At 45.8% G+C, this 242,500-nt stretch overlaps 4 protein-coding genes across 6 annotated transcripts; 3 read left to right on the top strand and 1 right to left on the bottom strand.

Annotated features, from left to right (window-relative positions):
* The first annotated feature begins 786 nt into the window (after positions 1 to 786).
* On the top strand, positions 787 to 39,412 carry LOC112255292 (translocating chain-associated membrane protein 1-like 1). Of its 2 annotated transcripts, none has more exons than XM_042308575.1 (11): positions 787 to 1,108; positions 17,219 to 17,282; positions 19,944 to 20,065; positions 28,874 to 28,990; positions 29,241 to 29,299; positions 32,212 to 32,296; positions 32,597 to 32,667; positions 33,376 to 33,480; positions 36,797 to 36,940; positions 38,358 to 38,512; positions 38,917 to 39,412. In XM_042308575.1, the coding sequence occupies exons 1-11, from the start codon at positions 986 to 988 to the stop codon at positions 38,985 to 38,987; spliced, it is 1,116 nt and encodes a 371-aa protein (XP_042164509.1). In that variant the 5' UTR covers positions 787 to 985; the 3' UTR covers positions 38,988 to 39,412. The 2 variants fall into 2 exon arrangements, with proteins under 2 accessions (XP_042164509.1, XP_042164507.1); XM_042308573.1 differs by having other exon boundaries at positions 790 to 1,108; positions 19,941 to 20,065.
* An 8,660-nt stretch (positions 39,413 to 48,072) lies between these two features.
* On the top strand, positions 48,073 to 221,671 carry LOC112238617 (nuclear receptor coactivator 2). 2 transcript variants are annotated; one of them, XM_042308401.1, is made up of 23 exons: positions 48,073 to 48,238; positions 102,408 to 102,488; positions 124,974 to 125,084; positions 129,367 to 129,539; positions 144,094 to 144,197; positions 154,145 to 154,322; positions 161,727 to 161,915; positions 166,803 to 166,904; positions 167,509 to 167,649; positions 168,255 to 168,402; positions 168,934 to 170,449; positions 183,040 to 183,229; positions 183,686 to 183,892; positions 186,179 to 186,400; positions 186,835 to 186,946; positions 188,976 to 189,177; positions 190,816 to 191,044; positions 192,753 to 192,883; positions 195,168 to 195,245; positions 197,038 to 197,290; positions 200,035 to 200,212; positions 201,478 to 201,673; positions 220,302 to 221,671. In XM_042308401.1, exons 3-23 carry the CDS (start codon positions 124,993 to 124,995, stop codon positions 220,311 to 220,313), a joined length of 4,653 nt encoding a protein of 1,550 aa, XP_042164335.1. In that variant the 5' UTR covers positions 48,073 to 48,238; positions 102,408 to 102,488; positions 124,974 to 124,992; the 3' UTR covers positions 220,314 to 221,671. The 2 variants fall into 2 exon arrangements, with proteins under 2 accessions (XP_042164335.1, XP_042164334.1); XM_042308400.1 differs by having other exon boundaries at positions 192,753 to 192,892.
* LOC121841319 (leucine-rich repeat extensin-like protein 5) lies at positions 115,965 to 122,998 on the bottom strand. Its single transcript, XM_042308669.1, has 3 exons — positions 122,971 to 122,998; positions 120,739 to 122,772; positions 115,965 to 116,092 (listed from the first exon to the last, which is right to left on the bottom strand). The coding sequence occupies exons 1-3, from the start codon at positions 122,996 to 122,998 to the stop codon at positions 115,965 to 115,967; spliced, it is 2,190 nt and encodes a 729-aa protein (XP_042164603.1).
* An 8,029-nt stretch (positions 221,672 to 229,700) lies between the features above and the next one.
* LOC112239033 (PR domain zinc finger protein 14-like) lies at positions 229,701 to 238,673 on the top strand. The gene is made up of 8 exons (XM_024407546.2): positions 229,701 to 230,550; positions 231,079 to 231,132; positions 231,253 to 231,413; positions 232,644 to 232,914; positions 233,252 to 233,454; positions 236,766 to 236,867; positions 237,508 to 237,727; positions 237,917 to 238,673. Exons 1-8 carry the CDS (start codon positions 229,905 to 229,907, stop codon positions 238,081 to 238,083), a joined length of 1,824 nt encoding a protein of 607 aa, XP_024263314.1. The 5' UTR covers positions 229,701 to 229,904; the 3' UTR covers positions 238,084 to 238,673.
* Positions 238,674 to 242,500: the final 3,827 nt, after the last annotated feature.

Genomic DNA, 242,500 nt, shown 5'->3' with positions numbered 1-242,500 from the left:
TATGGACACAGTCAGGTAGAAAACAGGAAAGAGGCAGATATATCCATTTAAAAAAATAAACAAAATGGTTTCTCAATAATCATCGCTTGTGAAACGTTAAAAAAAACAACATATGCTGATATGCCCCTTACCTTTCAAATCAGCCCCCCAAAAAGACAATCTATCAAATAGAAAAATATACACTTCCTGTAGCAGTTTAGCACACATCCATGCATTGTGTCTGCCTCCAGTTGACAAAGTACACTTCCTCCCCAGTTAGCTCACACACAGGCGTTTGAACACGCTAGATAACTAATTAGCATAGGTGTCTGTCTCTGTCTTCCATCTGTCTTCAGTAAACAAGAGCTGTAACATAGGTTATATGGCCATGTGGGAACACTAACCCCATAAAGGTGTGTAGTAATTTAACCTTTTAATATGAAAGATATCTTCCTTATATTTTCTTTTTTTTTTAAAGTTCAGAACTAGCATTGGGGCTCTTGACAAAACACCCCTGGTCATAAGATCATTAAAAGGCACTAGAAGGTATGTTGAGTCTATGAACGGTGTGGGCTGGTCTTCATCATGCTCCCTCAATGCACGCAAAATAACATGCATTGGTAGTCTTTTTATCACTTATCCAGGAAATCCTGTTAACGGTTTCGATGTAATATCTCTTATCCAGTCGATCACCTATCGGGGTTGTGAAGAGGAAGGCACGTAAAACCAACGGTCTCTGCACTCCAGACATGTAGGGTGCGGTAAACCGCTGCGCTCTACCGACGACGCGCGTCGGCTGAGATCCTCCCACAAGAAGAAGAAGAAGAACAGCTCGCTAGTCATTTGCTGACCCGTGTTTGAGTGAGAGAGAGGAGGAAGACTGGCTTGCGTTAAGAGCTGACGAAGACGGACAGATAACAATACAGAATACTTGGTCATATCTATTCCCTCTCTGCTTTTGAGTTGCGCCGGTCGCTAAAAGTTCCCGTTTTGGAAGCCGTCCAAAATGGGGTTCCGCAAAAAGACCAACAAGAACCCGCCGGTGTTGAGCCACGAGTTTATCATCCAGAACCATGCAGATATTGTTTCCTGTGTTGCTATGGTGTTCCTCCTCGGGTTGATGTTTGAGGTAGGTCTAGTCCACATGTTCGAGGGGTCTGGGGTGCAATAAGAACTAAGCTTTCCAAATAATGTGACTCGTAAAGCTACGATGTGTCAACTCCACTGGGGAGAGAAGAAGATGCTGAACCGTCACGTCAGCCTCTAGAAAGTGGACATGGTTGCTCAACTCCCCTATGCCTCTTCCTCTAGTGATGAATCCATAGTGTCTCTATTGTCGTGTCTTTGAATTGAAAAGGCGTGTAGTGGCCTACTGTTATTATAGCTGTACAACTGACCACCATTTCCACATGGTTCCTTTTCTAGTCTAGGAGCCACTTGTAAAATTAGAATAATTTTGTATACCTCGTATTGCAATCTTTGTGGTACCAACTGGAACGCTAAATAGATAGCCGCTTAAATGTTACAAACGTTACAATGTTGCAGTTTCCCTGGATACAATATTGTGCAAGAAAGACAGTCCAGCGTGGATACTTTTACTAGTGTTCTGCCAGCAGCACAAATAACGACGTCACGTAGGTCTGGTAATGAGAGAACCTTCAAAATAAAAGCCCACCTTTCGAAACGTTGGCTAAATTCAAAAGATGGACACTTTAAAAAAAAAAAAAAGTATTGTGCCAACAAGAAAAGGCAATTGGTCATTTTTGAAAACAAATATGGTTTTAACATTTTTTTTTATCTGACTAATATTGAAAGGATATGTTGGCAGTGAAATGAGAATATTGGCTTGTAGAGAGACCTTTTCTAACTGTCTGATAAACTGGGGTGGAAAATACTCTGCAAGGTCTTACTAACCAAATGTGTAGTTTGAGTACATAGAAGGCAGTGAAAACACAGCATTGCTTCAACAGAGGCTTCAAAACAGTGATATGTGTGACAAAATCAAACCAAATCAAATTAATTTATAAAGCCCTTTGTACATCAGCTGATATCTCAAAGTGCTGTACAGAAACCCAGCCTAAAACCCCAAACAGCAAGTAATGCAGGTGTAGAAGCACGGTGGCTAGGAAAAACGCTCTAGAAAGGCCAAAACCTAGGAAGAAAACTAGAGAGGAACCAGGCTATGTGGGGTGGCCAGTCCTCTTCTGGCTGTGCCGGGTGGAGATTATAACAGTTGTTCAAATGATCATAAGTTACCAGCAGGGTCAAATAATAATAATCATAGTAGTTGTCGAGGGTGCAACAGGTCAGCACCTCAGGAGTAAATGTCAGTTGGCTTTTTATAGCCGAAAATTGAAAGTATCTCTACCGCTCCTGCTGTCTCTAGAGAGTTGAAAACAGCAGGTCTGGGACAGGTACCATGTCCGGTGAACAAGTCAGGGTTCCATAGCCGCAGGCAGAACAGTTGAAACTGGAGCAGCAGCACGACCAGGTGGACTGGGGACAGCAAGGAGTCATCATGCCAGGTAGTCCTGAGGCATGGTCCCAGAGTTCAGGTCCTCCGAGAGAGAGAAATAGAGAATTAGAGAGAGCATACTTAAATTCACACTGGAGAAATACTCCAGATATAACAGACTGACCCTGACACAAACTACTGCAGCTATGCTAATACTGGAGGTTGAGACAGGAGGGGTCAGGAGACACTGTGGCCCCATCCGAGGACACCCCCTGACAGATCCAAACAGGCAGGATATAACCCCACCCACTTTGCCAAAGCACAGCCCCCACACCACTAGAGGGATATCTTCAACCACCAACTTACCATCCTGAGACAAGGCCGAGTATAGCCCACAAAGATCTCCGCCACGGCACAACCCAGACAGGAAGACCACTTCAGCGACTCAACCCACTCAAGTGACACACCCCTCCTAGGGACGGCATGGAAGAGCACCAGTAAGCCAGTGACTCGGCCCCTGTAATAGGGTTAGAGGCAGAGAATCCCAGTGGAGAGAGGGGAACCGGCCAGGCAGAGACAGCAAGGGCGATTCGTTGCTCTAGAGCCTTTCCGTCCACCTTCACACTCCTCAATCATATGACCCACTGAAGAGATGAGTCTTCAATAAAGACTGAGTTGAGACCGAGTCTGCGTGTCTCATATGGGTAGGCAGACCATTCCATAAAAATGGAGGTCTATAGGAGAAAGCCCTGCCTCCAGCTGTTTGCTTAGAAATTCTAGGGGCAATTAGGAGGCCTGTGTCTTGTGACCGTAGCGTGCATGTAGGTATGTATGTCAGGACCAAATCGGAAAGATCGATAGGAGCAAGCCCATGTAATGTTTTGTAGGTTAGCAGTAAAACCTTGAAATCAGCCCTTGCCTTAACAGGAAGCCAGTGTAGGGAGGCTAGCACTGGAGTAATATGATCAAATGTGTTGGTTCTAGTCAGGATTCTAGCAGTCGTATTTAGCACTAACTGAAGTTTATTTAGTGCTTTATCCGGGTAGCTGGAAAGTAGAGCATTGCAGTAGTCTAACCTAGAAGTGACAAAAGCATGGATACATTTTTCTGCATCAATTTTGGACAGAAAATGTCTGATCTTTGCACTGTTACGCAGATGGAAAAAAGCTGTCCTTGAAACAATCTTGATATGTTCGTCAAAAAAGAGATCAGGGTCCAGAGTAACGCTGAGGTCCTTCAGTTTTACACCTTGAGGAGATACAGACAACATATCCTCAACCGTTTTGGAGCCAAATAAAAAATCTAATCAAATCAAATTTTATTTGTCACATACACATGGTTAGCAGATGTTAATGCGAGTGTAGCGAAATGCTTGTGCTTCTAGTTCCTACAATGCAGTAATAACGAACAAGTAATCTAACTAACAATTCCAAAAAAACTACTGTCTTATACACAGTGTAAGGGGATAAGGAATATGTACATAAGGATATATGAATGAGTGATGGTACAGAGCAGCATAGGCAAGATACAGTAGATGATATCGAGTACAGTATATACATATGAGATGAGTATGTAAACCAAGTGGCATAGTTAAAGTGGCTAGTGATACATGTATTACATAAGGATGCAGTCGATGATATAGAGTACAGTATCTACGTATGCATATGAGATGAATAATGTAGGGTAAGTAACATTATATAAGGTAGCATTGTTTAAAGTGGCTAGTGATATATTTACATCATTTCCCATCAATTCCCATTATTAAAGTGGCTGGAGTAGAGTCAGTGTCATTGACAGTGTGTTGGCAGTAGCCACTCAATGTTAGTGGTGGCTGTTTAACAGTCTGATGGCCTTGAGATAGAAGCTGTTTTTCAGTCTCTCGGTCCCAGCTTTGATGCACCTGTACTGACCTCGCCTTCTGGATGACAGCGGGGTGAACAGGCAGTGGCTCGGGTGGTTGATGTCCTTGATGATCTTTATGGCCTTCCTGTAGCATCGGGTGGTGTAGGTGTCCTGGAGGGCAGGTAGTTTGCCCCGGTGATGCATTGTGTGACCTCACTACCTCTGGAGAGCCTTACGGTTGAGGGCGGTGCAGTTGCCATACCAGGCGGTGATACAGCCCGCCAGGATGCTCTCGATTGTGCATCTGTAGAAGTTTGTGAGTGCTTTTGGTGACAAGCCAAATTTCTTCAGCCTCCTGAGGTTGAAGAGGCGCTGCTGCGCCTTCCTCACGATGCTGTCTGTGTGAGTGGACCAATTCAGTTTGTCTGTGATGTGTATGCCAAGGAACTTAAAACTTGCTACCCTCTCCACTACTGTTCCATCGATGTGGATGGGGGTGTTCCCTCTGCTGTTTCCTGAAGTCCACAATCATCTCCTTAGTTTTGTTGACGTTGAGTGTGAGGTTATTTTCCTGACACCACACTCCGAGGGCCCTCACCTCCTCCCTGTAGGCCGTCTCGTCGTTGTTGGTAATCAAGCCTACCACTGTTGTGTCGTCCGCAAACTTGATGATTGAGTTGGAGGCGTGCGTGGCCACGCAGTCGTGGGTGAACAGGGAGTACAGGAGAGGGCTCAGAACGCACCCTTGTGGGGCCCCAGTGTTGAGGATCAGCGGGGAGGAGATGTTGTTGCCTACCCTCACCACCTGGGGGCGGCCGTCAGGAAGTCCAGAACCCAGTTGCACAGGGCGGGGTCGAGACCCAGGGTCTCGAGCTTGATGACGAGCTTGGAGGGTACTATGGTGTTGAATGCCGAGCTGTAGTCGATGAACAGCATTCTCACATAGGTATTCCTCTTGTCCAGATGGGTTAGGGCAGTGTGCAGTGTGGTTGAGATTGCATCGTCTGTGGACCTATTTTGGGCGGTAAGCAAATTGGAGTGGGTCAAGGGTGTCAGGTAGGGTGGAGGTGATATGGTCCTTGACTAGTCTCTCAAAGCACTTCATGATGACGGATGTGAGTGCTACGGGGCGGTAGTCGTTTAGCTCAGTTACCTTAGCTTTCTTGGGAACAGGAACAATGGTGGCCCTCTTGAAGCATGTGGGAACAGCAGACTGGTATAGGGATTGATTGAATATGTCCGTAAACACACCGGCCAGCTGGTCTGCGCATGCTCTGAGGGCGCGGCTGGGGATGCCGTCTGGGCCTGCAGCCTTGCGAGGGTTAACACGTTTAAATGTCTTACTCACTTCGGCTGCAGTGAAGGAGAGACCGCATGTTTTCGTTGCAGGCCGTGTCAGTGGCACTGTATTGTCCTCAAAGCGGGCAAAAAAGTTATTTAGTCTGCCTGGGAGCAAGACATCCTGGTCCGTGACTGGGCTGGGTTTCTTCCTGTAGTCCGTGATTGACTGTAGACCCTGCCACATGCCTCTTGTGTCTGAGCCGTTGAATTGAGATTCTACTTTGTCTCTGTACTGGCGCTTAGCTTGTTTGATAGCCTTGCGGAGGGAATAGCTGACTGTTTGTATTCAGTCATGTTACCAGACACCTTGCCCTGATTAAAAGCAGTGGTTCGTGCCTTCAGTTTCACACGAATGCTGCCATCAATCCAAGGTTTCTGGTTAGGGAATGTTTTAATCGTTGCTATGGGAACGACATCTTCAACGCACGTTCTAATGAACTCGCACACCGAATCAGCGTATTCGTCAATGTTGTTGTCTGACGCAATACGAAACATCTCCCAGTCCACGTGATGGAAGCAGTCTTGGAGTGTGGAGTCAGCTTGGTCGGACCAGCGTTGGACAGACCTCAGCGTGGGAGCCTCTTGTTTTAGTTTCTGTCTGTAGGCAGGGATCAACAAAATGGAGTCGTGGTCAGCTTTTCCGAAAGGGGGCGGGGCAGGGCCTTATATGCGTCGCGGAAGTTAGAGTAACAATGATCCAGGGTCTTTCCACCCCTGGTTGCGCAATCGATATGCTGATAAAATTTAGGGAGTCTTGTTTTCAGATTAGCCTTGTTAAAATCCCCAGCTACAATGAATGCAGCCTCCGGATAAATCGTTTCCAGTTTGCAGAGAGTTAAATAAAGTTCGTTCAGAGCCATCGATGTGTCTGCTTGGGGGGGGATATATACGGCTGTGATTATAATCGAAGAGAATTCTCTTGGTAGATAATGCGGTCTACATTTGATTGTGAGGAATTCTAAATCAGGTGAACAGAAGGATTTGAGTTCCTGTATGTTTCTGTCATCACACCATGTCACGTTAGTCATAAGGCATACGCCCCCGTTAGGACCCAAACGAAATAAGAAAATTCCAACGGAAGAGCAGGGGTACTTAAGAAGTTTGCCAGTTTGTTCTCAGGAAACGAAAAAGGTGGCATATTTTGAGGAAGAATTTGATAAAGACATATGTTCCCTGAGAACTAAAATGGAGCCCTCTTTTATACATGTATCCTGTACTTAATGAGGAGCTGTCTGCGGCAGAGGTTAACCTGTAGTGACGCCCAGCCCGTGAACGGGACCATCATCTAACACCAAGAGGTTAAGGTGATTGACGCTGCGAAAAAATGGGAAAGCGCGTGGCATTTATGAGCTGCCGAATGAAGTTTTAAAATCCCCTAAATTAATTGACCTCCTATATGATTTTCTTCAAATGTGTTTTTGAGTTCAGTATATTGCCATCTACTGGGTATGAGTCTATAGTGAATGAGTTCAGTATACTGCCATCCACTTGGTATGAGTCTATAGTGAATGAGTTCAGTATATTGCCATCTACTGGGTATGAGTCTATAGTGAATGAGTTCAGTATACTGCCATCCACTTGGTATGAGTCTATAGTGAATGAGTTCAGTATATTGCCATCTACTGGGTATGAGTCTATAGTGAATGAGTTCAGTATACTGCCATCCACTTGGTATGAGTCTATAGTGAATGAGTTCAGTATATTGCCATCTACTGGGTATGAGTCTATAGTGAATGAGTTCAGTATATTGCCATCTACTGGGTATGAGTCTATAGTGAATGAGTTCAGTATACTGCCATCTACTTGGTATGAGTCTATAGTGAATGAGTTCAGTATACTGCCATCTACTTGGTATGAGTCTATAGTGAGTTCTATTCCCAAATCTTCAAATAATGACCCGAGAGTACCACTGAACTATAGAGGCATATGTTTAATAAGTACAATCTATAAATTATATTTATCCATATTCATCCATCCTCAATAGGCTGATCTTTTTGAGGATCAAAACACTGGTGGAAGAACAAAATGTTTTTCATAAGTCCAGAGCCTGTACAGATCATATATTTTCGGTCTGTACAATAATCAGAAATAGACTACGTGAAGAGAAGCCTACTTTTGCATGTTTCATTGATTTCCAGAAAGCAATTAGATTTAGTAAATGGGGGATCTTTTAGCCTATAGTTTGTTAAAAGACAGGGGGGTTGATGGGACATTTTATCAAGCAATCCAGTCGTTTTACAAAGTACCAATTGCGTGTGTGCGTGTTAATGAATACTGTACCGATTGGTTTCCCCACAACCTCAGTGACTTTGTTTGTTTTGTTTATAAATTATTTGGCAAAAGAAACGAAACAGTTAAATATTGGAGTAAGATATGATGAGTATCTTTTTATAACATATTATTCTGATGTCAGAAACTGAACAAGACCTGCAGAACATGTAATTATGTGCAGTCAGTTGGTGTTAAAGATGGAGACTGGTGTTCAACCAGACTAAAACACAGATAATGTCTTGGTGGTAAAGATGGAGACTCATGATCAACCAGACTAAAACACAGATAATGTCTTGGTGTAACAGATGGAGACTCATGATCAACCAGACTAAAACACAGATAATGTATTTTAGAAAACCAGGTACTAAGATAAATGTTTTTCAGTTTTGTTTTGGTGAAGACATTCTTGAGTTTACAAGCAATTATAAATATTTGTGTCTTTTTATTGATGAACATATGACCTTTTCTGTACGGAACATCTGACCTGGCCGACTCAGGAAGTAGAGCTCTTGGGGGAGTTATAGGAAAAACAAACACTAAGATATTGGTTATGCTACGTATTCTAAACTGTATCAGACATGCGCGTGTCCTGTTCTGGACTATTCAGCAGGAGTGTGGGGTGCTAAGAGGTATGAGGTGTGGGGTGCTAAGAGATGTGGGGTGCTAAGAGATGTGGGGTGCTAAGAGGTTTGGGGTGCTAAGAGGTGTGAGTGTGGGGTGCTAAGAGGTATTTTAAAAATGAACATGTCCATAACAGAGCAGTACGTTACTTGTTAAGGTGTCCACCAGTTTTCACCTCTACTTGCAGTAACAGGGGACACGGGCTGGGAACCCTGTGAGGGGAGATGGAAGGCCTGTATGGTGAGACTATAGAATAGAATGTTGGACGGGCTGGGAACCCTGTGAGGGGAGATGGAAGGCCTGTATGGTGAGACTATGGAATAGAATGTTGGACGGGCTGGGAACCCTGTGAGGGGAGATGGAAGGCCTGTATGGTGAGACTATGGAATAGACTGTTGGATATGACAACTACCAGAATAGCTAGTAACATTTTCCAATGGGATCTGTCCACAGGGGGAGAGTCTGGGCAACTGAAATACCTTTTTCAACAGTCTGACTGTGAACATCTGTATGAAAACCAAAGTAAGGGAGACATAGATATGATTTTTAAATTTTACCTTTATTTTACTAGGCAAGTCGGTTAAGAACAAATTCTTATTTTCAATGACGGCCTAGGAACAGTGGGTTAACTGCCTTGTTCAGGGGTAGAACGACAGATTTGTACTTTGTCAGCTCGGGGATGCGATCTTGCAACCTTTCGGTTACTAGTCCAACGCTCTAACCGCTAGGCTACGCTGCAAAACAACTGTTGATGCCATATTGAAACAGGTCAGATCAGGGATATTGCCTCTGCGTATTGAAACAGGTCAGATCAGGGATATTGCCTCTGCGTATTGAAACAGGTCAGATCGGGGTTATTGCCTCTGCGTATTGAAACAGGTCAGATCTGGGATATTGCCTCTGCGTATTGAAACAGGTCAGATTGGGGATATTGTCTCTGTGTATTGAAACAGGTCAGATCGGGGATATTGCCTCTGCGTATTGAAACAGGTCAGATCGGGGATATTGTCTCTGCGTATTGAAACAGGTCAGATCGGGGATATTGCCTCTGCGTATTGAAACAGGTCAGATCGGGGATATTGTCTCTGTGTATTGAAACAGGTCAGATCGGGGATATTGCCTCTGCGTATTGAAGCAGGTCAGATCGGGGATATTGCCTCTGTGTATTGAAACAGGTCAGATCGGGGATATTGCCTCTGCGCATTGAAACGGGTCAGATCGGGGATATTGCCTCTGCGTATTGAAGCAGGTCAGATCAGGGATATTGCCTCTGCGTATTGAAACAGGTATTGTGGTGAAACTGAAGAGGAAAGACTAACTATTGTGACCTCAAAGAAATAGAAAAATGAAATTCATTTTATCCTCTATTGCCCTTTCTACCACAATAGACACATAATCTTATTCCAGAAAGCACAGCAGATATACCCTGGTATTATGTGGCTGAGTGATGAGACAGACCACCGGATATACCCTGGTATTATGTGGCTGAATGATGATGAATAGACAGACCACCAGATATACCCTGGCATTATGTGGCTGAGTGATGAGGAGACAGACCACCAGATATACCCTGGTATTATGTGGCTGAGTGATGAGGAGACAGACCACCAGATATACCCTGGTATTATGTGGCTGAGTGATGAGGAGACAGACCACCAGATATACCCTGGTATTATGTGGCTGAGTGAGGAGACAGACCACCAGATATACCCTGGTATTATGTGGCTGAGTGATGAGGAGACAGACCACCAGATATACCCTGGTATTATGTGTGGCTGAGTGAGAGGAGACAGACCACCAGATATACCCTGGTATTATGTGGCTGAGTGATGAGGAGACAGACCACCAGATATACCCTGGTATTATGTGGCTGAGTGATGAGGAGACAGACCACCAGATATAGCCTGGTATTATGTGGCTGAGTGATGAGGAGACAGACCACCAGATATACCCTGGTATTATGTGGCTGAGTGATGAGGAGACAGACCACCAGATATACCTGGTTATTATGTGGCTGAGTGATGAGACAGACCACCAGATATACCCTGGTATTATGTGGCTGAGTGATGAGGAGACAGACCACCAGATATACCTTGGTATTATGTGGCTGAGTGATGAGGAGACAGACCACCAGATATACCCTGGTATTATGTGGCTGAGTGATGAGGAGACAGACCACCAGATATACCCTGGTATTATGTGGCTGAGTGATGAGGAGACAGACCACCAGATAGACCCTGGTATTATGTGGCTGAGTGAGGGGACAGACCACCAGATATACCCTGGTATTATGTGGCTGAGTGACGAGGAGACAGACCACCAGATATACCCTGGCATTATGTGGTTGAGTGAGGAGACAGACCACCAGATATAGCCTGGTATTATGTGGCTGAGTGATGAGGAGACAGACCACCATATATACCCTGGTATTATGTGGTTGAGTGAGGAGACAGACCACCAGATATAGCCTGGTATTATGTGGCTGAGTGAGGAGACAGACCACCAGATATACCCTGGTATTATGTGGCTGAGTGATGAGGAGACAGACCACCAGATATACCCTGGTATTATGTGGCTGAGTGATGAAGAGACAGACCACCAGATATAGCCTGGTATTATGTGGCTGAGTGAGGAGACAGACCACCAGATATAGCCTGGTATTATGTGGCTGAGTGATGAAGAGACAGACCACCAGATATAGCCTGGTATTATGTGGCTGAGTGATGAAGAGACAGACCACCAGATATAGCCTGGTATTATGTGGCTGAGTGATGAGGAGACTGAGTGATGAAGAGACAGACCACCAGATATAGCCTGGTATTATGTGGCTGAGTGATGAAGAGACAGACCACCAGATATAGCCTGGTATTATGTGGCTGAGTGATGAAGAGACAGACCACCAGATATAGCCTGGTATTATGTGGCTGAGTGATGAAGAGACAGACCACCAGATATAGCCTGGTATTATGTGGCTGAGTGAGGAGACAGACCACCAGATATACCCTGGTATTATGTGGCTGAGTGATGAGGAGACAGACCACCAGATATACCCTGGTATTATGTGGCTGAGTGATGAAGAGACAGACCACCAGATATAGCCTGGTATTATGTGGCTGAGTGATGAAGAGACAGACCACCAGATATAGCCTGGTATTATGTGGTTGAGTGAGGAGACAGACCACCAGATATACCCTGGTATTATGTGGCTGAGTGATGAGGAGACAGACCACCAGATAGACCCTGGTATTATGTGGCTGAGTGATGAGGAGACAGACCACCAGATATACCCTGGTATTATGTGGCTGAGTGATGAGGAGACAGACCACCAGATATACCCTGGTATTATGTGGCTGAGTGATGAGGAGAAATTGAAATATGTTTTGTTGTTGTTGTCTGTTGTGTATATCCGTTTGCAGAATATTTAGATAAAAAGGAATAAAAGAAACCTAATAATTAAATGAATAATATATTTAGCTTCTTTGTGGTAAGTGTGTGTGTAGGCTCTTCCACATGAATTTTCTCTTTCAGACTGGGTTAATTTTTCTGTATTTGTATGTATAGTTGAAGTCATTGAAACTCGTTTTTCAACAACTCCCCAAATGTATTGTTAACAAACTATAGTTTTGGCAAGTCGGTTACGACATCTACTTTGCATGTGTAACAGTATAACTTTAGTCCGTCCCCTCAACCCCTACCCGGGCTCGAACCAGGGACTCTCTGCACACAGACAAGTCACCCACGAAGCATCGTTACCCATCGCTCCACAAAAGCCGCAGGAACAACTACTTCAAGGTCTTAGAGCAAGTGACGTCACCGATTGAAACTCTATTAGCGCGCGCCGCCGCTAACTAGCTAGCCATTTCACATCGAAATAAATAAACAAGTAATTTTTACAACAATCGTTTACAGACAGATTATTTCACTTATAATTCACTGTATCACAATTCCAGTGGGTCAGAAGTTTACTTACACTAAGTTGACTGTGCCTTTAAACAGCTTGGAAAATTACAGAAAATTATGTCATGGCTTTAGAAGCTTCTGTTAGGCTAATTGACGTCATTTGAGTTAATTGGAGGTGTACCTGTGGATGTATTTCAAGGCCTACCTTCAAACTCGGTGCCTCTTTGCTTGACATCATGGGAAAATCAAAAGAAATCAGCCAAGACGTCAGAAAAAAAATTGTAGACCTCCACAAGTCTGGTTCATCCTTGGGAACAATTTCCAAATGGCTGAAGGTACCACGTTCATCTGTACAAACAATAGTACGCAAGTATAAACACAATGGGACCACGCAGCCGTCATACCGCTCAGGAAGGAGACGCGTTCTGTCTCCTAGAGATGAACGTACTTTGGTGCGAAAAGTGCAAATCAATCCCAGAACAACAGCAAAGGACCTTGTGAAGATGCTGGAGGAAACAGGTACAAAAGTATCTATATCCACAGTAAAACGAGTCCTATATCGACATAACCTGAAAGGCCGCTCAGCAAGGAAGAAGCCACTGCTCCAAAACCGCCATGAAAAAGCCAGACAACGATTTGCAACTGCACATGGGGACAGAGATTGTACTTTTTGGAGAACTGTCCTCTGGTCTGTTGAAACAAAAATAGAACTGTTTGGCCCTAAATGACCATCATAATGTTTGGAGGAAAAATTGGGAGGCTTACAAGCCGAAGAACACCATCCCAACCGTGAAGCATGGGGGTGACAGCATCATGTGGGGTACTTTGCTGCAGGAGGGACTGGTGCACTTCACAAAATATATGGCATCATGAGGCAGGAACATTATGTGGATATATTGAAGCAACATCTCAAGACATCAGTCAGGAAGTTAAAGCTTGGTCGCAAATTGGTCTTCCAAATGGACAATGATCCCAAGCATACTTCCAAAGTTGTGGAAAATGGCTTAAGGACAACAAAGTCAAGGTATTGGAGTGGCCATCACAAAGCCCTGACCTCAATCCTATAGAACATTTGTGGGCAGAACTGAAAAAGCGTGTGCGAGCAAGGAGGTCTACAAACCTGACTCAGTTACACCAACTCTGTCAGGAGGAAGGGGCCAAAATTCAAAATTCATTCAACTTATTGTGGGAAGCTTGTGGAAGGCTACCTGAAACATTTGCCTTTAAATTGTTTAACTTGGGTCAATGCGACCAAATACTAATTCAGTGTATGTAAACTTCTGACCCACTGGGAATGTGATGAAATAAATAAAAGCTGAAATAAATCATTCTCTCTACTATTATTCTGACATTTCACATTCTTAAAATAAAGTGGTGATCCTAACTGACCGAAGACGGGGATTTTTTACTAGCATTTAAATGTCAGGAATTGTGAAACTGAGTTTACATGTATTTGGCTAAGGTGTATGTAAACTTCAGACTTCAACTGTATGTACATTATTTTACTGCTCTAGGGATATAATTATTGTTTGGATAACCTTATTTACTATTACGTATTGATTTTTCTCCTTACATTTTTTTCACTCTTTATGTGATGCAGAGTACACTGGATGAAGAAATGTGAATTATTATGTTTGTTTATGTGTCAATTAATCCCATAAGGGATGGGTTGCCAACTAGTGATTTGACACTCAAATAAAATGTCATTCATTCATAAAATGTCAAATTCAGTCAGTGCAAGAAAGCCATGTAAAATACTAAATAGTTGAACCAAGTCATATTTCAGGTTAAAAAAAAAGTTCTCTACAAACAAATCTAGTACGACCCCGCCAAACCCCCACCTGCCTAACCCCCCGTGTTCAGTCTAATAGGATATTGCTATTGGGGGGGTGTAGAACAAAGTTATGCTGGATATGAACAACGCAGTCCCCCTCCAAAATGACACATATTTGCTTAGTAGAGACCCTACTGAGTACTTCTCCGCCTCACTTTAACTGAGACAGGAAGAAAAGTTCTCTCTCCACAAGTCAATATACAGTCTATTACATCTACACGCTGTGTTAAACCTGTTAAACCTGTGTTAAACCTAGCACAAGAGACACATTTAAGTTTAGCAGGCTATTGAGTAATTCATATTCAACATATTTGTATTTTATTAAAAGTATATTTATTTAAATACAGCCTAGACAATAGCTTTCAACATACCAATATTTGTGAACTTTCAAAAATGTTGGTATGAAAACTCAAATTATCCTTTTTTTTTTTAAAGGTGGTATCGATGCTGTGAAACAGTTGTACTGAACTAGTCTGCAATTGTTTGTTTTTTTCCCGATATTCCCAAAGTTTAGCATATCTTTGCAAGGGGACTCTTATTCTGAAGGGAGGAAAATCTTAGCTCGTCCTGCCAGCATAACATCCTGCTGCTAGGAGAACGGGGATGATTCTTCCTATGCGCAGATCAAGTGTTACGTGGCAATCACTGGGCGACTGTGAGCGCTGTCATCGTTTGTGGGTAACCCCCCCATTCATTAAAAAATCTAAAGTTATATTCTGTAAAAGTCCCAAGAATCGCAATTCATTTTACAAAGTGAACAGCTTATGTTTCAAAACAATTAGTGTTTTTTTTAAATGTATTGTTGGTTTACACAGTTTAATTTTTTTTTGCTTCATGTTTACTAAGGTGAATTCAGAAAAAGTGGAACTGGGACCGTTTAATATTTTATGCGATTTTTATTTCTTGGTCCAACAAGAGAGAACCAAACCTATTGTTACTAAGCCCATGCAGAGAAACCTCATGATGAATAACGCATCGATGTATTGATGTGACGTAGAGGAGGACAGAGCAAGCTTCTAACGGGGAGCTCACCCTGCCACTCAGATCCGTGACGTAGCTTTGTTTACTGGTTTGTTGTTAACGTTATAAACCTGTCATAAATAACGCACTGGGTAGAATTGTGACGTAAATGTACATACGAAGTATTAGCGCATCAAAATAAACATTTTTAAAGTTGCCAAAATTATGTTTGTTTTGTAAATAGTTTTTGTTTTCCTGCTTAACCAACCATAGCTAGGAGAGGCTTATCTGTTTGTCCCATAGAGGAACGAGATCCAGTTTACAGTAGGGATCCCCTGTACTGGGGGTTAGGCGGGGCTGTACTGGGGTTTAGGCGGGGCCGTACTGGGGGTTAGGCAGGTGGGGGTTTGGGGGGGCTGGGGGTACTGGGGTTTTAGGCGGGGCTGTACTGGGGTTTAGGCGGGGCTGTACTGGGGGTTAGGCGGGGCTGTACTGGGGGTTAGGCGGGGGGGTTAGGCTGGGGGTTAGGCGGGGCTGTACTGGGGGTTAGGCGGGGCCATACTGGGGGTTAGGCAGGTGGGGGTTTGGCGGGGGGCCGTACTGGGGGTTAGGCTGTACTGGGGGGTTAGGCGGGGCTGTACTGGGGTTAGGCGGGGCTGTACTGGGGTTAGGTGGGGGTAGGCGGGGCTGTACTGGGGGGGCTTAGGGGGGGGGGGCTGTACTGGGGGTTAGGTGGGGCTGTACTGGGGGTTAGGTGGGGCTGTACTGGGGGTTAGGCGGGGCTGTAGGCAGGGGGGGTTAGGCAGGGCTGGGGGGTTAGGCGGGGCTGTACTGGGGGTTAGGCGGGGCTGTACTGGGGGTTAGGCGGGGCCGTACTGGGGGTTAGGCAGGTGGGGGTTAGGCGGGGCTGTACTGGGGGTTAGGCGGGGCTGTACTGGGGGTTAGGTGGGGCCGTACTGGGGTTTAGGCGGGGCCGTACTGGGGGTTAGGCAGGTGGGGGTTTGGCGGGGCTGTACTGGGGGTTAGGCGGGGCTGTACTGGTGTTTAGGCGGGGCCGTACTGGGGGTTAGGCGGGGCTGTACTGGGGGTTAGGCGGGGCCATACTGGGGGTTAGGCAGGTGGGGGTTTGGCGTGGCCGTACTGGGGGGCGGGGCTGTAGGGGGGGGCTGTACTGGGGTTAGGCGGGGCTGTACTGGGAGTTAGGCGGGGCTGTACTGGGGGTTAGGCGGGGCTGTACTGGGGGTAGGCAGGTGGGGGTTAGGCGGGGCTGTACTGGGGGTTAGGCGGGGCCGTACTGGGGGTTAGGCAGGTGGGGGTTAGGCGGGGCTGTACTGGGGGTTAGGCGGGGCCGTACTGGGGGTTAGGCAGGTGGGGGTTAGGCGGGCTGTACTGGGGGGGGTTAGGCGGGGCTGTACTGGGGGTTAGGGGGCTGTACTGGGGGTTAGGCGGGGCTGTACTGGGGGTTAGGCGGGGCTGTACTGGGGGTTAGGCGGGGCCGTACTGGGGGTTAGGCAGGTGGGGGTTAGGCGGGGCTGTACTGGGGGTTAGGCGGGGCTGTACTGGGGGTTACTGGGGGTTAGGCGGGGCCGTACTGGGGTTAGGCGGGGCCGTACTGGGGGTTAGGCGGGGCCGTACTGGGGGTTAGGCGGGGCCGTACTGGGGGTTAGGCGGGGCCGTACTGGAGGTTTGGCGGGGCCGTACTGGGGGTTAGGCAGGTGGGGGTTAGGCGGGGCTGTACTGGGGGTTAGGCGGGGCTGTACTGGGGGTTAGGCGGGGCTGTACTGGGGGTTAGGCGGGGCTGTACTGGGGTTAGGCGGGGCCGTACTGGGGGTTTGGCGGGGCCGTACTGGGGGTTAGGCAGGTGGGGGTTAGGCGGGGCTGTACTGGGGGTTAGGTGGGGCCGTACTGGGGGTTAGGCAGGTGGGGGTTAGGCGGGGCTGTACTGGGGGTTAGGCGGGGCTAATCCTGTGTTTTATGTCTAAACAATCCTCTCCCTTGGCCCCTCTGTGATCCAGGTCACCTCAAAGGTTGCAGTGCTGTTCATCACTGTCCAATACAACGTTACCATCTCTGCAAATGGTGAGTTTAACTTTTATATTGTTCCCCATATGAACTTTTAGCAATTTATATATTTTAAATGTATTTTTAATTTAATTTTACTTGGTCAACTGTATGCTCTGATATGGAGATAATATCAACTTCCTCTTTTGCTTTCATAAACATTTTTTCATGACATTTTATTTTGAATGAATGACAAAGCAAAACAATTCCTTGTGACATCCTCATTTCTTACCCACTTTTTTGTCAGTGTGTCTGGAACTACTTTGCCTGTTATCCTGTCAGTGTAGAAACTTAACTAGGCAGCCTATAACTAGAATCTACTTGTAGTTCTAGAATCAGAATGATTCTCCTGTGGGTTTACAGAATAGAACTCTACTCTATTGGCCTTCCACTTCTAGAACACTCTTTCCACTTCTAGAACACTCTTTCCACTTCTAGAACACTCTTTCCACTTCTAGAACACTCTTTCCACTTCTTCTAGAACACTCTTTTTTTTCCCCCTGTGATGCTACATTTAGTCTATTTGATTTATAATGTTCTCCTGTTAGGTTGTCCTGGAAGAATTGGGGCTAGGGTTTACTACAGGCTACAGCATCACAGCCTCGGTTGTGTCCCAAATGGCATCCTATTCCATATGTGGTGCTCTGCTTTTGACCAGGGCCTATTGGGTAGTGCGCTATATAGGGGAAAAGTTGAATGAATGTTCTTCTACAAACTCCTCCTATTCTATAACAGTGGAGCTCCGAACTCATTTATTCTAGCCATTCTACTTCCTGCTCTACTTAATCCTAAAAGTTCTACTTCCTGCTCTACTTAAACCTAGCAGTTCTACTTCCTACTCTACTTTGCCTTTATTTAAAGTCATGTGCGAGGTGCTGATGGAATGTGTTTCGTGATGTCGGATTTTATTTGAAGAGCAGATATTCTTGGCAGGCCGCTTCCCAAATGGCACCCTATTCCTGACACGGTGCACTACTTTATATCAGAGCCCTATGGACCCTGGTCTAAAGTAGTGCACTACATAGGGAATAGGGCTCTGGTCTAAAGTAGTGCACTACATAGGGAATAGGGTGTCATAGGGCTCTGGTCTAAAGTAGTGCACTACATAGGGAATAGGGCTCTGGTCTAAAGTTGTGCACTATATAGGGAATAGGGTGTCATAGGGCTTTGGTCTAAAGTAGTGCACTACATAGGGAATAGGGTGCTATTTGGGACATATATTCAGTTTACGGTGCTCATAAGCCCTCTGTCATTCATTAACAGGCTGGTGTTTTCAGCTAAATTACTTGAGTAGCAGGTCAGGCAGGTATTTCCTAGTCAAGTTGCCTTTTCAGCTTCAGTAAACCTTTTCCTCACTTGTGATATATAGCATGTGGTATGTGGTTCTCAACCCTTCTTAAAGCATCCATGAAGGCCTTTGTAAAGGCTTTGAAACCTTAATAAATGCTACATGTATGTTTGTCTGAAGTGGGACCTCGGTGTGGTTATAGGGCCGGCTCCGACAGTGGGACCTTGGTGTGGTTATAGGGCCGGCTCCGACAGTGGGACCTTGGTGTGGTTATAGGGCCGGCTCCGACAGTGGGACCTTGGTGTGGTTATAGGGCCGGCTCCGACAGTGGGACCTCGGTGTGGTTATAGGGCCGGCTCTGACAGTGGGACCTTGGTGTGGTTATAGGGCCGGCTCCGACAGTGGGACTTTGGTGTGGTTATAGGGCTGGGACCTTGTTGTGGTATAGGGCCGGCTCCGACAGTGGGACCTTGTTGTGGTTATAGGGCCGGCTCTGACAGTGGGACCTTGGTGTGGTTATAGGGCCGGCTCCGACAGTGGAACCTCGGTGTGGTTATAGGGCCGGCTCCGACAGTGGGACCTTGGTGTGGTCTGGTGGTTATAGTGCCGGCTCCTACAGTGGGACCATGGTGTGGTTATAGGGCCGGCTCCGACAGTGGGACCTTGGTGTGGTTATAGGGCCGGCTCCGACAGTGGGACCTTGGTGTGGTTATAGGGCCGGCTCCGACAGTGGGACCTTGGTGTGGTTATAGGGCCGGCTCCGACAGTGGGACCTTGGTGTGGTTATAGGGCCGGCTCCGACAGTGGGACCTTGGTGTGGTTATAGGGCCGGCTCCGACAGTGGGACCTTGGTGTGGTTATAGGGCCGGCTCCGACAGTGGGACCTTGGTGTGGTCTGGTGGCTATAGTGCCGGCTCCGACAGTGGGACCTTGGTGTGGTCTGGTGGGTATAGTGCCGGCTCCTACAGTGGGACCTTGGTGTGGTCTGGTGGTTATAGGGCCGGCTCCGACAGTGGGACCTTGGTGTGGTCTGGGGCTCTGATAGTGCCGGTGTGGTTATAGGGCCTACAGTGGGACCTTGGTGTGGTCTGGTGGTTATAGGGCCGGCTCCGACAGTGGAACCTTGGTGTGGTTATAGGGCCGGCTCCGACAGTGGGACCTCGGTGTGGTTATAGGGCCGGCTCTGACAGTGGGACCTCGGTGTGGTTATTGGGCCGGTTCAATCTTGTCCAATACCGTTTGACATGTACTCTCTTATCGATTTATCTTTCCCCCTGTCTCCAATCTCTCCATTTCACAAGCAAAATACTCCCATCAGATGGTCCAGCAGAGACAGTAGGGAATAAAGGGTTTATTAAGGCGAAATGCTTTGTGTGTCTCCCTATCAGAAGGCCTATCAGAGGAGAGCGTGGTGAACCACTTCCACCACGGGCTTAAGGATCTGGCTACGGTCTTCTTCTACATGCTGGTGGCCATCATCATCCACGCTATCATCCAGGAGTATGTACTGGACGTAAGGACACACACACACACACACACACACACACACACAGACACACACACACACACACTCAGACACACACACACACACACTCAGACAGACACACACACACACACACTCAGACACACACACACACACACTCAGACACACACACACACACACACTCAGACACACACAGACACACACACTCAGACACACACACACACACACTCAGACACACACACACACACAGACACACACACACACACAGACACAGACACACACACACTCAGACACACACACACACACACACTCAGACACACACACACACACACTCAGACACACACACACACACACTCAGACACACACACACACACACAGACAGACACACACACACACACACTCAGACACACACACACACACACTCAGACACACACACACACACACACACTCAGACACACACACACACACACACACACTCAGACACACACACACACACACACAGACACACACACACACACACACTCAGACACACACACACACACTCAGACACACACTCAGACACACACACACACAGACACACACACACTCAGACAGACACCTCAGACACACACACACACACACACACACCCCTCAAACACACACACACACACTCAGACACACACACACACACACACTCACACACAGACACACACACACACACACTCAGACACACACACACTCAGACACACACACACACACACACACTCAGACACACACACACACACACACAGACACACACACACACACACACACTCAGACACACACACACACACACTCAGACACACACTCAGACACACACACACAGACACACACACACACAGACAGACACCCACACACACACACACACACACACACACACCCTCAAACACACACACACACACTCAGACACACACACACACACACTCAGACACACACACACACACACTCAGACACACACACACTCAGACACACACACACTCAGACACACACACACACACACACACACTCAGACACACACACACTCAGACACACACACACACACACACACTCAGACACACACACACTCAGACACAGACACACTCAGACACACACACACACACACTCAGACACAGACACACACACACTCAGACAGACACACACACACACACACACTCAAACACACACACACACACTCACTCACACACACACACACTCAGACACACACACACACACACACTCAGACACACACACACACACACTCAGACACACACACACTCAGACACACACACTCAGACACACACACGCACACACACTCAGACACACACACACACACTCAGACACACACACACACACACAGACACACACACACTCAGACACACACACACACACACACACACACACACACTCAGACACACACACACTCAGACACACACACACACACACACTCAGACACACACACACTCAGACACAGACACACACACACACACACACACTCAGACACACACACACACACACAATCAGACACACACACACTCAGACACACACACACACACACACACACACACACACTCAGACACACACACACTCAGATACACACATACACACTCAGACACACACATACACACACACACTCAGACACACACCCAGACACACCCAGACACACAGACACACACAGACACACACAGACACACACAGACACACACAGACACACACACACTCAGACACACACACTCAGACACACACACACTCAGAGACGCACACTCAGACACACACACTCAGACACACTCAGACACACACACACACACTCAGACACACACGCTCAGACACACACACACACACACACACACACACACACACACACACACAGACACACACACAGACACTCAGACACACACACACACTCAGACAAACACACACACACACACTCAGACACTTGACAGTTTGATGTACTTGCAGTTGTATTATTCTTCTAATAAATTTGGATAATAATTAATTACCTCTAACCTCTCTCTCTATCTATACACCACCACCTCTAACCTCTCTCTCTATCTACACACCACCACCTCTAACCTCTCTCTCTATCTACACACCACCACCTCTAACCTCTCTCTCTATCTACACACCACCACCTCTAACCTCTCTCTATCTACACACCACCACCTCTAACCTCTCTCTCTATCTACACACCACCACCTCTAACCTCTCTCTCTGTCTACACACCACCACCTCTAACCTCTCTCTATCTACACACCACCACCTCTAACCTCTCTCTCTATCTACACACCACCACCTCTAACCTCTCTCTCTATCTACACACCACCACCTCTAACCTCTCTCTATCTACACAACACCACCTCTAACCTCTCTCTCTATCTACACACCACCACCTCTAACCTCTCTCTCTGTCTACACACCACCACCTCTAACCTCTCTCTATCTACACACCACCACCTCTAACCTCTCTCTCTGTCTATACACCACCACCTCTAACCTCTCTCTCTGTCTATACACCACCACCTCTAACCTCTCTCTCTGTCTATACACCACCACCTCTAACCTCTCTCTATCTATACACCACCACCTCTAACCTCTCTCTATCTATACACCACCACCTCTAACCTCTCTCTCTATCTATACACCACCACCTCTAACCTCTCTCTATCTACACACCACCACCTCTAACCTCTATCTATCTATACACCACCACCTCTAACCTCTATCTATACACCACCACCTCTAACCTCTCTCTATCTATACACCTCTAACCTCTCTCTATCTACACACCTCTAACCTCTCTCTCTATCTACACACCACCACCTCTAACCTCTATCTATACACCACCACCTCTAACCTCTCTCTATCTATACACCACCACCTCTAACCTCTCTCTCTATCTACACACCACCACCTCTAACCTCTATCTATACACCACCACCTCTAACCTCTCTCTCTGTCTACACACCACCACTTCTAACCTCTCTCTCTATCTACACACCACCACCTCTAACCTCTCTCTCTATCTACACACCACCACCTCTAACCTCTCTCTATCTACACAACACCACCTCTAACCTCTCTCTCTCTATCTACACACCACCACCTCTAACCTCTCTCTCTATCTACACACCACCACCTCTAACCTCTCTCTATCTACACACCACCACCTCTAACCTCTCTCTATCTACACACCACCACCTCTAACCTCTCTCTATCTACACACCACCACCTCTAACCTCTCTCTATCTACACACCACCACCTCTAACCTCTCTCTATCTACACACCACCACCTCTAACCTCTCTCTATCTATACACCACCACCTCTAACCTCTCTCTATCTACACACCACCACCTCTAACCTCTCTCTATCTATACACCACCACCTCTAACCTCTCTCTATCTACACACCACCACCTCTAACCTCTCTCTCTGTCTATACACCACCACCTCTAACCTCTCTCTGTCTATACACCACCACCTCTAACCTCTCTCTCTGTCTACACACCACCAACTCTAACCTCTCTCTATCTACACACCACCATCTCTAACCTCTCTATCTACACACCAACACCTCTAACCCCTCTCTATCTATACACCAACACCTCTAACCTCTCTCTGTCTATACACCACCACCTCTAACCTCTCTCTCTATCTACACACCACCACCTCTAACCTCTATCTACACACCACCACCTCTAACCTCTCTCTATCTACACACCACCACCTCTCTCTCTGTCTACACACCACCACCTCTAACCTCTCTCTCTATCTATACACCACCACCTCTAACCTCTCTCTCTGTCTATACACCACCACCTCTAATCTCCCTCTATCTACACACCGCCACCTCTAACTTCTCTCTATCTATACACCACCACCTCTAACCTCTCTCTCTGTCTATACACCGCCACCTCTAACCTCTCTCTCTGTCTATACACCACCACCTCTAACCTCTCTCTATCTACACACCACCTCTAACCTCTCTCTATCTATACACCACCACCTCTTACCTCTCTCTCTGTCTATACACCACCACCTCTAACCTCTCTCTCTCTATACACCACCACCTCTAACCTCTCTCTCTATCTATACACCACCACCTCTAACCTCTCTCTATCTACACACCACCACCTCTAACCTCTCTCTCTATCTATACACCACCACCTCTAACCTCTCTCTATCTACACACCACCACCTCTAACCTCTATCTATCTATACACCACCACCTCTAACCTCTATCTATACACCACCACCTCTAACCTCTCTCTATCTATACACCTCTAACCTCTCTCTATCTACACACCTCTAACCTCTCTCTATCTACACACCACCACCTCTAACCTCTATCTATACACCACCACCTCTAACCTCTCTCTATCTATACACCACCACCTCTAACCTCTCTCTCTATCTACACACCACCACCTCTAACCTCTATCTATACACCACCACCTCTAACCTCTCTCTCTGTCTACACACCCCACCTCTAACCTCTCTCTGTCTATACACCACCACCTCTAACCTCTCTCTATCTACACACCACCACCTCTAACCTCTCTCTATCTACACACCACCACCTCTAACCTCTCTCTATCTACACACCACCACCTCTAACCTCTCTCTATCTACACACCACCACCTCTAACCTCTCTCTATCTACACACCACCACCTCTAACCTCTCTCTCTGTCTATACACCACCACCTCTAACCTCTCTCTGTCTATACACCACAACCTCTAACCTCTCTCTCTGTCTATACACCACCACCTCTAACCTCTCTCTGTCTATACACCACCACCTCTAACCTCTCTCTCTGTCTACACACCAACACCTCTAACCTCTCTCTCTGTCTATACACCACCACCTCTAACCTCTCTCTGTCTACACACCACCACCTCTAACCTCTCTCTATCTACACACCACCACCTCTAACCTCTATCTACACACCACCACCTCTAACCTCTCTATCTACACACCACCACCTCTCTCTGTCTATACACCACCACCTCTAACCTCTCTCTATCTACACACCACCACCTCTAACCTCTCTCTATCTATACACCACCACTTCTAACCTCTCTCTCTATCTACACACCACCACCTCTAACCTCTCTCTCTATCTACACACCACCACCTCTAACCTCTCTCTCTATCTACACACCACCACCTCTAACCTCTCTCTATCTACACACCACCACCTCTAACCTCTCTCTATCTATACACCACCACTTCTAACCTCTCTCTATCTACACACCACCACCTCTAACCTCTCTCTATCTATACACCACCACCTCTAACCTCTCTATCTACACACCACCACCTCTAACCTCTCTCTATCTATACACCACCACCACCTCTCTCTCTGTCTATACACCACCACCTCTAACCTCTCTCTATCTACACACCACCACCTCTAACCTCTCTCTGTCTATACACCACCACCTCTAACCTCTCTCTGTCTATACACCACCACCTCTAACCTCTCTCTCTGTCTATACACCACCACCTCTAACCTCTCTCTCTGTCTATACACCACCACCTCTAACCTCTCTCTGTCTATACACCACCACCTCTAACCTCTCTCTCTGTCTATACACCACCACCTCTAACCTCTCTCTCTATCTACACACCACCACCTCTAATCTCTCTCTATCTATACACCACCACTTCTAACCTCTCTCTCTATCTACACACCACCACCTCTAACCTCTCTCTATCTATACACCACCACCTCTAACCTCTCTCTGTCTATACACCACCACCTCTAACCTCTCTCTGTCTATACACCACCACCTCTAACCTCTCTCTCTGTCTATACACCACCACCTCTAACCTCTCTCTCTGTCTATACACCACCACCTCTAACCTCTCTCTCTGTCTACACACCACCACCTCTAACCTCTCTCTGTCTACACACCACCACCTCTAACCTCTCTCTATCTACACACCACCACCTCTAACCTCTCTCTATCTACACACCACCACCTCTAACCTCTCTCTATCTACACACCACCACCTCTAACCTCTCTCTATCTACACACCAACACCTCTAACCCTCTCTATCTATACACCACCACCTCTAACCTCTCTCTGTCTATACACCACCACCACCTCTCTCTCTGTCTATACACCACCACCTCTAACCTCTCTCTCTATCTATACACCGCCACCTCTAACCTCTCTCTCTGTCTATACACCGCCACCTCTAACCTCTCTCTCTGTCTATACACCGCCACCTCTAACCTCTCTCTCTGTCTACACACCACCACCTCTAACCTCTCTATCTATACACCACCACCTCTCTCTCTCTCTCTCTATCTATACACCACCACCTCTAACCTCTCTCTCTATCTATACACCACCACCTCTCTCTCTGTCTATACACCACCATCTCTAACCTCTCTCTCTATCTATACACCACCACCTCTAACCTCTCTCTCTATCTATACACCACCATCTCTAACCTCTCTCTCTGTCTATACACCACCACCTCTAACCTCTCTATCTATACACCACCACCTCTAACCTCTCTCTATCTATACACCACCACCTCTAACCTCTCTCTATCTATACACCACCACCTCTCTCTCTGTCTATACACCACCACCTCTAACCTCTCTCTATCTACACACCACCACCTCTAACCTCTCTCTATCTATACACCACCATCTCTAACCTCTCTCTGTCTATACACCACCACCTCTAACCTCTCTCTGTCTATACACCACCACCTCTAACCTCTCTCTATCTATACACCACCACCTCTAACCTCTCTCTATCTATACACCACCAACTCTAACCTCTCTCTATCTATACACCACCAACTCTAACCTCTCTCTATCTACACACCACCACCTCTAACCTCTCTCTCTGTCTATACACCGCCACCTCTAACCTCTCTCTCTATCTATACACCGCCACCTCTAACCTCTCTCTCTGTCTATACACCGCCACCTCTAACCTCTCTCTCTGTCTATACACCACCACCTCTAACCTCTCTATCTACACACCACCACCTCTAACCTCTCTATCTATACACCACCACCTCTCTCTCTCTCTCTCTCTATCTATACACCACCACCTCTAACCTCTCTCTCTATCTATACACCACCACCTCTAACCTCTCTCTATCTATACACCACCACCTCTCTCTCTGTCTATACACCACCACCTCTAACCTCTCTATCTACACACCACCACCTCTAACCTCTCTCTCTCTATCTATACACCACCATCTCTAACCTCTCTCTGTCTATACACCACCACCTCTAACCTCTATCTATACACCACCACCTCTCTCTCTGTCTATACACCACCACCTCTAACCTCTCTATCTACACACCACCACCTCTAACCTCTCTCTATCTATACACCACCATCTCTAACCTCTCTCTCTGTCTATACACCACCACCTCTAACCTCTATCTATACACCACCACCTCTCTCTCTGTCTATACACCACCACCTCTAACCTCTCTCTATCTACACACCGCCACCTCTAACCTCTCTCTCTATCTATACACCGCCACCTCTAACCTCTCTCTGTCTATACACCACCACCTCTAACCTCTCTCTATCTATACACCACCACCTCTCTCTCTCTCTATCTATACACCACCACCTCTAACCTCTCTCTCTATCTATACATCACCACCTCTAACCTCTCTCTATCTATACACCACCACCTCTCTCTCTGTCTATACACCACCACCTCTAATCTCTGTCTATACACCACCACCTCTAACCTCTCTCTATCTACACACCACCACCTCTAACCTCTCTCTATCTACACACCGCCACCTCTAACCTCTCTCTCTATCTATACACCGCCACCTCTAACCTCTCTCTCTGTCTATACACCACCACCTCTAACCTCTCTCTATCTATACACCACCACCTCTCTCTCTCTCTATCTATACACCACCACCTCTAACCTCTCTCTCTATCTATACATCACCACCTCTAACCTCTCTCTATCTATACACCACCACCTCTCTCTCTGTCTATACACCACCACCTCTAATCTCTGTCTATACACCACCACCTCTAACCTCTCTCTATCTACACACCACCACCTCTAACCTCTCTCTATCTATACACCACCATCTCTAACCTCTCTCTCTGTCTATACACCACCACCTCTAACCTCTCTCTATCTATACACCACCACCTCTCTCTCTCTATCTATACACCACCACCTCTAACCTCTCTCTCTATCTATACACCACCACCTCTAACCTCTCTCTCTATCTATACACCACCACCTCTAACCTCTCTCTATCTATACACCACCACCTCTCTCTCTGTCTATACACCACCACCTCTAATCTCTGTCTATACACCACCACCTCTAACCTCTCTCTATCTACACACCACCACCTCTAACCTCTCTCTCTATCTATACACCACCATCTCTAACCTCTCTCTGTCTATACACCACCACCTCTAACCTCTCTCTATCTATACACCACCACCTCTAAACTCTCTCTATCTATACACCACCACCTCTAAACTCTCTCTATCTATACACCACCACCTCTAACCTCTCTCTATCTATACACCACCACCTCTAACCTCTCTCTATCTATACACCACCACCTCTAACCTCTCTCTATCTATACACCACCACCTCTAACCTCTCTCTATCTATACACCACCACCTCTAACCTCTCTCTATCTATACACCACCACCTCTAACCTCTCTCTATCTATACACCACCACCTCTAACCTCTCTCTATCTATACACCACCACCTCTAACCTCTCTCTATCTATACACCACCACCTCTAACCTCTCTCTGTCTATACACCACCACCTCTAACCTCTCTCTATTTGTTATGCAGAAAATCAACCGAAAGATGCACTTCTCTAAGACCAAGCACAGCAAGTTCAACGAGTCAGGCCAGCTCTCTGCCTTCTACCTGTTCTCCTTCGGGTGGGGAACCAGCATCCTCATGTCTGTATGTGCTTTTAAACTATGTTTGTGTGTGTGTGTGTGTGTGTGTGTGTCGGGTGTGTGTGTGTGTCGGGTGTGTGTGTGTGTGTGTGGTGTGTGTGTGTGTGTGTCGGGTGTGCCGGGTGTGCAATATGTCTTTGGTTTTAAATGGTCTACATTCTGGGCTGTTTTGTTTACTGGGTTCCTGTTTGTTTTAAGACCATCTGATTGGTGTGTGTGTGTGTGAGACTTTTTTGTTGTTGTTTCTCTTCCAGGAGAACTTCCTGTCCAACCCAGTGAGTCTGTGGGATGGATACCCCCATACCCTGATGCCGTAAGTCCTGAACCCTTTTTCTATGCCAAACCCAAACATTATACTCATCAGACTTGGGTACTGTCCCTTTTTTGTTTTAAAGAGCTAAGTTAAACCTGTACAACTAAATGTTTCTGACTGTTTTACACATCATCTTAGTGGGTTGTTTCCTCGTAATGGCCAACGCTCATCATTCACAGTACTCCTCAGTTCCCTAATGTCAGCTGGTGGGATATTTGCATAGAAGTGGGTGGCTTTGTTTAAACACACAGACAGAGTGTTTGGACTTAGAGAGCATTAGTTCTCTTAAGTATCTCCGTGGAAACCGTTCTGCTTATTCTAGCTTCAGAGATGTTCTTTGGTTAGTTAGGGTTAGTAAGATGGTTAGTTAGGGTTAGTAAGATGGTTAGTTAGGGTTAGTAAGATGGTTAGTTAGGGTTAGTAAGATGGTTAGTTAGGGTTAGTAAGATGGTTAGTTAGGGTTAGTAAGATGGTTAGTTAGGGTTAGTAAGATGGTTAGTTAGGGTTAGTAAGATGGTTAGTTAGGGTTAGTAAGATGGTTAGTTAGGGTTAGTTGGGGTTAGTAAGATGGTTAGTTAGGGTTAGTAAGATGGTTAGTTAGGGTTAGTTAGGGTTAGTAAGATGGTTAGTTAGGGTTAATGGAAACCGTTCTGCCTATTCTAGCTTCAGAGATGTTCTTTGGTTAGTTAGGGTTAGTAAGATGGTTAGTTAGGGTTAGTAAGATGGTTAGTTAGGGTTAGTAAGATGGTTAGTTAGGGTTAGTAAGATGGTTAGTTAGGGTTAGTAAGATGGTTAGTAAAGATGGTTAGTTAGGGTTAGTAAGATGGTTAGTTAGGGTTAGTAAGATGGTTAGTTAGGGTTAATAAGATGGTTAGTAAGGGTTAGTTAGGGTTTGTAAGGCTTAATAAGATGGTTAGTAAGATGGCTAGTAAGGGTTAGTAAGGGTTAGTAAGAGTTAGTTAGGGTTAGTAAGGGTTAGTTAGGGTTAGTAAGGGTTAGTTAGGGTTAGTAAGGGTTAATAAGATGGCTAGTAAGGGTTATTGTGTTAGTCACAGGATTTCCATAGTTAAGTGTCAAAGTAGATTTTTGCCTAATATAGACATACCAACAACAACAAAAGTAATTATTGATCACGAGAGCCATAAACAATACCTAGTAATGCTTATACTGACAAAGATTACAATCTCACCTTTCTGGTCAACGTAGTTATACTTGGCTGAGGTGTAGTCATTTTTGAGGACACGAACTCAAGTACACCGTGCAAATATGACAAATCAGTGGAGTGATATATAGTTACAATCACATTTTATAAACGTCATACTATAGTATTTCACCTTCTAACTAAATACATGTGATCGTACTTAATGACAACCTTGAGACCGTTTCGTATAACTAACAGACAATTTTCAGCCCAGCGTCCTCCGACTAATGCAAAGATGCCATGTCAAACGCTTTAGTCGTTACAACGTCAGCTTTAGAACACACCGTGATATCTGTCCTTCTGTGACCGAGAGGAAACTGGTCCTGTTTCAATTCGACAAAATGATTTAGTATTCTTTCATGTTGAAAGCTCTAAACCCATCTGAGAACATCACAGTGAGATGATACTGCTTGAGATGCAATCCGTAAGCTCTCTCCTTACGCTAGGGTAGCCTAGTGGTTAGAGCGTTGGACTAGTAACCGGAAGGTTGCAAGTTCAAACCCCCGAGCTGACAAGGTACTGTCGTTCTGCCCCTGAACAGGCAGTTAACCCACTGTTCCTAGGCCGTCATTGAAAATAAGAATTTGTTTTTAACTGACTTGCCTGGTTAAATAAAGGTAAAATAAATAAATAAAATATGCCGTATCGTAAGCGGAGTTGAGTTTTTAAAAATTGTTTTTATTAAAAAAAATATATATATATTTATTTTTTAAATAGGAGCTTGGGGTGTTTACAATTGTTTTTAAATAGGAATTGTGGGCGTTTCTTTAAAATAGGAATTGTGGGCATTTCTTTAAAATAGGAATTGGGGGCATTTCTTTAAAATAGGAATTGGGGGTGTTTCTTTTAAATAGGAATTGGGGGCGTTTCTTTTAAATAGGAATTGGGGGCGTTTCTTTTAAATAGGAATTGGGGGCGTTTCTTTTAAATAGGAATTGGGGGCGTTTCTTTTAAATAGGAATTGGGGGCGTTTCTTTTAAATAGGAATTGGGGGCGTTTCTTTTAAATAGGAATTGGGGGCGTTTCTTTTAAATAGGAATTGGGGGCGTTCTCTTCAAACCCTCTATGGAATGAGTGAATCATATCACTCAGCATGACTCCTAGGTACCTCTGTGTGTAACCCGTCTAGTGCTATTTAATAGCAAATTGTAGCTGCTTTTTTCTTTTTGTACGTACAGTATAACATTGTCTTACCTACCTTAAGTTGAATTCACTTGATTTATTTTGTTTTAAGTCGCTCTCGAGAAGTGTCTGCTAAATGAACTAAGAATATAAGGTAATGATAGAATGGACTTGGTGTTTTGTTTGTCCTGTTTGTAGGTTCCAGATGAAATTCTATTTTATCAGCCAGATACCATCTACTGCATCTTGCCTATGCCGTTCTGTACCATCACTCATTCATATATCTTTATGTACATATTCTTTAACCCTTCACACTTGTGTGTATAAGGTAGTAGTTTTGGAATTGTTAGTTAGATTACTTGTTGGTTATTACTGCATTGTCGGAACTAGAAGCACAATCATTTTATACACTCGCATTAACATCTGCTAACCATATGTGACAAATAAAATTTGATTTGATGAAATTCTATTTTATCAGCCAGATGTCCTGTTTGTAGGTTTCAGATTCAATTCTATTTTATCAGCCAGATGTCCTGTTTGTAGGTTCCAGATGAAATTCTATTTTATCAGCCAGATGTCCTGTTTGTAGGTTCCAGATGAAATTCTATTTTATCAGCCAGATGGGCTACTGGCTTCACGCTCTGCCTGAGATCTACTTCCAGAAGACCAAGAAGGTGAGCACTTAGTCTGTTGGAGTACTATGTGTACTGCGTGTACTCTGTGTACTATGTGTACTCTGTGTATGTGTACTCTGTATGTGTACTATGTGTACTACGTGTACTGTGTGTACTATTTGGATTGAATTGACTTAACTCACAAGTGAGTTCCTTGCTGATGTACTATTTGTGTTTCAAAAGAAGTTGAAACATTTTGACCAACAATTTTACTTGTCGTCATTACAGAGTTAAATGTCGGCTGTGTCCCCAGGCAGTTTGTTTTCCTGAAATCCTGTCTCTTTTTCTGTTTGTTTGTAGGAGGATATTCCCCGACAGTTGGTGTATATCTCTCTGTACTTAGTTCACATCGCAGGAGCATACATTCTCAAGTAAGACTGGTTCACATCAACAGCACTTGAAGATTGTTTTGTCCAATTGTACACAAAAGTCCAGTGGAAAGTCCACCTCCACTTCCTCTACCTCTCTGAAAGACGCTTATACACAGAGGCTTGAGGTTGGATCAGAGGGCTGACTGATCCAACCGCCCTGCTGTAGAGGGCTGACTACAGCCGGGAGGTTGGATCAGAGGACTGACTACAGCAGGGCGGTTGGATCAGAGGGCTGACTGATCCAACCGCCCTGCTGTAGAGGGTTGACTACAGCCGGGAGGTTGGGACAGAGGGCTGACTACAGCCGGGCGGTTGGATCAGAAGGCTGACTACAGCCGGGCGGTTGGATCAGAGGGCTGACTACAGCCGGGCGGTTGGATCAGAGGGCTGACTACAGCCGGGCGGTTGGATCAGAGGGCTGACTACGGCCGGGCGGTTGGATCAGAGGGCTGACTACGGCCGGGCGGTTGGATCAGGGGGCTGACTACATTTCTACTCTGTCCACGGCTCCTCTTTTTTGATATGACAATTAGATGGTTGGAAATTGACACACCATAGCAAGGCTAGGGTTCGTGGTTAAAATAGCAGTTTTCTAGCCAAAGAAAGGAGAAGTATTTCCTTACCTCTCTGTGAGGCTCGAACCGTCTAATTAGTTGTCATTACTGTGGTAACAGAGGGATCTAACGGCGTCCATTTTGTGTCTTCCAGTCTGAATCGTCTGGCTCTGGTCCTGCTGGTGCTGCACTGCTTCGTAGAGCTTCTCTTCCACGTGTCCCGCCTGGTCTACTTCAGCAACGAGAAGAGACAGACTGGGTGAACACACACACACACAAACACACACACACACACACACACACACACACACACACACACACACACACACACACAGAGACTGGGTGAACACACACACACACACACAGAGACTGGGTGAACACACACACACACACACACACACACACACACACACACACAGAGACTGGGTGAACACACACACACACACACACACACACACACACACACACACACACACACACACACACACAGAGACTGGGTGAACACACACACACACAGAGACTGGGTGAACACACACACACACAGAGACTGGGTGAGTTGAGGTTACACAGCACACTTCAAAGCCCTACAACAAAATATCCCTATAAAGCCAACTTGGCATTTTAGACCAGGATGTTAGTCAGTCTACAGGTCTTGTGTTATGATAGTGTTTATCTATTAAGACATCATCTGTTCCGAACGACTGTGTGATCACTCTCTCCGTAGCCGACGTGAGTAAGACCTTTAAACAGGTCAACATTCACAAGGCTGCAGGGCCAGACGGATTACCAGGACGTGCACTCCGAGCATACGCTGACCAACTGGCAGGTGTCTTCACTGACATTTTCAACATGTCCCTGATTGAGTCTGTAATACCAACATGTTTCAAGCAGACCACCATAGTCCCTGTACCAAAGAACACTAAGGCAACCTGCCTAAATGACGACAGACCCGTAGCTCTCAAGTCCGTAGCCATGAAATGCTTTGAAAGGCTGGTCATGGCTCACAACGACACCATTATCCCAGAAACCCTAGACCCACTCCAATTTGCATACCACACCACAGATCCACAGATGATGCAATCTCTATAGCACTCCACACTGCCCTTTCCCACCTGGACAAAAGGAACACCTATGTGAGAATGCTATTCATTGACTACAGCTCAGCGTTCAACACCATAGTGCCCTCAAAGCTCATCACTAAGCTAAGGACCCTGGGACTAAACACCTCCCTCTGCAACTGGATCCTGGACTTCCTGACGGGCCACACCCCCAGGTGGTGAGGATAGGTAGCAACACATCAGCCACGCTGATCCTCAACACGGGGGCCCCTCAGGGGTGCGTACTCAGCCCCCTCCTGTACTCCCTGTCACTCATGACTGCAAGGCCAGGCACGACTCCATCGCCAGCAGTGGTAGTGCCAGAATAACAACCTCTCCCTCAACGTAACCAAGACTAAAGAGATGATTGTGGACAACAGGAAAAGGAGGACAGAACACGTCCCCATTCTCATCGATGGGGCTGTAGTGGAGCAGGTTGAGAGCTTCAAGTTCCTTGGTGTCCACATCACCAACAAACTAACATGGTCCAAACACACCAAGACAGTCGTGAAGCGGGTACGACTAAAACTATTCCACCTCAGGAAACTAAAAAGATTTGGCATGGGTCCTGAGATCCTCAAAATGTCTACAGCTGCACCATCGAGAGCATCCTGACCAGTTGCATCACTGCCTGGTATGGCAACTGCTCGGCCTCCGACTGCAAGTCACTACAGAGGGTAGTGCGTATAGCCCAGTACATCACTGAGGCAAAGCTTCCTGCCATCCAGGACCTCTATACCAGGCAGTGTCAGAGGAAGGCCCTAAAAATTGTCAAAGACCCCAGCCACCCTAGTCACAGACTGTTCTCTCTACTACCGCATAGCAAGCGGTACCGGAGTGCCAAGTCTAGGACAAAAAGGCTCCTCAACAGTTTTTCCCCCTAAGCCATAAGACTCCTGACTATTTGCATTGTGTGCCTCCCCCCAACCCCTCATTTTACGCTACTGCTACTCTCTGTTTATCATATATGCATAGTCACTTTAACAATACCTACATGTACATACTACCTCAATAAGCCTGACTAAACAGTGTCTGTATATAGCCTTGCTACTCTTATTGTCAAATGTCTTTTACTGTTGTTTTATTTCTTTACTTACACACACACACACACACACACCTTTTTTTCCCACACAAATTGGTTAGAGCCTGTAAGTAAGTTGTATTCAGCATTTCACCTGTTGTATTCAGCATTTCACTGTGAGGTCTACTACACCTGTTGTATTCAGCATTTCACTGTGAGGTCTACTACACCTGTTGTATTCAGCATTTCACTGTAAGGTCTACTACACCTGTTGTATTCAGCATTTCACTGTAAGGTCTACGACACCTGTTGTATTCAGCATTTCACTGTGAGGTCTACTACACCTGTTGTATTCAGCATTTCACTGTGAGGTCTACTACACCTGTTGTATTCAGCATTTCACTGTGAGGTCTACTACACCTGTTGTATTCAGCATTTCACTGTGAGGTCTACTACACCTGTTGTATTCAGCATTTCACTGTGAGGTCTACTACACCTGTTGTATTCAGCATTTCACTGTAAGGTCTACTACACCTGTTGTATTCAGCATTTCACTGTAAGGTCTACTACACCTGTTGTATTCAGCATTTCACTGTGAGGTCTACTACACCTGTTGTATTCAGCATTTCACTGTGAGGTCTACTACACCTGTTGTATTCAGCATTTCACTGTGAGGTCTACTACACCTGTTGTATTCAGCATTTCACTGTGAGGTCTACTACACCTGTTGTATTCAGCATTTCACTGTGAGGTCTACTACACCTGTTGTATTCAGCATTTCACTGTGAGGTCTACTACACCTGTTGTATTCAGCATTTCACTGTGAGGTCTACTACACCTGTTGTATTCAGCATTTCACTGTGAGGTCTACTACACCTGTTGTATTGACAGCATTTCATTTGACAGTCGTGAGGTCTTGTGTTTATCTACACCTGGTCTTGTGTTTATCATTTGACAGTTTCAGGTCTTGTGTTTATCTATTAGACAGTCTAGGTCTTGTGTTTATCTACAGTCGGTCTACTGCAGGTCTTGTGTTTATCTATTAGACAGTCGGTCTACTGCAGGTCTTGTGTTTATCTATTAGACAGTCGGTCTACTGCAGGTCTTGTGTTTATCTATTTGACAGTCGGTCTACAGGTCTTGTGTTTATCTATTTGACAGTCGGTCTACAGGTCTTGTGTTTATCTATTAGACAGTCGTCTACAGGTCTTGTGTTTATCTAGTAGACAGTCGGTCTACTGCAGGTCTTGTGTTTATCTAGTAGACAGTCGGTCTACTGCAGGTCTTGTGTTTATCTATTAGACAGTCGGTCTACTACAGGTCTTGTGTTTATCTAGTAGACAGTCGGTCTACTACAGGTCTTGTGTTTATCTAGTAGACAGTCGGTCTACTACAGGTCTTGTTATGATAGTGTTGATAAAGAATGGTCATGTAACACGTGTCTGTCTCTCCACAAGGTTCTCCATCTGGGCAGTGCTGTTTGTCCTTGGACGGCTGCTCACCCTGTCCCTGTCTGTCCTGACTGTGGGCTTCGGCCTGTCCAACGCTGATCAACAGGGACTGGACCTGGCTAACGGGAACTTCAATGTGCTCATAGTTCGGTGAGAGAGAGCGTGTAATGGGGTGGCTTGGCTGGAGTGAAACTTAACTAAAGACAATTTACTAGTTGTATTTATTTTTTATTTTACCTTTTTATTTTACCTTTTATTTTCAATGACGACCTAAGAACAGTGGGTTAACTGCCTGTTCAGGGGCAGAACGGGTTGAACTTGCAACCTTCCGGTTACTAGTCCAACGCTCTAACCACTAGGCTACCCTGCCGCCGCATAGTAGGGAGGAAGTCCTTTCAGATGGTAGAGAAAAGAGGATTAGGAACAGAGTCTGGTAAAGAAATGAGCCACTTCGACTGTAACTGTGTTCTCACAGTCTGGAGCCAGTTTGGCTATTACCTCAAATGTAATATTTGGTGTCTAACTACTGTCTCTTCTCAGGATCGCTGTGTCTAACTACGGTCTCTTCTCTTCCCAGGATCGCTGTGTCTAACTACGGTCTCTTCTCTTCCCAGGATCGCTGTGTCTAACTACTGTCTTCTCTTCTCAGGATCGATGAGTTTAACTACTGTCTCTTCTCTTCTCAGGATCAATGAGTGTAACTACTGTCTCTTCTCTTCTCAGGATCGATGTGACTAACTACCGTCTCTTCTCTTCTCAGGATCGCTATGTCTAACTACTGTCTCTTCTCAGGATCGCTGTGTCTAACTACTGTCTCTTCTCTTCCCAGGATCGCTGTGTCTAACTACTGTCTCTTCTCAGGATCGCTGTGTCTAACTACTGTCTCTTCTCTTCCCAGGATCGCTGTGTCTAACTACTGTCTCTTCTCTTCCCAGGATCGCTGTGTCTAACTACTGTCTCTTCTCTTCCCAGGATCGCTGTGTCTAACTACAGTCTCTTCCCAGGATCGATGTGACTAACTACCGTCTCTTCTCTTCCCAGGATCGCTGTGTCTAACTACTGTCTCTTCTCTTCCCAGGATCGCTGTGTCTAACTACTGTCTCTTCTCAGGATCGCTGTGTCTAACTACTGTCTCTTCTCTTCCCAGGATCGCTGTGTCTAACTACTGTCTCTTCTCTTCCCAGGATCGCTGTGTCTAACTACTGTCTCTTCTCTTCCCAGGATCGCTGTGTCTACCTACTGTCTCTTCTCAGGATCGCTGTGTCTAACTACTGTCTCCTCAGGATCACTGTGTCTAACTACAGTCTCTTCTCTTCCCAGGATCGCTGTGTCTAACTACAGTCTCTTCTCTTCCCCGGATCGCTGTGTCTAACTACCGACTCTTCTCTTCTCAGGATCGCTGTGTCTAACTACCGACTCTTCTCTTCTCAGGATCACTGTGTCTAACTACTGTCTCTTCCCAGGATCGCTGTGTCTTACTCCCGACTCTTCCCAGGATCGCTGTGTCTAACTACAGTCTCTTCTCTTCCCAGGATCCCCGTGTCTAACTACAGTCTTCTGTCCACAGGATCACTGTGCTGGCTACCATCTGTGTGACTCAAGCCTTCATGATGTGGAAATTCATCAACTTCCAGCTGAGGAGGTGGAGAGAGCAGGCCCAGGTCCAGCCCGTGAAACCCAAGAAGCCCCAAGCTCCCAAGACCAAGTCCAAGAAAGACAAAGGTGAGTCACGATGTTGTCAAAGTTAACACGTCTTGTTCTTTCTCTGCTTTTCAGTCGTCTGCTTTTTAATCGGGATCCATCTAGAATTTTTATTTAATCAGTCAAGTCAGAACAAATTCTTATTTACAATGACAGCCTACCGGGGAACAGTGGGTTAACTGCCTTGTTCAGGGGTAGAACGACAGATTTTTACCTTGTCAGCTCGGGGGATTCAATCTAGCAACCTTTCGGTTACAAGTCCAAAGCTCTAACCACTAGGCTACCTGCCACCCCTTGAATATGTTTGTTAGGGTTAAAACTGGTGTTAATACTGCAAGTAGAGCTGGGTAGTTTGGCTTTATGTTTCCTTTTCTTCATCTGTTGTTTGCTCCAAGAACATTGACTTCATCCTCTGTCCTTGGCAGCCAATGGAGTGAACGGAGTGAGTTCCAACGGAGCCGATTCGCCGAGAGCAAAGAAAGAGAAGTCTTCGTAAACTACCCCCTCCCCCCACTCCCTTCTCAGTTCCTCCAACCAATCCCCTTCAGGCAGCATCCAGCCTTCTCATTCCACTGCTCTGTATGCTGTCTATGGCCCAATCCCAAATCCATCCCTAGACCCTTGTAGAGATCTAAGAGGAAATTATTGATTCAAGCAATATGGTGAAACTTCCACCTAGAATATCAGAGAGCCGAGTTGTACTAAGCCCATATTGATTACACCTGTCATATCATCTCAGATTCCCTCGAGGGGGTTTAATTTGGGACTGTTCATCTACAACAGCTACTAAAGGAGGACAACTCCTTCCAACAGGACTACAAGATCCAGAATGCATCTTGGCTTCATCCGCTTGTTGCCAATCTCCAGTGCTGACCATTCCCAGAATCATTGTGACACTGCTGTGTCATTATTACAGCGAAAGAAAACCATGAAAGAACAAAGAACTTATTTAAAAGTGCCTATTCATAGACTGTACAGGATGTGCAGATTTAAAATGTCAGGAATGATATAAGCTCAGTATTTCAGTAAACACGCCCCACCCCCCCAAGCCAGTTATGTTATTTATCAGACTGTATCCTGTGACATGTTCTGTTTGTTTAACAAAAGGTCTTCTTGATTCAGTCCCATTTATTTGGAACCGCCTGAGGAGAAATGCACCTGCTGACCTTCTATTTTAAATGACCTCATTTCCTGTTTTTTTTTTTTTTTTTTTGGGGGTTCTTTTTTTTCATCAACACAGACAGGTTTCTAGAATGGATAGGTTTAATTGGTTCATTGGAATGGATGGGTTTAATTGGTTCATTGGAATGGATGGGTTTAATTGGTTCATTGGAATGGATGGGTTTAATTGGTTCATTGGAATGGATGGGTTTAATTGGTTCATTGGAATGGATGGGTTTAATTGGTTCATTGGAATGGATGGGTTTAATTGGTTCATTGGAATGGATGGGTTTAATTGGTTCATTGGAATGGATGGGTTTAATTGGTTCCACCGTATTGCTTTAACCTACCAGTTTGTGTGCTTCTCAAATGACACCCTATTCCCTACATAGTGCTCCACTATTGACCAGAGATGTATGGTCTTGGTCAAAATTAGGGTACTACATAGGGAATAGAGTCCCATTTGAGTCGCAGACGTTCTTTCAGGACACTGGCAGTGGGAATGAAGGAACGGGAATGAGGATAGGAAGCCATTCTAGTGTATTTTGACTTTTGGTTGTTGTTGCTTTTCAAGCCTTTTGCTTTGGTGCTGTGAAAAAGGCCTGACCCCTGTTGAGTTTTGTTAATGCATCCTGTGGCCTTTCCTTTGCCAGTCAATGGCAGGATCAGTGGTCACTGTGAAGGGAGAAAATAATTATTGGTCTTGCATCCCAAATGGCACCCTATTCCCTATATAGTGCACAAGAGCCACTATGGGATCAGGTGAAAAGTAGTGCACTACATAGGGAATAGGGTGCCACTTTAGGATGCACACCCTAGTGAAAAAATGGTTGCCATTGGCGATTGGCTGCCTTCATTCGAGAGCCTGCAAAGCCAAAATCTGTAGTTTTTTTTATATAAGTGATGAGGATCCTATCACAGAGGTTATTAGAGGACATATTTAGTGTTATTAATATTAGTGTTTTCTTTGTTGGAGAATATGGAATTGAGGCCTACTTTTTGGTCAACAAACCCGAGTAGTTTGTGTTTGTCACTGTCTGTTTCAAATGGCAACCTATTCTCTTTATAATGCTGTCCTGTGTCCAGTAGAGTACCTAAGGGCTCTGGTCTAAAGTAGTGCACTATATAGGGAATAGGGTGTCATAGGGCTCTGGTCTAAAGTAGTGCACTATATAGGGAATAGGGTGCCATTTGGGACTGTATTTTGTCTCCTTTTGAACATCTTCATGGGAATATAATTTGATGTTATGACTAAGGAAATGTTGTGTTTTTCCATTTTATCCTCTATTTTACTTTAACTGAACGTGCCAAATCAGAGCTCTCACCATGACGGGATCTGTCTTTCCTTTAACATGCTCACTCGTTGCCATTAAATAATTTACACGGAAAGAAATGTGTCCCATTTTATTGAACTGAGATGGTATTTTGGTAGAAATATGCTGTTGTAGTGACGTTGTGTAATGTTTGACGGTGATATGTGGTTGTTACCTACCGTTTTTGAATGCACTGCCTGGTATAAGATGGATGCTAAATGACCAAAATGTTAAATGGAATGTTTTCATTTTGTAAATCATATCAATTAATCACTTTAACTACCTCAGTTCTTTAAGAACATAACTAGAATTTTATATGTAAACTATATTATGAGAAACTATCATCTTTGGAATGAACGCAAACGCCAATGAATAAACTTTAACTAGAGGTCAAAGTTCATGAGCTGAAACTAATGATGTATATAAACCCTGGAATGCTAATGTTATGTATTGGCCAATGAGAGGCTTGGAAGCCACTGGTCTGCCATATTGCTACCCTAGAATGCTAATGTTATGTATTGGCCAATAAGAGGCTTGGAAGCCACTGGTCGGCCATATTGGAACTCCCCAGAAGGAGCAGTCCTCCATAGAAATTAATGGAATTCTACAGTCATGCAATTAAATGTTTTAAATGGCCAAAATTAAATCAAAAGTTAATTTGTTGTTGTGGGGACATTAGAACTTCCTAAAAAATGATATTTAATTTTTACATTTAGCTCGTATAATATAATTTAAGGTTACACATTCAGGTGTCTAATAGAATAGATGTAAAACAATAAAAAATAAAGTTGACATGCATTTCTACAGCTTCAAATATGTTTTACAACAGTGGGGGAGTACAAAGATGGAGGTGCCACGACTTCAAAACAGTGCCCACTGTAAGTCATCTAGTGTGCACATATAAATCATTGGTTGAAACAAACTAAATCCCTGCTCTACCACTGCCAACCACATGGTGGAGCTACGGTTCACACAACCTGCTGTCAAAGACATGCAATTTGGTTGTGAACTGAAATATATATACTGAACAAAAATATAAATGCAACATGGAACATTTTTAAAGCTTTTACTGAGTTACAGTTCATATTAGGACATTTGGGTAACTGAGAAAAATTAATTAGGCCCTAATCTACAGATTTCATGACCAGGAAAGCTTGATACCAAGTCAGTTGTACAACTGACTGCATTCAACTGAAATGTGTCTTCTGCATTTAACCCAACCCCTCTGAACCAGAGGAGGTGCTGGGGGCTGCCATAATCAACATCCACGTCATCGGCGCCCAGAGAACAGTGGGTTAACTGCCTTGTTCAGGGATAAGGATAAGTATTTGTTAGTCACATAGTTAGTCCCTGTTCCCAAGAACAATTAGGTAACCTGCCTAAATGACTACCAACCCGTAGTACTCACGTCTGTAGCCATGAAGTGCTTCGAAAGGCTTGGCATGGCTCACATCAACACCATTCTCCCAGAAACCCTAGACCAACTCTAATTTGCATACCTCCCCAACAGATCCACAGACGATGCGATCTCTATTGCAGTCCACACTGCCCTTTCCCACCTGGACAAAAGGAACACCTATGTGAGAATGCTATTCATTGACTACAGCTCAGCGTTCAACACCATAGTGCCCTCAAAGCTCATCACTAAGCTAAGGACCCTGGGAATAAACACCTCCCTCTGCAACTGGATCCTGGACTTCCTGACGGGCCGCCCCCCCCCAAGTGGTAAGGATAGGTAATCAACACATCTGCCACGCTGATCCTCAACACGGGGGGGCCCCCCCAGGGGTGTGTGCTCAATCCCCTCCTGTACTCCATGTTCACTCATGACTGTACGGCCAGGCACGACTCCAACACCATCATTACATTTGCAGACAACAGTGGTAGATCATGATCACTGACAACGACAAGACAGCCTACAGGGAGGAGGTCAGAGACCTGGACGTTGCTGCCAGGACAACAACCTCTCCCTCAACGTGATCAAGACAAAGGAGATGATTGTGGACAACAGGAAAAGGAGGACAGAACACGTCCCCATTCTCATCGACGGGGCTGTAGTGGAGCAGGCTGAGAGCTTCAAGTTCCTTGGTGTCCACATCACCAACAAACTAACATGGTCCAAACACACCATGACAGTCGTGAAGAGGGCACGACAAAGCCTATTCCCACTCAGGAGACTGAAAAGATATGGCATGGGTCCCCAGATCCTCAAAAGGTTTTACAGCTGCACCATCGAGAGCATCCTGACGGGTTGCATCACTGCCTGGTATGACAACTGCTCGGCCTCCGACTGCAAGTCACTACAGAGGGTAGTGCGTATAGCCCAGTACATCACCGGGGCCAAGCTTCCTGCCATCCAGGACCTCTATACCAGGCAGTGTCAGAGGAAGGCCCTAAAAATTGTCAAAGAGTCCAGCTACCCCAGTCATAGACTGTTCTCTCTGCTACCCTACGGCAAGCAGTACCGGAGCACCAAGTCTAGGTCCAAAAGGCTTCTCAACAGCTTCTACCCCCAAGACATAAGACTGTTCTCTCTGCTACCGCATGGCAAGCGGTACCGGAGCACCAAGTCTAGGTCCAAAAGGCTTCTCAACAGCTTCTTCCCCCGAAGCCTTAAGACTTCTGAACTTATTCTTTTATCCTGCTGCTACTCTCTGGTTATTATCTATTCAGAGTCACTTTAACTCTACATATTACTTCAATTACCTCGATTAACCGGTGCCCCCGCACATTGACTCTGTACCGGTACCCCCCTGTATATAGCCTCCACATTGACTCTGTACCGGTACCCCCCTGTATATAGCCTCCACATTGACTCTGTACCGGTACCCCCCTGTATATAGCCTCCACATTGACTCTGTACCAGTATGCCCTGTATATAGTCTCCACATTGACTCTGTACCAGTACCCCCTGTATATAGCCTCCACATTGACTCTGTACCGGTACCCCCTGTATATAGCCTCCACATTGACTCTGTACCGGTACCCCCTGTATATAGTCTCCACATTGACTCTGTACCGGTACACCCTGTATGTAGCCTCCACATTGACTCTGTACCGGTACCCCCTGTATATAGTCTCCACATTGACTCTGTACCGGTACACCCTGTATATAGTCTCCACATTGACTCTGTACCGGTACCCCTGTATATAGTCTCCACATTGACTCTGTACCGGTACCCCTGTATATAGCCTCCACATTGACTCTGTACCGGTACCCCTGTATATAGCCTCCACATTGACTCTGAACCGGTACACCCTGTATATAGTCTCCACATTGACTCTGTACCGGTACACCCTGTATATAGTCTCCACATTGACTCTGTACCGGTACACCCTGTATATAGTCTCCACATTGACTCTGTACCGGTACCCCCTGTATATAGCCTCCACATTGACTCTGTACCGGTACCCCTGTATATAGCCTCCACATTGACTCTGTACCGGTACCCCCTGTATATAGCCTCCACATTGACTCTGTACCGGTACCCCCCTGTATATAGCCTCGCTACTGTTATTTTACTGCTGCTCTTTAATTATTTGCTATTTTTATTTTTTATTTAGCTATTTTTTACTTAACACTTGTTTTTCTTAAAACTACATTGTTGGTTAAGGGCTTGTAAGTAAGCATTTCACTGTAAGGTCTACACCCATTTTATTTGGCGCATGGGACAAATAACATTAGATTTGAGATACCTTTTTTTTTTTTAAGTAGGGCTGTGGATCAGAGAACCAGTCAGTATCTGGTGTGACCACCATTTGCCTCATGCAGCGCGACACATCTCCTTTGTATAGAGTTGATCAGGCTGTTGATTGTGGCCTTTGGAATGTTGTCCCACTCCTCTTCAATGGCTGTGTGAAGTTGCTGGATATTGGTGTAAACTGGAACATGCCTTTGTACACCTCGATCCAGAGCATCCCAAACATGCTCAATCGGTTGACATGTCTGGTGATATATGCAGGCCATGGAAGAACTGGGACATTTTCAGCTTCTAGGAATTGTGTACAGATTCTTGTGACATGAGGCCGTGCATTATCGTGCTGAAACATGAGGTGATGGCGGTGGATGAATGGCACAACAATGGGCTTCAGGATCTCATTACGGTATCTCTGGGCATTCAAATTGCCATCGATAAAATGTAATTATGTTCATTGTCCATAGCTTATACCTGCCCATACCATCACCCCACCTCCACCATGGGGCACTCTGTTCACAACGTTGACATCAGCAATACCGCTCGCCCACACGACGCCATACACGTGGTCTGTGGTTGTCCTGGGTTGGCGTGGTTACACGTGGTCTGTGGTTGGCGTGGTTACATGTGGTTGGCGTGGTTACACGTGGTCTGTGGTTGTGAGGCCAGTTGGACGTACGGCCAAATTCTCTAAAACCATGTTGGAGGGGGCTTATGGTAGAAAAATGAACATTCAATTCTCTGGCAACAGCTCTGGTGGACATTCCTGTAGTCAGCATGCCAATTACACGCTCCCTCGAAACTTCAGACATCTGTGGTATTGTGTTGTGTAACAAAACTGCACATTTCCAAGTGGACATTTATTGTCCCCCAGCACAAGGTGCACCTGTGTAATAATCATGCTGTTGAATCAGATTGTTGATATGCCACACCTGTCAGGTGGATGGATTATCTTGGTAAATGAGATTGTCTCACTAACAAGCTTTTTGTGCGGAACATTTCTGGGATCTTTTATTTCAGCTCATGAAACATGGGACCAACACTTTACATGTGGTGTTTATATTTTTGTTCAGTGTATAATTGCCCAATCAAGTGTTTAGGTTAAAACATTTAAATATAAAGTCCTAAGATAACCAGCACAATTTAGTCAATTTAATTGGAAAATCTTCAGTTTATGCAAATGTGGCCTATATTTAATTGGAAAATCTTCAGTTTATGCAAATGTGGCCTATATTTAATTGGTCAGTAGACTATTATCACAAGAATCAAGGTGGCCTAATATCTTAATATTATGTAATAGCAGTGGTTTTGATACTGGTGATGCTATTCGGGAGACCTATGTGTTGAAATAATTCCATTTAGCGGTTGTAAGTAGATAAGCTGATTCAGCTAGAATTGTTGTAGTAGATAAGGACTTGACGGAGAGGTACTTAAGCCACATGTTTATCCACAGACAATTGTTACTTTAACCTCATTTCTACGAATCTCCCCAGCACACCAAAGTGACGTTGCAAAAATAAACAGAAGAATCGTAGAAACCTTTATTTAACCAGGCGAGTCCATTCAGAACAAATTCTTATTTACAACGACGGCCAGCTGTGATACAGCCCGGGATCGAACCAGGGTTTGTAGTGACGCCTCTACCACTAAGATGCAGTGCCTTAGACCGCTTGCGCCTCTCGGGAGCCCTTGTGAGTCCTTAAATGGCACTATATTCCCTACACATTGCAATACATGGCACCCTACGTAGTGCACTACTTGGGCCCTTGGTCAACAGTAGTGCACACTATATAGGGAACAAACGTCTGTCTGGAGTGACTGATTGGCTCGTGTCCATGACAGACTTAAAGCTTGTTTCTGTACTGAAGCAGTATGCTTGTCTGTGTCTCAAAAAGACAACAGCACATGTACCTTATTAACATAAAAGTGACACCCCCTGCGTGTGTCCAAAATGGAACCCTAATCCCTATAGAGTGCACAACCATATGGGCCCTGGTCAAAAGTAGGGCACTGTGAAGGGAATAAGGAGACGTTTGTTATTACGCTCTTTGCTATCAAACGAGACGAGGAGGAGGACTGTTTCGCTGTCTCCTGTCCAAGGTCTAGTCTGCTCTGTGATGACGACCGTGGTATCTTCATTCACTGAGATAAGCTGCATTCATGCCTTGTTGCCCATGTGAGCCTTTGATTCGTGACTACTTGTAGGAGGACGTGTTGATTATTGAGTATCAGACACATTTGTGTCTCTGGTTTCAGTGTGTGTGTGTGTGTGTATATGTGTGTTTCTGTGTGTGTGTGTGTGTGTATGTGTTTCAGTGTGTGTGTGTGTATGTGTGTGTTCTGTGTGTGTGTGTGTGTTTCTGTGTGTGTATGTGTTTCAGTGTGTGTTTGTGTGTGTGTGTGTGTGTGTGTTTCTGTGTGTGTGTGTGTGTGTTTCTGTGAGTGTGTGTGTGTGTGTGTGTGTGTGTGTGTGTGTGTGTGTGTGTGTGTGTGTGTATGTGTTTCAGTGTGTGTGTGTATGTGTGTTTCTGTGAGTGTGTGTGTGTGTGTGTGTGTGTGTGTTTCAGTGTGTATGTGTGTTTCTGTGTGTGTGTGTTTCTGTGTGTGTGTGTGTATCATTCATTACAGCAGTGTGATTTGTGGATTCAAAAACAGTTTTTTAAAATGTGTGTGTGTGTGTGTGTGTGTGTGTATTCACGCACTCTGCGACCTGAGCATGCAGTCCTCTCTGCACAAGACCTGAGTCAGACTCTAGAATCCTCTCTGGTTCTTTCTGCTTTGCTCATCAATTTCCTTCCTTTGCATCCCAAATGACAACCTATTCCTTTTAGTGCACTACTTGGACCAGGAACCTATAGGGGCCTTTGTGAAATCTAGTGCAACTATAGAGGGAATGTAGGGTGCCATTTGACATATATACTTCATCTGCAGCAATGGTCATCGTCTGATATGTTTACCCCATGTTCCTAATCAAAACTATTCACAATAAAACAAAATAAGATATGTTTACTATTTGTGTAATAACTACCTGTGATATTACTTGCTAGGAATATATCTGGGGGATCCTTATAAATAAATATATAACTGAATAGTTGTATTTAGACTACACGTTGCTGTAAGTAGGTTAAATAGGTTATGGCTAAAGCAATGTGTTAGGGCTATAGTCTATCTATGCTGTCAAGTCATCTTGAATAACTATGCATTTCGTATTCTATCCTCTTTGATTAACTAGCTAAATCACGGGTGTTTCTCTCCGCTGTCTCTCCGTGCTATATCTTCACTTGGATGGGTTGTTGCTGTTTGTTCGCTGTCTTCCATACCGGAGAGAGACCCCCCCCTGCTAACCGACTGGCTCCTCTCTGTGGTGCCGTGATATGATGTGTGGGGGAGGCTTTCTAGCGAGATAAACAAGCAGCCAGTCAGCATCGGGGTTTCAGCCAGCACAGAGCAGTCAGAGAGGAACATGGCCGCAGCACATTTAGCTCGCGCTATAGCTGTTCCTCCCAACCGAAGGTCAGACCGGGTTGATTAAACATACAGGATATAACAAGAGCACGAGCGACGGAAAGTTTCACATCGTAAGTACGCATGTGGGCTTTTGTTGTTTTGGTTGATTCGCTGTTTTTTGACGTGCAATTCCGTGTCCTAAATTTTTTTTGCGAGGGATTTAATATCTGAAACAGTGTCGGTACGTTAGCTTGCTGAGCAAGGCAGCGCTGACTGCTAGCGTCGGCTACCACCGGGGAAGCTAGATCACTAAACAGACATGTTTTTCAAATGGTATATTCCTTTACCTTGCCGCACTTGATCCATTTTCACTACTCGTTTCCGTGCTTGGCAGTGCTTTTGCATGCATGTATTTCGTGCACCGGGGAATACTTTTATCTTTCTGAGTGTGCTTGTTGTCAGTGACTGAAGTTCACGGATCCAATAGAGCTAGCCAGCCATTAGCTAGTTACAACAGTGGACATTGTGAATGTTTTCAGAGACCCTCTCTCTCCTTGGCTATTTAACTTTAGTGTTTAGAGCGGGCTTTTAAATCCAGAGCAGTGATCGGATTGCTCATATCCACGAATCACCCTTAGCGTAAATATAAATTAAAAAGGTAAACAACTTTGTTTACGTAATGCTCCCTATATCAGTGACTTTAGTGAGTCAGCTTTCTTTCTGCATCGTGCAAAGCTTGCTTCGCTACAATGTGGAAAAGTTGCAACGTTACACCAGTGGTATTTCTCAATAGGGGTGTGAAACTGAATGGGCCACGAAGTGGTGCAGAGTTCCAGTGGAATCTCACCAAGTCAGTCTAGTGATGATGTCGGACCCCCAGGACTGTTCCCCCCATCCCCAGGACTGTTCCACCACCCCCTGTTCCCCCACCCCCAGGACTGTTCCCCCCCCCCCCCCAGGACCCCCCCAGGACTGTTCCACCCCCAGGACTGTTCCACCACCCCCTTTAAGGGAACGTTCCTGCTGCGTTTCTCTCTCTCCACCCGGGTAGAAAGGGAGTGGGTAGCCTACATGTAATTTATTTTTTAGAAAGTGGGTTTTAATGACCTATTTACAATCTACGCAGGCGAGGTTGCGTAGTGTGATGACGTGCGGAACAGAGCTGCCGAGCTCTCATGCATTTGATCCTCTTCTCACGCCACACCTCTTAAATCTTAAACGCATTGAAAAGTACCGCTTTTTTTCTTTTCTTTTTCGAATGAGTCAATGGTACAGTCAGTGCGTTTTATCTTTTCAGCTGTCCTCCACATCGTTTTGAAATCGGAGCATCTGCGCTTGCATTTAAACATCACGAGCCACCCTGGTCTCAGAGAATTTCGTATTATTGTGTACGTAAAATGTAGATATTTCGTTTATGTTAAGTTCAGATGATATGTATTAATTAGTGGATGTCCAGCAATCATTTGATATGATATGTTATGAATTTCAGTTTGTGCAACATGTTATGGGTTTGTAAAATATACGAATGTTACGAATTTGCAAAACATAAGATATGTTACGAATTCGCAAAACATAAGATATGTTACGAATTCGCAAAACATAAGATATGTTACGAATTCCAATTTGTTTTTGCTAATGTTAGCTAGGTGGCTAATGCTAACATTATCTCTTGGCTAGGTGTTAGGCTTAAGGTTGGGACTTAGGTTAAAGGCTTAAGGTTAGGGGAATGGTTAGCTAAAATGGCTAGGGTTAGCTAAAAGGGTTAATATTAGGTGAAGGGTTAGCTAACACGCTAAGTAGTTGTAAAGTAGCTAAAAACATGCTTAGTAGTTGCTAAATAGTGCAAATGCTATAGTTGTCTGGGGATTAGAGCCGAACATGCAACCTTTGGGTTGTTAAACATTTACGTTAAACGCCCATCCACTACAACCAACCTGCTTTAATTTTCGTCTTAAGTAACTTTCTGTAACCATACTAAACATTAACATATTGTATCATACTCATTTGAGGTTTTAGATTTACATTTACTATGTTACCTCTAGTCTATGAGACCAGGTTGCACGAGGGGAACCTCTGTCCGGTCATGCCACAGCACTTTGAACTCTGGCACATTGAAGCATATGATTGGTCTAGTTATGTAAAGGATCAAGGGGATTGGATGGCGTTTTAAGGAAACGCCCCTCAAGATTAGAGTGGCGCTGAATGGAGAGAGAGAGAGGGAACGTTCTCCGCGGAGTTTATACAACTGTAAAATAAAACGCAAGGTAGCGCTATTTTATGCACAATGTTGTAAAACAAACTTCGCTGTCACTCCTGCAGAATGCAGCCTTTTGACAGCATGTACGAAAGTTGATTTAGTCCCCACTTGCATTAGTCCCCTTGTTTGGTGATTGGCATTTAGGCTGTGACAAGGAAAAGTCTGCTTCCAACCATCCCATTGTCCCCCCCTCCCCGTCTTTTCCCCCGGCCTCCCCATTTCCCCATCTCGTTTCATTACTGTCTGAATGTGTCAAATCATCTCAAAAATGTATATAAAACATATTAGCATACTTAAAATTAAACATCATTCCCAAAACATCTCACAGTAACAAAGGCGTCGAATTTGGAGTTTTCATTTAATGTTCAAACCACCCCGAATACACTTGACCTGTGTTTTATTTTTAATTTTTAAATGAATTTTTAAAAAACAATTACACCCTGGTCATAGAACTAAGCCATGTCAAAATATGTAGAATGGCAGGAAATGAGCTTTAAAACAGTAAACTGTTATAAGGGGAACCCACCATCTGAGGGTTGTGCCAGGGGGCAATGAAATTCACAAAGCAAATCTCACTCCAAACTTTCTTCAAAAGTTGGCAGCCCTGGCATAGTGATGGGACGATTGATACCGTACAGGTTGTCACTAATTACCACAGCCACAAAGTCATAATGATGGCTGACGCTGTGGTAACTAGTGACAACCATTGATTTGATACCGGCGCTCCGACACTAGTGGCCCAGTGCTCTAGTTGTCTGTGTAGATGTGGAGGTTTAAACACCTTTTTAGTTGTCGCTTCCTGTTTTTATTTCTTGACAAACAAATCCTTTATCTGATTTTTGTTTTGTTTTGCACCACCTTTTTGGTTTACTTCCTGTCTTTTACATTTGGTGTGGGTCTTTCTTTTGTTTTGCCTCTTAGTGGGCTCCTTGTGGCGGGGGTCTTTTAGGTCTCAGTTGTTGTTGCTAGGCAACTTTCAGTGGACACCCCCACGAGTGTCTTTGAACCCCCCTCCACCATGTTTAGTTTTGGTTGTTGTCAGTGACTCTTTGTTAGTTCCTAGTTGTTTGAGCAACAGTTTTGTCTTTCTTGCTGGGGAACGTAACACGACAGAGGTCTCTCTCCTGAAATCGTAGCACACTAGTATCGAATTTTGAGCGACCCTATTTTAGATAATTTTTGTATTTCTCAAGCAGTGATTGTAAATAAAAAACGCTCTAGTAGTTATTGGCTAACTATCAAATTAAGGATCCAAAGTTATTTTGTTAATATGGAAAAGTGAGTAAAATGTTTAATTCAAACCCCAAGTAAAGTTTACAAGCAGTTACCATGTGATAAATAATCTCTGTCAGTGGATCCCGCTGTGGCTTCCAAAACATCAACCTCTCATTACTTAGACTAGAACAGTGATCTGCAAGGCATTCCTAGTCGAACGCCGAACATTTCTGTAAAAAAACAACAGCAACAACAATAAGTCTTGCGTTCCTATTTAAAAAAATGTATTTCTCGGTCTGTTGGTTTGGGTACGCTTGATTCAGCTGTCCTGCTCACCGTATTCCCATTTTGAACCATTTCAAATGTCAGAAGGTACAAACTCTGCCTTCCAGCGGGCCCAGGGGGAGCAAATCAAATGCACTATAGGCTTACCACTGGCCAATCGGATGGCTCAGATTACCGTGTCTGCAGTAATGTAGCAGGTGGAAAAGAAAGCTACAGTATAGTTGATACGGTGAGGTTTCTAAACGTTTCAAACCATGACTAGAGAGAGAGACTGTCAATGACTACAGTATAGTTGATACAGTGAGGTTTCTAAACATGACTAGAGAGAGAGACGGTCAACAAATACAGTAATGCGCTGCTATTTTTATGAGTGAGTTCAAGTTTGTTTTTTTTACTCAGTACTGTCAACACTTTATTTTTTAAAGCCAATGTTATCCCTACTTCTACTCACCAGACAACAACACTGCAGCTGTAATGAAATGAGTAGGACGTGTATTGATACACTTCCTTTGGTATGAGTGGTTTGAGTTGTATTTAATATGGAGGAATCTGGTCCATAGGAGTAACAGCATGAATTTGTGCATGAGGCAGGAATAATGCGGTGCGACTCGAGTTTTCTTTCTTTCATCAGCTGGAAAGACTGTGTCCCTTTTTTTGGTCACTGTCATTGGACGGAAAGGAAGAACGAGGGGATGTTGATTGGTTACTCAGTCTGCTGCCCTCTTCCTCCTCTGAGTCTGACCATCAGATGCAGTCTCCATCGGCCCATGGAAAAAAATAAAAAAGAAGCTAATTATTCAAATGTAAGCACAACAACTGATCTCTATATCATTTTTGCAGTGATAATGTTTTGGGCCTATAGCCTACTGCAAAAACCTCATTACTACAGTACTGTTTGTAATCGGCTTAATAGATTTTGTATAGACTTACGCTTTTTACGTCATGTAAAGAAAGAAAGAAATAATAATAATCTGAACGGTAGATCTCCGGTTGCATTTTGACTCTGATCTCAACTCAAAGGTTGGTGACCACTGGTGTATATATTCTGTTCCGTTTCTCACCTGACAGGTGTCTCTGTCTGTAGAGCAGCAGCTAAGTCTCGTCTTGTGGAGGCACAGTGTCGCATTCCCATATAGATAATACAAACAAATAATTATAATGACATTAATTTGTAAAATAGTTTTCTTTGAAACACTGGCTACATTGTGTTTTGAACTTGTTCTGTTTGTACTTAATATCCTAAATCATACAATGAAGCCACCATCTTTTGTAAATATATAATAACATTTTTAAAAAAAACTAGGTTTCTCGTTTCAAAGTAAGAACCACGCGATCAATGACGTCCGACTCTTCTTTTGGTCAAGTCGTTTATTATTATTATTTTTTTCCGAACTGTTTGTTGCAAAATTCGATATCTTTTGCCGTGGTGCTTTCTTCAACGCAAAGTGGCTTTGAAACACTGACCTCTACTGGACACCTTGTATTTTTATTTATTTATTTAACCTTTATTTAACCAGGCAAGTCAGTTAAGAACAATTTCTTACTTTCAATGACGGCCTAGGAACAGTGGGTTAACTGTCTTGTTCAGGGGCAGAACGACAGATTTGTACCTTGTCAGCTCGGGGATTTGAACTTGCAACCTTCTGGTTACTAGTCCAACGCTCTAACCACTAGGCTACCCTGCCGCCTCTACGCTCTAACCACTAGGCTACCCTTCCGCCTCTACACTCTAACCACTAGGCTACCCTGCCTCCTCTACACTCTAAACACTAGGCTACCCTGTTGTATATCAATTAGGTTAGATTTTTTTGTTATTGTTGGGTTTAATAGGCTCCTGAACTGTAGCTCAGCAGATGAGGACAGGGGATTTGGGATCGGACAGCAGCGTAGGCACAAGATCGAATCCTGGCTATGGCTGAAAATGGATTTTCTATGAAACCACATCTTTATCTTCCCATTGTTAAAATAATTTGTTTATTTGAGTTTAGCCTATTAATCATTTCTCTTGAACGTCCTAAATAATTGCGGATAAATATTTAATCAAATCGCTGCCTGGACTATCGTCATCGACCCTTTCAAACCACGCTGCTACTGTTCATTATCTATCCTGTTGTCTGGTCACTTTACCCCTACCTACAGTATACTGCTGTTACTGTCTATTATCTATCCTTTACCCCTACCTACAGTATACTGCTGTTACTGTCTATTATCTATCCTTTACCCCTACCTACAGTATACTGCTGTTACTGTCTATTATCTATCCTTTACCCCTACCTACAGTATACTGCTGTTACTGTCTATTATCTATCCTTTACCCCTACCTACAGTATACTGCTGTTACTGTCTATTATCTATCCTTTACCCCTACCTACAGTATACTGCTGTTACTGTCTATTATCTATCCTTTACCCCTACCTACAGTATACTGCTGTTACTGTCTATTATCTATCCTTTACCCCTACCTACAGTATACTGCTGTTACTGTCTATTATCTATCCTTTACCCCTACCTACAGTATACTGCTGTTACTGTCTATTATCTATCCTGTACTCCTCCCTGTATATCCACCTCGTACCTCTGCACATCCACTCTGCATTGTTGGGAAGGTCCAGTAACCATTTCACTGTCTGGTCTAAAACCTGTTTTACTGATCTGTTACTGTCTATTACCGATCTGTTACTGTCTATTACCTATCTGTTACTGTCTATTACCGATCTGTTACTGTCTATTACCGATCTGTCACTGTCTATTACCGATCTGTTACTGTCTATTACCTATCTGTTACTGTCTATTACCGATCTGTTACTGTCTATTACCGATCTGTCACTGTCTATTACCGATCTGTTACTGTCTATTACCTATCTGTTACTGTCTATTACCGATCTGTCACTGTCTATTACCGAGCTGTTACTGTCTATTACCGAGCTGTTACTGTCTATTACCGAGCTGTTACTGTCTATTACCGAGCTGTTACTGTCTATTACCGAGCTGTTACTGTCTATTACCGAGCTGTTACTGTCTATTACCGAGGTGTTACTGTCTATTACCGAGCTGTTACTGTCTATTACCGAGCTGTTACTGTCTATTACCGATCTGTCACTGTCTATTACCGAGCTGTTACTGTCTATTACCGAGCTGTTACTGTCTATTACCGAGGTGTTACTGTCTATTACCGATCTGTCACTGTCTATTACCGAGCTGTTACTGTCTATTACCGAGCTGTTACTGTCTATTACCGAGCTGTTACTGTCTATTACCGATCTGTTACTGTCTATTACCGAGCTGTTACTGTCTATTGCCGATCTGTTACTGTCTATTACCGATCTGTTACTGTCTATTACCGATCTGTTACTGTCTATCTGTCTAAAACCTGTTTTACCGATCTGTTACTGTCTATTACCGAGCTGTTACTGTCTATTACCGAGCTGTTACTGTCTATTACCGATCTGTTACTGTCTATTACCGATCTGTTACTGTCTATTACCGAGGTGTTACTGTCTATCTGTCTAAAACCTGTTTTACCGATCTGTTACTGTCTATTACCGAGGTGTTACTGTCTATTACCGAGGTGTTACTGTCTATTACCGATCTGTCACTGTCTATTATCTATCTATCTGTCTAAAACCTGTTTTACCGATCTGTTACTGTCTATTACCGAGGTGTTACTGTCTATTACCGAGGTGTTACTGTCTATTACCGAGCTGTTACTGTCTATTACCGATCTGTTACTGTCTATTACCGAGGTGTTACTGTCTATTACCGAGGTGTTACTGTCTATTACCGAGGTGTTACTGTCTATTACCGATCTGTCACTGTCTATTATCTATCTATCTGTCTAAAACCTGTTTTACCGATCTGTTACTGTCTATTACCGAGGTGTTACTGTCTATTACCGAGGTGTTACTGTCTATTACCGAGCTGTTACTGTCTATTACCGAGCTGTTACTGTCTATTACCGATCTGTCACTGTCTATTACCGAGCTGTTACTGTCTATTACCGAGCTGTTACTGTCTATTACCGAGGTGTTACTGTCTATTACCGATCTGTCACTGTCTATTACCGAGCTGTTACTGTCTATTACCGAGGTGTTACTGTCTATTACCGAGCTGTTACTGTCTATTACCGAGCTGTTGCTGTCTATTACCGAGCTGTTACTGTCTATTACCGAGCTGTTACTGTCTATTACCGAGCTGTTACTGTCTATTACCGAGCTGTTACTGTCTATTACCGAGCTGTTACTGTCTATTACCGAGCTGTTACTGTCTATTACCGAGCTGTTACTGTCTATTACCGAGGTGTTACTGTCTATTACCGAGCTGTTACTGTCTATTACCGATCTGTCACTGTCTATTACCGATCTGTTACTGTCTATTACCGAGCTGTTACTGTCTATTACCGAGCTGTTACTGTCTATTACCGAGCTGTTACTGTCTATTACCGAGCTGTTACTATCTATCTGTCTAAAACCTGTTTTACCAATCGTGAGAAATTCCATTTGATTTAATACTATGGATGAACAGTTGTTGAAAGAATTGTGAACCCCAGATGCATCAAAACGTATATACTTCAAAATGACTAAAACCCAAATTGGGAAACTGTGTCTGAATGACAATGGACCTACAGTCATATAGTTTATTGACTTTCCAGCTTCACTAATGATTACTAGACAGTCGGAGAGCATCGGAAATTGGGTAGTGGACTTTTTTTTGACAGCAAGGAATTGTAACACATTTTCAGTGTGGTCCTCGGGACTTCATTGAAGAAGTTAATGACTTCTTGGGGGGGGGCAAAATGAGGTGGACCACCCCTGCTTTATAGTGTATTACTGTAGACCAGGGGCTGTAGGGAATAGGGTGCCCTTTAGGACTCTGGGTCTGCTTGACCCTCTGGGTCGTGTTCATTAGTGCACACCGTGGCGAAACGGTTCGCAACGGGAAAACAGACATCTGTGTTCTTAAATTGGACAATTTCAGGTATCAACTCCCTGTTTCAGTCGGTTTTCTCCCGATGGGTGCTTCATGGAGACAGGCCCAGGACTCAGGGACTTTAAAGCCAGCTCTGACAGACCCGCCGGTGACAGAGATGTGGGTATCAGACTTGCAGTGCTCCTCTAGGATCTCCGTAACTACCTACACACACACGGAGCACCGCCTGTCTGTGGAAGCACACAGCACACAGACTAACTCGGTCTCTCTGTTAGATCACTCTCTCTCTCTCTCTCTCGTCACACCAGACGCGTGCCCGCGCGCCACATTCCACGCTCACGGTTTAACATGACCGAGTGCTCACCAACGGTCAACCCCCGGGGGGCTTCTAGGCCAACACATTTCAGCTCTTAAGCAAGCAGGATGTCAACTTGTTAAACAATGGAAAGTCAACCTGGGAGGCAGGGTTATTGTTTCAGAGTAAACACCACACAAGTAGTCACCTACATGATGATGTAGGCCTACTGTATTTAGTAGTAGTCTACATGATGAAGTAGGCCTACTGTATTTAGTAGTAGTCTACATGATGAAGTAGGCCTACTGTATTTAGTAGTAGTCTACATGATGAAGTAGGCCTACTGTATTTAGTAGTAGTCTACATGATGAAGTAGGCCTACTGTATTTAGTAGTAGTCTACATGAAGTAGGCCTACTGTATTTAGTAGTAGTCTACATGAAGTAGGCCTACTGTATTTAGTAGTAGTCTACATGATGAAGTAGGCCTACTGTATTTAGTAGTAGTCTACATGATGAAGTAGGCCTACTGTATTTAGTAGTAGTCTACATGATGAAGTAGGCCTACTGTATTTAGTAGTAGTCTACATGATGAAGTAGGCCTACTGTATTTAGTAGTAGTCTACATGATGAAGTAGGCCTACTGTATTTAGTAGTAGTCTACATGATGAAGTAGGCCTACTGTATTTAGTAGTAGTCTACATGAAGTAGGCCTACTGTATTTAGTAGTAGTCTACATGAAGTAGGCCTACTGTATTTAGTAGTAGTCTACATGATGAAGTAGGCCTACTGTATTTAGTAGTAGTCTACATGAAGTAGGCCTACTGTATTTAGTAGTAGTCTACATGATGAAGTAGGCCTACTGTATTTAGTAGTAGTCTACATGATGAAGTAGGCCTACTGTATTTAGTAGTAGTCTACATGATGAAGTAGGCCTACTGTATTTAGTAGTAGTCTACATGAAGTAGGCCTACTGTATTTAGTAGTAGTCTACATGAAGTAGGCCTACTGTATTTAGTAGTAGTCTACACACTCTGCTCAAGAACAACTTTGGTTGTCCAAAATGACACCCTATTCCCTACACAGAGCACAACTTTAGACCAGAGCCCTATGGCACCCTATTCCCTATATAGTGCAGTACTTTAGACCAGAGACTCTGTCGTGCAGTATAGAGGGAATATGGTTCCATTTGTGATGCAGATTTTCATGCAATGATGTCACCCTGATAGGAAGAATAACAACAAATAAACAAATGACCTTTCGGGGGGGGAAGAGAGGAAGACAGGTGGAGGAGGAAGACAGAGGAGAGAGGAAGACAGAGGAGAGAGGAAGACAGATGGGGGAGGAAGACAGATGGGGGAGGAAGACAGATGGGGAGGGGGGAAGACACAGAGAGCGAGGGAGACGAAGACTGAGGTGGAGGGAGGCGGGGGAGGGAGGGTGAGGGAGACAGACGGGGGCGGTGGGGCAGAGGGAGAGAGAGGGAGAGAGAGGCGGAGGGAGAGGTTTATTTAACTTTTGTTTATTATCTATTTCACTTGCTTTGGCATTTGTAAACATGTTTTGAGGGAGAGATTATTCTCTCTCTCTTTCCCAGGCTGAAAGGTGCATTGTTGTTTTTCTTCCAATCAGGATTGGAAAGAGTGAAATCAGAGTGGAAGAGCAGGCCAATCACTGTTAGTTTATTTCACATGCCCCCCCCCCCCGTATATTGTGTCTCTATTTATAGATGGCGATACTCCTCATTGAACTGAATGACCTTGGTGTCTAACTGGTGTGTGTGAACTGTCTGGGGCTGTTTGTGGTATAAGATACAGAACAAGTCAACCTCCACTCCCTACAGACTGGGGTGTAATGGAGACCTATAGGTGTGTGTGTGTGTGTGTGTGTGTGTGTGTGTGTGTGTGTGTGTGTGTGTGTGTGTGTGTGTGAAAGAGAGCACTACACACAGACGAAGTGTAAGAAAAGGATATCAAGATTGGCGCTTGGTACTCTGTGTGACCTTATGTTAGTAGACTGGAGTCATGGGGGGGGACTGCCCCACCAGTCCTTTCAGGTTACGGATGGGGTCAGGTGTTAAATGATCCCTGCTCCACCAGTCCTTTCAGGTTACGGATGGGGTCAGGTGTTAAATGACCCCTGCTCCACCAGTCCTTTCAGGTTACGGATGGGGTCAGGTGTTAAATGACCCCTGCTCCACCAGTCCTTTCAGGTTACGGATGGGGTCAGGTGTTAAATGATCCCTGCTCCACCAGTCCTTTCAGGTTACGGATGGGGTCAGGTGTTAAATGACCCCTGCTCCACCAGTCCTTTCAGGTTACGGATGGGGTCAGGTGTTAAATGACCCCTGCCCCACCAGTCCTTTCAGGTTACGGATGGGGTCAGGTATAAATGACCCCTGCTCCACCAGTCCTTTCAGGTTACGGATGGGGTCAGGTGTTAAATGACCCCTGCTCCACCAGTCCTTTCAGGTTACGGATGGGGTCAGGTGTTAAATGACCCCTGCTCCACCAGTCCTTTCAGGTTACGGATGGGGTCAGGTGTTAAATGACCCCTGCTCCACCAGTCCTTTCAGGTTACGGATGGGGTCAGGTGTTAAATGATCCCTGCCCCACCAGTCCTTTCAGGTTACGGATGGGGTCAGGTGTTAAATGACCCCTGCTCCACCAGTCCTTTCAGGTTACGGATGGGGTCAGGTGTTAAATGACCCCTGCTCCACCAGTCCTTTCAGGTTACGGATGGGGTCAGGTGTTAAATGACCCCTGCTCCACCAGTCCTTTCAGGTTACGGATGGGGTCAGGTGTTAAATGACCCCTGCTCCACCAGTCCTTTCAGGTTACGGATGGGGTCAGGTGTTAAATGACCCCTGCTCCACCAGTCCTTTCAGGTTACGGATGGGGTCAGGTGTTAAATGATCCCTGCTCCACCAGTCCTTTCAGGTTACGGATGGGGTCAGGGTTCAATTCTGTAATCGTATACACGTTGATACAGTATATTATAGGAGTTACACACGTTGATACAGTATATTATAGGAGTTACACACGTTGATACAGTATATTATAGGAGTTACACACGTTGATACAGTATATTATAGGAGTTACACACGTTGATACAGTATATTATAGGAGTTACACACGTTGATACAATATATTATATTATAGGAGTTACACACGTGGATACAGTATATTATAGGAGTTACACACGTTGATACAATATATTATATTATAGGAGTTACACACGTGGATACAGTATATTATAGGAGTTACACACATTGATACAGTATATTATAGGAGTTACACACATTGATACAGTATATTATAGGAGTTACACACATTGATACAGTATATTATAGGAGTTACACACATTGATACAGTATATTATAGGAGTTACACACATTGATACAGTATATTATAGGAGTTACACACGTTGATACAGTATATTATAGGAGTTACACACGTTGATACAGTATATTATAGGAGTTACACACGTTGATACAGTATATTATAGGAGTTACACACGTGGATACAGTATATTATAGGAGTTACACACGTTGATACAGTATATTATAGGAGTTACACACGTGGATACAGTATATTATAGGAGTTACACACGTGGATACAGTATATTATAGGAGTTACACACGTGGATACAGTATATTATAGGAGTTACACACGTTGATACAGTATATTATAGGAGTTACACTGGTCTTTGTCTGATCGTCCTGGTTACAGTTTCATGACCATGTTTTTAATCATTTGGACTCACTACATGTGTTTGTTACCTAGGATTAGTGTGCTGCGACTGTTGTTGACATGTCTTTGTGGCAATGTACTGCTCAGCTCACAATAAGGACTGACGAGGAATGTCCCTCTCTCTGTCTCTCTCGCGCTCTCTCTCTCTCTCTCTCTGGCTCGCTCTCTCATTCTCCCTCTCTCTCTCTCTGTCTGTCTCTCGCTCTCTCTCTCTGTCTCTGTCTGTCTGTCTCTCTGTCTCTCTCTTTCTCCGTCTCTGTCTCGTTCTCTCTCGCTCGCTCTGTGTCGCGCTCTCTCGCTCTCTCCCCTTTAGAGAGAGAACAGAGAGCTAACTACAGGCAGAGATGAAGAGGTGACGCAACAGGTTTTTACTCTGCCCAAAATCTGTCCATGAAAATAAGACCATGAAATGAGGAGGTCAATGAGTGTTTTGTATTTTGTCAACAACAAAAAGGGACTTCCTCATTTGGAAGTTTCGTAATGGTTAGGTTGTAAGGAATGCACATGGCTTTTCGGCAACTTTGGAGAAAACAAATACTTTTATATTGGAATTGTGCCAGTTGTGATAGAGGACTCAGCATAGATGTTTTCTTATCAGCAGACTCAACAGCCTTGGTGAAGCAGGCGAGGCAGTCTTTTGAGAAACCAACTACTTCTCCTCTAACTTTAAGCATCACCTGTCAGAGCAGCTCACAGCTCACAACTGTACATTGCCCATCTGTAAACAGCCCATCCAACTACCTCATCCCCATATTGTTATTCATTTTTTTGCTCCTTTGCACCCCAGTATCTCTACTTGCACATTCATCTTCGGCACATCTATCACTCCAGTGTTTAATTGCTAAATTATTTTGACACTATGGCCTATTTATTGCCTTACCTCCCTTATCCTTACCTAATTTGCACACACTATATATATATACTTTTTTCTCTCGTGTTATTGACTGTATGTTTTGTTTATTCCATGTGTAACTCTGTTGTTTGTGTCGCACTGCTTTATCTTGGCCAGGTTGCAGTTGGAAATGAGAACTTGTTCTCAACTAGCCTACCTGGTTAAATAAAGGTGAAATAAATAAAAATAAAAATATTTTTTTTAACCCGTTTTTAGCATGAACATTGCAATTCCACCATTTTAAAGTAGTCAATTAGGTGGGGATTCCTGTGAGTTGGTAGCAATCAGCCAATTAAGAAGAAAATGGAGACGTCACTAGAGGTCGACCGATTATGATTTTTCAACGCCGATACCGATTAATCGGCCAATTTAAATAAAAAATAAAAAACAATATATATTTTTAAATGTATTTATTTATTTGTAATAATGACAATTACAACAATACTGAATGAACACTTAGTTTAACTTAATAAATCAAATCAATTTAGCCTGAAATAAATAATGCAACATGTTCAAGAAGAAAGTAAAAGTGCAACATGTGCCATGTAAAAAAGCTAACGTTTAAGTTCCTTGCTCAGGACATGAGAACATATGAAAGCTGGTGTTTCCTTTAAACTTGAGTCTTCAATATTCCCAGGTAAGAAGTTTTTGGTTGTAGTTATTATAGGAATTTTTGGACTATTTCTCTCTATACCATTTGTATTTCATATACCTTGACCTTGACTATTGGATGTTCTAATAGGCACTTTAGTTTTGCCAGTGTAACAGTATAGCTTCCATTCCTCTCCTCGCTCCTACCTGGGCTCGAACCAGGAACACAACAACAACAGCTACCCTCGAAGCATTGTTACCCATCATGCCATAAAAGCCACAGCCCTTGCAGAGCAAGGGGAACATCTACTCCAAGTCTCAGAGCGAGTGACGTTTGAAACGCTATTAGCGCACACCCCGCTAGTCATTTCACATCGGTTACACCAGCCTCATCTCGGGAGTTGATAGGCTTGAAGTCATAAACAGCGCAATGCTTGAAGCATTGCGAAAACCTGCTGGCAAACGCATGAAAAGTGCTGTTTGAATGAATGCTTACGAGCCTGCTGCTGCCTACCATCGCTCAGTCAAACTGCTCTATCAAATCATAGACTTAATTATAACATAATAATAACACAGAAATACGAGCCTTAGGTCATTAATATGGTAAAATCCGGAAACTATCAGTTTATTCTTTCAGTGAAATAGTATTTTGTCTAACGGGTGGCATCCATCAGTCTAAATATTCCTGTTACATTGCACAACCTTCAATGTTATGTCATAATTACGTAGAATTCTGGCAAATTAGTTCGCAATGAGCCAGGCAGCCCAAACTGTTGCATATACCCTGACTCTGCGTGCAATGAACGCAAGAGAAGTGACACAATTTCACCTGGTTAATATTGCCTGCTAACCTGGATTTCTTTTAGCCAAATATGCAGGTTTAAAAATATATACTTCTGTGTATTGATGTTAAGAAAGGCATTGATGTTTATGGTTAGGTACATTTGTGCAACGATAGATTTTTTTCGCAAATGCGCTTTTGTTAAATCATCCCCTGTTTGACGAAGTTGGCTGTCTTTGTTAGGAAGAAATAGTCTTCACACAGTTCGCAACTAGCCAGGCGGCCCAAACTGCTGCATATACCCTGACTCTGTTGCACAGAACGCAAGAGAAGTGACACAATTTCCCAAGTTAAAAGAAATTCATGTTAGCAGGCAAAATTAACTAAATATGCAGGTTTGAAAATATGTACTTGTGTATTGATTTTAAGAAAGGTGTTGATGTTTATGGTTAGGTAAACATTGGTGCAACGACAGGGCTTTTTTTCGTGAATGCGCTTGTTAAATTAACCGTTTGGCGACTTAGGCTATGATTCAATGATAAATGAACAGGCACCGCATTGATTATATGCAACGCAGGACATGCTAGATAAACTAGTAATATCAAATTTATTTATATAGGCCTTTGTACATCAGCTGATATCTCAAAGTGCTGTACAGAAACCCAGCCTAAAACCCCAAACAGCAAGCAATGCAGGTGTAGAAGCACGGTGGCTAGGAAAAACTCCATAGAAAGGCCAGAACCTAGGAAGAAACCTAGAGAGGAACCAGGCTATGTGGGGTGGCCAGTCCTCTTCTGGCTGTGCTGGGTGGAGATTATAACAGAACATGGCCAAGGTGTTCAAATGTTCATAAATGACCCGCATGGTCAAATAATAATAATCACAGGCAGAATAGTTGAAACTGGAGCAGCAGCATGGCCAGGTGGACTGGGGACAGCAAGGAGTCATCATGCCAGGTAGTCCTGAGGCATGGTCCTAGGGCTCAGGTCCTCCGAGAGAGAGAAAGAAAGAGAGAAAGAGAGAATTAGAGAGAGCATACTTAAATCCACACAGGACACCGGATAAGACAGGAGAAGTACTCCAGATAAAACAAACTGACCCTAGCCCCCCGACACAAACTACTGCAGCATACATACTGGAGGCTGAGACAGGAGGGGTCAGGAGACACTGTGGCCCCATCCGGTGACACCCCCGGACAGGGCCAAACAGGAAGGATATAACCCCTGTCATGGAAATTTCCTCTATTTACCAAATCATGAGAGCAAACCACACACAAGTCAGAGTTATCACAAAGTCCATCTTTAATTATATGAGCTCTATCACAACCCTGTGACTCTCAGATCAATTCAGTGTCTATCAATGAATTCTCTGATAGTCCCTTCCACATTTCAACTGAGATCCTTTATAGCAAAGATCAAATCAAAATCAAATCAAATCACAAGACACACACAGGATAAGACAGCATCGGCATAATTCATCGTTCAGCTTTGTCTCCTAAACTATGTTCTCTTCTCAAACTCAGAACCATAAACAAATCCTCCATATCAACAGCCATATATCAAATCCATCCTATCTTGACAAGATCACAGAGACACACTGACTGGCACACAGACATTGTGGAGCCAAGAGATACACGCTTGACCTCTCCCCTCTCTCCGGCCCAAGCAACTTAGTATTGACATAGAACAGATACTGCAACTCCGACCTAGAACAAGCATCTCTGTTTTGTCCGAGTTTAAAAGTACAAAGTTTGCAGCCATCCACGTCCTTAGGTCTGAAACACAGGCTTCTAGCGAGGGCAATTTTGGGGCTTCACCATGTTTCATTGAAATGTACAGCTGTGTGTCATCTGCATAGCAGTGAAAGTTAAGGTTATGTTTTCGAATGACATCCCCAAGAGGTAAAATATATAGTGAAAACAATAGTGGTCCTAAAACGGAACCTTGAGGAACACCGAAATTTACAGTTGATTTGTCAGACGACAAACCATTCACAGAGACAAACTGATATCTTTCTGACAGATAAGATCTAAACCAGACCAGAACTTGTCCGTGTAGACCAATTTGGGTTTCCAATCTCTCCAAAAGAATGTGGTGATCGATGGTATCAAAAGCAGCACTAAGGTCTAGGAGCACAAAGATGCAGAGCCTTGGTCTGATGCCATTAAAAGGTCATATACCACCTTCACAAGTGCAGTCTCAGTGCTATGATGGGGTCTAAAACCAGACTGAAGCATTTCGTATACATTGTTTGTCTTCAGGAAGGCAGTAAGTTGCTGCGCAACAGCCTTTTCTAAAATTTTTGAGAGGAATGGAAGATTCGATATAGGCCTATAGTTGTTTATATTTTCTGGGTCAAGGTTTGGCTTTTTCAAGAGAGGCTTTATTACTGCCACTTTTAGTGAGTTTGGTACACATCCGGTGGATAGAGAGCCGTTTATTATGTTCAACATAGGAGGGCCAAGCACAGGAAGCAGCTCTTTCAGGAGTTTATTTGGAATAGGGTCCAGTATGCAGCTTGAAGGTTTAGAGGCCATGATTATTTTCATCACTGTGTCAAGAGATATAGTACTAAAACACTTGAGCGTCTCTCTTGATCCTAGGTCCTGGGAGAGTTGTGCAGACTCAGGACAACTGAGCTTTGAAGGAATACGCAGATTTAAAGAGGAGTCCGTAATTTACTTTCTAATAATCATGATCTTTTCCTCAAAGAAGTTCATGAATTTATTACTGCTGAAGTGAAAGCCATCCTCTCTTGGGGAATGCTGCTTATTAGTTAGCTTTGCGACAGTATCAAAAAAGGAATTTCGGATTGTTCTTATTTTCCTCAATTAAGTTGGGAAAATAGGATGATTAAGCAGCAGTAAGGGCTCTTCGATACTGCACGGTACTGTCTTTCCAAGCTCGTCGGAAGACTTCCAGTTTGGTGTGGCGCCATTTCCGTTCCAATTTTCTGGAAGCTTGCTTCAGAGCTCGGGTATTTTCTGTATACCAGGGAGCTAATATCATCAACCATGTGTAGTTAACTCGTGATTTTTATGATTGATTGTTTTTTATAAGATACGTTTAATGCTAGCTAGCACCTTAACTTGGCTCCTTGCTGCTCTTGCATAACAGGTAGTCAGCCTGCCACACAGTCTCCTCGTGGAGTGCAATGTAATCGGCCATGATCGGTGTCCAAAAATGCCGATTGTTATGGAAACTTCAAACCGGCCCGAATTAATCGGCCATTCCGATTAATCGGTCGACCTCTAGTTGTCACAGATGCTATAATGGCACAGATACAATGATGAGTACTCTATCTATCTCTATGGGCTGTATACACGTGTATCTGCTCTTTCATTGGCTAGAATGGTCCCACCTGATCTCACCTCCTCCAATCTGCCTTCCATCTTTTGAGAACATGCATTTCCATTGTTGGAGCAGTCACTTGACTATCCTGTCAATATAAAAGTTCATCTCTGCTACAGGCCATGTCCTCATCATGGTAATTGTTGACCTTTTGACCTATAATTGATGGCTGTGTTGCCTCACATTGACTGACTACCACTAGTACATCATCACATCCCAAATGGCACCCTATTCCCTATATAGTCCACTACTTCAGACCAGAGCCCTATGGAACCCTATTCCTTATATAGTGCACTACTTTAGACCAGAGCCCTATGGGACCCTATTCCCTATATAGTGCACTACTTTAGACCAGAGCCCTATGGAACCCTATTCCTTATATAGTGCACTACTTTAGACCAGAGCCCTATGGAACCAAACTTTATTTGTCACATGCGCCGAATACAAAAGGTGTAGACCTTACCGTGAAATGCTTACTTACAAGCCCTGAACCAACAATGCAGTTCAAGAAGAGTTAAGAAAAAATGTACCAAATAAACTGCTGTAAAATAAAGTAACACAATAAAATAACGAGACGATATACAGGTGGTACCGGTACCGAGTTAGTTGAGGTAATTTGTACATGTAGGTAAGGGTGAAGTGACTATGCATAGATAATAAACAGCGAGTAGCAGCAGTGTACAAAACAAATGGGGGGGGTCAATGTAAATAGTTTGGTTGGCCATTTGATGAATTGTTCTGCAGTCTAATGGCTTGCGGGGTGGAAGCTGTTAAGGAGCCTTTTGGTCCTAGACTTGGCACTCCGGTACTGCTTGCCGTGCGGTAGTAGAGAGAACAGTCTATGTCTTGGGTGACTGGAGTCTGAGAATTTTATGGGCCTTCCTCTGACACTGCCTATTATATAGGTCCTGGATGGCAGGAAGCTTGGCCCCAGTGATGTACTGGGCCGTACGTACTAGAGGTCGACCGATTTATGATTTTTCAACGAAGATTCCGATTATTGGAGGACCAAAAAAAAGCTGATACCGATTAATCGGACAATTGTTTTTTATTATTTAAAAAAATATATAAATATATATACGGTATATATTTCATATGAAATGGATGTTGCCTGTAATCCATGGCTTCTGGTTGGGATATGTACGTACGGTCACTGTGGGGACGACGTCATCGATGCACTTATTGATGAAGCCGGTGACTGAGGTGGTGTACTCCTCAATGCCATTGGATGAATCCAGGAACATATTACAGTCTGTGGTAGCAAAACAGTCCTGTAGTTTAGCATCCGCATCATCTGACCACTTCCTTATTGAGCGAGTCACTGGTACTTCCTGCTTTAGTTTTTGATTGTAAGCTGGAATCAGGAGGATAGAATTATGGTCAGATTTGTCAAATGGAGGGCGAGGGAGAGCTTTGTACACATCTCTGTGTGTGGAGTCAAGGTGGTCTATAGTTTTTTTTCTTTCTAGTTACACACATGACGTGGTAAAAATTTGGTAGAACTGATTTAAGTTTCCCTGCATTAAAGTCCCCGGCCACTAGGAGCGCCGCCTCTGGGTGAGCATTTTCTTGTTTGCTTAAGGCCTTATAGAGTTCGTGGGTGCTGTCTTAGTGCCAGCATCGGTCTGTGGTGGTAAATAGACTACATCTCCCTACTACATCGCACAGTTCTCTAGAGAAACTGTGCAATGTGGCATTGAGCTCATAGAACAATTTATAAAATGGAATTCAAATAATTCAACCAATGTTGGTCAATTAGTTGTAGTTAAAAAAATAAAAAAAAAATAAAAAAACCTGAAATGACGGTTAATTGGTCAGCACTAGCGTTCGCGTGTGTCCCCACTCTACGCCGGCCCTTTTAAGAGCGGTGTCAAAGGAGAACAGCGGCTCCACTCACTCAATGTTGAGCTCCATCGGTTTGTGAACCAAATGACACCCTATTCCCTATTTAGTGTACTACTGTTGCCCTAAGGGCCCTGGTCAAAATAAGTGCACTACATAGGGAATAGGGTGCCATTTGGGATGCATCCCGCCGTGCACAGCGGCCAAATGCCCAGTAGTAGCCTGTATTATTGACACGACACATGACTAACCCCTCCCCCTCTATCTAATAGACCTCCATCTCCAGTCGTTCTGTGTGCTGTTGTCACGGTAACGGCTTGGTGACAGGCCCTCGGTGGGCGTGAGGGATGAGCCGTGGGGGTAATGACCGAGTTTCTATCTGCAGAAGAGAGGGAGAGGCGAGGAGGAGACGACAAGGGGATGGACGCTGTCTGTTGGAAGAAGGGGATTGTGGGAAGGCGAGAACCTTTGCTTGCGGAGTGGTAGAAAAAGTTCAACTCGGCGATACTTTATGCAAATTTCACCCGGCCACCGTTGCTGTTAACCAATCGGGTGAGGAGCAGATGTTTCCGCCTGTCGTTTAGTTCCAAACCAAGACAACCAATCATCGCTGCTTTTCAAACTCTATATGATGTTGCTTTGCTAGAATACAGAGACAAAATCAGAAGGTCAATGTTGTGCAAATCTCTTTCCCCCCCCCCACCATCAACACCAGCATCTCTACAATCCTCCTCCAGGCCACTGACCTTCTGATTTTGTCTCAGTTTTCTAAAATCATCCTCCGCAAATAAACCAGGTAGAATTACAACGTTTATTTTCCTTTTTCCCGCATGTTTAATTAGCCAGCTGCTTATTTTTCATGTACCGTATCTAGAATACAAGGATTGGGTTCGCACTAAACAATTTAACTTCAGAAAAATAATATAGAACACCTGTATGATCTACTGGTATCGGGTAAATTTGAGAACGTATAGTTAGCTCAACAATATGCAAACAATGTGAGTTTAGGATGTGCATCGGTCCACTGTTCCAAATGTTTTTAAAACATGAGTTCATTGTTTTTCCCACCCCCGTCGGCAGGAAATCGATTCGCAAATGTTACGGATCGCCGGTTTGCAAAAATGTTTTGCTCAAATTACTTTCTACCATCCTGAAAATGCCTCATCCTTTTGTGACGACTGTGTCCTCTACGTCAGTGTTAAACTAAGCATGTATATCAACAACTCAACACAATTACAAGCCATTTTGCGTGTTGAACAACCCCAGTAGTCTAGTCCAGTGGTTCCCACATTTATTTTTTTATAGTCCCATACCCCCTTCAAACATTCAACCTCCAGCTGTACCCCCTCTAGCACCAGGGTCAGCGCACTCTCAAATGTTGTTTTTTGCCATCATTGTAAGCCTGCCACACACACACACACACTATACAATACATTCATTAAACATAAGAATGAGTGTGAGTTTTTGTCAAAACCCGGCTCATGGGAAGTGACAAGGAACTCTTATAGGACCATGGCACAAATGATAATACACTGCTCAAAAAAATTAAGGGAACACTTAAACAACACAATGTAACTCCAAGTCAATCACACTTCTGTGAAATCAAACTGTCCACTTAGGAAGCAACACTGATTGACAATACATTTCACATGCTGTTGTGCAAATGGAATAGACAACAGGTGGAAATTATAGGCAATTAGCAAGACACCCCCAATAAAGGAGTGGTTCTGCAGGTGGGGACCACAGACCACTTCTCAGTTCCTATGCTTCCTGGCTGACGTTTTGGTCACTTTTGAATGCTGGCGGTGCTTTCACTCTAGTGGTAGCATGAGACGGAGTCTACAACCCACACAAGTGGCTCAGGTAGTGCATCTCATCCAGGATGGAACATCAATGCGAGCTGTGGCAAGAAGGTTTGCTGTGTCTGTCAGCGTAGTGTCCAGAGCATGGAGGCGCTACCAGGAGACAGGCCAGTACATCAGGAGACGTGGAGGAGGCCGTAGGAGGGCAACAACCCAGCAGCAGGACCGCTACCTCCACCTTTGTGCAAGGGGGAGCACTGCCAGAGCCCTGCAAAATGACATCCAGCAGGCCACAAATGTGCATGTGTCTGCTCAAACGGTCAGAAATGGACTCCATGAGGGTGGTATGAGGGCCCGACATCCACAGGTGGGGGTTGTGCTTACAGCCCAACACCGTACAGGACGTGTGGCATTTCCCAGAGAACACCAAGATTGGCAAATTCACCGCTGGCACCCTGTGCTCTTCACAGATGAAAGCAGGTTCACACTGAGCACATGTGACAGTCTGGAGACGACGTGGAGAACGTTCTGCTGCCTGCGACATCCTCCAGCATGACCGGGTTGGCGGTGGGTGGCATTTCTTTGTGGGGGCCGCACAGCCCTCCATGTGCTCGCCAGAGGTAGCCTGACTGCCATTAGGTACCGAGATGAGATCCTCAGACCCCTTGTGAGACCATATGCTGGTGCGGTTGGCCCTGGGTTCCTCCTAATGCAAGACAATGCTAGACCTCATGTGGCTGGAGTGTGTCAGCAGTTCCTGCAAGAGGAAGGCATTGATGCTATGGACTGGCCCGCCCGTTCCCCAGACCTGAATCCAATTGAGCACATCTGGGACATCATGTCTCGCTCCATCCACCAACGCCACGTTGCACCACAGACTGTCCAGGAGTTGGCGGATGCTTTAGTCCAGGTCTGGGAGGAGATCCCTCAGGAGACCATCCGCCACCTCATCAGGAGCATGCCCAGGCGTTGTAGGGAGGTCATACAGGCACGTGGAGGCCACACACACTACTGAGCCTCATTTGGACTTGTTTTAAGGACATTACATCAAAGTTGGATCAGCCTGTAGTGTGGTTTTACACTTTAATTTTGAGTGTGACTCCAAATCCAGACCTCCATGGGTTGATACATTTGATTTCCAAATATAATTTTTGTGTGATTTTGTTGTCAGCACATTCAACTATGTAAAGAAAAAAAAGTATTTCATAAGAATATTTAATTCATTCAGATCTAGGATGTTATTTTAGTGTTCCCTTTATTTTTTTGAGCAGTGTATAATAAATAATATTGCTCTTTATTTAGCCATCTTACATATAAAACATTTGTTCATCAAAAATGGTGAATAACTCACCACAGGTTAATGAGAAGGGTATGCTTGAAAGGATGCACATAACTCTGCAATGTTGGGTTGTATTGGAGAGAGTCTCAGTCTTAAATCATTTTCCACACACAGTCTGTGTCTGTATTTAGTTGTCACGCTAGTGAGGCCCGAGAATCCACTCTCACATAGGTACGTGGTTGCAAAGGGCATCAGTGTCTTAACAGTGCGATTTGCCAAGGCAAGAAACTCTGAACGCAGCCCTATCCAGAAATCTGGCAGTGGCTTCTAAATAAATTCAATTTTCACAGAACCGCTTGTTGCAATTTCAATGAGGCTCTCTTGTTCAGATATCGGTAAATGGACTGGAGGCAGGGCATGAAAGGGATAACGAATCCAGTTGTTTTTGTCGTCCGTTTCGGGAAAGTACCTGCATAATTGCGCACATAGCTCACTTAGCTGCTTCTCTATATCACATTTGACGTTGTCCTTAAGCTTGAGTTCATTTGCACACAAAAACAATCATACTGTGTGTTGTCCTTGTTAATGCAGACAGAGAAGAGCTCCAGCTTCTGAATCATAGCCTCAATTCTGTCCCGCTCATTGAATATAGTTGCGGAGAGTCCCTGTAATCCTAGATTCAGATCATTCAGGTGAGATAAAACATCACCCAGATAGGCCAGTCGTGTGAGAAACCTGTCATCATGCAAGCGGTCAGACAAGTGAAAATGATTGTCAGTAAAGTAAAACTTTAAGCTCGTCTCTCATTTAAAAAAAAAATGTGTCAATACTTTGCCCCTTGATAACCAGCACACTTCTGTATGTTGTAAAAGCGTTACATGGTCGCTGCCCATATCATTGCATAATGCAGAAAATACACGAGAGTTCAGAGGCCTAGCTTTAGTGGCATCACTGTAGTGTCCAAAACGTCTTTCAAGCTGTCTGGCATTCCCCTGGCAGCAAGAGCCTCTCGGTGGATGCTGCAGTGTATCCAAGTGGCATCGGGAGCAACTGCTTGCACGCGCGTTACCACTCCACTATGTCTCCCTGTCATGGCTTTTGTGCCATCAGTACAGATACCAACACATCTTGACCACCAAAGTCCATTTGATGTCACAAAGCTGTCCAGTACTAAATATCCTCCCCTGTTGTCCTGGTTTCCAGTGGTTTGCAGAAGAGGATGTCTTCCTTAATTGACCATAAACGTAAATGGACATATACCAGGAGCTCCAGCTGTTGACTCATCCAGCTGTTGACTCATCCAGCTGTTGACTCATCCAGCTGTCACGCATATAATTCACTGGCTTGTATGCGAATCAGTAATTGTTTCAAAACATCTCCTTCCATGTCACTGATGCGTTGTGAAACAGTGTTGTTTGATGAAGATATTGTCTGTATAGTTTTTTTGGGGGGTCTTTTCCCCCAGCATTGTCCCAGCCATTTCCTCAGCAGCAGGAAGAATTAAGAACTTCACAATAGTATGGGGCTTTCCTGTCCAAGCCACTCGGTAGCTCACCATATAAGATCCTTCTAGATTCTTCTTATTAATGGTTTCTGTTTCTTTTATACATGTCTTACTACTTACTACTCGAAAGTCATCTTAATTCTCGCTCAAACTCCATGTGGCTTATTTTTTCATGTGGGCATGTTTTGTTTCTAAATGTCTGCGCAGAGTGAAGGTTTCATCGAGTTGTGAGATAGGACTTTTGCACATATAACACTGGCTGAGGAAAGGCACTACTCCCAACATACACTACCGTTCAAGAGTTTGGGGGTCACTTAGAAATGTCCTTGTTTTTGAAAGAAAAGCACTTTTTTTTTTTTGTTCATTTTAAAATAACATCAAATTGATGAGAAATACACTGTAGACATTGTTAATGTTGTAAATGACTATTAAACAGCTGATTTGTAATGGAATATCTACATAGGTGTACAGAGGCCCATTATTCCGGAGTCGCCTCTTCACTGTTGACGTTGAGACTGGTGTTTTGTGGGTACTATTTCATGAAGCTGCCAGTTGAGGACTTGTGAGGTGGCTATTTCTCAAACTAGACCCTCTAATGTACTTGTCCTCTTGCTCAGTTGTGCACCGGGGTCTCCCACTCCTCTTTCTATTCTGGTTAGGGCCAGTTTGCGCTGTTCTGTGAAGGGAGTAGTACACAGCGTTATACGAGATCTTCAGTTTCTTGACAATTTCTCACATGGAATAGCCTTCATTTCTCAGAACAAGAATAGACTGACGAGTTTCAGAAGAAAGTTATTTGTTTCTGGACATTTTGAGCCTATAATCGAACCCACAAATGCTGATGCTCCAGATACTCAAGAAGACTAAAGAAGGCCAGTTTTATTGCTGCTTTAATCTGTGCTAACATAATTGCAAAAGGTTTTTCCAAGTTTATCATCAAGTCAAACACAACGTTCCATTGGAACACAGCAGTGATGGTTGCTGATAATGGGTCTCTGTACGCCTATGTAGATATTCCATTAAAAATCAGCCGTTTCCAGCTACAATAGTCATTTACAACATTAACAATCTCTACACTGTATTTCTGATCAATTTGATGTTATTTTAATGGACAAAAAAAAAGTGCTTTTCTTTCAAAAACAAGGACATTTCTAAGTGACCCCAAACTTTTGAACAGTAGTGTATAACACACTGTGGCTGAGGAAAGGCACTACTCACAAAATAAGTCAACCCCAAATCAGTGTTCTCATCATATTTGCGCCTCTTCGATGGTCCACCGTCCGTGTCTGTTGTTTGGTGCTTTCCCGGGTAAGGGGGCAGTAGCAATGGTTAATGTGATTGGATGTTAATTATTTGACTAGGCTTCCTGTATTTGACATTGTGTTATTTCTCTGAACACTAGATGGTTTAATTTTATTTTTGGCAGTGAAACGGGGCTAATAAGATGAGAACAAAAACCTCACCCGAATGTTCAGCCTTGTTGGGAAATATAAATGGACTGTTTGAATATGTGAAGAATTAAACTACATTTAGAAATGAAGTGAATCACATTTTTATTGGGCGTTCCTCCTGGCCAATGAGAGGTAGGCTTAGTCAAACTGCTTCGTGTGCTGACCAATGAGAGGTAGGCCTAGTCAAACTGTGTGCAGCTTCGTGTGCTGACCAATGAGAGGTAGGCCTAGTCAAACTGCTTCGTGTGCTGACCAATGAGAGGTAGGCCTAGTCAAACTGCATTTGTGCTGACCAATGAGAGGTAGGCCTAGTCAAACTGCTTCGTGTGCTGACCAATGAGAGGTAGGCCTAGTCAAACTGTGTGCAGCTTCGTGTGCTGACCAATGAAAGGTAGGCCTAGTCAAACTGTGTGCAGCTTCGTGTGCTGACCAATGAGAGGTAGGCCTAGTCAAACTGCTTTGTGTGCTGACCAATGACAGGTAGGCCTAGTCAAACTGCTTCATGTGCTGACCAATGACAGGTAGGCCTAGTCAAACTGCTTCGTGTGCTGACCAATGAGAGGTAGGCCTAGTCAAACTGCTTCGTGTGCTGACCAATGACAGGTAGGCCTAGTCAAACTGCTTCATGTGCTGACCAATGAGAGGTAGGCCTAGTCAAACCGTGCAGCTTCGTGTGCTGACCAATGAGAGGTAGGCCTCGTCAAACTGCTTCGTGTGCTGACCAATGAGAGGTAGGCCTAGTCAAACTGCTTCGTGTGCTGACCAATGAGAGGTAGGCCTAGTCAAACTGCTTCGTGTGCTGACCAATGAGAGGTAGGCCTAGTCAAACTGCTTCGTGTGCTGACCAATGAGAGGTAGGCCTAGTCAAACTGCTTCGTGTGCTGACCAATGAGAGGTAGGCCTAGTCAAACTGCGTGCAGCTTCGTGTGCTGACCAATGAGAGGTAGGCCTAGTCAAACTGCTTCGTGTGCTGACCAATGAGAGGTAGGCCTAGTCAAACAGCTTCGTGTGCTGACCAATGAGAGGTAGGCCTAATCAAACAGCTTTGTGTGCTGACCAATGAGAGGTAGGCCAAATCAAACAGCTTCGTGTGCTGACCAATGAGAGGTAGGCCTATTTCTGATGTGGCCCATTTGCCTGTCACCTTTTTAGCATTCAAATGTTTGTTAAATCGCTTGTGGAATATTAGGCTTTATTAGTTACGTGACATCTAATGTAATTAGCTAGGTTTAAAAAAAATGTTTAAAAAAGTTTTTAACCATTCAATCTGTCCTGCGGGAGGTCGGAGAAGAACAGTTTGTTCACCCATTGTTGTTGTTGTTGTTTCACACTCCGGGCCACGATAATGGACCCATAAGGTTAAGTATCGTCATGTGTGGCTCTGTACCAAATATAGTCTGCCTCAAAACCATCTGAGTCATGAGTCTCCTCTCTTGTGTTCCGCAGCACTACTGTGTGTGTGTGTGTGTGTGTGTGTGTGTGTGTGTGTGTGCTCTCTGTTTTTTGTTTTGCTCTACGCTGCCAGATGAGACTGAGGCAGGTTTATTTTGACGGCCCATAATTCCAGGTTCCAAAACCACAGATCTCTGGAGCACCGGGATAGAGGGAGGTGTAAATGCCCTGCTTACACACACACACACACACACCTAGTCAGAGAGACACACACACACACCTAGTCAGAGAGACACACACACACACACACACACTAGTCAGAGAGACACACACACACCTAGTCAGAGAGACACACACACACCTAGTCAGAGACACACACACACACACACACACACACACACCTAGTCAGAGAGAGAGACACACACACACACACACACACACCTAGTCAGAGACACACACACACACACACACCTAGTCAGAGACACACACACACACCTAGTCAGAGACACACACACACACCTAGTCAGAGACACACACACACACCTAGTCAGAGACACACACACACACACACCTACTCAGACACACACACACACACACACACCTACACACACACACACACACACACCTAGTCAGAGACACACACACACACACACACACACACACACACACACCTCAGACACACACACACACACAGTCAGAGACACACACACACCTAGTCAGAGACACACACACACCTAGTCAGAGACAAACACACACACACACCTAGTCAGAGACAAACACACACACACACCTAGTCAGAGACACACACACACACACACCTAGTCAGAGACACACACACACACACACCTAGTCAGAGACACACACACACACACACACACACACTAGTCAGACACACACACACCTAGTCAGAGACACACACACACACACACACAGTCAGAGACACACACACTAGTCAGAGACACACACACACACACACACACACACACAAACACCTAGTCAGAGACACACACACACACAAACACCTAGTCAGAGACACACACACACACACACCTAGTCAGAGACACACACACACACCTAGTCAGAGACACACACACACACACACACACACACACACACACACACACACACCTAGTCAGAGACACACACACACACCTAGTCAGAGACACACACACCTAGTCAGACACACACACACACACACACACACAGTCAGAGACACACACACACACACACCTAGTCAGAGACACACACACACACACACACACTAGTCAGAGACACACACACACACACACACACACCAAGTCAGAGCACACACACACACACACCTAGTCAGAGACACACACACACACACACACACCTAGTCAGAGACACACACACACACACACTAGTCAGAGACACACACACACACACACACACACACACACACACAGTCAGAGACACACACACACACCTAGTCAGAGAGACACACACACACACACACCACCTAGTCAGAGACACACACAACACACACACACCTAGTCAGAGACACACACACCTAGTCAGAGACACACACCTAGTCAGAGACACACACACACACACACACCTAGTCAGAGACACACACACACACACCTAGTCAGAGACACACACACACACACACACACACACACACACACACACACACACACACACACACACCTAGTCAGAGACAGACACACACACACACACACACACACACACCTAGACAGACACACACACACCTAGACAGACACACACACACACACACACCTAGACAGACACACGTCACACACCTAGACAGACACACACCTAGACACACACACGCACACACCTAGTCAGAGACAGACATACACACACCTAGTCAGAGACAGACACACACACACACACACACACACACACACACACCTAGACAGACACAGACACACACACCTAGACAGACACACACACAGACAGACACACACACCTAGACAGACACACACCTAGACAGAGACACACCTACAGAGACACACACACACACCTAGTCAGAGACACACACACACACACACACACACCTAGTCAGAGACACACACACAAACACACACCTAGTCAGACACACACACACACACACACACACACACCTAGTCAGAGACACACACACACACACACACCTAGTCAGAGACACACACACACACACACCTAGTCAGAGACACACACACACACACACACACACACACCTAGTCAGAGACACACACACACACACACACACACACACACCTAGTCAGACACACACACACACACCTAGTCAGAGACACACACCTAGTCAGACACACACACACCTAGTCAGAGACACACACACACACACCTAGTCAGAGACACACACACACACACACACACCAAGTCAGAGACACACACACACACACCACCTAGTCAGAGACACACACACACACAAACACCTAGTCAGAGACACACACACACACACACACCTAGTCAGAGACACACACACACACACCTAGTCAGAGACACACACACACACACACACACACACACACACACACACACACCTAGTCAGAGACACACACACACACACACACACCTAGTCAGAGACAGACACACACACACACACACACACACACACACACCTAGTCAGAGACACACACACACACACACACACACCTAGTCAGAGACACACACACACACACACACACACACCTAGTCAGAGACACACACACACACACACACACACACACACACCTAGTCAGAGACACACACACACACACACACCTAGTCAGAGACACACACACACACACACACCTAGTCAGAGACACACACACACACACACACCTAGTCAGAGACACACACACACACACACACACACACCTAGTCAGAGACACACACACACACCTAGTCAGAGAGACACACACACACACACACACCTAGTCAGAGACACACAAACACACACACCTAGTCAGAGACACACACACCTAGTCAGAGACACACACACACACACACACACACACACCTAGTCAGAGACAGACACACACACACACACCTAGTCAGAGACACACACACACACACCTAGACAGACACACACACACACACACACACACACACACACACACACACACACACACACCTAGTCAGAGACAGACACACACACACACACACACACACACACACACACACAGACAGACACAGACAGACACACACACACTAGACAGACACACACACACACCTAGACAGACACACACCTAGACACACACACGCACACACCTAGTCAGAGACAGACATACACGCACACACCCAGTCAGAGACAGACACACACACACACACACACACACTAGACAGACACAGACACACACACCTCAGACACACACACCTAGACAGACACACACACCTAGACAGACACACCTAGACAGAGACACACCTCAGAGACACACACACACACCTAGTCAGACACACACACACACACAGTCAGAGACACACACACAAACACACACCTAGTCAGACACACACACACACACACACACAAACACACACCTAGTCAGAGACACACACACACACACACACTAGTCAGAGACAGACACATACACACACACACCTAGTCAGACAGACACACACACACACCACCTAGACACACACACACACACCTAGACACACACACACCTAGTCAGACAGACACACACGCACACACCTAGTCAGAGACACACACACACACCTAGACACACACACACACACACCTAGACAGATACACGCACACACACACACCTAGTCAGAAACAGACACACACACACACCTAGTCAGAAACAGACACACCAGACACACACAAACACCTAGTCAGAAACAGACACACACACACACACACCTAGTCAGAAACAGACACACACACACACACACACACCTAGTGAGAGACAGACACACACCTAGTCAGACACACACACACACACCTAGACACACACACACCTAGTCAGACAGACACACACACACCTAGTCAGAGACAGACACACACACAGACACACACACACACACACCTAGACAGATACACGACACACACACACCTAGTCAGAAACAGACACACACACACACCTAGTCAGAAACAGACACACCAGACACACACAAACACCTAGTCAGAAACAGACACACACACACACACACCTAGTCAGAAACAGACACACACACACACACACACCTAGTGAGAGACAGACACACACCTAGTCAGACACACACACACACACCTAGTCAGAGACACACACACACCTAGTCAGAGACAGACACACACACACACACACACACACACACACACACACACACACACACACACACACACACACACACCTAGTCAGAGACACACACACACACTAGTCAGAGACACACACACACACACACACACCTAGTCAGAGACAGACACACACACCTAGTCAGAGACAGACACACACACACCTAGTCAGAGATACACACACACACCTAGTCAGAGACACACACACACCTAGTCAGAGACAGACACACACACACACACACACACACACACCTAGTCAGAGACACACATACACACACACCTAGTCAGAGACACACATACACACACACCTAGTCAGAGACACACATACACACACACCTAGTCAGAGACACACATACACACACACCTAGTCAGAGACACACATACACACACACACACCTAGTCAGAGACACACATACACACACACACCTAGTCAGAGACAGGCACACACCTAGTCAGACAGACACACGCACACACACACACACACACACACATACACCTAGTCAGAGACAGACACACACACACACACATAGTCAGAGTCAGACACACACACACACATACACCTAGTCAGAGTCAGACACACACACACACACACACCATTTGGCCTGAGAGTTATGGGTGACTTAATAGCATTTTAAACATTGATGTTGGTTAATGAAGACAACATAGAATCATCAACTTGAGGATATTTTACCGCGTAGGGAGTATGGGGGCGGCAGGGTAGCCTAGTGGTTAGAGTGGAGGGGCGGCAGGGTAGCCTAGTGGTTAGAGTGGAGGGGCGGCAGGGTAGCCTGGGTTAGGGGAGGGGCGGCAGGGTAGCCTAGTGGTTAGAGTGGAGGGGCGGCAGGGTAGCCTAGTGGTTAGTGGTTAGTGGTTAGAGTGGAGGGGCGGCAGGGTAGCCTAGTGGTTAGAGTGGAGGGGCGGCAGGGTAGCCTAGTGGTTAGAGTGAAGGGGCGGCATAAATAGGGGCGATTAAATAAAGGTAAAATATAAAAATATGACCGATACCGATAACACACATTTTCCTTGGCCAAAAAACCCCAATACTGATTATTAAAAACTTTAGCTGCCTTTTTTAAAGTTTTAGGTGTTCTAGTACAGTTAGTTAACACACACCCAGTGGTCTAAGGCACTGCGTCTCAGTGCTAGAGGCGTCACTACAGACCCTGGTTCGAATCCAGGCTGTATCACAGTGGTCTAAGGCACTGCGTCTCAGTGCTAGAGGCGTCACTACAGACCCTGGTTCGAATCCAGGCTGTATCACAGTGGTCTAAGGCACTGCGTCTCAGTGCTAGAGGCGTCACTACAGACCCTGGTTCGAATCCAGGCTGTATCACAGTGGTCTAAGGCACTGCGTCTCAGTGCTAGAGGCGACACTACAGACCCTGGTTCGAATCCAGGCTGTATCACAGTGGTCTAAGGCACTGCATATCAGTGCTTGAGGCGACACTACAGACCCTGGTTCAAATCCAGGCTGTATCACAGTGGTCTAAGGCACAGCTACTCAGTGCTTGTGGCGTCACTACAGACACCCTGGTTCGAATCCAGGCTGTATCACAACCGGCCATTGATTGAGAGTCCCACAGGACGCTGCACAATTGGCCCAGTGCCGTCCGGGTTTTGGCCCGGTGTAGGACGTCATTGTAAAATAAGAATTTGTTCTTAACTGACTTGCCTAGTTAAATAAAATAAAATATATTTTAAATATACTGTCTAGGTAAAGGTATACATATACATCAAGATTGTGTGTGTAGTCTAGATGTATGACGAGCCCCCACCGCTGCTGAAAACATTCCTAGGGGAAACACTGGATAAATAACAGGTCTATTTGCATTTAACAGCTGAAGACTGTACTTGCTGTTCATGCTCTTGGTTGTATAATCCAGATCACTCCCTTTAAAAACAAAATATACCCACTTCCTGTTATGGTTTGTATTTGTCTCTGAGGTCACTGAACAGGACTTGTTTTCCAGTTAGGATCCTGACACGGGTGGTTTGGTTTCATTGACCAAAACTCAGATCAAATCACCATGCTGTTCTAACAAGTGAGAGCTCCAATATGGATAAATAGTCTTAATATCTCTATTTTTACAGCCATTTATTTACAGAATGTAGGTCTAATTTCATTGGCGGTTTGGGTTTATTTTTGGTAAACTAGTCAAACTGCACGACTTCACTTAATTCTAACCAGGCAACATAAATCAAATGCTCAGCCTATATTTAGATCACAATGCTGTTTGACAAGTGACAGCTAGAAGTGAGCAATACAGAAGAATAAGAGACGAGCAACACAGTGATGACACAGTGATGACACAGTGATGACACAGTGATGACACAGTGATGACACAGTGATGACACAGTGATGACACAGTGATGACACAGTGATGACACAGTCACCTCTGCTCTGAAGAGACGAGCAATACAGTGATGACACAGTGATGACACAGTGATGACACAGTGATGACACAGTGATGACACAGTGATGACACAGTGATGACACAGTGATGACACAGTCACCTCTGCTCTGAAGAGACGAGCAATACAGTGATGACACAGTGATGACACAGTGATGACACAGTGATGACACAGTGATGACACAGTGATGACACAGTCACCTCTGCTCTGAAGAGACGAGCAAGAAGTGCTGTGCAACTCCTACATTTTTACAGTTGAAAATCAAAACCGTTAAAAGCCATTCAGCCAACGGATGGATTTTGGGCTGTTTAGTCTTCTTATAAAAGCGCCCTGTTCCTTTCTCTAACTGAACCCTGTTCTCTAATACACACACACACACACCAAACAACAAGTGTGTGTGTGTGTGTGTGTGTGTGGGTGGTTTGAGCAGGACGGGTGACCAGTCCAGCAGCTTGTGCAAGACAAGTTGTACAATATGTGCAATACACGCAAAGACACACACACACACACACACACAGCACCAGCCCAATGAATGTTCTTGATTTCAGTCTCGTCTGTTTACATTGTGAGAACCTAACCCTTAGTCCTGTCTTATCGGTACTTCAGTTTATCACACACACACACACACACACACACACACACACTCTGCCTTGTAGCTATTGGGAGGCGAGAGGAGAGAGAAGCTGGCTGACTTCCTATTGGATCAACAGATGTGAAGGCTCTTGACTGGAGTTGAGGTAATCATATGACTGTTATCCTCTCTGAAAGCCACTGCTTCAGAGCAACACTGGGACTGGCAACGAGAGGTCTGTGTGCTGTTTTACCATGTAGTCTGTAGTAGGGCCGACCCCATGTAGTCTGTAGTAGGGCTGACCCCATGTAGTCTGTAGTAGGGCTGACCCCATTTAGTCTGTAGTAGGGCCGACCCCATGTAGTCTGTAGTAGGGCCGACCCCATGTAGTCTGTAGTAGGGCCGACCCCATGTAGTCTGTAGTAGGGCCGACCCCATTTAGTCTGTAGTAGGGCCGACCCCATGTAGTCTGTAGTAGGACCGACCCCATGTAGTCTGTAGTAGGACCGACCCCATTTAGTCTGTAGTAGGGCCGACCACATGTAGTCTGTAGTAGGGCCCCATGTAGTCTGTAGTAGGGCCGACCCCATTTAGTCTGTAGTAGGACCGACCCCATTTAGTCTGTAGTAGGACCGACCCCATTTAGTCTGTAGTAGGACCGACCCCATTTAGTCTGTAGTGTAGTCTGTAGTAGGGCCGACCCCATGTAGCCTGTAGTAGGGCCGACCCCATTTAGTCTGTAGTAGGACCGACCCCATTTAGTCTGTAGTAGGACCGACCCCATTTAGTCTGTAGTAGGACCGACCCCATTTAGTCTGTAGTAGGGCCGACCACATGTAGTCTGTAGTAGGGCCGACCACATGTAGTCTGTAGTAGGGCCGACCACATGTAGTCTGTAGTAGGGCCGACCACATGTAGTCTGTAGTAGGGCCGACCACATGTAGTCTGTAGTAGGGCCGACCCCATTTAGTCTGTAGTAGGGCCGACCCCATTTAGTCTGTAGTAGGACCGACCCCATGTAGTCTGTAGTAGGGCCGACCCCATTTAGTCCACTGGTCTGTCTGTAGTAGGGCCGACCCCATTTTGTCTGTAGTAGGACCGACCCCATTTAGTCTGTAGTAGGACCGACCCCATTTAGTCTGTAGTAGGTCCGACCCCATTTAGTCTGTAGTAGGGCCGACCCCATTTAGTCCACTGGTCGGTCTGTAGTAGGGCCGACCCCATTTAGTCTGTAGTAGGGCTGACCCCATTTAGTCTGTAGTAGGGCTGACCCCATGTAGTCTGTAGTAGGACCGACCCCATTTAGTCTGTAGTAGGGCTGACCCCATGTAGTCTGTAGTAGGGCTGACCCCATGTAGTCTGTAGTAGGCCCGACCCCATTTAGTCTGTAATAGGGCTGACCCCATTTAGTCCACTGGTCTGTCTGTAGTAGGGCTGACCCCATTTAGTCTGTAGTAGGGCCGACCCCATGTAGTCCACTGGTCTGTCTGTAGTAGGGCTGACCCCATTTAGTCTGTAGTAGGGCCGACCCCATTTAGTCTGTAGTAGGGCCGACCCCATTTAGTCTGTAGTAGGGTCTGTAGTCTGTAGTAGGACCGACCCCATTTAGACTGTAGTAGGACCGACCACATGTAGTCTGTAGTAGGACCGACCGCATTTAGTCTGTAGTAGGACCGACCCCATTTAGTCTGTAGTCCGACCCTATGTAGTCTGTAGGGGCCGACCCCATGTAGTCTGTAGTAGGGCTGACCCCATGTAGTCTGTAGTAGGGCTGACCCCATGTAGTCTGAGGGCCCCCCATTTAGTCTGTAGTAGGGCCGACCACATGTAGTCTGTAGTAGGGCCGACCCCATTTAGTCTGTAGTAGGGCCGACCCCATTTAGTCTGTAGTAGGACCGACCACATGTAGTCTGTAGTAGGACTGACCACATGTAGTCTGTAGTAGGACCGACCCCATTTAGTCTGTAGTAGGACCGACCCCATTTAGTCTGTAGTAGGGCCGACCCCATGTAGTCTGTAGTAGGGCCGACCCCATGTAGTCTGTAGTAGGGCTGACCCCATGTAGTCTGTAGTAGGGCCGACCCCATTTAGTCTGTAGTAGGGCCGACCACATGTAGTCTGTAGTAGGGCCGACCACATGTAGTCTGTAGTAGGGCCGACCACATGTAGTCTGTAGTAGGGCCGACCCCATTTAGTCTGTAGTAAGACCGGCCCCATTTAGTCTGTAGTAGGGCCGACCCCATTTAGTCCACTGGTCTGTCTGTAGTAGGGCCGACCCCATTTAGTCTGTAGTAGGAGTCTGTAGTAGGGCCGACCCCATTTAGTCCACTGGTCTGTCTGTAGTAGGGCCAACCCCATTTAGTCTGTAGTAGGACCGACCCCATTTAGTCTGTAGTAGGACCGACCCCATTTAGTCTGTAGTAGGACCGACCCCATTTAGTCTGTAGTAGGTCCGACCCCATTTAGTCTGTAGTAGGGCCGACCCCATTTAGTCCACTGGTCGGTCTGTAGTAGGGCCGACCCCATTTAGTCTGTAGTAGGGCTGACCCCATTTAGTCTGTAGTAGGGCTGACTCCATGTAGTCTGTAGTAGGACCGACCCCATTTAGTCTGTAGTAGGGCTGACCCCATGTAGTCTGTAGTAGGGCTGACCCCATGTAGTCTGTAGTAGGCCCGACCCCATTTAGTCTGTAGTAGGGCTGACCCCATTTAGTCCACTGGTCTGTCTGTAGTAGGGCTGACCCCATTTAGTCTGTAGTAGGGCCGACCCCATGTAGTCCACTGGTCTGTCTGTAGTAGGGCTGACCCCATTTAGTCTGTAGTAGGGCTGACCCCATTTAGTCTGTCTGTAGTAGGGCCGACCCCATTTAGTCTGTAGTAGGGCTTTAGTCTGTAGTAGGGCTGACCACATTTAGTCTGTAGTAGGGCCGACCCCATTTAGTCTGTAGTAGGGCCGACCACATTTAGTCTGTAGTAGGGCCGACCACATTTAGTCTGTAGTAGGGCCGACCCCATTTAGTCCGTAGTAGGGCCGACCCCATTTAGTCCACTGGTCTGTCTGTAGTAGGGCTGACCCCATTTAGTCTGTAGTAGGGCCGACCCCATGTAGTCCACTGGTCTGTCTGTAGTAGGGCTGACCCCATTTAGTCTGTAGTAGGGCCGACCCCATTTAGTCTGTAGTAGGGCCGACCCCATGTAGTCTGTAGTAGGGCTGACCCCATGTAGTCTGTAGTAGGGCTGACCCCATGTAGTCTGTAGGGGCCGACCCCATTTAGTCTGTAGTAGGGCCGACCCATGTCTGTCTGTTTAGTCTGTAGTAGGGCTGACCCCATTTCTGTAGTCCACTGGTCTGTAGTAGGACCGACCCCATTTAGTCTGTAGTAGGACCGACCCCATGTCTGTAGTCACTGGTCTGTCTGTAGTAGGCCCCCCATTTAGTCTGTACCCCCCATTTAGTTCCACATGGTCTGTCTGTATTAGGGCCGACCCCATGTCTGTAGTCACTGGTCTGTCTGTAGTAGGGCTTTAGTCTGTAGTAGGACCCCCCATTTAGTCTGTAGTAGGGCACTGGTCTGTCTGTAGTAGGGCCGACCCCATTTAGTCTGTAGTGGTCTGTCTGTAGTAGGGCCGACCCCATTTAGTCCACTGGTCTGTCTGTATTTAGTCTGTAGTAGGGCTGACCCCATTTAGTCTGTAGTAGGGCTGACCCCATTTAGTCTGTAGTAGGGCTGACCCCATTTAGTCCACTGGTCTGTCTGTATTAGGGCCGACCCCATGTAGGTCACTGGTCTGTCTGTAGTAGGCCCGACCCCGTTTATTCCACTGGTCTGTATGTTATGTGTATTTGTGGTTCGGTTGGTATGACAATTTAATCTAATGCTGCTGTGTAATCCACCTGCCTGTACGTAGGCTGGTCTGTCAGTTTTGTGTTTCCCAAGTTAATGGTGGGGGTTAGCGTTTTAGGAGGGTACCAAGTTAATGGTGGGGTTAGCGTTTTAGGAGGGTACCAAGTTAATGGTGGGGGTTAGCGTTTTAGGAGGGTACCAAGTTAATGGTGGGGGTTAGCGTTTTAGGAGGGTACCAAGTTAATGGTGGGGGTTAGCGTTTTAGGAGGGTACCAAGTTAATGGTGGGGGTTAGCGTTTTAGGAGGGTACCAAGTTAATGGTGGGGGTTAGCGTTTTAGGAGGGTACCAAGTTAATGGTGGGGGTTAGCGTTTTAGGAGGGTACCAAGTTAATGGTGGGGTTAGCGTTTTAGGAGGGTACCAAGTTAATGGTGGGGGTTAGCGTTTTAGGAGGGTACCAAGTTAATGGTGGGGGTTAGCGTTTTAGGAGGGTACCAAGTTAATGGTGGGGGTTAGCGTTTTAGGAGGGTACCAAGTTAATGGTGGGGGTTAGCGTTTTAGGAGGGTACCAAGTTAATGGTGGGGGTTAGCGTTTTAGGAGGGTACCAAGTTAATGGTGGGGGTTAGCGTTTTAGGAGGGTACCAAGTTAATGGTGGGGGTTAGCGTTTTAGGAGGGTACCAAGTTAATGGTGGGGGTTAGCGTTTTAGGAGGGTACCAAGTTAATGGTGGGGGTTAGCGTTTTAGGAGGGTACCAAGTTAATGGTGGGGGTTAGCGTTTTAGGAGGGTACCAAGTTAATGGTGGGGGTTAGCGTTTTAAGAGGGTACCAAGTTAATGGTGGGGGTTAGCGTTTTAGGAGGGTACCAAGTTAATGGTGGGGGTTAGCGTTTTAGGAGGGTACCAAGTTAATGGTGGGGGTTAGCGTTTGAGGAGGGTACCAAGTTAATGGTGGGGGTTAGCGTTTTAGGAGGGTACCAAGTTAATGGTGGGGGTTAGCGTTTTAGGAGGGTACCAAGTTAATGGTGGGGGTTAGCGTTTGAGGAGGGTACCAAGTTAATGGTTGGGGTTAGCGTTTGAGGAGGGTACCAAGTTAATGGTGGGGGTTAGCGTTTTAGGAGGGTACCAAGTTAATGGTGGGGGTTAGCGTTTTAGGAGGGTACCAAGTTAATGGTGGGGGTTAGCATTTGAGGGTACCAAGTTAATGGTGGGGGTTAGCGTTTTAGGAGGGTACCAAGTTAATGGTGGGGGTTAGCGTTTGAGGAGGGTACCAAGTTAATGGTGGGGGGTTAGCGTTTTAGGAGGGTACCAAGTTAATGGTGGGGGTTAGCGTTTTAGGAGGGTACCAAGTTAATGGTGGGGGTTAGCATTTGAGGGTACCAAGTTAATGGTGGGGGTTAGCGTTTTAGGAGGGTACCAAGTTAATGGTGGGGGTTAGCATTTGAGGAGGGTACCTTGTCTACTGGCACAGTTAGCAGCTGACCCTAGGATAACCTCCCAGTACTTCTAGAATGCTGCTGACCTGTGTCTGGTGACGCCTTACGACAACCTGTAATTGCATCACAAGCTCCACCTATAGATTATATTGATTAGAGCCTGGACAGTGACCTGAGCCATCTGATTAAGTAACAGAACGGTCAGACAGAGCAGCCAGTGATCAGTGACAATAGAAGTGTAGTTACAAGAACGGCACCTGGAGCCTCTGGCCATTAACTTGAATATGGATGTCCGTTCTAGTAATTGCATTTCTATGGGTTAAGCTTCACGTCAGAAGCCCTGGAGTCTCATTGAATCCCATTTAGAACGGTCATTGGGAAGGAGCCCATTAAAGTCTCTCCATTGGCAGGTTAGCCCCGGTGACCTGCCAATCATCGCGGTGAGAAATAGCCCAGTCCTCAACTGGCAGCTTCATTAAAATAGTACCCGCAAAACACCAGTCTCAACATCAACTGTGAAGAGGCGACTCCGGGATGCCGGCCTTCTAGGCAGAGTTGCAAAGAAAAAGCCATATCTCAAACTGGCCAATAAAAAGAAAAGTTTAAGATTGGCAAAAGAACACAGACACTGGACAGAGGATCTCTGCCTAGAAGACCAGCATCCCGGAGTCGCCTCTTCACTGTTGACGTTGAGACTGGTGTTTTGCGGGTAGTTTTCAGCAGTGCTAACATAATTACAAAAGGGTTTTCTAATGATCAATTAGCCTTTTAAAATTGTCAACTTGAATTAGCTAACACAACGTGTCAATGGATCACGGTTTACTGATTTCAACGCTGTGAACCAGGGGATTGAACAATACCGGTCTACCTTTTTTTAAATGTAATGAACCTCAAACAAATATCAAATCAAATATTTTTGTCCCATTTGTTTGACCCATTTTTAATACCGCTTGGAATTTATTTGTTGAAATTACAAAAAGCACAGTGTAAGGCGTAGGCAAAATTGCCACAGGGGATGGACACGGACACGCCCCCCCCCCCCATATTCTTCTTGTCCAATTCTTTCTGCAGTCCTGTGGCCCTGGGCGGTCTGTGGCTTTTCAAAACTAGAATGTGGCAGATGTTTTTCTTCCCCTCACCATTATTAGGATTGTTGTAATGTTCTCTACATGGTCTTTTACTGTATAACCAATAATGATTTTCATGTAGAAGAGTCGAGTATAACACTTCTACAACCAACGCTCCCAACCGCCAGGCTGTCTGCCCCCCCATCCATCCAAGCCCCCTCCCACCAACCAGTCAAGCCCCCCTCCCTTCCTCCCACCAACCAAGCCCCCCAGAAAACCGCCCCTCAACCAGCCATTAAATTCTAAGTCTTAAATTCTAATAACTCATGCTTATGTTGGTACTACTCTGAGTCTACAAGGCCTTCTGTCTCTCTGTCTGTCTCTCTCTCTGGGGAGACATGACTGGCTTATTAGATTTAACAGGCACAACGCCTTTTTAATTACCAACGCCAACGAATTAGACCTTCAATCATCATCTCCCTGATCTGAGAATTAGCCTAGTGGGATAGAAAATACAACTCCCACAGAGCTGAGAGCTGCAGGCAGGCAAGTTGTAGTGAATAGGAAGAGGAAAAGTTAAGTGTTTCAGAGTAAGAGTGCTGATCTAGAGTCAGTTTGGTCTTTTAGATTATAATGAATAAGAGAATATATATACACACACAGTGCCCTCCGCTAATATTGGCACCTTGGTAAATATGAGCAAAACCGGCTGTGAACTTTTCTTTGCGGTTTTATCCTCTTGGTGTTTCATTTTAAAATATTCACAAAAATCAAACCTAAATATTTTTCTCCGAGACATGCGTGCCACAGTTATTGGCACCCCTCAGAATTCTTATGAAGTATATCCCATTTCATATCTGAGTGATTAGGAACACTTGGTGAGCCATAACTTCCTGTTTCACTGGGGGAATAAATATGAGGTGACACACAGGCCAAGTTACACACATCCATCACAATGGGAAAGACCTGACAAAACACTAATGATGTGTGACAGAAGGTTGTTGAGCTGCACAAATCAGGAAATGGCCATAAGAAAATATCTCAACGGTTGGAAATGGTAATTTCCTCTATCAGGGCGATAATTAAGAAGTTTAAAGCAATTGGAGATGGCCTGGAAGATATCGGCCTGGAAGAGGACGTGGGTCTATATTGACCCCACGCACAGTGAGGAGGATGGATGGACAAGTGGACAATAACATCTCCAAGGATCACAGCTGGAGAATAACAGACTAGTTGGGTCTTTGGTGTCAAAGTGTTAATCTACGAGGATCAGACGCCACCGACATTAACCACAAGTTGTTTGGGAGGGTTGCCATAAAATAAAATTAAAGTCTTTGCTGTCATCAAATAGTTATCCGAACGTTACTGGAACTTTCAATGGGATCTGGTTCTACTTTCAGATGAGACTAAAATAGAGCTTTTTGGCGTAGGCAGAAGGATAGCCATGCAGAAAAGTACCTCGTCCCCACTGTGAAGTAATGGTGGAGGATCTTTGATGTTATGGGCCTGTTTTTTTTTTTCTTCCAAAAGCTTCTGGACAACTTGTGAGGATACATGTTATCATGGACTCATCAAATACCTGTTACGGTTTTCTTCCGTCGAAGGAGAGTCGGACCAAAATGCAGCGTGGTAATTTTGATACATGTTTAATGAACAATACAAACGTAACACGAAAACCTAAACAGCCTATCTGGTGCAAACACAGAGACAGGAACAATCACCAACGAAACACTCAAAGAATATGGCTGCCTAAATATGGTTCCCAATCAGAGACAACGAGAATCACCTGCCTCTGATTGAGAACCACTTCAGGCAACCATAGACTTTTCTAGATAACCCCACTATACCACAATCCCAATACCTACACAAAAAAACAAGACTAAACACACCACATAATAAACCCATGTCACACCCTGGCCTGATCAAAATAATAAAGAAAACACTAAGACCAGGGCGTGACAATACCAGCAGATATTAAATCAAAACCCGACTGACTCTGCTAGGAAGGCTAAACCGGGCCGTAGTTGGATCTTCCAGCAGGACAATGATCCAAAACACACCTCGAAATCAACACAAAAATAGTTCACTGACCACAGACTTAAGGTTTTTACGTGGCCATCCCAGTCCCCTGACCTAAACCCCATACAAAACCTGTGCGATTGGCTGAAGAGGAGAGTCCACAAGCGTGGACCTGGGAATCTGGAGGATCTGGAGGGATTCTGTATGGAGGAATGGTCTCAGATCCCTTGCCATGTGTTCTCCAACCTCATTATGCATTATAGGAGAAGACTCAGAGCTGCTATCTTGGCAAAGAGAGGTTACACAAAGTATTGAATGAAGGGGTGCCAATAATTGTGGCACACATATATATATTCAAATTGTTTTCTTTGAATGATTTTACTTTAATTAAAGGTTAGATTTTTGTGAATATTTTGAATGAAAGACCAAGAAGATAAACAATAGGAAAACAATTCACAGCCCGTATTGCTCGTATTTATTTACGAGGGGTGCCGGTATTAGTGGAGGGCACTAAAGACACACATCACATCAATGATGACAGATAATAATAGGAAAAAAAACACACTTCACTGCCGTATAGTGGACCCCACACTGCCGTATAGTGGACCCCACACTGCCATATAGTGGACCCCACACTGCCATATAGTGGACTCCACACTGCCATATAGTGGACCCCATACTGCCCTGCCATATAGTGGACCCCATACTGCCCTGCCATATAGTGGACCCCACACTGCCCTGCCATATAGTGGACCCCACACTGCCCTGCCATATAGTGGACCCCACACTGCCATATAGTGGACCCCACACTGCCATATAGTGGACCCCACACTGCCATATAGTGGACCCCACACTGCCATATAGTGGACCCCACACTGCCATATAGTGGACCCCACATTGCCATATAGTGGACCCCACACTGCCATATAGTGGACCCCACACTCCACTGCCATATAGTGGGCCCCACACTGCCATATAGTGGACCCCACACTGCCATATAGTGGGCCCCACACTGCCATATAGTGGACCCCACACTGCCATATAGTGGACCCCACACTGCCATATAGTGGACCCCATACTTCACTGCCATATAGTGGACCCCACACTGCCATATAGTGGACCCCACACTGCCATATAGTGGACCCCATACTTCACTGCCATATAGTGGACCCCTCACTGCCATATAGTGGACCCCATACTTCACTGCCATATAGTGGACCCCTCACTGCCATATAGTGGACCCCATACTTCACTGCCATATAGTGGACCTCTCACTGCCATATAGTGGACCCTCTACTCTTCTCTACTCTCTCTCATGCCCTTGGAGGAATTTACTGTGCCACTTCCTTTGCCTCTGTGGTATATGTCACATGCTCTGTGTCACCTGGTTGTTCTCCCATCTCATTGGTTGCTGGTGTTTCTGAGGGGCAGCGGGATAGGGGGTAGCAGAGAGCGAGAGGAGGAACAGCAGTTTCCTCTTTTTGAAATGTCTCGATAGCATTGATCAGATTTATTTAGGAGTACGAAATCCCAAAAGGTATTGGCTGCATCACAAATGGCACCCTATTCCCTGTATAGTGCACTACTTTAGACCAGAGCCCTATTCCCTATATAGTGCACTACTTTAGACCAGAGCCCGGCCTAACCCTCCTCTAACCCGGACGACGCTGGGCCATTTGTGCGCGCCCTATGAGACTCCCGATTACGGCCGGTTGTGATACAGCCCGGGATCAAACCAGGGTCTGTAATGACTCCTCTAGCGCTGAGTTTCAGTGCCTTAGACCGCTGTGCCACATTCTTATTTTCAATGACGGCCTAGGAACCGTGGGTTAACTACCTCGTTCAGGGGCAGAACGACAGATTTTTACCTATGTCAGCTCGGGGGATTCATTCTTGCAACCTTACAGTTAACTAGTCCAACGCTCTAACCACCTGCCTCTCATTGCACTCCATGAGGAGCCTGCCTGTTACGCGAATGCAGTAGAAGCCAAGGTAAGTTGCTAGCTAGCATTAAAAAAACAATCAATCAATCATAATCACTAGTTAACAACACATGGTTGATGATATTACTAGTTTATCTAGCGTGTCCTGCGTTGCATATAATCGATGCGGTGCGTATCGTTGCTCCAATGTGTACTTAACCATAAACATCAATGCCTTTCTTAAAATCAATACACAGAAGTATATATTTTTAAACCTGCATATTTGGCTAAAAGAAATCCAGGTTAGCAGGCAATATTAACCAGGTGAAATGGTGTCACTTCTCTTGCGTTCATTGCATGCAGAGTCAGGGTATATGCAACAGTTTGGGCCGCCTAATTTGCCAGAATTTTATGTAATTATGACCGAACATTGAAGGTTGTGCAATGTAACAGGAATATTTAGACTTAGGGATGCCACCCGTTAGACAAATACGGAATGGTTCCGTATTTCACTGAAAAAATAAACGTCTTGTTTTCGAGATTATAGTTTCTGGATTTGACCATATTAATGACCTACTGCGCGTATTTCTGTGTGTTATTATGTTATAATTAAGTCTATGATTTGATATTTGATAGAGCAGTCTGACTGAGCGGTGGTAGGCATCAGCAGGCTCGTAAGCATTCACTCAAACAAATCAAATCAAATTTTATTTGTCACATACACATGGTTAGCAGATGTTAATGCGAGTGTAGCGAAATGCTTGTGCTTCTAGTTCCGACAATGCAGTAATAACGAACAAGTAATCTAACTAACAATTCCAAAATAAAAACTACTGTCTTATACACAGTGTAAGGGGATAAGGAATATGTACATAAGGATATATGAATGAGTGATGGTACAGAGCAGCATAGGCAAGATACAGTAGATGATATCGAGTACAGTATATACATATGAGATGAGTATGTAAACCAAGTGGCATAGTTAAAGTGGCTAGTGATACATGTATTACATAAGGATGCAGTCGATGATATAGAGTACAGTATCTACGTATGCATATGAGATGAATAATGTAGGGTAAGTAACATTATATAAGGTAGCATTGTTTAAAGTGGCTAGTGATATATTTACATCATTTCCCATTATTAAAGTGGCTGGAGTAGAGTCAGTGTCATTGACAGTGTGTTGGCAGTAGCCACTCAATGTTAGTGGTGGCTGTTTAACAGTCTGATGGCCTTGAGATAGAAGCTGTTTTTCAGTCTCTCGGTCCCAGCTTTGATGCACCTGTACTGACCTCGCCTTCTGGATGGCAGCGGGGTGAACAGGCAGTGGCTCGGGTGGTTGATGTCCTTGATGATCTTTATGGCCTTCCTGTAGCATCGGGTGGTGTAGGTGTCCTGGAGGGCAGGTAGTTTGCCCCCGGTGATGCGTTGTGCAGACCTCACTACCCTCTGGAGAGCCTTACGGTTGAGGGCGGTGCAGTTGCCATACCAGGCGGTGATACAGCCCGCCAGGATGCTCTCGATTGTGCATCTGTAGAAGTTTGTGAGTGCTTTTGGTGACAAGCCGAATTTCTTCAGCCTCCTGAGGTTGAAGAGGCGCTGCTGCGCCTTCCTCACGATGCTGTCTGTGTGAGTGGACCAATTCAGTTTGTCTGTGATGTGTATGCCGAGGAACTTAAAACTTGCTACCCTCTCCACTACTGTTCCATCAATGTGGATGGGGGTGTTCCCTCTGCTGTTTCCTGAAGTCCACAATCATCTCCTTAGTTTTGTTGACGTTGAGTGTGAGGTTATTTTCCTGACACCACACTCCGAGGGCCCTCACCTCCTCCCTGTAGGCCGTCTCGTCGTTGTTGGTAATCAAGCCTACCACTGTTGTGTCGTCCGCAAACTTGATGATTGAGTTGGAGGCGTGCATGGCCACGCAGTCGTGGGTGAACAGGGAGTACAGGAGAGGGCTCAGAACGCACCCTTGTGGGGCCCCAGTGTTGAGGATCAGCGGGGAGGAGATGTTGTTGCCTACCCTCACCACCTGGGGGCGGCCCGTCAGGAAGTCCAGAACCCAGTTGCACAGGGCGGGGTCGAGACCCAGGGTCTCAAGCTTGATGACGAGCTTGGAGGGTACTATGGTGTTGAATGCCGAGCTGTAGTCGATGAACAGCATTCTCACATAGGTATTCCTCTTGTCCAGATGGGTTAGGGCAGTGTGCAGTGTGGTTGAGATTGCATCGTCTGTGGACCTATTTGGGCGGTAAGCAAATTGGAGTGGGTCAAGGGTGTCAGGAAGGGTGGAGGTGATATGGTCCTTGACTAGTCTCTCAAAGCACTTCATGATGACGGATGTGAGTGCTACGGGCGGTAGTCGTTTAGCTCAGTTACCTTAGCTTTCTTGGGAACAGGAACAATGGTGGCCCTCTTGAAGCATGTGGGAACAGCAGACTGGTATAGGGATTGATTGAATATGTCCGTAAACACACCGGCCAGCTGGTCTGCGCATGCTCTGAGGGCGCGGCTGGGGATGCCGTCTGGGCCTGCAGCCTTGCGAGGGTTAACACGTTTAAATGTCTTACCCACTTCGGCTGCAGTGAAGGAGAGACCGCATGTTTTCGTTGCAGGCCGTGTCAGTGGCACTGTATTGTCCTCAAAGCTGGCAAAAAGTTATTTAGTCTGCCTGGGAGCAAGACATCCTGGTCCGTGACTGGGCTGGGTTTCTTCCTGTAGTCCGTGATTGACTGTAGACCCTGCCACATGCCTCTTGTGTCTGAGCCGTTGATTTGAGATTCTACTTTGTCTCTGTACTGGCGCTTAGCTTGTTTGATAGCCTTGCGGAGGGAATAGCTGCACTGTTTGTATTCAGTCATGTTACCAGACACCTTGCCCTGATTAAAAGCAGTGGTTCGTGCCTTCAGTTTCACACGAATGCTGCCATCAATCCACGGTTTCTGGTTAGGGAATGTTTTAATCGTTGCTATGGGAACGACATCTTCAACGCACGTTCTAATGAACTCGCACACCGAATCAACGTATTCGTCAATGTTGTTGTCTGACGCAATACGAAACATCTCCCAGTCCACGTGATGGAAGCAGTCTTGGAGTGTGGAGTCAGCTTGGTCAGACCAGCGTTGGACAGACCTCAGCGTGGGAGCTTCTTGTTTTAGTTTCTGTCTGTAGGCAGGGATCAACAAAATGGAGTCGTGGTCAGCTTTTCCGAAGGGGGCGGGGCAGGGCCTTATATGCGTCGCGGAAGTTAGAGTAACAATGATCCAGGGTCTTTCCACCCCTGGTTGCGCAATCGATGTGCTGATAAAATTTAGGGAGTCTTGTTTTCAGATTAGCCTTGTTAAAATCCCCAGCTACAATGAATGCAGCCTCCGGATAAATCGTTTCCAGTTTGCAGAGAGTTAAATAAAGTTCGTTCAGAGCCATCGATGTGTCTGCTTGGGGGATATATACGGCTGTGATTATAATCGAAGAGAATTCTCTTGGTAGATAATGCGGTCTACATTTGATTGTGAGGAATTCTAAATCGGGTGAACAGAAGGATTTGAGTTCCTGTATGTTTCTTTCATCACACCATGTCACGTTGGCCATAAGGCATACGCCCCCGCCCCTCTTCTTACCAGAAAGATGTTCGTTTCTGTCCGCGCGATGCGTGGAGAACCCGCTGGCTGCACCGCTCGGATAGCGTCTCTCCAGTGAGCCATGTTTCCGTGAAGCAGAGAACGTTGCAGTCTCTGATGTCCCTCTGGAATGCTACCCTTGCTCGGATTTCATCAACCTTGTTGTCAAGAGACTGGACATTGGCGAGAAGAATGCTAGGGAGTGGTGCACGATGTGCCCGTCTCCGGAGTCTGACCAGAAGACCGCTTCGTTTCCCTCTTTTCTGAGTCGTTTTTTGGGTCGCTGCATATAATCCACTCCGTTACACTGGTTGTAAGGCAGAACACAGGATCCGCATCGCGAAAAACATATTCTTGGTCGTACTGATGGTGAGTTGACGCTGATCTTATATTCAGTAGTTCTTCTCGGCTGTATGTAATGAAACCTAAGATGACCTGGGGTACTAGTGTAAGAAATAACACGTAAAAAACAAAAAACTGCATAGTTTCCTAGGAACGCGAAGCGAGGCGGCCATCTCTGTCGGCGCCGGAAGTAGGAGGCTGTCAGAGTCAGGGTATATGCAACAGTTTGGGCCGCCTAATTTGCCAGAATTTTATGTAATTATGACCGAACATTGAAGGTTGTGCAATGTAACAGGAATATTTAGACTTAGGGATGCCACCCGTTAGACAAATACGGAATGGTTCCGTATTTCACTGAAAAAATAAACGTCTTGTTTTCGAGATTATAGTTTCTGGATTTGACCATATTAATGACCTACTGCGCGTATTTCTGTGTGTTATTATGTTATAATTAAGTCTATGATTTGATATTTGATAGAGCAGTCTGACTGAGCGGTGGTAGGCATCAGCAGGCTCGTAAAGCATTCACTCAAACAGCACTTTCGTGTGTTTTGCCAGCAGCTCTTGCTTCAAGCATCGTGCTGTTTATGACTTCAAGCCCATCAACTCCCGAGATGAGGCTGGTGTAACCGATGTGAAACGGCTTGCTAGTTAGCAGGGTGCGCGCTAATAGCGTTTCAAACGTCACTCGCTCTGAGACTTAGTAGTTGTTCCCCTTGCTCTGCATGGGTAACGCTGCTTCGATGATGGCTGTTGTCGTTGTGTTGCTGGTTCGAGCCCAGGGAGGAGCGAGGAGAGGTATGTAAGCTATACTGTTACACTGGCAAAACTAAAGTGCCTATAAGAACATCCAATAGTCAAAGGTTAATGAAATACAAATGGTATAGAGAGAAATAATCCTATAATTCCTATAATAACTACAACCTAAAACTTCTTACCTGGGAATATTGAAGACTCATGTTAAAAGGAACCACCAGCTTTCATATGTTCTCATGTTCTGAGCAAGGAACTGAAACGTTAGCTTTCTGACATGGCACATATTGCACTTTTACTTTCTTCTCCAACACTTTGTTTTTGCATTATTTAAACCAACTTGAACATGTTTCATTATTTATTTGAGGCTAAATTGATTTTATTGATGTATTATATTAAGTTAAAATGAAAGTGTTCATTCAGTATTGTTGTAATTGTCATTATTACAAAAAAAATGTGTATGATTTAATCGGTATCGGCTTTTTTGGTCCTCCAATAATCAGTATCGGTATCGGCGTTGAAAAATCATAATCGGTCGACCTCTGGAATAGGGTGCCTCCGGGACTCCTCTCCCCTCCAGCTTCTCATCCACTGGTGTTAGCAGTTAACACAGACCACAAAGCAAATCAGGGGGAGAAAAATAGGTTTATTCAAAGAGAACAAATCATAGTTCATATGGCTCCCTAGTGGCACAGTGGTCTAAGGCATTGCATCTCCGTGCAAGAGGCGTCACTACAGTCCCTGGTTTCGATTCCAGGCTGTATCACAACAGGCCGTGATTGGGTTGTCCCATAAGGCGGCGCACAATTGGCCCAGAGTCGTCCGGGTTTGGGTTTGCCAGAATAGGCTGTCATTGTAAATAAGAATTTGTTCTTAACTGACTTGCCTAGTTAAATAAAGGTTAAATATTATTTTGTTTTTATGCTGGGAAGTAGATGGTCATTCTTCCTTGTTCTCAATGTCTTCTCCACAGAACAAAGAGAACAGGATGTCATTTATAACCCAACCCTAGCCTGTAGTTGACCAATTAGAATTCCTTGCAATAAAATTGGACCAATGGCCAAATGCCAAGTATCCCATTTCAGGCTCAATGTATAGACAATTCGGACCACTGAGAACTTGCTAGATGTAGCTATGAGTCCCGGACTGAAATTCCTCCATGTCTCTGACCCATTAATCATTAATTCCCCATTACAGAATAACAACTATTTCCATTGATCGTTAATTCCCTCTTGACCTTTAGTCCTCTTGACCTTCAGTCCTCTTGATATATTCTTACACTGGGATACAGAAGTGTGTTTAACACCTGATGTAATCTCAACCACCGACACACACACACACACACACACACACACACACACACACACACACACACACACACACACACACACACACACACACACACACACACACACACACAGGGCTGCCATGACTGACTGAGCCTAAACATTAGACCTTACACTGACAGTGGCTTGGACTTCAACTGTTGTAGTCAAATCAGATTCAGATCAGAATCAGATCAACTTTGGAAATAGAATGAATCAGTTTATGATAAACAGATTCATTATATGATCACAAACTGATTTAATCTATTTATCACAAACTGATTAAATATAATGAATCAGTTTATGATAAACAGATTCATTATATGATCACAAACTGATTTAATCTATTTATCACAAACTGATTAAATATAATGAATCAGTTTATGATAAACAGATTCATTATATGATCACAAACTGATTTAATCTATTTATCACAAACTGATTAAATATAATGAATCAGTTTATGATAAACAGATTCATTATATGATCACAAACTGATTTAATCTATTTATCACAAACTGATTAAATATAATGAATCAGTTTGTGATAAATAGAAATGGATGGATTCAGTTTGTGATAAACTGATTCAATCTATTGTTATTTATGTCATAAAAATGGCCCCGTTGTCAATGGGTGGTTGTTTAATAAATGTACCTACTTGGAACAGGCTAGTTAAGGGCTTCAGATATGGCAGTCAATGGGGGCTTAGTGTTCTGCTGAGGGTTTAATGGCATTTAGCTGTCCCTCAATGTTCTGCTGAGGGTTTAATGGCATTTAACTGTCCCTCAGTGTTCTGCTGAGGGTTTAATGGCATTTAACTGTCCCTTAGTGTTCTGCTGAGGGTTTAATGGCATTTAACTGTCCCTCAGTGTTCTGCTGAGGGTTTAATGGCATTTAACTGTCCCTCAGTGTTCTGCTGAGGGTTTAATGGCATTTAACTGTCCCTTAGTGTTCTGCTGAGGGTTTAATGGCATTTAACTGTCCCTCAGTGTTCTGCTGAGGGTTTAATGGCATTTAACTGTCCCTTAGTGTTCTGCTGAGGGTTTAATGACATTTAACTGTCCCTCAGTGTTCTGCTGAGGGTTTAATGGCATTTAACTGTCCCGTAGTGTTCTGCTGAGGGTTTAATGGCATTTCAAATCAAATCAAATTTTATTTGTCACATACACATGGTTAGCAGATGTTAATGCGAGTGTAGCGAAATGCTTGTGCTTCTAGTTCCGACAATGCAGTAATAACCAACAAGTAATCTAACTAACAATTCCAAAACTACTGTCTTATACACAGTGTAAGGGGATAAAGAATATGTACATAAAGATATATGAATGAGTGATGGTACAGAGCAGCATAGGCAAGATACAGTAGATGGTATCGAGTACAGTATATACATATGAGTATGTAAACAAAGTGGCATAGTTAAAGTGGCTAGTGATACATGTATTACATAAGGATGCAGTAGATGATATAGAGTACAGTATATACGTATGCATATGAGATGAATAATGTAGGGTATGTAACATTATATTAGGTAGCATTGTTTAAAGTGGCTAGTGATATATTTTACATCATTTCCCATCAATTCCCATTATTAAAGTGGCTGGAGTTGAGTCAGTGTCAGTGTCAATGATAGCGGGGTGAACAGGCAGTGGCTCGGGTGGTTGTTGTCCTTGATGATCTTTATGGCCTTCCTGTAACATCGGGTGGTGTAGGTGTCCTGGAGGGCAGGTAGTTTGCCCCCGGTGATGCGTTGTGCAGACCTCACTACCCTCTGGAGAGCCTTACGGTTGTGGGCGGAGCAGTTGCCGTACCAGGCGGTGATGCAGCCCGCCAGGATGCTCTCGATTGTGCATCTGTAGAAGTGCTTTTGGTGACAAGCCGAATTTCTTCAGCCTCCTGAGGTTCCATCGATGTGGATAGGGGGGTGTTCCCTCTGCTGTTTCCTGAAGTCCACAATCATCTCCTTAGTTTTGTTGACGTTGAGTGTGAGGTTATTTTCCTGACACCACACTCCGAGGGCCCTCACCTCCTCCCTGTAGGCCGTCTCGTCGTTGTTGGTAATCAAGCCTACCACTGTTGTGTCGTCCGCAAACTTGATGATTGAGTTGGAGGCGTGCGTGGCCACGCAGTCGTGGGTGAACAGGGAGTACAGGAGAGGGCTCAGAACGCACCCTTGTGGGGCCCCAGTGTTGAGGATCAGCGGGGTGGAGATGTTGTTGCCTACCCTCACCACCTGGGGGCGGCCCGTCAGGAAGTCCAGTACCCAGTTGCACAGGGCGGGGTCGAGACCCAGGGTCTCGAGCTTGATGACGAGCTTGGAGGGTACTATGGTGTTGAATGCCGAGCTGTAGTCGATGAACAGCATTCTCACATAGGTATTCCTCTTGTCCAGATGGGTTAGGGCAGTGTGCAGTGTGGTTGAGATTGCATCGTCTGTGGACCTATTTGGGTGGTAAGCAAATTGGAGTGGGTCTAGGGTGTCAGGTAGGGTGGAGGTGATATGGTCCTTGACTAGTCTCTCAAAGCACTTCATGATGACGGATGTGAGTGCTACGGGGCGGTAGTCGTTTAGCTCAGTTACCTTAGCTTTCTTGGGAACAGGAACAATGGTGGCCCTCTTGAAGCATGTGGGAACAGCAGACTGGTATAGGGATTGATTGAATATGTCCGTAAACACACCGGACACACATTTAACTGTCCCTCAGTGTTCTCTATCAACCTAATAAACCTATATTTCAAGTCAATACTACCATGAAGTGAAACCGTGACTGAGTGTTTCTTGCCAGGAGGAGATGGATGATTCATTCAGTTAGGGTTGGTTGAAGTAGTCTACAGTTTGATAGTTAATGGCTCCATGACAGTCACCAAATTATCCTTGGTGTCGAAAGCTGTGTGTAATCGGCTGTTCTTTCCCCTTTGTCAAATCAAATCTTTAGAGTTTCTCAATTAACCTAATTTACCAGTGTTAACACAAGTCAAGAAACCTGTGTGTGTGTGTGTGTGTGTGTGTGTGTGTGTGTGTGTGTGTGTGTGTGTGTGTGTGTGTGTGTGTGTGTGTGTGTGTGTGTGTGTGTGTGTGTGTGTGTGTGTGTGTGTGTGTAACCCCGATTTAACAGTGTGTCTTCCTGTCTGGTCACTAGGTAGAAGAGGTGGATGAAGGGTTGCCCTCCCAGCAGCCATGATGCCCTGAAGAGCTGACTGGAGTCTGTACCAGAACCTAGGTACTGTGACAAACGCACACACTGTGACGCGCGCTCACACACACTGAAAAACACGCACAGACATACAACGTGACACGCTTACACACACACACCCCCACACGAGACGCGCACACACACACATTCCCTTGAAGAATCCTGAGATGCACAGTGTCCTATTTTACTTGTGTGTTTACTGGCAGTCTTAACCTTGTACAAAATTACTGATCGTTAACTGCTCTGTCTCACACACTTCTGTCGTGGACGCGTTCTCTTTCAGTCGAGTCGGTTCGACATCTCACTATGGGACACGCCCTCTTGAGGGTCATTGGTTGAAGCCTTCTTCAATCATGCATAACAGGCAAATCAGGGCTTTATGGATGTAATCCCCCCTCCCCCCCGCGTTTCCATATATCACCCTGCTCTGCTCTCCTCTTCATGAGTCTATTTGGTTATTAGCCCCGTTAAGCAGCTTTCTTCAGAAAACTAGCCCTCAACTTCACTGTTCCTGTCGGTGTGGGTTACCGCCCTGCCACGGAGCATTGAGTGGCGTATTTTATATTTTTAGGAATTCTGTTAACTTCAGCTTAACTTTACAGAGTGAAGTTAGCTTGTTAGCCACGCTATTTGTTGTCAGGTAGCTACAGTACACCTCTTGCCTGCCCTACACACATTTGCCATTGTTAGCTAGCTAGCTCCATTGCTTTAGCATCCCGCTAATATCAGATTCCACACACATTTGAGCTACTTCTACCCGGGGTCTCTAGCTCTCCGTCAGTTCCCACCGTTCGGGGTTAGCTAGCTGAACTTTTGAGTGTCTTGGCTAGTTAGTGGCTTAATGGCATAATTAAACACCCATTCGGTTTTGTTTGACCTGCACGCGCTGTTCATTTTTCAGTGTGTTACGCCACCAGTTGATGCACCATCCCTTTTTACATTGTTAAAAGATAACTCAGCGGTTCATTCTACCTCAAGTTAGTTGGTTTACACACCTGAGTCATAACACTATCTTAGTCTACTTGGTATCTCACGCTACGGCTCGTCGAGCTGGCTACCATCACGCAGGTGAAGATAGCCAGCTTAATTAGCTAGCATCACCGTATAAAGATTTATTTCCCAACACCCTGGTAAATAAAGCTTTCTGTTTCTACTTACTTGGCTTAAGCTCACGTTACCCTGTGTCTCTCTCGACTTCGCGTCGTAGTAGCAGCGTGGGCAGACTTAAGCATCTTGGCATAAATTGGTGACTGGTTGATCTTCGCCGGACACTCGGGCTCAAGCAGCGGAGCACACAGCCCAGCTGTTGTCGCACCTGCTCTCTCTAGGCTTCAGGATAAATCACCTGCTCTCTCTAGGGTTCAGGATAAATCACCTGCTCGCTCTAGGCTTCAGGAGAAATCACCTGCTCTCTCTAGGGTTCAGGATAAATCACCTGCTCTCTAGGCTTCAGGATAAAACACCTGCTCTCTCTAGGCTTCAGGATAAATCACCTGCTCTCTCTAGGCTTCAGGATAAATCACCTGCTCTCTCTAGGCTTCAGGATAAATCACCTGCTCTCTCTAGACTTCAGGATAAATCACCTGCTCGCTCTAGGCTTCAGGATAAATCACCTGCTCTCTGTAGACTTCAGGATAAATCACCTGCTCGCTCTAGGGTTCAGGAGAAATCACCTGCTCTCTCTAGGGTTCAGGATAAAACACCTGCTCTCTCTAGGGTTCAGGATAAAACACCTGCTCTCTCTAGGCTTCAGGAGAAATCAGGCCAAAAGCAACATCAGTCACGTACTGGATGTGTCCGTGGCTTCTTGGGCTCCTGGTCTCCATGATTGTGGTATTTCTGCTTGGTCTCCGTGGCTTCTTGGGCTCATGGTCTCCATGATTGTGGTATTTCTGCTTGGTCTCCGTGGCTTCTTGGGCTCCTGGTCTCCATGATTGTGGTATTTCTGCTTGGTCTCCGTGGCTTCTTGGGCTCATGGTCTCCATGATTGTGGTATTTCTGCTTGGTCTCCGTGGCTTCTTGGGCTCATGGTCTCCATGTATTTCTGCTTGGTCTCCTCCTCATGAGAGCGTTAGGTGACATCACTCCGCGTCTCTCTACTGGCACAGGTGCTCACTTCTTAATTATTATTATTATTGTTTTTTCAAATATAACTTTTATTTAACTAGGCAAGTCAGTTAAGAACAAATTCTTATTTACAATGACGTCCTACACCGGCCAATCCCGGACGACGCTGAGCCAATTGTGTGCTGCCCTATGGGACTCCCAATCACGGCCGGTTGTGATACAGCCTGGAATCTAACCAGGGTCTGTAGTGACGCCTCTAGCACTGAGATGCAGTTCCTTAGACCACTGCACCACTCGGGAGCCACTTCTCTCTGCAAAGTGTCTATCGGCACTTCCAATGCTGGAGAGACCCATCTCTCTTGACGCGGGACTTCCTGACTGGGAGAGTCTTCACACGCGGAGTAGTGACTGGTTGCATCACTACAGAGATGGGGGCAGTCCATGAAGTGCGTACGGTGAACTTGTTCGGCGGCTCATTGTGCTTCCCCTCACTCCTTTGAGGATGTAACGCCTGGATGTTGCTGTCCCCTCCCTGGTGCACACAGTCCCCTCCCTGGTGCACACAGTCCCCTCCCTGGTGCACACAGTCCCCTCCCTGGTGCACACAGTCCCCTCCCTGGTGCACACAGTCCCCTCCCTGGTGCACACAGTCCCCTCCCTGGTGCACACAGTCCCCTCCCTGGTGCACACAGTCCCCTCCCTGGTGCACACAGTCCTTGGTGCTGGAGATTTTATGTTTTTATTTATTATGGATCCCCATTAGTTCCTGTCAAGGCAGCAGCTACTCTTCCTGGGGTTTATTATGGATCCCCATTAGTTCCGGCCAAGGCAGCAGCTACTCTTCCTGGGGTTTATTATGGATCCCCATTAGTTCCGGCCAAGGCAGCAGCTACTCTTCCTGGGGTTTATTATGGATCCCCATTAGTTCCTGTCAAGGCAGCAGCTACTCTTCCTGGGGTTTATTATGGATCCCCATTAGTTCCTGCCAAGGCAGCAGCTACTCTTCCTGGGGTTTATTATGGATCCCCATTAGTTCCTGCCAAGGCAGCAGCTACTCTTCCTGGGGTTTATTATGGATCCCCATTAGTCCCTGCCAAGGCAGCAGCTACTCTTCCTGGGGTTTATTATGGATCCCCATTTAGTTCCTGTCAACGCAGCAGCTACTCTTCCTGGGGTTTATTATGGATCCCCATTAGTTCCTGTCAAGGCAGCAGCTACTCTTCCTGGGGTTTATTATGGATCCCCATTAGTTCCTGCCAAGGCAGCAGCTACTCTTCCTGGGGTTTATTATGGATCCCCATTAGTTCCTGTCAAGGCAGCAGCTACTCTTCCTGGGGTTTATTATGGATCCCCATTAGTTCCTGTCAAGGCAGCAGCTACTCTTCCTGGGGTTTATTATGGATCCCCATGAGTTCCTGCCAAGGCAGCAGCTACTTTCCTGGGGTTTATTATGGATCCCCATTAGTTCCTGTCAAGGCAGCAGCTACTCTTCCTGGGGTTTATTATGGATCCCCATTAGTTCCTGCCAAGGCAGCAGCTACTCTTCCTGGGGTTTATTATGGATCCCCATTAGTTCCTGTCAAGGCAGCAGCTACTCTTCCTGGGGTTTAATATGGATCCCCATTAGTTCCTGTCAAGGCAGCAGCTACTCTTCCTGGGGTTTATTATGGATCCCCATTAGTTCCTGTCAAGGCAGCAGCTACTCTTCCTGGGGTTTATTATGGATCCCCATTAGTTCCTGCCAAGGCAGCAGCTACTCTTCCTGGGGTTTAATGTGGATCCCCATTAGTTCCTGTCAAGGCAGCAGCTACTCTTCCTGGGGTTTATTATGGATCCCCATTAGTTCCTGTCAAGGCAGCAGCTACTCTTCCTGGGGTTTATTATGGATCCCCATTAGTTCCTGCCAAGGCAGCAGCTACTCTTCCTGGGGTTTATTATGGATCCCCATTAGTTCCTGTCAAGGCAGCAGCTACTCTTCCTGGGGTTTATTATGGATCCCCATTAGTTCCTGCCAAGGCAGCAGCTACTCTTCCTGGGGTTTATTATGGATCCCCATTAGTTCCTGTCAAGGCAGCAGCTACTCTTCCTGGGGTTTATTATGGATCCCCATTAGTTCCTGTCAAGGCAGCAGCTACTCTTCCTGGGGTTTATTATGGATCCCCATTAGTTCCTGTCAAGGCAGCAGCTACTCTTCCTGGGGTTTATTATGGATCCCCATTAGTTCCTACCAAGGCAGCAGCTACTCTTCCTGGGGTTTATTATGGATCCCCATTAGTTCCTGCCAAGGCAGCAGCTACTCTTCCTGGGGTTTATTATGGATCCCCATTAGTTCCTGCCAAGGCAGCAGCTACTCTTCCTGGGGTTTATTATGGATCCCCATTAGTTCCTGCCAAGGCAGCAGCTACTCTTCCTGGGGTTTATTATGGATCCCCATTAGTTCCTGCCAAGGCAGCAGCTACTCTTCCTGGGGTTTATTAGGATCCCCATTAGTTCCTGTCAAGGCAGCAGCTACTCTTCCTGGGGTTTATTATGGATCCCCATTAGCTCCTGTCAAGGCGGCAGCTACTCTTCCTGGGGTTTATTATGGATCCCCATTAGTTCCTGCCAACGCAGCAGCTACTCTTCTTGGGGTTTATTATGGATCCCCATTTAGTTCCTGCCAAGGCAGCGGGTACTCTTCCTGGGGTTTATTATGGATCCCCATTTAGTTCCTGCCAAGGCAGCAGCTACTCTTCCTGGGGTTTATTATGGATCCCCATTTAGTTCCTGCCAAGGCAGCGGGTACTCTTCCTGGGGTTTATTATGGATCCCCATTTAGTTCCTGCCAAGGCAGCGGGTACTCTTCCTGGGGTTTATTATGGATCCCCATTTAGTTCCTGCCAAGGCAGCGGGTACTCTTCTTGGGGTCCAGCAAAATGAAGGCAGTTTATACAATTTTAAAAACATTCCAATACATTGACAGATTTCACAATACGCTGTGTGCCCTCAGGCCCCTACTCCACCACTACCACATTGAATAAAAATTTGATTTGTCACATACACATGGTTAGCAGATGTTAATGCGTGTGTAGCGAACTACTACTAAATTCATGTGTAGCTATAGTGAGTATGAGTAGGATGGATGAGTTATATTACGATGTACCACAGCAGGCTTCTCAGGAAACGGGCTATTGGCAATCAGGGCGTTTTTGTAAGTGTCCCACAGTGCGATGTCGAACCGAATTGCTCTACGGACAATTCCTTCAACCCCATGGCTTGGTTTTTGCTCTGACATGCACTGTCAACTGTGGCACCTTATATAGACAGGTGTGTGCCTTTCCAAATCATGTCCAATCAATTGAATTTACCACAGATAGACTCCAATCAAGTTGTAGAAACACCTCAAGGCTGTTAAATGGAAACAGGGTTGAGTTTATTTTTATTTTTTACAGGGACAGTGCACATTAATCAACGTTTCAGTCAAAGTGCTGGTTTTAGCCAGTTGGCTAATTTTCAGTCCCTGGGCTGGTTATTAAAAACAATTACAATATAGACAATCATTGAGCAGTGAGCACACGCAGAGAAACATAGGACAAGCAAGACCTAGCATACAGACAGAGCAACATAGAACAAGTAAGACCTAGCATACAGACAGAGCAACATAGGACAAGTAAGACCTAGCATACAGACAGAGCAACATAGGACAAGCAAGACACAGCATACAGACAGAGCAACATAGGACAAGCAAGACCTAGCATACAGACAGAGCAACATAGGACAAGTAAGACCTAGCATACAGACAGAGCAACATAGAACAAAAAGCAGCAAGACAAAATTCATAAAAGCAACAAAGTGTTTCCACACTACAAGCTACAGACAACAGACAACATGGAAAGCGGCAACACACAGCTAGGGACCATGTTCACAAATCTGATTGACCTTTAGCCATGTCTTCATACATATTGTGAAAGTGTGATAGGGGGTGCAGTTATGTGTGTCTGATGGGTGCACCCGAGCTCAATTTCGAGTCTCATTTCGAAGGGTCTGAATACTTATGTCAATTTCAAAAAACCCTTTTCCGCTTTGTCATGTTTGTGTGTAGATTGATGAGGACGGAACGTAAAAGAAAACGAATACAAAGTCAAGGGGACTGCTTTCCGAAGGCAGTGTACAGGGTGCCATTAGGCATCCAGAGTTAAAGGCTAATTCTGTTCATTTTCATTCTCATATTCATTATCTCCAGGACCATACCAATGTCTCCATACGCAAAAACGAGAGAGAGAGAGAGAGAGAGAGAGAGAGAGAGGCCCTGCTAACCCACGTGACGGATCTCTCTCTCTCTCTGTTTGGGGGAAAATAAATTAACCATGATGCAATTCCCCCCACGTCCTAACAGAGAATCCCTCCCTCCCTCCTTACTGACTCTCTACATGGAGCAGAAGAAGCCATTCAGGGTCATTGCGACGCGGCTGCAACATTTTTTTTAATTCTATATATTATTCTACAGTGTAGGGGGACACGTCCCAAATGGGACCACATTTTGGGGCCCTACGTTTGACCAGGGCCCATAGGGCTGAAAGCCAATGTTTCTAAGCTCTTGTTACAGTAGACTAAGACTTCAAATCGATGCGCCCCCCCTTCTTACTCTCTAACTAGTGTTTTTGATATTCCATGTCGATGAATGCACAGTCATGGCCCGTGCAGGCCAGTGGATCCCCATAACCACTGGGTGTGTCTCTGTAGACCGAAGCCCACTAAACCCACATGATTATAGACATGCTACGCTGGCACATGCCCCCTTGGCAGACTTGAGACAAAGCCATAGTCTACCAAAGGCACCCTATTTCCTATGGGAGCTAGTCTAAAGTAGTGCACTATAAAGGGAATAGGGTGTCATTTTGGACTGTCTGGGAGTGAGAGGCGGTTTTGTGTGTTGTAATGTGACTGAAACAGGCGATTCAGTGTTTTGAAGACCATTTACACACACACACACACACACACACACACACACTGTCACGAACCGGCTCGAAGCCCGTAAACAAAAAAGGGAAACAACGAGGAGATATAAGGACTAACAAAAATATATTTATTAACTGAGGTAACCTATGTACAATTAAGTATGGTGTGTGTAGTCACTAATCAGTAGTGTAAGTGAGTGGTTGCGTGTATAGATGTGATAGTGAGGAATGTTAAAAGGTGCCAAAGCAAACAAACCAGCCACAAAAATGGCACGACCAAAATCCAACAGTGTGTGTGCATGGACAGAGTCTCCCCAATGACTGGGGGAAGAGGTGTATTTATCCTGGGACACACCCAGGACCAGGTGTGTCTGCATGGAGAGAGTCTCCCCAATGACTGGGGGAAGAGGTGTATTTATCCTGGGACACACCCAGGACCAGGTGTGTCTGCATGGAGAGAGTCTCTCCAATGACTGGGGGAAGAGGTGTATTTATCCTGGGACACACCCAGGACCAGGTGTGTCTCCATGGAGAGAGTCTCCTCAATGACTGGGGAAAGAGGTGTATTTATCCTGGGACACACCCAGGACCAGGTGTGTCTGCATGGAGAGAGTCTCTCCAATGACTGGGGGAAGAGGTGCATTTATCCTGGGACATAGCCAGGACCAGGTGTGTCTGCATGGAGAGAGTCTCTCCAATGACTGGGGGAAGAGGTGTATTTATCCTGGGACACACACACACACACACACACACCACTCGTTCATCACAACAGACCCCCCCACCCCCCCAGCAGGGTAACACTCAAAGCGTTGTCTCACTATGTTGTTATGGCAACTGGTTAGAAATGGTCAAACATGATTATTAAGGATCCATTGTTTTAATGGTGTGCTGCTTTAAAAGCAGTGTGTGTTTAGGCTTTACCCTGTGGAACAACCCCTCCCACTTGGGTTCTAGAGTTGTCCCTGTATGGGTTCTTAGCAGAGTTCTAGAGTTGTCCCTGTATGTGTTGTTAGCAGAGTTCTAGAGTTGTCCCTGTATGTGTTGTTAGCAGAGTTCTAGAGTTGTCCCTGTATGTGTTGTTAGCAGAGTTCTAGAGTTGTCCTTGTATGGGTTCTTAGCAGAGTTCTAGAGTTAGTCCCTGAATTCTGAGCAGGCCACACACATACCTACCTAGCTACCGACACCTCCAACCACTTCACTCAAGAGCAACATGCCACTCAGTCAATTAATTTTCATATCTTCTGAAGTCCCGGTCTGACTGATTGTGTGACTGTGACACATTTCTCGGTGTGCTCCTCAGTTGACTGAATGGTTGTTATTATTCTGTAGTGGATCCTATATATGTTGACTGAATGGTTGTTATTATTCTGTAGTGTGACGTATCCTACAGTTGAAGTCTGAAGTTTACATACACTTAGGTCAGAGTCATTAAAACTCGTTTTTCAACCACTCCACAAATGTCTTGTTAACAAACTATAGTTTTGGCAAGTCGGTTAGGACATCTACTTTGTGCATGACACAAGTAATTTTTACAACAATTGTTTACAGACAGATTATTTCACTTATAATTCACTGTATCACAATTCCAGGGGGTCAGAAGTTTACTTACACTAAATTGACTGTGCCTTTAAACAGCTTGGAAAATTCCAGAAAATGATGTCATGGCTTTAGAAGTTTCTGATAGGCTAATTGACATCATTTGAGTCAATTGGAGGTGTACCTGTGGATGCATTTTAAGGCCTACCTTCAAACTCAGTGCCTCTTTGCTTGACATCATGGGAAAATCAAAAACAATCAGCCAAAGACCTCAGAAACAAAATTGTAGACCTCCACACGCTTGAAGGTACAATGTTCATCTGTACAAACAATAGTACACAAGTATAAACACCATGGGACCACGCAGCCATCATACCGCTCAGGAAGGAGATGTGTTCTGTCTCCTAGAGATGAACGTACTTTGGTGTGAAAAGTGCAAATCAATCCCAGAACAACAGCGAAGGACCTTGTGAAGATGCTGGAGGAAACTGGTACAAAAGTATCTATATCCACAGTAAAACGAGTCCTATATCGACATAACCTGAAAGGCCGCTCAGCAAGGAAGAAGCCACTGCTCCAAAACCGCCATGAAAAAGCCAGACAACGGTTTGCAACTGCACATGGGGACAGAGATTGTACTTTTTGGAGAAATGTCCTCTGGTCTGTTGAAACAAAAATAGAACTGTTTGGCCAGAATGACCATCGTTTTGTTTGGAGGAAAAATGGGGAGGCTTACAAGCCGAAGAACACCATCCCAACCGTGAAGCATGGGGGTGACAGCATCATGTGGGGTACTTTGCTGCAGGAGGGACTGGTGCACTTCACAAAATATATGGCATCATGAGGCAAAAACATTATGTGGATATATTGAAGCAACAGCTCAAGACATCAGTCAGGAAGTTAAAGCTCAGTCACTCTGTCTGCCGTATTCTCTCTCTTTGCTCTTGTTTACCTTATTAGGATGCCGGTGGGCGGAGCCGGTGGGCTGAACCGGTGGGCTGAACCGGTGGGCGGAACCGGGGGTACCGGTAGAGTCAATGTGCGGGGCCACCGGTTAGTCGAGGTAATTGAGGTAATATGTAGAGGTATGTAGGTGTAGTTATTAAAGTGACTATGCATAGATGATAACAGAGAGAAGCAGCAGCAGCGTTCGGGGGGGCAATGCAAATAGTGGTAGCCATTTGATTAGATAATCAGGAGTGGACGCCAAGGAACTTGAAGCTCTCAACCTGCTCCACTACAGCCCCCATCGATGAGAATGGGGGCGTGCTCTGTCCTCCTTTTCCTGTAGTCCACAATCATCTCCTTAGTCTTGATTACGTTGAGGGAGAGGTTTTTGTACTGGCACCACATGGTCAGCTCTCTGACCTCGTCCTTATAGGCTGTCTTATCGTTGTTGGTGATTAGACCTACCACTGCTGTCATCTGCAAACTGAGTGATGGTGTTGGAGTCGTGCCTGGCCATGCAGTCATGAGTGAACAGGGAGTATAGGAGGGGACTGAGCACGCACCCCTGAGGGGCCCCCGTGTTGAGGATCAGTGTGGCAGATGTGTTGTTACCTACCCTTACCACCTGGGGAGGCGGCCCGTCAGGAAGTTCAGGATCCAGTTGCAGAGGGAGGTGTTTAGTCCCAGGGTCCTTAGCTTAGTGATGAGCTTTGAGGGCACTATGGTGTTGAACGCTGAGCTGTAGTCAATGAACAGCATTCTCACATAGGTGTTCCTTTTGTCCAGGTGGGAAAGGGCAGTGCGGAGTGCAATAGAGATTGCATCAAATGTGTATCTGTTAGTGCGGTATGCAAATTGGAGTGGGTCTAGGGTTTCTGGGATAATGGTGTTGATGTGAGCCATGACCAGCCTTTCAAAGCATTTCATGGCTACAGACGTGAGTGCTTCGGGTCGGTAGTCATTTAGGCAGGTTCTTTGTTCTTTGGCACAGGGACCATGGTGGTCTGCTTGAAACAAGTTGGTATTACAGACTCAGACAGGGACATGTTGGTATTACAGACTCAGACAGGGAGAGATTGAAAATGTCAGTGAAGACACTTGCCATTTGGTCAGCGCATGCTCGAAGTACATGTCCTGGTAATCCGTCTGGCCCTGCATCTTTGTGACTGTTGACCTGTTTAAAGGTCTTGCTCACATTTGGTAAAACAAATTTAAGTTTCCCTGCATTAAAGTCCCCCGGCTACTGAGAGCGCCGCCTCTGGGTGAGCGTTTTCTGACTGTGGTGGTATGTAAACAGCTACAAATAATACAGATGAAAACTCTCTCGGTAGGTAGTGTGGTCTACAGCTTATCATGAGATACTCAACCTCGGGCAAGCAAAACCTTGAGACTTCCTTAGATATCGTGCACCAGCTGTTGTTTACATAAATGCATAGGCCCCCGCCCCGTGTCTTACCAGAGGTTGCTGTTCTGTCCTGGCGATATAACCTGCCAGTTATATGTTCTTAATGTCGTCCTTCAGCCACGACTTGGTAGGATAAACAGGCTTTCAGTTCGTCCCTTTTATTTTCCAGCGATTGAACGTTAGCTAGCATGACGGAAGGCAAGGGCAGATTAGCCACTCGTTGCCCGATCTTCACAAGGCACCCTGATCTCTTTCCGGAAAATCTCAGTTTCCTTCTCCAGCGAATCACGGGGATCTGGGCCTGGTCGGGTGTCTGTAGTATCTCCCTCCCGTCCGGCTCATTGAAGGAAAACTCTTCGTCTAGTTTGAGGTGAGTAACCGCTGTTCTGATGTCCAGAATCTCTTTTCGGTCACAAGAGACGGTAGCAGCAACATTATGTACAAAACAAGTTACGAACAACGAGAAAAAACAAACAGAATAGCATGGTTGGTTAAGAGCCAATAAGACGGCAGACTCCAGCGCCATCATTCTGCTATCCACAATGCATCACTGTATCAGATTGAGTCAATGACATACGTCGATGACATAATTGAATCGATGACATACGTCCTGCTGTTAATAGAAGCCCTCTGACAGAGCAGAGGAGACACACTGGAGGATTAGAGATGGCATGTTATATGACCCTGTATAGAGACGAGAGTGAGTGTGTGTAGTGGTGCCATTGAGATGTGCCGGCTGTCATTGTCAAGGTGGCGTTAAGTTACGATGGACACACACACACACACACACACACACGGAGACGGTGCCTGAACAGGGGCCGCTAAGGTCAATGAGAACCAGGCAACCAATCATATCCAACCGTCCAAAGCACTTACGTGCTGTAGGGATGGCAACAGCCAATAAGATCCAACAGCTCAAAGTACTACAGGCTGGGAGGGATGGTAACAGCCAATCAGATCCATTGGGAATATAGTGACTCTCTCTGATTGGGAGAGGGACTCTGCGAATCAGATGGTGTGTTTTAAAAGTAATAGCGATGGACAATGTTAGGGCTGGTTCATAGCAACGACTCTGATGGATGGTCATTTAGAGGTGGGGAGATGCTCATGTTACATATCACCTTAAATGACTTGACTGATGCACAGCGTAGCTAATGTAAGAATACCAATCAAATCCTCTAGCTGGATATTCTGCTGGCAACTCAACGCTAAGCAGGCCAACACTAAGATCTCTAAGCAGCTAAACACTAAGCAGGCCGACACTAAGCAGGCCAACACTAAGACACTTCTCTAAGAAGCAGCTCGACACTAAGCAGGCCGACACTAAGATCTCTAAGCAGCTAAACACTAAGCAGGCCGACACTAAGATCTCTAAGCAGCTAAACACTAAGCAGGCCGACACTAAGATCTCTAAGCAGCTAAACACTAAGCAGGCCAACACTAAGATCTCTAAGCAGCTAAACACTAAGCAGGCCGACACTAAGCAGGCCAACACTAAGACCTCGAAGCAGCTCGACACTAAGCAGGCCGACACTAAGCAGGCCGACACTAAGACCTCGAAGCAGCTAGACACTAAGCAGGCCGACACTAAGCAGGCCAACACTAAGACCTCTAAGCAGCTAAACACTAAGCAGGCCGACACTAAGCAGGCCAACACTAAGACCTCGAAGCAGCTCGACACTAAGCAGGCCGACACTAAGCAGGCCAACACGAAGACCTCTAAGCAGCTCGACACTAAGCAGGCCGACACTAAGCAGGCCAACACTAAGACCTGTAAGCAGCTCGACACTAAGCAGGTCGACATTAAGCAGGCCAACACTAAGACCTCTAAGCAGCTCGACACTAAGCAGGTTGACATTAAACAGGCCAACACTAAGACCTCTAAGCAGCTCGACACTAAGCAGGCCAACACTAAGCAGGCCAACACTAAGACCTGTAAGCAGCTCGACACTAAGCAGGTCGACACTAAGCAGGCCGACACTAAGACCTCGAAGCAGCTCGACATTAAGCAGGCCGGCACTAAGCAGGCCGACACTAAGCAGGCCGGCACTAAGCAGGCCGACACTAAGCAGGCCGACACTAAGCAACTCGACACTAAGCAACTCGACACAAAGCAGGCCAACTCTACGCAGCTCGACACTAAGCAGGCCGACACCAAGCAGGCCGACACCAAGCAGGCCGACACCAAGCAGGCCGTCTCCAGGAACACCAAGCAGGCCGTCTCCAGGAACACCAAGCAGGCCGTCTCCAGGAACACCAAGCAGGCCGTCTCCAGGAACACCAAGCAGGCCGTCTCCAGGAACACCAAGCAGGCCGTCTCCAGGAACACCAAGCAGGCACCAAGAGCAGCACGAGGACATGTGGAGACCCCTGAGAGCACTAGGACATGTAAAGACACCCTCATGGCAATCTTCACAACTCCATAGCGTCATGCCATGTTGTTGTGGATCAGTGTCTTGTCACTCACAGTCCACACAACGATCCTGTTTTGGTCCTACATGACACCATAGTCCTTACGTAGCACTATGAGTCCTGGGCAGAAGTAATTCACTATATAGGGTGTCACAAGGGATGCAGATGAGGCTCCTGACTCTGGGATGAGGCTCCTGACTATGGGATGAGGCTCCTGACTCTGGGATGAGGCTCCTGACTCTGCGATGAGGCTCCTGACTCTGCGATGAGGCTCCTGACTCTGCGATGAGGCTCCTGACTCTGCCGATAATGTCTGTCCTCGTTCACTGGTGGCATATTCAAAGCCATCAAGCTCTTTAAAGAACTGTTTGTCCCCTTCACAGTAATGCAATTCTCTCTCTTTCTCTCTGTCTCCTTCTCTGCCTCTCTCAATTGAATTCAGTAAACTTTATTGACATGTCAAGTTAAATTACTGACATTGTCAAAGTATACATTTTTACAAAAGTGGTGTGACCAACAGCAGTAATACTGGGATTACCTTTATCAGCAACTACAACAACAATATTAATGAGAATAATAATACATTAAAGCAATAGTAGTAGACCAGTCTCAACCTGACTGAGAAGACACATGACCTGGTAGTCGACCAGTCTCAACCTGACTGAGAAGACACATGACATGGTAGTAACCAGTCTCAACCTGACTGAGAAGACACATGACCTGGTTGTAGACCAGTCTCAACCTGACTGAGAAGACACATGACCTGGTAGTAGACCAGTCTCAACCTGACTGAGAAGACACATGACCTGGTAGTAGACCAGTCTCAACCTGACTGAGAAGACACATGACCAGTCTCAACCTGACTGAGAAGACACATGACCTGGTAGTCGACCAGTCTCAACCTGACTGAGAAGACACATGACCTGGTAGTAGATCAGTCTCAACCTGACTGAGAAGACACATGACCTGGTAGTAGATCAGTCTCAACCTGACTGAGAAGACACATGACCTGGTAGTGGATCAGTCTCAACCTGACTGAGAAGACACATGACCTGGTAGTGGATCAGTCTCAACCTGACTGAGAAGACACATGACCTGGTAGTAGACCAACCTGACTGAGAAGACACATGACCTGGTAGTAGACCAGTCTCAACCTGACTGAGAAGACACATGACCTGGTAGTAGACCAGTCTCAACCTGACTGAGAAGACACATGACCTGGTAGTCGACCAGTCTCAACCTGACTGAGAAGACACATGACCTGGTAGTAGACCAGTCTCAACCTGACTGAGAAGACATATGACCTGGTAGTAGATCAGTCTCAACCTGACTGAGAAGACACATGACCTGGTAGTAGACCAGTCTCAACCTGACTGAGAAGACACATGACCTGGTAGTAGACCAGTCTCAACCTGACTGAGAAGACACATGACCTGGTAGTTCTCAACCTGACTGAGAAGACACATGACCTGGTGTAGATCAGTCTCAACCTGACTGAGAAGACACATGACCTGGTGGTAGACCAGTCTCAACCTGACTGAGAAGACACATGACCTGGTAGTAGACCAGTCTCAACCTGACTGAGAAGACACATGAGCTGGTAGTAGATCAGTCTCAACCTGACTGAGAAGACACATGACCAGGTAGTGGATCAGTCTCAACCTGACTGAGAAGACGCATGACCTGGTAGTAGACCAAACTAAATGGGAAATATTATTGACATTATTATACGTTTCACTGGATGTCCCTCAGGTTGTGGCAGGAGGACACATATTTGGCTTTTCACCCAATAAATACTACATTTTTTCTTAATATTTTATAGTTACACCCCTCAGCCTGGTTTCTTCCTAGGTTCTGGCCTTTCTAGGGAGTTTTTCCTAGCCACCGTGCTTCAACACCAGCATTACTTGCTGTTTGGGGTTTTATGGCTGGGTTTCTGTACAGCACTTTTTGATATCAGCTGATGTACGAAGGGCTTTATAAATACATTTGATTTGATAGTTTCAAATTCTTTGTACTGAATGATAATTTGGGGAAATAAATATTCTCTTATGTCTAACTCTCCCCTGGAGCAGAGTGAGCACAGCCTGTCTCTCTGGGCAGCCAGGCTTTCTTTCTCTCTCTCTCTCTGACCCCCTCTCTCTCGCTCTCTCTTTCTTCCCCACTCTCTCTCTGCCCCCTCTCTCTTTCTGCCCCCTCTCTGCCCCCCTCTCTTTCTGCCCCTCTCTCTCTGCCCCCCTCTCTCTCTCTCTTTCTGCATCTCTCTGCCTCTCCACAGCTTTGATTTCACTTATTGCTGCAACACAGACCCTGCTGTCATTAGGCTTAAGTAGGCCAATGCAATCCAGCAGGGAGATTGGCGCTAGCTAGAGCAACGGGTAACTCCTCCCTTTTGACATGTGCTGGCTGGCACTACGCTAGGCTAACGCTAGCTGAGCCATCTTATGGTACTGCTGTTCTGTGCTGTTCAGTCTTATGTAATGGTTGAGAACAGAACACAGTGTGCTGTGGCCGTTACCATGGTTAACTGTGGCTCGGAGTTTAACACAACACACTGTACTGCACCGGTCTGGCCGTCTGGCTGTTGCTCTCCCTCACTTGTTTCTCCCTAGCTCTTGCTCTAGCTGTCTTGCACCCCCCCTCTCTCTCTCTATCCCTCTCCCTCTGTCTAGTACCTAACTGACCTGTCTGGTAGGACTGAACCAGAGAATCTACTGCGGTCGCTGGCTGAACAATTGTATGGAGAGGAGAGACATCAGTATACATCGCTGTGAAAACGTATTTCCCCCCTTTTTTCAAATGTTCTCTATTTTTGCATATTTCTGAAACTGAATGTTATCGAATATTGGCTGAAGATCTGAGGTGCTTCTACACCTGCATTGCTTGCTGTTTGGGGGTTTTAGGCTGGGTTTCTGTACAGCACTTTGAGATATCAGCTGATGTACGAATGGGCTATATAAATAAATTTGATTTGATAAAGGGAATCTGAGTGAAAAAAAATAACACAACAATGACTTATTTCATTTACTTCATAAACTAAGTTATGCAACACCCACAATGCCCTTGTGTGAAAAAGTAAATTGCCTCCTTAACACTCGGTGACTGGTTGTGCCACTTTTAGCTGCAATGACTCCAACCAAACACTTCCTGTAGTTATTAATCACTCTCTCACGTCGCTGCGGAGGAATTTTGTCCCTCTCTTTTCCATACGGAACTGCTTTAACTCAGCAATATTTGTGGGTTTTTAAGCATAAACTGCTCTTTTCAAGTCCCACCACAACATCTCAATTGGGATTATGTCTGGACTTTGAAAACACAGTCAACATGAAAATGTTTAAAAAGCAACACATTTGAAGTTTTGGAATGGACTAGTCAAAGTCCAGACCTAATCCCAATTGAGATGATGTGGCAGGACTTGAAATGAGTAGGTTGTGCTTGGAAACCCACAAATCAAATTATATTGGTCACATACACATGGTTAGCAGATGTTAATGCGAGTGTAGTGAAATGCTTGTGCTTCTAGATCCAACAGTGCAGTAATATCTAACAAGTCATCTAACATTTCCACAACAACTACCTTATACACACAATCTAGTAAAGGAATGAGATGAGAATATATAAGTATAAATATGTGGATGAGCAGTGACAGAGTGGCTGAGATGCAATAGATACTAAAGAATAGTACACAGTATATACATATGAGATATGTAAACATTACTTAAAGTGTCATTATGTCGCTGAGTTAAAGCAGCTCTGCATAGAAGGACAGGTAGCCTAGTGGTGAGAGCGTTGGGCCAGTAACCAGCAGGTAGCCTAGTGGTTAGAGCGTTGGGCCAGTAACCAGCAGGAAGCCTAGTGGTTAGAGTGTTGGGCCAGTAACCAGCAGGAAGGCTAGTGGTGAGAGCGTTGGGCCAGTAACCAGCAGGAAGCCTAGTGGTTAGAGCGTTGGGCCAGTAACCAGCTGGAAGCCTAGTGGTTAGAGTGTTGGGCCAGTAACCAGCAGGAAGGCTAGTGGTGAGAGCGTTGGGCCAGTAACCAGCAGGAAGCCTAGTGGTTAGAGCGTTGGGCCAGTAACCAGCTGGAAGGCTAGTGGTTAGAGCATTGGGCCAGTAACCAGCTGGAAGGCTAGTGGTTAGAGCATTGGGCCAGTAACCAGCTGGAAGCCTAGTGGTTAGTGCGTTGGGCCAGTAACCAGCAGGAAGCCTAGTGGTTAGAGCGTTGGGCCAGTAACCAGCAGGAAGCCTAGTGGTTAGAGCATTGGGCCAGTAACCAGCAGGAACCCTAGTGGTTAGAGCGTTGGGCCAGTAACCAGCAGGAAGCCTAGTGGTTAGAGCGTTGGGCCAGTAACCAGCAGGAAGCCTAGTGGTTAGAGCGTTGGGCCAGTAACCAGCAGGAAGCCTAGTGGTTAGAGCGTTGGGCCAGTAATCAGCAGGAAGCCTAGTGGTTAGAGTGTTGGGCCAGTAACCAGCAGGAAGGCTAGTGGTGAGAGCGTTGGGCCAGTAACCAGCAGGAAGCCTAGTGGTTAGAGTGTTGGGCCAGTAACCAGCAGGAAGGCTAGTGGTGAGAGCGTTGGGCCAGTAACCAGCAGGAAGCCTAGTGGTTAGAGCGTTGGGCCAGTAACCAGCTGGAAGGCTAGTGGTTAGAGCGTTGGGCCAGTAACCAGCTGGAAGGCTAGTGGTTAGAGCGTTGGGCCAGTAACCAGCTGGAAGCCTAGTGGTTAGAGCGTTGGGCCAGTAACCAGCAGGTAGCCTAGTGGTTAGAGCGTTGGGCCAGTAACCAGCAGGAAGCCTAGTGGTTAGAGCATTGGGCCAGTAACCAGCAGGTAGCCTAGTGGTTAGAGCATTGGGCCAGTAACCAGCAGGAAGGCTAGTCGTTAGAGCATTGGGCCAGTAACCGAAAGGTTCCTGGATCGAATTGAGCTGACAAGGTAAAAATCTGTCATTTTGCAGCGGTAATACGACTGGTGGGATGCCAGTGGTGGGATGGTGGGATGCCAGTGGTGGGATGATGGGATGCCAGTGGTGGGATGATGGGATGCCAGTGGTGGGATGATGGGATGCCAGTGGTGGGATGATGGGATGCCAGTGGTGGGATGATGGGATGCCAGTGGTGGGATGATGGGATGCCAGTGGTGGGATGATGGGATGCCAGTGGTGGGATGATGGGATGCCAGTGGTGGGATGGTGGGATGCCAGTGGTGGGATGGTGGGATGCCAGTGGTGGGATGATGGGATGCCAGTGGTGGGATGATGGGATGCCAGTGGTGGGATGGTGGGATGCCAGTGGTGGGATGATGGGATGCCAGTGGTGGGATGATGGGATGCCAGTGGTGGGATGATGGGATGCCAGTGGTGGGATGATGGGATGCCAGTGGTGGGATGCCAGTGGTGGGATGATGGGATGCCAGTGGTGGGATGATGGGATGCCAGTGGTAGGATAGTGGGATGCCAGTAGTGGGATGGTGGGATGCCAGTGGTGGGATGGTGGGATGCCATTGGTGGGATGATGGGATGCCAGTGGTGGGATGATGGGATGCCAGTGGTGGGATGCCAGTGGTGGGATGCCAGTGTTGGGATGCCAGTGGTGGGATGCCAGTGGTGGGATGATGGGATGCCAGTGGTGGGATGATGGGATGCCAGTGGTGGGATAGTGGGATGCCAGTAGTGGGATGGTGGGATGCCAGTGGTGGGATGGTGGGATGCCATTGGTGGGATGATGGGATGCCAGTGGTGGGATGATGGGATGCCAGTGGTGGGATGCCAGTGGTGGGATGCCAGTGTTGGGATGCCAGTGGTGGGATGCCAGTGGTGGGATGATGGGATGCCAGTGGTGATGGGATGCCAGTGGTGGGATGATGGGATGATGGGATGCCAGTGGTGGGATGATGGGATGCCAGTGGTGGGATGATGGGATGCCAGTGGTGGGATGATGGGATGCCAGTGGTGGGATGATGGGATGCCAGTGGTGGGATGGTAGGATGCCAGTGGTGGGATGATGGGATACCAGTGGTGGGATGGTGGGATGCCAGTGGTGGGATGATGGGATGCCAGTGTTGGGATCTTGGGATGCCAGTGGTGGGATGCTAGTGGTGGGATGATGGGATGCCAGTGGTGGGATGCCAGTGCTGGGATGCCAGTGGTGGGATGGTGGGATGCCAGTGGTGGGATGATGGGATGCCAGTGGTGGGATGATGGGATGCCAGTGGTGGGATGATGGGATGCCAGTGGTGGGATGATGGGATGCCAGTGGTGGGATGATGGGATGCCAGTGGTGGGATGATGGGATGCCAGTGGTGGGATGATGGGATGCCAGTGGTGGGATGCCAGTGGTGGGATGATGGGATGCCAGTGGTGGGATGATGGGATGCCAGTGGTAGGATAGTGGGATGCCAGTAGTGGGATGGTGGGATGCCAGTGGTGGGATGGTGGGATGCCATTGGTGGGATGATGGGATGCCAGTGGTGGGATGATGGGATGCCAGTGGTGGGATGCCAGTGGTGGGATGCCAGTGGTGGGATGCCAGTGGTGGGATGATGGGATGCCAGTGGTGGGATGATGGGATGCCAGTGGTGGGATAGTGGGATGCCAGTAGTGGGATGGTGGGATGCCAGTGGTGGGATGGTGGGATGCCATTGGTGGGATGATGGGATGCCAGTGGTGGGATGATGGGATGCCAGTGGTGGGATTCCAGTGGTGGGATGCCAGTGTTGGGATGCCAGTGGTGGGATGCCAGTGGTGGGATGATGGGATGCCGATGATGGGATGCCAGTGGTGGGATGATGGGATGATGGGATGCCAGTGGTGGGATGATGGGATGCCAGTGGTGGGATGATGGGATGCCAGTGGTGGGATGATGGGATGCCAGTGGTGGGATGATGGGATGCCAGTGGTGGGATGGTAGGATGCCAGTGGTGGGATGATGGGATACCAGTGGTGGGATGGTGGGATGCCAGTGGTGGGATGATGGGATGCCAGTGTTGGGATCTTGGGATGCCAGTGGTGGGATGCTAGTGGTGGGATGATGGGATGCCAGTGGTGGGATGCCAGTGCTGGGATGCCAGTGCTGGGATGCCAGTGGTGGGATGGTGGGATGCCAGTGGTGGGATGGTGGGATGCCAGTGGTGGGATGCCAGTGGTAGGATGTCTCACTCTCGTCTCAGTCAACAAACTGTCTCACTCTCGTCTCAGTCAACAAACTGTCTCACTTTCCCCCCCCCCCCGCCGTCTCTTCATCTCTCGTACCGTCTCGCTCTCTCTCAGTACTCCAGCGCTCTCGTTTCAGTCTCTCTGGGGAGAGTGGCACCATCAGAAGGAAATAATTGAATCTGTTTCTCCGCTCCACTTTCACTCGTTCCTCGTTCCTCCTGCGTTGGATCAACCGGTGTCACCGGCGTTAGAAGGCACATCTGAACGTGTGTGTGTGTGCGTCTGTGTAAACACCTCATAGCCCAACAGCCAGTTCACTTGGTGAGGATATTCCCAAGATTCCCCTACACTTTGGAGCTCAGAGTCAGACTACCCCCATAATTGATCACTGGGGTTATCTGTCACTTGTGCGAAGTTGTCTTGCTATATCTCTAAACTCTGTTCTGTTTGTGATACAGTGAATTTGGAAAGTATTCAGACCTCTTGACTTTTTCCACATTTTGTTACGTTACAGCCTTATTCTAAAATGGATAAATTAGTTCAGTTTTTTCTCATCAATCTGCACACAATACCCCATAATGACAAAGCAAAACAGGTTTTTAGAAATGTTTGCAGACGTATTAAAAATAAAAAACAGAAATATCACATTTAAATAAGTATTCAGACCCTTTACTCAGTACTTTGTTGAAGCACCTTTAGCAGCGATTACAGCATCGAGTCTTCCTGGGTGTGACGCTACAAGCTTGGCAAACCTGTATTTAGGGAGTTTCTCCTATTCTTCTCTGCAGATCCTCTCAAACTCTGTCAGGTTGGATGGGGAGTGTCGCTGCACAGCTATTCTCAGGTCTCTCCACAGATTTGATAGGGTTCAAGTCAGGGCTCTGGCTGGACCACTCACGGACATTCAGAGACTTGTCCCGAAGCCACTCCTGCGTTGTCTTGGCTGTGTGCTTAGGGTGGTTGTCCTATTGGAAGGTGAACCTTCGCCTCAGTCTGAGGTCCTGAGCGCTCTGGAGCAGGTTTTGTCAAGGATCTCTCTGTACTTTTCTTTGTTTATCTTTCCTTCGCTCCTGACTAGTTTCCCAGTCCCTGCCGCTGAAAAACCTCCCCACAGCATGATTCTGCCACCACCATGCTTCACCGTAGGGATGGTGCCAGGTTTCCTCCAGATGTGACGCTTGGCATTCAAGCCAAAGAGTTACATTTTGGTTTCATCAGACCAGACAATCCTGTTTCTCATGGTCTAAGAATCATTTAAGTGTCTTCTGGCAAAGTCCCAGCTGTGCCGTTTACTGATGAGTGGCTTCCGTCTGGCCACTCTACCATAAATAACTGATTGGTGGAGTGCCGCAGAGCTGGGTGTCCTTCTGGAAGGTTGTCTCATCTCCACAGAGGAACTCTAGAGCTCTTTCAGAGTGACCATCGGGTTCCCTGACCCAAGGCCCTTCTCCCCCGATTGCTCAGTTTGGCTGGGCGGCCAGCTCTAGGAAGAGTCTTGGTGGTTCCAAACTTCTTCCATTTAAGAATGATGGAGGACACTGTGTTCATGGGGACCTTCAATGCTGCAGAAATGTTTTGGTACCCTTCCCCAGATCTGTGTCTCGAGACAGTCCTGTCTCTGAGATCTACGGACAATTCATTTGAGCTCATGGCTTGGTTTTTGCTCTGACATGCTCTGTCAACTGTGGGACCTTTAAATAGACAGGCGTGCCTTTCCAAATCATGTCCAGTCAGTTGAATTTACCACAGCTGGTCTCCAAGTTGTAGAAACATCTAAAGGAAGATCAATGGAAGCAGGATGCACCTGAGCTCAATTTTGAGTCTCATAGCAAAGGGTCTGAATACTTTTTTCTAACATTTCCTAAAAACATTTGGTCATGTAGAGGGTATTGTGTGTAGATTCATTATACTGTTTAATTTCATTTAAATCATTTTAGAATAAGGCTGTACCTTAACAAAGTGTGGAAGAAGTGAAGGGGTCTGAATACTTTCCGAATGCAAGTCTAAACTCTGTTCTGTGTGAAATAAGTCTAAACTCTGTTCTGTGTGTTCCCTGTAACAGACGCTGATATGCAGTGAGGATGAGTGGCGTTGGTGAAAACCCCTCGAACCCTGCTGCCAGGGCCGAGTCGCGGAAACGCAAGGAATGTTCCTCTGACCTGTTGGGTCCCAGGTAGGAACAGCTGTCTTTACTATGCTAAATCTACTAAACTCTACTCTACTATACTAAACGTTACTATACTAAACTCTACTATACTGAACTCTACTATACTAAATTTTACAATACTGAACTATACTATACTGAACTCTACTATAGTAAACTTTACTATACTAAACTCTACTATACTGAACTCCACTATACTGAACTCTACTATACTGAACTCTACTATACTGAACTCTACTACACTCTACTAAACTTTACTATACTAAACTCTACTATACAGAACTCTACTCTACTATACTGAACTCTACTATACTGAACTATACTAAACTATACTAAACTAGACTATACTAAACTCTACTAAACTTTACTCTACTATACTAAACTTTACTATACTGAACTCTACTATACGGAACTCTACTATACGGAACTCTACTATACGGAACTCTACTATACGGAACTCTACTATACTGAACACTACTATACTGAACACTACTATACTATACTGAACTCTACTATACTATACTAAACTCGACTATACTGCACTCTACTATACTGCACTCTACTATACTGCACTCTACTATACTGAACTCTACTATACTGAACTCTACTATACTGAACTCTACTATACTGAACTCTACTAAACTGTACTATACTAAACTCTACTATACAGAACTCTACTATACTAAACTCTACTATACGGAACTCTACTATACGGAACTCTACTATACTGAACTCTACTATACTGAACTCTACTATACTGAACTCTACTATACTGAACTCTACTATACTAAACTCTACTATACTGCACTCTACTATACTGAACTCTATTATACTGAACTCTACTAAACTCTACTAAACTTTACTATACTAAACTCTACTATACTAAACTCTACGATACTGAACTCTACTATACTGAACTCTACTATACTAAACTAGACTAAACTAGACTATACTAAACTCTACTAAACTCTACTCTACTATACTAAACTTTACGATACTAAACACTACTATACTAAACTATACTATACTGAACTCTACTATACTAAACTCTACGATACTGAACTCTACTGAACTCTACTATACTAAACTAGACTATACTAAACTCTACTCTACTATACTAAACTTTACTATACTAAACTCTGCTATACTAAACTAAATGGAACTCTACTCTACCGTACTAAACTCTACTATACTAAACTAAATGGAACTCTACTCTACCGTACTAAACTCTACTATACTAAACTAAATGGAACTCTACTTTACCATACTAAACTCTACTAAACTAAATGGAACTCTACTCTACCGTACTAAACTCTACTAAACTAAATAGAACTCTACTCTACCATACTAAACTCTACTAAACTAAATGGAACTCTACTCTACCGTACTAAACTCTACTATACTAAACTAAATGGAACTCTACTTTACCATACTAAACTCTACTATACTAAACTAAATGGAATTCTACTCTATCATACTAAACTCTACTAAACTAAATGGAACTCTACTTTACCATACTAAACTCTGCTATACTAAACTAAATTGAACTCTACTCTACCGTACTAAACTCTACTATACTAAACTAAATGGAACTCTACTCTACCGTACTAAACTCTGCTATACTAAACTAAATTGAACTCTACTCTACCGTACTAAGCTCTACTATACTAAACTAAATAGAACTCTACTCTACCATACTAAACTCTACTAAACTAAATGGAACTCTACTTTACCATACTAAACTCTACTATACTAAACTAAATGGAACTCTACTCTACCATACTAAACTCTACTAAACTAAATGGAACTCTACTTTACCATACTAAACTCTACTATACTAAACTAAACGGAACTATACTCTACCATACTAAACTGTACTATACTAAACTAAATGGAACTCTACTCTACCATACTAAACTCTACTAAACTAAATGGAACTACTTTACCATACTAAACTCTACTATACTAAACTAAATGGAACTATACTCTACCATACTAAACTCTACTATACTAAACTAAATTGAACTCTACTAAACTAAACGGAACTCTACTTTACTATACTAAACTAAATGGAACTCTACTCTACCATACTAAACTCTACTATACTAAACTAAATTGAACTCTACTAAACTAAACGGAACTCTACTTTACTATACTAAACTAAATGGAACTCTACTCTACCATACTAAACTCTACTATGCTAAACTAAATGGAACTCTACTCTACCATACCAAACTCTACTAAACTACTTTGCTCTCATTCTAACGTACTATAGGCAACTCAAACACTAGAGACTGAGCACTGCTCCAAGTCTACACAGTACCTTCAGGATGCTATAGGCCTGCTAGTGGAGTTATAAACTACTTATCATAAGCCTAACTTTATGTAAGAGGCCAGACCTGATTATTTAACTAAACGTACAGTTAAATAAGGCTGACATGGCTGACCGCCTGGCTGACTCGGCTGACCGATTGGCTGGCTGACCGATTGGCTGGCTGACCGATTGGCTGGTTGGCTGATCATGATTATGATGGTTGCCAACCCTATAGTTCTGTCATGATTATAACTCTGGTACGACACCTGTCTACTGTTTCCTAATTATTGGTGTATGAATCAGGTGCTACCGGTTCATCGAGGCACAGACAAACAGACTCCTAAACAGCTTCTATCCCCTGACAACTAATGCTCTCCCTCACACCTACACTGCTGCTAAAATGATTATTGATTAGTTTATTACTTTCACTACACTGCTGTTTGCTGATTTCAGTTCCCATTATAATCTATCTATTTATCCTGCTTCTGGTCACACTTACTCCTGTTTACATACACAGTGCATTCAGAAAGTATTCAGACCCATTGACTTATTACACATTTTGTTACATTACAGCCTTATTCTAAAATTGATTTAAATATCCCCCCCCCCCTCATCAATCTACACACAATATCCCATAATGACAAAGAAAAACACTTTTTTGCAAATGTATAAACAAAAACAATCCAGATATATCAATTTTTTACATAAGTATTCAGACCCTTTACTCAGTACTTTGTTGAAGCACCTTTGGCAGAGATTACAGCATCAAATGTTATTGGGTTTGACGCTACAAGCTTGGCAAACCTGTATTTGTGCAGATCCTCTCAAGCTCTGTAAGGATGGTTGGGGAGCATCGCTGCACAGCTATTTTCAGGTCTCTCCAGAGATGCTTGATAGAGTTCAAGACTGGCTCTGGCTGGGCCGTTCAAGGACATTCAGAGACGTGTCCCGAAGCCACTGCTGCGTTGTCCTGGCTGTGTGCTTAGGGTCGTTGTCCTGTTGAAAGGTCTGAGGTCATGAGTGCTCTGGAGCAGGTTTTCATCAAGGATTTCTCTGTAGTTACTCTGTTCATCTTTCCCTCGATCCTGACTAGTCTCCCAGTCCCTGCCGCAGAAAACATCCCCACAGCATGATGCTGCCACCACCATGCTTCATCGTAGTGATGCTGCCACCACCATGCTTCATCGTAGTGATGCTGCCACCACCATGCTTCATCATAGTGATGCTGCCACCACCATGCTTCAGCGTAGTGATGCTGCCACCACCATGCTTCAGCGTAGTGATGCTGCCACCACCATGCTTCATCGTAGTGATGCTGCCACCACCATGCTTCATCGTAGTGATGCTGCCACCACCATGCTTCATCGTAGTGATGCTGCCACCACCATGCTTCATCGTAGTGATGCTGCCACCACCATGCTTCATCGTAGTGATGCTGCCACCACCATGCTTCATCGTAGTGATGCTGCCACCACCATGCTTCATCGTAGTGATGCTGCCACCACCACCATACTTCATCGTAGAGATGCTGCCACCACCATGCTTCATCGTAGTGATGCTGCCACCACCATGCTTCATCGTAGTGATGCTGCCACCACCATGCTTCATCGTAGAGATGGTGGCAGGTTTCCTCCAGACGTGACTCTTGTCAATTAGGCCAAGGAGTTCAATCTTGCTTTTATCAGACCAGCCAATCTTTCTTCTCATGGTCTGAGTCCATTAGGTGCCTTTTGGCAAACTCCAAGCTGTCATGTACCTTTTTTACTACAGGTAACACATTGGACAGCTAAGCACAGTTCTATCAGTGTGAACAGAGTCAGGAATGTGAAGCTAATGCTCTACTTTCTCTCTCTACGTGTCTCTCTCTCTTTGTCTGTCTGACTCTCTGTATTTCTCCCTGTCTGTCTGTCTCTTTCTAACCGTCTCCCTCTCTTGGTCTCTCTATATCTGTCCCTACCCCCCTCCCTGTCTCCTCAGCCCCAAACAAAGCATCGAGAAGAGAAACCGCGAGCATGAAAACAAGTACATTGAGGAGCTGGCCGAGCTGATCTTCGCTAACTTCAACGACATCGATAACTTCAACGTCAAACCAGACAAATGTGCTATCCTCAAGGAGACTGTCAAACAGATACGACAGATCAAGGAGCAAGGTACAATACACTGGTACAACACTACAATACACTGCACTGCAATACACTGCACTACAATACACTGGTACAACACTACAATACACTGCACTGCAATACACTGCACTACAATACACTGGTACAGCACTACAATACAATACACTGGTACAGCACTACACTGCACTGCAATACACTGCACTACAATACACTGGTACAGCACTGCACTACAATACACTGGTACAGCACTACAATACAATACACTGGTACAGCACTACACTACACTACAATACACTACACTACAATACAATACAATACACTGCACTGCACTACACTACAATACACTACAATACACTACAATACACTACAATGCACTACACTACACTACACTACACTACAATACAATACAATACACTGCACTGCACTACAATACACTACAATACAATACACTACAATACACTACAATACAATACACTACACTGCACTACAATACACTACAATACAATACAATACACTACAATACACTACAATACACTACAGTACAATACACTGCACTGCTCTATACTACAATACAATACAATACACTACACTACAATACACTGCACTACACTACAATACAATACACTGCACTACACTACTCTCTACACTACAATGCACTACACTACAATACAATACACTACAATACTCTGCACTACACTACAATACACTACACTACACTACAATACTCTGCACTACATTACACTATAATACACAACAATACACTACAATACACTACACTACACTACACTACATTGTGCTACACTACACTACAATAAACTACAATACACTACACTACACTACAATAAACTACAATACTCTACACTACACTACACTACAATACACTACAATACTCTGCACTACAATACTCTACACTACACTGCACTACACTACAATACACTACACTACACTACACTACAATACACTACAATACACTACACTACAATACTCTACACTACACTACACTGCACTACACTACGATACTCTACACTACACTACACTAGACTACACTGCACTACACTACAATACACTGCACTACACTACAATACTCTACACTGCACTACACTACACTACACTACACTAGACTAGACTACACTACACTACAATACAATACACTACACTACATTGCGCTACACTGCAATACACTGCACTACACTACACTACAATACTTGCTTTATTGGTCCATTTTTGTTGTTGTTACAGTCACAGTACCCAATGGCTGCATTTACACAGACAGCCCAATTCCATGCAAAATCAATGACCACACACAGTTACTGTGTTGACTTGAAACCTGCTGAGCTGTCCGTCGTGTTAGGTAGTGCCAGGGAGGCAGTAGTCTGTAGTGTTCAGAAACACTGTCTGTGTCTGTGGTTGTTTGTGACTCAGACCAATGGGTATCTGTATTTAACTTGGCACACCTACACGGCTGCTAAAAATGATTATGGCCCCTAGACCAACCGCTCAAGAAGGAAATTGTCCCGCGGCTGAATCTAGTCGATAATCCATACATTATGATATAAAGAAAATATATTTCAGAAGAACAGAATATGAGTCGTCTACTGTATGTTATCTGGCTATAGACTGTAGGCCTGTTCATTTATCAGACTAGATACTGTATGTTATCTGGCTATAGACTGTAGGCCTGTTCATTTATCAGACTAGATACTGTATGTTATCTGGCTATAGACTGTAGGCCTGTTCATTTATCAGACTAGATACTGTATGTTATCTGGCTATAGACTGTAGGCTTGTTCATTTAGCTGACTAGATACTGTATGTTATCTGGCTATAGACTGTTCATTTATCAGACTAGATACTGTATGTTATCTGGCTATAGACTGTAGGCTTGTTCATTTATCAGACTAGATACTGTATGTTATCTGGCTATAGACTGTAGGCCTGTTCATTTATCAGACTAGATACTGTATGTTATCTGGCTATAGACTGTAGGCTTGTTCATTTATCAGACTAGATACTGTATGTTATCTGGCTATAGACTGTAGGCCTGTTCATTTATCAGACTAGATACTGTATGTTATCTGGCTATAGACTGTAGGCTTGTTCATTTATCAGACTAGATACTGTATGTTATCTGGCTATAGACTGTAGGCCTGTTCATTTATCAGACTAGATACTGTATGTTATCTGGCTATAGACTGTAGGCTTGTTCATTTATCAGACTAGATACTGTATGTTATCTGGCTATAGACTGTAGGCTTGTTCATTTAGCTGACTAGATACTGTATGTTATCTGGCTATAGACTGTAGGCCTGTTCATTTATCAGACTAGATACTGTATGTTATCTGGCTATAGACTGTAGGCCTGTTCATTTATCAGACTAGATACTGTATGTTATCTGGCTATAGACTGTAGGCCTGTTCATTTATCAGACTAGATACTGTATGTTATCTGGCTATAGACTGTAGGCCTGTTCATTTATCAGACTAGATACTGTATGTTATCTGACTATGCTCTATGATATAGACTGTAGGTTTGTTCATTTAGCTGACAAGATATGTTATCAGTCCTGTGTCATTATTTTATAATGATTTATGATTTTATATTAAGAATAATAAAAATGAATTTCGCTGAATAAAATACAATGGATATTTGTCCCCTTTCCAGAGCGAGAGTGGGCAGATATGAAGCCTATGTAGAGCATAAAAGTGATCATTTGAAACAGGCCCTATATGCTAGATGTACAGTTATTTGGCAACTTTCATTTTGAATTATACAAACCTTTAGAATGTTTTGTTACTTCATTTATTTAACCAGGAACAAGTTCTCATTTACAACTGCGCCTTGGCCAAAGAGAACGCAAAGGAGTGCGACACAAACAACAACAACAGAGTTACTATAATGTCTTAGAAATCAGAACAGATATGGATGGGCTGCATGATGCGACTGTAGACTTGAGGATTTGAGAAAGTAAAAAGAAGTAGCTTGCTTACCTCAGGCTGCACACTGATCAGACTTTTCTCAATTTAATCTTGTCTTTACTAATATGTAAAATTAGTTTTAGATTTAGAATGACCCATTATCACACGAACAGGAACACATTTCATTCATATGCACCGGAATATTGAATAGAGTCCAGTTTCCCACCGGTATGTTTTTCACTCGTGTTGGGTCGTCTACTCCGGTAATTTCGCTGCGCCACAGGTGATTTATTTTTTTTCCTCCACCTAAAACTCTGTATGCCATGGGTTCTCCAACCTTGTTCCTGCAGCTACCCAGTGCTTCATGTGGGAAACCAAGTGAAATATGTTCAGGAACATCGACAGTAACATGTTTTCACAACAAAACATATTTCATGAAACTGTTGACAGCCGTTCTCTCTGCGCGCCGGAGAAAGGAATGAAGGAAAGAGGGTAGGAGATTTAAACGCACGTTGGTGATATATTCCGTAGAGCCAAAGATAACGTGTCAGTCTAATTATCTATGTATCTTTAAAGTACTATTAGTAGGCTGTTCAAAATGTAAAACAAATTCGCAATAATTGTAGGCTAAATCTGAATTTGTTTAATTTAGGCTAAATCTGAATTTGTTTAATTTAGGCTAAATCTGAATTTGTTTAATTTAGGCTAAATCTGAATTTGTTTAATTTAGGCTAAATCTGAATTTGTTTAATTTAGGCTAAAACTGAATTTGTTTAATTTAGGCTAAATCTGAATTTGTTTAATTTAGGCTAAAACTGAATTTGTTTAATTTAGGCTAAATCTGAATTTGTTTAATTTAATTGGTGACTTGTTTTGATGTGATTTTCAATGCATTTATATTGATGTCAGAGTGGTTAGAGGTACAGTAGAGCCCTGAGTACCAGACCATTAGGACCTGATGGAGGGACACTAGAGCCCTGAGTACCAGGCCATTAGGACCCGATGAATTGACAGTAGAGCCCTGAGTACCAGGCCATTAGGACCGGATGGAGGGACAATAGAGCCCTGAGTACCAGGCCATTAGGACCCGATTAATTGACAGTAGAGCCCTGAGTACCAGGCCATTAGGACCGGATGGAGGGACAATAGAGCCCTGAGTACCAGGCCATTAGGACCCAATGAATTGACAGTAGAGCCCTGAGTACCAGTCCATTAGGACCTGATGGAGGGACAGTAGAGCCCTAAGTACCAGGCCATTAGGACCTGATGGAGGGACAGTAGAGCTCTAAGTACCAGGCCATTAGGACCTGATGGAGGGACAGTAGAGCTCTAAGTACCAGGCCATTAGGACCTGATGGCCGGACAGTAGAGCTCTAAGTACCAGGCCATTAGGACCTGATGGAGGGACAGTAGAGCTCTAAGTACCAGGCCATTAGGACCTGATGGAGGGATAATAGGGTCTTGGCATCACCAATCATCTGAACATTTAGTCTGGACCACATCACATCAACTGATCTGTCCTTTGGTAGCCATTCATGAAAATCCCAGGAAGGCGCTACCTATTTAATACATGAATTTAGTCGTCTAACTTATGTTCTTTTGAGTGTTTCTTATCTCAGCACATCATCTGTACATTCTCCTTAAATTGGTGGATTGTCAACATGGTGGATTTTATACAACTACAGTGCATTCATAAAGTTTTCACACCCATTGACCTTTCCCACTTTTCCCACGTTTTGTTGAATAAAGAAGGTATTTCAGGGTTTTTTAACGTTTTTTTTTTACACACTTGCAAAAATGTCTACAAAAACAGAATTAAATAAAATAATTTCTACACACAACACCCCATAACGACAAAGCAAAATCTGTTTTTTTAGACAGTTTTACAAGTGTGTTAAAAAAAAACGTTAAAAAAACTGAAATACCTTCTTTATTCAAACCCTTTGCTATGAGGCTCGAAATTGACTTCAGGTGTATCCTGTTTCCATTGATCATCCTTGTGATGTTTCTATAACTTGATTGGAGTCCACCTGTGGTAAATTCAATTGATTGGACATGATTTGTAAAGGCACACACCTGTCTAATATAAGGTATCACAGTTGATAGTGCATGTCAGAGCAAAAACCAAGCCATGAGGTTGAAGGAATTGTCCGTAGAGCTAAGAGACCGGACTGTGTCGAGGCACAGATCTGGGGAAGGCTATGAAAACATTTCTACAGCATTTGAAGGTCCCCAAGAACACAGTGGCCTCCATCATTCTTAAATGAAAGAAGTTTGGAACCACCAAGACTCTTCCTAGAGCTGGCCGCCCGGCCAAACTGAGCAATCGGGGGAGAAGGGCCTTGGGTCAGGGAGGTGACCAAGAACCAGATGGTCACTCTGAAAGAGCTCTAGAGTTCCTCTGTGGAGATGAGAGAACCTTCCCGAAGGACAACAATTTCTGCAGCACTCCACCAACCAGGCCTTTTATGTTAGAGTGGCCAGATTGAAGGACACATGACAGCCCGCTTGGAGTTTGCCAGAAGACACCTAAAGGACTCTCAGACCATGAGAAACAAGATTGTCTGGTCTGATGAAACCAAGATGGAACTGTTTGGCCTGAATGCCAAGCGTCACGTTTGGAGGAAACCTGGCATCATCCCTACGGTGAAGCATGGTGGTAGCAGGATCATGCTGTCGGGAGGTTTTTCTGGGAGACTAGTCAGGAACGAGGGAAAGATGAACGGAGCAAAGTACAGAGAGATCATTGATGAAAACCTGCTCCAGAGCGCTCAGGACCTCAGACTGGGGTGAAAATTCACCTTCCAACAGGACAACTACCCTAAGCACTCAGCCAAGACAACGCAGGAGTGGCTTCGGGACGAGTCTCTGAATGTCCTTTAGTGAGTAATGATGTACTTATTGCTGCGCTGTGCTGGTTTACCGAAGTCTGCTGGTCCTGCACCAGACCTGCTGCATCAACGTGTGTCATGCAGGACGGAGGATGCTGCTTCTCACATCGTGTGTCATGCAGGACGGAGGATGCTTGCTTCTCATCTTCGACTCTTTCTCCTCTGTTTTCACACAGTGGAAAATAGAAATGTGTGTGCTGCCAGCGTTACTAGTGTCTCACGATTCCTCTTCTCTTCCTCTCATCCTTCTCTTCCTTTACTATTCCTCTCCTCTCCTCATTCTTTCCTCTTCTCTTCTCTTCTCTCCTCTTCCTCTCCTCTTCTCTCCTCTTCCTTTCCTGCTCTCTCCTTCTTTGTTCCCTAGCTCCTCCTCACAGACCCACGCCTAGCTCCTCCTCACAGACCCACGCCTAGCTCCTCCTCACAGACCCAGCCCTAGCTCTCCTGCACAGACCCAGCCCTAGCTCTCCCGCACAGACCCAGCCCTAGCTCTTCCGCACAGACCCAGCCCTAGCTCTTCCGCACAGACCCAGCCCTAGCTCCCGCACAGACCCAGCCCTCCTCACAGACCCAGCCCTAGCTCTTCCGCACAGACCCAGCCCTCCTCCGCACAGACCCAGCCCTAGCTCCTCCTCACAGACCCAGCCCTAGCTCCTCCTCACAGACCCAGCCCTAGCTCCTCCTCACAGACCCAGCCCTAGCTCCTCCTCACAGACCCAGCCCTAGCTCCTCCTCACATACCCAGCCCAGCCCTAGCTCCTCCTCACAGACCCAGCCCTAGCTCCTCCTCACAGACCCAGCCCAGCCCTAGCTCCTCCTCACAGACCCAGCCCTAGCTCCTCCTCACAGACCCAGCCCTAGCTCCTCCGCACCCAGACCCAGCCCCAGCTCCTCCGCACAGACCCAGCCCTAGCTCCTCCTCACAGACCCAGCCCCAGCTCCTCCTCACAGACCCAGCCCTAGCTCCTCCTCACAGACCCAGCCCTAGCTCCTCCTCACAGACCCAGCCCAGCCCTAGCTCCTCCTCACAGACCCAGCCCTAGCTCCTCCTCACAGACCCAGCCCTAGCTCCTCCTCACAGACCCAGCCCTAGCTCTTCCGCACAGACCCAGCCCTAGCTCCTCCTCACAGACCCAGCCCTAGCTCCTCCGCACAGACACTCATCTTTAGAACAGACTGTGCTCTGAACATAAGGGGTCTCTACATGCATATTAACCCTATCACTGACTGGAGGAGATATAAAGGATCCTACACTGTCTGTAGATATGAATTACACTGACTCTTCACCTATAAACTATATACTGTAGATATGAATTACACTGACTCTTCACCTATGAACTATATACTGTAGATATGCATTAGATATGAATTACACATGACTCTTCACCTATAAACTATATACTGTAGATAGGAATTACACTGACTCTTCACTTATGAACTATATACTGTAGATAGGAATTACACTGACTCTTCACTTATAAACTATATACTGTAGATAGGAATTACACGGACTCTCTCTCCACTTTATAATAATTTATATAGCCACTTTTATAATTTTTTATTATATTTACATTTTTACCTCTTTTTCTCCCCAATTTCACGGTATCCAATTGGTAGTTCCAGTCTTGTATCATGGTTGCAACTCCCATACGGACTCGGGAGAGGCGAAGGCCGAGAACCGTGCGTCCTCCGAAACACAACCCATCCAAGCCGGCAATGCTTCTTGACACAACGCCCACTTACCCCGGCAGCCAGCCGCACCAATGTGTCAGAGGAAACACCGTACACCTGGCGATCGTGTCAGCTTGCACTGCGCCCGGCCCGCAGTGCAAGGAGTCGCTAGAGAGCGATGGGACAAGGACATCCCTACCGGGCAAACCCTCCCCTAACCCGGACGACGCCGAGCCAATTGTGCGTCGTCTCATTGGTCTCCCGGTCGCGGCCGGCTGCGACAGAGCCTGGACTCGAACCCAGAATCTCTAGTGGCACAGCTAGCACTGCGATGCAGTGCCTTAGACCACTGTAATGCGATGCAGTGCCTTAGACCACTGTAATGCGATGCAGTGCCTTAGACCACTGTAATGCGATGCAGTGCCTTAGACCACTGTACTGCGATGCAGTGCCTTAGACCACTGTAATGCGATGCAGTGCCTTAGACCACTGTACTGCGATGCAGTGCCTTAGACCACTGTAATGTGATGCAGTGCCTTAGACCACTGTAATGCGATGCAATGCCTTAGACCACTGTACTGCGATGCAATGCCTTAGACCACTGTAATGCGATGCAGTGCCTTAGACCACTGTAATGCGATGCAGTGCCTTAGACCACTGTACTGCGATGCAGTGCCTTAGACCACTGTACTGCGATGCAGTGCCTTAGACCACTGTAATGCGATGCAGTGCCTTAGACCACTGTAATGCGATGCAGTGCCTTAGACCACTGTAATGCGATGCAGTGCCTTAGACCACTGTAATGCGATGCAGTGCCTGCCTAGACCACTGTAATGCGATGCAGTGCCTTAGACCACTGTAATGCGATGCAGTGCCTTAGACCACTGTAATGCGATGCAGTGCCTTAGACCACTGTAATGCGATGCAGTGCCTTAGACCACTGTAGTGCTGCCACTGATGCAGTGCCTTAGACCACTGTAATGCGATGCAGTGCCTTAGACCACTGTAATGCGATGCAGTGCCTTAGACCACTGTACTGCGATGCAGTGCCTTAGACCACTGTACTGCGATGCAGTGCCTTAGACCACTGTACTGCGATGCAGTGCCTTAGACCACTGTAATGCGATGCAGTGCCTTAGACCACTGTAATGCGATGCAGTGCCTTAGACCACTGTAATGCGATGCAGTGCCTTAGACCACTGTACTGCGATGCAGTGCCTTAGACCACTGCGCCACTCGGGAGGCTGCATTATAAAGGCACCTGTAATAAAATAAATAAATATAAGTTGTATTAAAGTATTAGTGAGGCTAATGCTCATCTATTAAACAGTACAATGGTATGGCCTTATCTAATACTGTCAGTACAGTGGTATGGCCTTATCTAATACTGTCAGTACAATGGTATGGCCTTATCTAATACTGTCAGTACAATGGTATGGCCTTATCTAATACTGTCAGTACAGTGGTATGGCCTTATCTAATACTGTCAGTACAGAGGTAGGGCCTTATCTAATACTGTCAGTACAGTGGAATGGCCTTACTTATCTAATACTGTCAGTACAGTGGTATGGCCTTACTTATCTAATACTGTCAGTACAGTGGTATGGCCTTATCTAATACTGTCAGTACAGTGGTATGGCCTTATCTAATACTGTCAGTACAGTGGTATGGCCTTATCTAATACTGTCAGTACAATGGTATGGCCTTATCTAATACTGTCAGTACAATGGTATGGCCTTATCTAATACTGTCAGTACAGAGGTATGGCCTTATCTAATACTGTCAGTACAGTGGTATGGCCTTACTTGTCTAATACTGTCAGTACAGAGGTATGGCCTTACTTATCTAATACTGTCAGTACAGTGGTATGGCCTTACTTATCTAATAGTCTCAGTACAGTACAGTGGTATGGATATTCAAATTGCTACCTATTAGGCTACCCCCTGCTGCTACTCTCTGTTTGTTATCTATGCATAGTCACGTTAACTCTACCCACATGGACATATTACCTCGACTAACCGGTGCCCCCGCACATTGACTCTGTACCGGTACCCCCTGTATATAGCCTCCACATTGACTCTGTACCGGTACCCCCTGTATATAGCCTCCACATTGACTCTGTACAGGTACGCCCTGTATATAGCCTCCACACTGACTCTGTACCGGTACCCCCTGTATATAGCCTCCACACTGACTCTGTACCGGTACCCCTGTATATAGCCTCCACACTGACTCTGTACCGGTACCCCTGTATGTAGCCTCCACATTGACTCTGTACAGGTACGCCCTGTATATAGCCTCCACACTGACTCTGTACCGGTACCCCTGTATGTAGCCTCCACATTGACTCTGTACCGGTACCCCTGTATATAGCCTCTACACTGACTCTGTACCGGTACCCCCTGTATATAGCCTCCACATTGACTCTGTACTAGTACCCCTGTATATAGCCTCCACATTGACTCTGTACCGGTACCCCTGTATATAGCCTCCACATTTACTCTGTACCGGTACCCCCTGTATATAGCCTCCACATTGACTCTGTACCGGTACCCCCTGTATATAACCTCCACATTGACTCTGTACCGGTACCCCTGTATATAGCCTCCACACTGACTCTGTACCGGTACCCCCTGTATATAGCCTCCACACTGACTCTGTACCGGTACCCCTGTATATAACCTCCACATTGACTCTGTACCGGTACCCCCTGTATATAGCCTCCACATTGACTCTGTACTAGTACCCCCTGTATATAGCCTCCACATTGACTCAGTACCGGTACCCCTGTATATAGCCTCCACATTGACTCTGTACCGGTACCCCTGTATATAGCCTCCACATTGACTCTGTACCGGTACCCCCTGTATATAGCCTCCACATTGACTCTGTACCGGTACCCCCTGTATATAACCTCCACATTGACTCTGTACCGGTACCCCCTGTATATAGCCTCCACATTGACTCTGTACCGGTACCCCTGTATATAACCTCCACATTAACTCTGTACCAGTACCCCCTGTATATAGCCTCCACACTGACTCTGTACCGGTACCCCCTGTATGTAGCCTCCACATTGACTCTGTACAGGTACGCCCTGTATATAGCCTCCACACTGACTCTGTACCGGTACCCCCTGTATATAGCCTCCACATTGACTCTGTACCGGTACCCCCTGTATATAGCCTCCACACTGACTCTGTACCGGTACCCCTGTATATAGCCTCCACATTTACTCTGTACCGGTACCCCCTGTATATAGCCTCCACATTGACTCTGTACTAGTACCCCCTGTATATAGCCTCCACATTGACTCTGTACCGGTACCCCCTGTATATAGCCTCCACACTGACTCTGTACCGGTACCCCCTGTATATAGCCTCCACACTGACTCTGTACCGGTACCCCTGTATATAACCTCCACATTGACTCTGTACAGGTACCCCTGTATATAGCCTCCACACTGACTCTGTACCGGTACCCCCTGTATGTAGCCTCCACATTGACTCTGTACCGGTACCCCTGTATATAGCCTCCACACTGACTCTGTACCGGTACCCCTGTATGTAGCCTCCACATTGACTCTGTACAGTACGCCCTGTATATAGCCTCCACACTGACTCTGTATGTATAGCCTCCACATTGACTCTGTACCGGTACCCCTGTATATAGCCTCCACATTTACTCTGTACCGGTACCCCTGTATATAGCCTCCACATTGACTCTGTACTAGTACCCCTGTATATAACCTCCACATTGACTCTGTACCGGTACCCCTGTATATAGCCTCCACACTGACTCTGTACCGGTACCCCCTGTATATAGCCTCCACACTGACTCTGTACCGGTACCCCTGTATATAACCTCCACATTGACTCTGTACCGGTACCCCCTGTATATAGCATCCACACTGACTCTGTACTAGTACCCCTGTATATAGCCTCCACATTGACTCAGTACCGGTACCCCTGTATATAGCCTCCACATTTACTCTGTACCGGTACCCCCTGTATATAGCCTCCACATTGACTCTGTACTAGTACCCCCTGTATATAACCTCCACATTGACTCAGTACCGGTACCCCTGTATATAGCCTCCACATTTACTCTGTACCGGTACCCCCTGTATATAGCCTCCACATTGACTCTGTACCGGTACCCCTGTATATAACCTCCACATTGACTCTGTACCGGTACCCCTGTATATAGCCTCCACACTGACTCTGTACCGGTACCCCTGTATATAGCCTCCACACTGACTCTGTACCGGTACCCCTGTATATAACCTCCACATTGACTCTGTACCGGTACCCCCTGTATATAGCCTCCACATTGACTCTGTACTAGTACCCCTGTATATAGCCTCCACATTGACTCAGTACTAGTACCCCTGTATATAGCCTCCACATTGACTCTGTACCGGTACCCCTGTATATAGCCTCCACATTGACTCTGTACCGGTACCCCCTGTATATAGCCTCCACATTGACTCTGTACCGGTACCCCCTGTATATAACCTCCACATTGACTCTGTACCGGTACCCCCTGTATATAGCCTCCACATTGACTCAATACTGGTACCCCTGTATACAGCCTCCACATTGACTCTGTACCGGTACCCCCTGTATATAACCTCCACATTAACTCTGTACCAGTACCCCTGTATATAGCCTCCACATTGACTCTGTACTAGTACCCCTGGTATATAGCCTCCACATTGACTCAGTACCGGTACCCCTGTATATAGCCTCCACATTGACTCTGTACTAGTACCCCTGTATATAGCCTCCACGTTGACTCTGTACTAGTACCCCTGTATATAGCCTCCACATTGACTCTGTACTAGTACCCCTGTATATAGCCTCCACATTGACTCTGTACCGGTACCCCCTGTATATAGCCTCCACATTGACTCTGTACCGGTACCCCCTGTATATAACCTCCACATTGACTCAGTACCGGTACCCCCTGTATATAGCCTCCACATTGACTCTGTACCGGTACCCCCTGTATATAGCTTGCTACTGTTGTTTTACTGCTGCTCTTTTAATTATTTGTTGTTCTAATTTACATGTTTTACTTAACCAACAATGCAGTTTTAAGAAAAATAAGTGTTAAGGGCTTGTAAGTAAGCATTTCACTGTAAGGTTGTATTCGGCGCATATGACAAATACAATTTGATTTGATTCTGTCAGTACAGTGGTATGGTCTTGCTGATATAATACTGCCAGTGCAGTGGTATGGTCTTGCTGATATAATACTGCCAGTGCGGTGGTATGGTCTTACTGATATAATACTGCCAGTGCAGTGGTATGGTCTTGCTGATATAATACTGCCAGTGCAGTGGTATGGTCTTGCTGATATAATACTGCCAGTACAGTGGTATGGTCTTACTGATATAATACTGCCGGTGCAGTGGTATGGTCTTACTGATATAATACTGCTAGTACAGTGGTATGGTCTTACTGATATAATACTGCCAGTACAGTGTTATGGTCTTACTGATATAATACAGCCAGTGCAGTGTTATGGTCTTACTGATATAATACAGCCAGTGCAGTGGTATGGTCATTGTAACCATTGTAACCAAGAAACTCCACTTTGAACTTTGTTGCAGCATCACTAAAGGCACCCTACACCCTACACCCTTTCCTACATAGTGCACAACTTTTGACCAGCTCCCTATGGGTTTCCCTATGGGCCCTGGTCAAAAGTAGTGCACTATATAGGGAATAGGGTGGTATTTATGGCCCTGGTCAAATGGAGTGTGGTATTTAGGGCCCTGGTCAAATTTAGTGCACTATATAGGGAGTAGTGTGGTATTTGGGACACATATTGTGTGATGTCGCCTATTTACTCTGAGTGTACCAAACATTAAGAACACCTTCCTAATATTGAGTTGTACCCTCTTTTGCCCTCAGAACAGACTCAATTTGTCAAGGCATGGACTCTACAAGTTGTCAAAAGTATTTCCTAATGATTGCTAGTCCATGTTGACTCCAATGCTTCCTACAGTTGTCAAGTTGGACCAAACCCAGCAGCGTTGTAGTTCTTGACACAAACCGGTGCGCCTGTCACTTACTACCATACCCCGTTCAAAGGCACTTAAATATTTTGTCTTGCCCATTCACCCTCTGAATGGTACATATACACAATCCATGTCTCAGTTGTCTCTAGGCTTAAAAATCATTCTTAAACCTGTCTCCTCTCCTTCATCTAACACTGATAAGGGATCATAGCATCATTAAGGGATCATAGCATCATTAAGGGATCATAGCATCATTAAGGGATCATAGCATCATTAAGGGATCATAGCATCATTAAGGGATCATAGCATCATTATGGGATCATAGCATTCACTTGGATTCAGCTGGTCAGTATATGTCATGGAAATGTTCCTAATGTTTTGTATGCTCAGTGTTGGTCAGTGTTTTGTAATGAAGGATTTGAGGGTGAATGTCTCTAAGGTCTGGTTTGTTAATAATGGGATCACATAGCATACATTAGGACTCATTTGATATGAATTAGATGATTGTATAAGAGATGGATTAGAGAATGATTAGAGATGGAGAGATCACTGCTGTTCATCTCTTTTATTCAACTGTGAAACGGAGGAAGGAAGGAAGTTTAGGAAGCTGAAGGAACAACTTGGGGGATCCAAATTAACTTCTTGTTGTCTACGTCCCAAATGGCTCCCTTTTCCCTTGGTAGTGCACTACTTTTAACGCCCTTGTCCAAAGTACTGCATTATATAGGGACTAGGGCGGCAGGTAACCTAGCAGTTAGAGTGTTTGGGCCAGTAACCGAAAGTTCACTGATTCAAATACCCGAGCTGACAAAGTAAAAAATGCCCTTGAGCAAGGCACTTAACCGTCATTTTCTCCAAGGGCTGCGTAATACAATTGCCGACCCTGTAAAACATTTCTCTGCACCGATCTGGTGTGTGACGGTGCTTAAAAAAAAATACAAATAATGGTGCCATTTGACTCCTATCTGCGTTGTCTGCTCAGTTCAACGACCTGTCTGTTGATGAAGCTGTGACTTCCCCATGTTAGGTAAAAGGGAAAGACAATAAGACATCTGATTGGTTGTCTTTCCCACAGAGAAAGCAGCCGCGGCCAATGAGGAGGAGGTACAGAAGGCAGATGTGTCGTCGACGGGCCAAAGCATCATCGACAAGGATGCTCTCGGGCCAATGATGTTGGAGGTGAGTCTGAGTGATGTTGCTCCTCTTGGGATAATTAGTCTACGCTTTATCCAGGCAGTCCAGGCACCTTGTTCTACTGAGCTACAGAGGATCTAGCTAGCTAACAAGGTACCGTGTTCTACTGAGCTACAGAGGATCTAGCTAGCTAACAAGGTACCATGTTCTACTGAGCTACAGAGGATCTAGCTAGCTAACAAGGCACCGTGCTCTACCAACTGAGCTACAGAGGATCTAGCTAGCTAACAAGGTACCGTGTTTTACTGAGCTTACAGAGGATCTAGCTAGCTAACAAGGTACCGTGTTCTACTGAGCTACAGAGGATCTAGCTAGCTAACAAGGTACCATGTTCTACTGAGCTACAGAGGATCTAGCTAGCTAACAAGGTACCATGTTCTACTGAGCTACAGAGGATCTAGATAGACCGAGATTTGGTTAATTACAGTGCTTTGCAAAAGTATTCACCCCCCTTTGCATTTTTCCTATTTTAATGCATTATAACCTGCAATTTTTGTTTGGATTTCATGTAAAGGACATACACAAAATAGTCCAAATTGGTGAAGTGAAATGAACAACAAACATTTCAAAAGAAATTACAACATTTTAAACTGAAAAGGTGTGGGTGCATATGTATTCACCCCCTTTGCTATGAAGCCCCTAAATAAGATCTGGTGCAACCAATTACCTTCAGAAGTCACATAATTAGTTAAATAAAGTCCACCTGTGTGTCACATGATCTGTCACATGATCTCAGTATATATACACCTATTCTGAAAGGCCCCAGAGTCTGCAACACCACTAAGCAAGGGGCACCACCAAGCAAGCGGCACTATGAAGACCAATGAGCTCTCCAAACAGGTCAGGGACAATGTTGTGGGGTAGTACAGATCAGGGTTGGGTTATAAAAAAATACCAGAAACTTTGAACATCCCACGGAACACCGTTAAATCCATTATTAAAAAATGGAAAGAATATGGCACCACAACAAAACTGCCAAGAGAAGGCCGCCCACCAAAACCCACAGACCAGGCAAGGAGGGCATTAATCAGAGAGGCAACAAAGAGACCAAAGATAATCCTGAAGGAGCTGCAAAGCTCCACAGCGGAGATTGGAGTATCTGTCCATATGACCACTTGAAGCCGTACACTCCACAGAGCTGGGCTTTGCGGAAGAGTGGCCAGAAAAAGCCATTGCTTAAAGAAAAAAAGAATCAAACACATTTGGTGTTCGCCAAAAGGCATGTGGGAGACTCCCCAAACATATGGAAGAAGGTACTCTGGTCAGATGAGATTAAAGTTGAGTGTTTTGGCCATCAAGAAAAACGTTATGTCTGGCACAAACCCAACACCTCTCATCACCCCAAGAACGCCATCCCCACAGTGAAGCATGGTGGTGGTAGCATGCTTTGGGGATGTTTTTCATCGGCAGGGACTGGGAAACTGGTCAGAATTTGAAGGAATGATGGATGGCACTAAATACAGGGAAATTCTTGAGGGAAACCTGTTTGTCTTCCAGAGATTTGAGCCTGGAACGGAGGTTCACCTTCCAGCAGGACAATGACCCTAAGCATACTGCTAAAGCAACACTCGAGTGGTTTAAGGGGAAACATTTTAAAGTCTTGAAATGTCCTAGTCAAAGCCCAGACCTCAATCCAATTGAGAATCTGTGGTATGACTTCAAGATTGCTGTACCCCAGCAGAACCGAACCAACTTGAAGGAGCTGGAGCAGCTTTGTCTTGAAGAATGGGCAAAAATCCCAGTGGCCAGATGTGCCAAGCTTATAGAGACGTACCCCAAGAGACTTGCAGCTGTAATTGCTGCAAAGGTGGCTCTACAAAGTATTGACTTTGGGGGGGGTGAATAGTTATGCACGTTCAGGTTTTCCGTTTTTTTTGTCTTAGTTCTTGTTTGTTTCATCATTAATATTTTGCATCTTCAAAGTGGTAGGAATGTTGTGTAAATCAAATTATACAAACCTCCCCCAAAAAATCAATTTTAATTCCAGGTTGTAAGGCAACAAAATAGGAAAAATGCCAAGAGGGGTGGATACTTTCACTAGCCACTGTAAGTGGGGGTGGTAGGCTTATAGCTCATCTATCACTGATCAGAAACATTTAGCAGGCTATAATGTAGTCTAAATCAAGTGCAGGACTATTATTTGTCGTTGATTGCATACGGGCTACTCTAAAAGCCTGCAGAGGTTGTGGAAATATATAAACACGAAACTTGCATGCTATTGATAATATAGATTGATATTATTTTTCTACCGATAACATGATGAAGATACTTTCAATACTCACATGGTATTTTATTATTTAGAAAATACATTTTATTATTTTTGTCATGTTTCTCCGAGCTGCCTAAATGAATAATACATTTCTTTGTGACGGTGGAAATATCTACTTACATCTACTTAAACTTTCCGGCATGTGCACGGGAGATGTAAACAGTTTTTCTCTGCAAGAATGTGATAATATATTGAGTTCTTAAAACATTCTTTGATTAAAAAATTTAAAAATAGAAAGTTTTTTTTTTTTTTTTTTTTTTACAGCAAGACAGTGAATCCTATGTGAATCCTATGTGAAAGAGGTGTAAAAGTCGGGGTTTAAACCACACGAGTGTCCTTGTTTGTCTGGTTAGACTAGCCCACACTGCGACGAGAGCACAGCTTGAACCTGCAGATGGGTCCGAGTGCACCTGGGTGTTTCTCCTGCCGATGGCCTTTGTCTACAGAGCGTTGGTTAGAGAGCTAACAGAGTCCCTACTCAGAGAGAGAGAGAGTAGGTGGGAATCGCTGGCCCCCTGTTCGTCCCTCCGTCTGCCGGATGCTGACAGATGGGGAAAAGGAGAGAGGGAGAGAGAAAGAGAGGAGGCTATATTTAGCATTGAGTTGCATGTGGATTCAGTGATGGCAGGCAGACCTCCAGAGCTATAAATATTACCCTGACATTACACATCTCTCAGTGAACAGAGGAAGGAGAGAGAGGGTGTAAGGGAGGGGAGGAGGCTGAATGGACTGATTCATCCAGCATCCAGCAGGCAGCGAGGCCGAGTGATTCATCCTGCAGGCAGGCAGCGAGGCCGAGTGATTCATCCTGCAGGCAGGCAGCGAGGCCGAGTGATTCATCCTGCAGGCAGGCAGCGAGGCCGAGTGATTCATCCTGCAGGCAGGCAGCGAGGCCGAGTGATTCATCCTGCAGGCAGGCAGCGAGGCCGAGTGATTCATCCTGCAGGCAGGCAGCGAGGCCGAGTGATTCATCCTGCAGGCAGGCAGCGAGGCCGAGTGATTCTTCCTGCAGGCAGGCAGCGAGGCCGAGTGATTCTTCCTGCAGGCAGGCAGCGAGGCTGAGTGATTCTTCCTGCAGGCAGGCAGCGAGGCTGAGTGATTTCTTCCTGCAGGCAGGCAGCGAGGCTGAGTGTGTTGCTTGCTTTGCGATCAGGCAGACGTCAGAGGCACTTCAGTAACTGTATGTCCATCTGTCTGTACACTGTGTGGGACAACAGGGCTGTTGCAAAGCACAGGCCATTGATTTACAGCCAGAGCAGGGTAGGAACAACCTGCTATCAGCCAGAACAGAGCAGGGTAGGATCAACCTGCTATCGGCCAGAACAGAGCAGGGTAGGAACAACCTGCTATCAGCCAGAACAACTGAGCAGGATAGGAACAACCTGCTATCAGCCAGAACAACAGAGCAGGGTAGGATCAACCTGCTATCAGCCAGAACAGAGCAGGGTAGGAACAACCTGCCCTCAGCCAGAACAACAGAGCAGGGTAGGAACAACCTGCCCTCAGCCAGAACAACAGAGCAGAATAGGATCAACCTGCCCTCAGCCAGAACAACAGAGCAGAATAGGATCAACCTGCTATCAGCCAGAACAGAACAGGATAGCATCAACCTACTATCAGCCAGAACAGAGCAGGATAGGATCAACCTGCTATCAGCCAGAACAACAGAGCAGGGTAGGAACAACCTGCTATCAGCCAGAACAACAGAGCAGGGTAGGAACAACCTGCTATCAGACTTTATTTTAGTGTACATTGTGTAGAATGAAATCTCTTGAGATGCATTTCGCTTTCAAGAGTGTCCAAATTAAGAAGAAAAAACGAACTGTGTCCTGAACACGAAGTACATATCTGACTGTACACAATATACAGTACAGAGAGGTTAGGGACAGCCAGCCAGCCACAGACAGCCAGCCAGTCAGCCAACCAGCCAGCCACAGCCAACCAGCCAGCCAGGTACAGTCAGCCATCCATCCAGCCAGTCAGCCAGGTACAGCCAGCCAGCCAGCCACAGCCCAGCCAGCCAACCAGCCAGCCAGGTACAGTCAGCCATCCATCCAGCCAGTCAGCCAGGTACAGCCAGCCAGCCAGCCACAGTCAGCCAACCAGCCAGCCAGGTACAGTCAGCCATCCATCCAGCCAGTCAGCCAGGTACAGCCAGCCAGCCACAGACAGTCAGTCAGTCAGCCAGCCACAGCCAGGTACAGTCAGCCAGGTACAGTCAGCCAGCCAGCCAGCCAGCCAGGTATAGTCGGCCAGGTACAGTCAGCCAGCCAGCCATCCATCCAACCAGTCAGCCAGCCAACCAGCCAGGTACAGTCAGCCAGCCACAGTCAGCCATTCAACCAGTCAGCCAGCCACAGCCAGGTACAGTCAGCCAGCCACAGCCAGGTACAGTCAGCCAGCCACAGTCAGCCATTCAACCAGTCAGCCAGCCATAGCCAGGTACAGTCAGCCAGCCACAGTCAGCCATTCAACCAGTCACCCAGGTACAGTCAGCCAGCCAGCCATCCAACCAGTCAGCCAGCCAACCAGCCAGGTACAGTCAGCCAGCCACAGTCAGCCATTCAACCAGTCACCCAGGTACAGTCAGCCAACCAGCCATCCAACCAGTCAGCCAGCCAACCAGCCAGGTACAGTCAGCCAGCCACAGTCAGCCATTCAACCAGTCACCCAGGTACAGTCAGCCAACCAGCCATCCAACCAGTCAGCCAGCCAACCAGCCAGGTACAGTCAGCCAGCCACAGTCAGCCATTCAACCAGTCACCCAGGTACAGTGAGCCAGCCTCTCTATACTCTGCATTGTTACATAACACACTGTCATCTGACATAGGAGCTCTGTAGAAAAGGGGGTCAGAGGCTGAAAGAGTGTGTGTGTGTGTGTGTGTCCTGTGTGTTTCCGTGCGCCTGTATATGTGATGTGGTAACCTTTGTTCATGTTGCAGTGGAATCAGGGCAGAGAGCGAGAGAGGCTGTATGACATAAGAGAGGGAGGCTGGAGCTGAGGGCCGAAGCACAACCCCTTAGTTAGTTAGGACTGTTTGCTCTGTGTCCTACTGTATTTGCCTTGTGTCCATTTAGATGTTTTATTGTTTTGTATTTTAATTTCCCTTTCAAAACTATTTCCCTTTTTCAACCCCCATCACACTCAGGCCCATCTCCTCTGTCACCCCATAAATCAAAGTTTATTTGTCACGTGCGCCGAATACAACAGGTGAAATGAGTACTTACCTCAAGCTCTTAACCAACAGTGCAGTTTTTAAGTAAAAAAATATGTGTTAGGTAAAAGAAAGAAAATGAATAAAAATAAAATAAAAATAAAAATAAAAATAAAAATAAAAACCGGTATAAAAATAACAGCAAAGAGGATATCTGAAGGTACCGATACAGAGTCAATGTACCACCGGGTAGTTGGGATAGAGGTAATATGTACATGTAGGATTAGTTGAAGTGATTATAGATGATAAACAGAGAGTAGCAGCAGTATAAGGGGGGTGGAGGGACACAATTCATAGTTTGGGTAGTTCATAGTCTGGGTAGCCATTTGATTAGATGTTCAGGAGTCTTATGGCTTGGGGTTAAAAGCTGTTGAGAAGCCTTTTTGTCCTAGACTTGGTGCTCCGGTACCGCTTGCCGTGCGGCAGCAGAGAGAACAGTCTATGACTGGGGTGGCTGGGGTCTTTGACTACCCTCTGTAGTCCCTTGCGGTCGGAGGCCGAGCAGTTGTCATACCAGGCAGTGATTGCAACCAGTCAGGATGCTCTCGATGTTGCAGCTGTAGAACCTTTTGAGGATCTCAGGACCCATGCCAAATCGTTTCAGTCTCCTGAGGGGGAATAGGCTTTGTTGTGCCCTCTTCAAGACTGTCTTGGTGTGTTTGGACCATGTTAGTTTGTTGGTGATGTGGACACCAAGGAACTTGAAGCTCTTAACCTGCTCCACTACAGCCCCGTTGATGAGAATCGGGGCGTACTCGGTCCTTCATCTCCTTTGTCTTGATCACGTTGAGGGAGAGGTTGTTGTCCTGGCACCACACGGCCAGGTCTCTGACCTCCTCCCTGTAGGCTGTCTTGTCCTTGTCAGTGATCAGGCCTACCACTGTTGTGTCGTCTGCAAACTTAATGATGACGTTTGAGTCGTGCCTGGCCGTGCAGTCATGAGTGAACAGGGAGTACAGGAGGGGACTGAGCACGCACCCCTGGGAAGCCCCCGTGTTGAGGATCAGCGTGGCAGATGCATTGTTACCTATCCTTACCACCTGGGGGGGCGGCCCGTCAGGAAGTCCAGGATCCAGTTGCAGAGGGAGGTGTTTAGCCCAAGGGTCCTTAGCTTAGTGATGAGCTTAATGGGCACTATGGTGTTGAACGCTGAGCTGTAGTCATTGAACAGCATTCTCACATAGGTGTTCCTTTTGTCCAGGTGGGAAAGGGCAGTGTGGAGTGCAATAGAGATTGCATCATCTGTGGATCTGTTGGGAAGGTATGCAAATTGGAGTGGGTCTAGGGTTTCTGGTATAATGGTGTCGTTGTGAGCCATGACCAGCCTTTCAAATCACTTCATGGCTACGGACTTGAGAGCTACGGGTCTGTCGTCATTTAGGCAGGTTGCCTTAGTGTTCTTTGGCACAGAGACTATGGTGGTCTGCTTGAAACATGTTGGTATTACAGACTCAATGTTGAAAATGTCAGTGAAGACACCTGCCAGTTGGTCAGCACATGCCCGGAGCACACGGATCACACGTCCTGGTAATCAGTCTGGCCCTGTTTTAATGGTGTTACTCACGTCGGCTACGGAGAGCATCTCTCTCCCCATCAGACCACATCTCCTCTTTCAGCCCCGTCAGAACATATCTCCTCTCTCAGCCCCATCAGAACATATCTCCTCTCTCCGCCCCATCAGACCATATCTCCTCTCTCAGCCCCGTCTCTCACTATCAGACCATATCTCCTCTCTCAGCCCCGTCTCTCACTATCAGACCATATCTCCACTATCAGCCCCGTCAGACCATATCTCCTCTCTCAGCCCCATCAGACCATATCTCCTCTCTCAGCCCCTTCTCTCACTATCAGACCATATCTCCTCTCTCAGCCCCGTCTCTCACTATCAGACCATATCTCCTCTCTTAGCCCCGTCTCTCACTATCAGACCATATCTCCTCTCTCAGCCCCGTCTCTCACTATCAGACCATATCTCCTCTCTCAGCCCCGTCTCTCATCTCAGACCATACCTCCTCTCTCAGCCCCGTCTCTCACTATCAGACCATATCTCCTCTCTCAGCCCCGTCTCTCACTATCAGACCATATCTCCTCTCTCAGCCCCGTCTCTCACTATCAGACCATATCTCCTCTCTCAGCCCCGTCAGACCATATCTCCTCTCTCAGCCCCGTCTCTCACTATCAGACCATATCTCCTCTCTCAACCCCGTCTCTCACTATCAGACCATATCTCCTCTCTTAGCCCCGTCTCTCACTATCAGACCATATCTCCTCTCTCAGCCCCGTCTCTCATCTCAGACCATACCTCCTCTCTCAGCCCCGTCTCTCACTATCAGACCATATCTCCTCTCTCAGCCCCATCAGACCATATCTCCTCTCTCAGCCCCGTCTCTCACTATCAGACCATATCTCCTCTCTCAGCCCCGTCTCTCACTATCAGACCATATCTCCTCTATCAGCCCCATCAGAACATATCTCCTCTCTCAGCCCCGTCAGACCATATCTCCTCTCTCAGCCACGTCTCTCACTATCAGACCACATCTCCAGTATCAGACTGTAGGGCTGGGGTGGGGTGGGCTGCATAATCACCTTAGTGGAAACTGGGAATGTTCTCAGGGCAGGTTGTAGTTAGTGTCTGTGAGTTGTGTCTGGGTTGAATGTTCCCTCTTCAAGTATCAACGGTTTTCAGATTTATTTGCAATGGGACCTTGGAGAAATGCAGTCAGAAAGATCTGCATAGCAGATGATCCAACTATGGGTCCTGGTCAATTGTAGTCCACTTTAAAGGGAATTGGGTGTGTTTTAGGACTCAGGCCCGTGTTATATTGGTACCAGGCCCGTGTTGTATTGGTACCAGGCCCGTGTTGTATTGGTACCAGGCCTGTGTTGTGTTGGTACCAGGCCTGTGTTGTATTGGTACCAGGCCCGTGTTGTATTGGTACCAGGCCCGTGTTGTATTGGTACCAGGCCCGTGTTGTATTGGTACCAGGCCCGTGTTGTATTGGTACCAGGCCCGTGTTGTATTGGTACCAGGCCTGTGTTGTATTGGTACCAGGCCCGTGTTGTATTGGTACAAGGCCCGTGTTGTATTGGTACCAGGCCCGTGTTGTGTTGGGTGTTGTATTGGTACAAGGCCCGTGTTGTATTGGTACCAGGCCCGTGTTGTGTTGGGTGTTGTATTGGTACCAGGCCCGTGTTTTATTGGTACAAGGCCCGTGTTGTATTGGTACCAGGCCCGTGTTGTATTGGTACCAGGCCCGTGTTGTATTGGTACAGGCCCGTGTTGTATTGACACAAGGCCCGTGTTGTATTGGTACCAGGCCCGTGTTGTATTGGTACCAGGCCCGTGTTGTATTGGTACACAGGCCCGTGTTGTATAGGTACCAGGCCCGTGTTGTATTGGTACCAGGCCCGTGTTGGCCCGTATTGGTACCAGGCCCGTGTTGTATTGGTACCAGGCCCGTGTTGTATTGGTACCAGGCCCGTGTTGTATTGGTACCAGGCCCGTGTTGTATTGGTACCAGGCCCGTGTTGTGTTGGTACCAGGCCTGTGGTGTATTGGTACCAGGCCCGTGTTGTATTGGTACCAGGCCCGTGTTGTATTGGTACCAGGCAGGCCCCCGTGTTGTATTGGTACCAGGCCCGTGTTGTATTGGTACCAGGCCCGTGTTGTGTTGGGTGTTGTATTGGTACCAGGCCCGTGTTGTATTGGTACCAGGCCCGTGTTGTGTTGGTACCAGGCCCGTGTTGTGTTGGTACCAGGCCCGTGTTGTGTTGGGTGTTGTATTGGTACCAGGCCTGTGTTGTATTGGTACCAGGCCCGTGTTGTATTGGTACCAGGCCTGTGTTGTATTGGTACCAGGCCCGTGTTGTATTGGTACAAGGCCCGTGTTGTATTGGTACCAGGCCCGTGTTGTATTGGTACCAGGCCCGTGTTGTATTGGTACCAGGCCCGTGTTGTATTGGTACAAGGCCCGTGTTGTATTGGTACAAGGCCTGTGTTGTATTGGTACAAGGCCTGTGTTGTATTGGTACAAGGCCCGTGTTGTATTGGTACCAGGCCCGTGTTGTATTGGTACCAGGCCCGTGTTGTATTGGTACAAGGCCCGTGTTGTATTGCTACTTTAAAAGACTCAGCTTAATTCAGAGACAATTGGAAAAGGTTGTGCATTGGAGAAAGTTGAGTTTTATGAAAATGTGTCTTCTAGAAGTTTAATATCTACAGTCAAAGCGCTTAACTCTCTCCCTTGGTCTCTTGTTGTCAAACAGAAACGACAAAGTCAATTTGAAGTCGATGCAACCAAATCAAGGTCAACAATGGAATGGAACAAACCTATCCTCTCCCTCTCTGTCTCTCTCTGTCTCTCTCTGTCTCTCTCTGTCTCTCTGTGTGTCTCTCTCTCTGTCTCTCTCTCTCTCTCTCTCTCTGTCTCTCTCTCTCTCTCTCTCAGGCCCTGGATGGGTTCTTCTTCGTGGTGAACATGGAGGGGAACATTGTGTTTGTGTCTGAGAACGTGACCCAGTACCTGCTGTATAACCAGGAGGAGCTGATGAACACCAGTGTCTACAGCGTCTTGCACGTAGGAGACCACGCTGAGTTCATCAAGAACCTGCTGCCCAAGAGCCTGGGTGAGTAACTCTCCATCTCTCTCTATTCATCTCTCTCTCTCTATCCCTCCATCTCCCTCTCTATCCCTCCATCTCTCTCTCTCTATCCCTCCATCTCTCTCTCTCTCTCTATCCATCTCTCTCTCTCTATCCCTCCATCTCTCTCTATCCCTCCATCTCTCTCTCTCTATCCCTCCATCTCTCTCTCTCTCTCCCTCCATCTCTCTCTCTATCCCTCCATCTCTCTCTCCCTCTCTCTCTCTCTCTCTCTATCCCTCCATCTCTCTCTCTCTATCCCTCCATCTCTCTCCATCCTCCATCTCTCTCTCTCTATCCCTCCATCTCTCTCTCTATCCCTCCATCTCTCTCTCTCTCTCTCTTTCTCTCTCTCTCTATCCCTCCCTCTCCCTCTCTATCCCTCCATCTCTCTCTCTCTATCCCTCCATCTCTCTCTCTCTATCCCTCCATCTCTCTCTCTCTATCCCTCCATCTCTCTCTCTCTATCCCTCCATCTCTCTCTCTCTATCCCTCCATCTCTCTCTCTTTCTCTCTCTATCCCTCCATCTCTCTCTCTTTCTCTCTCTTTCTCTCTCTCTATCCCTCCATCTCTCCTCTCTATCCCTCCATCTCTCTCTCTCTCCCTCCATCTCTCTCTCTCTATCCCTCCATCTCTCTCTCTCTCTCTCTCTCTCTCTCTATCCCTCCATCTCTCTCTCTCTCTCTCTATCCCTCCATCTCTCTCTCTCTCTCTTTCTCTCCATCTCTCTCCTATCCATCTCTCTCTCTATCCCTCCATCTCTCTCTCTCCCTCCATCCATCTCTTTCTCTCTCTATCCCTCCATCTCTCTCTCTCTCTCTCTTCTCTCCATCCCTCCATCTCTCTCTCTCTCTCTCCATCTCTCTCTCTCTCTCTCTCTCCTCTCTCTCTCTCTCTCTCTCTCTATCCCTCCATCTCTCTCTCTATCCCTCCATCTCTCTCTCTATCCCTCCATCTCTCTCTCTATCCCTCCATCTCTCTCTCTCTCCCTCCATCTCTCTCTCTCTATCCCTCCATCTCTCTCTCTCTATCCCTCCATCTCTCTCTCTCCCTCCATCTCTCTCTCTCTCTTTCTCTCTCTCTCTATCCCTCCATCTCTCTCTCTCTATCCCTCCATCTCTCTCTCTATCCCTCCATCTCTCTCTCTCTCATCCCTCCATCTCTCTCTCTATCCCTCCATCTCCTCTCACTCTATCCCTCCATCTCAGGTCTCTATCCCTCCATCTCTCTCTCTCTATCCCTCCATCTCTCTCTCTCTATCCCTCCATCTCTCTCTCTCTCATCCCTCCATATGTCTCTCTCTCTCCTCTCATATCTCTCCAATCAATCAAAATCTCTCCATCACAGAAGTTTCAAAACTCTCATCCCTCCATCTCTCTCTCTTTCTCTCTCTCTCTCCCTCCATCTTTCCTCTGTAACTCTTTCTTTTCTCCTTGACTACATCTTTCTCACTCCTCATTTCCTCCTCTCTTTCCCCTGAGAGGAAGGCAGGTAGTGGTTAATGTATGTCATCGCCCCAGCCTGTCGGAGCGTAGGGCAACAGCTCACTCTCAGTACTCCTATTGCACTCTAGGCTCTATCAGATCCAGGTCATCTCTATCTCTCACTCTTGCTCGCTCTCACTCAATTCAAGGGTCTCTCTTTCTTTCTCTCTTGTTCTCTGTCTCTCTGTCTCTCTGTCTCTCTGTCTCTCTTGCTCTCTGTCTCTCTGTCTCTCTGTCTCTATGTCTCTCTGTCTCTCTGTCTCTCTGTCTCTCTGTCTCTCTGTCTCTCTGTCTCTCTGTCTCTCTGTCTCTCTTGCTATCTCACTCTCTCTGTCTCTCAAAGTCTCTCTGTCTCTCTGTCTCTCTTGTACTCTCTGTCTCATTCTAGTCTGCTCTGTCTCTTTGTCTCTCTGTCTCTCTGTCTCTCTGTCTCTTGTCTCTCTGTCTCTCTTGCTCTCTGTCTCTCTGTCTCTCTGTCTCTTTGTCTCTCTGTCTTCTGTCTCTGTCAATTCAATTCAAGGGGCTTTATTGGCATGGGAAACATATGTTGACATTGCCAAAGCAAGTGAGGTAGATCATATACAAAAGTGAAATAAACAATCAAAATTAACAGTAAACATTACACAGAAGTTTCAAAACAATAAAGACATTACAAATGTCATATTATATATATATATACAGTGGGCAAAAAAGTATTTAGTCAGCCACCAATTGTGCAAGTTCTCCCACTTAAAAAGATGAGAGAGGCCTGTAATTTTCATCATAGGTACCACTTCAACTATGACAGACAAAATGAGAAAAATAATCCAGAAAATCACATTGTAGGATTTTTAATGAATTTATTTGCAAATTATGGTGGAAAATAAGTATTTGGTCAATAACAAAAGTTTCTCAGTACTTTGTTATATACCCTTTGTTGGCAATGACAGAGGTCAAATGTTTTCTGTAAGTCTTCACAAGGTTTTCACACACTGTTGCTGGTATTTTGCCCCAATGTATATACCATGTTGTAACAATGTACAAATAGTTAAAGAACAAAAGGGAAAATAAATAAGCATAAATATGGGTTGTATTTACAATGGTGTTTGTTCTTCACTGGTTGCCCTTTTCTCGTGGCAACAGGTCATAAACCTTCATAAACCTTGCTGCTGTGATGGCACACTGTGGAATTTCACCCAGTAGATATGGGAGTTTATCAAAATTGGGTTTGTTTTCGAATTCTTTGTTGATCTGTGTAATCTGAGGGAAATATGTTTCTCTAATATGGTCATATATTGGGCAGGAGGTTAGGAAGTGCAGCTCAGTTTCCACCTCATTTTGTGGGCAGTGAGCACATAGCCTGTCTTCTCTTGAGAGACAGTTCTGCCTACGGTGGCCTTTCTCAATAGCAAGGCTATGCTCACTGAATCTGTACATAGTCAAAGCTTTCCTTAAGTTTGGGTCAGTCACAGTGGTCAGGTATTCTGCCGCTGTGTACTCTCTGTTTAAGGCCAAATAGCATTCTAGTTTGCTCTGTTTTTTTTTGTTAATTCTTTCCAATGTGTTAAGTAATTATCTTTTTGTTTTCTCATGATTTGGTTGGGTCTAATTGTGGACCAGCTTGCTTAGGGGACTCTTCCACAGGTTCATCTCTCTGTAGGTGATGGCTTTGTTATGGACGGTTTGGGAATCGCTTCCTTTTAGGTGGTTGTAGAATTTAACGTCTCTTTTCTGGATTTTGATCATCAGTGGGTATCGGCCTAATTCTGCTCTGCATTCATTATTTGGTGTTCTACATCCTATACCAGTGAGGTCCAATGAGAGTGGAGTCCAATGAGAGTGGAGTCCAATGCCAGTGGGGTCCTATACCAGTGGGGTCCTATACCAGTGGAGTCCTATACCAGTGGAGTCCTATACCAGTGGAGTCCTATACCAGTGGAGTCCTATACCAGTGGAGTCCTATACCAGTGGGGTCCTATACCAGTGGAGTCCAATGAGAGTGGGGTCCTATACCAGTGGAGTCCTATACCAGTGGATTCCTATACCAGTGGGGTCCTATACCAGTGGGGTCCTATACCAGTGGAGTCCAATGAGAGTGGGGTCCTATACCAGTGGGGTCCTATACCTATACCAGTGGAGTCCTATACCAGTGGGGTCCTATACCAGTGGAGTCCTATACCAGTGGAGTCCTATACCAGTGGAGTCCTATGAGAGTGGAGTCCTATACCAGTGGGGTCCTATACCAGTGGAGTCCTATACCAGTGGAGTCCTATACCAGTGGAGTCCTATACCAGTGGAGTCCTATACCAGTGGAGTCCTATACCAGTGGAGTCCTATACCAGTGGGGTCCTATACCAGTGGAGTCCTATACCAGTGGGGTCCTATACCAGTGGGGTCCTATACCAGTGGAGTCCTATACCAGTGGGTCCTATACCAGTGGAGTCCTATACCAGTGGAGTCCTATACCAGTGGGGTCCTATACCAGTGGGGTCCTATACCAGTGGGGTCCTATGAGAGTGGAGTCCTATACCAGAGATACCAGTGGAGTCCTATACCAGTGGGGTCCTATACCAGTGGAGTCCTATACCAGTGGAGTCCTATACCAGTGGGGTCCTATACCAGTGGGGTCCTATACCAGTGGGGTCCTATACCAGTGGGGTCCTATACCAGTGGAGTCCTATGAGAGTGGAGTCCTATGAGAGTGGAGTCCTATAAGGGTGGAGTCCTATACCAGTGGGGTCCTATACCAGTGGAGTCCTATGAGAGTGGAGTCCTATACCAGTGGGGTCCTATACCAGTGGGGTCCTATGAGAGTGGAGTCCTATACCAGTGGAGTCCTATACCAGTGGAGTCCTATACCAGTGGAGTCCTATACCAGTGGAGTCCTATACCAGTGGAGTCCTATACCAGTGGAGTCCTATGAGAGTGGAGTCCTATACCAGTGGAGTCCTATACCAGTGGGGTCCTATACCAGTGGGGTCCTATACCAGTGGGGTCCTATACCAGTGGGGTCCTATACCAGTGGGGTCCTATACCAGTGGAGTCCTATACCAGTGGAGTCCTATACCAGTGGAGTCCTATACCAGTGGATTCTTATACCAGTGGGGTCCTATGAGAGTGGAGTCCTATGAGAGTGGAGTCCTATACCAGTGGAGTCCTATACCAGTGGGGTCCTATACCAGTGGGGTCCTATACCAGTGGGGTCCTATACCAGTGGAGTCCTATGAGAGTGGAGTCCTATGAGAGTGGAGTCCTATGAGGGTGGAGTCCTATACCAGTGGGGTCCTATACCAGTGGGGTCCTATGAGAGTGGAGTCCTGAGAGTGGAGTCCTATACCAGTGGAGTGGGGTCCTATACCAGTGGAGTCCTATACCAGTGGGGTCCTATACCAGTGGGGTCCTATACCAGTGGGGTCCTATGAGAGTGGAGTCCTATACCAGTGGGGTCCTATGAGAGTGGAGTCCTATACCAGTGGAGTCCTATACCAGTGGGGTCCTATGAGAGTCCTATGGAGTGGAGTCCTATACCAGTGGAGTCCTATACCAGTGGAGTCCTATACCAGTGGAGTCCTATACCAGTGGAGTCCTATACCAGTGGAGTCCTATGAGAGTGGAGTCCTATGGTGTCCAGTGGAGTCCTATACCAGTGGAGTCCTATACCAGTGGAGTCCTATACCAGTGGAGTCCTATGAGAGTGGAGTCCTATACCAGTGGAGTCCTATACCAGTGGGGTCCTATACCAGTGGGGGAGTCCTATACCAGTGGAGTCCTATACCAGTGGGTCCTATACCAGTGGAGTCCTATACCAGTGGAGTCCTATACCAGTGGGGTCCTATACCAGTGGGGTCCTATACCAGTGGGGTCCTATACCAGTGGAGTCCTATACCAGTGGAGTCCTATACCAGTGGGTCCTATACCAGTGGGGTCCTATACCAGTGGGGTCCTATACCAGTGGAGTCCTATACCAGTGGAGTCCTATACCAGTGGAGTCCTATACCAGTGGGTCCTATACCAGTGGGGTCCTATACCAGTGGGGTCCTATACCAGTGGGGTCCTATACCAGTGGAGTCCTATACCAGTGGAGTCCTATACCAGTGGAGTCCTATACCAGTGGAGTCCTATACCAGTGGGGTCCTATACCAGTGGGTCCTATACCAGTCCTATACCAGTGGAGTCCTATACCAGTGGGGTCTATACCAGTGGGGTCCTATACCAGTGGAGTCCTATACCAGTGGAGTCCTATACCAGTGGAGTCCTATACCAGTGGGGTCCTATACCAGTGGGGTCCTATACCAGTGGGGTCCTATACCAGTGGAGTCCTATACCAGTGGGGTCCTATACCAGTGGGGTCCTATACCAGTGGGGTCTTATACCAGTGGAGTCCTATACCAGTGGAGTCCTATACCAGTGGAGTCCTATACCAGTGGAGTCCTATACCAGTGGGGTCCTATACCAGTGGGGTCCTATGAGAGTGGGGTCCTATGAGAGTGGAGTCCTATACCAGTGGATTCCTATACCAGTGGAGTCCTATACCAGTGGAGTCCTATACCAGTGGGGTCCTATACCAGTGGGGTCCTATACCAGTGGGGTCCTATACCAGTGGAGTCCTATGAGAGTGGAGTCCTATGAGAGTGGAGTCCTATGAGAGTGGAGTCCTATGAGAGTGGAGTCCTATACCAGTGGAGTCCTATACCAGTGGAGTCCTATACCAGTGGAGTCTTATACCAGTGGGGTCCTATGACAGTGGAGTCCTATACCAGTGGAGTCCTATACCAGTGGGGTCCTATACCAGTGGAGTCCTATACCAGTGGAGTCCTATACCAGTGGAGTCCTATACCAGTGGAGTCCTATACCAGTGGGGTCCTATACCAGTGGGGTCCTATACCAGTGGGGTCCTATACCAGTGGGGTCCTATACCAGTGGGGTCCTATACCAGTGGGGTCCTATACCAGTGGGGTCCTATATAGAGTACAGGGTGCCGTTTGAGACTCAGCCTGTGTGTATCACGTGGAGGTCTCTAAGCCGTCCGGGTGGCAGGCGTCGCAGAAAAGAGCACCCTGGGAAGGGGGAAATGATCTTCAGGGTTGTGTTGGGCTGTGCTGTGGCCCAGATTCACAGATTATCAATGTCCCTCCCCCCCTACCCTCCATGCAGCTGAATTGAGAGCATGAACAGATGGGAGAGTGTCTGTGAGAGAAGAGAGGGGTTTGGGTTTTCTCAAGGTCTTTTATACATAGCAACTTTGTTCTGATACTTTCTCTGTCTCCTTCAGTGTATTTAATACATAGTGGTCCTTTAAAACACCGTCCTCTGTCTCCTTCAGTGTATTTAATACATAGTGGTCCTTTAAAACACCTTCCTCTGTCTCCTTCAGTGTATTTAATACATAGTGGTCCTTTAAAACACCTTCCTCTGTCTCCTTCAGTGTATTTAATACATAGCGGTCCTTTAAAACACCTTCCTCTGTCTCCTTCAGTGTCTTTTTCATCTTCATGTGGATGACCCAAAAGCAGAAATAATTGGTAACAATGACTCTTTCTTTCTCTCTCTCCCTCTCTCTCTCTCTCTCTCTCTCTCTCTCTCTCTCTCTCTCTCTCTCTCTCTCTCTCTCTCTCTCTCTCCCCTCTCATTCTCTCTCTCTCTCTCTCTCTCTCTCTCTCTCTCTCCCTCCCCCCCTCTCATTCTCTCTCTCTCTCCCTCCCCCTCTCATTCTCTCTCTCTCCCTCCCTCCCCCCTCTCTCTCTCTCTCTCTCCCTCTCTCCCTCTCTCTCTCTCTCTCTCTCTCTCCCCGCCATCCCTCCCTCTCCCTCCCTCTATATCCATCCCTCCCTCCCTCTCCCTCCCTCTCTCTCTCTCTCTCTCTCCCGCCATCCCTCCCTCTCCCTCCCTCTCCCTCCCTCTCCCTCCCTCCCTCTCCCTCTGTAGTGAACGGTGTGCCGTGGTCCAGTGAAGGTCCCAGGAGGAACAGTCACACGTTTAACTGTCGAATGCTGGTCAACCCTCACAGTGACAACAGGGACGAGACCAACGACCATGAGGGGCAGAAACAGAAATATGAGACCATGCAGTGTTTCGCTGTCTCCGAACCCAAGAGCATCAAGGAGGAGGCAGAAGGTATGGAGGGAGGGAGGGAGGGAGGAAAAGGATGGTGTGTTGAGAATACAATCAGAAACACTGTTAGAATGTTTTGCATTTGACTACCATAGCCCCAATTTTTTAAAAAGCTAACATTGGCTGTCCTAAACCCTAGCTATTGCTACTTGGCCTGCTACTTTGGCCTGCTACTTTGGCCTGCTACATTGGCCTGCTAGCTGGAGTGACTGAGGGTGCTAGGATCTGTCTATAGTGTGTGTCCTAAGCCCTAGCTACTTTTCCAATGACTCTCCTCTGGCTAGCTTCAGCTTCCGACCTGGCTAGCTTCTGCTTCCGACCTGGCTAGCTTCTGCTTCCGACCTGGCTAGCTTCAGCTTCCGACCTGGCTAGCTTCAGCTTCCGACCTGGCTAGCTTCAGCTTCCGACCTGGCTAGAATTAGCCTGTTTACCTGTAGTATAAATATCTCAATTAATGATGGGGGGGGAAACAATAGTTACATATCACAATATTATTTTTGGATGATATTATATTGATATTTAACTCCAAGTATTGATTTGTAGGAAATAAAAAAACATGTATTTATAAATATATATATATATATATTAATATGTGTATGTATGTAATATGTGTGTGTATAATGTGTATTTTTGTAAAAAAAAACAATGCTTAGTAGCGTTAGCTAGCTATAAGGGAATAGGGTGCCATTTGGAACACGATCGTCATGCTGATTTAAGGAAATTAGAAACAGTTCTGCCTCCTATTCCCTATATCGAGGCTATTCAAGTCTTCCCCTTCGAGGTCCGGACTGAATGATTTTTTTTCTGTTCTACCTGAAATTTAATATCACCCACCTGGTGTTCCAGGTATAAATCAGTCCCTAATTTTTTATATTTTTATATATATATATATATATATATATATATATATTTATTTGAAGTCAGAAGTTTACATATGCCTTAGCCAAATACATTTAAATTCAGTTTTTCACCATTCCTGACATTTAATCCTAGTAAAAAGTCCCTGTCTTAGGTCAGTTAGGATCACCACTTTATTTTAAGAATGTGAAATGTTAGAATAATAGTAGAAAGAGTGATTTATTTCAGCTTTTATTTATTTCATCACATTCTCAGTGGGTCAGAAGTTTACATGCTACCAAATACTAATTGAGTGTATTGCCTTTAAATTGTTTAACTTGGGTCAAATGTTTTGGGTAGCGTTCCACAAGCTTCTCTCAATAAGTTGGGTGAATTTTGGCCCATTCCTCCTGACAGAGCTGGTGTAACTGAGTCAGGTTTGTAGACCTCCTTGCTCCCACACGCTTTTTCAGTTCTGCCCTCAAATTTTCTATGGGATTGAGGTCAGGGCTTTGTGATGGCCACTCCGATACCTTGACTTTGTTGTCCTTAAGCCATTTTGCCACAACTTTGGAAGTATGCTTGGGGTCATTGTCCATTTGGAAGACCCATTTGCGACCAAGTTTTAACATCCTGACTGATGTCTTGAGATGTTGCTTCAATATATCCACATAACTTTCCTACCTCATGATTCCATCTTTTTGTGAAGTGCACTAGTCCCACCTGCAGCAAAGCATCCCCACAACATGATGCTGCCATCCCTGTGCTTCACGGTTGGGATGGTGTTCTTTGGCTTGCAAGCCTCCCCCTTTTCCTCCAAACATAACGATGGTCATTATTATTATTATTAAAGTACAATCTCTGTCCCCATGTGCAGTTGCAAACCGTAGTCTGGCTTTTTTATGGGGGTTTTAGAGCAGTGGCTTCTTCCTTGCTGAGCGGCCTTTCGTGTTATGTCGATTTAGGACTCGTTTTACTGTGGATATAGATACTTTTGTACCTGTTTTCTCCAGCATCTTCACATGTTGCTTTGCTGATGTTCTGGGATTGATTTGTACTTTTCGACCCCAAAGTACGTTCATCTCTAGGAGACAGAACGCGTCTCCTTCCTGAGCGGTATGATGGCTGCGTGGTCCAATGGTGTTTATACTTGCGTACTATTGCTTGTACAGATGAACGTGGTACCTTCAAGAGATTGGAAATTGTTCCCAAGGATGAACCAGACTTGTGGAGGTCTACAATTTGTTTTCTGAGGTCATGGCTGATTTCTTTTGATTTTCCCATGATGTCAAGCAAAGAGGCATTGAGTTTGAAGGTAGGCCTTGAAATACATCCACAGGTCACCTCCAATTGACTCAAATGATGTCAATTAGCCTATCAGAAGCTTCTAAAGCCATGACATCATTTTCTGGAATTTTCCAAGCTGTTTAAAGGCACAGTCAACTTAGTGTATGTAAACTTCTGACCCACTGGAATTGTGATACAGTGAATTATATGTGAAATATTCTGTCTGTAAACAATTGTTGGAAAAATGACTTGTGTCATGTACAAAGTAGATGTCCTAACCGACTCGCCAAAACTATAGTTTGTTGACAAGACATTTGTGGAGTGGTTGAAAAACGAGTTTTAATGACTCCCCTAAGTGTCTGTAAACTTCCCACTTAAATTACATTTATATGTAGTTGATGTTCAAATGCATAGACATTTGAACTGGTTTTGATGTCCAAATTTGAATTGAGGGCGCTACAGAGGGCTCCTGCAGTTCTGTCACACGCTGGGTCTGTACATAGTCAATGGTAGGCTTCGAGGACACTCCTATGGTAGGTACACCTACAGCACATCCTTTGGCAGTAGTACTTTATCACTGACCTCAACCCAGATTCTCTCAGCGTTCAGTCAGCCCACTAACACCTCTATCAGACCACAGCAAAATCACAGTCTACTTGAACAGAAAAATACGCAATCATGAGGCATCAAAGCCAAAGAAACTGTATAATATGAGGAGATGCGACAGATTGAAGGAAAGTATTGTGGAAACCGACCAAAAAACAGTTAGGCAACAACAAATTCAATCCCTTTTAGACATCTTCCTGGACAAAACGTTTCACTGTAATTGTAAAGGTGTAAACTAGCAGTAGGAGATTTGACCTTTCAGGTTTGACCTTTCAGGTTCAAATCTAAAAAACCGGACAACCTAAGAAAATACAATGATAAATACAAAAGCCTAAGAAATAATTGAGAAACCTATCCACCGAAAAACATAGAGGAAGCCTAAACAGTATCATTTGACCTTTCAGGTTCAAATCTAAAAATGTCAACCGGACAAGAAAATACAATGATAAATACAAAAGAAATAATTGAGAAACCTATCCACCGAAAAACATAGAGCCTCAGAAAAGTCCACACCTTCACTATGGCGAATCACTAAAACGATACAGAAATATACTGTGGAAAACCTGCACAACAGAAATCAGTTCAATGTATTTGAAGAATCCATAGAATCTAACCACTTCTGGGAAAATTGGAAAACACAAACAATAACATGAAGAGCTATCTATCCGAAACAGAGATGTATGGATAAACCACTGCTCTCTTTAACTTGTTGACGCACATCCCCGTAGCGGGATAATTGTCACCAGCAACCGCTGAATAGCATAGCAACCACAGTCAAATAATATTACTAAAAAATATTCATATTCGTGAAATCACAAGTGCAATATTGCAAAACACAGCTTAGCCTTTTGTTAATCCACCTGTCATTTTGAAATTATGCTTTACAGTGAAAGCAATCCAAGCGTTTGTGTAAGTTTATCGATAGCATAACATAACATTATGTACACTAAGCATTAAGTAGCTAGGTCACGGAAATCAGAAAGACAATCAAATTAATTGTTTATCTTTGATGATCTTCGGATGTTTTCACTCACGAGACTCCCAGTTACACAACAAATGTTCCTTTTGTTCCATAAAGATTATTTTTATATCCAAAATACCGACATTTGTTTGTTGCATTATGTTCAGAAATCCACAGGAAAGAGCGGTCACGACAACGCAGACGTATATTCCAAATAATATCCATCATGTCCACCGAAACATGTCAAACGTTTTTAATAATCAATCCTCAGGTTGTTTTTAAAATATATAATCGATAATATATCAACCGAGTGTGTAGCTTTTTCAATAACAGCGGGAGAAACAATGGCCACTTTACTCTGTAGCGCAAAACTCACTCTGAGAGCCCCCACCTATCCACTTACGCAATGTGATCTTTCAAGCTCATTTTTCAAAATAAAAGCCTGAAACTATGTCTAAAGACTGTTGACACCTTAGGGAAGCCATAGAAAAAGGTATCTGGTTGATATCCCTTTAAATGGAGGATAGGCAAGCATAGGAACAGAGAGGTTTCAAAATAAGAGGCACTTCCTGATTGGATTTTCCTCAGGCTTTCACCTGCAATATCAGTTCTGTTATACTCACAGACAATATTTGTACAGTTTTGGAAACGTTAGAGTGTTTTCTATCCTACTCTGACAATTGTATGCATATTCTAGTTTCTGGGGCTGAAATCTCCCCTCCTCTCTCTCTCTCTCTCTCTCTCTCTCCCATCTCTCTCTCCCTTCTCTCTCTCTCCCATCTCTCTCTCCCTCCTCTCTCTCTCCCCTCCTGTCACTCTCTCTCTCCCCCTCCTTTCACTCTCTCTCCCTCCTCTCTCTCTCTCCCTCCTCTCTCTCTCTCTCCCCTCCTTTCACTCTCTCCCCTCCTCTCTCTCTCCCCTCCTCTCTCTCTCCCCCTCCTCTCTCTCTCTCTCCCCTCCTCTCTCTCTCCCCTCCTCTCTCTCTCCCCTCCTCTCTCTCTCCCCCCTTCTGTCTCTCTCTCCCCTTCTGTCTCTCTCTCCCCTCCTCTCTCTCTCTCCCCTCCTCTCTCTCTCCCCTTCTGTCTCTCTCTCCCCTCCCTCTCCCCTTCTGTCTCTCTCTCCCCTCCTCTCTATCTCTCTCTCCCCCTTCCTGTCTCTCTCCCTCCTGTCTCTACCCCCCTGTCTCTCTCCCCCTCTAGACTTCCAGTCATGTCTGATATGTGTGGCTCGCAGGATGCCCATGAAGGAGCGGCCCGTTCTCCCCACGCACGAGAGCTTCACCACCCGCCAGGACCTGCAAGGTAACCAATCACAGCACTACGATCATACCGGCTGTCTGACATTAACCAATCACACAGCCACAGAATTATGACCAAGGCAGTCCACCAGACAGTTCTTAATCAATCAGAAAACAATCTATAAATGATCAGACTAACTTGAATCAATTGCAGAACCGTCTTTAATGACTAGGTAGGGAGGTAGCCAATGACAGAGCAAGTTTCTCCGGTTGTCACTGTCAAGAGAGAACCATTGTAGAGACCTGTCTTCCAGCTGTTTGCCACCCCACTCTCAGCCTGGGCAGTGCCCAAGCACCAGCTACTGTTCCTGTTAACACACGCTTCTGAACATAAAGAACCTCAAACTCTATATCGAACTGTTGACACCGACTATATAGTACAGGATAGATGCCCACCCCACACACACACACACACACACACACACACACACACACACACACACACTGTGCTCCTCTTTCAACTGGTAAAGTATGAAGTCACTGTAGGATCACCAACCTGTCTGTCTGTCTGGCTCCTACCTGCCACTGATGTGTGGACAGTATATACACACACACACATTTGTGATCAGTAGCCTGTCTCTCTCTCTCTCTCTCTGCTGTGTCCCTAGGTAAGATCACGTCACTAGACACCAGTCTTCTGAGAGCCTCTATGAAGCCTGGCTGGGAAGACCTGGTGAGGAGAAGCATCCAGAGGTTTCACCTACAGAACGACGGAGAGATGTCCTTCGCCAAGAGACACCAACAAGAGGGTGAGACTACCAGACGAGGCCTGTATCATCTTAGACTAGACTATATCATCTTAGACTACCAGAGGCCTATATCATCTTAGACTACCAGACGAGGCCTATATCTTCTTAGACTACCAGACGAGGCCTATATCTTCTTAGACCTATATCATCTTAGACTACCTGAGACTACCTGCCTATATATCTTAGACAAGACCTTCTTAGACTACCAGAGACTATATCATCTTAGACAAGACCTATATCTTCTTAGACTACCAGACGAGGCCTATATCTTCTTAGACTACCTGACAAGACCTATATCATCTTAGACTACCTGACGAGGCCTATATCATCTTAGACTACGTGACGAGGCCTATATCATCTTAGACTACCTGACAAGACCTATATCATCTTAGACTGCCAGACGAGATCTATATCATCTTAGACTACCTGACAAGACCTATATCATCTTAGAGAATTTCAACACATCATGTTGATTTCATGGATGCATCCAAAGTAGTTACGTTTCTCCAGCCCCGATCCCTCAGCTGTGCCGGTTTGCCTGCTCTGTTGTTTGAATCTCAGCTTGCCTCTTTAACTCTCCCTCGTCGCTGTGCGTCTCTCTGCAGTGTTGCGTCACGGCCAGGCATTCAGCCCCATCTACAGGTTCTCTCTGTCAGACGGGACCATCGTGTCGGCTCACACCAAGAGCAAGCTGGTCCGCTCCCCTGCCACCAACGAACCTCAGCTCTACATGTCTCTACACCTGCTACAGAGGTACGTTCCCTAAACCCTGACCCCTAACCCCTGAACCCCAGCTCTACATGTCTCTACACCTGCTACAGAGGTACGAACCCTAACCCCTGACCCCTAACCCCTGAACCCCAGCTCTACATGTCTCTACACCTCCTACAGAGGAACGTTCCATAACCCCTGACCCCAGCTCTGACCCCAAATTTGTTTACATCCCTGTTAGTGAGCATTTCTTCTTTGCCAAGATAATCCATCCACCTGACAGGTGTGGCATATCAACAATCTGATTCAACAGCATGTTCATTACACAGGTGCACCTTGTGCTGGGTGCAATAAAGACCATTCTAAAATGTGCAGTTTTGTCACACTACACAATGCCACAGATGTCTCAAGTTTTGAGTGAGCATGGATTTGGAATGCTGACAGCAGTAATGTCTACCAGAACTGTCGCCAGTGAATTGAATGTTCTTTGTGTGTGTGTGTGTGTTGCTGCTCTGTGTTACTGCTCTGTGTGTGTGTAACCTCCACCTCTTGTATCCCGTGTGTTATCCCCAGAGAGCAGTCAGTGTGTGGTATGGGGCCGGGTCAGGACATGGGGCCCGGTGGACAGGGCCAGCAGGGGACAGTGATGGGCCCCGGCCCCAAACCAATGGTCCCCAACCCCTCAATGACACCTCCAACCCCGGGGACAATATCTGGCCTGGTGCCCCAGGGACAGGACACCACGATCAGCTCCAACAGCACGCCATTCTCCCTTCCTCATGGAGGTCCAGGGTCCAGAGAACCAGGGCTCGGACCCATGGGGTCCGGGTCTGGACACATGCAGGGCTACCGCTACGGTTGCCCTCCCCAGCCCATGGGCTACCCTGGAGGGATGCAGGGCGGCATGGGCATGAACCCCCCCAACCATCCCCACCAGCAAGGGGCCAGCTGGAGGATGAGCAGCCCGTCTCGAGGCAGCCCTACCCCAGCTGGAGGCCCCCATCTGGGGCAACAGAACTCGATGCTGTCCCCTAGGCACCGGGCGAGTCCAGGGATGGCAGGGAGCCCTCGCGTGGCCCCATGCCTGCACTCGCCCTCCCCTGTGGGGATGTGTGGGTCTGGAACAGGGGTTGCAGTAGGAAGTAGCGGTCCTGCGGCTAACAGTCATGCTAACAGTCAGGCTAACAGTCTTGCTAACAGCTACACCAGTAGTTCTCTGTCGGCCCTGCAGGCCCTGAGTGAGTGTCACGGGGTCGGACATGGCGGTTGCGTTCACCCACACATTCATGGCGCTGGGGGTCATTCGCACGCACACACCCTGGGGTCACCGGACAGGAAGATGATGGGGTCGCCAGCCGGAGTCACGATGGGGGCAGGGGTCAACCCTCACATGATGTCGAAGCTTGGCGGTGGCACTAACGTGGATCCTCACGGAGAGCAGGGTGGACAGTACGACCAGAGACAGATGGACAGACAGACTGACGGGAACGGTAGCAGCGGTAACCACGGTGACGTCAAAGAGGAGAGGGACGGCTCAAACGACGGCCCCAACGCGCAGAGCCGTGTCCTCCACGACAACAAGGGCCACACCAAACTACTCCAGCTCCTCACCACCAAGTCCGAACCCCTCGACACCCCCCCGTCTCCCAACGGAGGAGGAGACCCCAAGGACCCCTCGTCAGGGCTGGGGGGCCCTCATGGTCCAGGGGCCCCAGGGGGCCACGCCACATCCCTAAAGGAGAAACACAAAATTCTCCACAGGCTGCTCCAGAACAGCACCTCTCCTGTCGACCTGGCCAAGCTCACCGCTGAGGCCACTGGCAAGGAGCTGGGAGAGCAGGGGAGTAACGTCAACACCCAGGTGGGTACAGGAGGGGGTACAGATGGGAACCTCCCCTCCAAACAGGAGCCCCTGAGTCCTAAGAAGAAGGACAACGCACTGCTGAGGTACCTGCTGGATGAAGAGGAGGGGGGCATGAAGGAGAGGCAGGCTAGGATGGAGGGAGGAGGAGAGGTGAAGACGGAGATGAAACACCCCCTCCATGTGAAGACTGAGAAACAGGATGCAGGATATGATCGCTCTGAGCAGGTGGGTGGGCATGAGATTTCTCTCATTTATGACTCATAATTGTAAAGGATGAGTAGCACCATGGTTTGGGTACAAGTTGACGGAATGATTATTAACGATTAGTTATATTTTCATTAGATTGTTTTTTTTAGTTTTTTGGAATGATAGTTGATGTTGAATTAATGGTATTTAATAGAGGAATACTTCCAGTCATTGTGTTAGAGATAGTTAGAAACTCCCTCCAAACTGCACACAGAAACATAAAAAATAATATCCACAAGTTAAACTGACTAGTACTGGGGAACTTGATAAAGGTCCTCATTGTCAAAAGTATAAGTAGTGTCAAATTCAGAGAATCTAGAATGAGAGCGTCGGTGTTCTAGAATGAGAGCGTCGGTGTTCTAGAATGAGAGAGTCGGTGTTCTAGAATGAGAGAGTCGGTGTTCTAGAATGAGAGAGTTGGAGTTGTCGTGTCTTTGGCTTTGCCGGATTAAGTGATATGACATGCTATTCTATAAAATCCTTTCTCCGTAATTAATATTATCTGATTGAGCTAATCATGTAAATGTAATTAACTAGAAAGTCGGGGCCCCACGAAATAATATTTATAGAGCTGTTATCTTCCGACTAAACTCTTAAAGACCTGGTCATATTTTACATCAATAGCAGTCAATATTAATCATCACCTTAATTCAGTCTCATCTGAAAGTTGTAAATTCTTGGTTATCTTCACGAACCCTGGCTAACAAGTTGAATCAGCAATACAAAATTGGGTTTAATTATTTATTTACTAAATACCTAACTAATCACACAGGATTACATATACACAGAATGAATCATACCTTGATTACAAATTATGTCATAAAGGAAAACGTCCCTAGCGGACGGAGCAGATATGACAGCTGGTTACACAAAGAAAAGGGGCTGGGTATGAGTGAAAGAGCGGGAAGACTGAGTAACAAAGGAAGAAGCTGTGCTATCGTAAATACAGTATCTTATGCATTCTAAATTACCGCCCATTTGGAAAAGGAAATTGCAATAAATATTTACTCTGAGCTGCGCTTCAATAGGTTGGTGGTAGATGGAAGGCCGTGTTGCCCAACCAAGTCCTTTGTCCTTTGAAGAGTGTCTCCGGTGGTGAACGGGATACGTTGTAGTGTCGTCATTGGTTGGTAGAGGGGATACTCTGTCTGTCCTCTCCTAGCCCACATTTACAGCTGCTGTTGCTAACTCAACGGCTAGGATGTCTCACTTCTTTAGTGAATAAGAGTTCAAAGTTCAAACCATTCACTACCAAAGCTCACGCTGAGGTTGGCTTAGTTCTGTAGTTGACATGTTAGTCCTTTTTAACGTATGGACCGTCATCCTCACGTCCTCTGAACAGGAGGTTACATTGTCGTCCAAGGCTTATATAGTGGAGGGAGAAGGGTGTTTCACAGTCTACAGCCCATGTTTCTTCACAGGGGTGGGTCACTGATTTGAGCAGAGACCTAACCTTATGAAAACCCAAATCTCTCATTTGGAAGCTAAAATTATATTTAATTTCCTCACCAATAATTTTATATTCAAACATTTAAATTGCACAACAATTCCATGTGAATCTGATAACTATAATGTGTAGACTTTCCACTGTACCGTTTATGTCATCCTATCATTGATGAGAATGTCATCATATTCATTAACTTGTTATGACTGCAATCCCGATATCGGGATAAGTGTCATCAACAACCGCTGAATAGCATAGCGCTATATTCAATAAATATTACTACAAATATTTATATTCATGAAATCACAAGTGCAATATAGGAAAACACAGCTTAGCCTTTTGTTAATCCACCTGTCGTGTCAGATTTTGAAATTATGCTTTTCAGCGAAAGCAATCCAAGTGTTTGTTTAAGTTTATCGATCACACGACAAAACACAAAAGTTCACTTAGCATCATAAAGCTTGGTCACGAAAATCAGAAAAGCAATCAAATTAAACGTTTACCTTTGATGATCTTCGGATGTTTTCACTCACGGACTCCCAGTTACACAACAAATGTTCCGTTTGTTCCATAAAGATGATTTCTATATCCAAAATACCTCTGTTTGTTTGTCGCGTTATGTTCAGAAATCAACAGGAAAGAGCGGTCACGACAACGCAAACGAAAATTCCAAATAGTTTCCATAATGTCCACAGAAACATGTCAAATGTTTTTTATAATCAATCCTCAGGTTGTTTTTAAAATATATAATCGATAATATATCAACCGCAAATGTCTTTCACAGTAGGAGAGGGGAAAACAATGGCTGTCCAAATTCTGTTGCGCGAGCAAAACTCATGTGACCACTTGATGCGAAGTTATCATTCTGGCTCATTTTTCAAAATAAAAGCCTGAAACTATGTCTGAAGACTGTTGACACCTTGAATAAGCGATAGGAAAAGGAATCTGGTTCATATCCCTTTAAATCCAGCAAAGGGAGGCTATGGAACATGAGTTTTCAAAATAAAGGCCCTTCCTGTTTTGATTTTCATCAGGGTTTCGCCTGGAATATCAGTTCTGTTATACTCACAGACAATATTTTGACAGTTTTGGAAACTTTAGAGTGTTTTCTATCCAATAATAATAATAATATGCATATATTAGCAACTGAGACTGAGGAGCTGGCCGTTTACAATGGGCATCCAAGCTACTCAATACTGCCCCTGCAGCCATTAAAAGTCAAGTACCACCGCATATGTTCAGTTGGTCGGTTTACCAGAATATAGTTCATTTCCCCCCACCTTCTGATGTTCCCAGAATCTCTATGTTAACCAAGGGATTTTCAATAGTCACATCAGTAGGGTAGAGAGAGGAAAAAGGGGGAAGAGGTATTTATGACGGTCATAAACCTACCCCCAGGTCAGCGTCATGACAGTGTTCTAGAATGAGAGAGTCGGTGTTCTAGAATGAGCGAGTCGGTGTTCTAGAGAGTCGGTGTTCTAGAATGAGAGAGTCAAGTGTTCTAGGTCAGTGAGACAGTCACTTCCACAACTTGTTCAACCTGAATGACTGACCTGTAGCCTACATCATGGTGAATGGGCTCTATAACATGCCACCGATCACATGACAACATGGGCAGTCAGCCGCGGTCCACTGACATGTGTGCCTCATGACCCGTGGTCTATATTAGGGCAGCCCAGCACAATCTATACAGTAGTCATGACCCGTGGTCTATACTAGGGCAACCCAGCCCAATCTATACAGTAGTCATGACCCATGGTCTATACTAGGGCAGCCCAGCCCAATCTATACAGTAGTCATGACCCGTGGTCTATACTAGGGCAGCCCAGCCCAATCTATACAGTAGTCATGACCCGTGGTCTATACTAGGGCAACCCAGCCCAATCTATACAGTAGTCATGACCCGTGGTCTATACTAGGGCAACCCAGCCCAATCTATACAGTAGTCATGACCCGTGGTCTATATTAGGGCAACCCAGCCCAATCTATACAGTAGTCATGACCCGTGGTCTATATTAGGGCAACCCAGCCCAATCTATACAGTAGTCATGACCAATGATCTGTACTAGGACAGCCCAGCCCAATCTATACAGTGGTCATGACCCGTGGTCTATACAGTGGTCATGACCCGTGGTCTATACAGTGGTCATGACCCGTGGTCTATACAGTGGTCATGACCCGTGGTCTATACAGTGGTCATGACCCGTGGTCTATATAGTAGTCATGACCCGTGGTCTTTTTATTTTAGCCTATGGCTGGATTTGGCCATTTGTGATGAGCCTATAAGCTACACATCAATAACAAGGTATGATATACAGAGATATATATTCTTAAAGACCAGGGCCCGGTTACCACAATCCTCTTGGTTCATTGTTAGAAGCCGTCGGATCCTATGGTTCTAATGATAAACTTAGCCTTAAGATGCTTTTGGCAAACCGAGCCATGTACCTCGTTTCCCAGAGCCATCGTTAGAACCGTCCTACAATGTTTCTTTTGTAGCCAAATCGTGTTACTGTGAGGTAAAGCGTTGTGGAGGAAAGAAGACGACACATTGTGTTACTGTGAGTTAAATTGCTGTGGAGGACAGAAGACAACACATTGTGCTGCAGTGAGCTAGCTAGTACCCTAATGCCTAGCTAGTACTACTAGTTACTGGCTAGCTAGCTTGCTAGCATTGATCAAACCAGTGGTTTGTTCGTTATGTTCGCCTCCCCTGATTTTGCCTTTTTAGCAGCACATTCACCACTCTCTCAAACAGCTAACTCCACCCTCTCCTGGCACAGGCCGAGGGCATAGCCTGACACGAAACGAACTCAACTAGTTAACTAGACGCTGCTCTGTGTGTTTGAGAGATGCTGGACAAAAGGCCATTTTTAAAACCATCCCTCAACTTCTGCCATGTTTACAGACACATCCCCCAAAAACAAAGAAAAATGGACTCTCGGAGAATGAAGAGTGGACCGTAGTGGAGATTCAGCACCGTGGACCGTAGTGGAGATTCAGCACCGTGGACCGTAGTGGAGATTCAGCACCGTGGACCGTACTGGAGATATCAGCACAGTGGACCGTACTGGAGATTCAGCACCGTGGACCGTAGTGGAGATTCAGCACTGTGGACCGTGGAGTGTGAGATTCAGCACAGTGGACCGTAGTGGAGATTCAGCACAGTGGACCGTAGTGGAGATTCAGCACAGTGGACCGTAGTGGAGATTCAGCACCGTGGACCGTAGTGGAGATTCAGCACCGTGGACCGTAGTGGAGATTCAGCACAGTGGACCGTAATGGAGATTCAGCACCGTGGACCGTAGTGGAGATTCAGCACCGTGGACCACAGTGGAGTGGAGAGATTCAGCACCGTGGACCGTAGTGGAGATTCAGCACCGTGGACCAGTGGAGTGGCAGATTCAGCACCGTGGACCGTAGTGCACTGTGGAGATTCAGCACCGTGGACCGTAGTGGAGATTCAGCACCGTGGACCGTAGTGGAGATTCAGCACAGTGGACCGTAGTGGAGATTCAGCACTGTACTGACCACAGTGGACCGTGGGAGATTCAGCACAGTGGACCGTGGACCGTGGAGTGGAGATTCAGCACCGTGGACCGTAGTGGAGGTTCAGCCCCGTGGACCGTAGTGGAGATTCAGCACCGTGGACCGTAGTGGAGATTCAGCACCGTGGACCGTAGTGGAGATTCAGCACCGTGGACCGTAGTGGAGATTCAGCACAGTGGACACGTGGACCGTGTGGAGATTCAGCACCGTGGACCGTAGTGGAGATTCAGCACCGTGGACCGTGGACTGGAGATTCAGCACCGTGGACCGTAGTGGAGATTCAGCACCGTGGACCGTAGTGGAGATTCAGCACAGTGGACCGTAGTGGAGATTCAGCACAGTGGACCGTTCAGCACAGTGGAGATTTCAGCACAGTGGACCGTTCAGTGGACCGTAGTGAGATTCAGCACAGTGGACCGTAGTGGAGATTCAGCACAGTGGACCGTGGAGTGGAGATTCAGCACCGTGGACCGTAGTGGAGATTCAGCACTATGGTAGATCAAATCCAGCCAATCTGACAAGTCAAGCCCATGCACAACTGGTTGCAACATTAAGAGAAAGTAGTTGTTTATAGATAATATGTCAGATGGCTAGCCCCCGGAAGAGACATCTTTTGCTGTAATGTTGAAGGGTGCTGGCTAGATGAAGTGTAAAGCTAACGTTAAACGGAGCGTACCTCAACAAGAGCAAAGAAAATAGGCCACTAAAGTTCTCATAATAACTTTTGCTTTGCAGAAAGTAAGCTACTGAGACAGACAGTGATGTGGCACTTAGTGGTGAGACTGAGGTCTCAGTGGTGAGGCTGAGGCAGGCTGCAATACATGCAGGAGGAAGGAAAGACCGATATTAGAGATGAAGCAAGCAGAGTGTGGGCAGGAGGGTCTCTGAGAGAATCTGTACTAATCTTATCAAACAAGTTAGGGGGAAGAAATAACATTTGTTTCAATATGAACGTCTCCACATCTTCCCTATAGGCGGTAGATACTAATTCCCATTTCCCCTGGTAGACGTAGACGTTAGATACCATTTTCCCTGGTAGATGGTAGATACCATTTTCCCTGGTAGATGGTAGATACCATTTTCCCTGGTAGACTGTAGATACCATTTCCCCTGGTAGACGTGTCATGTCTTTGGCTTTGCCGGATTAAGTGATATGACGTGTTATTCTATGAAATAATTTCTCTGTAATTAATATTACCTGATTAAGCTAATCAGGTGAATAATTAACTAGAAAGTCGGGAACCACAAAATAATGTTTTATAGAGCTGTTATCTTCCGAATAAACTCTTAAAGACCTAGTAATATTTTACTTCAATAGCAGTCAATATTTAATCATCACCCTGTTTAGTCTCATCTGAAAGTGGTAAATTCTTGTTTATCTTCACGAACCCTGGCTAACATGTTGAATCAGCAATACAACATTTGGTTTAATTATTTATTTACTAAATACCTAAATAATCACACATAATTACATTTTCACAGAATGGATCATACATTGATTACAAATGATGTCATAAAGAAAACATCCCTGCTGGACGGAACAGATTTGACAGCTGGTTACACAAAGAAGGGGGGTTGGGTTTGAGTGAAAGAGCGGGAAGACTGAGGAACAAAGGGAGAAGCTATGCTATCGGAAATCTTATGCATTCTAAATTAACGTCCATTTGAAAAAGGAGAATGCAATAAATATTTACTCTGAGTTGCGCTTCGGTAGATGGGAGGCCGGGTGGTCCAGCTTGGATCACTGGGCCTCTGAAGAATATCTGGTGGTAGGATGGATACTTGGTAGTACCGTCATCGTGTGGTAGGACATTTAACTCTGTCCGTCCTCTTCTAGCCAACGTCTACAGTTGCTGCTCTAACTCAACTGCTAGGAGGTATCACTTCTTTGGTGAATAAGAGTTCAAAGTTCATACCAAGTTGCCATACTTTAAGCTCATGCTATATTCTGGCTGGTATAGTCGAAATTCATCCTTCCTGGGTGTAGGTTGTCACCTTCACATTGAAATTTGATGCTAATTTCGTTAGGTTCTCTAAGGTTGGCTAAGTTCTGTAGGTGATCTTTGCCCTTTCAATGTGTGGACCTCAGCACACGTCCTTGGCACAGCTTATTATCTGAGCCCTTTTAACATAGGACTATCACCCTAGCGTCCTCGGAACAGAAAGTTACATTTTCGTCGAGGGCTTTATATAGTGGTAGGAGAGGGCATGTTTCATAGTTTACAACCAATGTCTCTTCACATGGGCGGGGCCACTGAGTGAGCAGAGCTTTAACCTTATGAAAACCCATTTCTCTCATGTGGAAGCTAAAATTACATTTCATCTTTTCACAAATAGTTTCATATTTAAACATTTAAATTGCACAACAATTTCATTGTGAATCTGATAACTAGAATGTGTAGACTTTCCCAGATACAGTTTATGTTGTCCTGTCATCAGTAATAATGTTTCAGACGCCAACTGATCTGACATCATATTCATTAAGTACCAACGCATATTTTCAACTGGTTGGATTACCGAAATATAGTTCCTTTCCCCCCACCTTTTGATGTTCCCAGACTCTCTATGTTTAACAAAGGCTTTTACAAGAGTCCCTCTGTAGAGTCAAGAGAGAGGAAAGGGAGAAAGGTATTTATGGGGGGGGGTCATAAACCTCACCCACAGGCCAACGTTGACAGTAGATACCTTTTTCCCTGGTAGTCTAGACGGTAGATGACCATTTACCCTGGTAGTCTAGACGGTAGATCCCTTTTCCCCTGGTAGTCTAGACGGTAGATCCCATTTCCCCTGGTAGTCTAGACGGTAGATCCCTTTTCCCCTGGTAGTCTAGACGGTAGATCCCATTTCCCCTGGTAGTCTAGACGGTAGATGACCATTTCCGCTGGTAGTCTAGACGGTAGATGACCATTTCCCCTGGTAGTCTAGACGGTAGATGACCATTTCCCCTGTTAGTCTAGACGGTAGATGACCATTTCCCCTGGTAGTCTAGACGGTAGATGACCATTTCCCCTGGTAGTCTAGACGGTAGATGACCATTTCCCCTGGTAGTCTAGACGGTAGATCCCTTTTCCCCTGGTAGTCTAGACGGTAGATCCCTTTTCCCCTGGTAGATGGTAGATCCCATTTCCCCTGGTAGTCTAAGATGGTAGATACCAAAGGTCATCAGTAACAGAAGCAGGTAGCCTAGTGGTTAGAGCATTTGGCCAGTACCCGAAAGGTTGCTGGATCGAATCCTCAAGCTGACAAGGTAAAAATCTATCATTCTGCCCCTGAACAAGGCAGTTCCCCGGGTAGGCCATCATTATAAATAAGAATTTGTTCTTGACTGACTTGCCTAGTTAAATAAAATAAAAACAGATGACATGGAACCTCAAAGGATTCTCATTGTTGTTTAAAATACTGTTTGTTCTCAATGATTTACGTGTATTAATAGCGTTAATGTTAGATATGAGTTGTGTCCCAAATTACATTCTATGCACTAAGGACGGAGGGAGTAGAGAGCGCGATCATGACATCATCCCTGACTTCATTAGGGTCCTCTCTCCCTGTCATATCCTGTCTCTGCCAGCGCTGCTGTGTGAAAACACAGCCAAAAGACTGGGTCCTGGACAGAGCAACTTGATATGGCCCACAGAGGACGCAGCCAAGTGGCCGTGTTGTTGTGTGTGTGTGTACTATTGCAAGAGGCCGGTTTTTGACTGTGGAAACACCAGCGCCTCTTTCCAGGCATCTGATCCCTCTCCTTTCTCTATGGGCCAGTCTAGTGACTATTCTGCATCCCAAATGGCACCATAATTAAGCAATAAGGCATGACTAAGGGCTGTTCTTATGCGCAACACAGAGTGCCTGGACACAACCCTTGGCCGTGGTATATTGGCCATATACCACAAACCCCCGAGGTGCCTTATTGCTATTATAAACTGGTTACCAATGTAAATAGAGCAGTAAAAATTACTGTTTTTGTCGTACCAGTGGTTTAAGGTCTGATTATACCACGGCTGTCAGCCAATCAGCATTCAGGGCTCAAACCACCCAGTTTATAATTTCCTATATAGTGCACTACATTTGACCAAGTCCCATAGCACTATGTAGGGAATAGGGTGCCTTTTGGGGTAGAGCCTGGGGCATCTGTCACAACTCATCCCTGCTCCACTACGTGTGTAAAGCGGTGGTGGGGGTGAATGTTGGGCTCCGAGCCGATCTGTTACAGGGACGTCTAGTGTGCTGCCCCCTAGTGTTGTTTCTCAGACACTACAACTTATTTACTCTCTGCCCCCCCATAGGTCTCTCTCGCCTTACGCAGTGGGGCAACTTAAGTCAATGTTTAGAAAGCCTTAGCTATAGTTCTGTTTATATTAGAGAATAGCAGGGTAAGATCTGCTGTAGTTTGTTTTCATATGGAAGTGGATGTGTGCTTTACTCTCTTTGTACAGTAGGCTCCTCCCCCTGTTATTTCTGCTGTGTGCGGAGAAAAGACTGGGGTGAAGGAGTTCGAAGCTAGCTGGGAAGTGTAGGCTAGTAGTAGGGGAATGGGTTCAGAGCACGGGATTATGGGTAATGTAGTCTTATTGTTGCAGCCTTAGATCGATCCTGGACAAACTTAACCAACGGTATTACAGTAGGTCCAAAAACAAGTCCAGACTTCTCATTTCTGCTCTGATATTATCCGTTGTTGATATCATCTAAATGTTTTTGGCGTGAATATTAACACACACTCCCACAGTATTGCTGTGTTTCTATTGGTCCTGTGCCAGCTTGGCCGAGCGACAGAAATGTCCTATCATTTTTTTTTCTGAATGTCTCCCATAATGCATCGCAATTATAATATCCATGCTGGAGGAAGACAGGAACTGTGTGTGTGTGACAGATGTATATAATTGCTCACACAGCCATGCAATCTCCATAGACAAACACCGTCAGTAGAATGGCAGCCTAGTGGTTAGAGCGTTGGGCCAGTAACCGAAAGGTACAAATCTGTCGTTCTGCCCCTGAACAAGGCAGTTAACCCACTGTTCCCCTGAACAAGGCAGTTAACCCACTGTTCCCCTGAACAAGGCAGTTAACCCACTGTTCCCCTGAACAAGGCAGTTAACCCACTGTTCCCCTGAACAAGGCAGTTAACCCACTGTTCCCCTGAACAAGGCAGGTAACCCACTGTTCCCCTGAAAAGGCAGTTAACCCACTGTTCCCCTGAACAAGGCAGTTAACCCACTGTTAACCCACTGTTCCCCTGAAAAAGGCAGTTAACCCACTGTTCCCTGAACAAGGCAGTTTCCCCTGAACCCACTGTTCCCCAAGGCAGTTAACCCACTGTTCCCCTGAACAAGGCAGTTAACCCACTGTTCCCTGAACAAGGCCCCACTGTCAAGGCAGTTAACCCACTGTTCCCGGTATCATGGTAAATAAGAATTTGTTCTTAACTGACTTGCCTAGTTTTTTTTTTTTTTAAATGAACTTACTGGAGAGGCGAAGGTTGAGAGCCGTACGTCCTCCGAAACACGACCCTGCCAAGCCGCACTGCTTCTTGACACACTGCTCGCTTAACCCGGAAGCCACTCGCACCAATGTGTTGGAGAAAAGACTGTACAGCTGGCGACCGAAGTCAACGTGCCTGCGCCCGGCCCGCCACAAGGAGTCGCTAGACCACGATGGGACATCCCGGCCAGCCAAACCCTCCCCTAACCCGGACGACACTGGGCCAATTTTGCACCACCTTATGGGTCTCCCGGTCGGGGCCGGCTGCTTCACGGCCTAGGATCGAACCCGGGTGATGTGGTGCCTCTAGCACTGTGTTGCAGTGCCTTAGACCGCTGCGCCACTTGGGAGGCCGTGACGGGAAATCTTAATGCTACAGCAGACAATGACATCCTAGACGATTCTGTGCTTCAAACTTTGACAACAGTTTGGGGAAGAGGCCCTTTCCTGTTTCAGTATGACAATGTGGAGTGGACCGTAGTGGAGATTCAGCACTATGGTAGATCAAATCCAGCCAATCTGACTAGTCAAGCCCATGCACCAGCCTTTGTCATTGTAATGGAACAATGTTGTAAATGTGACTGACCAACTCTATTTGGTCTTATGTAGCAAAATTAGAGATTCAAAGCTGCAAAATGGTAGATCCTACACTGCGTTTGAGGACCAATGGGAAAGTCATTCTGCTTTGAAAGTTGATAAACTTGTAACGTCACTTTTGAGAAAATGGCCCTTGAATGTTTTTGCTACATCTACTGGAGAGCCCTGCTTTGTCTCCAACCATTCAGCATCGTTCACACCCTCTTAAGCCTTAGCCACACCCATCTCATTAAGGATTCACATGTGAGGCCATGTGCTAAACAGAGTGAGCACGGTTGTGTAGTAAACAACCAAAGATTTCAAGACCTAAAGTGGTGAAAGTAGAAACCTACAATAAGAAGAAACTCCAGGGAAAAATACACTTTATCTTGTCCTTGGCCATGTTGTTTTTCACATTAACGTCTCTGGTAAACACACACTATATCAAATAAAATCAATGTTAATTTGTCACATGCAACATGATACACAAGGTGTAAACGGTGGAGTAATATTAGTTACAACGCAGTCATACACACAACCTTAGTTGGTGAGCCAGCAAGCTAACGTTCGCGAGCTAGCTAACAGTTATGCCTTTAAACTTGCAATGAAAACAACGTTCTGATCAAATTCTAAATGTTTAATAGCCACTCCAACCCGTACTCATGGATCCAACGCTTCACTTCCTGTCTTTTCCGTTCGGACTGGAGTAACAAGCTACAACGTTGTTGTCACGTCACTCCAGTTCACACGGATCTATGTGCAGAAAGTAGTCCATCACTTTTTCCTCACGGATCTATGTGCAGAAAGTAGTCCATCACTTTTTCCTCACTGATCTTTGTCGATTAGCGCCCGCTAAATTCAGGGGCATCGTTGTTGTTGACAGCAACACTTTGACACTTCTCCATGGCTAACGTTTACCAAAAACACAAAGCTGTAGAAGAAAGGATTATCCTACTGAGCAGATCATGTTATAAACAGAAGGTGCTACATGGCAGACCAATCCCAACTCGGCATGTCCAGCCCATCCCGTTATCTCAGCCAATCATGGCTAAGCGGGAAGGTTTCCTGTCTTTTTCCGTGGCTAAACCAACTCGGCTCCTAATTGAACAACTGTATTCGTATTTACCGATGTGTAGGGACTTTACACTGAGTCCTCTACATAAGGGTGGGCTGCCTGCTAGCGTTGTGATGTCTAGTGAAGGAATGAAGTCCGTGTGTTTAAATATGTCAGTTTCATGCAGCTATTCGCATAATTAGTATTTTTGTTGCGTTAGTGCATCATTAAACATTTTTTATTGGTCGACGTGACCTGTCATATTACTTTTCTCAGGAAACGGAAAAGAGCTGGGGACAGGAAGTCCTGCCGTACCTGTCACTTGTATTAAACGTGTGTGTGTGTGTGTGTGTGTGTGTGTGTGTGTGTGTGTGTGTGTGTGTGTGTGTGTGTGTGTGTGTGTGTGTGTGTGTGTGTGTGTGTGTGTGTGTGTGTGTGTGTGTGTGTGTGTGTGTGTGTGTGTGTGTCTAGTCGTCTGAGCTGGATGGTATCCTAGATGAGCTGCAGTGTGTCCAGCCCCAGCTGTTCGGTGAGCCTCGGCCCGTCTCTCTGCCTTCCTCCCTGGACAAACAGACCATCATCAACGACATACTGCACATCACCCAGGAAACCAGCCCTGCCAACGCCATGGCAACGCAGCAGAGGGGCATGGGGCCAGGCAGTGAGTGGCTCATGCATACCTGGAGAGAACACTCACTCACGTGCACATACACATACACACACACACACAGATATAGACATACATGCAGAGAGAGAACACACACTCACGTGCACATACACTCCCTGTGCCTGTACACTCCCTGAACACTAACAGATGACCTCTGAACCTTTATTGTGTGTGTGTGTGTGTGTGTGTGTGCGCGTAATCGTTTCTGCAAAATTGTGTACACGACCAATAAACTTTGATTTGACACAGACATTAGACGATTTTACACGGACCAAGTTAAACACACACATTCACTTGCATACGCACAAACATTAACACACACACACACACACACACCACTTCTCATAGCATCTAAATGACACTGTATACGACTGCCTCATCACCTCCATCTCCAGTATATATTTAGCCACACCAACACATCTCAAACCCTCTCTCTCTCTCTCTCTCCAGACTATGGCGGTGCCAGAGGGCCGGAGGGCCAGGGGCCAGCTAGGGGCCTCCCTGTGAGGAGCGTATCCCTGGACATGACCGTGTCAGGGGTCCCCCAGGGCCAGTATCCCCCTGTGGGAACCCTCAGTCCCTACACGCTCCTACAACAGCAGCAAGGAATTCTGGCAAACCACACCGCCATGATGTCTAACCAGGCCAACCTCTCAGGTGGGTGGATCGTAGTGGAGAGGTTAAGAACCTGTGTGTGTGTGTGTGTGTGTGTGTGTGTGTGTAGTGTAGTGTAGTGTAGTGTAGTGTAGTGTAGTGTAGTGTACACTACATAGGCAATAGAGACTGGCCTCCTCTTTACTCTTCTGGTCTAAAGTCTGGATCAGAGATGTCTCGTTAGAGAATTCTGTATCAGAATGTGATAAATGTTGAAAAGATCAATTTGATAGATAATGTAGAATAGATTGATTTTATGCCTTGACCCCCATGCTGTAGAATGGGTCTCTCTGTCTCTCTCTGTCTGTCTCTCTCTGTCTGTCTCTCTCTGCCTCTCTGTGTCTCTCTGTCTCTCTGTCTGTCTCTGTCTCTGTGTCTCTCCCTCTCCCAATCTCTCTCCCACGCTCTCTGCGGGGGGGGGGGGTCGATGACACGTCACACTGCTCGATTGACTCACTTCCTGTTCCTGTGGTAGGAAGTGGAGGGTCACCCACACACTCCTCACTGTGGCACCACTAACAATGCACAGCTCCAGTTAGACACACAGTTACATCTGAGTCTTTTCCATTTCCATCTTATATACAGTACCAGTCCAATGTTTGGACACACCTACGCTAAGCTGGTTGAGAGAATCCCAAGAGTGTACAAAGCTGTCATCAAGACAAAAGGGTTTGAAGATTCTCAAATATAAAATATATTTTGTTTCGGTTACGACATTTATTTGTTTTTATTTAACTTTTTAAAAAATTTTAAACCAGTCCAAGTCGGTTGAAGAACAAATAGTTATTTTACAATGACGGCCTAACCCCGGGCCAAACCCTCCCCTAACCCAGACGACGCTGTGCCAATCGTGTGCCGTCCTATGAGACTCCCAATCACGGCTGGTTGTGATACAGCCTGGAATCAAACCAGGGTCTGTAGTGACGTCTCTAGCACTGAGATCGCTGCACCACTGATTCCATATGTGTAATTTCATAGTGTTGATGTCTTCACTACAATGTAGAAAACAGTCAAAAGAAAGAAAAACCCTGGAATGTGATTCCAAACCTCTGACTGGTTCTGTATATAAAAAAAGTGACCTTGTCGCTTCTTTATCTTCACCCTGTGTCTCCTCTCTGTCTCTGTCTCCTCTCTCTGTCTCCTCCTCTCTCTCTCTGTCTCTCTCTCTCTCTCTCTTTGTCTCCTCTCTCTCTCTCTTTGTCTCCTCTCTGTCTCCTCTCTCTCTCTCTCTCTTTGTCTCCTCTCTGTCTCCTCTCTCTCTCTCTCTCTTTGTCTCCTCTCTCTCTCTCTGTCTCCTCTCTCTCTTTGTCTCCTCTCTCTCTCTCTCGGTCTCCTCTCTCTCTCTGTCTCCTCTCTCTCTCTCTCTCTGTCTCATCCTACTCTGTCGCTCTCTGTCTCTCTCTGTCTCCTCTCTCTCTTTGTCTCCTCTCTCTCTCTCTGTCTCCTCTCTCTTTTGTCTCCTCTCTCTCTGTCTCCTCTCTCTCTCTCTGTCTCTCTCTCTCTCTCTCTCTCTCTCTTCTCTCTCTCTCTCTCTCTGTCTTCTCTCTCTCTCTCTTTCTCTCTCTCTCTCTGTCTCTCTCTCTGTCTGTCTCTGTCTCTCTCTCTCTCTCTCTCTGTCTCTGTCTCTCTCTGTCTCTCTCTCTCTTTGTCTCCTCTCTCTCTCTCTTTGTCTCCTCTCTGTCTCTGTCTCCTCTCTCTTTGTCTCCTCTCTCTCTCTCTGTCTCCTCTCTCTCTCTTTGTCTCCTCTCTGTCTCCTCTCTCTCTCTCTCTCTCTCTTTTGTCTCCTCTCTCTCTCTCTGTCTCTCTCTCTCTCTCTCTGTCTTCTCTCTCTCTCTCTTTCTCTGTCTCTCTCTGTCTCTCTCTCTGTCTCTGTCTCTGTCTCTGTCTCTCTCTCTCTCTCTCTCTCTCTCTGTCTCTGTCTCTGTCTCTCTCTGTCTCTCTCTCTCTGTCTCTCTCTCTCTGTCTCTGTCTCTGTCTCTGTCTCTGTCTCTGTCTCTCTCTGTCTCTCTCTGTCTCTCTCTCTCTCTGTCTCTCTCTCTCTCTCTCTCTCTGTCTCTCTCTCTGTCTCTCTCTCTGTCTCTCTCTCTGTGTCTGTGTCTCTCTCTCTCTCTCTGTCTCTGTCTCTGTCTCTCTCTCTGTCTGTCTCTCTCTCTCTCTCTCTCTGTCTCTGTCTCTGTCTCTCTCTGTCTCTCTGTCTCCCTCTCTCTCTCTCTCTCTCTCTCTCTCTCTTTCTCTCGCTCTGTTTCTCTCTCTCTGTTTCTCTCTCTTTTTCTCTCTCTCTCACTCTAGGTCAGATGGATGGTCCTCGGCAGGGCATGCAGCAGGAGGGGGGTTGGGGTCCTGGGGGCCCAGGTCAGAGCGGGTCATCATCGGTCCGTCCTCCAGGGGTTCCAGGTCAGCAGGGGACGACGCTCGGCCGTATGGGGCCCAGCCCTGGAGGCACTATGAGACCCAACAGTCTGCCCGGCCCTGGACCCAGACAGATGCTGCAGTCTCAGATGATGGTCAACGGTGAGAGAGTGAATATCTAGTAGTTCTATACCTGGGCTGCTCTACAATATCTCATTCTATACCTATTTTCTAGTGTGGGGGGGGTCTATTGGTGGGTCTTAGCCACTTTCTCCTTGGGTCGTAAGAAACCCAATCCTTTGAAATCAGGCCAATTATTGTGGTTCTACGTACTACATGGAATGAGTAGAGCTTGCAGCGCCAGGGTTGTCGGTTCGATTCCCATGAGGGACCAATACGAAGATTTTTTTAATTGTGTTTTTTTTAAAGTATGAAAATGTATGACTAAAATGTAAATGTAAGTTGTAGGTGGACAAGGCTCCCACCTGGTGGCCAGTCACTTGTATAACATCCTGACACACTTCTCTCTAACCAATCACCTGCTCTCTAGTATATGGTTGTTTTAAGTTATGTTAATTTGAATCTCTCTTTAACAGACATGGGTATGGGGCCCCACCAGTTCTCCCAGCAACAGGCTCCACCCAATCAGACGGCTCCGTGGCCAGACAGCGTGATGCCTGTTGAGCAGACCCCCTTCAACCAGAACAGGTACACGCTGCTTTATATCGGGAGCAAAACACATACGAATCCGTTACAGGAAGTAGGTTTGAGTTCCATGTTACTGTATTCCTTCAGGAGTTTTACAGGAAGTAGTTTTGAGTTCCATGTTACTGTATTCCTTCAGGAGTTTTACAGGAAGTAGTTTTGAGTTCCATGTTACTGTATTCCTTCAGGAGTTTTACAGGAAGTAGTTTTGAGTTCCATGTTACTGTATTCCTTCAGGAGTTTTACAGGAAGTAGTTTTGAGTTCCATGTTACTGTATTCCTTCAGGAGTTTTACAGGAAGTAGTTTTGAGTTCCATGTTACTGTATTCCTTCAGGAGTTTTACAGGAAGTAGTTTTGAGTTCCATGTTACTGTATTCCTTCAGGAGTTTTACAGGAAGTAGTTTTGAGTTCCATGTTACTGTATTCCTTCAGGAGTTTTACAGGAAGTAGTTTTGAGTTCCATGTTACTGTATTCCTTCAGGAGTTTTACAGGAAGTAGTTTTGAGTTCCATGTTACTGTATTCCTTCAGGAGTTTTACAGGAAGTAGTTTTGAGTTCCATGTTACTGTATTCCTTCAGGAGTTTTACAGGAAGTAGTTTTGAGTTCCATGTTACTGTATTCCTTCAGGAGTTTTACAGGAAGTAGTTTTGAGTTCCATGTTACTGTATTCCTTCAGGAGTTTTACAGGAAGTAGTTTTGAGTTCCATGTTACTGTATTCCTTCAGGAGTTTTACAGGAAGTAGTTTTGAGTTCCATGTTACTGTATTCCTTCAGGAGTTTTACAGGAAGTAGTTTTGAGTTCCATGTTACTGTATTCCTTCAGGAGTTTTACAGGAAGTAGTTTTGAGTTCCATGTTACTGTATTCCTTCAGGAGTTTTTCCTGGCCACAGTGCTTCTGCTTTGTCTGCTCTTTGGGATCTAGGCATAGTTACTGTATAGAACTTTGACAACTCTCTCCTCCCCCTCTCTCCCCTCCTGTTACCTCCCCTCCTCTCCCCTCCTCCCTCCCCCTCCCTCCTCTCCCCTCCTCCCTCCCCCTCCTTCCTCCCTCCTCTCCCCCCTCCTCTCCCTCTCCCCCTCCTCCCTCCCCCTCCCTCTCCCCTCCTCTCCCCCTCCTCCCTCCCCCTCCCCTCCCTCCCTCTCCCCTCCTCCCTCCCCCTCCCTCCTCCTCTCCCCTCCTCCCCCTCCTCTCCCCTCCTCCCCTCCTCCCTCCCCCCCTCCTCTCCCCCTCCCCTCCTCCCTCCCCTCCCCTCCTCCCCCTCCTCCTCCCCCTCCCCCCCCCTCCCTCCCCCCTCCTCCTCTCCCCCTCCTCCCTCCCCTCCCCCTCCCCCTCCCCTCCCCCTCCTCCCTCCTCTCTCCCTCCTCCCTCCCCCTCCTCTCCTCCCTCCCCCCCCCTCCTCCCTCCCCTCCTCCCTCCCCCTCCCCTCCCCCTCCTCCTCCCTCCCCTCCCCTCCCCCTCCCCCTCCTCCCCCTCCCCTCCTCCCTCCCTCTCCCCTCCTCCCTCCCCTCCCTCCCCTCCCTCCTCCCCTCCTCCCCCTCCTCCCCCTCCTCCCTCCCCCTCCCCTCCCCCTCCCTCCCCCCCCTCCTCCTCCCTCCTCCCTCCCCCTCCCCTCCTCCCTCTCCCTCCTCCCTCCTCCCTCTCCCTCCTCCCTCCCCTCCCTCCCTCTCTCCTCCTCCCTCTCCCCTCCTCCCTCCCTCCTCTCCCCCCTTCCCTCCCTCCCTCTCCCCCTTCCCTCCCTCCCCCTCCTCTCCCTTCCTCCCTCCCTCTCCCCTTCTCCCTCCCTCTCCCCCTTCTCCCTCCCTCTCCCCCTCCTCCCTCCCTCCCCCCTCCTCCCTCTTTCTCCCTCCCTCCCCCTTCTCCCTCCCTCCCCTCCCTCCCCTCTCTTCCCTCCTCCCTCTCTTCTCCTCCCTCTCCCCTCCTCCCTCCCTCTCTGCTCCTCCCTCTCTTCTCCTCCCTCTCCCCTCCTCCCTCACTCCTCTCCCTCCCTCTCCCCTTCTCCCTCCCTCCCTCTCCCCTCCCTCTCCCCAGGTCTCTGTATGCCTCTCAGCAACAGCAGCAGCAGGAGGTGTTGTGTGTGATTCCGGGGCCCAGTGGTCAGAGTCAGGGGCCTGGTGATGGAGGTGGTAGTGATGAGGGGGCACTCCTATCCCAGCTCTACACCGTGTTAAAGGACTTTGATGGCCTGGAGGAGATAGACAGAGCCCTGGGGATACCGACTCTGATGGGACAGGTCAGTCTGTCCCTGATCCCAGTCTTCTTCTTCCCTCTAGCTGGCCTTTTCTCATTTGGGGAATAGTCTGTCCTCCACCGTCTCCACCGTCCTTTCCTTGAGGATAGTGATGTGTATCCTACCTGAGTCCTTTGCCGAAAAGTTTTGAAATCTGACACACCCCGTTTTGAATCAGCTTTTCTTGTGTCAAAGGAGAACAATATGCACCTGTTTTTAAAAACAATATGTTTCTTATCATTAATCTAGAAAATGACTTGCACAACTAACGTAATGTTATCCCTTCACATAAATGTCATTGGCCTGAGTGGAGAAGGAGTCTCATTTCACACAAGCACATTGTCATCCACGTTCCCTCTCCTTGATTATCTTTGAGAGAGAGGACGGAGGAGACGGAGGAGACCAATTAAGAAAAGGCCTCTGTCCTTTCTTCCTTTGTCTTAATAGTTTATTATCTCTGACAGGGTTATCACTCTCCACCATCTCTGATCTCTGTGTACCTGGTCTGGTGGGACATGTCAGAATCACTCTCCTCTCACTAGTTCCCATCTGTCTGTCATCCTTCTTTGTTGTCCAATTTTCCATCTTTTCTCCTTACTCTACCGTCTCTGTCCTGACTCTACCGTCTCTGTCCTGACTCTACCGTCTCTGTCCTGACTCTACCGTCTCTGTCCTGACTCTACCGTCTCTGTCCTGACTCTACCGTCTCTGTCCTGACTCTACCGCCTCTGTCCTGACTCTACCGCCTCTGTCCTGACTCTACCGTCTCTGTCCTGACTCTACCGTCTCTGTCCTGACTCTACCGTCTCTGTGCTGACTCTACCGTCTCTGTCCTGACTCTACCGTCTCTGTCCTGACTCTACCGTCTCTGTCCTGACTCTACCGTCTCTGTCCTGACTCTACCGTCTCTGTCCTGACTCTACCGTCTCTGTCCTGACTCTACCGTCTCTGTCCTGACTCTTACTTCTTTTTCAGCTCTTCCATCTCTTTCTCTCCTCCTTCTCATTGTTCTGTAGCTCCTTCTTGGATGTTCCCTCTTTTACATCTATCAGTTGATCCTTCTCCCCTCTCCTTCTCACCCCTCTCTCCTCTCCTCTCACCCCTCTCCTCTCCTTCTCATCCCTCATCCCTCTCTCCTCTCACCCTTCTCTCCTCTCACCCCTCTCTCCTCTCACCCCTCTCTCTCCTCCTCATCCCTCTCTCCTCTCACCCCTCTGTCTCCTCCTCATCCCTCTCTCCTCTCCTCTCACCCCTCTCTCTCCTCCTCACCCCTCTCTCTCCTCCTCATCCCTCTCTCCTCTCCTTCTCACCCCTCTCTCCTCTCACCCCTCTCTCTCCTCCTCATCCCTCTCTCCTCTCCTTCTCACCTCTCTCTCCTCTCCTTCTCACCCCTCTCTCCTCTCACCCCTCTCTCCTCTCACCCCTCTCTCTCCTCCTCATCCCTCTCTTCTCTCCTCTCACCCCTCTCTCTCCTCTCCTCTCACCCATCTCTCTCCTCTCCTCTCACCCATCTCTCTCCTCTCCTCTCACCCATCTCTCTCCTCTCCTCTCACTCCTCTCTCCTCCTTCTCACCCCTCTGCTCTCCTTTTTCTCAAATCCCTCTCTCCTCTCCTTCTCATCCCTCTCTCCTCTCCCAACAGGGTCAGTCTGTAGATCAGGATCAGTTCTCTTCAGACCCGTCCATGTTGTTGGACCAGAAGCCTCCAGTGTACAGCCAGCAGGACCTGCCACCTGGCTCCCATCTAGCCCAGAGAGGGTACCACGGCCCTGGGACCGGCAGACCCATGCAGGACCCCACACCTGGCTCCCTTCTATCCCAGAGAGGATACCACGACCCTGGGTCTGGCAGACCCATGCAGGACCCCACAGGTAGTGGTGGGAATTGGCAGGGACCACACAATTCAATTTTATCACAATTCTTGAGTTACGATTCAATACGTATTGGGATCATATACAGTGGGGCAAAAAAGTATTAAGTCAGCCACCAATGGTGCAAGTTCTCCCACTTAAAAAGATGAGAGAGGCCTGTAATTTTCATCATAGGTACACTTCAACTATGACAGACAAAATGAGAAAAATAATCCAGAAAATCACATTGTAGGATTTTTTTATGAATTTATTTGCAAATTATGGTGGAAAATAAGTATTTGGTCAATAACAAAAGTTTATCTCAATACTTTGTTATATACCCTTTGTTGGCAATGACAGAGGTCAAACGTTTTCTGTAAGTCTTCACAAGGTTTTCACACACTGTTGCTGGTATTTTGGCCCAATCTACAAACAAGCAAGATTTCTGGCTCTCACAGACCTGTAACTTCTTCTTTAAGAGGCTCCTCTGTCCTCCACTCGTTACCTGTATTAATGGCACCTGTTTGAACTTGTTATCAGTATAAAAGACACCTGTCCACAACCTCAAACAGTCACACTCCAAACTCCACTAGGGCCAAGACCAAAGAGCTGTCAAAGGACACCAGAAACAAAATTGTAGACCTGCACCAGGCTGGGAAGACTGAATCTGCAATAGATAAGCAGCTTGGTTTGAAGAAATCAACTGTGGGAGCAATTATTAGGAAATGTAAGACATACAAGACCACTGATAATCTCCCTCGATCTGGGGCTCCACGCAAGATCTCACCCGGTGGGTCAAAATGATCACAAGAACGGTGAGCAAAAATCCCAGAACCACACGGGGGGACCTAGTGGATGACCTGCAGAGAGCTGGGACCAAAGTAACAAAGCCTACCATCAGTAACACACTATGCCGCCAGGGACTCAAATCCTACAGTGCCAGATGTGTCCCCCTGCTTAAGCCAGTACATGTCCAGGCCCGTCTGAAGTTTGCTAGAGAGCATTTGGATTATCCAGAAGAAGATTGGGAGAATGTCATATGGTCAGATGAAACCAAAATATAACTTTTTGGTAAAAACTCAACTCGTCGTGTTTGGAGGACAAAGAATGCTGAGTTGCATCCAAAGAACACCATACCTACTGTGAAGCATGGGGGTGGAAACATCATGCTTTGGGGCTGTTTTTCTGCAAAGGGACCAGGACGACTGATCCGTGTAAAGGAAATAATGAATGGGGCCATGTATCGTGAGATTTTGAGTGAAAACCTCCTTCCATCAGCAAGGGCATTGAAGATGAAACGTGACTGGGTCTTTCAGCATGACAATGATCCCAAACACACCGCCCGAGCAACGAAGGAGTGGCTTCGTAAGAAGCATTTCTAGGTCCTGGAGTGGCCTAGCCAGTCTCCAGATCTCAACCCCATAGAAAATCTTTGGAGGGAGTTGAAAGTCTGTGTTGCCCAGCAACAGACCCAAAACATCACTGCTCTAGAGGAGATCTGCATGGAGGAATGGGCCAAAATACCAGCAACAGTGTGTGAAAACCTTGTGAAGACAGAAAACGTTTGACCTCTGTCATTGCCAACAAAGTGTATATAACAAAGTATTGTATTACAATTCTATATGTATTGTGATTCGATATTCCAAACACATTGACTATATGCCTGCTGCAAAGGGAGAAGACATGAAAAAGCCATGAAAAAGTAATAATTTTCCTCCTCTACCCACAGGGCAAGGCTTCCACCCCATGGCTGTCCAGATGGGCCCCAGACCAGGATACCCCATCATGAGGCTGAGGCCCCAGGCAGTGGTTCCTAACCAGCCTAATACACTGAGGTTACAGCTGCAGCACCGGCTACAGGTACAACAGGTACAGAGACGGACGGACGGACGGAGAGACGGACCGGCAGGGAGTGAGTGAGGGAGGGAGGGACGGACGGACGGACAGACGGAGAGACAGGCAGGGACTGAGTGAGGGAGGGACGGACGGACGGAGAGAGAGAGACGGACGGAGAGACGGACGGATGGACTGAGAGACAGGCAGACGGACGGAGAGACAGACGGACTGAGACACGGACGGAGGGAGAGAGAGACGGACTGAGAGACAGACGGACGGACGGAGACACAGACGGACGGAGATACGGACAGACGGAGGGAAAGACAGGCGGAGGGAGGGAGGGAGGGAGGGAGAGACGGACGGACGGAGGGAGAGACGGGCGGACGGAGGGAGAGACGGACGGACGGAGGGAGGGACAGACGGACGGAGGGAGAGACGGACGGACGGAGGGAGAGACGGACGGAGGGAGAGACGGACGGACGGAGGGAGAGACGGACGGAGGGAGAGACGGACAGACGGAGAGACGGACAGACGGAGAGACGGAGGGAGGGAGAGACAGAGAGACGGAGGGACGGACGGAGAGACGGAGGGAGAGACGGACGGAGGGAGAGACGGAGGCAGGAACTGACGGAGAGACGGATGGAGAGACTGAGGGACGGACGGACGGAGAGACTGAGGGACGGACGGACGGAGAGACTGAGGGACGGACGGACGGAGAGACTGAGGGACGGACGGACGGAGAGACTGAGGGACGGACGGAAGGAGAGACTGAGGGACGGACGGACGGAGAGACTGAGGGACGGACGGACGGAGAGACTGAGGGACGGACGGACGGAGAGACTGAGGGACGGACGGACGGAGAGACTGAGGGACGGACGGACGGAGAGACTGAGGGACGGACGGACGGAGAGACTGAGGGACGGACGGACGGAGAGACTGAGGGACGGACGGACGGAGAGACTGAGGGACGGACGGACGAAGTGACTGAGGGACGGACGGACGGACGGAGAGACTGAAGGACGGACGGACGAGGCGGAAGGACGGACGGATGGTCGGTCGGAGAGACTGAAGGACGGACGGAGAGGCTGAAGGACGGGCGGAGAGACTGAAGGACGGACGGACGGAGAGACTGAAGGACGGACGGAGAGACTGGAGAGACGGACAGAGAGAGAGACGGACGGACGGATGGATGGAGAGCGAGACGGAAGGGCGGAGAGGCGGAAGGACGGACGGAGGGAAGAACGGACGGAGTGACGGAAGGACGGACGGACGGAGAGACGGAAGGACGGACGGAGAGACGGAAGGACGGACGGACGTAGAGACTGGACGGACGGACGGAGAGACTGAAGGACGGACGGATGGAGAGACGGAAGGACGGACGGAGAGACTGGAGAGACGGACAGAGAGAGAGATGGAGAGAGAGACGGACGGACGGACGGATGGATGGAGAGCGAGACGGAAGGGCGGAGAGGCGGAAGGGCGGACGGAGGGAAGAACGGACGGAGTGACGGAAGGACGGAGAGACGGAAGGGCGGACGGAGAGACGGAAGGACGGACGGAGAGACGGAAGGACGGACGGAGAGACTGAAGGACGGATGGTCGGAGAGACTGAGGGACGGACGGTCGGAGAGACTGAGGGACGGACGGTCGGAGAGACTGAGGGACGGACGGTCGGAGAGACTGAAGGACGGAGAGACTGAAGGACGGATGGTCGGAGAGACTGAGGGACGGACGGAGAGACTGAGGGACGGACGGAGAGACTGAGGGACGGACGGAGAGACTGAGGGACGGACGGAGAGACTGAGGGACGGACGGAGAGACGGACGGACGGACGGAGAGACGGACGGACGGAGGGAAGGACGGATGGACGGAGAGACTGAAGGACGGACGGAGAGACTGAAGGAAGGACGGACGGACGGAGAAATGGACAGAGAGACGGACGGAGGGAGAGAGAGTGGGAGATGGAGACGGACTGACGGAGAGACATCACAGGCAGATCACTGACTAAACAGACTGTTACAACTGGTCACTACTGGGCTTCATATAACCACCCAGTGAGGCCAGGTCGATAGCTGTTGCGTGGGGGGGAAGTGTAACCGGACAAGGTCTGGCCAGGTCTTCACAATGTGGGTTTCCTGTTTGGGTATTGTGTTGCTTATCACAGCCTTGACTAGTGGGGATGTTACGCTCGATACTAGAGCTCTGGGGTCACGTCAAAGCAGTGTGCCGATCCCTGTATGGCTTTTTCAGAAGCATGACATTAATGTGTGTCGATGGTATAAAGAACCTGTTAACCTGTTCTCCTCAGAACCGCCAGCCAATGATGAACCAGATGAGTGGAGTGTCCAATATGAACCCAACTTTACAGTCCAACAACCCCAACCAGGTAACTGAGATTATATATCAATATGAACCTCTACAGTCCAACATCCCCAACCAGGTAACTGAGATTATATATCAATATGAACCTCTACAGTCCAACATCCCCAACCAGGTAACTGAGATTATATATCAATATGAACCTCTACAGTCCAACATCCCAACCAGGTAACTGAGATTATATATCAATATGAAACTCTACAGTCCAACATCCCCAACCAGGTAACTGAGATTATATATCAATATGAACCTCTACAGTCCAACATCCCCAACCAGGTAACTGAGATTATATATCAATATGAACCTCTACAGTCCAACATCCCCAACCAGGTAACTGAGATTATATATCAATATGAACCTCTACAGTCCAACATCCCCAACCAGGTAACTGAGATTATATATCAATATGAACCTCTACAGTCCAACATCCCAACCAGGTAACTGAGATTATATATCAATATGAACCTCTACAGTCCAACAACACAACTGAGATTATATATCAATATGAACCTCTACAGTCCAACAACCCAACCAGGTAACTGAGATTATATATCAATATGAACCAAACTCTACAGTCCAACATCCCCAACCAGGTAACTGAGATTATATATCAATATGAACCTCTACAGTCCAACATCCCAACCAGGTAACTGAGATTATATATCAATATGAACCTCTACAGTCCAACATCCCAACCAGGTAACTGAGATTATATATCAATATGAACCAACCTCTACAGTCCAACATCCCCAACCAGGTAACTGAGATTATATATCAATATGAACCTCTACAGTCCAACAACCCAACCAGGTAACTGAGATTATATATCAATATGAACCAACCTCTACAGTCCAACATCCCCAACCAGGTAACTGAGATTATATATCAATATGAACCTCTACAGTCCAACAACACAAACTGAGATTATATATCAATATGAACCTCTACAGTCCAACAACCCCAACCAGGTAACTGAGATTATATATCAATATGAACCAAACTTTACAGTCCAACATCCCCAACCAGGTAACTGAGATTATATATCAATATGAACCTCTGCAGTCCAACATCCCAACCAGGTAACTGAGATTATATATCAATATGAACCTCTACAGTCCAACATCCCAACCAGGTAACTGAGATTATATATCAATATGAACCTCTACAGTCCAACATCCCAACCAGGTAACTGAGATTATATATCAATATGAACCTCTACAGTCCAACATCCCAACCAGGTAACTGAGATTATATATCAATATGAACCAACCTCTACAGTCCAACATCCCCAACCAGGTAACTGAGATTATATATCAATATGAACCTCTACAGTCCAACACCCCCAACCAGGTAACTGAGATTATATATCAATATGAACTTCTACAGTCCAACAACCCCAACCAGGTAACTGAGATTATATATCAATATGAACCTCTGCAGTCCAACATCCCAACCAGGTAACTGAGATTATATATCAATATGAACCTCTACAGTCCAACATCCCCAACCAGGTAACTGAGATTATATATCAATATGAACCTCTGCAGTCCAACATCCCAACCAGGTAACTGAGATTATATATCAATATGAACCTCTACAGTCCAACATCCCCAACCAGGTAACTGAGATTATATATCAATATGAACCTCTACAGTCCAACATCCCAACCAGGTAACTTCCTGACTCGCACAGGAACCAGATAATAATTAAAATACCAGTATTTTAATTCACCAGAAACCAATGATCATTTTGTTGAAGTTGTTCAATCTAACTCCGTCTCCTTTTCTTTCTCTTCCCAGGGGACCATCAATGCACAGATGTTGGCACAACGGCAGAGAGAACTCCTCAACAACCACCTGCGGCAACGCCAGCTGGAGCATCAGAGACAGCAGCAGCAGCAGCAGAGGAACATGGTGATGAGAACCCAGGGACTCAACCTACCTCCCAATATCGCCGCGGCGGCTGCTGCAAGTGGCCTATCAGGAGGCCTGAGTAACCCTCGGATCCCACAGACCACCAATCCCCAGCAGTTCCCCTACCCACCCAGCTACGGTACCAGTACAGGCCCAGGCCTGGCCACACCCCCTCCTCTCTCCCCTCTACCAGCCCTTTCTCCCCCATCTCGCCCAGCCTGCCCTCCTCTCACCCCTCTACCAGCCCTTTCTCCCCCATCTCGCCCAGCCTGCCCTCCTCTCACCCCTCTACCAGCCCTTTCTCCCCCATCTCGCCCAGCCTGCCCTCCTCTCACCCCTCTACCAGCCCTTTCTCCCCATCTCGCCCAGCCTGCCCTCCTCTCTCCCCTCTACCAGCCCCTTTCTCCCCCCATCTCGCCCAGCCTGCCCTCCTCTCTCCCCTCTACCAGCCCTTTCTCCCCCATCTCGCCCAGCCTGCCCTCGTCTCCCCCCCATCTCGCCCAGCCTGCCCTCCTCTCTCCCCCCCATCTCGCCCAGCCTGCCCTCCTCTCTCCCCCCCCACCAAGCCCTGCATGGCTCTTCTTCCTCCCAGATGATGATGATGATGATGGGGGGGATCAGGACAGTTTGGGGACGTAGTCAGCCCTCATGTACAGCAGCTCAGTGCCTTTCAGTTCCCAAACTCAGGTACTACGGTCTTACAACCCACCAGCCACCCCCCCCTACCCCAGGGGTGTGTCTGTCCAGCCACCCCCTACCTCAGGGGTGTGTCTGTCCAGCCACCCCCTACCCCAGAGGTGTGTCTGTCAAGCCATACCCCCTACCCCAGGGGTGTGTCTGTCCAGCCATACCCCCTACCCCAGGGGTGTGTCTGTCCAGCCACTCCCCTACCCCAGGGGTGTGTCCGTCCAGCCACTCCCCTACCCCAGGGGTGTGTCTGTCCAGCCACTCCCCCTACCCCAGGGGTGTGTCTGTCCAGCCACTCCCCCTACCCCAGGGGTGTGTCTGTCCAGCCACTCCCCTACCTCAGATTTAATAGCCAATCCTGATTGGTCCTCCTGATTTAATAGCCAATCCTGAGTGGTCCTCCTGATTTAATAGCCAATCCTTATGGTCATCCTGATTTAATAGCCAATCCTGATTTAGGCCATAAAACATATGTTCCACTAGAGGGCAGTAGATTATCAGGAAATGATACCATACAAAGTACATTTAGCAGACAGACACCCTTATCAATTATATATATATATATATATATTATTTTTTTTTTAATTTTTAAAAATAATTTTATTTAACCAGGCAGGCCTGTTGAGAACAAGTTCTCATTTACAATTGCGACCCAAGATAAAGCAAAGCAGTTCAACACATTTAACAACACAGAGTTACACATGGAGTAAACAAACATACAGTCAATAATACACATGGAATAAAACAAACATACAGTCAATAATACAGTAGAAAAATAAGTCAAAATACAGTGTGTGCAAATGTAGTAAGATAACAGTCAGTGCGTTCAACTAAGGTACGTAAAGACAAGTAAAAAAACGTTCCTTTATAAATCAGCTCAGTCCGTGTTATTAGTAAGAGAAGAGTTATGTGATAAACACAACCTTTTACGTACATTGTAAATACAAGTATTTTCATTTTTTACAGGATGTTACCGTGCTGGTTGTATATTTTATTGGGACTTTGTAATGCTGCTTGATGTGACTGAATGTCCCATTTAATGCATATCAATCAGATCAATATTTAATCAGACATAAATCTGATTTTAATCCCCCTTAGTCTCCCAGTGTAGTATGTAACCCCTGGTTAATCTGGAAAAATAGTCCTGTGTGACATAGTGTGGTGGTGGGTGGTGTGGTTGATCCCTCTCTCTCACCTCTCTCTCGCCCCCCATCCTTGCATTCCTCCACTCCCTCTATCCTCGGCTGCTCACACTAAATATGTGTTTGTGTGTGTGTGTGTGTGTGTGTGTGTGTGTCCCCAAAAATGGCACCCTATTCCCTACAGAGCCCTCTGGTCAAAGGGGAGTGCACTATGTAAGGAATAGGGTAGAATTTGTGTGTGTGTGTGTGTGTGTGTGTGTGTGTGTGTGTGTGTGTCAACCATTGAGAGGACATTTTTGTATTCTGTCAGAGAGGTAACTGAATATGAATGAATCCTTTTTGTTTTCAGTCAGTGGTTTGTTTTCCTGTTCTGAGAGAGTATATACTGTGTGTTTGTGGCTGTTTCCATCAGGTGTACCTGTGTCGCTGACTGTCCTTTAACCTTGAGAGTGCTGGGAGGGAATGTACTCATTTCTGTTCAGTTTAAATCGGTCAGGGACCGACACACACATTAATATAATCAGTCTGGAAAGATGTTTCAGTTACAACATATGTAGCACTTTGCAATTGTCTTTCACTGAAAAAGAGAGTCTTACATTTAAATGTATTTTTTAATTATTCTGATTATTATTATTATAAAATGTATGGATACCTCAGTGTTAGAGCGGTGTTTTTAGATGGTGTAGGCCAAGGTGAAGTCGCCCCTAGGCACTGACCTTGGGTCAGTTTAGTATTTTTCCCAATGGGTACAAGTTTCGGTCCCCCCCCAACCACACAGATCTACACAGCTGATTTTAAAATAATCAACTCATCATTAAGCTTCGATTATTTGAATCCGTTGTGTAGTGTTGGGGGGGAATAGTGTGCACGCCTTGCGGTCCCCGAGACCGAGTTTGGGAAACACTGTGTAAAGGTTAGAATTGGGGAATAGAAAGCTGATCCTAGATCTGTACCTAGGGAAACATCACCCAGGAGCATTCTAGACCAGACCTGTTTGACCTTTAACCCCCCTCCCCCTCCCTCAGTACTGACCCCTGACCTCTAACCCTACCAGGTATGTCCCAGCAGCCTGACGGAGGGTTTGGGGGTCAGGCCACGCCCCAGAGTCCCCTGTTGTCCCCCAGGATGGCCCACGCCCAATCCCCCATGATGCAGCAGCAGGGCAACGCCAATTTCCAGGCGTCGCCTGACCTAAACGGTTGGCCGCCCCAGGGGAACATGGGAGGAAACAGGTGAGTGAGAAAGAGGGGGGCCACAGGGTTGGGCTGTGAAAACCTGTACAGTAAAACTGTCCCAATAATCAGAGGTCAAAGAGAGAGCTCATAGAGAGCTCATAGAGAGCTCATAGAGAGCTCATAGAGGGCTCATAGAGGGCTCATAGAGGGCTCATAGAGAGCTCATTCTTTATTACAATGTTTCTTATCAGATATTCAGTTGTCTGTAGATGTTAACAATCTGTCTACAAATATTAGCTCTCTCTCTCTTGGTCTTTATCTCTCTCTCTCTTGGTCGTTATCTCTCTCTCTATCTCTCATTTTCTCTCTCTCGTTATCTCTCTCTCTCTACCTCTCATTTTCTCTCTCTCATTTTCTCTCATTTTCTCTCTTGGTCTCTCTCTCTCTTTGTCTCTCTCTCTCGTTATCTCTCTCTCTCTCTCGTTATCTCTCTCTCGTGATCTCTCTCTCTCGTTATCTCTCTCTCTCGTTGTCTCTCTCTCGTTGTCTCTCTCTCGTTGTCTCTCTCTCGTTGTCTCTCTCTCGTTGTCTCTCTCTCGTTATCTCTCTCTCTTGTCTCTCTCTCGTTATCTCTCTCTCTCTCTCTCTCTCGTTGTCTCTCTCTCGTTGTCTCTCTCTCTCTCTCGTTATCTCTCTCTCTCGTTATCTCTCTCTCTCGTTATCTCTCTCTCTCGTTATCTCTCTCTCGTTATCTCTCTCTCGTTATCTCTCTCTCGTTATCTCTCTCTCGTTATCTCTCTCTCGTTATCTCTCTCTCGTTATCTCTCTCTCGTTATCTCTCTCTCTCTCTCTCGTTATCTCTCTCTCGTTATCTCTCTCTCGTTATCTCTCTCTCGTTATCTCTCTCTCTCTCTCGTTATCTCTCTCTCTCGTTATCTCTCTCTCTCTCTCGTTATCTCTCTCTCTCGTTATCTCTCTCTCTCTCGTTATCTCTCTCTCTCTCGTTATCTCTCTCTCTCGTTATCTCTCTCTCTCGTTATCTCTCTCTCTCTCGTTATCTCTCTCTCTCGTTATCTCTCTCTCTCTCGTTATCTCTCTCTCTCTCGTTATCTCTCTCTCTCGTTATCTCTCTCTCTCTCGTTATCTCTCTCTCTCTCGTTATCTCTCTCTCTCGTTATCTCTCTCTCTCTCTTATCTCTCTCTCTCTTGTTATCTCTCTCTCTTGTCTCTCTCTCTCTCTCTTCTCTCTCTCTTGGTCTCTCTCTCTCTTGTTATCTCTCTCTCTCTCTCTCTCTCTCTCTCTCTCTCTCTCCTTCCTCCAGTATGTTCAGTACTCAGCAGTCTCCGCCTCAGTTCACCCAGCAGCAGCAGACCAACGGTGGTGCGGCCATGTACAACGGCAACGGAATGAACCTCAACGTCTCCATGGCTACCAACGCCAGCGGCATGGCCCCCGTGGGTCAGATGGCCGGACAGATGATCACCTCGCCTGGAATGACCTCAATGGGACAGGAACAGGTAAGGTACACAGACAAAGTCATTCGTAGACAGTTATAACCATTCATAAGCGTACATAGGGACAGGTGAGCCTCACCTCGCCTGGGATGACCTCAATGGGACAGGAACAGGTAAGGTACATAAAACAGACAGATAGGACAGGATGAACTTTAATGTCCCCAGGGGAAAAATAGTATTAAACACAAGGTACTGGTGTATATAAAATAGACGCTGTACGTTACACACTACACATAATACATACATTATCTATATGAGAAACATAAGCATACTTACGTTTACATAGTGTTTGTATGCACATGAATGGCCTATGAAGTCTGAACCTGGGACGAGGAACAGGTCAATTACATAGACGTACACTTACCAGACAGTTTATTAGGTACACCACCCCCGTTTACTAAAATGGATCGCTCGTACAGACAGTGGGTCACGTGACTTGTTATATAAAGCAAGCAGACAGGCATCGAGACATTCAGTTACTGTTCCATTGAACGTTAGTATGGAGTAAACAAGTGACCTAAGAGACTTGCGGTACGATCGTCGGTGCCAGGCGCGTGCCGGTTCCAGTATCTCAGAAACGGCCTCCTGGGCTTTTCACACACGACAGTGTCTTAAGGTTTAATGTCGAAGGAGAATGGCAAGAATCGTGCAAGCAAACAGAGGGGTCACAGACAGATAAATAACAGTGGTGTGCAGAACGACGTCTCGGGGAACGCACAACTCGTCGGTTCTGGTCACGGATTGGCTATTGCAGCAGACGACCACCCCAGGGTTCCACTCCTATCAGCTAAAAACAAGAAGAAGAAGAAGCTGCTCCAGTCGGAACGCCATCACCAACACTGGACAATATGAGGAAAAGGAAAAACATCACCTGGAACATGACAGTTCAGTTTACCTGAGTGTCCTGGTCAGTCCCCAGACTTCAACCCTATAGAGCATAATGAGATGATAGGGAACGGGCTGTTAGCAGCATGATGTATCGCCGTCCAATCAGCAGTAAATGTGGGATGCCTTTCCGTCAGCATGAACCGACATCCCTGTGGAACATTTTTCCGACAACTTGTTGAATGTCCCGAATAATTCAGGCCGTTCTGGAGGCGAAACAGGGGTCTGACCGAATACTAGATGTTCAAAGCTGTCATCAAGACAAAGGGTGGCTACTTTGAAGAATCTAAAATAGAAAATATACTTTGATTTTGTTTATCACTGTTTTGGTTACTACATGACTCCATATGTGTTATTTCATAGTTTTGATATCTTCACTATTATTCTACAATGTAGAACATAGTAAAAAGAAGACGAAAAAAAAACCTTGAATGAGTAACTGTGTCCAAACTTTTGACTGGTACTGAACATATGGTTTGTATCGCCTATAGGACTCTACAGTCGTGATATCTGTATATATATTCTCATATAGACAGTATAATGTGTCTAATGAGGGGTCAGGCCATCTCCGTGACCCCTGAGCAGACCACTGTGTTAGGGGTCTAATGAGGGGTCAGGTCATCTCCATGACCCCCAAGCAGACCACTGTGTTAGGGGTCTAATGAGGGGTCAGGTCATCTCCGTGACCCCCAAGCAGACCACTGTGTTAGGGGTCTAATGAGGGGTCAGGTCATCTCCATGACCCCTGAGCAGACCACTGTGTTAGGGGTCTAATGAGGGGTCAGGTCATCTCCGTGACCCCCTAGCAGACCACTGTGTTAGGGGTCTAATGAGGGGTCAGGTCATCTCCATGATCCCTGAGCAGACCACTGTGTTAGGGGTCAGGCCATCTCCGTGACCCCCGAGCAGACCACTGTGTTAGGGGTCTAATGAGGGGTCAGGTCATCTCCATGACCCCCCGAGCAGACCACTGTGTTAGGGGTCAGGTCATCTCCATGACCCCTGAGCAGACCACTGTGTTAGGGGTCAGGTCATCTCCGTGACCCCCGAGCAGACCACTGTGTTATTTCATAGTGGTGATAAACCTCGGTCTTATTAGCTGGTTGTAAATCAGTGGCGCTACAGAACAAGTCCAACTCACGACTTTCCCAGAAGCACTCTGAAACACACACAGAATGAAGCCCGTAGGGGTTCTGTAGCAGTTAACCGTCGTATCGGGTCCCCGAATGGGATAAAAGCTTTGTGTTTCTTTACTTCACCCCAGTGTCTGCGTATTGGGTGCAAACACTTCGTTGGGCCCCTTCTCCCTACGACTCATCTAGTGAATAATTTAGTCTAATGAGAGCTGTATGATGTAATACTGCTAGCTAGTTATGGGGCTTGACCTGGGCTGATACGTTAGATAATGCTATATCGTAATTGGTAGTGTGCACTTAGTTTTAAGACCAGACAGATTAGTACGCACGTGTAGCTGCCAAAATAAAGGAAACACTTGAGTAAGTAAGGGACACGAATATTGAAAGCATGTCCAGTTGAACTCAGACGTTTACCTACACCTTAGCCAAATATATTTAATCCTAGTAACAATTCCCTGTCTAAGGTCAGTTAGGATCACCACTTCATTTTAAGAATGTGAAATGTCAGAATAATTGTAGAAAGAATGATTTATTTCAGCTTTTATTTCTTTCATCACATTCCCAGTGGGTCAGAAGTTTACATACACTCAATTAGTATTTGGTAGCATTGCCTTTAAATTGTTTAACTTGGGTCAAACGTTTTGGGTAGCCTTCCACAAGCTTCCCACAATAAGTTGGATGAATTTTAGACCATTCCTCCTGACAGAGCTGGTGTAACTGAGTCAGGTTTGTAGGCCTCCTTGGTCGCACACGCTTTTTCAGTTCTGCCCACATATTTTCTATTGGATTGAGGTCAGGGCTTTGTGATGGCCAATCCAATACATTAACTCTGTTGTCATTTTCCCACAACTTTGGAAGTATGCTTGGGGTCATTGTCCGTTTGGAAGACCCATTTGCGACCAAGCTTTAACTTCCTGACTGATGTCTTGAGACGTTGCTTCAATATATCCACATAATTTTCATCCCTCATGAAGCCATCTATGTTGTGAGGTGCACCAGTCCCTCCTACTGCAAATCACCCCCACAACATGATGCTGCCACCCCCGTGCTTCACGGTTGGGATGGTGTTCTTCGGCTTGCAAGCTTCCCCCTTTTTCCTCCAAACATAACGATGGTCATTATGGCCAAACAGTTCTATTTTTGTTTCATCAGACTAGAGGACATTTCTCCAAAAAGTATGATCTCTGTCCCCATGTGCAGTTGCAAACTGTAGTCTGGCTTTTTCATGGCGGTTTTGGAGCAGTGGCTTCTTCCTTGTTGAGCGGCCTTTCAGGTTATGTCGATATAGGACTCGTTTTACTGTGGATATAGATAATTTTGTACCTGTTTCCTCCAGCATCTTCACAAGGTCCTTTGCTGTTGTTCTGGGATTGATTTGCACTTTTCGCACCAAAGTATGTTCATCTCTCGGAGACAGAGCGAGTCTCCTCCCTGAGCGGTATGATGGCTGCGTGGTCCCATGGTGTTTATACTTGAGTACTATTGTTTGTACAGATGAACGTGGTACCTTCAGGCATTTGGAAATTGCTCCCAACGATGAACCAGACTTGTGATTTTTTTTTCTTAGGTCTTGGCTGAGTTGTTTTGATTTTTCCATGATGTCAAGCAAAGAGGCACTGAGTTTGTAGGTAGGCCTTGAAATACATCCACAGGTACACCTCCAATTGACTCACATGATGTCAGTTAGCTTCTAAAGAAGCTTCTAAAGCCATGACATCATTTTCTGGAATTTTCCAAGCTGTTTAAAGGCACAGTCAACTTAGTGTATGTAAACTTCTGACCCACTGGAATTGTGATACAGTGAATTATAAGTGAAATTATCTGTCTGTAAACAATTAATGGAAAGTTTACTTGTGTCGTGCAGAAAGTAGATGTCCTAACCGACTTGCCAAAACTATAGTTTGCTAACAAGAAATGTGTGGAGTGGTTCGAAAACTAGTTTTAATGACTAACCAACCTAAGTGTATGTAAACTTCCGAGATTCTGTAGCGAATCCTGAGACGGTGTTTTCCACCACAATCAAAACTCTAAATTATAGAATGTCTCGTCGAAGAATGGTGTCACAGCCCTCTAATAGAATCTATGCCAAGGCGCATTGAAGCTGTTCTGGTATCCGATTAAGACACGATGTTAGTGTTTCCTTTATTTTCACAGTCGTTTGCGTGTGTGTATGCGTGTGTGTTTAGCAGGGAGATAAGAGACTCTCGGGCCAGACCTTTACAATCTGCTAAATAAAATAACCCTCTGATGGACTTGAAGTCCCCACAGAGCTGTCCTTTAGAACACAGGCTATGTTTAGAACACAGAGCTGTCCTTTAGAACACAGAGCTGTCCTTTAGAACACAGGCTATGTTTAGAACACAGAGCTATCCTTTAGAACACAGAGCTGTCCTTTAGAACACAGGCTGTCCTTTAGAACACAGAGCAGTCCTTTAGAACACAGAGCAGTCCTTTAGAACACAGAGCAGTCCTTTAGAACACAGAGCAGTCCTTTAGAACACAGAGCAGTCCTTTAGAACACAGAGCTGTCCTTTAGAACACAGAGCTGTCCTTTAGAACACAGAGCTGTCCTTTAGAACACATGCTGTCCTTTAGAACACAGAGCTGTCTTTTAGAACACAGAGCTGTCCTTTAGAACACAGAGCTGTCCTTTAGAACACAGAGCTGTCCTTTAGAACACAGAGTTGTCCTTGTACCAGTGTACTCAGACAAACAGTAAGTGGATGTTGTCGGGGTAAATGCCATGCACCATCAGCATTTCATTACGGGTGAACAACATTCATGCCATGCACCATCAGCATTTCATTACGGGTGAACAACATTCATGCCATGCACCATCAGCATTTCATTACTGGTCATCAACATTCATGCCATGCACCGTCAGCATTTCATTACTGGTCATCAACATTCATGCCATGCACCGTCAGCATTTCATTACTGGTCATCAACAACAACATTCATGCCATGCACCGTCAGCATTTCATTACGGGTGAACAACATTCATGCCATGCACCGTCAGCATTTCATTACGGGTGAACAACATTCATGCCATGCACCGTCAGCATTTCATTACGGGTGAACAACATTCATGCCATGCACCGTCAGCATTTCATTACGGGTGAACAACATTCATGCCATGCACCGTCAGCATTTCATTACGGGTGAACAACATTCATGCCATGCACCGTCAGCATTTCATTACGGGTGAACAACATTCATGCCATGCACCGTCAGCATTTCATTACGGGTGAACAACATTCATGCCATGCACCGTCAGCATTTCATTACGGGTGAACAACATTCATGCCATGCACCGTCAGCATTTCATTACGGGTGAACAACATTCATGCCATGCACGTCAGCATTTCATTACGGGTGAACAACATTCATGCCATGCACCGTCAGCATTTCATTACGGGTGAACAACATTCATGCCATGCACCGTCAGCATTTCATTACGGGTGAACAACATTCATGCCATGCACCGTCAGCATTTCATTACGGGTGAACAACATTCATGCCATGCACCGTCAGCATTTCATTACGGGTGAACAACATTCATGCCATGCACCGTCAGCATTTCATTACTGGTCATCAACAACAACATTCGTTGCATGATGTCAATGTGGTTGTGGTTGTTTAATTTCTCTTTTCTCATTCTGTCTTTTTTTCTCGTCGTTCTAGTGAAGAGGTGGTGTGTCATGTTGTTGCTTTTAAACCTAATGAACTAGTATAAATATTTAACCAATCAGCAGCAGTTTGTCTCGTGAGCACTTCAGCCTGTTGCTATACGTTTAAAGTTACTGCTGTACATGTCACTTGATTTATTCCGACACTATCGGAATTACACTGGCACTTAAACCATGTCAATTATTCAAACCGTTGACCATTAGAGGAGATTAGTTGTACTCACTCTTTTGTCGGTTTGTTCTTTATATAATCTGTTATTTAAGGGTGTTTTTACACTCGGCCCCTTTTTTTGTCAACTCTTTTTTTTTTTGTGCGGTGTGAACTCAGACCTCTAACCCCTCACACTAGACTACTGTCATAACCCCTCACACTAGACTACTGTCATAACCCCTCACACTAGACTACTGTCATAACCCCTCACACTAGACTACTGACATAACCCCTCACACTAGACTACTGACATAACCCCTCACACTAGACTACTGACATAACCCCTCACACTAGACTACTGTCATAACCCCTCACACTAGACTACTGTCATAACCCCTCACACTAGACTACTGACATAACCCCTCACACTAGACTACTGACATAACCCCTCACACTAGACTACTGACAACCCCTCACACTAGACTACTGACAACCCAACCCCTCACACTAGACTACTGACATAACCCCTCACACTAGACTACTGACAACCCCTCACACTAGACTACTGACATAACCCCTCACACTAGACTACTGACATAACCCCTAGACTACTGACAACCCCTCACACTAGACTACTGACATAACCCCTAGACTACTGACAACCCCTCACACTAGACTATTGACATAACCCCTAGACTACTGTCATAACCCCTCACACTAGACTACTGACATAACCCCTCACACTAGACTACTGACATAACCCCTAGACTACTGACAACCCCTCACACTAGACTACTGACAACCCCTCACACTAGACTACTGACATAACCCCTCACACTAGACTACTGACATAACCCCTAGACTACTGACAACCCCTCACACTAGACTACTGACAACCCCTCACACTAGACTACTGACATAACCCCTAGACTACTGTCATAACCCCTCACACTAGACTACTGTCATAACCCCTCACACTAGACTACTGACATAACCCCTCACGCTAGACTACTGACATAACCCCTCACGCTAGACTACTGACATAACCCCTCACACTAGACTACTGACATAACCCCTCACACTAGACTACTGACATAACCCCTCACACTAGACTACTGACATAACCCCTAGACTACTGACAACCCTCACACTAGACTACTGACATAACCCCTAGACTACTGTCATAACCCCTCACACTAGACTGCTGACATAACCCCTCACACTAGACTACTGACAACCCCTCACACTAGACTACTGACAACCCCTCACACTAGACTACTGACATAACCCCTCACACTAGACTACTGACATAACCCTACTCATAACCCTCACACTAGACTACTGACATAACCCCTCACGACTACTGTCATAACCCCTCACACTAGACTACTGACATAACCCCTCACGCTAGACTACTGACATAACCCCTCACGCTAGACTACTGACATAACCCCTCACGCTAGACTACTGACATAACCCCTCATGCTAGACTACTGACATAACCCCTCAGACTACTGACATAACCCCTCACGCTAGACTACTGACATAACCCCTCACGCTAGAGACTACTGAACATAACCCCCCTCACGCTAGACTACTGACATAACCCCTCACGCTAGACTACTGACATAACCCCTCACACTAGACTACTGACAACCCCTCACACTAGACTACTGACAACCCTCACACTAGACTACTGACATAACCCCTCACTAGACTACTGACAACCCCTCACGCTAGACTACTGACAACCCCTCACACTAGACTACTGACAACCCCCTCACACTAGACTACTGACATAACCCCTCACACTAGACTACTGACATAACCCCACGCTAGACTACTGACATAACCCCTCACGCTAGACTACTGACATAACCCCTCACCCTAGACTACTGACATAACCCCTCACCCTAGACTACTGTCATAACCCCTCACGCTAGACTACTGACATAACCCTCACGCTAGACTACTGACATAACCCCTCACACTAGACTACTGACATAACCCCTCACACTAGACTACTGACATAACCCCTCACGACTACTGTCATAACCCCTCACACTAGACTACTGACATAACCCCTCACGCTAGACTACTGACATAACCCCTCACGCTAGACTACTGACATAACCCCTCACGCTAGACTACTGACATAACCCCTCACGCTAGACTACTGACACCCCTCACCCTACTCACGCTAGACTACTGACATAACCCCTCACGCTAGACTACTGACATAACCCCTCACACTAGACTACTGACATAACCCCTAGACTACTGACAACCCCTCACACTAGACTACTGACATAACCCCTCACGCTAGACTACTGACATAACCCCTAGACTACTGACATAACCCCTAGACTACTGACAACCCCTCACACTAGACTACTGACATAACCCCTCACACTAGACTACTGACATAACCCCTAGACTACTGACATAACCCCTCACGCTAGACTACTGACATAACCCCTCACGCTAGACTACTGACATAACCCCTCACGCTAGACTACTGACATAACCCCTCACGCTAGACTACTGACATAACCCCTCACGCTAGACTACTGACATAACCCCTCACGCTAGACTACTGACATAACCCCTCACGCTAGACTACTGACATAACCCCTCACGCTAGACTACTGACAACCCCTCACGCTAGACTACTGACATAACCCCTAGACTACTGTCATAACCCCTCACACTAGACTACTGACATAACCCCTCACACTAGACTACTGACATAACCCCTAGACTACTGACATAACCCCTAGACTACTGACATAACCCCTCACACTAGACTACTGACATAACCCCTAGACTACTGTCATAACCCCTCACACTAGACTACTGACATAACCCCTAGACTACTGACATAACCCCTAGACTACTGACATAACCCCTCACACTAGACTACTGACAACCCCTCACACTAGACTACTGACATAACCTCTAGACTACTGGCATAACCCCTCACACTAGACTACTGTCATAACCCCTCACACTAGACTACTGGCATAACCCCTCACACTAGACTACTGACATAACCCCTCACACTAGACTACTGACATAACCCCTAGACTACTGACAACCCCTCACACTAGACTGCTGACATAACCCCTCACACTAGACTACTGACAACCCTCACACTAGACTACTGACATAACCCCTCACACTAGACTACTGACAACCCCTCCCACTAGACTACTGTCATAACCCCTCACGCTAGACTACTGACATAACCCCTCACGCTAGACTACTGTCATAACCCCTCACGCTAGACCACTGACACAACCCCTCACGCTAGACTACTGTCATAACCCCTCACGCTAGACTACTGACATAACCCCTCACGCTAGACTACTGACATAACCCCTCACGCTAGACTAACCCCTGAGACTATAACCCCTCACGCTAGACTACTGACAACCCTCACGCTACACTACTGACATAACCCCTCACGCTACACTACTGACATAACCCCTCACGCTAGACTACTGACATAACCCCTCACGCTAGACTACTGACATAACCCCTCACGCTAGACTACTGACATAACCCCTCACGCTAGACTACTGACATAACCCCTCACGCTAGACTACTGACATAACCCCTCACACTAGACTACTGTCATAAGCCCTCACACTAGACTACTGACACAACCCCTCACGCTAGACTACTGTCATAACCCCTCACGCTAGACTACTGTCATAAGCCCTCACGCTAGACTACTGACATAACCCCTCACGCTAGACTACTGACATAACCCCTAGACTACTGACATAACCCCTCACACTAGACTACTGACATAACCCCCACACTAGACTACTGACATAACCCCTAGACTACTGACATAACCCCTCACACTAGACTACTGTCATAACCCCTCACACTAGACTACTGACATAACCCCTAGACTACTGACATAACCCCTCACGCTAGACTACTGACAACCCCTCACGCTACACTACTGACATAACCCGTCATGCTACACTACTGACATAACCCCTCACGCTAGACTACTGACATAACGACTCACGCTAGACTACTGACATAACCACTCACGCTAGACTACTGACATAACCACTCACGCTAGACTACTGACATAACACCTCACGCTAGACTACTGACATAACCCCTTACGCTAGACTACTGACATAACCCCTCACGCTAGACTACTGACATAACCCCTCGCGCTAGACTACTGACATAACCCCTCGCGCTAGACTACTGACATAACCCCTCGCGCTAGACTACTGACATAACCCCTCGCGCTAGACTACTGACATAACCCCCTCGCGCTAGACTACTGACATAACCCCTCGCGCTAGACTACTGACAACCCCTCGCGCTAGACTACTGACATAACCCCTAGACTACTGACATAACCCCTCGCTAGACTACTGACAACCCCTCACGCTAGACTACTGACATAACCCCTCACGCTAGACTACTGACATAACCCCTCGCGCTAGACTACTGACATAACCCCTCGCGCTAGACTACTGACATAACCCCTAGACTACTGACATAACCCCTCACACTAGACTACTGACATAACCCCTCACACTAGACTACTGACATAACCCCTAGACTACTGACATAACCCCTCACACTAGACTACTGACATAACCCCTAGACTACTGACATAACCCCTCACACTAGACTACTGACATAACCCCTAGACTACTGACATAACCCCTCACACTAGACTACTGACATAACCCCTAGACTACTGACATAACCCCTCACACTAGACTACTGACATAACCCCTCACACTAGACTACTGACATAACCCCTAGACTACTGACATAACCCCTCACACTAGACTACTGACATAACCCCTCACGCTAGACTACTGACATAACCCCTCACGCTAGACTACTGACATAACCCCTAGACTACTGAAATAACCCCTCACACTAGACTACTGACATAACCCCTCACACTAGACTACTGTCATAACCCCTCACACTAGACTACTGACATAACCCCTAGACTACTGACATAACCCCTCACGCTAGACTACTGACATAACCCCTCACACTAGACTACTGTCATAACCCCTCACACTAGACTACTGACATAACCCCTAGACTACTGACATAACCCCTCACGCTAGACTACTGACATAACCCCTCACGCTAGACTACTGACATAACCCCTCACGCTAGACTACTGACATAACCCCTCACGCTAGACTACTGACATAACCCCTCGCGCTAGACTACTGACATAACCCCTCACGCTAGACTACTGACATAACCCCTCACGCTAGACTACTGACATAACCCCTAGACTACTGACATAACCCCTCACGCTAGACTACTGACATAACCCCACACTAGACTACTGACATAACCCCTCACACTAGACTACTGACATAACCCCTCACACTCTACTGACATAACCCCTAGACTACTGACATAACCCCTCACGCTAGACTACTGACATAACCCCTCGCGCTAGACTACTGACATAACCCCTCGCTAGACTACTGACATAACCCCTCGCGCTAGACTACTGACATAACCCCTCGCGCTAGACTACTGACATAACCCCTCGCGCTAGACTACTGACATAACCCCTCGCGCTAGACTACTGACATAACCCCTCACGCTAGACTACTGACATAACCCCTAGACTACTGACATAACCCCTCACACTAGACTACTGACATAACCCCTCACACTAGACTACTGACATAACCCCTAGACTACTGACATAACCCCTCACACTAGACTACTGACATAACCCCTAGACTACTGACATAACCCCTCACACTAGACTACTGACATAACCCCTAGACTACTGACATAACCCCTCACACTAGACTACTGACATAACCCCTAGACTACTGACATAACCCCTCACGCTAGACTACTGACATAACCCCTCACGCTAGACTACTGACATAACCCCTAGACTACTGACATAACCCCTCACACTAGACTACTGACATAACCCCTCACACTAGACTACTGTCATAACCCCTCACACTAGACTACTGACATAACCCCTAGACTACTGACATAACCCCTCACGCTAGACTACTGACATAACCCCTCACACTAGACTACTGACATAACCCCTCACACTAGACTACTGTCATAACCCCTCACACTAGACTACTGACATAACCCCTAGACTACTGACATAACCCCTCACGCTAGACTACTGACATAACCCCTCACGCTAGACTACTGACATAACCCCTCACGCTAGACTACTGACATAACCCCTCACGCTAGACTACTGACATAACCCCTCACGCTAGACTACTGACATAACCCCTCACGCTAGACTACTGACATAACCCCTCACGCTAGACTACTGACATAACCCCTCACGCTAGACTACTGACATAACCCCTCACGCTAGACTACTGACATAACCCCTCACGCTAGACTACTGACATAACCCCTCACGCTAGACTACTGACATATGTGATCTATAGGCTAAGAGGGAGCTGTTTATTCAATTGTGGGGTTTGAACATTATGAGAAGGCAACAACATGCTGCATTTGGTGTGAATCACAACTTTGGGTACAAGATCAATTATAGGTCCTTGAAGGGGCAGAATCCTACATTGGGTGTACAATTTTCATTTACAGCATTATATAATCTGCAATTTATTCTATTTGCAATAATATTGACATGTTAATATCTTCTGATTTAACAATTGTCTCGTCTTTTAACTAAATGCAATCTATTAGCTTCCAAAGTAGGTATGTCTAGCTGTCCAATAACGCGTGCTGATGGAATGGCTTGCCCTGCACTTTGTAAAAAAAGGTTTGGGTTTGGGCCGAAAGGTTGCTAGATTGAATCCCCCGAGCTGACAAGGTAAAAATCTGTTGTTCTGCCCCTGAACAAGGCAGCTAACCCACTGTTCAGTAGGCTGTCATTGTAAATGAGAATTTATTCTTAACTGACTTGCCTAGTTAAATAAAGGTTAAATAAATTTTAAAAAAATAGATAAAGTGAACTGGCAGAAGAGTTGAGTCCTCATTCAAAGGCCAGGGTAGTGTGAATACAAAGATAACTAGTTATTTGCCCCCCCCGCCCGAGTTCACGTTAAAGAGGACAATATATGAAATCTGACCGCGCCTCCATCCTGCTTCTCCCCACCTATAGGCAGAAACTTAAGCAGGAATCACCCATGGTAAGGACTGTTCAAAGTTGGTCTGACCAACCAGTATCTAAGCTTATAGATTGTTTTTGATCATGCGGACTAGGTCGATGACTGGGTTCATCAGGAAGTGGACAGAGGATGTTGTTGTGACTGGGTTCATCAGGAACTGGTGTCGTGTCTTTACTATTATTAAATTGAAGACTTAGTTGTTATCAAAGATTCTCTGTAATTAGTATTATGCGATCAAACTGATTAATCATGTAACCGTAAATAACTAGGAAGTCGGGGCACCAAGGAAAATATTCAGATTACAAAGTTAAAATTTCCCAATATAACCTTTCAGATATGTTCATATCTGATCAATAGTCTTCTGATTATTGAATTATTTATTTTACCTCACGTTAGTCTCATTCCAAAAGTCTTAAATTGTTGGTTATCTACACGAACCCAGTCTTCACTATGAGTCATCCATATATCAATTGTCTTAAATCATTTATTTTTTACTAACTAAGTAATTCACAGAAATGCATAAACAAGACAACAAAGTAAATATGGTTACAAGAAATGATAGGAGAATGTGCCCTAGTGGGCTAAACCGGCATGGTGGCTTGTTAGACAAAAGGGGAAGTGGGGGTCGACTAAGAAGTCACTACAGAGTGATAATTATAACAATTGAAATGCTAATCCTTTACACATGAACGCTCACTCATTCGGGAACAATTGCAATCAATATATATATTTACACCTAGTGTGTCATCTTGATCGCTGTTGAAAAGTTTGTTTCTTTTGTAGAATTGTCTGTCTCTCTCTCTGTCGTGGTTATAGTGGATAGTTCAGAGTGACATTCATTCATGTTGTTATAGAATGGATGTTTCGGTGGTTGTCGTTCTTTGCGTTCAATGATACCGAATTCCTAGCTGCAGACTAGTAATTAATATCAAAGACTTGTTCTTATTCTGTTGGTATAGGTAGTCTAAGAGTTTAACAACGTGGTATGGTTAAAAGATTCAGCAATGGTCTGCAACCTTTGTCCTTCCGTGATTGAGAGAAACATGGTCTACTGAGAATTTCTCAAAATTGGGGTTTTATTCAGGAGTTGCAGAAAAGGGGCTGTCCCAGGATGCCTGACCCTAACTTGGCTCATGGGCGGTCCTCTGATTTAGTTCAACTCAAAAGGGAATTGGAGTTCCCTTCATTAAACAGTCCAAAATCACATTGCACAATTTTACAAACAGTATCATACTCACTCATTCATCTTATACAACAATTAGATGTAAACCTCATATCTGAGGCTATTATATAAACAGCGTTATGGTAATGTGGCCGCACCGTCTCCCATGAGCTTCCCCAAGTTGTAACAAACGGACCAGTTCGTAGCTGGATTCTTCACCGATCTTTTATACCTTCCCCGGAACGTAAACGTTCTTCGGACCTCAAGTTCTGTGAGGTGGAAGAAATTCCTTTGTTCTCTATGAAACTTCACTCTCTCTCTATACTGTGTGACCATGAGGCAGGGTCTTCCCTAGGAATTTACAACCTCATTCTGACCACAGCAGTCTGGTTGTAGAAGCAGAGAGCGGGGGATGGTGCTCGCTGTACCCAAAGAGGGCAACGTCATGACAGTGGACAGAGGATGTTATTGTGACTGGGTTCATCAGGAAGTGGATAGAGGATGTTGTTGTGACTGGGTTCATCAGGAAGTGGACAGAGGATGTTGTTCCTACTGTGATGATTAGAACTTATCCAAACCAGAAACTGTGAATAGATTGCAGCATTCGCGCAAAACTGAAAACGCAAACCACCACATTTAACCAAGGCAAGCTGCCTGGGGATGTGGATGTGTACAAGCAGTAGGACCTAGGACCTCCGTAACACAATCAAAGTGGCAAAACGTCAGTACAGAGACAAGAGTCTCAATTCAATGGCTCAGACACAAGACATATGTGGCAGGGACTCCAGACAAACAGATTATAAAGGGAAAACCAGCCACATTGTGGACACAGACGCCTCGCTTCCGGACAAGCTGAACACCTTCTCCCACTTCGAGGGAAACAACACAGGCCCCCGCGGACACAGCAGAAAATCGTGCAAGCTATAACAGGCCGGCCACAAACATGCAAATAATGGCGCAGTACAACAGTGGAACGCACAACTCGTCGGTTCTGGTCACTGATTGGCTATTGCAGCAGACGACCACCCCAGGGTTCCACTCCTATCAGCTAAAAACAAGAAGAAGCGGCTCCAGTCGGAACGCCATCACCAACACTGGACAATATGAGGAGTGGAAAAATATTGCCTGGTCCGACGAATTCCGGTTCCTGGTGCGTCATGCTGACGGCATAGTCAGGATTTGGGATAAGCATCATGAATCCATGGTCCCATATCCTGCCTGGTGTCAACGGTACAGGCTGGTGACAGTGGTGAATTGGTGTGGGAATTTTTTTTCTTCACTTTTGATACCAATTGAGCATTTGAGATACAATAGAGGTACATTTCCATGCCCCAAATAATTCAGGCTGTTCTGGAGGTAATGGGGGGTCTGACCTGGTACTAGATGGGTGTACCTAATAAACTTTCCATTTAGTATTTATTGTTTATATTCTGGACTCCGCTTCGGAAGCAAATTTCCTTCAATTCTATCCATTTTGCTATGGGGTTTTTACTGTGTATTTACGGTATATACTGTTTTCCTGACATAGCTCATTCTAATATTTATTTATTTTATATTTTACAGGATGAAATCTTTTGATGAACCATCTCGTTTTCAACACTATAGGTGCATAACAGTCTCTCTGGTTAGATGGCTGGGGTTTACCCTGGATGTTACTGTAGTATAACAGTCTCTCTGGATAGATGGCTGGGGTTTACCCTGGATGTTACTGTAGTATAACAGTATCTCTGGATAGATGGGTGGGGTTTACCCTGGATGTTACTGTAGTATATCTGGATAGATGGCTGGGGTTTACCCTGGATGTTACTGTAGTATAACAGTCTCTCTGGATAGATGGCTGGGGTTTACCCTGGATGTTACTGTAGTATATTTTTTTTAACCTTTATTTAACTCGGCAAGTCAGTTAATTAAGAACAAATTCTTATTTACAATGACGGCCTAGGAACAGTGGGTTAACTGCCTGTTCAGGGGCAGAACGACAGATTTGTACCTTGTCAGTTCTGGGATTTGAACTTGCAACCTTCCGGTTACTAGTCCAACGCTCTAACCACAAGGCTACCTGCCTCCTCTACACTCTAACCTCTAGGCTACCTGCCTCTTCTACACTCTAACCACAAGGCTACCTGCCTCCTCTACACTCTAACCTCTAGGCTACCTGCCTCCTCTACACTCTAGCCACTAGGCTACCTGCCACCTCTACACTCTAACCACTAGGCTACCCTGCCGCTTCTACACTCTAACCACTAGGCTACCTGCCACCAGTTCATCTGACATCCTTATTGATAATATCTTTACAAATTCTTTGAATAATTATGATATTTCATGGGAAAATGTTTTATAATCAGACCGAAGTGGAGTCTGCTTACCAGAATTTTCTCACATCTGGTCTCAAACTAGTTGAATATAAAGTTTCTCACAAATCACAAAAAGTATAAGATCAAATTTTACTCTCCTACTTCGGGAATCCCCCCCCCCCAGAAAAAAGGAAATCGTCAATCAACTGTTGAATAATAATAATAATCAATCTACAACTATTCCATCTCAATGTCTTGTTGGAAATGAGACCTATAGTGATCCTGATGTTATTTCACATGAATAAAAAATTGTGAATGTGGATTCCTCTCTGTCAATTTTTTTTTTTTTAACTGATGTAAATCCATTGGATTATCCTTCTCTGATTACATTAAGGAACATGTCCCTGCTCTGCTTTGGTTTGATCCTCCTGGTGTAATGGAGGTGATGGTGTAGTGGAGGTGATGGTGTAGTGGAGGTGATGGTGTAATGGGGTGATGGTGTAATGGGGTGATGGTGTAATGGGGTGATGGTGTAATGGGGGTGATGGTGTAGTGGAAGTGATGGTGTAATGGAGGTGATGGTGTAATGAATATGTTTTCCTGTATTATTCCCCCGCAAACCCTACCACCCCTCCCCCAATTAGAGTAAACTAATAACCAATATATAATATAAATGTAAAATATATTTGTTTAGCACTTTTTTGGTTACTACATGATTCCATATGTGTTATTCCATAGTTTTAATGTCTTCACTATTATTCTAATCTCAGCAAAAAAAAGAAACGTCCTCTCACTGTCAACTGCGTTTATTTTCAGCAAACTTAACATGTGGAAATATTTGAATGAACATAACAAGATTCAACAACTGAGACATAAACTGAACAAGTTCCACAGACATGTGACTAACAGAAATGGAATAATGTGTCCCTGAACAAAGGGGGTTCAAAATCAAAAGTAATAGTCAGTATCTGGTGTGGCCACCAGCTGCATTAAGTACTGCAGTGCATCTCCTCCACATGGACTGCACCAGATTTGCCAGTTCTTGCTGTGAGATGTTACCCTACTCTTCCACCAAGGCACCTGCAAGTTCCCGGACATTTCTGGGGGAGTGTAATGTCAGGATGAGCCTGCTGGAAGGCTACCACATGAGGGAGGAGGATGTCTTCACTGTAACGCAGTGTTGAGATTGCCTGCAATGACAACAAGCTCAGTCCGATGATGCTGTGACACATCGCCCCAGACCATGACAGACCCTCCACCTCCAAATCAATCCCGCTCCAGAATACAGGCCTCGGTGTAACACTCATTCCTTCGACGATAAGCGCGAATCTGAACATCACCCCCTGGTGAGACAAAACCGCAACTGGTCAGTGAAGAGCACTTTTTGCCAGCCCTGTCTGGTCCAGGGACGGTGGGTTTGTGCCCATAGGCGACTTTGTTGCCGGTGATGTCTGGTGAGGACCTGCCTTACAACAGGCCTACAAGCCTTCAGTCCACTTTCTCTCATCCTATTGCGGACAGTCTAAGCACTGATGGAGGGATTATGCATTCCTGGTGTAACTCGGGCAGTTGTTGTTGCCATCCTGTACCTGTCCCGCAGGTGTGATGTTCGGATGTACCGATCCTGTGCAGGTGTTGTTACACGTGGTCTGCCACTGCGAGGACGATCAGCTGTCCGTCTTGTCTCCCTGTAGTGCTGTCTTAGGCGTCTCTCAGTACGGACATTGCAGTCCTTATGCCTCCTTGCAGCATGCCAAAGGCACGTTCACGCAGATGAGCAGGGACCCTGGGCATCTTTCTTTTGGTGTTTAATAGAGTCAGTAAAAAGGCCTCTTTAGTGTCCTAACTTTTCATAACTGTGAGCTATTAGTGTCTTAAAGACTGTTCCACGGGTACATGTTCATTAATTGTTGGGCGACCATGTTTAAACCCTTTACAATGAAGATCTTTGAAGTTATTTTGGATTTTTACGAATTATCTTTGAAAGTCAGGGTCCTGAAAAGGGGTGTTTCTTTTTTTGCTGAGTTTACAATGTAGATAACAGTAAAAAATAAAGAAAAACTCTTGAATGTGAGTAGGTGTCAAAACTATTTGACTGGTACTGTATGTTAAATGTGTATCTGTATCTGAAACAACTCTCTCTCTCTCGTTTTCATCTGTTTACAGAAATACTGCTGACCCTGGTGGAGCGTGTAGCCAACCAGCACCTTAATGCTAACACCCAGGATCCAATGAGCTCGCTGGTTCATCTTCAACCACCCAACCAATCTACCAACGGCTCTTTTGAGTGAACCTGGCAGTGCCCTGACTCAGCTCTGCCCAACCAAGCCTGACCTCTGACTTCACCTACCTGGCATCAGATCTATCCCCACTGGGGGGGGGGTCACCCAGGGTTCAAGGGGGGAGTGGGGGGATGGAGGAAAGATTGGACTTTTTACGTGTTCCAAATGGCACCCTGTTCCCTATATAGGGCCCTGGTCGAAAGTAAAGCACTACACAAGGAAGAGGGAGGCAACCCTAAAACGCCTATCCCCTCCTTAAAGGAGAACCCGTGAGCCAGCCTGTCTCTGTCCAGCTGCATTCACCGTAGTGTGACTTACTGTAGGCCCCTCCCCCTCTATTGTAGATCCCTCCCCCTATGGGTTGATTGACTGTAGGCCCCTCTCCATCTGCCTGGAGGTCCACCCCCTCTGGGTTGACTGACTGTACGCCCCTCCCCCCTCTAAATTGGCCCTTCCCCCTCTGGTTTGACTGAGTACTGGTGGCAGCGGTGGGATCCTCGTCAGATGAATGTATTCCTCTCTATGGACAAGTGGCCATTTTGCAATCTGATCTCATCTCAAACAATTTATACTTTTTTTTTTTTTTCCCCTGATCCCCTCTGATGTTCTAGAACATTCCTCTCGTGTTCCACAATGGCATCAAATGTTTACGTTTGGATTCTGGAGGGCAGCGGAGGGAGCGGAGCAGCCAACTAATTTCAGCCGGTTTTGCCTTTTTGCTGTTTTTGTTTTGATGATGATGATGATGATGATGATGATGATGATGACTACAGATGTTTAGGATAAAGACAAATGTTTTTTTTTTTTTTTTTTTTAAACACTGCAGATTATTGTTTTGACTGAAATAATGCTTTGTATGATAATTAGACTAATTTAGTCAAGAGGTTTATAAGTTTATTAAATTAAGTTTTATTTTTCTGTTTAGATTTTTTTGAAATGATCTTAGATTTATTTTTATTATCGTAGCAAACAACAGAAGACGAGGCAAAGTGAGGAAAAAGAGGCACTTTGTGTCGTTTTAAACTTGGCGGTTAAACTCTTTCTGGAAAGACTACTATACTCTATCACATTGAAATATTATGGATTCGACTTTGGTTCAGTAGTTTCATCAGAAGTTGTTGAATTACATCATGTGGTTGAAGACAACAGAAACAGACAGATTGTACATACTGTACCAGTTGACAGACAGATTGTACATACTGTACCAGTTGACAGACAGATTGTACATACTGTACCAGTTGACAGACAGATTGTACATACTGTACCAGTTGACAGACAGATTGTACATACTGTACCAGTTGACAGACAGATTGTACATACTGTACCAGTTGACAGACAGATTGTACATACTGTACCAGTTGACAGACAGATTGTACATACTGTACCAGTTAACAGACAGATTGTACATACTGTACCAGTTGGCAGACAGATTGTACATACTGTACCAGTTGGCAGACAGATTGTACATACTGTACCAGTTGGCAGACAGATTGTACATACTGTACCAGTTGACAGACAGATTGTACATACTGTACCAGTTGGCAGACAGATTGTACATACTGTACCAGTTGACAGACAGATTGTACATACTGTACCAGTTGACAGACAGATTGTACATACTGTACCAGTTGACAGACAGATTGTACATACTGTACCAGTTACCAGACAGATTGTACATACTGTACCAGTTGACAGACAGATTGTACATACTGTACCAGTTGACAGACAGATTGTACATACTGTACCAGTTGACAGACAGATTGTACATACTGTACCAGTTGACAGACAGATTGTACATACTGTACCAGTTGACAGACAGATTGTACATACTGTACCAGTTGACAGACAGATTGTACATACTGTACCAGTTGACAGACAGATTGTACATACTGTACCAGTTGACAGACAGATTGTACATACTGTACCAGTTGACAGACAGATTGTACATACTGTACCAGTTGACAGACAGATTGTACATACTGTACCAGTTGGCAGACAGATTGTACATACTGTACCAGTTGACAGACAGATTGTACATACTGTACCAGTTGACAGACAGATTGTACATACTGTACCAGTTGACAGACAGATTGTACATACTGTACCAGTTGGCAGACAGATTGTACATACTGTACCAGTTGGCAGACAGATTGTACATACTGTACCAGTTGACAGACAGATTGTACATACTGTACCAGTTGACAGACAGATTGTACATACTGTACCAGTTGACAGACAGATTGTACATACTGTACCAGTTGACAGACAGATTGTACATACTGTACCAGTTGACAGACAGATTGTACATACTGTACCAGTTGACAGACAGATTGTACATACTGTACCAGTTGACAGACAGATTGTACAGACTGTACCAGTTGGCAGACAGATTGTACATACTGTTCCAGTTGACAGACAGATTGTACATACTGTACCAGTTGACAGACAGATTGTACAGACTGTACCAGTTGACAGACAGATTTTCCTATTGATTTGGGCCTTTTCTCTTCTTTTACCTGGTCTTGACTGCCTCTGCTGTAAAAGCAGAGTGGTGTTTTATGTGTTTGTTTGAGAAGACTAGAGTCTGACCTTGTCGTTGATACGGTACAAGAGAGGAGCCTTTACCCAGGCTTTAATGCAGGGTGTAGGTAGGTAGGTATGCCTGGGGGGGGCTGCTATGTATACAGTGTACAGATTATCGCTTGCTTCTCAGCCTTGAGCGTATATAGCTAGCACCACGACAGAAAGCCAGGACAAACTGCTCTGGTCCGTCAGTGTGATGTACTAAACAAGCAATAACAATTACTTCAGAATCTTACGTTTTGTGGTTTTTTTTTGGTGCAGATTTTTTCCTGGGGGCTTCATCGTATGCTCTGTGTCCGTCGGGGAAATTACAACACTGCTACTTTTTTATTGCAGTTTATATATATTTTTTAAAATCTCTCTAATCCAAATGATACGTTCATGGCAGATTATACAGCAGTGCTGGGTGTAGACGAGGAGGGAGTGTGGTGGTGGACCTTACTCACCCTCATGTTAACACACAGGGTGCATCCTAAATGGAACACCATGCCCTACATACTTTTAACCAGAGCCCTCTGACATCATATTCCCTCGCCCCTTTAACGGGTATAATGACATCATATTCCCTCGCCCCTCTAACAGGTATAATGACATCATATTCCCTCGCCCCTCTAACGGGTATAATGACATCATATTCCCTCGCCCCTCTAACAGGTATAATGACATCATATTCCCTCGCCCCTCTAACGGGTATAATGACATCATATTCCCTCGCCCCTCTAACAGGTATAATGACATCATATTCCCTCGCCCCTCTAACGGGTATAATGACATCATATTCCTCGCCCCTCTAACAGGTATAATGACATCATATTCCCTCGCCCCTGTAACTGGTATAATGACATCATATTCCCTCGCCCCTGTAACGGGTATAATGACATCATATTCCTCGCCCCTCTAACAGGTATAATGACATCATATTCCCTCGCCCCTGTAACGGGTATAATGACATCATATTCCCTCGCCCCTCTAACAGGGTATAATGACATCATATTCCCTCGCCCCTGTAACGGGTATAATGACATCATATTCCTCGCCCCTCTAACAGGTATAATGACATCATATTCCTCGCCCTCTAACGGGTATAATGACATCATATTCCTCGCCCCTCTAACAGGTATAATGACATCATATTCCCTCTCCCTCTAACGGGTATAATGACATCATATTCCTCGCCCCTCTAACAGGTATAATGACATCATATTCCTCGCCCCTGTAACGGGTATAATGACATCATATTCCCTCGCCCCTCTAACAGGTATAATGACATCATATTCCCTTGCCCCTGTAACTGGTATAATGACATCATATTCCCTCGCCCCTGTAACTGGTATAATGACATCATATTCCTCGCCCCTGTAACGGGTATAATGACATCATATTCCTCGCCCCTCTAACAGGTATAATGACATCATATTCCTCGCCCCTCTAACGGGTATAATGACATCATATTCCTCGCCCCTCTAACAGGTATAATGACATCATATTCCCTCGCCCCTCTAACAGGTATAATGACATCATATTCCCTCGCCCCTGTAACGGGTATAATGACATCATATTCCCTCGCCCCTCTAACGGGTATAATGACATCATATTCCCTCGCCCCTCTAACAGGTATAATGACATCATATTCCCTCGCCCCTCTAACAGGTATAATGACATCATATTCCCTCGCCCCTGTAACGGGTATAATGACATCATATTCCTCGCCCCTCTAACAGGTATAATGACATCATATTCCCTCGCCCCTCTAACAGGTATAATGACATCATATTCCCTCGCCCCTCTAACAGGTATAATGACATCATATTCCTCGCCCCTGTAACGGGTATAATGACATCATATTCCCTCGCCCCTCTAACAGGTATAATGACATCATATTCCCTCGCCCCTGTAACGGGTATAATGACATCATATTCCCTCGCCCCTGTAACGGGTATAATGACATCATATTCCCTCGCCCCTCTAACAGGTATAATGACATCATATTCCCTCGCCCCTCTAACGGGTATAATGACATCATATTATGGTCACTGTAGATCCTTTGTTGCGTCAGTCAGACCTCATAACTATATCTTTCCAATCCTGAAATGTTGCAGCATAGTCCCGTATGATTGTGTTCCTGCTTACTCCTTTTGTTGTCATTGTCAACTCAACTCGGCATAACCATTAGTGACAAGGAGTTGGCATGACGGCACAAACAGCCTGGTGCTCACGCTAGCAATATTGACATTACTTATGATAAGAAGCCAGACATTAATATGGAGGACAAGCCAAATATCCCATGCCGTGTAAATTGGGTTATGAATTCTACCAGCCTTTCATTACATTGACGATGAAGGACAGAGGCGGACTTAGCTGTGTTTCATCCGTGTCCAATGAAACAGGCCCCCAAACAGCTGAATCCACCCATGGTTTATTAGCAGCCCAGACAGTAGGATAGTCCATCAACCTCAGAGAAACATGCAACGCCACCTCTTTGTGTGTGTGTGTGTGTGTGTGTGTGTGTGTGTGTGTGTGTGTGTGTGTGTGTGTGTGTGTGTGTGTGTGTGTGTGTGTGTGTGTGTGTGTGTGTACAGCATTTTTTTTTTTTTTTTAAAGTGTATTTGATGTGGGATCTGAGATAAAAAAAAACTGAATGTATTGTCATGGCTGACCTCAGATCAGAATAGACTGGAAAAGCTGCGATTCAGATGACACCCTTTTTTTCCTTATATAGTGCCCTATGGACCTTGGTCAAAAGTAGTGCACTACATGTGGAATAGGATCCCATTGGGGATACAAGCCCACCACTGTGGGAAGCTGTAAAAAAATATATATATATATACTATTCTCAGTGGATTGTTTAGTTCTGGAACTGCCCAAACCTGATGGATGACGTTACTCAAAAGCCCTGGTCTGAGAACAGTTTTTGGATGTTTATTTTTTATTTTTTTATTTCCCTATTGGTAACAGTTTGGGTCAGGATGGAGAAAGCTGCTCACAGATCAGGGTCCTTATTCATAAAACCCTGGATCAGTTTAGCCTTTTATATTATAATGAAGGGGCGGGGCCTGGGGGGCGGGGCCTGTGTGGGGTGGGTGGGCTAGGGGCAGGGCCTGGGACCTGACTGATCCGAGATCGACGCTCCTTCTCTCAGATGATTTCTGAATACTGTACTTTGGGCTAACGGTCCCTTTTGAGTAACACTTTGTCTGTATGAGGCATACGTGGGTTCCTAGTATTCAGTGACTCTTATGTATGTTATGGGGCCTGTCTCAGAGATTTAAACGCTGTGTTGCCTCTGTTTTGCTGTACGATTGATTGATCACGATTTATCGAGATGTGTCACTGTCGATCACAGTTTTTGATAAAAGCTGGATGTCATTGCTGAGAATTGACTTACATTTTTTAAGAATAGCCAATTCTAAAGAAATCACTCTTATCACCACCCCTCTGCCAATTTCCAAAGATTGTTAAGATTTTGAAATGAATATAAGCCATGAGGTAATGTTTTTAAAAACATTTATATCAGGACTTGGAGCAAACAACCTTCTGCCCCTCAAAAAAATATACAGGCAGTGAATATAAATCAATTTACAACAAAATAATCCCTCTTCTATACCTTTTTAATTTAATTTTTTTAAACGCCCCTGTTTTTGTATTGTCTGGCAGTTTTCTTAGAGCTAAAATGCAAGAACCTTGAAATGCTAACAACAACAAAAAACTAGCATATTGCCTTAGATTGTCTGTTCTCCTTGTATATTTTAAAGCTATCCGTGTCATATTTGTATTGTGAATATGTACATTATTGAATGGGGTGCATCGTTGATCAACACATCTTAGTTGCTGAGACAAGCGGTCTCTCTCATCTGTGATTGGTTGAAGGCTGTATTATTTGAATAATTAAATACCCCCCTAACTGTTGTGTCAGACTGCTATATGGAAGAAGAAAAAATATGATGCAATGGGATATTGAAGCAATATATAATATATTCTATGAACTTTCTGGAGAAAGTAAGCTTACAGTGTTACGCGTTGCTCTGAGATGTATGTTTTTCTCCCCCAGATGTGTGTGTTCACCAGAAAACATCGCACTGTTCGTTCCACCCGTCACTCACGCGTCAACGTTTGTCATCTTTAGTGTTGAGCATTTTATGCAAAAGTTAGATATGCCCGGCAGAAGTTTAAACACAGTTATATGCAAGTTGTCAACTAATAAGGCTTCGCTGATGCTATTTGCAATTTGATGTTGAATAATACAATTGTAAATAAAGAATTGTTATTGCAACATTTAATCTAGTTCCGCTATATTATTGAATCATATTTTATCGATACTGCACTGTTTGAGGGGAGAGCCGAGCCTGCAAGGAAGCGTCTCGTTGTCCTCCCTGTGTAGCCTTACAGTATGACATGCTCTGTGTGTATAACAAATACACGTTGAATTAAATATTGTTTTGTGTTTAGATGCAAAAAGAAGTATGCTCCTGAAAGTGGAGATATTATTTAAATTGATGGATGGGTAACTGAAAGCCAATCGCGTTGAGTGTTTGTCACATACTTTGCAAGTTGTTGAAATGCATGCTTTTAGTTCGATTTGGACGATGCGTTACAGCTGTGATGCGGCTCAGTACTGTGAGTAACTGGGACACGGGGAAGGAAGTGTGAATGGGATAGTGATGGTAATGTTATTTAACCGTTTAACAAACCAACACCTCTCTCTCGGTTTCCATATTGCTCTGTTTAAAGTGTTCGTTTTATCACGTCTTGCGTGACGCTGTTTTGTAAATTAATGAGGATTAAATTATTAATGGTTATAACATAAACCGATTTTTTTCGTTTTGTACTTCACTTATAGATGTATTTTCCAGTGGCAACGATCACTTTTTATTAAATGAAATATTTCGGATATGATACAAGCAAGGAACATAATGAAATGTTAGGCTACATAGGATTTCAGCATACACCTTTTATTTATTTTAGAAAACACATGTTTTATAGGCTGATTCATTACAATCATCATTATCTTAATTAACCATCCCCATCTAAATTTATCGAAAAGAAGTAATGAGGGGGACATAAATCGAGTTGACATTCGATTTTAAATGAGTTGTTTCTCTCAATAGGGTTTGGGATATCTGTAACCTTACCAATGGGCCTACCAGAATATTGGTTTTGGGACACGTTTTAAAAAATAAACATTTTTGGTAATGTCAATAAGGCGGTATTGTGTTCGTGTGTGTGTGTGCGTGGGGGGTTTGTAATGTAAAAAAAGGTGGAATCCTCCTGACGCAAGCAGGGTGACCATAGCTGCTCTCTGACCAATAGCAGGAGTGCAGCATCTCGAGACCATTTTATGAGTCCGGTACCATTAACCGTTCTGTATACAGCGTTCAGTTCAGTAGATACACCGGAACAACAAAGACGCACGGAGGGTATCCTACCTGCTCCTGTCTCCCCTCTACTTTACCTTCATATGATTCTATCAGCAAGATAAAGCGGCACACACTTGTAGCCAAATATTCGTGTTTTGTCTTTGGACAACAACAACAAAAATATTTAAATTGGGAACTTCAGATTTATAAATCAAATCAAAATCAAATCTCACTCATTTATAAATAATCTCCTTTGAGGTAAGTCCGATTTAAAGATTGATCCTTCGCAAAAAAAATGTTTTAACTGCTTTAAAATATTATTATATTGCTATGTGTACAATCGCTATAGACCTATATAATTAGGCAACGGTTTAAAATTATTTATTGTAATTTCTCATCACTTTCCTTTATTATTTCTATAGACAATTTAATGCAGAAATGATCAATTTATAGCGCTCTTATAACCCGTTGTTAATAGCCATTGAACTGGTCTCGCCCTAATGCGTTTTAAAGGAGAGGTGACTTGCGATAGCTTCATTAATGTTGACCTCTGCCGCTGACCCGGTGTTCTTTAATTTGGGTGTCATGACCCTGATTTGTCTCAGTTACTGCTGGCTACCACCCACTCACTAGCCGCCCTGTGACGGGGAGGCCATTGGCCCCTACAACTCATACTGCTCGTTTACAGGGATTCACAGTCGAGCACCAATTTAAAGTGGTTTACTCTGCAGGCTCAGGCATCAAATTAAAGATATTGACGAACGTCAACTGTGTGTTTTGCGAACTGGAAAAAATGCCCAAACAGCTGTTTTTTTTTATTGTAGATTGTAAGTGCTGTGAACGCAGTAAGTTTGGTAAATGTAAAAAAAATCAGGGCTCTCAAATTTAGGAATACATTTTCATGAATTTGTAAATTGACAAAATATGTGTATGACGTTTAATATAATTAGTCTTAAGATTTTGGAACCATCTCCGTTCCTGCAGAAATTCGATCTTGTTAAACTGCTGTAGCCGTATAAGAGTTGTATTATTCTAATAGCGATTAGATGAATGTAAAATAAGATATTTTCATATTGTGCCGATAATTGAAATTACAACCTTTTTTCTTTCGTTTAATTGACATGAATATTGTGTTACAGGCTTATAGCAATGTTTGTATTTCGTTCAGCAATCCTGTGATTTGACAGAAATATATTGATGACGTTTTTTAAAATAACTAACCAACAATTAATTGTATTCTCTTTAAATGTATTTTGAGCGGATATAGGCCTTTAAAAAGCATGCATAATTTGTTCGTTACCAAATTCCATTATTGTAGCCTAATTGATTTAATTATGTTCCCTAATTGAAATCGGTTTATTCATCTTCAAATAATGATCTAGAAAATAAACTTGAGAGAGAAAACTTAAATTGAGAAAAATATTTAAGGTAATTGCTGGAAATAAAGCTAAAATCTCTCCACCTCTATCTCTCTCCAGGCCGAATAGCTACAACGTCGACTATTCCTATTCAAATCATCACAGATTGGCTCTGCCTCCCCGCCTGCTGTGATGTCTCTGTCCAGCATCCCCGCCGTGAAGGACAAGCCTTTCCACTCCAACCCCCTCAAAGGCAGGCCTGTCCGGGGTTCGGGTTACTACGCTGCCCCGCTGCCCGGAGCCCACCACTACATGAACATCTTCAGGAGCTCTCAGCATCCCCTCCACCCGCTCAAGTCTCTGGGACGGCTAGTCACCGACACCCAGGCAGTCATGCCGTTCAACTTCACCACCGGAACACCCTCGTTCTTCGGCAACCGCGGCCACCAAGCCACCGCCGTTAACGTTCTTCACGAGCAGATCTTCAACGTATCGCACATCCCCTACTTCAACCGGATGATGCCGGGAGTAGGACACACTATTTACTCCAAGCACGAGGAGCTGGCAGCGGTGGTGACCGAGCACGCCATCGGCCCGTTATCTGTAGGCCTATCAGACTTCAGCAGTCCCGTCTCGAGCAAGAGGTCCTCCGCTCCCTCACCCCCACCGTCTAAAGAAAGTTTATTCCACCTCAGGGGAACCGAACTATCACCGGAGAAAACGCGCACTTATAGTTTCAGCGAGGACGACCTTTTCATGGTCCTGTATGGATGTTCCCGGAGCCAGGTGCAGAATTCCGGTCAAGCCATCTCCGGAGTAGCCCTGCTTGGGAACTCAGGTAGACAGATACAGCTATTTGAAATGTTGGCGAAACTACAAAGGTTAATTTCCTTAAAGGAAAACGTGTGTGCTTGCTTCAGCTGTCCAGAAGTATGTTCGGAAGAAGTTAACATTGTTAGATGCGGGGCGGCAGGTAGCCTAGTGGTTAGACCAGTAAACGACAGTTTGCTGGATCGAATCCCCGAGCTGACAATGTAAAAATCTGTCGTTCTGCCCCTGAACAAGGCAGTTCCCCGGTAGGCTGTTAAGAATGTATTCTTAACTGACTTGCCTAGTTAAATATAAAAAAAGATGCAACAACCACTTGGGGCTGGATAATTAATCAGTAGGCAATAAGGATGTATTTCTAACGGGGACTTTATGGTTTACCCATATCATGAAACCAAACTGTCAATTCCAGGAGGGTTAATCTAGGTCTGAGAAACCAGCTCATATTGTCAGTCGTCTGTGTTCGATTTGTAATGTTCACCATTGATGACCAGCATCATTCACCAGCATCATTCATCAGCAACATTCTCTTCAACAGTTTGCAACAGCGAACAACTCACCTTGGAAACTGAGGCGCTTGGACTTCCAGAAGGTAATATCTCTTACCCCTCTCTCTCTCTCTCTCTCTCTCTCTGTCTGTCTGTCTCTGTCTCTCTGTCTGTCTCTGTGTAAAGGGTGTTACGTTTAACGTGTTTTTAAATGTCACTTACAGGGTTATCTATCCACCAGACAAAGTACGGCAGTTTGTCCCACTACGGAGTTTACGCAGAGAAGAGCGCCATCACAAAGGGAACCCGGTTCGGCCCATTTCAGGGGAAACTGGTCAATACCAGCGAGATCAAAACATATGACGACAACACGCTGATGTGGGAGGTCAGTTATTATATTATGTTTTATTTTGTGTGTGTGTTTTATTTGTCGTTAGATAAACGTTTTTATTTTTTAACTTTTTTTTTTACTTTTGTGTTTTATGTTGTCCATTAACCAGCGGTGCGTAAATGTAAACTCGTGCGTAAATGTGGGCCTAAACCCCCTGTGCAGTTTAAACCATGTGTAGCCACGTCAACTTCTGTGCCATGAAAATAAGTGATTTTTGGAGTTCTATATCGAACAGGTTGCTTCTTTGGACGAAATGAAAGAGCCCTTTACTAACAAAGCTTCAGGCCTATATAGGACCTTGAGAGTTATATCCCTACCCAGAGTGTAATGTGAATTTGAGCAGACAACAGCGAACAGAAAGCTAACACAGTCACATCACGCTTGTGAAATGTCAGCTAACTAGCCCCCCTTTTTATTTGGTTTCAGCTGTTTTGCATTGCCATTTATATCCATATTAATGATGCTGCTGGTATGATTTCGCCAGGTTAGAAAAACGACTAGCTGACGACGTCCGACTGGTTACCTCTCTATGGCAGGGGGAGAGCCGAGGTCGCTGTGGCAAACGGCCAGGTTCATACAAACACGCTGTTGCTAACTAAATGCTTGCTAGAGGAAATCATGTATCTAATGAATGTATACACTCTTAGATTTAAAAACAAAAAAAGGGTTCTAAATAAAAAACCTTTTGGTCAATTCAAAATGTAACTGCCATTCCAGCATAAACATACAAGATGACAGTGATTGAACTTGCAAAAAGCCTACCGATAAGGCAACAACAAGCCATACCGTACTGGTCCATAGAGATGTCAGCCAGAGTTGATGCCAAGATTGACATGGGCCATCATTCAAATGAACAAATACCTCCCGGTCCACCAGTACATATTTCCAAACTATGTTGGTATATAATGACAACAACATCTAAAAACTATTCAGGTGTTCATTATTTAATTGTTTATTATATTATATTATTGGCTATAAATATTCAAATGTATTAGTAGTAGCCATAATTCATAAATGGCACCATAAAGGGATCAATATAAAAACCATTTTGGTTCCGTGATGAACCACCCTTGGGGTTCTGATCAAAGAACCCTGTGATGAAAGGGTTCTATATAGGTGTTCCATATAGGAAGCAAGCGATTAGAACCCTTTTTTGTTCTATAGGGAACATGTTTTTTTTCTAAGAGTGTAACAGCAACATGTTCTCCCTGTCCGTTGATCCAGGTGTTCGAGAATGGCGGGTTGAGTCACTTTGTCGACGGCCGGGGCTCGTCCGGTAACTGGATGTCCCTAGTGAAGTGCGCACGCTTCCCAGAAGAGCAGAACCTGATCGCGGTACAGAGTAAGGGACAGATCTTCTACGAGGCCTGTAAGGAGGTCCAGCCGGGCCAGGAGCTGCTGGTCTGGTACGGGGACTGCTATGTTCAGTTCCTGGGGATTCCTCTCACTCTGAAGGACTCGCTGGAGGAGAGGAATACAATGCTTCCACTTGAAGGTAATGACAGTTCATATAGAATATAATTATTTTATATTTTTTCCCAGTGGGAACTTCATTTGTGGGTGGCATATATGACCCGTTATTCGTGCATACCTATTTGCATGTTTAATATATGCACATATACTCTACTGTAGGCTCATTATATTCTCTGTTATAAACTGGGTGGTTCGAGCCCTGTATGCTGATTGGCTGACAGCCGTGGTTTATCAGACCATATACCATGGGTAGGATTTTGCTTAATTCTATTCTATAAGTGTATCGAACGTGTTTATTTCTAGTGACAACGACGCCACTGCAATTTACCAAGGCGTTCCCTGACGTTTTCCTCTTTCAGATTCTGGAGAGGGTTTTAAGTGTGACCGGTGTGGCAAAGTGTTCGCCTATCAGTACTACAGAGACAAACATCTGAAGTACACGCGCTGCGTGGACCAGGGCGACCGGAAGTTCCCGTGCAACCTCTGCAGCAGGTCGTTTGAGAAGAGAGACCGATTGAGGATCCATATACTACATGTTCACGAGAAACACAGACCACATAAGGTACACGGGAAGTACTCAGACCCTTTGACTTATTACACATTTTGTTGTGTTACAGCCTGAATTCAAAATGGAATCAATTGTCTTGTTTTTTTTTCTCTCACTCATCTACACACAATACCCAATAATGACAAAGTGGAGACACACTTTTTAAAATTTTTTTTATGTTTGTAATGTATTAAAATACAGAAATACATCATTTCCATGTACATCGGTATTCACGCCCCTTTGCTATGACATGCATCCAATTTCCTTCAATCATCTTTGAGATGTCACTACAACATGATTGGATGAAGTCCACCTGTGGCCAATTAAATTGTTTGGACATGATTTAGAAACATACCTGTCTATATAAGGTCCTACAGTTGACAGTGCATGTCAGAGCAGGAACTAAGCCCAAGGAATTGTCCGTAGATCTCTGAGATAGAATTGTGACGAGGCACATACAGTGGGGAGAACAAGTATTTGATACACTGCCGATTTTGCAGGTTTTCCTACTTACAAAGCATGTAGAGGTCTGTAATTTTTTTAATCATAGGTACACTTCAACAGTGAGAGACGGAATCTAAAACAAAAATCCAGAAAATCACATGGTATGATTTTTAAGTAATTCATTTGCATTTTATTGCATGACATAAGTATTTGATCACCTACCAACCAGTAAGGATTCCGGCTCTCACAGACCAGTTAGTTTTTCTTTAAGAAGCCCTCCTGTTTTCCACTCATTACCTGTATTAACTGCACCTGTTTGAACTCGTTACCTGTATAAAAGACACCTGTCCACACACTCAATCAAACAGACTCCAACCTCTCCACAATGGCCAAGACCAGAGAGCTGTGTAAGGACATCAGGGATAAAATTGTAGACCCGCACAAGGCTGGGATGGGCTACAGGATAATAGGCAAGCAGCTTGGTGAGAAGGCAACAACTGTTGGCGCAATTATTAGAAAATGGAAGAAGTTCAAGATGACGGTCAATCACCCTCGGTCTGGGGCTCCATGCAAGATCTCACCTCGTTTGGTCTAAACTCCACTCGCCATGTTTGGAGGAAGAAGAATGACGAGTACAACCCCAAGAACATCATCCCAACCATGAAGCATGGAGGTGGAAACATCATTCTTTGGGGATGCTTTTCTCCAAAGGGGACAGGACGACTGCACCGTATTGAGGGGAGGATGGTTGGGGGCCATGTATCGCGAGATCTTGGCCAACAACCTCCTTCCCTCAGTAAGAGCATTGAAGATGGGTCGTGGCTGGGTCTTCCAGCATGAAAATGACCCAAAACACACAGCCAGGGCAACTAAAGAGTGGCTCCGTAAGAAGCATTTCAAGGTCCTGGAGTGGCCTAGCCAGTCTCCAGACCTGAACCCATTAGAAAATCTTTGGAGGGAGCTGAAAGTCCGTATTGCCCAGCGACAGCCCCGAAACCTGAAGGATCTGGAGAAGGTCTGTATGGAGGAGTGGGCCAAAATCCCTGCTGCAGTGTGTGCAAACCTGGTCAAGAACTACAGGAAATGTATGATCTCTGTAATTGCAAACAAAGGTTTCTGTACCAAATATTAAGTTACGCTTTTCTGATGTATCAAATACGTATCTCATGCAATAAAATGCAAATTAATTACTTAAAAATCATACAATGTGATTTTCTGGATTTTTGTTTTAGATTCCGTCTGTCACAGTTGAAGTGTGCCTATGATAAAAATTACAGACCTCTACATGCTTTGTAAGTAGGAAAACCTGCAAAATCGGCAGTGTATCAAATACTTGTTCTCCCCACTGTATCTGGGGGAAGGGTATAAAACAATTTCTAGAGTGTTGAAAGTTTCCAAGAACATCATTGGGAAATGGAAGAAATATGCAACTACCCAGACTGCCTAGAGATGGCAGTCCAACCAGACTGAGCACCGGGCAAGAAGGACCTTAGTCAGGGAGGTGACAAAGAACCCAATGACCACTCTGACAGAACTACAGAGTTCCCGTGGCTAAGATGGGAGAACCTGCCAGAAGGACAACCGTCTCTACAGTGCTGCACCAATCTGGGCTTTATGAGAGAGTGGCCAGTCGGAAGCCACTCCTGAGAAACAGGCACATGACAGCACGCCTGGAGTTTGGAAAAATACACATGAATGAAAGATTCTGTGGTATAATGAGACAAAAATATAACACTTTTGGCCTGAATGGAAAGCACTTTTATCTGGAGAAAACCAGGCACAACTCATCGCCCGTCTAACACCCTCCCTACCGTGAAGCATGGTGGTGGTAGCATCATGCTATGGGGATACTTTTCAGCAGCAGGGACTGGGAGACTGGTGAGGATAGAGGGAACCATGAATAGAGCAAATCCTCAACGAGAACATTAGACTGGGGCGAAGATTTTAGGTTCCAACCCCAATCATACGGCCAAAGCAACCCTGGAATGGCTTCAGCGCGACAGTGTTAAAGTCCTTGAATGGCTACAACAAAAGTCTAGACTGGAATCCCATTGAAAATCTGTGGAAAGACTTGAAGATTGCTTTTCGCCACCGCTCTCCATTTAACTTAACAGAGCTTGAGATAATCTGCAAGGAAGAATGGGAGGAAGAATCCTCAAATCCAGATGTGCAAAGCTGATACAGACATATTCAAGATGACTCAAAGCTGATACAGACATATTCAAGCAGATACAGACATATCCAAAACGACTCAAAGCTGATACAGACATACCCAAAACGACTCAAAGCTGTTCCAGACATACCCAAAACGACAAAGCTGATACAGACATATTCAAGACGACTCAAAGCTGATACAGACATATCCAATACGACTCAAAGCTGTAATCACCGCTGAAGGTACTTCTACAAAGTATTGACTCAGGGGTGTGAATACTTATGTAAATGAGATATTTCTGTATTTAAGTTTCAATAAATTTGGAAGAAAAACATGTTTTCAATTTGTCATTATTGGGTATTGTGTGTAGATGGGTGAGAGAGAAAAAAATACACTTAATTGATTTTGAATTCAGGCTGTAATACAATACAATTTGGAATTAAGTCAAGGGGTCTGAATACTTTCTGAAGGAGTACTTTTCTCTTACATTTTAGAAGCCCCTAAGGTATCTTTCTTTTTTTTCTCATTTTTTACCTCTCCTTCACATCTTGTTTCTTTGTTTCTCACCATCTTTGTTTTTTTTAAATGTTATTTGTGTGTCAAAAGATGATGATAATCTATAAGTGAAGGGTACTGTAGTCTTTCCTTACCCCCCCCCCTCCGTATTTAGATTTAAAAAATAAATAAAAATCCTCATCCTTAATTTCTCTCCTCTCTTCCTTCCTAGTGCTCAGTGTGTGGGAAGAGTTTCTCTCAGTCTTCAAGTCTCAACAAACACATGCGCGTGCACTCTGGAGAGCGCCCTTACAAGTGTGTGTACTGTAACAAGGTAAGCATAGAGGAGAGAGAGAGTGTGTGTGTACACTGTAACAAGGTAAGCATGGAAGAGTGTGTGTACAATCCTCGGTGGGCGTGTGAGGTCAGACCCCGATGGAGTTCGAGCTCACCATTTTAGAAGCTCCCCCATTTTAAATGGTGCATTTTGGCGTGAGCCTCCTCGTTATGGTCTCGTCGTGCAGCCTGCAGGCACGCTCCACCGAGACACTTCCATGGTGATTAGCGCCAGATGTACACCCACCCTATTGTTCCTCCCTCTCCCCGAGATTACACTCTGAATTTACGGCTCTCAAAGGAACAGACGTTTTCTTTGTTGTTTGTAGGGTATGAGATCCTCCTCTTCGGTTTTTATGTAGGCCTAGACTACTTAAATAATGTTGTTTAATCCCAAAACCCTGTTGTTAACAATGTTATCTACTTGCTAGTGTTTTAAACATCTCCAAATTATAAGGTAGCCTGTTTTGAAATCGAATTGACTCAAATATCAGGCCTGGGTACAATTGTATTTAATTGCCATGAACAACCTGTCGGGTTGTTAAAAATAGAAAAAGTCAGTTACCTAAATATTATCAGAACTACTGAGTTCTCCAGTTCCAGGAGTTTCACTCAAACTTCTATGTTCTCGATTCTAGGCCTTTACTGCCTCCAGCATCCTGCGCACGCACATCCGCCAGCACTCCGGAGAGCGGCCTTTCAAGTGTAAACACTGCGGGAAAGCCTTCGCCTCGCACGCGGCTCACGACAGCCACGTCCGGCGCACCCACGCCAAGGATAAACCTTACCCGTGCGACGTGTGTAGAAGCACCTTTCCAGAAGCGACAGAACTCAATAACCACATGAAGAGTCACACACGTAAGATTTGATTGTCACTAAATAGCCTACTGAAGGAATAGGACACGTTTGTACCAAGGTATAGGCCTATATCTTGAATGCAAAACCAAAATACAGGATAAATACAGAACTATAGGACTGTACTTATGTGTTGATTAATTGCCTAATATGGATTTTCATTGTAAAATATTATCTTTTCATTATTGACAGAAAGACCCCTCTCAGAAACCACTACCATCTCAATAAACGGATCTTTGGAGGATACAACAACGATCCTTTCAGTCACCAAGGACTGCAGGACGCCAAGACTGACGGAGGAGAACATCTCGTACACAGGACTGACGGTTCTGAACCCAGAATATCGACCCTGGAACTAAAACCATTCCATAGAATTAGAATGTGGCATTCTAGAATGTGCCGAATACATTTCGATTAGAGCTCAAATCGTTGCTAGGACACTTCTAAAAACATTTTTTTTTTTTAAAGATAATAACTATTGGAAATATATTTAATACCACAACTTTACTGTATTGTATGACACACTGTACGTAACTTTTTTTTGTTAAATGTATTTATTTTTTCGAATCTGTTTTGATGTAATGAGAAGACGTTTTTTTTTTTTCTGTCTAAAATCTTTTGTTATTTGTGTTATTTGGTTAATTATTGGTGTTGATCAATGTAATAATGCAAGATTTTAACGAAATGTTACATACAACACGTATTAACGTTCGTTGAGCACAATTTCTTATAGTTCAGCATTAAAATCGGCTTGTATTATTATTTAAAAATGCTGTTTACAAGTTTTTCATTTATACATGCATCCCCAGACTTAATTTAAACGTGTTAATTTATATTTAATGTTTATCGTGCTACCTCTAAATCCGTCCTATTTCGGTCTTTCATGGCTGACTGTGCTTTTACCGACTGTCTGTTTCGTGTCTCTTGTGTATCTGTGTTTAACTGTTTAAAAGCATCGGCTTTCTAATAAATATGAATTAAATAATAGCATGAAAATAAGCCTGGGTTAGTTTGTTTGCAACGATAATGCCTTGACATATATATTACGCAAACAGTATTCGGATCGAGAAAGGACAACTGATGTTGATTTTACAATGTAATTGACCACGAACATGTTTTGGGGACATATTTAATTAATTTAACATATTAGTGAAAATCGAAAATATCGAAACACAATTAGATTCAATTCTGGTTACACTACATTTATGCTTTTCGTTTGAAAACAAGACCCTTGTATTTGATAAGGCTACTTATAGATTTGAATAACTAACTACCTATCTGATGCATTTTCGATTAACAATAACATCTTTATTCAATGTATTTTTGAATTTAAATGTTTGAACCTTTATTTAACTAGGCAAGTCAGTTAAGAATAAATTCTTATTTACAATGACTGCCTACCCCGGCGATACCCTAACCCGGACAAACCTGTGCTCCCAATGACGGCCGGATGTGATACAGCCTGGATTTGAACCAGGGACTGTAAGTGACGCCTCTTGCCCTGAGATGTAATGCCTTAGACGGCTGTGCCACCCGGGAGACAATTCTACTGTTATAACGTTTTAGATTTAACATTGACATATTTTGTTCAGACTTGATTTCATGATCAGTAAAATCGTTTTATAGACTGTTCTACCAGGTAAGTCAGAGTTGCCACGGAATAATGTAACGGGCTATAATGCAAATATCGACGATTCTTTATGTATCACATATTAGAAGGATTCTTGTTGAATTTAACTAGGAGCTCATAAATTATTTTCTTCCGCTATCATTGTAGAATGGAGGCTTCAGTTCCACCTGAATGGTCTCGGTGGGGACTTCACACACATACACTGTGTATGTGTGTGTGTGTGTGAGAGAGAGCCAAGCATGCACTTTTCAGACAGCAAGGAGGAACATAGTGTATGTGTGATGAGTATGGGGGGAATGATCATTCACTTCTGGCAGTGGGGAAATGAACCAATCCCACGAACCCCAGTGACACCAAATGAATGACAATGGAGTAGCAGCAATGAGGTGGTCTGAGGGACAGGGGAGGAGAGAGGACGAGGCTGTAGCATAAGGACACAAACACTGTCCCAATGACATCTGCTCTTCTCCCCCTGCTCCTCTCTGACTGTCCCTGACCCTCACCTTAAACCTCTGCTCCTCTCTGACTGTCACTGACCCTCACCTTAACCCTCTGCTCCTCTCTGACTGTCACTGACCCTCACCTTAACCCTCTGCTCCTCTCTGACTGTCACTGACCCTCACCTTAACCCTCTGCTCCTCTATGACTGTCCCTGACCCTCACCTTAACCCTCTGCTGCACTCTGCCTGACCCTCACCTTAACCCCCTGCTCCTCTCTGACTGTCCCTGACCCTCACCTTAAACCTCTGCTCCTCTCTGACTGTCCCTGACCCTCACCTTAAACCTCTGCTCCTCTCTGACTGTCACTGACCCTCACCTTAACCCTCTGCTCCTCTATGACTGTCCCTGACCCTCACCTTAACCCTCTGCTCCACTCTGCCTGTCTCTTACCCTCCCTCACCTTAACCCTCTGCTCCTCTCTGCCTGTCTCTTATCCTCACCTTAACCCTCTGCTCCTCTCTGACTGTCACTGACCCTCACATTAACCCTCTGCTCCTCTCTGCCTGTCCCTGTCCCTGACCCTCACCTTAACCCTCTGCTCCTCTCTGCCTGTCACTGACCCTCACCTTAACCCTCTGCTCCTCTCTGCCTGTCTCTTACCCTCACCTTAACCCTCTGCTCCTCTCTGCCTGTCTCTTACCCTCACCTTAACCCTCTGCTCCTCTCTGCCTGTCTCTTATCCTCACTCTTGGACCTAGACTTGGCGCTCCGGTACCGCTTGCCGTGCGGTAGCAGAGAGAATGACTAGGGTGGCTATATAGATGCTGCCTCTTTATGGTGAAGTCATAACTCATGGTGTTATAGGTTAAGATATTACACATCTCCTCTCCTGTCCGCTCTCCTCCCCTTCCCCTCATCCCCTTCCTCTCCTCTCCTCTCCGCTCCGTTCCTCTCCTCTCTTCTTCCCTCCCCTCCCCTCCCCTCCCCTCCCCTCCCCTCCCCTTCTTTCCTCTCATCTCCTCTCCTCCCCTTCACCTCATCCCCTCATCCCCTTCCTCTCCTCTCCTCTCCCCTCTTCATCCCCCTCCCCTTCCTCTCCTCTCATCTCCTCCTCCTCCCCCTCTCCTCTCCTCTCCTCATCCCCCTCCCCCTCACCCTCACCCTCCTCCCCTCCCCTTCCTCTCCTCTCCTCTCCTCTCCTCCCATTCTCTCCTCTCCTCTCCTCATCCCCCTCCCCTCCTCCCCTCCCCCTCCTCTCCTCCCCCCTCCCTCTCCCCTCCCCCCTTCCTCTCCCCTCCTCCCCTCCCCCCCTCCCCTCCCCCTCCTCTCCTCCCCTCCTCTCCTCTCCCCCTCCCCCTCCTCCTCCCCTCCCCTTCCTCTCCTCTCCTCTCCTCTCCTCCCCCTTTTCCTCTCCTCTTCTCTCCTCTTTCCTCTCATCCCCTCACCTACCTCTCCTCTCCTCTCCTATCATTCCTCTCCTCTCCTCTTTCCTCTCCTCTCCTCTCCTTTTCTTTCCTCTCCTCTCCTCTCCTCTCCTCTCTCCTCTCCTCTCCTCTCCTCTCCTCTCCTCCTCTCCTCTCCTCTCCTCCTCCTCTCCTCTCCTCTCCTTTCCTCTCCTTTCCTCTCCTCTCCCTCTTTCCTCTCCTCTCCTCTCCTCTCCCTCTCCTCTCCCTTTCCTCTCCTCTCCTCCTCTTTCCTCTCCTCTTTCCTCTCCTCTATTCTCCTCCCCCTCCCCTCCTCCCCTCCCATTCCTCTCCTCCACCCCCTCCCCTCCTCCTCCCCCCCTTCCTCTCCTCTCATCTCCTCCCTTTTCCTCTCCTCTTCTCTCCTCTTTCCTCTCCTCCCCTCCCCTACCTCTCCTCTCCTCTCCTATCATCCCTCTCCTCTCCTCTTTCCTCTCATCCCCTTTCTCTCCTCTCCTCTCCTCTCCTCTCCTCTCCTCTCCTCTCCTCTCCTCTCCTCCCTCTCCTCTCCTCTCCTCTCCTCTCCCTCTCCTCTCATCTCCTCCCCTCTCCTCTCCTCTCCTCATCCCCCTCACCCTCACCCTCCTCCCCTCCCCTTCCTCTCCTCTCCTCTCCTCCCTCCTCCCATTCCTCTCCTCTCCTCTCCTCTCCTCATCCCCCCTCCCCCTCCTCATCCCCCCCCCCTCCCGCTCCCCTTCCTCTCCTCTCCTCTTCTCTCCTCTTTCCTCTCATCCCCTCCCCTACCTCTCCTCTCCTCTCCTATCATTCCCTCTCCTCTCCTTTCCTCTCCCTCCCCTTTCTTTCCTCTCCTCTCCCTCTTCCTCTCCTCTCCTCTCCTCAACTCTTACCTCTCCTCTCCTCTTTCCTCTCCTCTCTCCTCTCCTCTCCTCTCCCTCTCCTCTCCTCTCCTCTTCCTCTCCTTCCTCTCCTCTCCCTCTCCTCTCTCTCTCTCTCCCTCTCTCCTCCCTCTCCTCTCCTCTCCCTCTTTCCTTTCTTTCCTTTCCTCTCCTCTCCTCTCCTCTCTCCTCTCCTCTCCTCTCTCTCCTCTTTCCTCTCTCTTACCTCTCCTCTCCTCTCTTCCTCTCCCCCTAAATCTCCTCTCCTCTCCTCTTCCTTTCCTCTCCTCTTCTCCTCTTCTCCTCTCCTCTCTCCTCTTTCCTCCTCCTCTCCTCCCATTCCTCTTCCTCTCCTCATCCCTCTCCCCTCCCCCTCCTCCTCTCCTCTTTCCTCTCCTCCTCCCCT

This window comes from Oncorhynchus tshawytscha, linkage group LG29, assembly GCF_018296145.1.
Source record: "Oncorhynchus tshawytscha isolate Ot180627B linkage group LG29, Otsh_v2.0, whole genome shotgun sequence".
Lineage (NCBI taxonomy): Eukaryota > Metazoa > Chordata > Actinopteri > Salmoniformes > Salmonidae > Oncorhynchus > Oncorhynchus tshawytscha.
Note: the sequence above shows the minus strand (reverse complement) of the source record. Positions and strands in the feature narration are given on the sequence as shown.

Bases quoted from the DNA above. Each gene is read 5' to 3' on its own strand.
- LOC112255292 (XM_042308573.1), top strand. From the start codon at position 986: ATGGGGTTCCGCAAAAAGACCAACAAGAACCCGCCGGTGTTGAGCCAC. The intron at 32,668-33,375 runs GTAAGACTGGTT...TGTGTCTTCCAG, and splicing joins GCAGGAGCATACATTCTCAA to TCTGAATCGTCTGGCTCTGG. The intron at 36,941-38,357 runs GTGAGAGAGAGC...TTCTGTCCACAG, and splicing joins TTCAATGTGCTCATAGTTCG to GATCACTGTGCTGGCTACCA.
- LOC121841319 (XM_042308669.1), bottom strand. From the start codon at position 122,998: ATGAAGAGACGGCGGGGGGGGGGGGAAA. The intron at 122,773-122,970 runs GTGAGACAGTTT...TCCCACCACTAG, and splicing joins ACGGCGGGGGGGGGGGGAAA to CATCCCACCACTGGCATCCC. The intron at 116,093-120,738 runs GCATCCCACCAG...ATATGCCACCAG, and splicing joins ATCCCACCATCCCACCACTG to TGAACGAGGACAGACATTAT.
- LOC112238617 (XM_042308400.1), top strand. From the start codon at position 124,993: ATGAGTGGCGTTGGTGAAAACCCCTCGAACCCTGCTGCCAGGGCCGAG. The intron at 183,230-183,685 runs GTGAGTGGCTCA...CTCTCTCTCCAG, and splicing joins GAGGGGCATGGGGCCAGGCA to ACTATGGCGGTGCCAGAGGG. The intron at 191,045-192,752 runs GTAGTGGTGGGA...CTCTACCCACAG, and splicing joins ACCCATGCAGGACCCCACAG to GGCAAGGCTTCCACCCCATG.
- LOC112239033 (XM_024407546.2), top strand. From the start codon at position 229,905: ATGTCTCTGTCCAGCATCCCCGCCGTGAAGGACAAGCCTTTCCACTCC. The intron at 231,414-232,643 runs GTCAGTTATTAT...CCGTTGATCCAG, and splicing joins ACAACACGCTGATGTGGGAG to GTGTTCGAGAATGGCGGGTT. The intron at 232,915-233,251 runs GTAATGACAGTT...TTCCTCTTTCAG, and splicing joins TACAATGCTTCCACTTGAAG to ATTCTGGAGAGGGTTTTAAG.